The following is a 243,793-nucleotide window of genomic DNA, read 5'->3' on the forward strand; positions in this document are numbered from 1 at the left end:
TACAGAAGGCTCCATTGTTTGAACTATTTATTTAATTATTTTTAAGTAATCTCTACACCCAACGTGGGGCTCGAACTCACAACCCTGAGATCAAAGGTCACACAGTCTATCAACTGAGCCAGCCAGGCACCCCTCAGGTGAACTATTTAAACAAATCCCCTATTAGTAGACATCTGGATTGTTTCCAAGAATTTGATATTACATCAATACTGCAATATATAGACTTTTTCATGTTATTTGTATACATGTAAGTAGGTTGTAGGATCAATTCCCAGAAGCACAATTAGTAGATCAAGGGCATGTCCATTTTAAGCTTTAATAAATAATGCCAAATTGCTAGCTGCGACTTGTACCATTCTGCAGTTCCACATGCAAGGTATAAGAGCACCTGTTTCCCTACATTCTTGCAACACAGTGTTATCAAACTCTTTGGACTTTGCCAATCTGACAGAAGTAGAAGGATGTGTCAGGCTAATTAGGACATACGTTTCTCTCACTAGGAGGGAGACTGAGCATTTTTTCATTTGTTTGATTCATTTAGTTTTTCACTAGGAGAAGCACCTGTCTATCCTCTGTCCATCTTTTGATTCCATTTTGAATGGGGTTCTTGGTTTTTGCATTATCAAATTTTTCTTTAGAAAATATAATTTGTAAACAAACAAACAATGAAGAGAATATAATTTATAGTGTGAAGAAAATCCCACCCCTTCGGCACAAAAATCAGTTATTTTTGATGTGGTCCCTTGATGCTCTTTTCCATAGGCATACTTTTTTTTTTTTTTTTTTTTACATTGTGACAAATAATTAAAATCATTTATTGAATACTTCCTGGGTGCCAGGCATTGTAGCAAACAATTGTAGGGATACATGAAATTTCTAGTTCTGCTTTTTCACATCATGTAGCAGGGGTGGTTTTCATGTTGCAACATCGTCCTTATGATTCTAATTTGCAATGGCTGCTTGGTGTGCTCTCAAGATAGTGGGTGTACTATTATGTAATTAGCCATCCTCTAATCGTTAACTTTTGGTTGCTTCTACTGCCTTATAATTTCTGATTAGTAAACCCTTCACATCTACGTTAAAAATTAAATTCTTACATAGAGGGGCACCTGGGTGGCTCAGTTGGTTAAGTGTCTTCCTTCAGCTCAAGTCATGATCCTGGGGTCCTGGGATCGAGCCCCGTGACAGGCTCCCTGCTCAGCGGGGAGTCTGCTTCTGCCTCTGCCCTTCCCCCTGTTTGTGCTCGCTCTCAAATAAATAAATTAAAAAAAATAAATTTTTACATTGACATTGCCAATTGCATCTTACTTTAATGTCAAACATCCTTAAAATGTTTATAAATATTCAATCATTGTAAGTAAAATGTCGGCCTTCTGAAATGGCAGGTAATGAAATGGCACAAGTAAGTCGTGGTTACAAAGGGCATTCACAACACACACACACACGTACGTACACATACACTCGCCTTACACATACACCATCCATAGTAGCTGCTTCTCCATTTGGTGGAAACTTTCCCCCGAGATTTAAAATTACGGATGGAAAATGTTATCACCCCACTTGCTGCAGAAAGGTTTCATTTAATACAACTCTATTTGCAAGCACTTTAAAAACTAAATCAAGATACGCACATTTTAGTGTGACTTGCCCCTCAACGTCAATACAGAAAGCAAGTGTGATTTCCCTTCACTATCATAAAACTGTAATAAAAAGAATTACTTTTGCCCCGTATCTATCTTTAAAAGTGTGGTAGGGAACCCAAAGTGGCCACCATTACATGTGTCTATGTGTGTAAAAGCCTGTTTCACAACAAGCCTTACTTTCTTTTATTTTCCTAAGTAAAATGCTTTTATATAATGTCAAGTGCAAAAAAGTATAAAATTGCACGTACAATATAATTACAATCATATTTAAAAAGTAAAATACCCACGCGCCTGGGTGGTGCCATCAGTTTAAGCTTCCGACTCTTGATTTCGGCGCAGGTCACGATCTCAGGGTCGTGAGATCGAGGACCCCTGCCCCGTCCGGCTCTGCACTCAGTGGGAGTCGGCTTGGGATTCTCTCTCTCTCCACCTCTGCGGCTCCTCCTCTGCCCCGCCCCCACATGCATGCACACCTGGGCGCTCTTTCAAATCAATCAATCTTAAAAATATATATACCCAATAAAGGGAAAGAAAGTCTCTAAGGAAATACACAAAAAACTTAACAGCCGTGTTACCAAAATTTGCAATATAATATTAGTTTTACAATGAAACCCAAGACATAAGAAAAATAATTTTTAGGGAAAGAAATCATAACGGCTGCTATCATCATCTGACTTAGGGGCCAGGACATCTGGGGAAGAATTTCTGGGGTCCACATGTATCGTGGGCTTATCCCCAACTACGTAGAAGCACTTAGTTGATTGCCACGACCTACGCACAGCCAATGTCAGAATTCAGCCTGGGCAGGAGCTTTCCTCCTTGTAACAACACAGAGCAGAATTGACGTCAGATGTGGGCAGGGACAGATCTGAAAGAGGCTCCCCATGTTGGAGGTTAATGTTCATCTGCTTCCTGGACAGACATCAAAATTACGGGGACGATGTTACCCAGCACCACACAAAAAAATCACTGTATTAAGTAGTTGTGATTATAAGTGATTTCCTACTCCCATGTTATAGAGCATTTTTTAAAAAGATTATTTATCTGAGAGAGCGCAATAGTGCAGGAGCCGGGGGGAGGGGCAGAGAAAGAGAGAGAAGCAGACTCCCGCTGAGCAGGGAGCCTGAGGAGGGACTCGATCCCAGCACCCTGGGATCATGACCGGAGCCGAAGGCAGACGCTTAACTGACTGAGCCACCCAGGTGTCCCTATAGGGCATTTTTTAAATTTAAAAAGTGGGCAGGTTGAGGAGAGCCGTGGGAGGGATGAAGAGTCCCAGAGCGTGATACAGAAGACAGAATTCTGAAGAAGAAAACGGGGAACAGACAAACACCAAAGGGTAGAGATTGTTCTGGTCATTGTGACCCAGCAAGCCCACGAGGGCAAAGCACCTGATTCTAGTGCAGCAAGGCACCAACTCTTGCCTGCACTCCTGGAAGGGGTCAGCCAAGAACAGACAAAACCCTGGAGTCCCCAGGACTCCAGATTGAGGTGCTCTGCCCCTGGGGAAGGGGGGCCCATGCAGTCATATGGGTTATTTCTTTGCTGCGCTGGTGAATGGATGCTCTCAGCACCCCCAGGTCCTCTTATCAAAGGGAATCACCTAGCGCCTTCCCAGAGAGCCCCTCCTCACCCGGGATTTTGCTTGACTAGAGAAATCTGTGAACATGTTGTAGATTGTAGCTTTCCCTCCGCTGTGGCTCGGAGGTTTTATCGCTAACAAATTTGGTTGCCAAGGCAACCGTGCAGCAGTTTAGTCTCCTGACACTGATCCACCTAGGCTGGCTTAAGTGGCAAGAGTTTGAGGTTGTATTTGGTGTTTTGTGAACTCTTACCATGAAATCCCCTCCCCCTCAAAAAGCCCACGCGGAAATGACCACTCAGGGGCCGTCAAGGGTCATGCTTTCCCTTTGTATGTCTAGTTCTTTCTCTTTTGTCTTCCTCCCTGCCTACCAGGCAAATGCAGGGAGACCATCGGAGGAAGAGTCGGGATTGGAAGGAGGGGCATGGCGTGTCTATGGAAGGTTCGGCCATGAGCCCAGGGGCGATCTTTCACCCTTGCGTTGCTCTCCACAGCTTGTTTGCTGATGTCCGATCCGTTGCCTTTTCCACTGTGCTGAGCTGGGGAAGCTGGGGAATCCCAGAGGAGGCGGGCCTCCAGGGAAAACAGGAGGCGCTGCTCAGATGCATTGCCCGAGGTGCCAGGCCATGCCAGCCAGCCAGGCTTCTTTCAATCCCAGCGAGAAACGACAGGCCCGTGGGGTCCAACCCACAGAACCCAGTACCTGCCACGCTGTGTTGAAACAGTCCATCAGTTGTATGACTCCCTGGAGTGGAGGCCTGCTCCTGCTTTCCTAACACCTCTCTTTCCACTGTGGAACAGACTCCACCTCATCCCACGGTGTGATGCTCACTCACAGGGCCTTGACCACCACCTACCTGTGGGACTGGACCCTGTAGTCAAGGTTCGGACAATAACGGTGCCCCATCTCCTGTCCAGAGTGACTGGTCAAATGGACTTGTAGCCCATCTTGCTGTAGGAACATGAAGAGGGACTGGGTTCTTCTTTCAGGTTGTGATCTTTAATAGTGGAGGCTGCCTTTCCCACCAGGTGGAGATGGTCTGTCTGTGGCCAAAGGGAATGAGACAAACATGCAAAGAGAAAGAAGGACAAGCAGAGTCAAGAAATGCAGAGCCGTGTCCACTCTGTGCCACGTGGCCATGCCTGCAGCCCATACCCGCCCTGGGCCTCACTGTCGCCTGGATCAATACATTATCATCCAATTTCTGCACCAGTTCCTGAATCCGATTCAAGATGAAGCTAGGTGTATCTCTTCTGGCTCGGTTCCAGAGTTACCACTTATTGGAATTATCAGTTATCAATTATTATTTGGGTAAGTAAAATGACCCAACATCAGTGACTAAGTCGAGCATGATACTTAGGAGTATGGTTCTCAAGCCAGATTACATGGGTTTGTAAATTCACTAGCAGTATATATTTGACTGTATTACTTAACTTTCCCTAAGCTTCATTTTTCTTATTTATAAAATGAAGTTCATAGATAAAACAATACATACACAGTAAGAATCACTAAATGCACCTTATTAGTATCACATGATTATTATAATTTCAGCAGATTGTAACAGCACCCGACTCCTGTGGTGAAGTCTGACTTTGGTAACTCTTTATATCATACTATTTTTATATTGTTAATATTTTTATTATATATATTTATTATTTTTGTTGTTGGCTACTGTTATTTGCTACAAATAAGATTTTTATTATTTATCTTTTTTTTTGAGGGGGGAGAGGGGCAAAGGGAGAGGGAGAGAGACTCTTAAGCAGGCTCCACACTGGGTGGATGGATCTCATGACCCTGTGATCAAGACCTGAGCTGAAAGCAAGAGTCGGGCGCTTAACCGACTGGGCCACCCAGGTGCCCTAAATTAACATTTTTGAAAGATTTTATTATTTTTCCGTCATCTCTACACCCAACATGGGGCCTGAACTCACAACCCCAAGATCAAGAGTTGCACGCTCCACAGACTGAGCCAGCCAGGTGCCCCTGAAGTTATCTTTCTTCGAAGGCTCCCCACGTGCCAGGCACTGTGCTAAACCCTCTGTGTGGGTGCTGTCCCAGCAAGTGCGTGGTGACCAGAAGCCCCTACTCACGTGGCTGCCTCCACCATAAAGGATGGTGCTTCCATCCAAACGCCCACAACTGACACTTCCAGCCTTTCTTTCTCTCCCTTCCTTGCTCTCCCTGATGGGAAGAGGAGCTAACCTAAGGGTTAGAGCGTGACAATCACTTTACTAGCAGGTGGTGTCACTTTAAAATGATAGGCAGGCGCTCATTCCCTCTCTGTTCTACCTGTGATGGGTGAGTGGTGTGGGAGGTGGCCGGTCTCACTCTCTTGCAGCTTGCCTGCCTATACCTGGTGGGACACACTGGGGACCCAGCTATCTTCATTGCCAGCAGGGAGAGTAAGAAGGCTGGACTGAGGCCCAGGCCTAAGCCAAGTTCTCAACACAACTAACCAAAAGCCCTGGGTTATAGTTCTGGTTTCTGGTATATGGGCTTGGCAGATACAGAGAAGGGAGACCGAGCGAGAAACAATGACTTGAATAATGGAGGTGATCCCACCTACCCTTCATCTGAATCTCCAGCTCAGAGCGCAGAGAGAAAAGATCCAAACTGGCAGGTTCTCTGACCTACTCAGACCCCATATGCCCCTTGGAGTGTGGGCATCTCCCTACCAGAAGTGAGTCTAATTGCCTAAGGACGCGGATTTTTCAAAAAACATTAGCCTTCAGATGTAAGCCAATGACTTCCTCTGGTGCTCCCCAGTGGTTTTCTTTTCTGAAGCAGGAGGGGGACGCTGGTTTTACTGGACTCACTGTGGGAAAGAATGATCCCCTACCTGGCATCTTTCCCAGGGCGTTTGAAGCGCAGTTTTAATCAGGGGCAACTTTTACCTTAACTGCTAGCATGAGGGCCTGCTGTCCATCTCCGAGGTAGCCTTTTGTGTCTGCCCTGTGGGTCAGAGCCCTGGTTGGGAGTAGAGGTGAGGAAGCATTCCAGGCCCCTAGACATTAAGTTAATTGTGCTCAGATAGGGTGAGCATCCTGCCCACTTTTGCACAGCAAAGTAGCAGAACCCAGATTTAAAGCCGGGTCTGCCTGGAGGCACAGGCCTGGATCCCAACCACCTGAGTGCCTCTGTGGCCTAGTTTAGCGGTTTGCTCAATCTCTCTACAGAAGCACAAATCATGGAAGCTGGAGGGCACAGGTAACCACCCAGCACAGCCTGTCACCCAGTAAACCTCCCCTCTTTCCAGCATCTTCAGTGGCCCGTCAGCTTATCTCTGTTCAGATACCTTGAGGGATGGTGAGCTCATTACCTCCCTCCAGGCCACCCAACTCATGGTTAGAGATGCCTCCTTCTACTAAACTGAGCTCTGACTGTAAGGTCCTATCTCTGCCTTCTGTACCCTACCTAACCGTCTGCCAAACCCACGAGACTGTCTCTCACTTACCTGAGGCCTGTGTTGCCCCAGAGGCTTCACTCATGCACACGTATTGTTCTTTTATGCGCCAAATGCACACACAGCACTATAACCGCCCTCAGAGTGCTCACAGACTGGACGGGGAGGTGGCTGTGGGCACAGAAACCAGGAGGTCAGGGAGGAAAGAACAGAACTAGAGAGGCACTAAACCCGGCAGGTGCACAGTGGGAGCTGCCGAGCATAGAGACTCCACCCACGCATCCCCAGCACCAAACACAGCTCCGGGCACACAGCCAGGGGTAAGTAATGTCCATGAACAGCCGAGCCAGTGATGCCAGGGAAGTGCTCCCTGGGAAGGTGTTCTCTGGGCTGGGCCTTGGAGAAAAGATCTGGATCAGGCCAGACGAAGACTGAGCGGGAAAACTCCTGGCTTGTAAAATCTTGACTTACTTTCAATACTGAAAAATTGGGAGATTTCACAGTAAAAGCTGGCCTGGTGGCCTCTCCTGAAAACATCAAAGATCGCGCAACATGGGGCTGACACGTCCTCTGGGTGACCATCTCTTTGTGCAGAGTAGCCGCGGCTCCAGCATGAGCCACGGTCTCGTCCAGCCCACTTCTCTCACTCACACCGTCCTGCCTGGTCCCTGCAGGCATCCGTGCGGACACTTGTGTAGAAGTCGCCCCATTCAGTTTCCTTGTTACTCTCACTTAGAAAATTTTTAATGCAGTGATTCTCTGCGTGAAGGAGGAAGGAAAGATAGCCTCACAGGGATTTTTCAAACGACACGTGTATCCTGGAAAGACTCCTGCTGTCCCTTCTCTCCCCACCCAGCCTCACCCCTGCCACACTGGCAGTGCCAAGTGTGGCCCTTCCACCCACGAAGTCTCCCCGATCCAGCAGGAAGCTGTGTCGACACTTACTCTCATCTCACATGACAGCGGTCACGCCCCCTTCTCGCTAATCATCACTAGAGTCTGTCACCTAGCAACATAGCATCCATCGGGATAGCAACCGCACACCAGTTCATTCATCCCTCCAGCAGACATTGACTGAGCTGCTCCCACGCCTGGGATAGTCAGGGACTCAAAAAAGATTCATTGCATGAATGAATGAAGATACAGGGATGAATGAGGCCCCAAAGGAGGTCATACTCTGGGCAGGAGAAAAACGGATTGAAAAAAAAAAAAAAGAGTTGTAATACAAGCTATAATAGATGCATGTAGGCATATGTAAATTCCGCAGATGAAGCCACAGTCCCGCATAGGGAAGTCAGGGAAAGAAGAGGGGACAGTTCAGTTAGGTCTTGTGGAGGAGTGGGAGTTTGTTACGACAGGAAGAAGGAACAGGAGAAACTATGCATCAGAGCACAGGAACATCATAGACATCACAGGCAAAGGCCCTGAGGTACGGTACTGCGTGGCATGTCTGAGGCCACAGGGTAATTCAGTATCAACAGAGCAGAGGGTATACCAAGATTCCCAAAATCCACATCCACAAGCCTTGTTCAGGCCAACATCAGACAGTTCTTTTGAGACAGAGCTCAGGCATACATCCCTGCATGGCCTACTCTGGGCACAGGGACTAGACAGCCCTGGTCAGTAGAATGTTTGCAGAATAAAGCCGAAGATAGAACGGAGACAAGAAGGGAAAACAGGAACCATTCACAGCCATGCATGGCCAAGATGCTGTCTGGGTGGTTCCCAAAGACTTTCTCCCTTGTTCCCCTCAAGGTTGTTGCACAGCATGATCTGGCCCTGCCTCTATCTCTGTGTTACTTAGTGTTCCTCTCCTGCCTTTCCAGTTCTCTAATATCTGTTTAACTAATTTCCTACATTAATTTCTCCCGGTTAAAATAACCGGTTTGGTTTCTGTTTTTCTGCCTAGAAATGAATACAGGAATTCATGAACAGAGAAACAGACCAGCACAAGGGAAAAGGAGAGCACGCAAAATGAGGATGGTGGGGTGGACAAGGCCAGATCATGCAGGGCCTGTGGGCCGTGTGACAACCCGGAGGAGGGGCCCAGGGGCCTGGGACCTAGACTTCAGCACTGTCAGAACCTGATCAGGTCCTCAAAGCACTCGTCGTTCCTGTGGACCCCAAGGCTTCCCAGGGCAAGCACCCAAGACTCTTGGCCCGAAGCACTTTCCCTGATCACAGGGAACTTGCCCAGCCTGAACGTGGGCACCATGCTATTGCCAGGAAATGAACACTCCCAAGAGCAGTCCTCAAACGGTGGGAGGTGGAAGTTAGTGGATAAGTGCCAAGCTTCCTACTCCTAGAGTGAAACAGTCCAGAGGAGAGCTCTGCACACCTCCTAAAGGGAGTCTAGAGACGGGGTCCTGGTTGCCCACAGTGGTAATGGCGCACACATGTGCCTGTATATCAACCACACCCCGTACGCTAACTTCCTCACCTCTCACGTCTCACTTTCCCATGACTCTACTGGGGCTTCCTGGGACCATTTTCAAAATAAGCTATCTGCCCTCAAACCCTTGCCTAAGGATCTGCATTTAAGGGAATCTAAAACAAGATGTTACCAGAAGTGGTTCCAGGAAGTAAGCTCTCCGAATGGGATTTTGGAACCCACCAGGTGTGGACAAGGACACTGTTATCGATGTGATGTGGGATGGGGAGCACCCCACGCATGCTGTACCAGCACATTACCAGGACTCTAACTTTGGGTAGATTGCAATGGGGTACAGGTAGAAGAAGATTCGCTGGAGCCTGCAACAACTCTATCCCTTGAAAAATAGGAGGGTAATGGTTATTATAAGGATTATGAAGCTGGTTGACTGTCTTCACGGCCACTAAAGCCCAGAAGGAAGAAATAAATAGGCTCAAGTCAGCCCACTATCAACTCAAAGCACAATATGAAAACCAGAAATCTGGGCAACCCCCTCGAGTCCCCTCCCTCCTGGGGAGCTCTGTACTACAACTTTGCTATCGCTCAATAAATCTTGCTTTGCTGCCCACCAAAAGGAAAAGGAAAGAAAGAAAGAAACAAAGAAAGAGCGAGCCAGAAATCTCCGTGGTGGTATCTAAAGAGACCCTTATCTCCCACATCCAGAGGACAGACAGTGCTGAAAATCAGGCCCAAGATTTTATTTACAAGCAACAAACGAGGCTGAATTCACAGCTCCGGCAAGTCTCCTCTGCTAGGGACCGGAGAGGGAAGGAGTGGAGCTCCGAGACCTGGATGTGACACTGGAGCAGATCGAGCTGAGAATCTTAAATACCCAGATCACCTTCACCATCTGGGACAGCAGAATGGGCCCCCTCCCCTTCATGAGGGGAACACAGCCCCCCTTACCCAGAGACCTCGTAAAGCCCTCACCAGGGGCAGGTGTCTTGTATGAGGATACCTGCCCTCCTTGAGATCTGCCCTTCCCTGGCCTCAAGGTCTTTAGACCAAAAACTAGGGTCAAGTCTTAAAATAGATCTTCAGAACCTGGCTAATCCGTTCCAGCAGGAACAAGGCCATGCCTGGGAATGTGTCCTGAGAGCAATGGATCAGGGAGGGAGGATTATACGGCTGGGAGGGGAGACTTCATTGATTTGGGAAACACTCTCATGATTCAGGATTTAGTATTCTGGCAGGGACTCCTGGAACTCCAGTTCTGATAGTCTCCAGAACGGCCCCTCAACGTTTGGAAACAAAGACACCCTACAGTAAGTTAGGTAGAAATGCTGGACTTGCCTGGGCAGAGTGGAGAGAAGACTCAAAAAGCTGAGGGAGGTGAGCATGTTAGAAAGGACTTACCATGCAGAACCAGAGAACCTGCCAGCTGACCCCAATCTCTGGAAGACACTGTCTTCACGGAAGCAGTTTGGAATGCTCCAGGAAGAGGTCAACATTGTTGAAGAACAGTGGTAGCCATCCTGTGGGCCTGGGCTTACAAAAAAGATGCAGCTATGGCCCTGGGCTCCTCAGTGTCAAAATGGATGATTGAGTCTGACTAGCAGAGGCCAGGTGGTAGCATTTAGCCATCAGAGGCAAGATAGACACAATGACTATAATGGGGAAGAAAACAGGAATGGCAATCAGATGGCCTTTGGCACAGAGACTGTGGTGATTGATGGTTTGGGCAGATGGCTGATGTCAGCTATTAAATTGGAAAATCTACATTTCTCACATATTGGGTGGACAGGAACTGGTTCTTACACCAGAACCTATCAAATGAAGAGGAGGCTGGGGTTCCTCTAGGAAGGACCCTGCAGTGTTGCAAGTATATACAACAGAGGTTCCCCAACTTCTCCAAAAGGAGTTTTAATCACTTGCCAGAATAAATGCTCACTACAGAACAGAGGAATGCCCAGATCTTTCGAGGGCTCTTAGATACAGGTCTGAGTTGACGCTGATACCAGGAGACCCAAGTGCCATCACGGCCCTCTTGTTAGAGCAGGGGCCTGGAACCCAGTGATATATGGAGTTAATGGTCCTCTAGCCATTTCCCAAATCTTTGAGTGATCACAACGGATTTACTTATCAGCCAGGAGAACCCACACATTTATTCCTTGACTTGGAGAGTAAGAACCACTGTGTTTGGAAAGACCAGGTCGAAGTCCCTGAAATGGAGTCCTTCCTCTGGCCAACACAGCAAATCGGAAGCACTCCTACAGTCTAGGTGGAATGGAAGAGATTAGGATCATGTTTAATTCACCGGACTAGCCCTTGCAAAAGCCAGATGGATCGTGGTAGACGCCAGTGGACCACGATAACTTCACCACACAGTAGCTCTGATCACAGCTGCTGTGCCAGACACAGCATTTTCACCGTAACACAGCAACACAGCCTCTGGTGCTCGGTATGCAGCTATTCATCTGGCAAATGCACTGTTTTCAATGGCGACCGAGAAGCAGATTGCCTTCATCTATGATCAACAGCAGGCCACATTCTCTGTGTTACCCCAGGGCTACGTCACCTCTCCTGCTCTCTATCCCAATACAGCCCTACAGAAGCTCCATCACTTTGACACCAATCCCGCCACATACTGCATCTTGAGCTGCTGGTCTGACAGAACGGTGGAATGATCTCGGCTGTGGTGGGGAGCGGCCACAATCTTCTGTATCAGGTCTATCACTGCTCACGAGGCTGTGGTGGATGTTTACTAATTCCTTCTTGCACTACCCACTCCGTGTCTTTGCCCTCAGCCAGAGCTGCAACACGTTAGTATTCTTTACCTGGCAGAGTGCCTCAAAACCTGATTTTTAAAGGATCTGAATTCTCAGGGGTCCTGCTTTGTCAGGGTTACTTTGATTTCCCATTAATTTTTAATCCTGGACATGCAAGTAATAAGAGGTACCACATGGAATCCTCTGGGCTCCGGACATAGTTTTCTGCACGCGTTGTAACCAACAATTTGATTTGGCAACTGAGGTGAATCATCTGGGTTAGCAGAGTAAGCTCTTTCTTCACCAACTGAGAAATGCAAAATGTCCAGATTCCCATTCAGTGGAACCCTGGCTGCTGTGTCCCCTAATGTTAGAACTCCTCCCTTGAGAACTTTGAGTGATCACAATGGATTTACTCCCATCCAGGTGAAAGTTGTGGGAGGAGGAACGTGAAGGAGCTGTGATAATGAGAAGAGCTACTCCTGTCCCAGAACTTTGAACAGCACCATATACTGATCACAGGTCCAAAGCATTGTGTAAGACACACACCAACTTTTCAGGGAGTTGTTTAACTGATGCCAGCACAGAATCTTCAGTAGGGCATTCCACCATTCTTTCGGGCCAGCTGCTTCTGGGCAACGGGGTACACAGTAATATTAGTGAATTCTGGGGGTGCCTGGGTGACTCAGTCTGTTAAGCGTCTGACTCTTGATTTTGGCTCAGGTCATGATCTCAGGGGCGTGGGATAGAGCCCCTAGTTGGGCCTCGTGCTCAGGGGGAGTCTGCTTGTCTCTCTCCCTCTACTCCCCCCCCCACTTGCCCTTTCTCTCTCAAATAAATAAATAAAATCTTTAATAAAAAAAATTAGTTCTGTGCACACATGCTCACAGATGCCATTCTTCTGCTAGGAAATTGTGCCCTTGATCAGAAGCACTGCTGTGTGGAATACCGTGAGAGTGCATAAGGCATTCCAGAAGTCCATGGATGGTGGCACTGGCTGAAACCCTGCAGACAGGGAAGGCAAACCCTATCCAGATGCATATTTCTTCTAGTGAGGGCAAACTGCTGTCCCCTTCATGATGTAAGGAGTCCAACAGGTGGCTGGTTGGTCCTCCGTACTGGGCGGGGGCGGGGGGGGGGGCGGAGGGGGCGGGGAACGTCAGTGTTGGTCTCTGCTGTTGGGAGGTGAAACAGGAATGCAACAGCCAGGTCAGTTTGAGGACGGGATGTCCTTGCTATTTGTTTAGTTCATTTCCCCGATCACTGCCTCACAGGCCCACTGAAGAAGCACCGGGGTGGCTGCAGAAAGAGGCTGACTGACATTCACAGAATGTGTCATTTCATCCACCTGATTACTGAGAGCCTCCTGTGCAGATGTCCCTCGGAGAGCATTCACATGCCCACGGGACACAGATACGGCCACACAGTGCCTATGCTGAGGAGTCTGTTCCCACACCCTCCCCCAGAATCTCCTATTACCCATCTTCCAGGCCTATGCTGCACCGGAATCCAATTTCAGGTTTCTTCTAAGTCTAGAACATGTAAACGATGAAATATTCTCCAAGTTCTGCCCCTCAGGAGGATTTCTCTTCACCACTGTTTGATTGGGGTTGCAATGCTGAGGGAGTGACAGGTGAAAGGCTGGCGGGGAACTTTATACTCACAGGATCTGGCTGAGGACACCAGAGCCGTCACACAGAGAGACAGCCAGACTTTATGTGACACCATGGGAAGTTCACACCACCATCATAAGGATGCCATCAGCAAAACCCAAGATATAGGAAATTCTGAAAGATAAATGATTTGGTTTCTTTGGTTTCTTTCTTTCTTTCTTTCTTTCTTTCTTTCTTTCTTTCTTTCAGATTTTATTTATTTATTTGAGAGAGAGAGAGAGAGCTCATGGGCATGAGCAGGGAGGAGAGGCAGAGGGAGAAGCAGACTCCCCACTGAGCAGGGAGCCGGACATGGGGTTCGATCCCAGGACCCTGAGATCAGGACCTGAGCCCAAAGCAGACAGATGCTTAACCGACTGAGCCACCCAGGTGCCCCTGATTTGGTTTCTTGAACAAAATTTAAAAGGAGGAGGGGGTGAGGGTGGGGATGGGGAACGTTATAGATCATAAGAGGCTAAAGAGACATACGAAACAAATGCCGTATATGGACCTATTTGGATCCTGATTGTAACAAACCCAGTATAAAAAGAAATCACGTATGGGATAGTTAGGAAAATGTGAACACTTGTGACCACATAGATGATATTAAGGAATTATTGCTAATTATTTTTAGGTGTGATAATTATGCTGCGGTTATGTTAAAAAAACAAAATCTTAAAAAAACAACTAAAATCTTTGACTATTAAAGATTGAATCCGTATCTATTGGAGATACATAAGGAAGTCTATGGGTGAACTAGAATGAGTTCTGAGCTTTGCTTTAAAATAACTAGGCAGGCATAGGTTGGCTCTATGTTGATACTCACTGAAGCTATCTGATGGGAATGGGTTCATTATATTATTCTTCCTACTTTTGTGTAAGCTTTACATTCTCGGTATTAAAAGCTTGTTTCGGGTTTGATTTGTTTAAGCAGGCTCCACACCCAGCCTGGAGCCCAAGGTGGGGCTTGAACTCACAGCCCTGAAATCAAGACCTGAGCTGAGATCAAGAGTCAGACACTGAAACCCACTGAGCCACCCAGGTGCCCTGTTTTGTTTTGAAATGTACCTTGTCCCCAAGCCTTCTTCGGCCTCCTATCTCCAGCTTTTCTTCACGTCAACATTTCTTCAAAGATTAACTTCTCAAGTCTCTCTGGCTTTGCCTTTCAGCTCTGTCTTTCCTTCCAAACTGTTCTTGCCAAGGTCACCAAGGGCGTCCATGTTACTAAATCCAATGGTCAATTTCTTGTCCTCCCCTTCCTTGACCTCAAAGTGGCATTTCACACTGTTGATCCCTCCCTCTTTCAGGGAACACTTTCTTCCCTTAACTCCTGAGAGAGCACGCTCTCCTGCTTTCCCTCCAACGTCCCTGGACACTATCCACACCAAGTCCAGTCCTATGATTCTGAATACACTACATGCTCTCAATTCCCGGATTTGTGATCTCTAGTCCTGCTGAGAATTCTCTGGAAACACCTCCATGTGGCATGTCCACTCGGATACCTCAGTGGCAGCTCAGAGGTAACATGGCCGAACCTGATTTTGATTGCCCTCACTCTTCCATATCTGGTCCCCACTGCAGTTAACAAAAGCACAGCCAGCCACCCAGTTTCCCCATTCTCGAAGCCTCTCTCCCTCAGGCTCCCTGGCCAATCCATCAGCAGGTCTGGTCACTTCGACCTTCACTTAGTGCCCTGCATCACCCCTCTTCTCACCAGATCCCTGACTCCTCCGCTCAAGTTCTCATCCGGGCAACCTGATGTCCCAGAAAGCACCGCCAGGGCTTTCCTCCACCTTTTTTGTCTTTCCTCGCCTCCCACCCACCACTGTGTTTATCTCCATCTCAACGCCAATCAGCGTCCTTATCTCCCCTCCTTAATGTTTTAATCTACTCAGTTTTTTTAAAACAAGTTTTCTAAACAAACAACGGGCTTTCTCTCAAAACCCAGTGGTACTGTCAGGGGGTGAGGGGCGCCCCTGGAACACGACCTGATGCTACAGATGTGCTCCACGATGCTGGGGAGGGCCTGTGGGCAGTGCGTAGGGAGCGAGGGACAGACAGAGCCCGCCTGTCAGGAGTTGATACTTTTATCTGGGTGATGAGCACCTGGGCGTCGAAAGTTCCACATAATAATATCAAGTAGAAAACCCAAGGTTACCAACTCCTCTGTACCGCCTTATGGACAGGGACTCTTGTATCGGCTCTTAAGGTCACACGTAGTCTCCGAGATCCGCCACAGGGAGTTTCGCGAGGGCTGACTGCTAGCTGCTGAGCGCCTCCGGGCAGGGGCCGCGGCTCCCGCACCCGACGCCCGGGACACCTTTGTGCCCGCGCGCTGAGGACGCCGCGGCCCGGCCGGAGCTCCGCCCCCGGCGAGGCCCTGCACGTGCCGCGCGGGGACCCCGGGCGCCTCCCTCCCCCGCGCCCCCCGCGGGCACGTGACCGCCGTCCCGGGTCGCCGCAGGGCTGCGACCCCCCCCACCCCCACCGCGCGACGACGAGGGGTGCCCGGACCTGGACCGTCGGCCCCGTGCCGCGAACGCGGCGGGGCCAGGTGCCCGGGTGTGGCCGCCCGCCGTCCCGGGCGCCGGCGGCCCGGCCGGGGGTTGGCGGGGGCGGCGGGGAAGAGGCGCGGACTGGAGCGCCGCCTCCCCGCGCGCAGCCGTGCGACCTGCGCCCCCCGCCGCCCCGCGCGGACCCTTTGTGTCTCCCGGGCTGGGAAGAGGAAACCGCTGGGGTTTTGTTTTCCCGTTCGAGTTCCCTTTTCAAGCGCGTCCTCCCAGCGCCTCCAGCCGGAGCCCTGGGCGGGCAGACGCCCTCGGAGTGCGGAGACGAGACTTGATCGTTGAAAAACAAACGCGTCCCGACCGGGCTGCGGGAGAGTCCCCTGTACGCGCCGCCTCCGGCAATGGCGCCGGTGCCCCGACCCGGCCCGGGCACGCTCGGGAGGCAGGTGTGACCGTGGGGGCCTGACGGCACAGCAAACGGGGCAGGAGTGGGTGCGGGTGGGTGGGGGGAGCCCGCGGCCGGAGCCGCCGGCGTTTCAGAGCTGCGAGCTGGGCCCAGCGAGGGAGGGCAGGGGACTCCGGCGGGGGCCGGGGTTGCGGGGCGGGGGTGGGGGGCTGCTGCGAGGAAACCCCGCGAAGTAGAAGGACGGTGCTGCGACCGGGGTTGGACGGTCGAGACAGTCATTCCTTTTAACCACAGAATCCAGGGGCCTTCCCCTCCTTTCTCCTCCTCCCCCTCGTTATTCGGGGCCTGGGGGTGGGGGTGGGGCCGGTAAAAGGCATAGGGACAGAGGAGGCAGGGCACTGCTGTAGGGATTGGCAGCGCTTGCACGCAGGGTCTGTGCGACCTCCGCAAGTTGCTTCTCTGTGCCTTGGATTCCTGGTCTGTGTAATGGGAACGGCGGTTTAAAATAGAGCATTTGCGGGGCGCCTGAGTTGTTCAGTCGGTTAAGCGTGTGCCTTCGGTTAAGTCACGATAGGGATGGAGTCCCGCAGAGTCCCACAAACGGCTCCCTGCTCAGCGGGAGCCTGCGTCTCCCTCTCTCTCTGCCCTTCTTCCCCTCCCCCCCACCCCGTGCTTGATCTCTCTCTCTCAAATAAATAAAATCTTTAAAAAATAAAATAACACTTGTGCTTGGCAGCCGCCATGCTCATCAAACACCCTCGGCCTCCTTGATCCTGAAGAAAATGCTGGATACAAACGTGCCATGAAACACTTCAGCTTGGGACAGACCCAGTCACACGGGTTTTCATGCCTTCCTGCCATTAAATATTCTGAGGCTTCTGGCACGAGGCCTGGGCTGGGCGGAGGCTGCATGATAAAGGCAGCAGGCCAGGCCTGGAGAAGCCAATAAAACAACCACCTCTTTCCCTGGGGCCAGGAAGTGGGCCCTGGAAGATGCCGGAAGCCAGCCTGCTCTGGGCCCTGTCCTGTCCTGGGCCCTTCTGTGTGTCAGGGCCCAGGATCTCCAGGTAATATTCGCTCCCTGGCCTGTTTTTAGAAAGGTCACATGGCCTGACACTGTTGGTGTTCCTCCCAAATGATGGTGAGCCTCAGTGTAGACTCCGAGAAAGGAGCCAGACCCTGGCCTCTCAATAGGCTTTAAGTTTTTTTTTTTCTTGCACTGTGAAGAGCTCTGAAGGAAACACCTTTTCTTCCCAAGTCCTGTGGTGTTTATTGCCTGATGTCCCTGTCGTTCTCTCATTCAGTTTCAGGACTAGACTCATGGTCATGTCTAAGGCCTGTCCCCAAGGTGTTTAGTGGGTGCAGACTGAGTGAACGGAGGCTATCTTTCATGCTCCCCACAGTCATAACAAATTCATAATCCAGTTACTGTTTACTGAGTAGAGTCTATGCTGTGCCAGGTTCATGTTCTCCTGCAGGAGGGGACACAGACAGGTCATTCAGGTGTTCAGCCAAACCCAGGCTGCACTTTGGTGTTGGGTGGACTCTGGAAGCAATGAGCTTCCCACCGTGCCTTGCAGGTCTTGCACAACTCCCATGGCAGCTGAGTGGCCTGGTATTCTCAGTGCAGGGACCAGAATCAGCACAGGGGCCTGACTGTCATTCTGGGAACTTGCCATCACCTCAGCCAAGGGCCAGGTCCTACGGATGCTACCCCCAAATGTCCCTCAGATTCAGGTCTCACCATTCGTCCCAGCTCACCACACAGAGCACCATTCCCCTCCCCTCTGCCACCCCCAACTGCCAGTTCTCCCTTTTCAATCCATCCCTACCCTGTGTCTTTGGAAAAAGCAAATTCCATCCTTAAAACCCCTAGGCAGTAGTCCCTTGTCCTCTGGATGAAGTCTACCCTTTTTCAGGTGGCCTGCAAAGCTCTGGGCCACATTATAGCTGTTCCTCGGCCATCCTGGTACGGGCTTTAAGATGCAGCAAAACCGAAGTCCTCACTTCCCTGCCTTGCCACAGCAGGGCCTTCCACCTGGGGTGCCCCTGTCCACACCTGCCTCCCCAGGCAGGGCCAGATGGCCCAGGTGCTGCCAGATCAGTCACCTATTTGCTCTTCTGGTTCCTCTGCACCGTGAGTTCCTTGAGGACAGGACCGTCTCATTACACATGGGCTCCCTAATGTCCAGCACAGCATATGTTGAGTTGAATGAATGAAAGAATGAAAGAGTGAAGGGGCTCCAGTGAGTTTCCAAGATATGCCTTAAGCGAATAATCATCAAGTAGTTGCATGCCCACCCAACATCAGCAGAGAAGACCAGCGGCAGGTCTGGGGCGAAGCTGTGCGGGCCCCATGACCGTCCTGGAAGCTCTTGGCCTTGCCACAGGGAACTGCTAAAGCCCACATAAGAAGGCCCACCTTCCCCTTCCTTATCTCGAGCCTGCTTTTTTGACTGTCCTAGAAGACTGTCCTGCACCTCACTGTGGCTTCGCTGTGTAAAGATGCCTGTGGGTTCCTGTCAAACTTCTGCAGGGGACTCGGGTTGGGGGAGGAGGCAAGGCGCTGGGGTGATTTAATATTAGCTAACGGTTACCACATAGCAGGTTTATGCTAAAGGCCTTTCTCTTTCTTTCTTTCTTTCTTTCTTTCTTTCTTTCTTTCTTTCTTCCTTCCTTCCTTCCTTCCTTCCTTCCTTCCTTCCTTCCTTCTTTCTCTTTTCTTTTCTTTTCTTTCCTTTCCTTTCCTTTCCTTTCCTTTCCTTTCCTTTCCTTTTCTTTCTTATTGCAGAGAGAGAGAGCACAAGCAGGGGGAGCAGCAGAGGGAGAAGTAGGCTCCCCGCTGAGCAGGGAGCTGGATATGGGGCTCCATCCCAGGACCCTGGATCATGACCTGAGCCAAAGGCAGATACCTCACCTTCGCTGACTGCACCACCCAGGGGCCCCTATGCTAAAGGCTTTTCATGTATAATCTCATTTAACCCTCACACTCGCATTTTACTCCAGGGAAACGCAGCACAGAGAAATTCAGTAACTTGAGGACGAGAAGTGTTCGGAGCCAGGATTTGAACACAGGTGGTCTTACTCCACTGTGACTTGAATTTAGGTTAGACAGGTGGGCCCTTCCTTCACTCACTGGCTTGCAGGGTCCATGGGCCGCCTGGTGGTAAACTGGCCTTCTCTCCCTCCCAGTGTGGTTCAGAAGGCAAGTCTGAGGGAAACTGCCAAAGCGACCTTGTTACCATGGCAACAACCATGTCACAGCAACTGCGATTTTGCAGGCGCAATATCAGTCATATCTGCACATGCATGAGCCCGAGAGATGAGGGCAGCTCCAAAGTGGCCGCACCTGTTGGGATTTTGGGGCGGTGTGTGGGGCCGGCCAAGGTGGGCTAAGGGGTGAGGGGGCCCTCCAGACTTCCCCTCCAGACCAGGCTCAGGCCCCCATTACCTTCAGACTGAAGCAACTTCCAATATGCAAAACGTGCGGAACAGTGTCCATCACAGAGCAACTGCCCTTCTACTCAAAAACCTTCAGTGGCTCTAAATAATCGGCCCCACTGATGAGTTACCCCTCTGGGACAAAGAGAATGTGGACTGGCCATTGTGTATTTTTTCCTCATTAAAAAAAACCCTCTAAAACAAAAACAAAAAACCCTCAATTCTATCTCTGCAAATCTTCTCTCCCATCTGGGCTCATCTCTCTTCCCCACCCACGCCCACCTCCACTGCCCACCACTGACCCAGCACAGACCTACCTTAATTTTCACCCTGACCACTGTAATGACTCTCCACTATTTTCTCACTACAAGCATCCATTTGTTCAGCAAGTATTTTTTCAATCTCATGCTCTTAGCTGGAGGCTGTGCTAGGAGCTGGGAACTCTAGGAGCAAAGCAGAGCCTGCCCCTGCCTCCTGGAGCTGGTGGTCTGGCAGGAAATGCAGAGGAACCAAGCCATTGTCAAGTCCAGCCCTGCTGAGGGTAAAGATGAGGGAGCTCCAGGGCCCAGCAGGAGAAAGGGGAGCTGTGGGAGGGGTCAGGTGGGGGAGGGAGAGAAGAGGCTTGAGGGCTGGGCACGGCTGGAGCCTGGAGGGCACCTTATACCTGAGCCTGCAGGCAATGAATGCAGGGCCCACTGAGGGCCTCAGAGAAAGGCAAACAAGTCCCCCAAGTTCTAACGTGGGCACATCACTCCAGGCTGACCAGGAGATCCTGTGACGATCACACACTCCAGCTCTGGTCTTTGTGGGAAAAGCAGGACTGGGTGAGGCAGGCTTTAAGGCTTTGAACAATTTTAAACCTTAGAGAAAGGCCAGATTTGCAACACAGAACGTTTTCTCAGGCTGGAGAAAGGCCACCCCAGGCTTCCCTCCCTTGCTGCTTCTCTCTAATCCATCCCAGGGTACCTGAGGTTGCCTGCTGTAAATGTTTCCCCAATTTCTCCCCATTAACTTAGAAAGTTGGACTTTATATTTTTTTAATGTAAATTGGAAGATTAATATACAATGGAATAGAGCTTTACAATGGGAAGTCACTAAAACACTGGGGATCATTCAATAGGACGTAAAGAAAAATAAAAATCTGGTCCTTCAGAGGAACATTACGTCCCAGGGAAAATGGGCAAACTCTATCTATATATGGCAACCAGAAGCGACCTCTAAAACATAATCGAATAAGAGAAGGTTTGGGGATAGCCTGCGGAGTATGATCCCGCATATTAAGGGTCTCATGTTTTTTCATCTGTAAATGAAGATTAAACACTAATGCAACCTCGCAAGGTAGCCGTAAGCTTTACATGAGTTTATGCTCCTTAAAGTGTTCAGAATCATGCCTGTCACATACTAACGGCTTGTAACTATTAGGCATTATTATTGTTCTCACGGAAAATTATTTTGGAAACAAATGGAAGCATATACTCCACAATTGCAACAGTGGTCGGTGGCCCAGACATTATAAACAAGCAAACACTCACACAAATGTATAATTATAAATTATGATAAATGCAAAGAAGAAAAACGGAGCCGAAGGACAAACGTGGGGGTCAGCAAGCAAAGGGGAGGCTGCAAACTTCGGGAGCCTCCTACCCGTGCCTCGGTTATTCAGTCCTTAGGATTTAGGGGGACAGCAATGAAGAAAAAGTTGAAAGGTGCCCGGTGGCTCAGTCGGTTAAATGCCTGACTTCGGCTCAGGTCGTGATCTCAGGGTCCTGGGATCTACCCTGCGTTGAGCCCCTGGAGAGGCTCCAAACTCAGCAGGGAGTCTGCTGGTCCCTCTTCCTCTGCCCCTCCTCCCACTCGTTCTCTCTCTCTCAAATAAATAAATAAAATATTTAAAAAAGAAAAGAAAAGGGCCGCCTGGGTGGCTCAGTCGGTTAAGTGTCTGCCTTCAGCTCAAGTCATGATTTCAAGGTCCTGGGATGGAGCTTAGCAGGGAGCCTGCTTCTCCCTCTCCTTCTGTCTGTCAATCCCTCTGCTTGTGCTCTCTCTCTGTCAAATAAATAAATAAAATCTTAAAAAAAAAAAAAGAAATAAAATTAAAAAGAAAAGAAAAAAGCTGAAAAATGAGGCATTGTTGAATGGACACCCTGCTTCTTCAGAAGAGAGCCGAGGGACTCTCCCCTAGAACACAAGTCATGTAGTGTCATTTCTAGGCTTCAGACCCCTAAGTGGTTCTCTGTCCAGGGAATGAAGACCAAATTCCACGTCCTCCAGCAAAATCTGGCCCCACATCCCTCCTCCAGGTCTCTGAGGTCTTGTTCTCGATGTCTAGCTTTTCCCACAGAGGGCTGGGACAGGAGAGTGTACCCCCCTCCTGAGAGCTAGTCCTCAGGCCACTCCCCCTCTGGCTCCGCCCCCCCTTAAAGGTGACATCTCTGGTTCCAGTCTCCTCTGTTCCTTCCCAGCACTTGCTCTTCGTGGAATCAAACACCGACTCCCTTACCCTGTTCGTTATCTCCCTGGCGACTCCAGGGGCTGTGTGGTTTTGTTTGCCACTGTCTCCTCCCCTGAGTATCTCCTGGCTGAGTGGCCCGGCACACACGAGACCCTGGACGGACCCTGGCTGGAGTGACGAGGTGACTCCATGTCCTGGCCATTCACAATCCCCCTTGGGTGACCTGTTCTCACTCAGCTGCTTCCTGAAAGTCTTTATCTCTCCCTGACACGCTTCATCCACTAACACCTAAATGACCTTTAGCTTTGGATCTAGAGGCTACTCTTCTGGGGAGCCCCCTGATGGCCCGTTTGGGTTTTCACGTTGTGCTGGTTGTGCTGTCGTTGTCCCCCTCCCACTGTCACACTGTAGTACGTCTGCATTTCCCAGAGTTTAGATTCCGGTGGAAAGAGACAGAAGATGAAAAAGCAAATAGGAAAAAATGTATAGTGCTATGAGGGGAAGGAAGGTGCAGTGTGGCAGGAGAGACGGCTGTTTGGGGTAGGGTGGTCAGGGATGTTCTCCTGCAAAGGGTGACCTTCAAGACCTGAAGGAGAAGGACTGGGGAGCACTGGCCATCCTAGGGGGAGAGCAGTCCAGACTAGAGCAAAGACCCTGCCTGGACTGAATATAGCCGATGTGATTGGAGTCAAGTGAACCAAGGACAGAGAAGAGGGCAGGGAGGGTGGAGGGCTGGCTCAGAGTATGAAGACCCTGAAACCATTGTAAGGACTTCAGCTTTTACTGAATGAGATGGGAAACTTTGCAGGGCTGTAGGCTTAAGAAGGGCTAGATCTGACTTCAAGAAACCAGCATTCAGTGTGCCTCTCCTGGCCAGGCTGAGTCCTAAGGAAAGAGAGATGCCAATCAGACACTGAACCAGCACCCCCCCCCCCCCCGCCAAACCTCAGGCAGTGGGGTGTTCTCCGACAGAATCAGGTTTGCATTGTAGAAAAGTCACTGCCACCAGCACATGGATGGCCTGGAACAATGTGCCTCGTCTGTATAGTGTGTTCTGATCGAGATTTGTGAAATGAGATAAGTTCCACTTCCAATGTCTTCTCCTCTTTCCCCTGCTTGCCTTCCTTTCACCCTGAAACATTTATTCAAAGCCTATTATACCAGCAGCAGTACTGGCTTACAACCCACAGAATAAAATACCCACAAATGCACACCGATGTAAAGGAATCATTGAATAAATAAATAAATGGGGGGAGGGGAGAGGAAGGGACAGCTCTTTCCTGCAGTAGGATTCCAATTAATAAATACAGAAAGGAATAAGGGAAACAGAAACTCACCATTGAAACACCACAATAATAATCTTTGCAGGCAAGATCCACTGATGGTTGTGAAAATTAGTGGGCAAATTTTGAGGAAAAACAGAATATTTGCATGGTCTGAAATATTTCTATATATATATATATATACACAGAATATTTGCATGGTCTGAAATATTTCTATATATATATATATACACAGAATATTTGCATGGTCTGAAATATTTCTATATATATACATATACACACACACATGCACATATTCATTTATTTATCTATAAAAGATTTTCTTTATTCATTTGAAAGAGAGAGAGAGAGGGAATCCACAAGCAGGGGAGGGGTAGAGGTCTCAGAGAAGCAGACTCCACGCTGAGCAGGGAGCCTGATGCAGGGCTCCATCCCAGGACTCTGGGATTATGACCTGAGCTGAAGGCAGACACTTAACTGACTGAGCCACCTAGGCACCCCTAGATATATTTTTTGAAAGAGTTATTGATTTATTTGAGAGAGAGAGAGAGAGTGTGTGCGAGTGGGGAGGGGCAGAAGGAGAAGGAAAGAGAGAAAGAGAATCTCCCTGCTGAGTGCAGAGCCCTTGGTCCCACAACCCTGAGATCATGACCTGAGCTGAAATCAAGAGTCAGACCCTCAATCAACTGAGTCACCCAGGCACCCCTGCCCCAAGATATTTGTTAGCTACAAAGGGAAAATACTAACTGGACAATGGAGAGAGCTGGTGGACCTTACCTTAACCGAATGATTAGCTTAATATCCCAGGAATAAGACATATCAACATCATGAACCCCCTGGAGCCTGAGAAGAGGGTGGCTCCTGTGTTATTCTTCCCTACAAGGCATAACTTCATCTAATTATGAGAAAACACAAGACAAACCCAAAATGCAGGACATTCTACAAAACACCTGACCTGTGCTCTTCAAGCGTCAGGGTCACGAGAGGTGAGGAAAGATGGAGGAACTGTCACAAATTGGAGGAGAGTAAGGAGACATGACAGGTTTGAGGTGGATTGGGTTTAGAACAACAACGACAAAAAGGACATCAATGGGAAAATGGACATTAATGAATCTGAATAAAGTCTGTAGTTTAGTTAGTAGTATTGTGCCAATGTTATTTTGGGGGGTTTGATAATTTTACTATGGTTATGTAAGAAGTTAACCTGAGAGGAAGCTGGGTAAGAGGATATACGGGAACTCTGCGCTATTTTTGCAACTTTTCTGTAAGTCTAAAATTATTTCAAAATAAAAAGTAAAAAAAGAAAAAAAAATTAGAAGCCTATTACCCCCCTAGCACCCAGCTCGTGATCTCTAAATACCATTTCCCTCAAAAGGAACCAGGGCTTCGTAGAGAATGGCTGATTCCTGGTCAGAACACAAGGAGCAGAACACAAGAGGAGTTTGGAACATCTTGAAACATCATCTGGCAAAGAAGCTGTCGAGACTCACAGGATGTCGAAAGGACCCCAGAGCCAAGTTGAAGAGATTTCCACAGACCAAAGATGGGTTGATTTGAACATCAATAGGAATAGTAACTGTAACAGACTAAAAGCACATCAAATATTTAAATCCATGAGTTCATAATGATACTAAAAATAATAATTTAAAAAATTAAGTTGTCACCCTTGGTGGGTGCCGGAAATTCAACTCATTATTTTGAAGACCAGTAAATAAAGGGCAAGAATGAGGCATTTATCCTGCCCTTCCTTTATGATTTGTACCTCGGAGGAACCAAATAGGGATGAGTGGAAATTTCTCTTCATGGAAGTATTAGTAGAAGAGAGAATAAAAGAGAGAATGCTCAAACTGGATGACTTCATCTTGCAACTCCTCATGAATTAAGGGATATAAGCATTGAACAGCAATGGCCGCTTACGTCACACGAAGAAAGACAGCCAGACATGATTTGCCTCCTAATGAAATCACGCGACACCTCTTATGAATTAGTCTTGCCAGAAAATGCTAATCTAAATCTCACCAGGCTCTAGGTTAGACCATCAGTTTATCAGAAATACAAAGGGACAGAGAGGCTGGTTAAATTATACCACAGGGATGCAATCAGCAAAATCCAAACTGTGGGATAGGGTAGGACAAGAGATGTGTTTGCAAAGAAAATGAAAAGGCATGGAGGGGGAAACCATGCATAAAAGAGACCTAAGTGACATCTCAACTAATTGCACAGTGCAGTTTTAATTTTTATCCCAATTAAAAAAAAACCCACTGTAATAGGAAACATCTCTGCTATTTATGAGACTAGTGGGAATTTGAACACTGCCTGGCCATTTGATAATGGAAAGGAATAATTATGTATCTATTTAGTTGAATGGTATTGTGGTTTTATATATATGTAGTATATATGTATATAGTAATACAGTAAAAAGGTCTTATTTTGAGAGACATGCACTGAAATGTTCAGAGAAGGAACGGTACGATGTGTGGATTTTCTTCCATGCAATATGTCATAGAGCTATGGATGGGTGCGGTCAGGGATGATTTGATGGTTATTGGGCTGATGAAGCTTCATTATCTTATTCTCTTTTTTAGTGTATGTCCAATATTCTACGTACTAAAGTCTTTTACAAACATCTGCAATCTACAACTTACAGATAGTAACTATTAATATATTAATATTTTGGAGTCTAGCAGTGTCAGTCTTATAAAAAGTCGATGTATAGGTGCCTGTGTATTTTATAAAATTGGGTCATACAACATATACCTTTTTAGCAACCTGTTTCTGTATTAGCATACCAATAAATATCCTACTACCAGATAGTTTTAAAAGGTCTTTCATGCCTCAGTGCCGCAGATGCAGTGTCAAGCCCCATTTCCTGTCTCCAAGGCAGCCTGTGATCTAGGGGAGTGAGCGCCTCACCTCTGTGACTCGGTTGGCTCCTCTCTGTGATGGGAGCGCCTTTCTAAATCGCAGTGGTACAGTTTCAAGGACAGGATATTCACTCTGCTGCCCAGGCCTCCCCTCCAAGGGAGGCCTGGGTTTGATTCTAGGCAGTAGACTCCACACCCCTGAGAGATAGCGTCCTGTATATTGTAGGCACTTAATAATTACAGCAATGAGCTCCACTTCTGAGTCTGGAGCTTCATTTGATTATCATATTACTGTCATTCACATCTTCCTCTCGGCAGAGTCCCTGCCTTCCAGGCTGCATAGAGACTTCTCTGGAGTCCCAGAGCCCCCAGCTTTTCCCATGGCTACACTGTGGTTTAAGGTTGTGGTTTTAGCTTCTCCAGCAGACCCTGAGCTCCTCGGGCCCCTAGCACCTGGCCGAGGGTCTTGCGCAGAGGAAGCTCTCCTAAACGTGTTTCATTTCACTAAATGAAACATGAAAGGAAAACCACCCAGAGGGCATGACCAAGAGTGGGTATGTTTACTCAAATCCCCATCTAAATGCAAACTCCTTAGTGACGCTTTATAAAACGAAGTGCCTAGACAGTTGACAGTTAGTTGGCCAAATGGTCTCCCCCTTTCCTTGGGAGGTGGGGGTGGAAGGTTAAAGGGGGTGAGACAGTAGGGCAGCCAGAGGGAGGGACCCAGAGCGGAGTTCTGGGCGTGGGGAGGAAAGGAAGCAGGAAGATGGGCCTCTTGTCCCCCGCCACTCAGCCACTCGGCCACGCTAGGTGAGTCCCTGGGGTTGAGAAAAGGGAGAGGAAGCCCCAGGAGGGCATCTGGGGCTGGCGTCTTTCCCATTTGGCAATCGTGATTGCTCCAGACCAAGCACTCCCCCTGCCCACTTCCTCCTAAGATTCCCGCCTCTCAGCCTGTGCTCTGGTCTGGTTGGCCCTGGGCCTGTACCCACACCCACGGCCTCCCTCCTTCGGGCTTGTTTACCTGGGGAGGTGCAGGATGCTGCGGGGTGTGCACTTTTGGCCTCACGCGGGCTGGGGGGGTCAGGGGATATAGCACGGTAAGCGGTTTTGTTACTGCTCTTAAATGAGGGACATCAGCTCAAAAGGACTCCCGTTGAGTGGAGCTAATGAGGAGTCGTTGGGCCGAGGGATCCCCCTTGTTCGGTTTGCAAAGCTCCCGGGACACTTGTGGCCCAGGCTGTGGGACCTGAGCTCCTCCTGGCAGGATCCGGGACCCATCTGAGTGAGGGTGCAGGGTGAGGATTACAGGCCTGGCATTTTGCTGCAGGAGAGCTGGAAGAGTTTGGGAAATACTTACTGAATGAATGAGTGAGTGAGTGAGAACATATCTCAGCCATGTTAAATACAGCTGCAGTGACCACGGGGCAAAGGAGAAAGAAGCAACAGTTCCAAAGTCAGGCAGACAGACCTGAATTCAAACCCTTCGCTGCCGTACCAACCGTGTGACTTGGGGGCAAGCCACCTACAGTGTCCCGAGCCTCTGGTTCCTCCGCCGTAAGATGAAAGCAAAAAATTCTACCTCGTTTATGAGGTTTACATGAGAAGTCTGTAGAACATGTGGCACGTAGTAGGCTTAACGAATGGTCACCGCTGTTAGTACAGTTTACTGATTCAACAAATGTGCCCGAAGCACCTACTATGTGCCAGGCGCTTGTAGGCATTCGGACCAGATCATGAAACAAAACACACGGAGACCCATTCCCGCTGCGGCTCGCGCTCAGGCAGGGGAGAGAGAGAGTAGACAGAACAAATGAATGCAGCACCTGTTGGCAAGTGATAAATGCCGTGGGGGAAACAAGGAGAGGAAGGTGTGGGAGGAGGCTGCAGGGGGGTGGGCTGGAGGGTCATTTTAAATAGAGCGTCAGAGCAGGCCTCATTAAAAAGGTGGCCTGTGAGCCTTTGCGGGAGGGGAGGGAGACAGACGAGCTGGTATCTCAAGCCAGAGTCGCCCGTGCGGTGCAAAGCCGGGTGGACGGCTGTGCCCTGCAGGGGCTGTGGAGGAGCGAGCAGGAACAGGAAGTCAGGGGTAGGGTGGCCAGACCACATGGGGCACTGCCGGCCGCTGGGAACTTAGTTTGCTCCGAGTAAGAGGAGCCTCCGAGTCTTCAGCAGAACGACAGGATCCGACGTCCGCAGGTGGACTGTGCTGCCAGGTTGAGCCCAGACCGAAGGGGCAGGGGAAGGGTGAGAAGAGCAGACGACGCCCGGGGCTGCTGTCGCGTGGCGGCCGTGGTGGCCTTGGGGGAGGGGGTTCAGATTCTGGGTGTCTTTTGAATGCCAGCTTGGATTCCCCAGGGAGAGGGAGTGTGAAAGGGAGAGAGGAGCCCAGGGTGACTGTGGGGTTTGAGCCTCAGCAAGAGGAAGGGATCAGCAGCTGCCTGATGGCGGAGGCAGCACGTGCGGCCGTTTGGGGAGGAGGTCGAGGGGTCGGTTTGGGGTGTGTGAAGGTGTAGGTGTCTGTTAGCTACACAAAGATGTGTAACAGGCTGCTGACGTAAATTTGGGAGTTGTTAGTACTACCGCGACTCTTTCTCCTCTACTTCCACGCTTGATCCCTGCACCTGCCAGTGAAGAAGGCATAGACTGTTCTCCCAGCAGGACAGACGGGCAACCCTACAGGAGTGCAGACCCTTTCAAAGAACTGATAACAGATATTCAAATACTTATGAATGTTCACAGCAGCCCTATTCTCCACAGCCCATGGCGGAAACAACTCAGACGTCCGTCCACGGATGAGTGGCCGTAGGAAAGGTGGGACCTCCATGCACTGGAATATGATTCAGCAAAAGGAAACCTTGAAAACATATTAAGTGAAAGAAGCCAGTCACAAAAGGCCACATAGCCTATGATTCCATTCATACAAAATATCCAGAACAGGTAAATGTAAATCAGTAGAGACTGAAAGCAGACTAGTGGTTGCCAGGGGTTGAGGGGAGAGGGAAGCAGGGAGTGATTAGTTAATGGGCACAGAATCTCCTGGGACACTGATGAAAATGTTTTGGAACGAGATGGAGGTGATGGCTGCACAACACTGAAAATGCACAAAACGCCACCGAATATATTTATTTATTTATTTATTTATTTATTTATTTATTTATTTATTTATTTAAAGGAGGCTTTGTGCCCAATGCAGGGCTTGAACGCATAACCCTGAGATTGAGAGTCGCATGCTCTAAGGACTGAGCTGGCCAGGTGCCCCCAAATGATACACTGTAAAATGGTTAACTGTATGTTATGTGAATTTTACCTTAATAAAACAAACAAACAAACAAACAAACAAACAAACAGAACGCATGAAGCAGCTAATGCCAGGCTCTATAGCTCCCTGTCCCCTGTGCTGACTCCCACTGCTGTCCTCCACTCAGACCCAGCGGTCTCCGTCCCTCTGGGAGCAGAAGACCCAAGAGAAGCAAAGGGATGTGTCCCCTGCAAGAGCAGTTTAGAACAACTGGATTGCCCAAACCCCAAACCAGGAAATCTGGTCTGACAAGCATGGGATTCACATCTGAAATCAGCCCTGCCCTGGAAAACCTGCGGCTGGGGGTTGCTGTCGTCAGAGGGAGCCTGTACTTCCGGGGAGGTCGGGTTTGCTCTGCTTGGGAAGAAAGGAGCTGGGAGCAGCAAGCTTCCATATTTAACCCTTCAGGATCCAAGGCCCCCAGAGCCAGAAGGGACTTTAGAAATCATCCATTAGGAAATGGAATCTCCAAGCAGATAAACACCTTCTCCCAAGTCACAGAGCCTATAAATGGCTGGGCTGTGACTGGGAGGAAGGGAACCAACATTTATACAGCACAGACTCTAGGTCCGGCATCCTGGCAGAAGTTACCTCAGCCACCCGCAAAGCAGATGTTAATAGCTCCATTTTGCAGAGGAAGTTCAGGGAGGCTCAGTGAACAGGCCGACAGATGACAGACATCACGCAGCTATTAAGAGGCAGGGCTGGCAGTTGAATATGGATCTACCTGACTCTTACAATCTGTAAGTCTTGACAGGCTTTTGTCTGTCTTGTTCACATGGGTATCCCCAATGCCAGGCGAATGAATGAATGGGTCACACCAGCCTCTTTCCATTCTTCCCTACCTCCTCCAGACTCACCCTGTTCAAAGTTAACAAACGCTCTCTCTGGGGCTCACTCACACAGTTGCCATGGTAACTGAACTCTCAGAACTTAGAAACAACAGCTACGGGCAATCCAGGACAAAAGCAGTGAACCCTTCTCTTGCTAAACTAGTTAAGGCTTTTCTGTCCAAGCCGACAAGGATTCACACAAACCAGCAAAGAGTGAGAAGAAGATATTTCCTAACACACCTTTATTGTTACTGACCACGGTCATTGACCAAGGACGCTTTGTGACCCACCATTGTCACCTTCACCACAGATCCGTGGTTTAAAAAGTGGTATCTACTGAGGACATGTGCCTTTAAGTGGTAACTAAATTATAACCCTGACCTACCACTAGTGCTTGGGATTAGCAGGAGATAACCACCATTACCTCAACGGGGTGGTAGCATTTTAGCCCGAAGCAGGAGACTTGCTAGTTTTGTTAATTAGTACAAATCTATAGTGTTTGGACTTTTTTGAAGTATTGAAGATAGTTTCTTGGGGCACGTGGATGGCTTAGTCAGTCAAGCATCCAACTCTTGATCTCAGCTCAGGTCTTGATCTCGGGGTCAGTTCCAGCCCTGCACTGGGTTCCCCACTGGGTGTGGAGCCTACTTGAAAGAAAGAAAGAAAGAAAGAAAGAAAGAAAGAAAGAAAGAAAGAAAGAAAGAAGAAAGAGAAAGAAAGGATAGAAGGAAGGAAGGGAGGATCTTAAGACCATTCCAAACAAAATAAGATATGAAAATGAAGAAATAGTTATAGTAAAAACAAAAACAAAAAAAACCTCCGAAGAATTGATTATTATGCAAATAAATGAGAAAGCCTGAATTAAATGGACGGCTTGCCAGGAAGCCATAAATTACCAAAATCGATCTTAGAAGACAATCACATTTGAAACAGACCAAATATCACATACAAAGAATGAAAATGTTGTCAGGGAGTGGTTTTCCCACCCACAAAGGAAAAAAGAAAAGCACCAGGATCAAACAAGTCCTCGGGTGAATTCAACCAACATTTCAAGGAGCGATGACTAAAAATGTCACTCAGATGCTTTAAGTTCCTAGAAAAGAAAAAAAAATCCCTACTTTTATTGAGTCCCTAGTGGCAGCTTCAGCCCTGCTGTATTGATTCAATTCTCAAGATAATCCTGTGAAGAAGATAAATCTCTGTCTCCATTTTAGAGATAAAAAAACTCAGGCAAAAGGAGTTAAATTGGGGTGTCTGGGTGGCTCAGTCGGTGGAGCATCTGCCTTTGGCTTGGGGGGGCTCCTGGGCTCGAGCCCCCATCCCACTCCCTGCTCTGCAGGGAGCCTGCTTCTCCCTCTCCCTCTACCTGCCGCTCCCCCCTTGTGCATCCGAGCTCTGTATCTGTCAAATAGATAAATAAAATCTTAAAAAAAAAAAAAGAAGAATTAAATCACTTGCCCAGGGCTACATAATTATCAGTGGCAGACCCAAATTTGAACCTGGTTCCAGAATTTAGCCTCATAACCACTTTGTCAGGTCAACTCTTCCAAATGCCTTTTATGAATATTACATATCAATACCCCAATCTGTCGAAGATAGCACAGGGAGGAACACTAGAGACCAGTCTCATTTATGAATGTAACAGCAAAAATTGTAAGCCAAATTTTAGCAAGTAAAATCTAGCAACACATAAAAAATATATGTATGACAACTGAGTTTGGGCATACCAAGAATATAGAATGGATCAATAATAGGAATGTTGTTGATATTATTCACCCTAATGAAAAACCATCTTAGAAAAATCGCATGATTATTACATAATGCTGCAAAGGTATTTGGTAAAAGTCAAAATCCATACCTAATTTAAAAATAAAAATCTCTAAACAATGGGAAGGGAAGGATATGCTCTTAAAATACAATTACACACACCCACCCACACACCCTTAAAACCAAAAAGCCACTTTGTAAGGATAAAATACTAGAATACTAAAAGCGTCCTCATTAAAGTCAGGACAAAACAAAGGTACTCAATACCAACACTTTTATTTAAAATAGTCCCAAAGACACTTGCCAATATAAATAAACAAATGAACAAAAAAAAAGAGGTTTAGTGATTAAAAAAGAGGAGATATAATTATAATTATTATTACTATTTTTTAAGATTTTATTTATTTATTTGAGAGAAAGAGAGTAAGTGTGAGAGAGAGAGAGAGAGAATAAGCCAGGGGGCAGAGGGAGAGGGAGAAGCCGGCTCCCCACTGAGCAGGGAGCCCAATGTGGTACTCGATCCCAGGACCCTGGGACCATGACCTGAGATGAAGGCAGAGGCTTAACTGACTGAGCCACCCAGGCTTCCCTATAATTATTATTTATAGACAATATGATACAATTATATTTTAGAAAATGTAAGAAATTCAACTAAAAATCTGCAGCACAGAAAAAATTCAGTAGGTGTCTAAGTACAAATTTAGCAAGCAAGAATCAATAGGCTTGGAGTGCCTGGCTAGTTGGTGGAGCACACAACTCTTGATCTTGGGGTTGTGAGTTTGAGCCCCATACTGGGTGTAGAGATTACTTAAAAATTTAAAAAATTTTTTAAAAAATCAATAGCCAGGGGTGTCTGGGTGGCTCAGTCAGTGAAGCATCCAACTCTTGATTTTGGCTCAGGTCATGATCTCATGGTGTGAGATCAAACCCTGTGTTGGGCTCCACACTGGTCATGGAGCCCACTTAAGATTCTCTCTCCCCCTTTCTCTCTGCTTCTCCTCCCCACCTCTCTCCCTCTCTTAAAAAAAAAAAAATCAGTATCCTTATTATATATAAAAAGATTAGTTTGAAAATATAATGGAAGATTTACCTTTTGACCCAGAAATTCCAGTTCTGGGAATGTATCTTACCAATATGTTTGTGTATTCATTCATTCCTTCAGCAATTATTACTGAGAGCTTATTCATTCTGCATCAGATACTCTTCTGTATGCCAAGAATACAAATGAGTAAACAAATTGGACAAAACCAAACCAAAACCAAAACCAAAACCCTTCCAATCTGGTGGTGGGAAGCAGATAGAAAATGTAATTGTAAAAGTAAATGCTATAACGTGTTGGAAGGTGCTGATTGCTAACAGAAAAAAGTCGAGCAGAATAGGGAGCTTGGGAGTTCCAGGTGGCCAAGATGAGCTTCCCAGAGAAGAAAGGAGGTGAGGAGGTGAGCATGGGGTGGGAGGAAAGGAGCACAAAGGTGAGGAGGTGAGCATGGGGTGGGAGGAAAGGAGCACAAAGTCCCTGGGGTGGAGTGGTGTGTGTGTGCACACAAAATGAGTTGTGTCTGTAATAGCAAAAGGTGCAAAGGGTAAGTGTTCGTCTACAGGGGACCCGCCAACACGCTAAGGTACACCTCCCAGTGGAGTGCTATGCAGCTGTGCAAACGAATAAGGAAACTGTGAAGTGAGATGGAAAGACCTCCAGGGTATGTTGTTGAGTGAAAGGAAGGAAGGAGCAGAATAGATTATAGGTGTGGTAGCTTTGTGTCAGAAAACGAGGGAAATAAATATGAGAAAGACATCAATTCTTCCTCGATTAATTTAAAAATTTAATGTGGGCTCCCCAAAAGAAACAGAAAATCTGGTTTTCAAGAGTAAGAAAATGCTTTTATTTATTTATTTATTTATTTATTTATTTATTTATTTATTTATTTATTTGAGAGAGCGCTCACTTGAGCAAGTGGGAGAGGGGGGAGGCGCAGAGCGAGAGACAGAGAGAGAGAGAGAGAGAGAATCTCAAGCAGACTCTGAGCTGAGCACAGAGCCTGAGGTGGGGCTTGATCTCATGAGCCAGAGATCGTGACCTGAGCCGAAATCAAGAGTCAGGTGCTTAACGGACGGAGCCACCCAGGCACCCCCACGCCCCCACTTTTTTTCTTTTTTAAGATTTTATTTATTTGTCAAAGAGAAGGAGAGAGAGCACAAGCAGGGGGAGCGAGAGAGGGAAAAGCAGGTTCTCCGCTGAGCAGGGAACCCAATGTAGGACTCAATCCCAAAACCCTGGGATTATGACCTGAGCTGAAGGCAGATGCTTAACTGACTGAGCTACCCAGGTGTCCCTCTTTTTCTTTTCTTTTCTTTTTTTTTTTTAAATGATCTCTACACTCAATGTGGGGCTTGAACCTACAACCCAGAGACCAAGAGCCTCATGCTCCACTGACTGAGCCAGCCAGGCGTCCCAAAGAAAATTCTTAAGAAGAGTAAGATGGGGGGGCCAGCCCAACCAGGCGTTAAAACACACTGTAGGGGCGCCTGGGTGGCTCAGTCGGTTGAGCATCTAACTATTGGTTTCTGCTCTGGTCGTGACCTCAGGGTCGTGGGATAGAGCCCCTCACTAGACTCCATGCTCAGTGGGGAGTCTTCTCGAGATTCTCTCCCTCTCCCTCTGCCCTAACCCCCGCTCTCTTTATCTCAAATAAATAAATGAATCTTAAAAGAAAATACTGTAAAACTACTGTAATTAAAAATCCTTTTTTGAGGGTACCTGGGTGGCTCAGTCTGGGGAGCATCTGACTTCGGCTCAGGTTGTGATCCCAGGGTCCTGGGACTGAGCCCTGCATTGGGCTTCCTGCTGGGCGGGGAGCCTGCTTCTCCCTCCGCCTGCCTCTTCCCCTGCTTGTGCTCTCCCTCTCTCTCTGTGTCAAATAAATAAATAAATAAATAAATAAATAAATACAATCTTTAAAAAATAATAAAGTAAAAAAATAAAAATCCTTTTCTTGGGGCAACACAAATAGACAGGTCAACTGAATAGGATAGAAAGTCCAGAAACAGACGCCAAGACACACAGGAAATAGTAGAGTATAAATCATTCTGGGGATATTGAGTAGTCATCTGGAAACAAATGCATTTGTATCCTTCCTGCATTACTTACATCAGAATAAACTTCAAACAGCTCAAAGATATAAATCTAAAATATGAAATCATGAAAGTATCAGATTAAAAAAATTTATAATCCTGCAGTGGAGTGGGTTTACTTAAGCATGACTCAAAACTCAGAAGTCATCAACTTTGACCACAATAAAAATTTAAAAATTTTCCATGGAGAAAATAACAAAATCAAAAGACAATAAACAGGGCAATAATATACGCAACATATATGCAGACAAAGTTCCGTAGCGTAAAAAGAACGCCTATAAATCAAAGTGCAAGACTAAAATCCTATAGAAAAGCAGTCGTGGATGTGAACGAAGAGTTCACAGGAAAGGAATTAACGTGGCTCTTAAATATATTAAAAGATGCTTAACCTCACTTAAAACCACAGCAAGATACCATTTAGACTCAATGGCAAAGATAAAAATAGCTTGATAACATACGCGGCCCATAACTCTCTTTATTGGACAGTGCTGATCTAGGTTGAGACGAATTCTCCCTTGAGATGCTTAGTCACTGGGAGGCAGGGCCTGGAGACCTGGTCTTCCCTGTCCACCAGGACCACCGCGGGAGGGGCCCGGTCTCCTCCCGCCATACCTCTTATTCTTGGTCACTGCCCGAAAGATCAGCAACTCCGGTCATCTCTTTTCTCCACACCACTCTGTCATTCCTGTCCTGTCTTAACAAACCCCTGCTCTCCACCCTCCCAAACCTTCTTACTTGGTCCTTTCAAAAGCTGGTTCTTGGTCAACAAAATTGCCTACGCTCTTGCTGCTCTTCTCATGACACAGCCTAGGGTCTAACTCTGGGGCCTGGCAGGTAAGGAACACGCATGAAGTGTGAAGGACTAATGGCGGAGGGTAAATGCCCATGTGCCCACTGTGTGTGGTGACGAAATTGACAAGCTGGAGAGCCCGTGTGTCCTGAGCCGGCTTTCCAATGTGGACTCAGTCCCGTCAGGTCTTCAGTTGTTTCAAGAGAGGCAAGAAACCCTCCCACCCTGCTGGTGGGGATGTAAAATGGTGCGGTGCTGTTGAAACCATTGACCATTCCTCAGAAACTGAAACATGGAGTCACCACATGATCCAGCAATCCACTCCTAGGTACGTAAGTGAGAGAATTGCAAACAGTTGACACAAAAACTTGCACATGAATGTTCACAGCAGCAATATTCATAATGTCCAACAGTGGACACAACCTGAAAGTCCTTCAAGGAATGACTATACGAACACCATGTGGTGTGTCCATCCGATGGAATAGGATTCGTCCATAGACAGGAACGAAGTACTGAAACATGCCACAACACGGATGAGCCTTGGGAACATTATGTTCGGTGAAAGAAGCCAGACACGAAAGGCCATTTATTGTATTCTGTTCCTATGAAATGTTCACAACAGGTGAATCCATAGAGAGAGATGATTGGTTGGTTGCTGGGGCTCAGGGGGAAGTGGGAATGATTGTTAATGGGAACCAGCATTCTTTGGGGGATGATAGAAGTGTTCTAGAATTAGGTAATGATGACAGTTGTACAACCTTGCAAATGTGCTAGAAACCAGTGAGTTGTACACATTAAAATGGAGAATTTCACGGTATGGGAATTCTATCTCAGACAAAAACAAACAGAAGGAGACCCGCATCCGAACCTTCGTGAGAAACCTCCTGATGGTTTTCATATTGACTTCATTTTCGGAGCAAGCAAAGCATGGGGGTGGGGGTTTGGCCTGTAGGCCAGCAGTTTGGAGCCTCTGTCTGAACAGAAGTTGGGCTGTTCTGTGAGGTCACCGCCTCCCCTCGCCCCTCCCCAGTGTTCCTTTGCCCTCGTTCTTTACCCCTGGTGCACCGGCCTGAGGCTCCCTCCAGGCCATTATCCTTTAGTGTCTGGTCAAGACCCTGTCTCCTCTGAAGGTCTTGCCTCACCCCTTCCCGGCAACTTTGGGCCCAGACTTGCTTTCTCTTTCCCCTCCTCCCCAGGCCCTCCTTTGTTGTGCTGTCTGGGTGCCCACATGTGGGGGGCCATACAACAGACGGCCTGTCTGCTCAGTTCCTGGCCTTCCCTCTCACCTCATCATTCCATCTCCCTCCTTCCACAGCGCCAAACTGTGGCCCTCACCCCGAGTTGTGACATCCTGGGAGCCCTTTCTCTCCCTGCGGCCCCTCCCCTCCAGCTGTTGGTTCATTGCTGAGCTCACACTTCCTGTTCTTTACCTCAAGATGGTCTTCGGCTCCGCTCCCCCTGTCTTCACTTCCTTCCCCCTCCCGCGGGGATGCCACAATTCCCCACCCTGACCACTCTCTCGATAACCTCCTGACTTCTCTTGAGCTGTCTCTCTGTTGCACCTGCCTGGGAACCCCCACTCGGGGCAGTCTGATCGTTCTCCCGCTCCTTGGGGACACCGGGGCCCTCAGCTCTGCTGGAGAAAACCGTGTCACCAGAGTCTGGTGCCGTTAATTGGTGGACGTCAACTGTAAGAAGGCCGAGACTACACACTGAGCACTCCATCTTCCTTATCGACTCACCCTGCCCACTTCCTCAACCTCCCCTTCAGACAGGGACTCTCCCATCATCCTACCATCCAGGTGCCCCCCCCCCACTGCACCCACTTACTGCCTCCAAGGGGAAGACACGTCCTTTTTCCATCTGCTAGGGGCTGAATGTTTGTATCCGACAAATGTCATACTGTTAAACCCTCATGCCCAGTGTGATGGTATTAGGAGGTGAGGTCTTTGGGAGGTGATTAGGTCATGAGGGTCAAGCCAGCATGAATGGGATTAGTGTCCTTATAAAAGAGGCCCCAGAGGGATCTCTCGTCCTTCTGCCATGCGAGACAGTGTGCAACCTGGAGTCCCAGCCTCCAGAACCATGAGAAATACGTGTTTGTTGTTTAAAATCACCCAGTCTATGGTATGCTGTCCTAGCAGCGGGGTTGACTAAGGCACCGCCTAAGGCCATCCTCCCCACCGTGCGGGATCCCAAACCAGATTCCACCTTCGGCTCCTTGATGTTCTCTCGGGCTTCTCTGATGTCTCCCTACTGATTCCTTGCCAAGAACAAACAAGAGTCCTCACGTGCCTCCTTCCCTCCCTCCCTCCACCTTGGGTCCTTTTCCAGCAACTAGCCTCTTCCCCTCCTAAGCCAAAGCACTTACTGAAAGAGTTGTCTATACCGGCTGCCTCAGTTTCTTGATACACCACTTCCTCCCCAAAGCAGCCTGGCTTCTGCTCTCAGTTCTACTGAATTTTTTCTTGCAGGTCATCACCAATCCCTTAATTGCCCAATCTGACTGACACTTTTTTTTTTAAAAGATTTTATTTATTTATTCGACAGAGACAGAGAGACAGCCAGCGAGAGAGGGAACACAAGCAGGGGGAGTGGGAGAGGAAGAAGCAGGCTCCCAGCGGAAGAGCCTGATGTGGGGCTCGATCCCAGATCGCCGGGATCACACCCTGAGCTGAAGGCAGACGCTTAACCGCTGTGCCACCCAGGCGCCCCCTGACTGACACTTCTAAGTCATGAGCTTATTTGGCTTCTCTGCAGCTGCTAAGCTCCCACAGACCTGCTCTGCGGCGGGTGGTGTGATAGAGGGGTCTGCGGGAACTCACCCGAGAGACATTTAATCAGCCCTGCGGAGAGTCAGAGAGGGCTCCCTGGAGGAGGTGACACCAGGGCAGAACCTGAAAGTAAGCATATAATTTGGCCAAGCAGAGAAGGCGAGCAAGGGTATTTTAAAAATGGGACAAATCCCAGAATTTGTGAAATTGCTAGAAGTTTAACATTCTGGAAGTTGAACTGGGAGATGAAGGACTTTGAAGGTCATGTTAAAGAGTTTGCTGTTTGGGTTTTAATCTGGAGGCAATGGGAATATGTATGTGACCAAAAGGAGAGGTTGGCAAGCTTTTTATGTAATGGGCCACATAGTAAGTATTTGAGACTGTTGCAACAGTCTGGTGTAGCAGGAGAGAAGCCATATCATACAGAAACCAATGAGTGTGACTGTGTTCCAATAAAGTTTTATTTATGCACACTGACATTCAAATTTCATATAATTCCTAAAGCAATATTTTTTATTTTATTTAATTAATTTTTATTATTATTTTTTTTTTTGGAGAGAGAGCATGAGCACATGTGTAAGCAGGGGTGGGAGAAGGGGATGGAAGGGGCAGAGGGAGAGGGAGAGAGAGAATCTCCATACTGGATGTGGAGCTCGATCTCAGGACTCTGAGATAATGACTTGAGCAGAAATTAAGAGTCAGACACTTAACCCACTGAGCCACCCAGGCGCCCCCTGAATTTCATATAACTTTTATACGTCATGGAATACCATTCTTCTTTTGAGTTTTTTTCCAGCCACTTAAAAATGTAAAAAGCAGTCTTAGCTCAGGGGCTATACAAAAACAGACGACAGGCTCGCTTTGGCCCACAGGCTGAAGTTTGCCAACCCTGATGGAAAACAAGGGAGTGATGTAACCAGAACCGGGCTTCAGATGATGGATCGGGGTGAGGGTGATTCTGCCAGCCAGAGGGACTGGTGAGCAAGCCATGGGAGAGAGGACGCGCACAGGGGAAGTGGCAATGAGGACAGAGTTAAGCGAGTGGATTCAGGAAACCCTGTGCGCAGAGAGGGCTTAGAAGCCTCCCCTACCACACCCCACTTGGGGAAAGACTTAAATATCATTGGTGTCTTTCCCAAAAAAGAGTAAGGCCCTGAAATGCTAGGATATTGGAAGTAGGTATCACCACTGTCTCCACAAAGGGAAATCGTCCTAGGCTAGTTCTGGATAGATGCCCCCCAAAACAAGTGGTAGGGGCTTTCCAATACCATGAGCCCCATCCCCTCTCCAGATGTCCAGAGACCCTGTCTGTTCGGGGGAGTGCTTACATACGTCATGGGCTATTGACAAGGTCATTGTTCACACGGAATACTTTGGATGCCCCGGGTGAGGCCTCCAGACAGAAAGACATCATTAGCTGGGCAGCTAGTGGGTAATGTGTGGGTGGCTGGTCTTGAGAGACCCTCCTCTGAGCGCAAGATGGCACACAGTCTTCCCTGACACAGGTGAAAAGTGGTGGGTGTCTCATGGTCCCAGAAGTTGCTTCAGCTCTCTTGTGGAGGCCAGGCACCCAGAGAGGATTCCAACTCCTTCAGTCCACCAAACTCATCCCGACCCTCTTTTTCCATCTGTACCCCCAGATATAATCTCCTCTTCCCACCCAGGTGAAGCCTAACACTTTGTCTCTTCTCTTTCCAAGCTACCGTTGATGTATAGATACCATGTCCTTCTCCATCAGGGCCCCTCTCGTCTCATCGCCCAGCTTGTGCATATCCAAAGCTCTGCCTCTCTGCCTCAGCACTTCCCACCGCAGGATGGGTGGACAGCCCTCAGATCTCCTAGCCCCCGACAACCTTCATCTAGACAAAATGTCTACGTAACCAGTGCCAAGAAGGAACCTGTGTTTATGACTGATTACTTCTCTATCTCTGAGAGAGGTGGGAGAAAAAAAATGGATCAGCATTTTGGGTGGATGTTGGATTTCCGAGCAGCACTGTTCTCATTTTGACTTCATCACACATAGGACCTACTTGAGATTTGTGTGATGAAGCCAAAATGAGAACATTCAGCACGGTTGCGCCATATTCAGCTGCTCAGCAAGGAATGGATTAAAATGACGGACCACAAATCTAATGCAGGGAAAGAGACACGTGAGGATAGGAAGGAGATGGTGACTAGTTAAAAGATGGAGGACCAGTGGCTTAGGGATCCCAAACGTGAGGAAGATAGTCTCCTATCAGGAGACTAAAAAGAAAGAGCTAGAAATATAGTTGGAGGTGGAGGTCCAAGACTGGGATGTTAGACATGGAAGTTCTGTAAGACGTGCTGTACTTGCTAAGGACAGGGTCCAGGGTATGATAAGGGTAATAGACGTGAGACCAGGGCAAATTAGGGGATGTTCAGAACCATGTGGGGTTGGGGTTCTCAGTGATGAGAGTTGACCTGGGAGATGTGGGCTTTGGGCAACATGGAGCATGATGGACTCCTGTCCCCCACATGTTCTTTGGATCCCTTCTCTTCTCTATTGAAACTCATCCCAGAGATGATCTAACCCAATCCCACACCTTAGAGTACGCTCTGCCAGTGAGTCCCCACTTATCTCACTCAAGTCTGTCCCCAGCTTGGGCCTTTGCCTGGAGTGCTCATTCTTCACTACCTTCAGGGCTCTGTTCCAATGTCACCTTCTTAGAGAGGCCCTCTCTGACTCTCCTGCCCAAAATAACTCCTCTCTCCTCTCTGTCCCTTATTCTGCTTTGTTTTTCTTAATACACATCAGTATACTTCATCAGGGACGCCTGGGTGGCTCAGTCGTTAAGCGTCTGCCTTCAGCTCAGGGCGTGATCCTGGTGTTCTGGGATCGAGCCCCACATCAGGCGCCTCCGCTGTGAGCCTGCTTCTTCCTCTCCCACTCCCCCTGCTTGTGTTCCCTCTCTCGCTGGCTGTCTCTCTGTCAAACAAATAAATAAAAATCTTTAAAAAAAATACACATCAGTATACTTCATATAAATCAGTACTATACTTACTTGTTTATTCATTTTTTATTTTTTTTTGAGAGAGAGAGAGAGCATGCGAGGTGAGGGGAGCAGAAGGAGAGGGCGAGAGAATCCCAAGCAGACTCTGCCCAGTGCGGAGCCCGACATGGGGCTTGATCTCACAACCCTGAGGTCGAGAGTCAGGTACTCAACTGACTGAGCCACTAGGAGGCTGAATTGGTGGAGCTTGGTGATAAGTCAGATATAGAGGATGAGGGAGAAGGAAGATCAAAGGAGGTGTCATGCTTCTGGCTGGAGTAGAGATGGACGTGGTGCCATTTATGAGGTGGGGAAAGAGTCATGGGAAGGGAGGGAGGAGGAAGGACAGGTGCTGAGCCAGGGGAGCAAGAGGGAAGCATGGGAGCTTTGTGTCAGAGACGTCAAGACAGACACCAAAACCAAAGTGAGAGCACATGTGATGAGCTGAGAGCAAACCTTTGCCACACATATAACAGGTTCATCGTGAAAAAGATCAATGATGCTGAAAGAAATAGGGAAATGACATGCAGCCCAATAAAAGACTGGGCAACCAATATGGAAAGGCCACTTGCAGAAGAAAGGATCCAAATTTCTAGTAATTGTGGAAAGAGAAGTTCAATGTCCCTAGGAATTAGAGGAAGGTAAATGTCATGGGCTGAATTGTGTCCCCTTTCCCCCCAAATATGTGGAAATCCGAACCCCCTGTATCTCAGAATGTGGAAACAGGGTTGTCACAGGGGTGATTAGTTAAGATGAGGTCATACTGGAGTAGAGTGGGCCCGTAACCAATATGACTAGCGTCCTCCTTATAAGAAGAGAGCCATGTAATACCAGGACACAGGGAGAATGCCATGTGAGGACAGAGAATTGGAACCATACACCAAAGGTGGACGACCACCACTGGAAGCTAGGAAGAGGCAAGGAAGGATGGCCCCCTACAGGCTTCAGAGGGAGCATGGCCCTGCTGGCATCTTGATTTCAGAATTCTAGTCTCCAGATCGGTGAGACAATAAGTTTCTCGGTTTTTTGGTTTTGTTTTGAGAGACAGGCAGAGAGAGAGAGCACATGCACAAGTAAGGGGGGAAGGGCAGAGGGAGGGGGAGAATACTAAGCAGGCTCCACGCTCAGTGTGGAGCCTGACCCCGAGACCATGACCTGAGCCGAAATCAAGCGTCAGATGATTAACCGACTGAGCCACCCGGGGGCCAGTTACTGGGCTTTTTAAAGCCAGCCAGTGTATGGTAATTGGTTACAACGGCCTTAGAAATTAATACAGTAAATTAAAATAACATTGAAATGCCTTTTTATTTTTCCCATTAGCTTAGCAAAAAAACTAAAAAAAGATGATAATATCCAGGGCTGGCAAGGATGTGCAAGAATTCCCACCACAATGTCTGGTTGGAGTGGGATTTAGTGACACCTGTTTGGAGGTCAGTGTAACCCTCCTTTATATAAAACCTGAAAATAAAAATGAAAAGGTCCGTGACCCAGAACTCTGCAATTCCTGTCTATCATGAAGAAATGCATGTGTTCACAAAAGAGTTGCATGTACGAATGTTCTTTGTAGTGTTTTGGTAACGGCAAAAAACTAACAAACGCATCATATGCACTGATAGAGAATGGATCCATCAACTAGCTTGTCTCTTCTCGGGGATGATTCATGAAATTAATGAAGCTTAAACTTCGCAGTCCCTCACTTGCATCAGCTCCTTTGAATGCCCAGAAGGGGCTCTAGCAATTGCTCTATGCAACTCCGTCTTATTTTTCTTAAAGAAATTCCTTCCAAATGCATCAGCTTCAGGCCCCATCAAACTTAAATCTGCCCCTGTCATACTATGTAACATACAACCTCAGTTAAAAGAGAAACGAAGCAGATAACTAGAGAGTGGAGGGTTTCACTAAGTGCAGAGAAGGACTGAAAGCGACAAGTGGGGTTGTCATCCGGAAGTTCCTGGTAACCTCAGCGGGCAGTTCCGGTGGAGTGGTGGGAAGAAATGGCAGACTGCTGGGAGGGGTGGTGACAAAGTGGGGACCATGACTACGGACAGTCCTTTCAAGACACCTGGCTGCAGAGGGAGACGGGTTGCAGGAGGAAGTCTCAGAAGGGAGAAAGTTTGAAGAAGGAAGAGGTTTGAGCCGCAGTGTCAAGGAAGAAGAACCAGGTAGTGTCCAGCATTGAGGCAGAATAACAATAGTTCTGAAAATGCTCCTCCAGTTGGCTGTCTAGCCTCCAAACACTTCCAATTTGGGGCATTATCTCAAGCGCTCAACTCCCATCCCAGAAGCAGAAATGGATCAGACATCACCCCCTTTCACCCACCGGGGCGGCCGGCACGGCCATGTGACCCACGCTCTGGAGCTGAGGGTGGAGCTGGGGGTCAGCAGTGGGCAGTAGGCATCCCAGAGCTGCCAGGCCAGCAGGCTGTCCGGGAGCGGCAATGCCAGCTGGCCATTCCTGTGGTTTGGTCTTGGTTCCCTCTTGGTCCCAGCCTAAGCTGCTTCTCTAGTCTTCCCGCCGTTCTGTGAACCATCCCACGTTCTCCCCATAAACCGTTTCCGGCACGAGCTAGCCAGTTGGCGTCTGCTGTTTGCCACCAGGACCATGACTGGTTAAGCAGCTTTCCCCAGTTCTCAAGGATAGTGAAGGGAACGAACAGAATCCTTCTCAATCTCATGCTTTTCTCCCATATTTTTTTTCCCCTGAAATCTTTGGTGTCTGCTCCCACTTTCCCCAGCTAGAATTTCATAAGAAGTAGTATATGATCTGGCACGAAAGGTACGGGTTTCTTTATTGCGGGTTTTGTCTAACTTCAGTCTTGGGCTCCGTCCTCCAGGACCCTGAAAGTCTAGGGATGCTTGGGCAGATCCCTTTCGATAGTGAAGTAACCTGCCAAATAGATTCTCGTAACAAGATTCTCATAACACTCAACACTTGGAGGTCTGTTCCCTGTGTAAGAGGTAAAATGATTGAGTGGAAAGAGTATGAGATTTGGTAACAGGAGACTCTGTTTGAGTCCACGCTTGCACTTAACTGTGTGCCCTGGGGCAAGTCTCTTCATCACTCTGAACCCCAGTATCCTCATTTGTAAAGGGGGTTGATTGTACGCCTATTGATGAGTGATCCGGGTGACCCCGGGTGCTGTGACTCGGCAGCCCCTCCTGAAGAAACAGTCAGTTCTTGTGAACACGTTGTTATGCTTTATTCCAGGAACTTTGGAAATGTGGACTGCGGGAGGGTCAGGGCCTGGAGCGAGGCAGCCGGTGTTGGAAGCCAGAGCTGAAGAGCTGGGCTGGTGGGATGTCAAGGCCACCCAAGCTTCTCTCAAGGACAGGTTAAATGCAGGACTTACATAGAGACGTGGGCAGCAGAGTGGCAGAGAAACCCAGAGATCTGCAGAAACTAGAGCCGAGAGTCGCAGCTGGTGCAGTAGAAGCTTTGAGGATGCAGGAGTCATGAAGCTGCAGAGGCAGAGAGGCGGTGGTGGTGGTCGCAGAGGCCCTCAATGTCTCACTTCGTATCCCCTCCGTCCTTCTTAGTCCCCTTGCGGGTGCAGGAGATGGTTCTCTGCTTGCAGCTGGTTCTCCCCTCTCGTCCCTTCCTCACTCTGCTTCTCAGCCTCAGGGTTTCTTCTGGAGGTGTGGGAACCTTCTCAGCCCTTTGCGCAGGGTAGCCCAGGAGGGCCGGTTTAAAACCTCTAGGACTCTGGGAGTCGGTGGATAAACCCCCCAGGAGCACAGCGTTGCAGTGTGCTCTGCGAGGTCGCGCAGCTGGCCCTCAGTGGGACTGAGCCCCGGCTGCCCAGAGAGGCACCCTGCTGTTGGCTTTCCTCCCTTCCAGCTCTCACATTCTCTCTCCCTCCCTGTGCTTCCAGGAATATCCTTCACAATTAACTACCAAGTTCCTGTCCCAGGGTCTTCTGTGGAGAATCCAAATTCAGACAGCAGCACTAGAAGAGAGAAGCCGACGTGGGGAATCTACTTCAGGTGCTGAGAAGCAGTGGACACACGCGGGGATGACCAGATGAGGGCCTGGGGCTTCCCGAGCAACAGTCCAGTCTCCCCAGGCTGACTGTGCGGGTGGGGATGACTTCCAGTCAGCCAAATTCCCACCTTGTCTGGGGGGAACTGGAATGAAACTCGGCCTTGCAACCGGAAGGCACCTAAGCAGACTTCTCCTCAGGATAGCTGCCATCTGTTAAGCACCTACTGTGTGCCAAGCTGTGTGCCAGGCACTTCACTTGCATTGTTTCTCATTTTCATGACAACTTGCAAGGGAGGTAATATCCTCTTCCAACAAACAAAACAGTGTGGTACTGGCATAAAGACAGACACGTAGACCAATAGGTTAGAACGGAGAGCTCAGAAAGAAGCCTTCACATATGCAGTCAATTGATTTTTGACAAAAGTACCAAGAGCCTTCAACAGGGAAACGACAATCACATGAACAAAGGATGCTGAGAAAACTGGATATCCACATGCGAAAGAATGAAGTCATAACTTTACCTCACACTGTATACAAAAATTAACTCAAAATAGATCAAAGAGCTAAATCTAGAAGCTAAAACTATGAAATTCTTAGAAGAAAACACAGGGGCAAATATTCATGACCTTAGATTTGGCAATGGTTTCTTGACTAGGACACCAAAAGCACAGGCAACAAAGACGAAAAGATAAACAGAGTTCATCAAAATTAAAAACTTTTGTGTATCAAGGGATACTATCAAGAGAGTGAAAAGACAACCCATAGAATGGGAGCAAATTTTTGCAAATCATAATAAACAGGATAAGCATTTAATACCCAGATTAGATAAAAAAAAACTCTTACGACACATTGCAGAACAACCAACCAACTGAATTAAAAAATGGGCAAAGAACATTGAATGAACAGTTCACCAAAGGTACACAAATAGCCAATATGCACATGAAAATATGCTCAACGTCATTAGTCATTAGGAAAGTGTACATCAAAACTACAATGAGATACCACTTCACTTCCTAGGATTTTTTTTTTATTCAAGAAAAATAATAAGTTGTTGACAAGGATGTTGCTATGAATTGAATTGTGTCCCCAATTCGTATGTTGAAGTCCTAGCCCCTAGTGTGACTATTTGGATATAGGCTCTTTAGGAGATAATCAAGGTTAAATGAGGTCACAAGTATGGGGCCCTAATCCAATAGGATTGGTGTCCTTATATGGAAAAGAAGAGAGACCAGAGATCTCTCTCTCTCTCTCTCTCTCTCTCTCTCTCCCCCCAAGTGCACACACTGAGGAAAGGCCATGTAAGGCCATAGGCAGAAATGACCATCTACAAGCCAGGGAGAGGGCTCTCACCAGAAACTGAATTTGCTAGGGGCTCCTGGCTGGCTCCGTTGGAGGAGCATGTGACTCTTGATCTTGGGGTCATGAGTTTGAGCCCCACCTTGAGTGTAGAAATTACTTAAAATAAATAAATAAACTTTTAAAAAAATTGGATTTGCTATGTCTTTCATCTTGGACTTCCCAGCCTCCAGAACTGTGAGAAATTTCTGTTACGCGAGTTACCCAGTCGGTGGTATTTTGTTAATAGCAGCACGAATTTATCATATGATCCCACAATTCCATTTCTAGGTATATACCCAGAGGAATTGAAAGCAAGGTCTCAAGGAGGTATTTGTACACATTATGTTCATTGCCGCAGTATTCATGATAGCGGAAGTGGGGGAAAAACGTACATATCCATTGACAGATGAATGCGCAAACCAAATGTGGTCTGTACATACAACGAAGTACTATTCAGCCTAAAAAAGAAGGAACTCCTGGCACATGGTACAATATGGATAAACCTATAAGACATTGTGCTAGGTAAAGTAGGTCAGACACAAGAGGACAAACATTATATGATTCCACTTATACGGGGTCCCTAGAACATGCAAACTCATGGAGATAGAAAGTAGAACAGAGGTTACCAGGGGCTGGGGGGAAAGAGGAATGGGGAATTATTGCTTAATGGGTACAGAGTTTCTGTTTGCGATGATGAGAAAGTTCTGGAAATAGTTGGTGATGGTTACACAACATTTTGAATGTACTAAATTATACACTTAAAATGGTAAGTTTCATGTTATGTGTATTTTATCATAATTTTAAAAAACTTGTAAAAAATAAATACAAAAAAAAATGAGAGACTTAAAACTTGGGAAAGAGCCCAAATGTCCTTCAACAGGTGAATGAGAAGCAAACTATGGTGTACCCGTGCCACGGAATGGATAAAATGGAACACACTATTCATACACATGAGAACTTGGATTAGTCACAAAGAAATAATGTTGCGTGAAAGGACCTAGTCTCAAAAGGTGACATAGACTCCATTGTATGATAGTCTCAAAAAGACGACACGGTAGGGATGGAGAACGAATCAGTGGGGAGATAGAGGTGGGGAGAGTGAGTTTATAAAGAGAGAGCATGAGGGAGGTGTTTGGGGAGATGGAACTGTTCTGCACTCTGGTTGTGGTGGGATATGTACTCTGATCTGTATATATGTTAAAATTCACAGAAATACTCCCCAAGATGTTTATTTTTTTATAAAGATTTTATTTATTTATTTGAGAGAGAGAGTGATCCAGAGAAAGCACAACCCAGGGGAGGGGTAGAGGGAGAGGGAGGAGCAGACTCCCCAGTCAGCAGGGAGCCTGATGTGGGGCTCGATTCCAGGACCCCGGGATCATGACCTGAGCTGAAGGCAGATGCTTAACCAACTGAGCCACCCAGGCGCCCTCCCCAGGATGTTATAAAGTCGAGTTCATTGTATAAGAATTCAAAATAAAAAAATAAATGAGGGACTCAGACAGATGGAGCGACCTGCCCACAGTCACATGGCTTCTCAGGGGTAGGCTCATGGGGACCCAGGTTCTTCTCCTTCCAAGACTGCCTCGTCTCCACTGTCCCAAGTCGCCTCTTGGGGGGACAGTGTGAGGGGAAAATGAGATGATGGAGGGAAAACCTTCTGTAAATAGTTATGGGCTATACAAATGTCAGGCTTCCCAATCAATTACAGAACCTGGCTGTTCCTCCAAGCCCCGATTTAATGAACAGCATTATTATTATTGATTGGCACCCTCAACTCTGCCCTTCGATAGATTTAAGAACTGAGATTCTAAACAACAAAACAAAGCAAACAAGCAAAAAATAACAGGTGGTGTCTTCACTCCTTCCCTAAAGGTCACATCTTTCAGAGAAAAAAGAACCAAAGAAAGGAGTATCTGGTCACAGTTCAGAATAAAAAGATTGTGAGGGTGCCTGCGTGGCTCAGTCAATTAAGCCTCCGACTCTTGATTTTGGCTCAGGTCACGATCTCAGGGTCGTGAGATCAAGCCCCGCGTTGGACTCTACGCTCAGTGTGGAGTCGGCTTGAGATTCTCTCCTTCTCCCTGTGCCCCTCCCTGACATGTGCGTGTGCACACATATGAGCACGCGCTCTCTCTCAAATAAAATAAATAAATCTTTAAAACAAAATAAAATAAAAGATTGCCTACTCTGGGCCATGGATGATAGCCCTGCAGGGTAGCCAGGCCTCTGCAAGGGATGGGGTAAGGTGGAATCATCATCCCCAAAGACCAAGACAGGGTGGGCTGAATCCTCTGGGTGGGGAAGGGGAGAGGCAGTGTGTCAGCTGTGAGACCAGGGAGGAGCACCCCAACTTTGGAGTCAGTTGAATCCCAATTCGAGTTTTGCCTCCACTGTCCCCTATGATGAGAACTTACACAGTCACTGATGCTCTCTGCATCTCAGTTTCCTGATCTGCAACACGGGGCAGTAACAGCACTAACCTCCGAGATTCTATTTTTGTGAAGATTAAGTGTTTGGTAAAATTCCCCTCCGTGCCCAGCACATCACTGAATTGTAAGTAATAATAGTAATAAACATTAACAATAATTACCAAGCTCTTAGACTCATATATAAAAAGATCACCCAAAAATAATTCCGCAGTGAACCGCAACTATTACAGGGATGAGAAAAAAAAACACATCGATACCATCAGTTTAATACTCTTTCTCAGTGGACCCTCAAATCCTGAGCCGGCAGTTGGCTTGGTAGGCATGAACAAAATAAAAGCGAGGACAGGTGATTTGTTCATTCCTTTGTTTATTTATTCAACCAATGAAGGCACCATGGTTGGTTGTGGAGATTCAGGGGCGAACGGGACAGACTAAGGAGCTCTCCTGGAGCTTCCAAACCAGGAGGGGAGACAGACTGTAAACAAGTAATCACGTAAGTGGCTGAGACAATTTAGATTAGCTCTAAGTGCTACGTAGCCAGCAAAGTGGGTTGATGTAATGGAGTGAACTGGGTGGCCATTTCCACAGGGTGGCAGGGAAGTCCTCCTTGAGAAGGTGATAGTCCAGGTGAGTTCTAAGACTTGAGGAAGCCCGCCAGGCAGAGATGGGACAGGCGAGTCCCAGGGCAAGGCCGCGGGGCAAGGGCTGACTCTCTCCAGGATGTTTGGAACTCTGTGAACACCGGAGGGAATGATGTGCTTTTTTAAAAAATCTCTTTTTAATGTTTGGCTTAATAGAAGACAGCTGGACTCTCATACTTGCATCTACATTTAATCTGTTACAATATGCTGGGTTTTTTTTAAATTTTTATTTGTTTGAGAGAGAGAGAGAGAATGAGCAGGGGGAGGAGCAGAGGGGGAGAGAGAATCTCAAGCAGATTCTGCACTGGACATGGAGCCTGATGCGGGGCTTGATCCCATGACCCCGAGATCACGACCTGAGTTGAAATCAAGAGTTGGATGCTTAACCAACCAAGCCACCCAGGTGCCCCTGTTATCCCTAGTTCAAAGGGAAGGAACCCAGGCTCAGAGGCTTAGCTCAGAGTCACCTCGTGTGATGGTAGCAGAGTCAGGATTTTAACCGAAGTTCATTTGACCTCTCCCCATAGGAGGGCACTGAGAAGCCTCAGATCGAAATCTGAATAGGAGTGTAAAAATACACAGATAATGCCGGATCCTCAGGAGGACAGGGGATATAAGGAAGCAAGAGGTGCTTGGAAACTCAGGCAAAGCAAGGAGAGAGAGAAAGTCTCCAGAGCCTTACGGCTTCCGCCATCTTTAGTGCAATACACAGCAGGGGAGTAATGAACGGGGTGCGATTGACAATGGGGCGCAAGCAGCTGATTATAGTCTCAGGTGTCTCCGAGATGAGCTGGGGTGGGAGTGGAGACAAGGAGTCCTGCAACCGACTTTGTTCAAAAGCAAAGATCTGATAGAGGAGCAATTAGGCTCCTTGTGTATATAAGAGCATTTATGGAAGTGGTAAGTTGTGAGGATAAGGCTTCCACAGGTTGAGTCACTCATCTTGGTAAATGGAGCCTTTTGAAAACTGTAGACAGTTTAGCTGCTTAGGGGGATTATTTTTTCCCTGATTTTAAATGCAAGAGAAAACATTGCAGGAATAAACGAAAACAGTTATAAATGCCCCATCATTTAATCTGCCTAACTGCGATCTCATTTTTGCATGTTGTCTATTTTTATAGATTGTTGCAGTCACGATGCCCGTGATGATTCTGTTTCCTCTTGGTATCATATAGTAAATACTCTCCAGTGTTTCTGAGTTTTTACAATTTTGAAAAATAGCATTCCACCCTATTGAAGTCCTGCCGTCTGATTATAATACCATTTTATTAGTGTTAGTTTATTCCTATGTCTTCATACCTTTGAGGCAATTGTATTTTCAAGAAGTTCTGAAACTCAGTGAAATTTAGCCATTAGTGGGATAAAAAGGGAGATTGTTGGCATGTGTAACTTTCTTCTTCCACTGTCTTTGCCATGTTCTCCAGCTGCTGTGGAAGAATGGAGACGCTTTCTGAAGACTCCGGAGAATATAGCTGAGAAGACCCAAGGAGCATGAATTACAGACCTGGGCCCCTGGATTATTCTCTCTGAGAATACTATACTGTACTTTCTACCATCAGGGCTCCTGAGTCTTACAGGTGAGGGGATTAAGGAACCCATTTCAATGCCCCAGGTGGTGCTAACGGCCTACACAGTGAGGGAAGAGGGAAGAGAGTGGATTTAAGGGGCGTAAAATTGAACTTGAATAGACAGGACATGGTGGCCACACAGATACTGGGGATGAGGGCAAAGGTGGCATTAAAGATGACTCTCAGGTTTCTCACCTGTTCGGATGGCAGTGTCTTTAAGCAAGATAGAGGCAATCTGTTATGGGAAGAGGAGTTTGGCAGAAAATAGAATATTTAATTATCAAGGCATCTGAAAAAAGTCTAGTTCTCCTGTAAGTATAGGATGATAGGTTCTACTTTGGTGTAATGGATAGTTTCATGTCTCAGAATCCAAAATGTAGACACAATTAGTTTGAAAAATTGCTACTCTGAGGCTACTCTGACTAAAGGAGAAGAAAGGGGACACTTTGGTGAAAGTGACCATGCTGTTTCAGACTTCATCATAGCCTGAGTTTAGCTAGAAATATGCCCTCACCGTGGGGGAGATGTCAAAAAGTTCAGAGAAAAGAGGAAGCCTCCGTGCCGGGGGCCTCACGGGGAGGCAGGTGCCCAGTGTGTATTTAGAGGCACCTGGAGGAGGACGCAACTCGCAGGGCCAGCACTGAGACGAGGGACTAGGGAGCTTGACTGGATGGGGTGGGAGACATTCTTTAGGAGCACAAAGGGTCAAGCAAGACCAGCTGAAGCTACTTGTCAAGGCTGGAAGGAGACGCGCAGAACCAGGACACGCTGTGTACTTCCGGGCTTGTGAGGTTCTGCGTACCATGGAGTGAAGGCCCAGTTTAGGGGGCTGGACAGTGGCTCAGCGGAGGCAAGAGACCCCCAAAAGGTATTCTAACAATGGGTCAAAAATTGGGCCAAATAGAAAGGAAAGAAGGGGCATCTAAAGAAAATAATGTCCCTACACAGGGAATCGAGTTTCCAGAGAGTTCTGATTTCGAAGAATTGACACCTGGGTGGCTCAGTCGGTTAAGCATCGGACTCTTGATTTCGGCTCAGGTCATGGTCTCAGGGTCTGGGATGGAGCCTGGCCTACAGTGGGTGTGGAGCCTGCCAAAGGTTCTTCCTCTCTGCCCCTCTCCCACCTCATCCTCTCCCTCGCCCTCTCTCCCTGTCTAAAAAAAAGAAGAAAAAAATGGAAAAGAAAGAAGAAAAAAATGGAAAAGTTAGACAAAGGACTCTTAGAAGAGTGTACTGTTGGCTGAGGAGATGGGTGAAAAATGTCAGAGGACACTATAATGAAATGATGAGCTTTTTAGGAATGCTGTAAGAGTGGATGAGGAAAAGGTGTGGGCCCACTGGTAGCGACAGGAGGGGATAATAACGAGAGTTGAGAAGCAAATTGCTGGCTGGTTTTTCTAGCAGAATGGACACTGAAAGGGTGTTGGGAGGGTGCAGAGCTGGCTCAGTCAGCTAAGCGTCAGACTCTTGGTTTCAGCTCAGGTCATGATCTGGGGGCCGTGGGACAGAGCCCCACGTTGGGCTCGGCACTCAGTGCAGAGTCCACTTGTCTGCTTGAGATTCCCTCTGCCCCTCCCACCCCACTCTCTCTCTCTCTCAAATACATAAATAAATAAAATCTAAAAAAACCCAAAACAAAACGAAGAAAAGAAAAGAAAGGATGTTGGAGAGTTCACAGCAGCACCAGGAACGATGGGGAGTTGGGCTCAGAAAACAGCAGCTGGACCCCAGCCAACATTATGCCACAAAACCAGTTTGGGGAGGTGTTGGCTGTTGAGGCTGCTGAATGCTGGATGTCATAACCCATTCTGCCACCTGCACTGGGCCCTGGGTGCTGCCAGTGCTGCTGCCCACGGCCGTAATGGATGGCCGGGTGAGTGGCTCTGGGGGAGGTTAGGTAACCTCCCTCGTTCCAGCTGCTGGGAAGGTGGAGGAGCCAGGATGAGGCCTGTTCCAAGTCCGTGATGGGAAATGAAGTCTGCTCCCTTCAAGGTGGGGAATTTCTCAACCAGTGGAAGGGGCATCAGACCAAATCAAAGACTCACTTCAGGTTGTAGCCAAGAGACTAATGACAGTGTGACCAGTCAGAGGGAACTGCAATTATTTTAGAGGAGAATGAAGAGGGCCTGGGCTCCGTGCGTGGCAGTGGGAATGGACAGGAGGGCACAGATTTTAGCGAGAGTACAGTGGTGGAGTGAACAGCATTTCGTGATTAGATGCAGGGGCGAAGGGGAGGAGAGCATCTAAAATGCTTTTTGAAAGCCTGTGGCTTCAGGAATTGCATGAGAGGCAACGCTATTAACCAGGCTAGTTCATCCAGAAGGAGGGGGATGTTTGGGAAGATGATGGTCAGTCGTGGTTGACACCCTGAGTTTGAGGTGTCTGTCTACAAGACACACAGCTGGGGATAGACAGTGGACACATTTGGATACCATTATCCTAAAGATGGTTAACTGTACAGCAGTGTGCTGGTAACAACAGACTCTCCAGGGAAAGGAAGCTCTGATTTGTAGCATTTCCCAACTTCTGTGGTGTGAAATACACCCACTTTGGCCAATTTCAAACTACCAAAGTGAGGTTACTAAAAGTGGATTTGGGGATGCCTGGGTGGCTCAGTCAGTTGAGCATCTGCCTTCGGCTCAGGTCATGATCCCAGGGTCCTGGGATCGAGCCCCACGTCGGGCTCCCTGCTCAGTGGCGAGCCTGCTTCTCCTTCTCCCTCTGCTGTTCTCCCTGCGTGTGCTCTCTCTCTCTGACAAGTAAATAAATAAAATCTTTAAAATAATAAAATAAAATAATAAAAAATAAATAAAAGTGGATCTGGGAAGAGATGCACACAATCGGCTCTCAGGAGCCCACTGGGGGGTCCAGCATGCAGTTGTGACTCGCAGTGAGGGTGCTGTCTCCTAGATGGAGCAGAACCCTGGAGATGGAATCTTCAGGGCGGACTGAAGAAGAGGAGCCCCTACGAGGCACAGGAATTGATGGAAGGAAAACCAAGAGAGAATGGACACTTCAGGATCAAGCCCAGATCCAAGAGCTGACAAGCTCTCTGGAATGAACTGCCATAGTCATTCATTTCCTCAGCAATCTCCTACTAGACTGTGAGCTCTTTGAGCGAAGAGATCCTGTCTGACTCAGCTGTGTCCTCTCGGTTAGCATACAGCAGGCACTCAGCAAGTAATTTCACTAATATGTCAGGGAAGATTCACGTCCCCCAGTTACATGAGGCACCACAAGAATAACTCCATGTATTATGTTACAAGGAGATGTTTTTGCTCAATGTTAGGAGAAAACTCCCTAGCACGTCTCTAAGTAGACCCATCTTGTGTTGTCTGTCCCACGTTCCTCCCTTTCTTCTGGGAACTGTTACCTTCCATTCCAATGGAGTTCTCAAGGCAGTCACTACGTTCCACAGGAATCTACTGACTAGTCCAGCCCTGAGCACCTGACCCAGCTGGGATCTGGGGAATCAGAACTTAGTCCCTCTTGCATAGCACCTGTGGGAGAAGAGGTGACAGCATCGTTTTCCTGCCTTACGAGGCCAGTGAGAGTAGTGGGGAATCCCAGCAGTGATTCCTGGGTTCCATTCATTCTTCCATCCAAATGTATCCCTAGCCCTTTCTCCGATTACATTACATAGTCCCACGCCGGCCAGTAAATGTCCCTTACCTCAGCAGAAGCTGGATTTCTGTACTCTGTGGGAATACCGATTAATACTCAAGCAGGACTCGCCAAATACGTCATGTCATCTATGTGAAAAGTCATGTGTTCACTACCTGAAGCATTCACACCGTCTGAATGACCACTTCAAAGGGGTTCAAGAGGGTATTTCTGTGATGGGTGGTAGTCCTCAATTAACAGCAACAGTAGCAGCAACCTCCATGAGTGCTTGCTGTATGTCTGGCAGTTAGCCGAGGGAAAAAAATCTTTTCTTTAAAGATTTTATTTATTTAGAGAGACAGCACGAGCGGCGGGAGGGGCAGAAGGAAAGGATCTCAAGGAGACTATGTGCTGAGCACGGAGTCTGGGGTTCGATCTCATGACTCCCTGAGTGAAAACAAGAGTTGGACACTTAACTGACTGAGCCACCCAGATGCCCCTGGAAGGTGGGTTTGATCCAGGTTTATTAACACTTCAAAGTTCCTAATAACTAAGGTACAGATTCTTAACATTTTTTTTCTCTCAGCATCCCTTATGGGTTTGTTTTTTTTTTTTAAGATTTTGTTTGAGAGAGAATGAGTGGTGGGGAGGGGCAGAAAGAGAGGCAGAGAGACAAGCAGGCTCCCCGCTAAGCAGGGAGCCCAACGGGGGGCTCGATCTCAGGACCTGGAGATCACGACCTGAGCTGAAGGCAGATGCTTAACCAACTGAGCGCCCCCCCTTTATGATCTTAAAAATCCGAAGACCTCAATTTTTGTCTTTGTGGGTGAACGTCTATAGATGTATCCATATGTATGTATAATGGATATCAAAACCGAGAAATTTAAGACTTAAAAAGAACAAAACCCATCATGTTAACATAAATATTTTTATTAAAAGCCACTATTTTTCAAAACAAAAAAAAAATTAGAGAGTGGCACTGTTTTACATTTTTGCAAATCTCTCTTATATCTAATAGAAGACAGCTGGATTCTCCTGCCTGCTTCTTCATTCAGTGCATTGCTTTGGTTGAAGGACGTAAGGAAAAGCTGGCCTCATGCAGACATGTAGTGGAACAGGAACTTCATGAACCTCCTGAAAGGGTTCCAGGAACCCCCAGGAGTCCTCAGACCATAGTTTGAGAACCACTACAGTAAACTAGACTGTTTCTCAGTTAAAGACTACATCAACACTGATTCAGTTTTAGAACTTGCAATTTTTTCCATGGCCAAGACTTTTTTATTTTTTTAAAGTAATCTCTATACCCAACATGGGGCTTGAACTCATGACCCCAAGATCAAGAGTCGCATGCTCTACCGACCGAGCCAGCCAGGCACCCCCATGGCCAAGACATTTTAAACAAATTGCAAAAGAAGGTGGTGGTAAAGGCAACTTGAATTTTTTAATTGCATTTTAAGTGACACCAATTTTCAACTTAGGTTCGTAAATTCTTCTTTTGCCAGCCAAAATTACATATTAGATTTTTTTCAGGTTTATTTTTCTAAACTAAGAACAGAAAGCAACATGTCATACACGGTCAAGGTTAACATTCGTATAGTGGTTTTACAGTTTACAAAAATTCTTTCTGTGCACATATGATGCTATTTAGTTCTTAGGAGCCATTCTATAGGGGAAAGGGTGGAGCAGAGAGACGACTTGCCCGAGACTGCCATCGATGACCAGGCTGTGGACCAGGATTCCTCGTGACCAAGCGATGTGCTCACAGGACAAATCTGCTCTAATGAACAAACATCTCACTTTCAAAAGGAAGCCTTCCAGCCTAGGAAGAAGGGACCTTTTATTTATGTTCACTTTTTCACATACACAGAGACAGCATCTGTTCTAGAATCCAACTGGATTTTATTTGACACAGAATACAATATGGCTGCAGGAATAGCAAACTGAAAAGACAAAGCAGAAAAGACATAGTTCTATCTAATTTATAATTAAGTAACAGGAGGGCAAGTCATTAAATGAATAACAGAACAGTTGAGCTCGATGAAAGAATTCTTTCTAGTGCCCATACCTGAAAGACAAAGTAAATTATCTTATTAATTCCTTAGTAATTTCCTGCTTGAGACTACAAAACCTGCTAAAACATAGGAGCAAATGTAATGAAAACTTTTAAAAGATGTGAGTACAAGTGTTCTCCAAGATTGGGTTGACACTAGTCTCTGCCTCTTTTATTTTATCCTTCATAATATTTTACCTACTACCCTCTTCTTAGTGACAGTCCCTCCATGGGCCTCAACTATACCCACCTGACCCTCCTTCCAGCTACCAGATAGATGTGGGCAGTAGTAGGGAGGCGAGAGCGAAAAGTCAGAACTGGCGGCTCCAGTCAGTGGCTCAGACACCCTTGGAGCACTCGGCCTCCCCTTCCCACTGCAGCTCATTTACACTTCAAATTTGCTACTCAGGCAAATGTGGGGAACAGTCAGTCATTGAACGGCCTTCAATTTCAAAATCTATCACCAGGTCCAATTTCCGCCCTGATTACATTCAGCACTACTGAAGAGTAGAGATATGAGGTATGGATTTCAGGTGGTTTCTCATTTCCCCAAAAGCCAAAATTTGGCTCTAACAATATCATAAAAACAAACAAGGCCGACAAATTTCTTCCACATATAAATGGGACTTCGTGAACAAAAATCCTTCATTATTATCTTACTCTATCTTTTGTCCGGTTCTTTATGGACAGCCTCTGATTAAAATACTTATAATGAAATATAACATAGAATCTAACACATATAACAATGGGTGGAAACCGGGGCACTCGAACTCAGGGTCACGGCTTCCATCAGCCCGAAGGACTACCAGATGTTTTAAGCACTTTTCGTACGAAATCTACTTGAATACTAGCTACAAAAAAGTTGTGCCAAATTCCACACACAGTAGAGCTGCAATGTTTGTTAGTGGAGTGGAGAGCAACCCAGAAGTTGTCCATCAGATTAAAGGATGCCTATAATTTGTTCCTTAGGAATCTGTTTTCCCAAGCGCTGTTGAGCACTGCCTGACAAGGCCGCTGGCTGGACACAGTGGTGGAGTCAAAGCCCAACACGAGGAATTCTGCATACCCCCCACTTCCTAGGCTCAGTCCAGGGAGTATTTAATGGGCAACATGGGCAGTTTGGGTCCAAAACGGAACCTGGAGTCTGCTCCAGGGCAGAGCCAATTACAAAGGCCTCTTGAGAATGCAGAAAAGTGCTTTTGCCTTGATCTCTGTGACTTCATGGTTCTACTCAGAACACGAGCTCCCGGGAATAGGGAAGGACTGTCTCACACGTTTTCGTATCTTACACATTAGGTAGCATACACTTTGCTGAACGAAGGACAACAGTGTGAGTTAAACGCTGAGTATTTGGCAGGTTCCTTAAAAAATGAACGTGCATTCAGTAAGACTTCCAAAATTCTTTACCAAATAAATAACCAAGTGTAAAAGCAAAATAACTGTACCAATAAGGGATTCTAAACATATGAAAAGTAGCCAATCTCACTCAAAATTTAAAAAATGCGACTGAATACTAGTTTTCAACTATCAGAGTAGCTAAGACGGAAAGTTTGATAATAGAGCCTCAGCAGGAAATGGAGAAAGGGGCATTCTGCTGCATTGTTCACAGGGAGTATAAACTACAAAAAATTCCTGGGAAAGGAAAATCTGACTTTATCAAAAATAAAAATGTACACACTCTTTACTCAGAAATTCCTCTTTTAGGAACTACTGCTACAAATATACTTGCACATATTCACAAAGATTCATGTATAAGGATGGTCATCCCTACACACTATTTTTAAGTGAAAAATCTGAAACCCAAATTCTATCAATTAAATAAATTATGGTACATCAGCATAAAAAATACTCTCCGACCATCAGAGAGGAGGTAGTCGGATATATATGGATATGGAAAAACTCCAAAATGCCTGAAATGAAAAAGCAAGGTGAATTACTATGTAGGATGCTCATATTTATGGTAAAATTATATACATATATCCCCCCGTATGCATGCAAGCAGGTGTATGGAGACAGGAGGTACTAAGAAGCTGATGGTCACCTCTGGGAGTGACATTAGGAGATTACGGTGGGAAACTAATTTTTTTTGGTATGCCCTCTTGACTATTTGAATTTTAAAAAATTTATCATGTCATGTTTTACTTACGTAATACTAATATTTAGCTGAGATAGCCATAAATACTATATCAGAGTTAATCAACATGAGATAAACCAATGAAGCAGGATAGGCAGATGTAATTCTAGCCCAAAGCAAAGATACCTGACATTTGTTAGCCCCTGGAGCCTTAATATGGATGTGATTCTGGAAATATTTAATAGTTTGCAGATTCTATTTTCTACTTTTACAGACCCTGAGAGTTGGGACTCATAGACGAGTCCTTATTTAACTAACCAAAAGTTTGTTTGTAAAACAAGGTATGTTCCCTGTCTCCATCTTCTCAGACTATGCACCCTCCAGCTTGTGGTGATTCAAGGATGGCCCGGACCACAGAGTCCAGTCTTACAACATCAAAACAGCCCGAGACACCTACTTTTGGAATTCCCACTCTCTGTTGTCCAACGGACACACCTGCCGTGTTTTGAGCCAGCGAGAGATGCAGTGGAAGTGAAAAGCATGCTGGAAAAGAAGATACATGTTATTAAAAATAATTCTGTGCAGGCTCAGCCATCTACTGGTAATATGTCTCAAGGGCAGTGGCCTGGTGACACACAGGGGGCCGGCGAACAACGGGAGACAACAAACAATGAGAGGCAAAAGGTCAACAACCTCTTCCAAGACAGGAAGTTCCCACTGAATCTGTTAGAAATGTAACCACTACAAGAAGAAATTATTTAGGAAGCATCGCATACATTGTAGCAGGGCATTCTCTCCCCTTCCCTTAGGGGAAGATGGAGCGTGGCCTCCTGGTCCTCTTTGGCCCGTAGGGGAGGCTTCTACTTTCCTGTACTTTTCCTTGGACACATGCCAGGAGGCCCTTGATCACAGGCACATTTCAAACTTCCCCATTCTTGGTCCCCAACAGCCCCTCCACCACCTTGGAGAATGGGAACCCCAGGAGCAGCGACTTCTGCCACTGGCGCCCACCCAGAGCCAAGACGGGCACTTCCCCAATCTCCCCACACCCAGCTCAGCTCTGTTCAAAAAACCTTCTTTCCAGATTTGTTCAAAGATGTACTGATAATAAAACAGCTCAGAATGTGGGACACCTGGGTGGCTCAGTTGGTTAAGTGGCTGCCTTCAGTTCAGGTCATGATCCCAGGGTCCTGGGACCGAGTCCTGCATTGGGCTCCTTGCTCTGCATGGAGCCTGCTTCTCCCTCTGCCTGCCTCTGTCTCTCTCTCTGACAAATAAATAAATAAAATCTGGAAAAACCCCAACAGCTCGGTACCTGGTAAGCACTGAAGCGGTGAGGCACTTTCTCTTAAAAGAATGACATAAAAAAATTAGGGTAAAAGGAAGCATCATGGTGGACAAAGTGCACACAAGCAGCTGAAAGATCATTAAACAACTTACTTCATGATCAAGGCAAGAGATAAAATGGCCAGAGTACCAAGAAAGCTGGTAACTGACAGGCAGCTTGGAGGTGGCTTTCAGATTTGAGCAAAAGGAAAATGTGTGTGTTTTTGGCGTGACTGAATGACAGGCAGATGCTAATCACAACACCTCCGCAACGGACATTTATTCTCCTCCCTCTGCTCACAGCAGCAGAGTATTAAGACAGCAGCAGCAAGTGCTCCCCCTCATCTTATCTGTGATGGTCTGGCTCAGGTGGGGACAGGGGAGAAATGCTGACACCCCAACAGAATAATGAAAGATTCTGCAAGCTTGATTTAGTAACAGCCTCAAAATCTGGTCAGCAGGCCCGACCAAAACATGCGTGGACCTTCGAGAAGAGTCACTGAGTGGATTACCACCACGGGCATTGTCTTTTGATCAAGACAGAAACAGAATTCGGTAATTAAGAGTGGAATCCACAGCTAGTGAGCTATGAATGCTCAACAGGACAAATATTCTCCCAGGGTGAGAGCTTTAGAGGATCCCTTTCACGCAACTCGTTGACTCTCATATAACTCACTGTGAAAGGGAGAAAAAAAATAAAACTTCTAGAAAGCAGAAAGCTGAGGCATTTTCTCAATCATCAGGTAGGAGGGACAGGCTCACCTAAGGGTATTCAAGATGCCTTTCCCCACCAGCCCCCATTCCCGGCCCCCACTAGGCATCTTGCAATAATAGTACAGGGTCCTTACATACCCCAACTACCTCAGGAGATGGAGGGAAAGAGAGGCTGCAAATAAGGCTGCACATCAGGCGACAGCATCGTTGAACCGCCCTGGCCCCAACTTTCTTCCTGTCAATAACCTACGGTCTGTTGATGGGTGAATTTAGCATCTCAAAGTACACTGCCTACTGCTTTACAGTTCACAGAAGGTGCTAGCATATAGTACCTAGCTGGAGCCTCACAGCAACCCTGGCGAGCAATCATGACAGGTATTATTACCTTCATTTTGCAGACAGGAAACTGAAACTCAGACAAATCAAGTGACTTGCCTAATTCATGGAGCCGGTGAGAAGACCCAGAACTAGAAGCCAGCACTGGTCCAAAGGTTTCTGCGACACCATGTCAGCTCTTCTTTATGGCAAGCTCCCTGAGCTAGTCTCGCCTTAGCCAAATTTAAGGGAAGTTCACTTCCTTTTCTTTCCACCAAAAAATAACATGGCCCTTAGTATATGCCCGAATGTCAGGCAGAGCAAAGAGTCCAATTTATTTTATTTCTTCATCCCCATAAACAACAAATTCCATTGGGTCAATACCAGCTGGGCCAATACAGGCTACTGTGGAACTGCTCAAAGGGCCTTGACAGAATTAAGAAGGTGCAGCACAGGCTGGGTAGGGCAGAGCCTCAGCCTGCTGGGCCAAAGTACTGATAGCTACTATCTGCTCAGTAACCACTACCACCCCCAAAGTTGTTATTTATATATATGTATTTAACAAACACTTACGTCTCCTATGTAGAGTAGGATAAAATCATTTCATCCTGATTATCACTCTGTGCAGTCTACATGACGGAACGCAGGCTTAGGGATATCAAATACCTTGTCTGAAGTCACTTGGCAAGTTAAGTCAAAGACAGGGAATAGTGGCCTGATTCCAGAGCCTCTGTGCCATACTGGGCTGTGGGTCCTCTCTCTCCTTGGCACAGAAGGACAGGACAATTTTAGCTTATGTGACTGGGACTATATGGCTGTACAGATGAATTTTTAACACATGCTAGAAATAACATATTTGATGTTGTTATCCTTCACAGCTGTCACACCGTGGAAGGCTGTACATTCAGTCCAATGAGGCTGGACAAAACATTTCTGGCATGAGCCACGTTAAAAAAAAATCCTAACTTAGTACACTTGCCACACTTTAAAACACACACACATGGCCCTTGAACACTCAATTTATTCGGCAAACTTAGTTCCACAAGGCATAGAGCCCTAAAAAAAATGTGTTAAGAAGGTAAAGATGTCCACCAATGGGAGAATATTCCAAAGGCTGCCACAGGCTTTGCAGGCAATTCCCAAAGATGAAACCCCAAAGTGTTGCTAACAAAAGTGGGTCCACTTTATAATTTGGACAAAATGGTGCCCCTGCAATAACTAATAATTTTTAACCCATAACAGGTGAATAGTACAAAGATTTAAAACCTTTTTTTTACTATTGGTATACCTTTTGGGAGAAAGGTGGGCTAGTCATTTTTTTTTCCTAGTTTTTTTCAAGACTGGCAAAGCAGGAAAAGTGGAAATAATGTTTACAAGCCATGCTGATAGGGAAAGATGTTTCCTTACGTTACAGACTCCCCAGGCAACCGTGCACTCTTCAGAAGTAGCAGACGCCTGGTTCGCTTGACATTCTATGCCTGTGGGAACAAGAGCAACAAGATCACTGGACCACCAGAGCAACAGCCTCTCAATCTATAGCAGCCCTCCCTCCATAACAACACAAGGACAGGATTTGTGTTTGCCTCTGCAGGGGTGAGGGTGGTGCAAACCTGAACAAAATTCTAAGTGGTTCATTAGTCATCATTGTTTTTTAATGAGTGTAAGAAGGGGTGAAGCATAGAAGGCAGAGATGTGACTTAACAGTTTGCTTTGCAACGATTTCCTATCCTTGCTCACAGCCAGAGTGATGGAGGAAAAGGCACATTTTAGTTCTGAACATAACCTGACCTGTCCAAAGCAAAGTGATCTCTCCTAGTTTGGTCAATTTAGTAAATTCTTAAAGCTACCTTGTAACTCTTACTGTACTGAGAACTGGCATCTTCTCCCTGTTCTTGGAAAATGCTGCCTCTTAGGCCCTTACAACATAATGGTCTAGCTGGGTAACAAGCTCCAGTCCCTAAAAGGGTCAGGCAGACACAAAGGAACCAGGATAGAAGCAAAATAAAAGAGAGTGAAGAGGCCTGTGGCAAACTGTAGCATATGCTGTCTTACTCAAACATCTTTAACTCAAACATCTTTAAAACACTGTCAAACAAAGCAAATCTATTAGGCCAATGGGTTAGAGATTGGGGGCCCACCACTTGGTGATGCTTACTACCCCTGAGGTGATTCTGTCTGGTCAACAGAGCACATTATGGCAAATATATCCAACTATCAATTTCACAGAGGGGGAGGAGAGGAGAATTTAAATAGAATACAAATTTGACTGAGATCAAGAACTGATGAGTAAAGCTCTACTGGGGATAAATATTCAAGGAACAAGAATTACTAATGTCTAATTTGCTTTCTCTGAAGGTGGTAACTAAATGGAGTCTCCCATTTGAAGAATAAAAAGTTTCAGGAAAGACTATTTAAGAGGAGACAATTACTTCAAAGTTCCATAGGTGGGAAACAGTAAAACTGTAAGCAAACAGTGCTGAGACTTGAATGGATCTATTTGGTCTTGGGGGAAGTTATACGCCATAAGGGTTTTTCCCATCCTTTAAAAATATGAAAGGCAAAGGATCTGAAATCATAGAACTTCCTTTTGCTACCAGATTCACACTACAAAGAGAATAACTGGGTCTTCCTTCTGATAGCAGTCGAGAATCCAGGGTCTATGCAGTATATTCAAGGATTTACTGGGGCTGTGACTGCACTACCATATTCAAAAGTAGAGAAAATAAAAAATATGATGTCCTTCAAGGTGAATCCTCTCAGATGAATACAGTGTATTATAAAATTATCTAAATAAGAGGCATAATTATTATTGAAATAAATGTTTCAAGGTACATTATCATGTTTAAATTTTTCTAGGTCAAGGTATTTTTAAGGGACTCTGTCTTTCTATGCCAAGTACAAAGTAGGCTCTCGGTACTTGAATAAACAAACAAAACCACTTCTACAAACAGAGACAATGGGGGCCAAAGATATATGCATTCTTTACCTGGTAATTCCTAACAAAGAACAAAAATATACAGGAGGGATAGAACTGCAATCTAGAATGCCACATAAGAAAAGATATGGCACGAAAAATTATTAAATACCAGTGTAAAACGTTCTCAAATAGAAAATGTTCTTGAGCTCTTGGTGCAGACTGAGTACAGGAGTTGAGTCATTCATTTAAACGGGGAAAGTAACTGTTCACTGTCAACCTAGAGCAGCCAAAACAAGCAGCACATAATGGATTCCTGTCATACCCCTGCAAAGGCAGAAGCTTAGTACGTGTGATACATGAAGCTTGGGGACTTTTAAATTTCAATACAAGAGCATTACCACCAAAGCACTGCTAAGGAAGCAATGGTTTCATCTTGGAAGCTGACAGATTTCACACTTTCAAAACAGAGATGGACCTGTGGTTTAGGAAGAGGCTAACTTCTCACGGGCAAAGGCTGGGTCTACACCCTTCTGGATGCCCTCTTCATCTGGAACAAGATTACCTGAGGTAATGGAGAAAACCTAGGAGTGTATTACAGCAATTCTTTAGAACAACAAAGAAATGGGGCAATATACAATAAATACAAAGCCAAAATAGGACATGTAGTGTCAATTTTGACTCAAAAGAGGAAGTCTTCAGACCAAGAAAGCTTTATAGAAGAGTCCAACTTGAGCTCAGCCATAATCACTCTTATTTATTTAGGGCTATGTATATAATTATTCATTTAATGTCAGACCAGAATTTATTAGAAAATGGCCATTGCTAAATCAAGATTCTTATTTTCAGCTTTAACAAAAAGTCTTTTTACAAGAATCATAATCTTTTTTTTTTTTTCCAAGGAAGGCAAACCCCGTTGTGGCAACCAGACTTCTCTTTAGTGTCTGTGATAAACAAAAGGGTATGTTTCTTAGGGGTAAAAACTCGATCTCAGTCACTGTTTTATTCTGGTGCCTAGCAAAATGTTCAGGATGTGAGTATTCATTGAATGAATAAAAGACAAGACTTGAAAACAGACTCTTAATTATAGAGAACAATCTGACGGTTACTAGAGGGGAGGAGGGTGAGGGGATGGGTTAAACAGGTGATGGGGATTAAGGAGTGCACTTGTCATGATGAGCACCGGGTGACGTACGGCAGTGTTCCTTACTATGTTGTACACCTGAAACTAATATAATGCTGTATGTTAACTGGAATTAAAATAAAACCTTAAGAAATAATTTAAAAAAAGAATAAACTTCTCAATTAAAATTTTAAAAAGACATGACTTGAAAATACTTTCATAATTTTTTGTTATAAGAGTTCAGTATTTTGGGGTGCCTGGCTGGCTCAGTCAGTACAGCATGGGGCTCTTGATCTCAGGGTTGTGAGTTCAAGCCCCACGTTGGGGCCTACTTAAAAAAAAAAAAAAAAAAAAAAAAGAGTTCACTATTCTAATACTTCACCTAACATTTAAAATATATGAAGTAGGTAGGTGTCTAACTGAAGACCTACATTGATCCCTCAAGTGTTCAACTCTGAGACAGAGTTATTAATGGTGTTGTCTGTTGTGGTCCTCCTAAGAAGTACATTCTCCTGCATCCAGAGACACACAAAATGACTTAAATACAGAAGTAGGGGGAAAAAAAACAGGGTTATTTGGAATCATTAACTATTTACAGAAGAGAGATCCAAGAAAATAAAATTGCTTTGGGCACAACTCTTATGAAAATGCACAGCAACAAAATTGGCACGCATGTAATCAAAGACCCCACCCAAACACATTTAAAACTGTGCATATGTTTTTCCGTGATGGGTTCCTTCTATCTATATGAAACATCACGGTGGCTGCTGTCTGCTTTGACTGTTGTGTGAAAATGTAAACAGGGTCAAAACTCAAAAGAAACCAAGGGCAACAAACTACTAACACATGATATTTGATTGGTGCTTTCTAAGTTACAATGATCACAGACTATTCCCCTATTTTGTATTTTTATTATTCACTGAGCAAGTATTTAGTGAGAACCTATTATGTACTGGACACTATGTTAGATCCTGGGAATAGAGCAGTAAATAACACAGATATGATAGAGAACCAACTAAATTAAAGACTACAAGGAAAACTACAGGAGGTCTTGAGAATATTTAACAAAACTGTCATAGCCTGTGTGTATGTAAGTATGGTCAGGGAACACATCTCTGAGCTAGTTCAAGGTGACATCTGAAAACCAACTATGGGTTAGTTCCGCATTGCCCAATAAAGTCACCACTAGCCTTGTGTGGCCTTTGAGCACTTGAAATGTGGCTAGTCTGAGGTGAGATGTGCTGTAAGTGCAAAATACACTTCAAAGACTTAGTACCAAAAATAGAATGTAGAATATTTCACTGTAAAATATTATTTACATGTTGAAATGAAAATTTTTTGGATATAGTAGGATAAATAAAATGCAAATCATCTATTATTTTAATGTGGGTACCAGAAAATTTTAAATTACATATGTACTTGTATTTGTGGCTCATATTTAGATTGGACAGTAGTGGGTTAGGCAAAGGTAGTGGAGAGAAGAGGGAGAATATTCCACACTGGGGAACAGGATATGTAAGGGCTCTAAAAAAGAGCATGGACACTTCAAGAATGGAAAGAAAGCCAAAGAAACTACCAGAGTGAGCGGGAGAGGGGTGCAAGATGAAGCTGGAGAGGCAGGTAAGTGATTTTCAAAATAAGTGCCTGTAAATTCAACTCTAGAAAGCTGAAATTTCTTCACCTCACACCGGATCTCTGTAACAAACCATTTCAGTATCTGGATGAAAAAGTAACCTCAACTGTTCCTCGTGTGATCAACATACTTGCTCCTATTACTATAAGGATTCTGAGTCCCATCAACAGCTATGATCAAATCCACCATGTACTGGCTACTATACATGACGGAATCTGTAGGAGATTTAAATGAAATTTCTTTACTGCAATTAGTTGTCTATTTAGATGTTGGCAGCGATGTCCTCTTAACTTTGGGGCTAACACTGAAATTCCTTATTTCTTTGGCTTCTTTTCTTTATAAATCTTGCCAAGCAAAAACTAGCTTTGGTAGAATATTTTAGCTCAAAGTTTATTTTTTTCCTTTCACTATTTTTGCCTTTGAGTCTGGGTATGAGATGGGAAATATAGAGGAATAATCAACAGTGCCTCTGTGTCCACAACTCATTCTAAATGTGTGCTTGCCATCTTTAGATTGAGTAGATTTATTCTGAGAAATGAGTGTGCCTCCAGGATATCATTAAATCTACTCTATTTCAAACATACCAATGGACTAGAGGCAGAAGACACCAAGTGTTCTGACTATGCTTTATATCTCCTTGAGAAGAAGAAATTTGGTCACATCAGGATAGCCACAATCTCTGTAACCTTCTCAACTTCCTCCCATCCTCCTCCAGTTACTTACAAAGATCCATAATGTGGTTCCTGCAGATGGCACAGTTATCAACCACAATATCCCAGGCCCAGAGGGCTACTGCATTCCACTGCAAAGAGAAAAAGGGGGAACAATGCACTCTCCTTGTCACACAGGCAAACACACACTCTAGAATTTCATGCTGCAGCCGCAGTTATCATCTCTTTGGCCACAAGGACCACCAAACACAGGAGTTTGGGGATATTACATTGCTCTTATTTATTTTATCAGAGGGCAACAGCAGGTTACACGTGCACTCACCCGTTCTTTAAACAGCTGAGTATATGAACACAAATTAATGAATCATCTTCACTTTCTCCTACATCTTGCAATAATTTAGTCAACCATATCAATGTAAGAAAATCAGGAATAATTTTTAAGTGCCTGTTTTAGGTTTAATAAGCACAAACTTGAATTTCTGTACAGGTTCCCCTGAAGAGCTCAATTTCTGTCCAGGTAAGTATCTGCTCTTCAACGCAGCTTTGAAAAGAATGAGTGAGGAGGTGAAAGCTAGGAACAGAATGAACTAAGATGATGATTGGATCATAAAATGGGTAATCGTGGGATAAGCTGGATAACTAATTACCCAGTGTCAGTACACAGAGCAAGGTCATCACTTAAATCTTACAAGATTATTTCACAACAAACTCTAGAAATTCACTAGAATTTTGGTTAGTTCTTACCATCAAATAAGCTGATGTTCTCAACTTTTACATGCTCAGACTCATATTTAGTTAAGATAATTCCAATTAAGAGTTTATCTAAAAGCGGAATTTAAGTAATTCAACCTTTTGGCTTCTCCAATTATAAATATTCCCGAACTCCCTTCTCATCCACTAATTTGGTGCTACTTCCAAAACCTTCATCTCTTTCAAACCCAATTCAGTTAGTTCAACTTCTTCAGCACTTTTCACCATACAGCTTCAAATTGAAGGAAAAAAACCCTATTTCTATTCTTCAATATGGCTGCTAGCTGTAACTGAGCATGCAGTGCCCACAATGAAACACCAAAAAAGCATCAGGGGGGGAATATTGTTAGTGTTTAGCCAGATGTTCCAGAAACAGCATTTTCCCTATTTCAGAGTCTTCATTTTGAACACATTTATTTGATATTATGTGGGAATCGGCACTCTTCTCCCAAACTGTTGGCAAACCACTATAAGGCATTTCATGCAAAAAGACACGTTCCACATTTTTGCTTTCCTACTTTCACCAGGTCGTTCGCCACCAGTACTCAACCCTTCCTAAATGACACAAGGTTTGGGCTCACATTTTCTTTTTAACGAATTCCACCATGCTTTTTGGGGGGGGGGGTGTACAGAGGGATTCTGGATATGACCACAGGACTGTGGCGGCTGTGTGACAAACCAACAGACCTCTCAGAAGAGCCAAGAGTTGTTACACTGGAGACACTTTAACTCGGCGGGGACGAGGACTAGAGAGAGGGCTAAGGGAGGCCTCGGCTGGGCGAGGACCACGCTGGGGTCCCTCAACGAGAGGGACCCCGGGCTTCGGGAAGGGGCGGGGCAAGGAGATCACCAGCCGGGCTTCTCAGAGGCCTCCAATGCGGTAGGAACGCAGGTCCCGGCTTTCGCCGCACTGCCCCCATCCTCCACCCACCGCATCGCTCCGACTCCCCCTTCCATCCACTCCACCCACTCCTCCCCACCCCTCCACCACTCCAGTGACAGCTCAGGCGCTTGGCTCTCTCAGCCAAGTCGCAACCCCGCGTATCGCAATAAGCGCCTCCGTGATTGGCCCCTCAGACTCCCAGCGAAACCAATACTGCCACTGGCAGTGGGCCCTAGTCACGCCGATCAACTCTAAGACCCGCCCCCCAGCTTCCTTTCCTGGTACCCGGTTCCAGGAACGCCCTGAAATGAAGCCCTTTACTCCGCGCCTCGGTCATCCTCGGGCCTGCCAGCCAGATCCGCGCCTCTCTACCTTCCCTGAGGAAGGCGCTGGCGAGACCCAACCTTTTTCACTTCAAAGCGCTTCTTGCCCGCGCCGCTGTTGGTGCCGCTCGGGGTATCCACATCCATCGCTGCCGCCATTTTGGAAACACACGGTCTGTCGTCCTGCCACTGCGCCTGCGCACCAGCGCACCAGCGCACGCCTCGCTCCCCCTCCCGCCCCGGCACCTCCTCCCGCACTCCGCCCCTTACAGGCGCGCCAGAGGCAGGTGGGGGCGGAGCACGTGGCCACGCCTCTTAAAGGCGCTGGTGCAGGTCCCTCCCTCCCCCACCTCCTCTCGGCCCCCGCGTCGGCTGGGGGAGAGGCGGGGGCCGGGGCGGGGCCGGGCGGGGCCGAGCCGACGTGATCTAGCAGGGTGGAAACGCTCGAAAGACTCCCTCTCGCCTCCTCCCGCGGGAAGCCCCCGGCCGCACTCCCTCAGCTGGGGCGGCGGCTGCTTCCTCCGCCTCGGCCGCGACCTGCCGCCCCGGCCCCGCCCCGCCTTCCCCAGCTGCAGCACCGCTCCAGTGCCGGCGGGTCTAACGCAGAGTTCCGCCTGGGAAGCGTCTAGGGCGGGCGGCCCACCTCCTGCTGCCGATACCCGAGACCCCATAGTTTCGCAGGTCGCGACCCGCCTCCCAGCCAGGCCCGACGTGCACCCGCCCTGGGAGAGCCGGGTCCGGGCACTGTTTGGTTCCTGATTCCGATTCGGGAAATGCTCAGGATTCGACGGGGAGACGGGAGCTCCCCGAATGCCCTCTCCGGGGCCCAACTGTGTAGGCATTCTCCAGTCCTGCCTTAACCTGCCCACCTGAAGTAGGCGGAGGAGGCTTAGGAGCCGGGAAGATGCCATCTCCAGCCCGCCCGTAATACCAATCCGTGCTAGAATGCCCTTTGGTTAAGGCACGCGGCTTCAACTTCACATACTTGAGCGCTCATTTCCTGTTCCTCAATTGGTCATCTGAGTATGGGGTCCTTTCTCCCTAATTTCCGTCCTCCTTTCGCTCCTTGCTGTGTCGTCACATCTGCAATCCATGTACGTCTTAAATTTGTGTGAGGCACTTGGCAATTGAGTCTTACTTGTTCCTCCCTAACCAAAGCACCTGTACTTTGTCACCCTCCCATTTCTAGATTCGGCCCCCCTTGTGAATCTCTAACCATGCAGAGGTATGACTCGGCTAGATCACTCTTTTTTTTTTTTTTTTAAAGATTTTATTTATTTATTCGACAGAGATAGAGACAGCCAGCGAGAGAGGGAACACAAGCAGGGGGAGTGAGAGACGAAGAAGCAGGCTCATAGCGGAGGAGCCTGATGTGGGGCTCGATCCCATAACGCCGGGATCACGCCCTGAGCCAAAGGCAGGTGCTTAACCGCTGTGCCACCCAGGCGCCCCTTGGCTAGATCACTCTTGAATCTTGTAATGGCTTATTTGAAATTTCATATTTTCTCTTAAAATTGGAGCGTGTTGACTCCATTGCCAAACCGGAAGAACTGCAATTTGTTTCCTTGTCTTAGTCATAAACAGGAACAACAAATCCATGAAAACACCACCATAGCTTTAACCAGACTTGGAAAGAGAAAAATTGTGTGAGACCTTAAAACATTATAGGGACCCTACAAAGTTTTTCTTAGCCCAAATTTTGTTAGAGTAATAATTCCATGTTGAGATTTCTGTCATCTAATTTATTGTGTTCCCAAAAGCTCCTACAGGATACTAAAAACCCATAGTAAATGGAGGTATTGAGGGCATATTTATCCTTCATTAAACAAATTCATTGAGTATGTACAAGGTCCTGTTATAAACAGGAGAGACAAGGTAATGAAAGAGTCAAATTCCTGGTAGGGAAATAATACACAAGTAAGCAAATACATTGGGGAAAAAACATCCTCAGGTATCAATAAATCTGATTAAGAAGACCAAACAAGGGGCTCCTGTGTGGCTCAGTCGATTAAGTGTTCAGGTCATGATCTTGGGGTCCTGGGACTGAGTCCTGCTCGGTGGAGCCTTGCTTCTCTCTCTCCTTCCTGCTCATGCTCTCTCGTTATCTCTCTCTCTCCCTCAAATAAATAAAATCTTAAAAAAAAAAAAAGGAAGAAGACAAAAACGAGGTCATGAAATTGAGGGGAGAATTAGGGGATTAGGTAAGGCCTCTATGAGGAGTGACATTACAGCTGAAGTTCTTTACAAGGGCCTAAAAGATCTGCATGATCTGTGACCCATTCATTTAATGTATTTTCTTCATTTTTAAAAAATGGTACGTATACCTTCTAACATGTTTTTCATTTTTTTATTTATTAGATTTATTGTTTTTTGTGTGTCCTCACCAAGAGGGGAGTTTTTGTTGTTTTGTTTATTGGTAACAATGCAAAGCCTGGTACATTGCAGGGCCCAGTATGTGTTGAATGAATTAATTTGAAGTTTATTGAGCAACAAGAGTGTGGTAAGAGATATCAGACAGACAGGCAGAGGACAGATCAGAGCAGGTAGGGATTTGCAGATGTTATGGGAAGGTGCTGGAGGGTTTAAATTAGGGGAAGAGACTAATTGACAAAATCTTAAAGATTCTAAGCTTTGTGAAGAAGGGATCGTAGGGATACAAGAGAGGAAGTGGCAACAATTTGCAAGTTGCTTACTTTATATAGAGCTACAGTGGGGAGATGTACCATAGGGGCAGTTGCATTAAGCTATGAAAACCTTATGTACTGATCTCTCCTTTGGAGATTTGCCTTGCAATGGTGATTGGCCATGACATTCTTTTTTTTTTTTTTTTTAAGATTTTATTTATTTATTTGACAGAGAGAGACAGCCAGCGAGAGAGGAAACACAAGCAGGGGGAGTGGGAGAGGGAGAAGCAGGCTCCCAGCGGAGGAGCCTGATGTGGGGCTTGATCCCAGGACTCTGGGATCACGCCCTGAGCCAAAGGCAGACGCTTAACAACTGAGCCACCCAGGCGCCCCTGGCCATGACATTCTGTACACTAGACTCAACTGCATAAACCTAAGAAAACTTTTCATAGATTTCATACAGATTTATATCTTTCTTCAAAATTTCACTCAGTTTACAATGCAATAGGTTGTAATTTTACTTTAGTTCTATTTTTTTCATCCATCCATTCATTCAACAATTTCTAAAATATCTACAGAACCTGGTGTGTCTCAACTACATCATGCTAGTCTAGATAAAAAGGCATGTGATATTTCAAGTATTTACGAAAGTCCCCTTTCATCATTGCTCTTATGGTATACTAGCAGAGAGGCAAGTCAGTTATTGATAATTCCAATGAATTTTAGGAAAGGGGAAGTTTGGGGTACTTTGAAACAGCAGGTCTGTTCGGGGGGGAGGTAGTGGGGAAGTCTTCTTGGAGGAAATGGTTTGAGATTGAAGGGCGAGCCAGACAAAAAGCAGCAGATGCAGAGGGATGCTGGTAAATGTTTAAAAACCAGTTCTAAAAAAAACCCAAGAAAGCCCTGATTTGTAGTGTGAACAGCCAGACTGCAAAATTCCTGAAAATTGCTCTTACAAGCTCTTGTAAGCTGATGTAAGCTGGCTCCATCACACACACACTGAGTGATATGGAAGAAGGTGGCATTCCAGGTAGAAGCAACAGTGTGCAGAAGGGACTCAAAGCTGGAGAATGCACAATGCATCCATAAAGAAGTCTGGAATGGCTGGACTATAAAGAAAGAATGATATAAATGAGTCTGCAATTTTGCAAGAGTCAATTGTTTGCATCTCTTCTCAATTCTGTATTTAGCAGTGTCACATTGGTAACTTGAAATTGGCCGTAATAGTAGTATTTACACCATGGAAATTGGCAAACGTTGCATATCAGGGTTTTCCACTCCCCAACTTGTTTATTAAATATTTACCACTGGTAGGGGGCCAGGTCATGCAGAATTGTTCAATGGACCCATGCGAAGGGTTTTGGTCCTTATCCTTAGTGATGGGAAGCCATTGAAGGATTTAACCAGTGACTCACATGGTCAGATGTGCACTTTTAAAAAGTGCTAGAACATGGCCCTAAAGTAAAAAATTGGATCCCAAAGATTACAGGTGAGGAATTTTTTAAGTATGTCCATATCCAAGTGGAGATCAAAGAAGCTCAACTAAAAGAACTCTGGACTGACAGTGACAACTGTGGATTGAGCAGAAGTTCTTTTTAAAAGGGTTATTTTGAAGATTATGATTCTGACTTTAGAGGAACTGTGATTAGCAGTGGAAGGAATCATGTAAAGTTCCTTAAATAAAAATTTACTGACTTTATATTAAAAAAAAAAAGTGTTTGGAAGGGCTTCCACTTTTGAGAAGATGGAGTAGGTATACTTTTCCCTATTCTTCTATCTTAAGTATCACTGAAATCCCTGAACAGGATATATTTTTAAAAAATAATAAGACTCTGAGACCAGTTAGGGACCTCGGGACTTGAGGAATGACCTAGTAGTGATTTCCCTGGGTTTTCTTCTTAATTTCTATGTCCCAGACTTGGAGCTGAAGAAGCTGGTAGCCAGAAATGCCAATGAGTACAGACAAAAATGGAAGAAATAAATAGAGAAGAAAGGGGGGGCGCTGCTTTCTTTAGCAAACAGAAAACTCTAGACAATAGCTGCCCTACTCCAAACAACACAGAAAATATGTGGCCCCACTTACGCTCGTGCCAGCAAAGCTGAACGAGGAGCCTAGTCTGTACAGCTTGCAAGTCTTTAACCAGATTCCCCAAAACCCGTGCTAGCGTGGTGCAGTCAAATTAAGGAATGAGAACTCTCATCCCTTCTGGCTGATAGTGAGCTCCCTTAACCCTGCTGCGTAGGAGGGGACCATGACAAAGTCTGGACATCCACTCCAACCCAGCAGTAATGAGGCAACCCTTCCTCTCCCTGCTGGGGTGGTATTGGAGGAGGCTAGTGGAGAGTGAGGACTTTCACCATCACTCAGCAATAATGAGGATGCCCCCAATGCTGTGTCAGTGGAGACCATGTAGGGAGCTGGAACTCCTGTCCCCCACCCCTGGGTGTTAATGGAAACTAAGTGGGGAACCTGGACTTCTACCTCCACACTCACCTGCTGCAATGATGTCCAAAAAAAAAAAAAAAAAAAAAAAAGCCAATTAAAATAGAAGATTTAAATAAAATCCAGAGTCTCAAAATATAATATAAAGATGTCCAGTTTCAGTTGAAAAATCACTCAACTGCGCCCTTTGATAGCTCAGCTGGTAGAGCAGAGGACTGTAGAGGGAAAAAATCACTCAACTTACCAAGAACTGCGAGATCTCAAAGTGAATGAAAAGACTATCAAATAGATGCCAACACCAAGATGACAGGATTGTTAGAATTATCTGACAAAGACTTAAAACCAGCAATGATAAACATTTTTCAGCAAGCAGTTGCACACAAGCTTGAAACAAGTGGGAAAATAGACTTAACAAAAAAATAAATAAAAGAAGACCCAAATAGAAATTTTAGAACAGAAAAGTGTAATAACTGAAATAAATATCTTAGTGGATGTGCTCAACAACAGAATGGAAGTGACAGAGGGGTGAAAACAATGACTGAACTGGAAGATAGAACAATAGAAATTATCTAATCTAAACAAGAGAGAGAAAATAGTCTGAAAATCAAAAAACAAAACAAAATGAAACAAAACCAAAAAAACCACCACCAACAACAACAAAAAAAAACCTCAAAAAACAAAGCAAGCCAAAACAAAAAACTCCAGAGCTTCAGAAACCTGTGGGACTATCACAAAAGATTTGTGTCATCAGAGCGCAAGATGAAAAAGAGAAAGAGGTCCAGGCTTAAAAGGTAATTGGTGGGGGCGCCTGGGTGGCTTAGTTGTGAGGTGCCTGGGTGGCTCAGTCGTTAAGCATCTGCCTTTGGCTCAGGGCCTGATCCCAGGGTCCTGGGATCGAGCCCCGCATTGGGCGTCTTGCTCAGCGGGAAAGCCTGCTTCTCCCTCTCCCACTCCCCCCTGCTTGTGTTCCCTCTCTCGGTGTCTCTCTCTGTCAAATAAATAAATAAAATCTTAAAAAAAAAAAAAGGTAGGGGCGCCTGGGTAGCGCAGTCGTTAAGCGCCTGCCTTCGGCTCAGGGCGTGATCCCGGCGTTCCGGGATCGAGTCCCACATCGGGCTCCTCCGCTATGAGCCTGCTTCTTCCTCTCCCACTCCCCCTGCTGTGTTCCCTCTCTCGCTGGCTGTCTCTCTGTCACATAAATAAATAAAATCTTTAAAAAAAAAAAAAGGTAATTGGTGAAATAATGGACGAATACTTCTATTTGGCTAAAAACATTAGCCTATAGATTCAAGAAACTGAGTAAACCCTAAACAGGATAAACACAAAGAAATCGATGCAAAGAAATACCACAATTTAACTTCTCAAAACTAAAGACAGAAAAAATCTTGAAACCAGCCAGAGAAAATGACAACTTATCTATTGAGGAAAAATAATTTGAATGACAGCAGATTCCTCATCAGAAACCATGGAGGTCAGAAAGAAGTAGCAATATAGTTTTAATTACAGGAAAAAAAAAAAAAACCAAACAAACTGTCAACCCAGAATCCTATACCCAATGAAAATACCCTTTAGCAGTGAAGGGACAATCAAGACATTCTAAGATGAGGGAAAACTAAGAAAATTTGTCCCACTAAAAACATGGATAAAGGAAGTTCTCTAAACAGAAAGGAAACAATAAAACAAGGAACCTTGGAACATCAGGAAGTAGAAAGAACACAGTAAGCAAAACAGGGGTAAATACAGTAGGCTTTCCTTCTCTTGCATTTTCTAAATCATTCTTGACAGTTTGAGTAAAAAATATAATCTTGTGGGGTGTCTGACTGGCTTGGTTGGTAGAGAATGTGACTCTTGATCTCAGGGTTGTGAGTTTAAGCCCCATGTTGGGCATGGAGCTCACTTTAAAAAAAATCAACTGGATTTAATAAAACTTAAAAAATGTTTTAAAAAATAGAATCTTGTGTGGTTCTAAAAATTGTGGAATAAATATTTAAGAAAATTATAAAATGGGAATGGTAAAGGGACATAGACGGAGGTAAGGTATCTATACTTCACTTCAAATTATTAAAATGATGACACCGGTGGGCTGTCATAAGTTATGTATATCTGATGTAATACCTAGAATGACCACTTAAAAATACACAAAGAGATATATTCAAAAACATTATAAATACATAAAAATGGAATTCTAAAAAAAAGTTTATTTAAGTAACCCACAGGAAGGCAGAAAATAAAAAAGAGCAATGAAAAACAAAGAGAACAAACCAAAAACAAAAAATAAAACAGGCTTAATCCTTAACATATCAATAGCTACATTAAAAGTAAATGGTCTAAGAATATCAATTAAGAGTCAGAGGTTGGCAGAGTGGATTTAAAAACATGGCCCAGTAAATGCTGTCTACAAGAAGCTCACTTCAAATATGACAAAGGCAAGGTGCAAGTAAAAGAATGGAAAAAGATATGCAAACATTAATCAAAGGAAAGCAGGCTACATTAATATCAGATAAAATAGACTTTGGAGTAAAGAAAATTACCAGAAAATTACATTATATAATGCTAAAAATGTCAGTCTTCCAAGAAGACAGAGCAATCCCAACTGTATATGCACCAAAAAATATTCTGCAAAACACGTGAACCAAAAGCCAATAGACCTGGAAATAGAAATAGACAAATCTACCATCAGGGTTTGAGATTTCAACACCTCTCTCAGAACAATGGATAGAACTACTAGACAGAAAATCAGCAAGAATATAGAAGAACTTAGCATCGTAAACCAGAGGATTTAATCAACATTTTTAAAACATTCCATCCAGGGGCACCTGGCTGGCTCAGTCAGTGGAACATGTGACTCTTGATCTTAGGGTCATGAGTTCAAGCCCCACATTGGGCATGGACCTACTTTAAAAGATTTTTAAACATAAAGTAAATAAAAATATTCCATCCAATAACAACAGCATGTATTTTCTTTTAAAAATGATATGAAACAGTGGAGCTCCCCTCTATGTGCTAGAAGGGATGATGCCCATTTGTTTAATAAAGCCAGTTAGAACTTCAAATTAAAAAAAAAAGTACCATGGAACATATACCAAGATATACCATACTCAGGGCCATACAATGGATCTTTAAAATTTTTTAAAAATTGCAATCCTACAGTGTTTTCTCCAACCACAATGAAATCAAACTAGAAATCAATAACAGAAAGATGACAGGAAATTCTCCAAACAACACATTTTTAAAAAAGATTTTATTTCCTTATTAATTATTTTAGAGAGAGAGAGAGTGGGAGCAGAGGGGGTGGGACTAGGCGGGGGAAAGAATTTCAAGCAGACTCCCGCTCAGCACAGAGCCTGAGGTGGGGCTCAATCTCATGATACTAAGATTATGACCTCAGCCAAAACCAAAAGTTGGTTACTTAATTGACTGAGCCACCCCTGCACCCCTAAACAACACATTTCTAAATAATCTATAGGTGAAAGATGAAGTCTTAAGGGAAATAAAAAAGAAGGTTGAAATGAATGAAATAAAAACAACAACATATCAAAATCTGAGGGACACGACTAAAACAGTGCTGGGAGGGGAATTTTTAGCACTAAATGTACACATTGGATAAGAGGAAAAGAATGCTCTAACTTCCCACTTCAAGAATGTGGAAGAAAAAGGACAAAATAAACCCCAAAGCAAGCAGAATGAAAGAAATAATAAAGATAAGAGTAGAAATTGAAAACAGAAAAACAATGAAAATCAATGAAACAAAAACCTGATTTTTAAAAAAGATTTTATTTATTTATTTGAGAGGGAGAGAGAGAGAGAGAGAGAGCACAAGCGGGGGGGGGGGGCAGAGGGAGAGGTAGACTCCCTGCTGAGCAGGGAGCCAGATATGGGGTTCCATCCTAGGACCCTGGGATCATGACCTGAAAGAAAGGCAGATGCTTAACCAAGTGAGCCAACCAGGAGCCCCCCAAAATGGATTCTTTAAAAACATCATTAAAATTGACATACTTCCAGCCAGACTGACAAAGATCAAAGGGAGAAGATACAAATTACGAATATCAGGAATGAAACAGGAGATATCAGAATATACCTTGCACATAAAAGGATCATAGGACAGTACCACAGACTCTACACACATAAATTTAACAACTTAGACCACTTTCTCAAAAAACACAAATTACCTCAACTCATTCAATGTGAAATAGATAATTTGAATATCCCTATAACTATTAAGGCAAATGAATTTATAATTTTAAAGCTTCCAAAAGAGAAATCCAGGCTCAGATGGTTTCACCGGAGAATTCTACCAAATGGGTAAAGAATTAAAGCCAATTCTACACAGTCTTTTCCAGAAAATAGAAGAACACTTTCCAATTCATTTTATGAAGCCAATTTTATCCTGATAACAAAACCAGACAAAGACAATATAAAAAAAGAAAACTGTGACCAGTATCTCTCATAAATAAGACATAAACATCCTTAACAAAATATTAGCAAATAAAATCTAGCAGTATATAAAAATAATTATTCACCATGACCAAGTGGGGTTTATTCCAGGGATACAACACTGGTTCAATATTTAAGAACCAATCAATGGATTCTGCCATATTAACAGGTTCAAGAAGAAAAATCACACAATCATATCAATAGATACAGGAAAAACATCTGACAAAATTCAACATCCATTCACGTTAAAGACTCTCAGAAAAGTAGGAACAGAGAACTTGAGCTTAATAAAAAGCATCTACAAGAAACCTACAGCCAACATTATACTTAATGGTGAAATACTGAATGCTTTCTTTTAAAATTGGGAACAAGGCAAGGATGACCTCTCAACACTCTTATTCAGTATAATACTGGAACTTGTGCCAGTGCAATAAGGTGGGGGGGAAAAAGGAAGTAAAAGGCATACAGATTGGAAACAAAGAAATAAGAACGTCCCATTTTTAGATGAGATATAGTTCATTTAGAAAATCTCAAAGAATCTTAAAAAAACAAAAACAAAAACAAACTCTTAGAACTACTCTGTAAGATCAGCAAGGTCACAAGATACAAGATAAACATACAAAAAGTAATTATTTTGTATCTACTAGCTACAAACATGTGGCCATAGAAATTCAAAATACTATGCTATCTATAATCATCAAGAAAATTAAATAATTAGGTATAAATCTAACAAAACCTGTATAGGACCTCTATGCTTAAAATGACACAACACTGATGAGAGAAATTTTTAAAAGGTTTTGGGGTTTTTTTTTGAGTTTTTTAAATAAATGGAGAGACATACCATGTTCGTGGATTAGAAAATTCAACATAGTCAATGATGTCAATTTTCATCAAATTGATATACAGTTTAACACAATTCCCATAAAAATCTTAGCAAGTTTTTTGCAGTTACAGACAAAATTATTCTAAAATTTATACGGAAAGGCAAAAGAATCAGAATAGCTAAAACAATTTTGAAAAGGAAAAGTGAGGTGAGAGGAATCACTTTTCCTGCTTTCAAGACTTGTTATACAGGGGCGCCTGGGTGGCTCAGTCATTAAGCATCTGCCTTCGGCTCAGGGCGTGATCCCTGAGTTCTGGGATCGAGCCCCACATAGGGTTCTCCCGCTGGGAACCTGCGTCTTCCTCTCCCACTCCCCCTGCTTGTGTTCCCTCTCTCACTGGCTGTCTCTCTCTCTGTCATATAAATAAATAAAATCTTTATAAAAAAAAAGACTTGTTATACAGCTACAGTAATCACGACTGTATGGTAGTTGTGGAGGAATAGACATATAGATTAATGGATTCAACAGAGAACCTGGGAAACCACCCAAATATACCCAACTAAATTTTGACAGAAGTGCAAAAGCAACTCAACAGAGGAAAGAGCAATTTCAATAAGTAGTGCTTGAGCAAATGGGCATTCACAAACAAAACAAACAAAACCTTTGACCTATTCTCACATGCTATACAAAAATTAACTCAACATATATCATGAACTTAAATGTAAAACATAAAACCAGGGACACCTGGGCTCAGTCAGTTGAGTGTCTGACTCTTGGTTTTGGCTCAGGTCATAATCTCAGGGGTCAGGCTCTGAGCACAGTGGGCAGTCTGCTTGAAGATTCTCTCTTTCTCTGTGTGCTCTCCTCATAAATAAATAAATAAATAAATAAATAAATAAATAAATAAATAAATCTTAAAAAAAAAAACAACTCCAAAACAAAAAACCACACATACAACTTCTAGAATAAAACACTGGAGAAAATGTGCAGGATTTAGGGCCAGAGTTCTTAGATTTGACACCACAAAAAGATCCATAAAAGAAAGAATTGATAAATTGCACTTCATCAGAATTAAAAACTTCTGCTCTGTAAGACTCTGTTAAGAGGTTGAAAAGATGGGGCGCCTGGGTGGCTCAGTCATTGGGTGTCTGCCTTTGGCTCAGGTCGTGGTTCCAGGGTCCTGGGATCCAGCCCCTCATCAGGCTCCCTGCTTAATGGGGAGCCTGCTTCTCCCTCTCACACTCCCCTTGCTTGTGTTCCCTCTCTCGCTGTCTCTCTCTCTGTCAAATAAATAGATAAAATCTTAAAAAAAAAAAAAAGACTGAAAAGACAAGCTATAGAGTGAGAAAAACTAAACTGCAAACTCTTAAAACTCAACAACTAAAAACCAAATAATCCAATTAGAAAATGGTCAAAAGACACAGAGAGATATTTCATCAAAAAGGACATACAGACAGCAAATAAGCACATGAAGAGATATTCAACATCCTTAGCCACTAGATAAAAGCAGATTAAATTCACAATGAGTCAAGGTGCCTGGCTGGGTCAGTCAGTGGAGCATGTGACTCTTGATCTTGGGGTTGTGAATTTAACCCCACGTTAGGTGTAGAGGTTACTTAAAAAAAAAAAAATCTTAAAAAAAACCCCAACCACAATGAGTTATCACTATACACCTATCAGAATGGCTAAAATTAAAAACTGTGACACCACCAAATGTTGGCAAGAATGCAGAGAAACTGGATCATCCATACATGGATGCAAAATGGTGGGAATGCAAAATGGTACAACCATCCTGGAAAACAGCTTGGCAGTATCTTTAAGAGGTACACATGCAACTACCATACAGCCTAGTGATTGCATTCCTGGGCACTTACCCAAGAGAAATGAAGACTGCTGTTCACATAAAGTCCATTGCACAGGTCTTAGCAGCTTTATTTATATTAGGCCCAAATTGGAAACATGCAGATGTCATCCAATGGGTGAATGGTTAAAATGTGGTATATCTGGGGTGCCTGGGTAGCGCAGTGGTTAAGCATCTGCCTTCCGCTCAGGGCGTGATCCCAGCGTTCTGGGTTCGAGCCCCACATCAGGCTCCTCCACTAAGAGCCTGCTTCTTCCTCTCCCACTCCCCCTGCTTGTGTTCCTTCACTCGCTGGCTGTCTCTCTCTGTCAAATAAATAAATAAAATCTTTAAAAAAAATGTGGTATATCTATACCATTCAGTAATAAAAAGGAAGAGACTATCAATATACCCAAGTGGCTGAATTTCCAGATAATTATGCTGAATGAAAAAGAACCAGTCCCACAAAGGTTACATACTGTATGATTCTATTTACTTAATATTCTTGAAATGACAAAATTATAGAAATGGAGAACAGATTAGTGCTTGCCAGGAGTTGAGGAAATGGAGGTGGGAGGGAAGTGGGTGTAGCCAGAAAAGGGCAACACAAGGGATCCTTGTGGTGATGGAAATGCTAGGTATCTGGACCATATCAATGTCAATATCCTGGTTGTGCTATTGTACTATAGTTTCGCAAGACGTTAGCATTGGAGAAAACGGAGAAAAGGGTACACAGGATCTCTTTGTGTTATTTCTTACAACTGCAAATGGAATTCACAATTATTTCAAAATAGTAAGATTGATTAAAAGAAAATGCCAGCACCATTTTAAACTATAGACAGCACTGAATAAGGAAGGTATGATCTCTGCCTTCAAGGAGCTCACGGTCTATCTAATGATGAACTGGGCACATAGCTGCATTTCTCAACACATACACAGTGCTCACAGTTTTGGACTTTCCAGCATCCTCTGACCTTGTTTTATTTATTTATTTATTTATTTATTTATTTATTTATTTATTTAGATTTTATTTATTTATTTGACAGAGAGAGAGATAGCCAGTGAGAGAGGGAACACAAGCAGGGGGAGTGAGAGAGGAAGAAGCAGGCTCCCAGCAGAGCTGGGAGCCCGATGTGGGGCTCGATCCCAGGACCCTGGGACCACGCCCTGAGCTGAAGGCAGACGCTTAAGGACTGAGCCACCCAGGCGCGCCCTGATCTTGTTTTGATAGAAATGTTGCCTCGTGTTCCCCTTTCTCCTCCCTTACCACCCATTCTGTGTGACTAGGACCAGTTGTATAATTTGTAGTTCCCTGTGCAAAATAAAAATGAAGGGGTCCTTGCTAAAAGAAATTATTAAGAATTTCAAGACAGTAACAGCAGAGCTTTAATCCACATGCAGGGAGGGCCCTTCTGAGCTCAGAGCCCTGTGCTACTGCCCAGGTCACACCATGATGATGCTGGCCCTACTTGTGATTCTGGTAGGGTTGCCAATCAGCATCTCACCTCTCTTGGCAGGAGATAGTGCTAAATTACCCAGGAGTGGTCATTCATAATATCTCATTGTCCTGATACTTCTACGAGAACCCCTCCAGGAGGGTCCTATTTAATGAAAGGGAGGTGGGAGGAATTATCTTTTTCCCCTGGGATGAATTATTTGCTGAACACGTATTTATTGGGTACCCACCATGTGCCAGGCTCTGTGCTACTTGTCCAAGATACAATGGTGAGCAAGATGTTTGTAAGCAAGTCTTAGCCCTCATGTAGCTTATATTCTACAGGTAGAGGCAGATGTCAGCAATTAATTACAAACTGGGTTAAGTGCAAAATAAAAGAATAAGTAAAGATGCTGTGAGCAAAAATAATCAGGGTGGCCAGATACATACAACTCCTTTTTTTTTTTTTTAAGATTTTATTTCTTTATTCGACAGAGATAGAGACAGCCAGCGAGAGAGGGAACACAAGCAGGGGGAGTGGGAGAGGAAGAAGCAGGCTCCCAGCGGAGGAGCCTGATGTGGGGCTCGATCCCATAACGCCGGGATCACGCCCTGAGCCGAAGGCAGACGCTTAACCGCTGTGCCACCCAGGCACCCCCAGATACATACAATTCCTATTCTAGAGATGAAGAAAGCGAAGGTAAAAAAAAGGTTAAGTAAATTGATTTAAGCTCAGATTTAAGCTGGTAAATGACCAACGACAGATTCTAGCCCAGGTGTGTCTGACACCTGCTACACTAAGCCAGTTTGGATAACTGAAAATTGAAGTACTTACTTGCACACATGGGAAGCCGCGTCATGTAGTAGAGCTGGTAAGGGCTCAGGTTCTGAATCGTAGCTAAGTTCAAATCCTGACTTGGACAAGTTACCTTAACTTCTGTACATCCTGGTTTTCTCCTTCATAAAATGAAGAGTGTTAAGGATTATTGTTGCAGAGATTCAATAAAATAATGTCCACGCACTGCCCAGCCCAGCACATCCTACCTAGTAAGTGCTCAGTGAGTGTTAGGTTTTCGAATCATAGTCTCGCATCTGGGAGCCTATGTTCCACATCTGTGAAACGAAGATAATGACGTACCTCATGGGGTCATCACAAGCATAAACGAGCTGTGAAAGTGAGTGAAAGTGCAATCCAAATATGGTAGTTTTACTCTGAAACTCATGGAGTATCTTCTCTGGCCAGGGGTCCTGACTCCCTTCTCCAATGCGGTTCATCCGTTCCTCCCTCGTGCTGCCTCTGTAACTCTCTTATGATGTTATACTGCATTGTGTTTTCCATGCAGTGTCTTGTAGACTAAGGACTCTTTGAGGGCAGGGACTGTGGGTTCCCTTTTTGGTTAAAGCTCAGTGAAGTTGAATGTGCGACAACGACTATGGGCCCAGCCCCTGGGTGCTTGCTGTGTAGAGCACTGGGCTACGGTACGCCTCACCTGGCAGTTCATGTGTCTGCCCAGTCAGCCCTGAGCTGCCCTCACGCATTTCATCCCCAGCAAAACTTCAATCTCAGGCAGGCTTCTTTCTATTGACTAGCAGTATACATCTGCACTCCCTCTCTCTTTGGCCAGTTGTTTGTAGAGAATACAAAACCACATGTGTTATTAAAAAAAAAAATCTAGGGGCGCCTGAGTGGCACAGCGGTTAAGCGTCTGCCTTCGGCTCAGGGCGTGATCCCGGCGTTATGGGATCGAGCCCCACATCAGGCTCCTCCGCTCGGAGCCTGCTTCTTCCTCTCCCACTCCCCCTGCTTGTGTTCCCTCTCTCTCTGGCTGTCTCTATCCTGTCGAATAAATAAATAAAATCTTAAAAAAAAAATCTATAGAGTTCTATGTTGACTCTTCCTATATTGTTCCCTTTTGCACTGAGATGTTTATTTATTTAGGATAATTTTGGTATAAATTACTGCATTTGGTAGTTATGTTGTGCTTACGTGTGTTGCTGTGAGTCCTTGGCTTCTGACTTTAGCTCTGTCCTCACCTTTTGCCTAATTCACGCTGGTCAAGGGCTACGCTTGGGTAGTCATCTTTGGGGAAATACCAAGAACATCTGCTTGGTCTCCTCTCAAGTCCAGAATCTACATTTTAAAATTAAGAATGATCCAAAAAAAAAATTAAGAATGATCGTGTCATTCAAAGAGTTTGGGGACAGTTTTTATAAGTCATGTATTGGAATGTCTGGGAGTAGCTGTCTGGGAATGCAGCTAGACTTTTTATATTAATTCCTATAAAAATAATTCCCCTCTTTGATATAATATGGTGTTTTCCTGGAGTATAATCTTGACATAAAATGATATCATCCCGTAAAAAATTCCAAAGTAAAAAAGAAGTGAATTGGGAATTGCTTTCTCTGTAGGATTACATACGTCACTATTCGTGTGTATTCTCATACATAAGGACTTGAAGTCACTCCGAAGATGCCTTTCTAGCTGTGTATTAGCAGAGAGCGTTTGGTTGTCCACAGATAGTTTAGGTGAATATGGTCAAATTGGTTGCCGAGGACCTGAATCAGATCTAAGATGGATTCTAAATGGCCCCAGAACAAAAAGGGGGGAAGAGACAGAAGGAACTCAATCAAGAGCTTATTTTGTGAGTTACAGTCCAAGATGGTGACTTGGGAAGACCCTGACCTCACCTCCTCCAGGAACACACCAAATCTACACCTTTTTATAGAGCAATTCCTCCTGAAGAAGAACTGAGGGCTGACTGAACAGCTTCTGCCACAGCAAAATATAGACAGATCACACTGCGAAGGGCAAGAGAGACAGGCACACAGTAACAAAGGGAACCCCCACCCCAGCACTGAGAACTGCAGTGGGGAGGGCTAGTACAGAGGAACTAGGAGCAGAGTCATCTGCCAGGGGTGGGGGGGAGGGGCACAGAAAAAAACCCATGGTTTAAAAGAGAAACTAGAGGGGCGCCTGGGTGGCACAGCAGTTAAGCGCCTGCCTTCGGCTCAGGGCGTGATCCCAGCGTTATGGGATCGAGCCCCATATCAGGCTCTTCCGCTATGAGCCTGCTTCTTCCTCTCCCACTCCCCCTGCTTGTGTTCCCTCTCTCGCTGGCTGTCTCTATCTCTGTCGAATAAATAAATAAAATCTTTAAAAAAAAAATAAAAGAGAAACTAGAATATAAAGGATTCAGCGCTAGGACTGTGCCAAACACTGGAGAGCTGCTGGTACTCTCCGGGTCAGGGTTGGAGGGTAAGGGGAGCTGGGGAGTGCCGTGGTTTACACTCTCCCTCCAACCTGAGACAGGAGCAGTGCTCTGGCTACCACAGCTGGCCTGTGGCCTAAGTGAGCCCAGGACACCCAGAGGCACAGAAAAAAAAAAAAAAAATCATGGTTTAAAACAGTAACTAGAGGGCTGGCTGGCTGGCTGGCTTAGTCAGTAGAGCATGGGGCTCTTGATCCCAGGGTCGTGAGTTCAAGCCCCACGTTAAGCATGGAGCCTAATAAACAAACAAACAAACAAACCAATCAGCAACTAGAATATGAAAGATCCAGCCCAAGAACACTATCAGCTGCTAGGGGAGCTATGGGAAGTCTCTCTGAGTCAGAGGGGCTGGCAAGTGCTACGGTTTACATTCCCTTCCACCTTGACAGCATGGATGGGAGCAGGCTCCCTACTGCCTTAGGGAGCATGGGGCCCCTAGCCCACACCGGCCCCTGACATCCAACCAAGGTGGCCCCAGCATAGTGCACACCGGGACACCCCTGGTCAGCGCTCCTTATAGCCCCAACCACCTTGCCAAGGTGACAAAGTTGCAAAGCACCCTGGAACATTCCAAGCTCCACTTCAGCTCCAGGTGACTCGCCTGGGCACTACTGGAGCAGAGTGCCCCAGGACACCCTGCCCATGCCTGCCTCCACCCCAGGCTCCCTGCTAGGGTGCTCCTGCATGGAGTGTCCTGAGACACTCCAGCTTGCACCCACGTCAGCTGCAGCTGTCCTGCCAGTGTGCCCTCTGTGCCAAGAGCCCTGGGACTACCTGGCTCCACACCTTTTTCAGCTCTGGCCATCCCACCAGGGCAGCCTCAGCACAGAGTGCCCTGGGACCTCCAGCCCACACCAGCCACCGCTCTACCAGCCAGCCAAAGTCACCAGGCACTTAAAGTCCACAGGCAATCAAAATCCTACACAAGATCATTCCATTAAGTTTAGGAGAGGTAGGTGTTCCACCTGGTTCATAAAAACAAACACAGAAAGTCAAGCAAAATGAGGACACAGAGGAATATGCTCCAAACGGAAGAATAAGACAAAACCTCAGAAAAAGAACTAAATGAAATGGAGATAAACAATCTACCAATAAAGAGTTCAAAGTAAAGGTCATAAAGATGCTCACGAGACTGGAGAGAAGAGTGGAAGAGTTTAGTTAGAATTTCAATGGAGAGATAGAAAATATAGAAAAGAATGACTCAGCTGAAGAACACAGTAACTGGAATGAAAAACACGCTAGAGGGAATTGACAGTAGATCAGAAGATGCAGAGGAACGGATCAGCAACTTGGAAGACAGGGTGAGGGAAAGCACCCGAGCAGAAGAACAAAAAGAAAAAAGAATGAAAAAAGATGAGAATAGGTTAAGGGATATCTTGGGCAACATCAGGCGAACAGATACTCTCATCATAGGGGTCCCAGAAGGAGAAGGGAGAGAGAAGGGGGCAGAAAACTTATCTGAAGAAATAACCTGGGGAAATTCCAAACAAAATGAACCCAAGGAGGTCCACATCCCTACATATAATTATAATGCCAAAGATGAAAGATAAAAAAGCTGATTCCTCACCTAGAACTATGAAATTAAAAGTTCTGAGAGTAGGCATGAAAATCTGCATTAAATAACAAGCCCTCCATGTGACCTTACGCTTACTAAAGTTCTAAAGAGCTACTTGATATAAGAATGATAGATTTTACAGTGTTTCAGGTTGCTTAATGCATACACCAATTTGAAACGGCGTGTGTGTGTGTGTGTGTGTGTGTGTGTGTGTGTGAGAGAGAGAGAGTCGTGGGGTAGGGAGTGATGGGTGGGATAGGAAGAGCACTGAAGTTTGATAGACCTGATAGTTTGGGAATTGATGGTTATGGAAATGACAATTTTCTTGGGGGTGGTGATCAGATAGGGTGACAGAAGAAGGTCACAGGTACTAGTGACACATGTCTTGTTTATGGGGGCTTGATCGCTGTACTTCACCACATCAGTACCTTTGTGAAATAAACCCTGCTATGGTGATAGTTTTCAAAAACTGTCATGAGAGGGGCACCTGGGTGGTGCAGTCAGTTAGGCGCCTGACTCCTGGTTTTGCCTCGGGTCGTTATCTCAGGATTGGGGCCTGAGCCCTGTGTTGGGCTCCACACTCAGCACAGAGTCTGCTTGAGATTCTCTCTCTCTCTCTCTCCCTCTGCCCCTCCTGCTCATGCTCTCTCACTAAAATAAATAAACCTAAAAAAAAAAAAAAAAGAACCTGTTATGAGAAATAAACTAGATAGACAAACATATAATGTAAAACATGCCTTTATATTTGACCGATCACTAAGAGATAAAAAACTGGTATTTTTAGGAGTATGGTATTTTTTTAAAGCCCAAATAGCTTGTGACTCCTTATTTTGGATAATTTTTGTCACCATCAATCACTCTCAAACCGATATATAACTAACTTAACTAGCTGTAACCACCAGGTGAAACAACTTGAATAAACTAGCAGTTTTTCCACTTTCTTAAATTTCTCATTTTCGGTGCACATTAATCTTAGAATTTCTCTCTTCAGAAAGATAAAGAAACTTTAAATATAGATGATACACAGTGAAGGCTTTCTACTCTATTAAAATTTGCCACCAAGGTTAAGCTTATCTATTAAAGAGAATGTTTGTGAGGGGAAAAAATAAAGATAATGAACAGGTGCGTCACCCTCAAAAATTTCTTCACACCCTTTGGGATTCCCTGTCTCATCCCTCTTCACCCTCCACTTGGTTCCGTGACCATTGAATCTGCTTTGGTCATTGTAGATTAGCTTGCGTTTTCCAGGATTCATATAAATGGAACCATACAGTATGTATGTTCTCTTGCTTCGGTCTGACTTCAGGCAGCATAATTATCTTGAGATTTACCCATGCTGTAGCGTTCATTGATAGTACTTCCACTTTTACCACTGAGTTGCATTCCGTTGTATGGCTGCATGTTTACACGTAGTCCATTCACCTGTCTATGGACATTCTGATTGATTGTTTCCCGTTTGGGGCTATTACAAATAAAGCTGCTATGAATATTCCTGAAAGAAAAAAACCCTTCGTTTTCAGTATGACCTTTTGGAAGTTAACCTTTATAAGGTGTGTTGCATCAGTTAGCAACTTGAGGTCAAACAATAAAATGGCAGAAAAGCTCTCAATTATTACAAGTTAAATTTTAGTTAGAATGGTATGGAACTTTGTTATCTTCTGTATCAGGAGATCTTCAGATTTATACTCTGGTCTCCCCCGTTAAAAATAAAAAAGACATGTGGCTTTTGTTGGAAGAGGGTTTATACACTGTGTAACTTTATTATTTGTGCACTCATAAAATGACAAAATCCGTTGGCTTTCAGATATGTTCCTCACCCTTTCCCTGCTCTGTTTCATGTCTTGGGTGGGGACAAGGCTCACCTGAAGTCATTGTCAGCTGGCTTCTTGTTCAGCCAGTGGGAGGCACTGGTGGGAGGTGAGGGGTAGATGGGAGGGAGAAGGGGAGAGGTAGAAAGGAGGGGAGGTGAAGGGAGCAGAAGGGAGAGGACAGGTGGGGAGGGGAGGGAGAGAGGAGGGGAGGAGAGAAAGTAGAGAAGGGTTGGGGGAGGAGGAAGAGAGGGGGAGAAGGGAGAGGAGGGGAGGGGTAGTGGAGGGAGGAGGAGGAGTGGAGGGAGGAGGAGGAGGGGAGAAGGGGAGAGGGGTGTGGGGAAGCGGAGGGGAGGAGGAAAAGGGAGAGGAGGGGTGGGAGAGGAGGAAGGAGGGGGAGAAGGGAGAGGAGGGGTGGGGGAAGGGAAGGGGAGAAGGGAGACAAGAGGGTAGTGGAGGGAGGAGGGGGAGGGGAGAAGTGGGGGAGAGGGTGTGGGGAGGTGCGGAGGAGGGGTAGGGGTGAGGAGGGGTGGGGGAGGAGAGAGGGGAGGGTGGCCTAGGGGGAATCCGGCTAGTTCCTTCCTGGTCCTTTTGCACCCGGAGGAGTCTGTGCTGTCGCCTCCCGCCAGCAGGCCGGCCTTGGGTGGCGCAGCTCGCCCGCGGACCTGAGCTCGGGGAGGTGAGAGGGGCTGGCCGAGGCAGCGCGGCCGTCGCCGGTCTTCAGGATGCCTCACGTCCCAGTCTCCTGCTCTTTCAGCTCCGGCGAGGCCCATGCCAGACTCTGCATGTTCTGTTGAGAGTATTCCGAGTGACTCGTGCTCTCCCGGCGGGCTTCGGCGGGACACAGACGTCCCCCGGACTTCCGAGGCTCGGTGGGCGCGCGTCGGCGTCCCCGCGGACGGTTCAGAGCCGCAGTTACGAGCTCGGCCGCGAATTGTCCGTGTGACGCCTCCGGCGGCGACCGAAGGTAGCAGAACCGCACAGTCCGGAGAGGTCGAGCGAGACGAAGAACGCACCGTCCCCGGGGAAGAGGCGGGAGCGCTGCTGCGGGCTGGAGTCGCCGAGCAGGCGGAGGGTGACGGGACCGAGGGCGCGGGCGGAGGGGCGTCGGCAGCGGGAAGGAGAGGGCGCTCGGTGAGCTGCTGTTTCCCTGGAAAATGGAGGGGAACCTAGCTGATTTGGAGGAGGTAAGGGTACCGAAGCGGTGAGCGGAGTGTTAACGGTTTGGGATGGGCCGTGGGAATCAGCCCGCCGCCCAGAAAAGCATGGGATGCTGGAGCTAGGACCCCCTCTTTGGAAACCTGAGCGCCCTCACCGGCTGTGTGGTCCAAGGCAAGTGACAAAGTCACGAACGGCCTTTTCGCCTCCAAAATTCTGATTCTATGAGAAGGCTTCCACCCCCCAGTTCTGGTTCCGCCTAAGGGAGCAGCAGGAAAGATGTTGTACGTGACAGCTTTTCAGCTATGAGGAGCTAGCCATCATGCTCCTCTCCCTTTCTCTTCTCCACCCAAAATAGCCCTGCTCTTTCAACCGCTTTTTATGACACTATTTCCTCGTACCTCTCACCTGGGTCTATCTTTTTAAAAATAGGTACCTCAGAATACACATGGCACCTCAGACTAGTCTGATTATGGCACAGACCAAGACATTACAGACTCCTGTTATTGGGTGATACTGATTTAGCATTTTATTAATTCTTATTTTAATTTAAATACTGGTGCTCGTTTCAGCAGCACATATACTAAGATTGGAACGATACAGAGAAGATTGGCATGGGCCCTGCACAAGGATGACACACAAATTCGAGAATCATTTAATTACTTAAATACTCAGTCTGCCTTTAGTTCTCCTCTTCCCCTTGCCCACATGCTAATATAGTTCTTTTTCTAGTTAAAAAAATTTCATTGTGCTAAATGTACAATTTACCATTTTAAACATCTTTAAAGTGTACAGTTAAGTCACTTTAAGTGTATTCCATCTCCAGAACTTTGTCATCTTCCCTTACCAGACTCTGTCCCCATTAGACAATAACTTCCCATTCCTCCCTCCCCCAAGACCCTGGCAACCATCATTCTACTTTCTGTCTCTATGAATTTGACTACTCTAGGTACTGCACGTGAGTGGAATTAATATTGGTCCTTTTTTTTTTTTTTTAGATTTTTTTTTTTAAAGTAATCTCTACACCCAGTGTGGGGCTCGAACTCACAACCTTGAGATCGAGTTGCATGATCCAACTGAGCCAGCCAGGTGCCCCAATATCGGTCCTTTTTAAATTTGGCTTATTCCACTTAGCACAATATTTTAAAGGTTCATCCATGTTGTAGCATGTATCAATTTTTTAAAAGTTGAATAGCATTCCATTATCTGTCTGTCTATATCTATATCTGTCTATCTATCTATCTATCTATCTATCTCACATTTTGTTCATCCATCATCCACTGATGGACGTTTGGGTTGTTTCCATCATTTGGCTATTGTGAATAATGCTGCTATGAACGTGGGTATACAAATATTGTTTGAGTTCCTGCTTTCTTTTGAGTACATACTCAGAAGTGAAATTGCTGGATCAAATAGTAACCGTTTAATTTTTTGAGGAACCACCGTATTCAAGAGCATACTCTTTCAGGCTTCTGCAGGTGGACTCTATGCCTGTTGTATTTTATGCAATGTCAAGTACAATTTACTCTGCTTAGCAATCCCTATTGTAAAATAGAACCTTTCACATGTAATGTAAAGTCCACTGCCGGGAGTATAATTAGTGCAGGGGTTGGCTATAGTTTATTAGAGATTTATTTTTTATTTTTATGTATTTATTTTAAGTAAACTCTGCATCCAATGTGGGGCTCAAACTCACAATTCCAAGATCAAGAGTCGCATGCTCTACTGACTGAGCCAGCCAGGCACCCCTTTTAGAGACTTTAATCTGTGTAACATGTAGGTGGCACGGCAAATACTGAGCAATGAAATACTGAATAACATTTTCAAGATGACTATTTTTAAAAACATTTTTTTAAAAGATTTTATTTATTTGAGAGAGAGAGAGACAGCCAGAGAGAGAGGGAACACAGGCAGGGGCTGTAGGAGAGGAAGAAGCAGGCTCCCAGTGAAGGAGCCTGATGCAGGGCTCAATCCCATAATGCCGGGATCACGACGCTTAACCACTGAGCCACCCAGGTGCCCCAATTTTTTAAAAAACATTTTTGATGTATCACCACAGGCTTCCCAGGCTCAACTTTCCTAGGAAAAGAAAGATAGCATTTAGTGACAAGTATCCAGAACTACTAGGCTTTACAAACTGCTGGAAATCTGGATCAATATTTACGTAGTGCCACAAATTCTTACGTCCAAGGTAGCTCCAGTCAGTATAATTCTAGATTTACAATTAAATACCCTGAGTGATGTGCCTTGAAATCAGTGTGTTGGGAGATACTGATCCCCACTGTCCTTGGGATGGCTAGGTGGATGGAACTTGGAGCAGCCAGAGCTTTCTTACCTGTCACTTTACCACCAGGAGTCCTGGACTCCCTGAAATATGGCCAAGGAGGGGCACTACCTCCTGGTTATCCACTCTGGGAGCAGCTGCTGAGCGTGGTGTTGCTCGTCAAACACAAGGGAGCCACGGTGTTGCTGTAGCATCCGGTGATTCAGGGACCTGAGGTGCTGGTAGCCATGGGCGCCATGGGGGCTGAAGACTGGGCCAGGCCTCCTGGCAGGTGTAGCTCCAGACTACTGCTTTCTGCTCCACATACATGGAATACTTCTGACCTTTGTGGTCAAAGCTAGGGGAAGGGTGACTGTCCCAAAAACGCATGTTCACATTCTGTGAATTATAGCTTCATCATCTTGAAATATTTGATGTGATTTCACTTAGATTAAAAATCCACATTATAGGGGTGCCTGGGTGGCTCAGTCATTAAGCGTCTGCCTTCGGCTGGGGGCGTGATCCCAGGGTCCTGGGATCGAGCCCCGCATTGGGCTCCCTGCTCCGCTGGGAGCCTGTTTCTTCCTTTTCCACTCCCCCTGCTTGTGTTCCCTCTCTCGCCGTCTCTCTCTCTCTGTCAAATAAATAAATAAATAAATAATCTTAAAAAAAAAAAAATCCACATTATAAATTTCACATTTGTCAATGAAAGGAGTTAGGTTCTTTAAATTTAATTTCAATTGTCAATTATTGAGATTTAATCCAGATACCATAAGATCCCCTTCAAGAGCATACAAGTGAAGGTTTTTTAGTAAGTTCACAGTTGTGCAGCTGCCACCACCTTCTATCTGGAATCTTTTCATCACCTAAAAAAAAAAAAACTGTTAGCAGTCACTCTCCACTTCCTTCCTACCCTCAGGCCCTTGCAACTACTATCTACTTTCTATCTCCATGGATTTGCCTATTCTGGACATCTTCTATAAACGGAGTCATCTATTATGTGCCTTTTGAGTCTGGCTTCTTTCACACAGCACAGTTTTCAAGCTGCATCTGGGTTTTAGCACGTGTCACTGCTTCGTTCCTTTTTATGGCTGTGTAATATTTCACTGTATGGCCTTACTGCATCTCACTTATCCATTCATCAGTTAATCATAAAATTTTAAATCATCATTAAAATGGTTTCAAATTTTTTGTCACCTACTTGTACAAATAAATTTCTTGTAGATGGTGATTATGAAGAATCTGAAGATATTATCACTAAAAAGTCTGGATCAGGAATTGTGTATAGGGTTTCCGCCTATTATTAAAAAAAAAAAAAGTCATGTTCCCACAAGTAGGCTAAGTCTATTGACATTCTAAAAATCATTTATTGGAAGTGTTATACAAATTTAAAAATTTCTGTAAAACTTTGTATGTATTATTTTTCTCATCACAATTATATAAAGGATATGGAATGAATTTTTTTCTCTAAGTCATATGTATACATTCTTAAGTCCCTCAAGTTGATTCCATTGTGCCATACAAAAAAGGATCTTTTTATGTGTGCCACGATGTGAAAAATGTTGGAAGGCACACCTTAGAGAAAGCCTATTAAAATATTTTAATTTTAGGGGTGCCTGGGTGGCTCAGTTGATTAAGCATCTGCCTTTAGCTTAGGTCATGATCTCGGGGTCCTGGGATGGAGCCCTGCATCAGGCTCCCTGCTCAGCGGGGAGTCTGCTTCTCCCCCTCCCTGTGCCCCTCCCCTTTGCTTGTGCTCTCTCTCTCTCAAACAAAATCTTTAAAAAAAAAGATTTTATTATTTAATTTTTAAAAGATTTTATTTTTAAGTAATCTTAACACCCAACATGGGGCTCGAACTTACAACCCTGAGATCAAGAGTCACATGCTGTACCAACTGAGCCATCCAGGTGCTCCAGAAAGCCTGATTTTAACAAGGATTCCCACTAGGAAGAAATGGCCACACTCATGGCTGTTTATATGGCTCACTGAGAAAATTCATAAATTTACAATTTTGCAGATTGTAAAATTCATCCTTCATAAAATGTTCATGGCCAAAGTTCACAGTCTTGAGTGGTACAGGGGCTGTCTGGAGACCTGTGGGTCAGTTTTGTGGAGTCAACCTTTTCCCCCTAGATTTCTTTCTTTCTTTTAAAGGTTTTCTTTATTTATTTGAGAGAGAGAGAGAGAGAGAGAGAGAGAGAAAACGAGTGGAGGCAAGGGCAGAGGGAGAGGGACAAGCAGACTGCCCACTTAGTTGGGAGCCCGACGTGGGGCTCAATCTCAGGACTCTTAAGATCATGACCTGAGCTGAAGTCGGGCTCTTTTTTTTTTTTTTAAAGGTTTTATTTATTTATTTGACAGAGAGAAAGACAGCCAGCGAGAGAGAGAACACAAGCAGGGGGAGTGGGAGAGGAAGAGGCAGGCTCCCATCGGAGGAGCCTGATGTGGGGCTTGATCCCAGGAGCCTGGGATCACGCCCTGAGCCAAAGGCAGACGCTTAACGACTGAGCCACCCAGGCGCCCCTGAAGTCAGACTCTTAAAACCGAAGCAGACACTTAACCTATTGAGCCATCCAGGTGCTCCTCCCCTAGCTTTCTTGAGGTGTAATTAACCAAACTGTAAGATATTTAAAGTGGACATCATGATGATTTGATATACATATATATTGGGAAAGGGTCTCCCACCATCTATTTAATTAACACATCTATCAACTCACATATTTATCTCCCCCCCCCTTTATTTTGGTGAGAACATTTAAGTTCTACTCTCTTTGCAAATTTCAATTATACAACAGAGTATTAATCAACTACAGTCACCATGTTATACATTAGACCCTTGAGCCAATCTTTTAATGGGCCAGATCTAATTCATTCATTTTTCCTATGACTGATAAGATCATCTTAAGTTTGAATCATGATTTTGTGACAGCAGTTAATAAATACTATATAAAATATATATATATAGTTTTTAATTTTTTAAAAAGATTTCATTTATTTATTTGATAGAGCACAGAAGGAGAGTGAGAAGGAGAAGCAGACTCCCTGCTGAGCAGAGAGCCTGATGTGGGGCTTGATCCCAAGACCCTGAGATCATGACCTGAGCTGAAGGCAGACACTTAACCAATTGAGCCACCCAGGTGCCCCTAGAATACATATTTTTAAAGATTTGTTTATTTATTGAAGTAATCTCTACCCCCAACGTGGGGCTCGAATTCACAACCCCGAGACCAAGGGTCACGCTCTTCCGCCTGAGCCAGGCAGGTGCTCCTCTATAAAAAATATTTTGTAAAACAAAATGTTCTCACATTTAAAGCTGTAAAGTCTAGATTTGAAAATAACACACACACACCACACACTTTTCTATTGTTTTATAGTTTATTTTTAAAATGGTAGTAATATATGCTTTTCCCTTTTTGGGGAATGACATACCTATTTTCAGTGGAAAGAGCCTTAAAAAGTAACAGCGTTTTATCCAAATGGAAATTACATAATTGCACAGAAGTCATACAAAGCATTAATAAATGCTAACAAAGAGTGCAGTTCTCTCAGGTCCTCATGAAGCATATCCCAAGAGACCTTGATTTCAGTGGGGATCTGAGCAGTCCTGTTGCACGCCCTAAGTTCCTCAGTGACACACAGGGAGAGGTAAGAGCAGCCAGGAGGACCCTTGTACTATGGGAAGATGGGCTTCCGCTCTAATTAAACGTTAGCAATTAATGATGTATCCACCTTCTCATTATATTAGGAACATTAAACACTTCAGCTCGAAGTCTATTTTCCCAGGATTAAAACTTAACCCTATCAGCTTAAGTTTTAGGCTGCAGATCCCACCTTGGGAAACTAAAATTAAAAAAAATTAACCATACCATAAAAATCTCTTCAAAGCAGGGTCGTTTACGCTGCCCCCATCTTGGGCCCTCACTTAGTTTCTAACACACACTCACACACAAATGAGCTCTATTATCATTGCTCATATGCCAGCTGAGGGATGGCGGACAGGGTCTAACTCAAATCCCAATTTTGTTTTATTAGTAGCAGTTATTGGAAACACAGTGTTACAAAGGACTCTGAGGTCACAGCTGGCCGACTTGTGATCTCTGACACAGACACAGGAGAAGAGGCAGCACTCCTGCATCAGATCTGCAATCTTTCTATTATTAAGAAAGCTAAAGAGGATGTTGGTTATGTCAGCTTTGACAAATATAACACAGCCCAATTTTTCTATTTTAATGAGTTACAATGTCTTCATCTGGGATTTTCTTATTTTATGGACCTTAATCTCAAATTAAGATATAATGTCTATGGTAGGAGTTTTCCCTTTCTGACCTTACAAAGATTAGTGAAAAACTAAGGGTGTTTTGAAAGAAGACCCAGAGAGAACTTTCAGTCACCATATCCAGCTTGGATGTTATGGCTGTGCGAAGAGAAGGGTTTCTATTCCAGCAATTGCTACTAGTGCAATTTAAATAAAAAACACAAGTGTTTCCTGATTATGACAAAAACCACAAATTCCTGAGACAAACACACAAAAGTGAGCGGAAGAGACTATCGAGATATGGTTCCTTCACTTAGATGGCATCATTAATGACCCAACTATCTCTCTTGAACCGAGGGAGAAAAATACCAGTGTAACGTTTGAAGGACTTCTGAAAATTAAGGTTTCCATTAGGAGAGCCTGGTGCATATATAAGGTATTATAGTTAGACATGGAGGAAATGCGGGGCTTGTTTGTGGTACGGCTAAGAATGAATGAGATTTCTGCACTGCGCACCACTATCTGCTCAACAAATCCTGAATATGTCAGACAGCCCTGAAACACTATGCCATCCATCTCTTGATGGTTCTAATAGTCTGATTCAATGCTTAGCTACTGAGGTTAATCCGGGACTCAAAGGACAATGTACGCGGCTCGAGGATTAAAAGTCACCAGAAGAATTCTGCCACAGCCATTCTAAATAGGACTCACGACACCTGCAGAACTTGACTAGAATCTAAGCAGAGGTCTGTTTCATGTCCAGGTGTGCTGCTATACGTAAAAGCCACCTAGACTTAGCTAGGAAGCTGAAGACCACAGAAAATGATTTACAGGAAGAAAAGGAAATTCCTTATTCCAGGACTGTAAATGAACTAAGGAAACTCAATCCAAGGAAAGGGTTGTTGGTGCCACAGAAGCCCAGAGGGTGAGAAGCTAGAGTTGTGGATTTATTTTCAGCCCCTTCTTTGAGAAAGTAGCACAGGACTGAGAAGTTGGAGGGAGGTGGGGAGCACAGGCCCAGGGACAAGACTCCAGCTGTGTGGCCATCCATTCCCACAGCTGCTGAGCAAAGCCAGAGCATTCACGGGTGAGCACCGGTGGGACAACGTGTGTGTCTCTCTGCTCTATACCATTATCTTTGTCTCCTGATGAAGTTGCTGCTTGTCTGCTTTTGGCTCTGTACCTTGGGTTTTCCTGGTAAGATTGGCAAACCTCTAGCACTGCAGGGAATGTTAATCCCCTAGCCTCTTTCTTTCTTAAAATCCCTCAGATTTATGCTCTAACGATCAGCATGTTCTGTACATCTTGGGCCTATATCCAGGTTTAAAGGAGGTGAACACACTAGTTCTATGACAGAAGCTCCTGAATAAACCATCTGCAATAATCTAGCCCCATTCACTCTGCAAAGTGAGTTCTTTTATGAATGCAGCCAATGCCATGTTGAGGGAAATAGGACTCCTTACTACTGCCCTTCTGGTGCTAATATCAGAGAAATAAAAGGGTCATAGGATGTTTACAGGTACTGGGTGAGTTCCATATATTGCACTAGACATGCTGCAGAATGATAACAGGAGCATCTCTCTGAAACCTGGGTACTGTTCCTCTGACGTCAACAGGGTAAGGAGAGGCTCTACGCCTGGCCAGGGCAGAGGCTTCAAGGGTGTGTTGTGAGGGTCAGTGCACTAACAATCTATAAGAAAGCATGAATGCCTGGGAAAGGAATCTTCTTCAGATTGAGAACAGATGGACAGAGGTGTCGATCTGTCACAGATACATATATGCTTCTCTTTCTCTTCCATTTCTTCCCTCATCAAGAGCTAAACACTTTCCAAGCAACCAAATAGCAAGAAAAACCCAAAACTGTTTTGTTTAATAGTGTTGCTAGAATCTGGATTGGAGCTAAATGGTGGGATTGCAGGACACCAGTGCCCACGAGGGGCTCCAGTGGGTATGTAGGATCTGGAAGAGACGGAGAGGAGTTATGGAAGATATGTACTGGCCACCCAAAATCACTGACAAGTGGCTTTTAGCATAGGCAGAGACCCTGGTGGTTAGCTCAGAATAGAAGTATCATAATAAACAGCTTACGATATTAGGAAGATCTCAGCAAAAGCGTAGAAAGGGAAAGAGCTGGTGAGAAGGAGAAAATTTTCTGTATGTTTAATTGTGTTGACTGGGATGCATGGACATATGTAACTAAGATCTTTCTGTACATTTAAAAATTAAACCTGCCTTGGTCACTAACTGTAGAGTTAATGTTATTAAAGTTGTAGTAACATACCATTCAAAATTTCAATTTTCCAGGCTTCCAGCTACTTAAAATGAATAAAGATCACATACACAATTTCATACATCCATACAGCTGCCATACTCCCAAACGGAACACGTGTAGAAACATACAGCAGACGCTCAGCGGCACACTTGCACCGATGTGGACGCACACCCCCTCTAAACCTGAGAGGAACGCGGGCTGCAATGAGGGTCAAGAGGCTCTGCTGCAGATCTGTTCGATGTCATTCATCTCTTTGGGGCAATCTGCAGAAAGGATGAGAGGCGAGTCCTGAGTCACCACTACATCATCTTCAATTCGTACACCAAGACCACGAAACTTCTCGGGGGCATCTCTGTCATCCTCTGGAATATAAATGCCTGAGAAGTAGAAATAAGAATGTGCTGTTCGTAAGTGGCAGTAACCGGAGGATTTGGGACAAGCAAGTTAACCTCTCTGTGCTACCACCGATCTGTAAAACCGCGATCCTGAGAGTTATCTACCTAGAACTGTGGATATTAAATGAGATAGTACGTATATGTACGTGTGTGGCACATAACGGTCAGTACGTGTTGGCTGTGATTGCTGGAACTATTACTGTAGGTGTTTTGTATACCAGACTACAGGCTCTATCATGATTCTGTCATAGTCTAGTGGTTTAAGCAGGCCACTAAAGTTACTTATGTCAACGTATGCTGGGAACCAGTAGGTTATATAAATGCATTCTTTCTCTGCCTGTCATCCCCTGGGAAAAGGGATCTACTGAAATAGGGATATAAAGTATTTAAAAATACATTGAAAAAAACCTCCATTTAGCCTGAACAACAAGCTGTAGAAATACTCAAAGAACCACAGATATAACTGATGTACACGATGTAGAGTAAGAAATAGGAAGACTTTAAGGACACTGGGACAATTCTAAGAGCCCAAGGTACCCTTTCTAACCACAAAGTCAGACAAGAACAGGTCTTTTCATATTTAAGAAACTGGAAACTTCCTCCACTATACTCACAGATGCTGCCCTGTGATAAAAAGAAAAAGATCAGCAAAGGAGTATGCAGCCAAAGCCTAAGGAAGCACCCATGCGGCAACCAGACCGGAATGAATAGTACATAAGGCCACAGATAGCAATGTAGGACTGGGTAGTATAAAGTCAGGTTCCAGCTATAATTTCTATAATTTAGAGAGGAAAACACTTGAAATCTACAGCTGAAATCCATTTTCTTGACCAAAACAGAGTATTTAAAAATTGCTCTTGTAACATCAATCCTTACACTCCACTGTGACCCCACTTCTCTGCTGAATTCTGCCCACTGCCCAGGATCATCAAGCTGGGGAGCCATTAGATCGCCAGCTCTCTCTGAAGCTCAGGAAAAGGGACTTAGATCCGAAGGAGAGCAATGCGGGCAGCAGAACGCAGTTTGCAGAGGGGAACATGGTGCGTCTGAGTAGCTTTCTGCAGGGAAGCACCTAGGGCTTCAGAGGTGTGAGCAGCCCACCACTGCACAGGAGACTAGTATAAATTGGCCCTGGCAAAGGCAGGGTTTAAAAAAAGATTTATTTCTTAATATCTACTTATAGAAAGTATTCCCCATCTGTTGTTTATTGGAGAAGTCAAATTAAACAAATTGTGTGATGTTAAATAAGAAAGCTCAAGAGAAAAATCTAAAATAAAGTTCCCATCTACACTGAAGAGATCCATTTTCCTGTCTCTTCTAATTTAATCATGTTGGTTCAAGTAAAAATGAACATTTACCTTTCTATCTGATACTATTTTGTGTCCCAAGGGATCGAAGACTGCTAGCACCCGCCCTTACCTGGCTCCACTGTGATGACCATACCAGGCTGTAGAGGGAGGGAACGGGGCATGTCTGGAGTGTCATGGACATCCATCCCGAGGTAATGACCAACATGATGAGGGCAGTATTTTCGAGCAGCCTGGAAAAGGTAATCACCACAGTGTTATCAGAGCAATGACCCCTTAAGGGGAAAGCTGGGCATGTGTAAGTCAGTGAGATATGTGTTAATACTTCTCCCAGGGTTCTGCCATTTTGGTTTAACCTACCCTCGGGCTAATGCTCAAAAGACCTGATAAACCGCTACCTCTTGAATGCAGTTCTACTGATGGCCTTTGAACTAACGCACATTTCCTTTCCCACTACTTAATATACTACATACATGCTGACGTGGGTAACCCCAGTAATGACTATGACAAATGAAAACCTCTTTTCTTGGGGGAGGGAGGATGATTATATTAGAATAGTTCTCTTTTCAGTGTTCACAAGTCCCTCTCAGAAAGCTGGCTCTGGAGACCCTGAGTATCTCACAGCAACTTGTGGAGTACGCACAGAACATCAAATTAACACAGTAATTATTAGGCATTTACCGGCCTGGATATTCCTATCCGTTAATTAGATTTGTTGGCTTCAGCAGGAGGAATTTATAGTGTCTTTCCTACTGATAAAAGAAACCCTGGCAGCCTAAACTTAGAGATGAGATGCTTTAACGGTCTGTTTGGCGTGGCCACCTGGCATTTTAATTTAGAGCTAAGGTTTCACATTTTTACTGAACATCATTACATTTTGGATGCAGATGAAATTCACTAAAGACGGGGCCCTTGGGGATACTGTTCATCTAACCAGTGTCACTGAAGCAACAAACACCCTCCCCCACGACTTCTATCCTTTCAAAATCGCCACAAAGGGATTGAAAGTTAACCTCTTCTCCTTTCTGTGTCCATTTCCACCCTGTCAGCACCAGACTTCATTTTCTGTTTTCTGCAGATTGAGCTACTCACAGAGGATGCAACGAACTGGAATGTGCTGCCATCTTCTGGGAGAAATAAGTACTGACTCCTTTTGTTTTAATCCATGTTCACTCTAAATCCCTCTTATACACGAAGAGTCACAAAGACCATTTCTAAATCTAATTAGTTTTCCATAGGATAAAAACCCAGCAGCACATCAGGTGCTTTTAAGAGCCGGGGTCAAGAGGGGCCATACCTTGAAGGCATTATTTCCCTTAATGTTCTTCACGATCCCCAACTCCTTAAGCTTCTGTGCAATCAGTGTCAGCATCAAGCTGTAGATGTTCTCCAAGCTTCTCCCAGGGGAGCAGAGGGTCAGACAGTCTCTCTGTATCTCTAGAACAGCTTCATAGAGTTCTGCCTGAGGTGCTGTGAACCTGGGGACAGGAAAACCAAATAACTCACATTTGGAATAATCTGATATTGTAGGAAGTTTGCTTCTAAATTTGATTAGAAAAACTCCAAGGTGCTGATGATGGGGCCTTGCTGATTACTTAATCAGTACCACTATATCAGTATTGACAGGACCTTAATTGTACCCTCAACACTCAACAGGAAGAGCAATAACTTCAAGCTGGGGCAGCAACAGCCCCCTTCAAATGATCAGCAGATACACCTGAGGTGAGGCTAGCAGATGCACCCACCCAGCTGAGTGTAGTGGGAGGGCCAGACCAGGCTCACCCTTGATCCTTTCCATTTTTTTTTTTTTATTTTTTATTTTTATTTTTTTTAAAGATTTTATTTATTTATTCGACAGAGATAGAGACAGCCAGTGAGAGAGGGAACACAAGCAGGGGGAGTGGGAGAGGAAGAAGCAGGCTCATAGCAGAGGAGCCTGATGTGGGGCTCGATCCCATAACGCTGGGATCACGCCCTGAGCCAAAGGCAGACGCTTAACCGCTGTGCCACCCAGGCGCCCCTCCATTTTTTTTTATACCATAAAAAAACAAACAACAAACTAAAACGAAGGGATCCACTTCTTGTAGGTAAAGCAGATGTCATGAGATAAGCTAGTAGATACTTCGGCTACTAGTAACTTGTAGTTCTAGGTGTCCTTAGAATAATAATTTCTTTAGCAGTCATGGGGAAAAATGAGAAAAAATTAAGCTGGCATGATATATATGTATTTTCTACACTGTTGATAGCAGTGCAAGTTAGTATAGTCAATTAAATGAAAGACCTTAATAAAGATACTCATAAAATTTGAGCTTATAATTCTGCTCTAAGATTCCAACCTAAGAAAATATTTGAAATTAAAAAAAAGCTGAATATATAAAAACATTCAGTTTTTTAATAATTATAACAGATACACTCTAAACGTCCCCTAATAAGAATGGTTAGATAATATAATTGAATAATGAACATGTACCTACATACTGATCCCCAGGTTCAGCCATTAGCAACATTGTTTATTTGTGTCTACTATGAGTGTAACCATACTCCAACCCACCACAGTATTACTAAAGAGTTAACAATTCTGGGGCACGTGGGTGGCTCAGATGGTGAAGCATCTGCCTTCGGCTCGGGTCATGATCTCAGAGTCCTGGAATCGAGCCCTGTATTGGGCTCCCTGCTCAGCGGGGAGTCTGATTCTCCCTCTCCCTCTGCTCATCCCCTCCCTCTCTCTCTCTCTCTCTCTCAAAGAAATAAATAAAATCTTAAAAAAAAAAGTTAACAGTTCTTTTTTTTAATGTAAATTTTATATACACTGAAGTACACAAATCTGAGCTGTACAATTTTGACAAATGAATGTACTGATCCCAATGAAGCTGGGAACACTGAGCCCTAAATTCTGTTGAGTCTTTGCCAGTAGAAGCAGCCCTTCTACCCCCAGCTAAGGAGATTCACTCTGTTTTGACTGAGAACCTACGGGAACCTCCCATGGGATAGATAGTTGCCTTAGCAGATGCTTCTCGACCTATAATCAGATTCTACTCTCAGCAGGCCCTAAAAGGTTAGGTACAAAGTGTGACCCACCAGGAGGTGCACTGTAATCCAGAAAAAAAATGTGATTTTTCCTATTTACATAGACAAAAACCTAGGAATATGTGTGGGAATGTGCATGCACAGTGCAGGATAATGATGGAAGGACCATAAAGCTGGATAAGGCTGAATGTACTGATACAGGTCCATTAAGCAGAGAGATTCTGGATTCAGTGGTGCAGCTCGAGGGACAGAAAGGCTCTACCAGTTTATTTGTTTGGTTGGCTGAAATACACACCAAAAGGTAGCCTACGCTAAATGAATTCAAATGCCAGAACTGCCTTGCTATACTAGAGAAGGAATTCCACATCTGCAACATCAATTTTGGCTGGAGTTTCCAGCCTGCCGGCCTGCCTTACAACATGCAGACATGCCAGCCCCAACTGCACGAGCCAATTCCTTAAAAATCAACCAATCAACCTACCTACACATATACACACATACATAATATATCCTAGTGGTTCTGTTTCTCGGGAGAACTCTGACTGATCCAGATCCGTATTCCCATCATGACACAGAAAGTTTCCTCACGGTTATTTCTAATCAGTATTCCCACACCCAGAGGCAAAGGCTGTTCTGATTATTTTCACCTTAGTTTTCTATCATATAAATGGAATCATATAGATAAATGGAATCATACAATATGTACTCTTTTGTGTCAAGCTTTCTTCACTGAGCACAATGTCTGTCCATCATGGTGTTGGTTCCATCAGTAGTTTGTTGCTTTTTATTGCTAAGTGATATTCCACTGTATGAATAAACCACAACTTGTGTATTCAGTCTCCTGTTGACGGACATTTAGGTTGTTTCCAGCTTTGAGCTACTGTGAATAAAGCTGTTCTGAATATTCTCGAACAAGTTGTTTTGTGGACACATTTTCATTTCTCTTTGATCAATATCCAGAAGAGGATTTGTTAGGTCAAGGAATCAGTGTTTATTTAACTTTATAAGAAACTGGCAAATTTTTTCCCAAAGTAACTGTAGCATTTTATGTCACCACAATGTCTGAGAGTTCCAGTTGCACTGCATCATTCAACACTTGATATGCTTGGTCTTTGTAAGTGTAGCCATTCTAGTGCATATGCAGAGATTTAATTTGCCTTTGCTCTGTGACTAACAATAAGGACTACCTGTAGTTGTTCACATTACCTTATTATCCTTTATTTATTTTATTTTTTAAGTAGGTTCCAAGCCCAGTGTGGAGCCCAACATGGGGCTTGAACTCACGACCCTGAGATCAAGAGCTGAGCTGAGATTAAGAGACAGATGCTTAACCGACTGAGCCACTCAGGCACCCCCACCTTATTATCCTTTTGATATCTGTAAAACTTATAGTGATATACCCTCTTTCATTCCTGATTATGATACTTTGTCTTCTTTTTTTATCTTGCAAGGGAGTTTATCAATTTTATTAATCTATTTAGGGGACAACCATTTGCCTTTGTTAATTTTCTCTATTCATTGTCTTTTTCTTATTTTATTGATATTTTGGTCTTGTTTCCTTCTTCCTGCTTACTCTGGGTTTAATTTGCTCATCTTTTTAATAGCTTTGTAAGGTGGGAGTTTACATTATTGATTTCAAACCTTTCTTTTAACATAAGCATTTAAAGCTACATATAAATTTCTGCTGTAGCTGTATCTGACACATTTTGATATATAGTATTTTTATTATCACTTGAAGTACTTTGTAGTTTCTTTCCTTTCTCTTGTGGTTTCTTCTTTGACCCACAGGTTATTTAAAATATATTCACTAATTTCCAAATATTTGGAGATTTAAAAATATCGTATGTTATGACATTCTAATTTAATTCCATTGTAGTCAGAGAACACATTTTATAAGACTTCAGTCTTTTCAAACTCATTAAGACTCGTTTTATGGTCCAGCAAATGGTTTTGGTGATGTTCCCTAAGTATCTGAAAAGAGCATGTATTCTGCAGTTGTTGGGTATAGTGTTCTACAAATGTCAATACCATCAAGGGTGGTTAATAATGCCATTCACATCTATAAGCTGATGTGTTTTACCACACTTGTGAAGTTTTTGACCATTATTTCTTCAAAGGTTTTTTTCTGCCCCATTCTCTCTCTCTTCAATTTCTGGGGCTCCAATTCGATGTATGTTAATTTGTTTGAAAATGTCTCAGAGGTCTCTGAGGTTTTCTTCATTCTTCTACAATATATTTCTCTTCTTTAGACTAGATAATTTCTATTTCTCTTCAAGTTCACTTGCCTTCCACATCCAGTCTGCTGTAAGGTCCACCTAGTGAATTTTCCATTTCAGTTATACTTCTCAGCTTTAGAATTTGTTTAGCTGTTTTTTTTTTTTTTAAGATTTTATTTATTTATTTGACAGAGACAGAGACAGCCAGCGAGAGAGGGAACACAAGCAGGGAGAGTGGGAGAGGAAGAAGCAGGCTCATAGTGGAGGAGCCTGATGTGGGGCTCGATCCCAGAACGCCGGGATCACGCCCTGAGCCGAAGGCAGACGCTTAACCGCTGTGACACCCAGGCGCCCCTAGAATTTGTTTAGTTTTTAAAAAAAATACTTTTATTGCAAACAAAACAGATACAGAAAGCCAAACAAACAAATATATACCTTAAGAAATCAGTATAACGTTGACTAGTCAGATAAAAGATGGAACTTGGCCAACTGTCATAGAAGTCCCTTCTACGTGCTTCATAACTATTACAATTCTCCCACTATGTATCCTTATCCTAACTTTCACAGCTATCATTTCCTTGTGGTTTTTTATATTTATTTATTTTTTTTTAAAAGATTTTATTTTTAAGTAATCTCTACACCCAATGTGGAGCTTGAACTCATACCTGAGATAAGAGTTGGATGCTCTTCTGACTGAGCCAACCAGGTGCCCCACCTTGTGATTTTTTATTTGTATGTACATGTTTCTCACTTTTATTGATATAATTTGTATATCACAAAATTCACCCATTTAAAAAAGTGTACAGTTCAGTGGTTTTATATTTTCGCAAATATGGTTGTACAACCATCATCACTATCTAATTACAGAATATTTTCATGCAACCCCCTCACCCTCATATCCATTAGCAGTCACTCCCCATTCCTTGTATAAAAAAATGCTTTATAACCCAAATACGTATCCCAGGACAATTTTCTTCCTGTTTATTATAAACAAATTTGATATGCCTTTTAAGTCTCTTTTAGACGACAGATTCCTTTTTCTATCTTTTCTCATTTCCTTGTAATTTATGTGTTAAAGAATCCAGGCTGTTCGACAAACAGGGTTTATCACAGTCTAGATTTTGCTAATTGCATTACAGATTGAAAGTCTGTCTCTCCCCAAAATTCGTATGTTGAAGACCTAACCATTAGTGTGGCTGTATTTGGAGATGAGACCTCAAAAGGAAGTAACGAAGGTTATAAGAGATCGTAAGGGTGGGGCCCTGCTCAGATAGAATTAGTGTCCTTATAAGAAAAGACACCACAGAGCTTGCTTTCTCTCCCTCTGTCTCTTTTGTAGAAGAGGTCATGTGACGGGGCGCCTGCGTGGCACAGCGGTTAGGCGTCTGCCTTCAGCTCAGGGCGTGATCCCAGCGTTATGGGATCGAGCCCCACATCAGGCTCCTCTGCTATGAGCCTGCTTCTTTCTCTCCCACTCCCCCTGCTTGTGTTCCCTCTCTCGCTGGCTGTCTCTATCTCTGTCGAATAAATAAATAAAATCTTAAAAAAAAAAAAAAAGAGGTCATGTGAGCACACAGCAAGATGGTGGCTGCTTACAGGCCAAGAGAAGAGGCCTCAGGAGGAAACCTACCCTGCTAGCACCTTGATCTTGAACTTCCCAGCCTTCAGAACCATTGTTTAAGCCACCCAATCTGTTGTATTTTGTTATGGCAACCTGAGCTGACAAATACACATCCCCTTGGTGTAGTTCAACATATTCCTTTGTCTTTTTTCTTACAAATTGGCAGCTGGATCCTAAGAATTAATCAGACTCAGGTTCAGTCCCTTTGGCAAGGCTACTATATGTAGTACTTGGCAAAATTATAGGAGGCACATAATATCTGATTGTCTTTTTTTGTGATCTTAGCAGCCATGGATCCTTAAGTGCTTATATCTATACATTAATGGGTGTTGCAAAATGATAATAATTTTAATTCTATAATTTCTTTTTCATTCATTTCGTGGAATATTTTTAAAGAGATATTTCCTCTAATCTATTTGGTTATCCAGTGACAGAGTTTACATATAAAAGGTAGGATGAATACTTGATTCTTTCTTTTATTTACCACTTTATTTTTATTTTTTTAAAGATTTTACTCATCCATTTGTCGAGAGAGAAAGCACAAGCAGGGGGAGCAGCAGGCAGAGGAAGCAGCAAGCTCTCTGCTGAGCAAGGAGCCCGATGTGGGACTCAATCCCAGGACCCTGGGATCATGACCTGAGCTGAAGGCAGACGCCTAACCAACTGAGCCATCCAAGCGCCCCTACTTACCATTTTCAGTATAATGAATTGATTCCCATCATCCTCTGAGGATGAACAACTTTTTAAAAATTACTATTTAAAAAAATTATCATTATGAACTCATGAATTTGAGTGTATTTGATGGGTTTATGTTTTTATCATTATCGAAGCTCAAAGTTTCCTATTTTGACCTGTGGGACATCTTTTTGACAGGATGCTACTGGTTTTTGCTCATTTCTTGCTATCTGGTATTCTAAGATGTTCCAGGCTTCATCTTACAGATTTCCTGATCCAGACCTGGAGTCAGCCAACTCTCCAAGAAGCTCTCATTTATTTTAGTGAAAAACTGTATTTCAAGATCATAATCAGGGCACTAGTAATGCTCATTGCACCTAAGTTGATCATAATTTCTAGCTTTCTCAGTGAACAGAAAAAGGAATGGGAAAAAACATATAAAGAAAAAAAATCATTTGAGTTCATATTGATATTTCAATTAAAATTTGAGACTACAGAGCTTTTATGTAACCTCTCTATACTCCATTTACTTTTTTTCTTCCATACCATGCATCCTGGTTCTCAAGGACACAAGGAAGACAAAATTAAAATTATCTCTTACTCTTATTTATTCATTTATTTTCATTGCATGTGTTTGTTTATTTAAGTAATCTCTACACCAAGCATGGGGTTGAACTCATGACCCTGAGATCAAGAGTTGTATGCTCTTCTGAGCCAGCCAGGCACCCCTCTTATTCTTTTGTTTTAACCCCCACCACAGACACACACACACACCAGTTTCAGAATAACAATACAACTATTATAACAAATACAACTGCTGAAAATACTGAGGTGTTTTTTTTTTGCATATGCTCCTTCCATTCTCCATTTAAAAAAATGTTGTACTACTCTACATGATCAGAGCACACAGCCACTAGTACAACGCTCTCTTCCTCTTAACTTCATTTAGTCTTGGTTCTACAGTGGACCGTTTCTCATGTTCACCAGCAGTCCTTACGTCAATGTCTCTAGTCACTTTGGTCAACTGAAGCTCACGCTCTAGCACAGCCCTGACCAATACACATTCCTGTGCTGATGTGTTGTCCTGTGTATCTGTTGTCCAACACGGTACCCGCTAGCCACACGTGACGACAGTTCAAGTCAAAAACTAGTGTAAATGTGACGATATTAATTTAAATGTAAGTAGTCCCATGGGACTGGTGCCTAGGTTTCGTACTAGATCACACAGCTCTAGCTCTAGCAGCTTCCTCATGGGAGTCATCCTTAAGTTTCTACATAATGATCCGTGCCCTTTACAGCTGAAAGTTGCTTTTGCTGCACAGTCTTTGACTTACGCTTTTGTTCTTTGAGTATCTCTGTTACTATTTTCTACTCGTATAAAGCATTGCTTTTGAAAAGTCTGATGATAATCTAATTTTCTTTCCTTTATAAATCACATGTTCTTTTTTTCTGGATCCCAAAGGAATTTTTCTTTTTCTTGTAGGTTCAGAATTTTACTAGAATATGTCTTGGTGTTGCTTTTTCTGGGCTGATAGTCTCAGGTACATGATGTGCTCTTTCAAAAGTAGTTTCAAAATTTTTTTCATTTCAGGAAAATTTTATTGAATTGTAGTTTTTAGGATATGTTCTGTTCCCATGCTTTCATTTTCTTCTTCAGAGCTTCCTTTATGTGTATGTTTTAACTTCTTTGCCTATTTTAAATATTTGCCATTTTCCCTGTAATCTTTTTTCTCTTTATTTCATTTTGATTTTTACAATTTTCTTCCCTTTCATCCTTTCTATTTGTTGTTAAGGCTTTATTGTGCTTCATTGTTAGTGTGTACCTTTCAATCCAGTCTTTTTTCTGGTATGATTTTTTATTTTATTTCTCGTTCTTTCCTGAGTGTTGTCACCTTGTTTCTGAGATTTTCCAATTTTGATTTGTGTCGTTCTTTCATGTCTTGAATGATGTGCTTAAAAAATTCTAGCTTGCTTTAACATAGTAGGCCACTGCTTTGACCTCTTTTGTAGCCATGTCTTTCCAGTATGCTTCCATTATCAGTAGGGATGTATGTGCTCCTTATTCATTTTTTTTTTTTTTTGCTTTTAATTAACTTTGTATGAGATCAACCAAGATACTTTTTTATTGCTTATTTTATGTAAAATTAATTTTCCTAAACTTTTAGAATGAGGCAGGATTTTAGGAAGGATTTTTTAACGTCACAGAGCTCACTCCCCTGCTGTTTTGGTGTAGTGGGTAAACAACATGGCAGCTTGCTTTCAATTCCTCTCCCCCTCTTTGATTTGGGTATTTCAATTCCTTCCTCTCTCTTGTCTCTAACGTGCTTACTTTCAATTGTACTTCCAGCAGTTTCTTCCCAGTGTGAGAAGAGAGCACAGCACCCTCAAACTTCCTCAGGCCTTTGGAATGACAAAACTTTCCCATTTTCAGTTTCTGTTCTCAAATTGGCTCACCATCCTTTCTAGTGAGTAGCTGTTGGTTATTTGTGAGTTCCTTTGTTCTCAGCTATGTTAGATAGCTTCCTCCACTACTGCTGCTTCCTTCTTCTTTCTTCCACACAGATACTGATACCATCCAGGCCTTGTGGTTGTGCACAGTGTATTCATAACTGTTTGAATCTTACAGTTTAAGCGATATCCTATCACCCAGTGTTTGGTTTTGTTACCTTGTAGCTCTATTATTATTTGACAATTTGGAAAGAGGAAAAGACTATGCTTTGGCTACCATCTCCCCAGAATCTCTGGTTATTTCTTAGTTTCTTATTTCTTACTGAGACTCTCCATCTGTTCACTCATTGTACTTATATATGTTCCTTTAACTCTGTGAACATATCTATAATAGCTGCTCTAAAGTCCTTGTCTGCTAATTGAAATATTAGGGTTATTCAGGATCTGGTTTTATTGACTATTTTTCTTGATTATGGGTCATTTTCTGATTCTTTTCCTGATTCTTCTCATGTCTAGTGATTTTTTTTAAAACTGAAAACGAATTACTTTTGTAATCAGAAAAGAAAAACTCCAAATTTATTTTATTTATTTTTTAGATTTTACTTTTAAGTAATCTCTACACCCAACATGGGGCTTGAATCCCACGCTCACAATCAAGAGTCACATACTCCACTGACTGAGCACCCCTCAAATTTATTTTTTTTAAATGTGAATGTGTGTGTTAACTAGGTGTGTCTAGATGCCTGATCGTAATTTTTGGTGAATAAAACAGTCTTAAAAAGTAATCAGGAGCTTTGCAAAGGCAATTAACCTGAGCTAGAGGGGACCTGTATATTTGTTTGGTCATTTATTCTTAATATATCCATATTCCAGCTCATACTCCTAAGAAGCAATGGGATATGTGGAAGTCCTACCTCCCATTGACAGGCCAGGTACGGGTTACGTCACTCACATAGCAAGAAGACTCACAACCTCCATCCAGCAGCACCATTTCCCCATCCTGCAATAAAAGTATGATATGTCAAAGTAGGTGACCTTATGATTATCAGTTGTTTTTTCTAATTTAAACTCGTGTGTGTGTGTGTGTGTGTGTGTGTGTGTGTATATATATATATATATATATATATATATATATATATATATATATATATATATATATTTAAAAAGCTAATTTAAAGGAGACTAATCTTCCCTGGTTCCTTCTTACAAGAAATAGCATCTCAATTTTTCAAATGAATTCACGTGACTCAAGAAAGTGGCCACTGCATACTAGTGCACAGGCTCTGGAACCACACTGCTTAGGTCTGAATTACTAGGTGTAAACAGCACAACGTAAACAGTGCCATTATCACCATTATGTTTAAAATTCCTATAGAAGTTGGTATCCAGGGCCTTATTCAAATGTAATTACCCCATACCATTTAACTTTAGAATATCATTTCCCCTTTTGCTCCCCATCAACAATATATGTGGGGAAAGAAAAAAAACTTTGGGTTTATCTCTCTCTTATTACTTGTCATATTATACTGAAACTATTTATGTCCTTGAAGACAGGGTACATCTTATTTATGTATAAATAAATACACAACTTAGCATGCAGTAGAATAATGGTTCAATGGGTATATAAATTTAATAACAGCAACTCTGACGGACGGATGTGGTTTCTGTTTCTGGCAAAATGACAGGATACATTTCTTTTTAGAAAACAACTAGATCCTGGATACAAATAAAGTTTACGAAAAGTTGACATTATATAATGTAAGAGATGTCTTAAAGACTTCTTCTCTCTTGAAAAAAGGCACCCCAAAACTGAAACTAGAGTTGAGAGTAGTGATAAGGTAAGTGGTACAGTATATATAGAAAAGGAGATGTTGCCCTGACGTCCTGCAGCAAAAAGTGGGGATAATGAGCCAGCGGCTCTCATATTAATCCAGGATTCCCATTGTGGATACAAGAGTCCCGGGTCATTAGGACCACTTATCTTTTGGCAAAAGCATATTCAAACAACTTCTGGAGGAAATTCCCCCCAAATTTGGGCTGGCATGATTTCCAAAAAATAACATCAAGTAAATAAATGTGAGCTCACAACCAAAGGTCATCAAGCACATGACGTAGGTCACCATATGTGAGTCAGCAGAAACAACATATACCAAATTTAGATCTTCCAGGACTTCAGGCAAGGGAATGATTAGATACAGAACAGCTATTATGAAATGTTTAAAGGGATAAAGAACAGAACCACAAAGACGAATAAGCAACAAGAGACAATTGAAAAGAACTATGCTGATTCGAAAGGAACCAGAAGGAAAGAAAAAACAACTTCTGAAGTCAATCACTCAGTGGATGGATGGCCACAGCAGGGAACTGAAGGGAAACTGGCTTCCTGGAAGACAGCTATACTCAAGTCCCCTAGAACATGGCAGAGCGAGACAAGGCAAATGTAAACACGAAAATTAGCTTACTGGAAACACACATCTACCTGAAGTTGCTGAAGGAGTGAACAGAGAGAATGTAGGAGAGATGATATCTACACCAGTGTCTGAGAACTTCCTAGAACTGATGAAGACGTGAATGCAGATTCGGGAGGGGGAAGGTATCATAATGACTATATGTAAAAATAAATCTATTCTTAGACACACAATAAAACTTAAAAATACCAAAGGAAAAGAAAACTTAAAAAAATTTATTTATTTATTCGGTTTTTTTAGAGAGTGTGCACATATGTGCAAGTGGTGGGAGGAGGAGCAGAGGGAGAGAGAGAATCTTAAGCAGACTCCACATTGAGCACTGAGCCCATGGGGGGCTCAATCTCAGGACCCTGAGATCGTGACCTGAGCTGAAATCAAGAGTTGGACGCCCAAGGGACTGAGCCACCCAGGCGCACCCAAAAGGAAAAGAAATCTTTAAGTAGTCAAATGGGAGTCAAATCTCCTTATGGGAGATTTCCCATAAGGAATGACAATTAGTGTTTTTGTTCGTTTTTATTTTGTTTTAAAGATTTTATTTATTTATTTGAGACAGCGGCAGGGTCGGGGGCAGAGGGAGAAGCAGATTCCCCGCTGAGTAGGGAGCTTGATGCCAGGCTGGATCCCAGGACTCTGGGATCATGACCTGAGCTGAAGGCAGACGCTTAACTGACTGAGCCACCCAGGCGCCCCTTGTTTGTTTTTAATCTGCAGCACTGAGAGTTGGAAGAAAGGGGAACGATATACTAAAGTTGATGACTGAAAAGAATCTAGGATAGTTTCCTTGGCATAACCATCACCAAAAATTGAGAATGAAATAAAGATATTTTGACTAAAGAAAAACAGAAAATTTTATCAGCCACAGACCTTCATCTAAAGGATTTTCTTCAGGTTGAAGGAAGCTGATCCCAGGAGGGCCATCTAAGATATAAGAAGGAAAGGTGAACATGCATGTACATCTAAACAAACTCTGTCAGAAGGGTTCTGCTTTGGCCTGTTGCTGAGAGCTCCATATAGCCGTGGTTAGAGGCAGAAGCACAGGGCAGCCTGTTCTGACTACATTTCTACCAGATGCCTACTACCGAGTCCACACTAGAGCTCTCCCAGATGCCCCAACGGTACCCTGCGTTTCTCACAGCTTTTCGAGGGTCTTGGCACAGACTTCACCAGAAAAAGCCCTTGTAAACTTTCAGATAACCAAAGCAAGACTATGACCTAGAAATTCTCAACTTATTTTCTCTTGGGCCAATTTATTTAAGAATGGCAATACTTTTCTCTCCCTGTATTGCTCCACTGGGCTTATTCTCCAGTTTTTAAAGAATGGACAGTATATTATTTAGGAACAGACAAACTGGTGGTAAAATTATGAAGAAAAACAACAAAAATGATTCAAACAAAAGTCAAGATGGTAGGAGACAGAAAGGGGGATGTGCTTGAGCTTGCCCAGGGGACTACTAATGTTCTTCTCATCCTAGATGATACATATACGGTTATTCATTCTATTATTATTTTTAAACAATACATTTTATTTATTGTTTTTAATATATGATACATTTAACAACTCAGAAAAACCTTGGGGAATATAATGAAAGTGAGAAATCTATCCTTAGACACTTAACAGTAAAAAAAAGAAGAAAGGATGCAAATTAATGAGTTTGGCATCTAATTTAAGAAGTCAGAAAAAGAACAAGAGAATAAACACAAAAAGTAGAAGGGAGAAATTAATAAAGGCAAGGGCCCAGTGTAATGAAATAATAAACAAAGATAAAATAGTATTAATGATGTGAAAAGTTGGGTTTTACAGGAATGATAAAACCCAGCAAATCTCTGGTGAGATTTCTTTTCTTAGCCAAAGTTTTTGAGATTTATGTATGCACAGTAAATGCACAGATCTTAAGTATATAGAATTAAGTCAGTTTTGTCAAAAGCCCCCAGGCCCCTTCCCAGTCAATATTCCCATGAGAAGCAACCACTGATCTGATTTCTACCAACATAGTTTTGCCCATTTTAGAATTTCATATAGACGAATCATATAGTTTATAATTTTTTGTGTATGGTTTATTCACTCAGCATAATGCTTCTGAGATCATTCATTGGTAGTGCAGTGGTTTGTTCCATTTTATTTGAAGAATACACCACATGGCAATTTCCTTATCTAATACTCTGGTGATGGACACGTGGTCTATTAGTAGTGAACTTGCTACAAACATTCTTGTACAAGGCAATTTGTGGATCTATGTTTCAGTTTTTCTTGAAAAATACCTACAAATGGAATTGCTGGTACAAAGGGTAAATGTATGTTTATTTTTTTTAAAAAAGAGGAAAGGCGTTGACTTTGGGTTGTCCTTTCCCCTGTAGCCTCTGCTCTGGTGGGAGTACCCAGGCCGAGCTCCAGACAAATGCGGAGGGTACGGCCGTGGCTTTGGACAGAGGCAGCCGCAGGATGACTGGAAAGTAGGGCATCCTTGGCCCTCCTGAAGAGAGAAAATTAGTGGCTGGTGAACAGTCTGTATGGCATTCTCAGATGCCTTTACCTGAGTGAGAAATCTGCCTCCATCAGGATCTCAGATGTCTGACCGCCCTCTGTGACACCAGGACAGGATATTCCTATAAACATACTGCAGGACATGTGGCGGTCTACAACCCTGACGACATTTACTGCATGTTGACGATGTGCCAGAATTGGCAGACTCATTCTACATATCTTAATCCTCTCAACAGGCCTATCAGGTACTGCTGTTATTTGCCCAAGGTCACACAGTGGGTCCAGGAACTACTGTGGTGTTCAATTAATCTAGCTCCAAAGCTAGTGTTTGATTTGGAACTTTAAGTATGGTGCTCCCTGGTCTTTCCAACTAATTCTAATAACTAATTTCTTGCCTTCTTCAATAAAAAAACAAAAACAAAAACAAAAACGAAACAGAAAGAAAGAAAGAAAAGAATAAAAAGAGAGAAAATGTAAAATATATCAAGAATGTAAAAGGTACATATAATTATAAAAGATTAAAAGGTAGACAATACTGAGTAATTTTAAAAATTTAGACAAAATGGTAGAAAAATATAACCTATCAAACTGCCTCGGAAAAGTGAAGTATAAACTGAGATAAACACTTGGAAATGTTTGGTATTCTCTACTAAAGTGCAAATATGCATACCTATGACCCATCAATTCCATTATTATGTGTCCCTTAGACAAACTTGATAACTTGTACACTAGGAATAACATACAGGAACATTCACAGAACATTGTTCATAATGGTAAAAACTTAGAAACTATATAAATGGCCACCCATGGATATTTATCACACCAATAAATTAAAACTGAGAAAGCTTTATAGTATTTGCTAATTCATTTAAAAAAAACAATAAACCCATTACACGTTAAGATAAATAACATTTTTAATGAAAAGTAACAATTTTTCTAAATAAAAATATGTAGTTAGAAATGTGGCATTGTTGTACAGTTTTGCAAACCTCTTTGTCTAGCATAACAGAAAACAGCTAGAATCTCATATCTACTTCTCCCCCTTCAATCTGGTATGATACTGCAGGTCATAAAGCCGCGGGGTTACTTCCTTGGGCACTTGAGAGAATGAGAGTGGAAAGGACAAATAACGTCCTTATAAAAATGTATTTAACCTCACGACCACACTTTAATTGCTGTTCTATACTATAACAATTAAAATGAGCAAACTGCAGTTGTATGCAGCAACCTACTATTATATGAAAAAGACAGAGACATAATATTTCAAATATATAAAGTTCAAACATGACTAAGGCCAAACTATGTTAAACTACATTGTTTATTAGTAGTAAAATAAAATGAAAAGCAAAGAAATGATGACTATCAAAATCAGAAGAGTGGTTATCCCACCACGGAGAGAAGAAGTTATCACTGGGAAGAACCAGGTGGTGGAAAAGCTTCTTAGAGGTGGAGGGATAGTAATGTCCTGTTTCAGGGATTCACAGTTTTTTTCTGTAAAGGGCTAGACAGTACATATTTTTTACTTTGTGGACCATACTGTCTCTGGTGGAACTATTCAACTCTGCCATTGTGGGAAGAAAGCGGGAACAGCTGTATTCCAATAAAACTTTATTCACAAAACGAAGTGGCAGGCTGGATTTGGTGCAGAGAGCTGTAGCTTGCCAATACTTGTTTTATTGGACACGGTAACGGTTACATGGGTGTCCACTTAATAATTACTCATTAAACTGTTCCTTTATGTTTTAAGTACTTTACCAGTAGTTACATTTTATAATAAGAAATGTCAAAAAGAAAAAAAAAGAAACAGAAATCTCTGGTATATTAAAGAAACTGAATCAGTAGTTAAAGTTTACAAAGGAAAGTATCAGGCCCAAATAGTTCTACAGGTATAGTCCACCCAATTTTCAAAACAACATTAGCTTACATCATTTCACAATATTAAAAAAAGAAACTACCCATTTGATGAGCTTAGTTTGGACTTGATACGAAAATCAGAAAAAGACAGTATGAGAAAAATAAGCCAATCTCTCTCATGAACACAAATCAGAATATCCTAAACAACACATTAGCAAGTTGAAAGTAGCTGCGGTAAAGATAAAAAAGATGCTTAATTTCACTGGTAATTAAGGTAACAGAAATTAAGGATCACAATGAGATGCTGTTTTATGCCAGTCAGAATGGCAGAAATTAAGAAGTCTGACAACATCAGGGGATAGCGAGGATGTGGTCAACAGAATTACACACCACCGTTAGGAGTATAAACAGATACAAATACTTGGCGGGGCGCCTGGGTGGCGCAGCGGTTAAGCGTCTGCCTTCAGCTCAGGGCGTGATCCCGGTGTTATGGGATCGAGCCCCACATCAGGCTTCTCTGCTATGAACCTGCTTCTTCCTCTCCCACTTCCCCTGCTTGTGTTCCCTCTCTCGCTGGCTGTCTCTATCTCTGTCGAATAAATAAATAAAATCTTAAAAAAAAAAAAAAAAAACCAGATACAAATACTTGGGGAAAAAAATCCGTATTATCTTATCACACTTACGAACAAAAAAAAGTTCCAAAAAACTATATACAGCAGCGTATAATTTTATGTTGTTCACAAACAAGCAGAACTAATTAATATTGTTTGGGAAATCATGTATACGTGATACAACTACTTAAAAAATCAAGGGAAGACATACAAAAATTTAGGATAACCAGTTAGTTACCTCTGGGAGGGAGGCAATTGAATAGTAGAGCATAAAGACACATAAGTAGATGGACGGAACTGGTAATGTTCTCGCTCCTGAGCTGAGTGATCAGTTCATGGGTATTCATTTAAAAAATATGCTGTATGATTTACATATTTTTTACATTTATTTTTCTGAAATTATTGAAAATTAAAACAGATAATTAAAACAGACTTTGGGTGCCTGCGTGGCCCAGTTGGTTAAGAGTCTGACTCTTGATCTCAGCTCACGTCTTGATCTAAGGGTCATGAGTTTAAATGCTGCATTTTAAAACAAAGCAAAACAAAACAAAAACCTCTTTCCCCATCTTTAAAAAAAAGTGGACTCGATAAAGGCATATATAATTCTTTACTTGTATAGTCACTTGGGGAGAAAACCATAAAAGATAAGCTCCCTCACAGCTAATAAGGTACTATTAAAATCTGTCTGCTCCCAAAATATGCATGGCCCACTGTTGCCCAAATCCTTTGAGAGGGAGTGTTATTAAAAAATGTGAGTGGAAAAAAAAATGAGCTGAGGCTTAGAGTAGAATTCTCAGCTCTGCCCTAATGAGTTGCCTAATTTTTTAAGTTTGTTTTCTTCATCTGTTGAACAGGCATGTTAATAACTGCTCCTATCTCACGGTGCTAATGCGAGAATCAAATGAGATAATGTCTCTAAAATCATTTCATAAACAATAAAGTGCTTTAGAAGTGGCACCACAGGAAGTGGCATTGAAGGGCATTTCGCGTACCTTGATGAGTTGATTATTCTTCACATAGTGCAAAGTGTTTGACCGATTACCTCCAGCGACTACTGGCGGGTAGGCTAAGATGTCTGCACCACGGGCCCGGCATTCAAATTCAAACTGAAAAACAAGAGCCAAGCATGACAGAAGACAGGATTTCCTCAGGGCTATGCCAGCCCATCCCTCCATTCAAGTACTTCTTTTCCATCATTACTGGAAAACGAGTTATCAAATCCAACCAAACTTCTTATGCCGCAATCCTGGTCTATTTTTTATTTTGCCCCCCATTCTGTTATTTGACCCTATTATTAAGTCTGTTCTGTTCCTCTGAGTGCTCTGAATTTCCTATGATTTTCAAATTAAGTCCAGAAGAGAACACAGAAAACCTACGATCAAGGCTGAGTACAGAGATACAGTCGAGTAAAGTTCCTGTTTTTTATTCTTACTTAGATAAACACTGGAATACAGTTTGCAGTTTTAACAGCAGCTCTGCATTACTAATTTCAACTTTTCAAATAGCTACCAACCTACATGTGCTGGAAAAGTGAAAAAGGATGCTAGGCAAATGGTAAATTCTACTAATTTCACTTTGTCCAAGGATGGAGCTGGAGACTGGCGAGCAGCTGCTGCTCTTTCCGGTACTACTCTGATTCTCCTCCTTTACGTTCACTTAAACAGTATTCTCCGCTCACATCTGACTAAGTCTTTGCTTCTTCATCTGTTCTGCTTTGCAATTTTCTTCATTCAATTGTAGCTCTGTGTATTTTAGACACATTTAATAAATTATCAGTGACATTTAAGAACCAAATCCTCTCTGCTGATATCCTGGTCACTTACGTGAAAGCCCCAACTGGATGCCATCTGCGAATCAATGAAATTACTTTACTTACTATTTTTGCCTCCAGTAAAACCTTTCCAGTCTTTTAAAGCTCACCTTAGCATAAAGAAAGCCTTCCTCCACAGGAGCTTTACTGGCAAACATGGTCTCTATGAAAGCCTGTAAACAGAATGCAGGATGAATAGTCTCATTTTAAATATGTTGCTTACTCAAACATTCAAAATACCGGAGCTCAAATGAAAAGCGCCTGTCTCCACAATTCTGTTGACCTGAAGTTGTAACTTTCTGGGTGTGATAATATAGATTTCTGAAGAGAAAACTATTGCTTTCAGGACTATTTGACTGATAAGAGATTGAGTGGAACGGCAACTCAACAATCAACTTAGAATATACATTGGTATGCCAGAGTAAGCCATATGGGAACACATCTGTCATTTATGTAACAAAGTAGCCCAGAAATGTATGAAATTAGGGATTGAATGGTCCAGTCTATGGTAAGGATTCCCAACCATAGCACTGCGACATTTTGGACTAGGTAACTCTTTGTAGGGTGCCAGCAGCACTCCCCAACTCTGATAACCAGATATTGCCAAATACCCACTGAAGGACAAAACTGACCCAAGTTCAGAATCAGTGACCTACAGTATAAATACTTCATTTCTCTGTGATAGCCATTCCACCTGTGTTTTCTTTTTTTATGAACATACATGTTTATTTCAAAAAAGATTCTGATTAGATTACATGGATACACAAAATTCAACAAGATGGCATAAATTCATGGCAGAGTTAAAGAAAAGCAAGCCTCAAGTAGAATGGAGCTCAAAAAACTAAGAATGCATACCATAATGACCTTTATGATTACGATGGCAACTATGGATGGGCCGCAAATTTATCTGAGTTTTCTAGTAGCCAGTGTGAAAAGGGAAACTGTCAGCTATATTTCCCATGTCTGTGGGATAAAAACGAATCAGCTTCACAGGGATTGGATTATACGATTCTACCATTAGAAAGGAATTTCTCTCGAGTTGTTATGCTCTAAGAGTGAAGGCAACGTGGGAAGGCATGTTTTTAGTAACGTTTCTCCAAATACAAGGCAATGACATCATCATAAAGCCGAACAGAGGGAAAGCAAGTGGGCTGGCCATCGGAACAGCTGCATGGCTTGCTCCTGTTTCCATTCTGATCCTTCCTCAAATGTTTCATCTTCAGAGAGGCCTTCCTGACCACCTTAACTCACTCAGCACTTCACCACACTTCATCCCCTGCCACTGCTTCCTTTTTCTTCACAGCATTTAATTCCAGCTGACTATACAGCATATTTGTATAGTCAGGGACAGGGACACACGGCAACTCTGTGTTGCTCACCACTGTGTCTCTAGAACCTAGAACAGTACCTGGCACCATAGTAAATAATAAATATCTGCTAAATGAATTAGCAATTACAATGAAAGTTAAAGGATACTTATGTATGTATACACACACACACACGAATATTGATGAATAATTTGTTAGTGCTACATTTTTAGCATGAAGCTAAAGCAAAAAAAAAAAAAAAAAAAAGGAAAAAGTGTGTTATCTCCACTGAGGCTTACTCACTTAAAAGAGGGATTTTTCTTGGCCGCACCCTTTGTCTTTTTATTAATTTCCTTTCAAAACTGACTAAATAGAGAAATTCTGTGCAAGCACACACACACACACACACACACACACACACACACACACACACCCCTTTTGTCTATGCATTCATCCACTGATGGATCTATGGGTTGTTCTGCATCTTTTGGCTATTGTGAATACTGCTTCTGTGAACAAATATTTGATTGAGTACCTGTTTTTAATTCTTCTGGGTATATACCTACGAGAACAGTTGCTAGGTCATGTGATAATTCTTTTTTTTTTTTTCATTTTTTTTATTATGTTAGTCTCCATACAGTACATCCTTAGTTTTTGATGTAGTGTTCCATGATTCATTATTTGCGTGTAACACCCAGTGCTCCATGCAATACGTGCCCTCCTTAATACCCATCACCGGTCTATCCCAATCCCCCACTCCCCACCCTCTGAAGCCCTCAGTTTGTTTCCCAGAGTCCACAGTCTCTCATGGTTCATTCCCCCTTCTGTTTAACCCCCCTTCATTCTTCCCTCCCTTCTCCTACCGATCTTCCTGCTATTTCTTATGTTCCATAAATGAGTGAAACTATATGATAATTGTCTTTCTCTGTTTGACTTATTTCACTTAGCATAATCTCCTCCAGTCCCGTCCATGTTGCTGCAAATGTTGGGTAATCATTCTTTCTGATGGCTGAGTCATATTCCATTGTATATATGGACCACATCTTCTTAATCCAGTCATCTGTTGAGGGGCATCTCGGCTCCTTCCACAATTTAGCTATTATGGACAATGCTGCTATGAACATTGGGGTGCATATGGCCCTTCTCTTCACTACGTCTGTATCTTTGGGATAAATACCCAGTAGTGCAATTGCTGGATCAGAGGGTAGCTCCATTTTTAACTTTTTAAGGGACCTCCACACTGTTTTCCGAAGTGGCTGTACCAACTTGCAACGTGATAATTCTACGTTTAAGTTTTTCAGAAATCTCCAAGCTATTTTCCACAGTGGCTGAACCATTTCACAATCGCACTGGTAATGTAAAAATGTCCCAACTTTCCCAATTCCTTACCAACACTTGTTATTTTCTGTGTGTGTGTTTTAATTTTTTAAATTTATTTTTATATTTTTATTTTAATTTTATCTTTTATTTGTCAGAGACAGAGAGAGCACAAGCAGGGGGAATGGTAGGCAGAGGGAGAAGCAGGCTCCCTGCTGAACAAGGAGCCTGATGTGGAACTTGATCCCAGGACCTGAGCCCAAGGCAGACGCTTAACTGAGCCACCCAGGCGTCCCTTTCTGTTTTTAATCACTCAGTTCTCATCACTAATGCACTTTTTTTTTTTTTAAGATTATTTATTTATTTATTTGACAGAGAGAGGCAGGGAGAGAGGGAACACATGTAGGGGGAGTGGGAGAGGGAGAAGCAGGCTTCCTGCTGAGCAGGGAGCCCGATGTGGGACTCGATCCCAGGCCCCTGGGATCACGACCTGAGCCGAAGGCAGAAACTTAATGACTGAGCCACCCAGGTGCCCCACTAATGCACTCCTTAATCACCTATTTCACTCATCCCCCCACCCACCTGCCCTCTGGTAACCATCAGTTTGTTCTTTATAGTTCTCTATAGCTGAGAGTCTGTTTCTTGGTTTGTCTTTTTTTTTTTTCCCTTTGCTCATTTTCTTTGTTTCTTAAATTCCACATATGGGTGAAATTATATGGTATCTGTCTTTCTCTTATTTTACTTAGCAATATACCCTCTAGCTCCATCCATGTTGTTGCAAATGGCAAGATTTCACCTTTTTAATGGCTAATGTTCCTATCTATCTATCTACCTACCTATCCATCCATCCATCCCACTCTTCTTTATCCATTCATCAATCGATGGGCACTTGGGCTGCTTCCATATCTCAAATACTGTAAATAATGTGGCTATAAGCACAGGGGTGCACATATCCCTTTGAATTAGTGTTCTTGTATTCTTTGGGTAAATAGCCAGTAGCACAATTACTGAATCATAGGGCAGTTCTATTTTTAACTTTTTGAGGAAACTCTCTACTGTTTTCCAGAATGGCTGCACCAGTTTGCATTTCTACCAACAGTGCAAGAGGATTCCTTTTTCTCAACATCCTCGCCAATACTTGTTGTTTCTTGTATTTTTGATTTTAGCCATTCGGACAGGTGTAAGGTGATATCTCATTGTGGTTTGATTTGCATTTCCCTGATGATAAGTGATGATGAGCATCTTTTCATGCGTCTTGCCATCTGTATGTCTTCTTTGGAGAAATGTATTCTGCCCTTTATAAAAGTCAGATTGTTTTTTGGGTGTTGAGTTGTATAAGTTCTTTATATATTTTGGATACTGACTCTTTATTAGCTATGTTATAATATGTCATTTGCAAATACCTTCTCCCATTTTGTAGGTTGCCTTTTAGTTTTGTTAATTGTTTCCTTCGCTGTGCAGAAGCTTTTTATTTTGATGTGGTCCCAATAATTTATTTTTGCTTTTGTTTCCCTTGCCTCAGGGGGTCTATTTTTTTTAAAGAAGGGCATACATGCGTATGAGCGGGGGTGGGGAGGAGGCAGAGGGAGAGAGAGAGAATCTTAAGCAGTTCCATGTCCAGTGTGGAGCCTGACACAGGCTTGACATAAGCACGTTAAGTAGCAAGTGTTGACGCTGTGGTAATTCTCACAGGTAGACCTGTGCTTATGCTGAAGGGTGGGGGAGAGGAATGGAGCCTGCCAGTTCCTTTGTTCCCAGAGGAATGAATCTCCCCATGATTGCTGCCTCTCTGGAACATGCTCTGAGATGAGCAACTAATGCCCCCACCCCCAGTGTGTGTCCCAGGTGCTCTTCCGCCTTTTTTCCAAGAATAGCCCCAATGTCCTCTGAGCTCTCTCAGAGCCAAGCATGCTAACCTTTCAAACTCCAGGCTTTAAGCCCTGCTGGTTGCAAGAACTCACAAAATCCGGGCCCCCTCCTTTTCCAAGCCAATTGCAATGGGGATTTGTTTTCCCCATGCGCTCCCTTGCGCGCTAATTTGTTTCTTGCCCTTCACTGGGACTGTGGCTCCCTCCCCACCACAGCGGCCACAATCCAATTCTCTCCCAAGCCATGTCTCTGCACCTCCTACCTTCTTCAATGTGGCTTCTTCCCTACCTTTAGTTGTAGAGTTTGTCCTGCCAGTCTTCAGATCAATTTCTGGGGTACTCGGGATGACTGAATAGTTATCTAGTTGTATTTATGGGATGAAGTGAGCCTAGGGTTCTCCTATTCCACCAACATCTCCCCCTCCTGTGTGTTTTGTTTTTAAATTATAGTCATCTCACTGGGTATGAAGTGATCTCATTTTGGTTTTGATTTGCATTTTCCTAACAGCTACTGATGTTAAGCATCCTGTCATGTGCTTATTGGTCATTTATATATCTTCTTTGGGAAAATGCCCATTTAAAAAAAATTATTTATTTGAGAGAGAAAGCACATGTGCACACGAGCACGACTGGTAGGGAACGGCAGAGGGAGAGGGAGAAGCAGATTCGTCGCACAGCAGGGAGCCTGACTTGGATCATGACCTGAGCCAAAGGCAGATGTTTAACTGATTGAGCCACCCAGGTGCTCTCTCTACCCATTTTTACACTGGGTTGTCTTTCTGTTTTTGAGTTGCAGGAGTTCTTTACATATTCTAGACACTAGACCTTTATTGTATATATGGCTTGCAAATATTTCTCCTATTCTGTAGATTGTCTTTCATTTTTTTGATAGTGTTATTTGATTGACGGACAGAAGTTTTCAATTTTGATGAAGTCCAATTCATCTGTTTTTCTTGTGTTGCTTATTTTGGTGTGATATAAGAATCCATTGCCAAATTCAAGGTCATGAAGATTCACCTCTATGTTTCTGCTAAGAATTTTATAGTTTTATCTCTTAAGTTTAGGTCTTTGATCCATTTTGAGTGAATTTTTGTATATGGTGTGAGGTAGGGATCCAACATCATTCTTTTGCATGTGAATATCCAGTTGTTCTAGCATATCTGAATTATTTTTAATTAAACATATAGTTAAAGTATTATTTTGAAAGAAAAAGAATGATTCTGATAAAGAGGATGAAAATGCTACTATGACCTTGGGTGACTGCCAAGCCATCATTGGTCTGAATTAGCACTGGCTTTGAAATCAGTGGAATCAGGAAATGGTAAAACCTGAACTTTAGCAGCTAGCAAAATAGACCGGAAGGGAATTGCAAATCAATGGCAGTTCTGTTAAAAACTCGGGGGTGTTTGCTGCTTTACTGAAAGCAAGCTGACTCTTCAGAAGAGTTTCACCTTCGTGGCCAGCAGGTGGCGCTCCAACCAAAGGAACCCAGGCCACTTTACTATTTGAAAAATCAGCTGTGAGACACACTACAACTAATTCAAGTAAGGCAAACTGATGATGGAGGACAAAAGATCATGAAAGGGACTAGTCAGTGAAGGAAATGAGCCATTTTGCAGATTTAGATACAACAACCTGATGAATTCTTTTTAAAAATGGCTCCTGAGAATTTTAGATCAAGGAGCAGTATCTCTGGCTTTAAACACTGCTGAGGGTAGGGAAATGTTAGGGCTCACTGTGGTTCACATGACAATCCCTAGTTTACTAGAATGGATTAAGGGAGGGGTTCAACATAGAAGGGCAATTGCCCTGCCTCTCCCTTGTTATATAAATGATCACTGCCTCCTGAAGCTGCATAAATGCTATGGATACAAGTAGTACTGCACCAGCTACCTGATGAAGGAAAAGAACACCTTTTTGGGATGCTCCTTACTCAGGTTATGACTGACACTGTAATAAAGGATTTCATATATGACTTTGTTGTTGGACCCCAGGAGGATGTAAAAAGATAGTTTCAGATCTTTAATCCCAACTTCCTCCTATGGATAATAAAAAGATAATAAGTTTAGGACTTCACAGGAGAAATAAAATCCAGTAAGAAAGAGGACATGCAAAAGAATAAAATTGGACCTTTGTCTTTTTGTTGTTGAGTTGTAAGGGTTCTTTATATATTCTGGATATTAGATTGTTACCCAATATAGATTTGCAAATATTTCTCTAGTTCATAAGTTATCTTTTTACTCCCTTGCTAATGTCTTTTGATGCACAAAAGTTTTCAATTTTGATAAAGTCCAATTTATCTATTTTTGTTGTTGTTGTTGTTACTACTGCTTTTCGTGTTGTATCTAAGAATCCATTGCCAAATCCAAGGTCATGAAGATTTACCCATATGTTTCTGCTAAGAAATACATACAAAAATTAACTTAAAAAATGGATCAAGGACCAAAATATGAGAACTAAAACTATAAAACTCTTAGAGGAAAATATAGGGGGAAAGCTTCATGACCTTGGATTTGGCAATAGTTTTTTTTTTTTTTTTTAATGACACTAAAAGCATAGGCAACACAAGAAAAAACAGATAAAAGTTGTATGATTCTACTAGGCAAGTTTCACCGTAGGTTTGAGGTTACCAGGGGCTGGAGGGAGGAGAAATGGGAGTTATTGTCTAATGGCTACAGAGTTTCTATTTGGGATGATGAAAAAGTTCTGGAAATAGATAATGGTGCTGGTTATACAACAATGTGAATGTACTTAATGCCACTGAGTTGTACACTTAAAAATGGATAAAATAGTAAATTTTATGTTATATAAATTTTACAACAAAAAATAGCAAATGGATCATCGAGCTTTACATTGGAAACCGGGGATGTACTGTATGGTGACTAACATAATATAATAAAAAATCATTAAAAAAAATAGCAAATGGAAAGAAAATAAGAAAGGGGGCAACAATTCAGATCCTAAAACAATTCAGTTTTTTATGTTTAATTAAAAATGAAATAAAAAGGCAGAAATTGAAGAGTGCCAAGCTTTGATAATTTTACAGTAAGGCAGAGAATTGGCAAACTGCCTGTCCTCAAACTTCTCAGAGTATAAAAATCCCAAGGCAGATAAACTCAATTTATCTGAGTTTAGAGGAATTTTAAAAGAAAAAGATTCCAATAAGCCACTATCATCAGATGTCAAAATACAGGCTTTCAATATAAAGATAATGGAAAAAGAAGATTGCTATACTTCATATCATGCCAGGTCATCTCCGGCAGGGAACTCAGGACATTTTAACAAATGTGTGAGTGAATGGCTGCATGTGGAGAAGAAACTCTTTTAGATCTACTAAATACAGGAACACAGTATGTAGCACTGCCTAGGGCTGCAAATGAACCCCTTAGGGATGACAGAATTAATTCAAGGGAATGTGGGGATGCTACCGTGGAAAGAATAAAAATTAAAGTCTGTTTAGAAGCTGGAATGTATGATTTAAAAAAAGGATACTGTAATGTCTCCCTAACCTGACTGTATAATTGATAGGAATATAATGTTTGAATAAAAATTCCTCCCCCTACTGGATAATAAGAAAAAAGGAGTAACTTGGGTCCTCCTTCATCCAGTACTCATAGGACATGCAACATGGGAGCCTTTAGAATTAACCTAAGCCAATTCAACTAGTAAATGTGAAACATCATTGGATATCTGGAAGGCAATAAGAAATTACTATCCTAAATAAAGAAATGTCAGATACAAGCATATTAGTGTCCACAAACTCACTGTAATAGGCCAGTGTGGCCAATAAGGAAGACTGATGAATCAGGTCACAAACAGTAGACTACAGGGGGCTCAATAAAACCATACCCTGAAGAACCTCAGCTGTCTCCAGTACAGTCCAGACTATTCAACTCATATAAGCCAACGGTGGCTGGTATTCTCTACTGATCTGGCTAATGCATTTTCTCATTATCAATCACCAGTGAGAGCCCACGATGATTAGCATTCATGTGCACTGGTTTACAATATACAGTACTACCTCAAAAATACTAAAACTCTTCCGAATATTGTCACTCACTATCTGATGAGGCAGGACTGAGATCTAATATAGCTGGACAATACAATATATTGATGGTATTATTTTTTTCTTTTTATTTTCCCTTTATTTTTTAAAATAGACTCCATGCCAAGTGTGGATCCCAATGTGGGGCTTGAATTCACAACCAGGAGATCAAGACCTGAGCTGAGATCAAGAGTCAGATGCTTAATGGACTGAGTCACCCAGGTGCCCTGGTATTATTATTTTCATCTGAAACTGCAGATCAAGTTAAAAGCAACTTTCTTAGGGTCATAAATCATATGACTGACTGGGGATAACTGGTTAACCTTGCTAGAAATCCAGGGCTCCACACAGACTATGTAATTTTGGGAGATTACATGGGTTGGAGCAATCTGTGACGTATCACATATCACTAGGAATAAATTGTTATCAGTCCCTGACCCTCAGATTAAAGAGGTTCAACAACACCTACTGTGCATATTTGGTTTTTAGAGAAACCATACTTCACTTAGGGATGTTCTTGGCCCAATTCATAAAATCACAATGAAAAAGGCCTTACTTGATTAGGGGCCTTAACAAAAAAAGCCTTCTTAGAACTGCAGAAGGCTATGGCTTACGCTATCATGTTAGAACCATATGATCCTAACACTGAAATGATACTAGAAAGTGTCAGCCACTGCACTCATACCAACTGGAATTTCCAGCAAAAGCCACAATTGCTACTCCAAGATGACCTCTGGCTTTGGTGTTAAGACATTATTAGATGGTGCTTTCCACTCTATGTCTTTTGAAAACCAGTTGCTGATTTATTTTGGGGCATTTGCTGAGATTGCCCCAATAACTAAAAGATTTGTAAGAGCAAATTAAAACCTGAAATACATATCATTGCTGATGTCAGAAAAACATTCCAGTAAGAAGGGCGATGCCCAAAAAAGTTTCATCATAAAATGGAAATGCACTATATAAAGCATGCTACCAAGGGATGGGACAGACTTATATTTATGAGCCTTTTTTCCTTGGGTCTCTTCTTTCAACCAACTGCCCAAGGATGCCAGGTAATTGGTCTGGTTCACAGGTGGCAGTTTCAGAATTGAGAGTAATTCTTTTTATTTTTTTATTATTATTATTATTTTTTAAGATTTTATTTATTTATTTGACAGAGAGACAGCCAGCGAGAGAGGGAACACAGCAGGGGGAGTGGGAGAGGAAGAAGCAGGCTCCCAGTGGAGCAGGGAGCCTGATGAGGGGCTCGATCCCAGGACCCTGGGATCACGCCCTGAACCGAAGGCAGACACTTAACGACTGAGCCACCCAGGCGCCCCCAGAATTGAGAGTAATTCTGTATGGGAAGCAGGTGCTCTGAGTCCAGCAGAAGGTAAAATCCTCATGGAAGAAGGTAATAACAAGTTGGTCCACTGAGCTGAATTGTAAGCCGTGTTCTTACCTGTGATAGAACTAGATACAAATAAAAGTCTTGCTATTCGGGTAAATACTGATCCTAGGCTGTTGCCACTTGCCTTGCAATTGGTCTAATAAGTGCGCCATAAGTAACTGGATAGTAAAAGATCCCCACACGTAGGGGCCACTGCTCTTTGGAAATCTCTATGGAAATTTCTGAGGGCAAATCAAAGCAGGCCATAATGATGCTTACCAGAGAAACCCAATGCCAGGGTTTGAAGATAACTGCAATCAATAAATTGATGGCCTAATTCATTCTCTTGAAATGGCAACGAAGGTCCATGAAATGAATGGGTATGGAGAAACTCAAGCCAGGCAGGAATGCACAAAACAATGACATAGACCACTGGCCCCCAAGCTAAAAAAAAAAAAAAAAAAAAAAAAAAAAAAAAGCCTTGGTTGCCAATGGTACAGTCCCATTTTTCTGTACTTATCCAATCTGTCCCCCTACTATTGGAAATAGACTAACCAGAAAATTCTGCTTCAGGGGGAAAGGTATGGGTTAAAATTAGGGATGAAAGAAGGAAGAAAGGCCAGGAAGTGAGCCAATAAATAAGTGCCACAAAAGGGAAAATCTAACATAATTTTGGTGCCTAAAGAGATGCTTAAAGCAAGAGAATAGTATTTTCTCTTAGCTCTGATTCAGAAGCCTGTTGGGGCAAAGGACTCTGACGGAGTCTCCTTTTCTGAAGAGCCAGAAAGAGAGCTAAACAATACCTAACCTAACAAATACACTTCCCAGAGTGACATACATCCTCCAAATGGATGAAGAAATAAGTGGGAGCTCTGTCAACAATGCAAATGGTTTTTGATTCTCATGTCACAAGATGGGTCTATTATAGAGGAGTTGTGCTAGGAAGCAACCTGTGGAAAATGTTTAGCGGGATGAATTTGAAAAACATTGACTAATAATCTAAAAGAACATCATGTGCCATTAATCATGATGACGGTTTAAAAAAGGTACCAGAGAGGCACCTGGGTGGCTCAGTTGGTTAAGCCTCTGCCTTTGGTTCGGGTCATGATCTCAAGAGTCCAGAGACGAACCCCGAGTGGGGCTTCCTGCTCAGCAGGGAGTCTGCTTCTCCCTTTCCCTCTGCCACATGCTCCCCCCTTTCCTCTCTCTTTCTCAGATAAATAAAATCTTAAAATAAATAAAAATACACCAGAATATGGTGGCAGAATGTTATCTACTGCATATCTCTTTTGTCAAAATAATGTTATGTGAAAAAATAGCTATTTGCCCTGTTTTTGTGGGTTAATAGGCACAAGGGGGAGGAAAAATTGGGACATTTGGATCACTGATAAAGGATAAGAACAAGGTTTAATTTGGTGGGCCCACATTCCTGAGAATTCTGAAATTTGGTTGTGGGAAGTGCTATGGAACACTCAAACCAAAGTCTATTAGGAGCGGCTACTACTCATGTGATCTAAGCCTGGGGGAATTAACATTTTTGAAGTACCAAATGTATTTCCTAATTGTACAAAGGCAGTTAGTACTCAATGACAACATGCCTGCTATTGGCCCACTTGAAGTAAGAGAGCTTTAGTGGAATTAGGACCTGCTTAGGAGTATGGTCAGGCAGATTTGTTTTTTTTTTTGTTTTTTAAAGATTTATTTATTTATTTGGAGAGAGAGAGAGAGAGCGCGCGAGAGTGCATATGGGGGAGAGGGGCAGCAGAGGGAGAGAATCCTGCCAGCTGACTCCCCGAGGAGCACAGAGCTTGAGCTAACGACCCATGAGATCAGGACCCTAGCTGAAACCGAGAGTCAGATGCTCAACAGATGGTGCCACCCAGGCATATTTGTGTGTGTGTGTGTGTGTGTTTAAAGATTTTATTTATTTATTTGAGAGACTGAGCATGAGTGGGGGGAGGGGCAGAGAGAGAGGGAGAAGCAGGCTCCCTGCTGAGATCGATCCCAGGACCCCGAGATCACAACCTGATCAGAAGTCAGATGCTCAGCTTACTGAGCCACCCAGGCACCCCATCATGGTGTAATTATTTTGTCCTCCCCAACTCCGCTGAGCTCTGCTCAGCTGGGGTCTGTTTCTCCCTCTCCCTCTGTGCCACCGTCACCCCCATCCCCCGCTCATGCTCTCTCTCTAATAAATAAAATCTTTTTTTTTAAGATTTTATTTATTTATTTGACAGAGAGAGAGACAAAGAGAGAGGGAACAAGCACGGGGAGTGGGAGAGGGAGAAGCAGGCTTCCTGCTGAGCAGGGAGCCCGATGCGGGGCTCGATCCAGGCCCCTGGGATCATAACCTGAGCCGAAGGCAGACGCTTAACGACTGAGCCACCCAGGCACCCCTCAAATAAATAGAATCTTAAAAAAAAAATTACGCCATGATTTTGAGAGAGAGAGAATGTGCACATGCACACAAGAGTGGGAGAGAAGGGGCAGAGAAGAGAGAGAAAACCTTAGCAGAACTCAATCTCACAACACTGAGATCATGACCTGAGCCAAAACCAAGAGTCAGATGCTTAACCAACTAAGCCACCCAGGCACCCCTGTACCAAAAGTTTCTGATTTATACTGCAACTACAATGGTACTGCATATGGTATAATATGGAGGCATAAGTAAAATTAATATTGTAGATACTAATAAACTTAGGATAATACTGATATTAATGATCAAATGTAGTGGGAGATTGAATTAAAGGTATCTCAGGACATAATCCCTACAGAGGAGAACTGGTCTGAGAAATATTTAGAGCTGATTAATGATAGGTCAATAACTCAGCAGATGTATACCATAAGGAGCAGACACTTACAGATCCAAGAAGCAAAAGAACTGTATAGTTACAAAAACATGGGAAAATGTAAATGGATGTTTCGGCTATCTGTTTAAATCCACACTAACCCCACATGGATACTGTAAATGTCTGGATTCTGCATGTACATTTTTATTATCTTATCTGATTATGAGATATTGTAGGGCAAGTAAATGATATCACACTAAGGATTACTGTTTTATTAGAAAGAAGACTTGACAATGGGTTATGGGGGTGGACTGCTCTGTGTGGGTTAATTCCTGAAATTAGCTTGAGCTGTTTTGCTAAATTCCTGCATGGCACTGACTTCGGTAAAGGCATAGCATGAAACATAGTTATTAAAAGTGTTGCGAGGGCAACAAACACATGAAAAGATACTCAACATCACTAACCATTGGGAAAATGCAAATCAAAACCACAGACAGATACTCTTTCATACGCTAGAATGGCTACTATCAAAAAACAGAAATCAAGCTTTAGCATGGATGTGGAAAAATTGCAACCCTTGTCCATTGCCAGTGGCAATGTAAAATGGTACGGGTCCTATGAAAAACAGTATGGTGGTTCCTCACAATATTGAACATAGAATTACCATTTATCTACTAGTTCTACTTCTGGGTATATATCCAAAAGAAATGAAAGTAGGGGTTCGAAAAGCAGAACGTGCATAGCAGATTTATTCATAATACCTAAAGACAGAAACAACCCAAATGTCCACCAACACATGAACAGATAAACAAAATGTTGCATATACATAAAATGGCATATTATTCAGCCTTAAAAAGAAGGGAAATTCTTATATATACCACAGCATGGTTAAATCCTGGAGACATTTTGCTTGATGAAGTAAGTCAGAAATAAAGTAACAAATATTGTATGACTCCACTTATATGAGGTGCCTAAAGCAGTCAAATTATAGACTCAGAAAATAAAATGGTGGTTAGCAGAGGCTAGAGGAAGGAGAAATGGGAAGTTATTGTCTAATGAGTACAGAGTTTCAACATGGGAGCATAAAAAAGTTCTGGAGATATATAGTAGGGGTGGTTGCACAACAATGGGAATGTATTTAACGCCACTGAACTGTACACTTAAAAATGGCTAAAGTGGGGGCGCCTGGGTGGCGCAGCGGTTAAGCGTCTGCCTTCGGCTCAGGGCGTGATCCCGGAGTTCTGGGATCGAGCCCCACATCAGGCTCCTCTGCTGTGAGCCTGCTTCTTCCTCTCCCACTCCCCCTGCTTGTGTTCCCTCTCTCGCTGGCTGTCTCTATCTCTGTCGAATAAATAAATAAAATCTTTAAAAAAAAAATGGCTAACGTGGCAAATTTTAGGTTATATATATTTTACCACAATTAATGAAAAGTGTTACAAGGAATTTTGAGGCAGTTTGTACCAGCTTCTGAATACTGCTAACAGTGAGATGAATGGTTTGTACTTGGTCTCTCTGCTGCTGTGCGGCAGGAATAAGCCAATAAGACCAAAGCTGCAGAAGTCCCTAGCTGAGATTCCATTTTGGTTCCAAGGTGTTCTGTGTGTACATCTGTGGTTCTTTATCGATGAGAGGAAAATGCATACTGCCCGGCCCTGACTGAGGAAGGACAACGAGAGCCTGCGCCTGGCTTCTCTGGACCCTTCTGTGAGACAACCACTGACTGTGACAGATATTCTTACTTTAATGCTGTTGCTGTACTATACCCCTTTCGTATAATAAATTATAGCTTTGTAAGCACTGTCATTTTGGGTACCGAGTCTTCTTTAGCAATCAAACTGTGTTTAACTGCCACTATAATTGTAGTTATTATAAGGAAAGAAATACAATGAATTCATTTATGTTGTTCCAAGGAGAAACAACTAAGATCATGGGTGAAAGACACAAGAATTTATCTTGCCTTGCGAGGTATTGAGCAAGTCTCTAGACATGTTCACTAAACACTGAAGTAGAAAGTAGATGCTCATCTACGATTACTGCATTGGGTATCTCAAGGTGCCCACCAAGCCCTAAGAACTTAGATTTTTTTAATTTGGAAAAACTTTTTCAATAGGAACCATACCTGTGATGTTAGCTTCCCAGCAATCTTCATTCGTTCAATTTCTGCAGGAGATTTGATCAGCCGGAGGCGCTGTACCAGCTGCTGGACAGCGCGAACTTTATTCTTGCTCCTGGCTTTGACCTCAGTCAGATGCTGCATGTAGTCAGAGTGAAGCTGTGCGTGAGAGGGCCTCATCCAGTCATACCAGACCATATTGGTCTCATCTTAAAATGAGCAGGAAAAAAAAAATTTAACTAAAACTAACAGCAACAAGAAATATCAACTGTCATAGTGACTTGAACTAGAGTCAAAACTATAAAACTTGTGACATATAACTCTGAAGGGTTTAGCAAAAACTCTCTCAGGACTGAAGCAACTGAAGGGTTTGATTATGTAGTATTGAAAAGGCTATTCCCTGCAAATGGCAATATATTCTGACACCGAATATACAGCTTTTCTGCCCCCAAACTTCAAGGTTCCTTATAAAGATGGTAGATGGGACTAAAGCTTTTTCTCCAGCTCTGATTTCATTCATTATTTATTAAACATTAAAGAACTCCACACTGTAACTGAGCTAGAGGCACTGTTGAATAACTGAACATAAGAGGACAGAAAAAAATACTCACATCTTGACCTCCTGGTTAAAAGTATTCTCTTCCTTTCCAATCTCAGTGTTCGTGAAAGGAGGTTATTATCCCACTTAGGAGCAATTCTTCATGGCTATGGAAACACTCTAGTGGATAATGTGTGCTAACCCACACTTATCCAGGAAGCCTTTCCTTTCCCACCTGCCATATATTCTCATTAGACAACCACATTCTCCTTTTAACTCTAGAGACCCAAGGAATTGGTCTATATATGCCTGAGACATAAGATGTGAAGGCCCATGATGAAAATGCTCCCACTTACACCAGGTCTCCATCCATCCCTTTCTTTTTTCCTGATGCGGCCTAAGAGCATCATTCCCAACAACTGGAATCTGAAGGGTTGTATGTTTTATACAAAGTATTTGGGACAGAAGAGGAGAAATCCTAAAATTTTGATGGTTATATATTAGTGATACAATCTCCTAAATATTTTCATTTTAAAATAAAAATGATTTTAAGTGTATATTACATGTCAAACGCTAATCTTATTTTTAATAGAAATTTAATTGTACTTTCAAAACAGTAAAACCACCTCTACTACCTGTTCTTAGTGTATGAAATCATTGCCCAACTTTTTTGGGTTTTTAAACTTTTAAATAAATATGATTTCATGAATCTTTTCCTTTGCGTACTACTTTTATCTAGTAAACTACTAACGTTAAGAATAATAATGAGAAGTTCTTTTGAGAAATACATTTGGTCTAAGGTTTTATTTAACAATATTGGGTTGATGAAATTACACTGTCGAAGAGGACAGCTAGCAACTAATTAAAAAAAAAGCTAAAACGAAAATGATTCTGTGTCCTACATTTATGGAGACTTTGAAGATATAAAAAAGTGTCACTAATTTAGCTAAGTGATTATCTCTGTAAAATAAAGAATATGTGCATAAAGCAATGAAAACAATTCAAACATATTAGAACTTGCGTATTCAAATGAGTATTTTCTTTCAAAGGAGCCTTTGCAGGAAACAAGTCCAATAAATTCTGTGATCATTGGAAACAATTTTGGAATTCCCTTTTAGAGAATTCTGACTTCAGAAATGGTTTATAAACCATATAAGAAAAACAGACTATAATTTTACAACCATACATATTTTGTCTAAAATTAGTACTTTCCAACTTGATCAGCTATCTTATTTACCAAATTTGGCTCTAAGTGACTTTTGGACACTTCAAAAAATAAAATGCTTCCCAGAGCTGTAGATTTACAAGAATCACTAAAGAGAGTTTATAATGTAGTGTAGGTTCTGAAAAGTTCCAGAAAAGGAATCCTAAAACATTATGAGTGATTATAATTTTACCAGAATAACTGTAGAGAAAATGACTATTTTGAGGGGCATGGACTCAGTTGTGTACTGTATGAATCACCAGAGAATCCTGTTTAAAGTCAGATTTTGATCTAGTAGGTATGGAGTGGGAGCCCTAAGATTTTATATTTCCAATTATTTATTATGTACTTGTATTTCTAATGTGCCAATTCTGATGCTGGTGATGCACTGATCATTCTTTGAGAAAACTGTTTCTTTTTGAAGAGTTGGCAGAAGTAATAAGCAGTGGTCAGAGGTCAATGGACTGGTCAGTAATCTTGAAGAGTGACCCACGCTCATTCTCTACTTTAAGTCTTGTGGAAAAGATTTATGATCCTTTCACGGTGCTCAAGAAAATGCTGCTACGATAATCATTTTAGAAAATGAAGAACTTTGCCTAAATAGGCAAGGAAGGTCTTAATCCCAAATCTGGCCTGTGATCTGACTTCTGCTCCCATTTGTTACCTTTCAATTTTGGTACTAGATGTTGAAATTCTTCCAGTGTATAGGCTTCGTCCACTCCTGTTAAAGCGATTGCTCCATCTGTGCCAGACCGTGGGCCATCCCAAAGTTCTCGACTAGGGTCTCTCCGAGGCACAAAAAGCATGGCCTTATGTGCTGGTAACTGCTTGCCAGGGAGGCTTTGAAGGACCAGAATGCTATCGGGCTCTTGGAATCCACAGAGGTACAGGAAATTGTTGTCCTGATGGAAAGTATAGGGGATATCATTGCTCATGTAGTATGTAGGATTGGACAGCAGAACCACTGTCTGGTCTGTCCCACTCTGTCCCTGTGTTTCCTTGTGGATCAGAGACATTAGTTTGTGCCTGCGAAGCGCATATTCCACTTGAGATAGTCCTGGCGTCACCTCTCCTAGAAATGACAAATAACAGTGATGTTTTGCATTTACATAGTGCCAAAGTACTTCTAAGGTAGCTTACTATTAGATGGAGACAACCAAGTTCACTTCTTCAATTTATGCCAAATCTCCTCATAGCACATGGGGAATTAAGGAGATGACCCAGGTTTCAAATTCTCTATTCCACGGCAAAAAGATTGGAAGAAATGATAGTTAAATGTGGTCCTGCTAGAAAACTGGGATCATGACCCCTTATGAGCTCTTTCATTCTTTTACTCATTCAATCAAATATTTATTGAACATTATTATGTGGAAGGCATTGTTAGGCATATAATTAAGGCTGACCTGAAGTATCAACATAAAAGGTGAGAAAGATGACATTATCCGTGTATGACTTTCCTGAAAGAATGTAAGCTCCATGAGGACACAGATTTTTGTCTGTTAAATGTTACATTCCCAGAGCCTAGAATAACAACTGGAATATAGTGGGCATTTGATAAATATTTGTTAAATGATGTATGGTTTTTAACATAATAGAGTTTAAGGCCAAAGAGCTTCCCCCAATTTCAAGAGCTAAAATAAATTTTTCTTTCTGAATTTCCAATGCATAATAATACCTTTCTAATAAGACTTTTCACTCTCTACTTTGTATTAACAGTAGAGCTGGGTACACATAACCTCCTTCAGGGTTCCCTCCCTGAGCGAAAATCTTTGTATTTTCCAAGTGGGGCCATCTTTGTACTTTCAAAAAACTCTAATAATATTATCTACTTCTTGGGGCTGTCATGAGAAGCAAACTTGATAAAGAATGTGGTTCTTAAGGAATGAAGACTCCCTAGAGAATCTTTAGAAGCTATGGCTCAGTTGCTTAAGCTTCTGACTCTTGATTTTGGCTTAGATCATGACCTCAGGGTCATGGGACGGAGCTCAGGGTGGGGCTCCGTGCTTGGCAGGGAGTCTGCTTCTCTCCCTCTCCCTCTGCCCCTCCTCTTGCTCAGGCACAAGCACTCTTTTCTCAAATAAATAAATCTTAAGAAATAAATAAATAAATCTTAAAAAATAAATAAAGCTATAGATTCATTGTTTACTAAACTTTATCTACTAAACTACAAACTTTTGACATATAATTTCAAGAGTGTCTGATTCACTTACACCCACTCACAAAACTCATATTAGGAACCTGTGTTATGAAGTATTACATATCAGTTCTCAATATTAGTACCCAGAAGACTGCCTGGTTGCTAGCCCAGTGGTGACTGGGTGAGTGTTTCCCTTCTGTTATCCAAATTATGTGTGCTTTCACTTTAGGTAGCAAAACAAAAGAACTACTAAAACAATCACTCATGAAAGCTGCATCCCTCAGCCTACACTTAGCAATAATAATAGTAAAACAGAACCTAATGCTTACTGAATGCTTCTTATGTGTCTGGTACTATTCTAATTACTTATAGGTATCAACTCATTTAATCTTTACATTGACTTCATGATGTGGATTACTATATTTATTGCCTGTAGTAGCCAGTCTCCATATCCAAGTATGGAAAGATAGTCATGAAATACTGCTGTATGAAAAATTTACAGTACAGGATGGATAATATGATCCCAATTATTAAAAAACAAAAACAAAGGAGAGAGAGAAAAAAGAATTAGAAAGAAACCGCAATTTCTGGGGCGCCTGGATGGCTCAGTTGGTTAGGTGTCTGCCTTTGGCTCAGGTCATGATCCTGGGGTTCCGGGATCAAGCCCCGCATTGGGCTCCTTGCTCGGTGAGGGGTCTGCCTCTTCCTTTCTCTCTGCCCCTCCCCCTGCTCATGCGTGCATGCTCTCTCTCAAATAAACAAAATCTTAAAAAAAAAAAAAAAAAAGAAAGGAATCCCAAATTTTATAGTGGTAACTATGGGGACTGAGTTAAGACTGAGATTTCCTTTTCAACATGCTTTTATTTATTTAGAGAAAACATGCACCAGTGGGGGGCAGAGGGCAAAGGGAGAGGGAGACAGAGAATCTAAGCAGATACCACGCCCAGTCCAGGGCCCAACATGGAGCTTGATCTCACAACCCTGAGATCATGACCTGAGCTGAAACCAAGAGTTGGATGTTTAACCCACTGAGCCACCCAGGTACCCCTTTTTAACATGCTTTTTAATATTATCTGAATTCAATGAGTATATACTCTCATAATTAAAATCCCAAATAAAGAGAAAAAGGATAAAAAAGCAATCACGGGCAGTCTGTTCCATACTCATAATCTACAATGGTTCTTTGTTGTCCATTAGATCAAATTCAAACTCTTAAGTAGATTTTAATCCTCTCTACCAGGTGACTCCAATTTATCTGGTCAACTTTTTAAAAGACAGCTTGAGATATTATTTACATAGCATACAATCCACCCACTTAAATGTACAATATAATGGTTTTTGGTATATTCACAGAATTGTACAAACATTACAAAAATCAATTTTAGAGTATTTCAACACTCCCAAAATAAACCCGTGCCGATTAGTAGTCACTCCCCATTTCTTCCCAATCTGTCCAAGCCCTTGGCAACCACTAATCTATTTTCTGTCTCTATGGATTTGTCTATTGTAGAGATTTCATATAATGAAATCACATAATACATGGTATTTAATGATTCTTTGGTCACATCACATAATATATGGTCTTCAGCCAACTTTTTTCTTACCATTTCTCCAATTATTCCGAAATTAATTCCTTCTTATGTCTTACATAGGTCCAATCTGTTCTTTCCCTATTACCTTGCTTACAATGTGTCCTTTTCCAAAATCTCTTCTCCCTCCATAGCAACTCCACTCTCAAGATTTCAGGCTCAATGCATGTTTGTTTTTAGACTCCTCTCATTCAAAAGGCTTTCCTGATGAGCCCAGGTCATATTGATTTGTCCCTCTGAATTATTTTTTTAAGTTAATTGTTTCATATATATATATGAAATTGTTTCATATATATATATATATATATATATATATATATATATATCCTACAGTTGTGTATAAATGTAATCACATCATACTGAACTCTTTCAATAAATATTTTCCCCCTTTTCCTTTGCTGTTTGATTCGTCACTTCCCTTTCTTCCTTTTACCCACATGAATACCTCACCCACACTGGTATTCTAGCATGTATCCTTTCCTATTTTTCTCAATACTCATATACTTGCATTTAGGGTTTTTTGGTCACTAGTGTTTTACAAACATGGGATACTACACATTCTTCTGTATCTTGCTTTTCTATCACAGTGACACCTTATAGAAGTCCCTCCCAAGTCATCTTACATAGCTTCGATTCACTCTGCTTGATGTCTCCATATACTTCTTGGGGTGATGTATCATAACTTATTGGTCCATTTCTATACCGGTGGGCATGTATACTCTATTCAGCTTTTATAAACATCTTTGTACTTATATCCTGGTACTTTTATGCCTTATGTACTGGTGCTTTTAGTTCTATGGGATAGTCCCAGGACAGACATTGCTGGGTCAAAGATCTTTGAATTTTCTTAATACTCATGTTCAGTACATGTAACTCAGTTGTTTATCATTGCCTTGGAACAGCCTAGTTGTTTTACCTACGTAGAGTTTATCTCTCCAGCAAACTCTATAGTTTGCATTCCATTAATAAAATATTAACTTTTATTTATCTACAAGAGAAAAAAAATCTATACTTTATTGATGAAGTTGGTAAGAAATAAGATAAGGAAGCCAACAGAGTCAGTCGTAGAAGAGCTCACACTGCATTTCTTTCTTCCCCAGATTGAGCTGGCTAAGAGTCCTCTAGGGCTCGTGGCCAGAATACTGAACTTTGTACCAGAGCTCAGGAAAAGCTTAACTATTTCTCTCTCTGATAATTATTCATGTTAAATCTGCCACTGTTACCCAACACTGGAAATTTCCCAATGTACCCAAGGAGTAAATACTCTTTTATAAAAGCAGAGGCTAGTTATAATTGGTGGATCATCCAACCTTTCCTTCTTGTTTTCTCCTTTCTCCCTTTCCCGTGCTTTGCTTTTGGTTTCTTCACAGCTATAGTCCACGTAATAAAACTAAATTAGAAATCAATTCATTCTCTGTGTTTTTTTTTTTTAATTTTGGGAAATAAGAAAATTCACAATTTTAATGACCTTAATTTATGTGTTCTTTCCTGTTCTCATTAATAACAAAGCATATACAGAGATATACTGGAAAGTAACTTCTGAAAAGATACAATTGTTTGGAAATCAAAACAGGATTGGAAAACTATCTTTTACCTCCTTCAAGATATTCCTCTCCCTCCTAAATCCAATTTCATACAAATGACCACGTGAGAAACATTTAAAACACTGGCTACATTTTCCTAAGCTTACGAATCATCAATGCTGTAAAGTGATCATTAACTAAATGCCTCCAAACTTCTGAAATCCCAAAGTAACAAAGAACTCTTTGGTCATGAAAAAAATTATCCAAGGAAAAAAGACATCTTTTCTTATTTGAAGGAGGAAATAACAAAGTTGTGATAAAGTAATGAACTTTAACCCTACAGGTAAACCTGGCAGTTGTTATGGTCTTTGATCATAAAACTAACAATTGTAATGGTCAATCTGGCCTGAATTTCTTCCAATAAAACTGTATTTGAATAGACATTCTGGTAACTTTGTCATATTGTAATGCAGTAAGGAACAAAGTTAGTATTTTACCATGTGGAATCAATTAAGGCTGGAGGGGCTATTCTAACAAGCTTCTTTACCAATCAAATGCCTACATGTCACAATCTGGACTCTGCAAATAGCAAAGTCTCAATCAATTCTGACACTCTACAGCTAAGAGGAAAAGCTCTTCTAGGACATTCAGGATTGGACCTCTCAAGAGAATAAGAAAAATGTTCTTCATATTTAATCAGCCAAGCAGAAAACCCAAAGAGGCAAATTTTACAAAGACTGAAAATGGATGGAAAGATGCAAGTCTTTACTACAATTTAGGTATGTATTTTAATTATTTCCCAAAAATAACTAGATTAGGATTTTAATATGGTCTGATTTTGAACCAGCGTTCCTAAAATGAATTCTGTTTAATATTAGGTATTGTCTGCAAGAAAGTAGTTTATAAACTGATCTATTACTATGTAGCTGGAGAATGGGGATAAAATTTAATGTTTCCTTTATAAAGTAAAACATAGATTCTGAAAAAAATGAAATGACCAAATAAACAATAAAAAAATACTGAAAATAGATTTTATTTGCATATATTGAGGAAAACAAGCCTGACAGAAAGGGTACATACTGTATGATTCCAAGAAGAGGTAAAACAATCTATGTTGATAGAAACTGGAGCAATGGTTAAGGATGGAGGGGGGGACTGACTGGAGGGGAGAAGACTTTCTGGGATGATGAAAACGTTCTATATCTTGACTGAGGTGTGTGGGTTATATTGGCGTCTACCTTTGTCAAAACTCACTGAATTGCAATTCATGATATGTAAATTTAAGATCTGTGCAATGCATGATATGTAAATTTCGCCCCATTCAAAAAAGCATACTACTCTAAACTTGAAATACCTTTTACACTAAGACTTCCCTCAGGTGAATTTCTTATTAAAAACCTTATGACAAAAACAGACTTTCCAGAAATTCCAGATAGTATTCTTTGGCACAAGTGTTTCGTTTTGTTTTGTGGTTAAGTATGGACTCATAGTCAGACTTTTGTGAGTTGCAATCCTGGCTCAACAACTTACTGAGTGACTTGGAGAAAGCTACCAAACTGCTTTATGACTCAGTTTTCTCATCTGTCAAATAGAGATAATAATAGCAACTACTCCTCAAAGTTGTCAGGAGGATTAAATAAGTTAAAATACTTGGAATGGTAAGCACTATATAAATATTAGATATAATTATTACCAACATAAAGAATTACACTTAAAGATGTTGTCATTCTGGTAATTCAAAGCCAGGGAGGACACTGAAAGAGTAAAATTTACATGGACAACCACTATCCCTATTAAAGTAATGATTTACATAGAACCCTTGCAAGTCTTTGGCTTTCTCCCACAATAAGAATTGTCTCAAGTGATTCAGAAGCTTTTTATTATTCAGTTCTTTTTAAGATTCCTGATTCTTGTCTAGAGCAGATTCTTGCTAATCTTTACTTCAGAGAATTTCTCAATATGAATGAGAAATATGCACAAAGGTTAAAGAGAAATAGAAAAGTCATTTATTTTTAATGTATCAGTATTTAAACCCCAGGAATTATTATATCTCAAATATTCTTTTCTCCTAGCATTAAAAAATGGAGAAATGCTCCATAATTCTGCACTAGATGGCAGTTTATGGAATTTCTATAAGTTAATAATCAGTATAATGGTAACTTGAAATGAGTAATCAACAAACACCACACATACAGATTAAATATATAGGTTTATTCACCTGTAAATTTATATATGTAACCACTTCAGTCTTTATTCTGCATTAAAATCTACTTCAGAAAGTGAAGACAAGAGGAAAATGCACAATCAGTACAAATATGTGGTTATTTTTTAAATTTCATAGGTACACAGGAAGTGAGAAAAGAAAATATTTTACTTTATTAAAAAATAGGTAGGGGCGCCTGGGTGGCTCAGTCAGTTAAGACTCTGACTCTTGGTTTTGGCTCAGGTCATGATCTCATGGGTTGTGGGATTGAGCCCCCCCTCCCCCAAGCTCCGCACTCAGTGGGAGTCTGCTTGAAGATTCTCTCCCTCTGCCCCTCTCCCCCTACCCCTGCTCATACGTGTGCACTCTCTCTCTCTCAAATAAATAAATCTTAAAAAAAAAAACCACAGGTAGACGTCATGGTGAAATATCTATTAAAAAAAGTAGACCCTGAACTTAAATTTAAAATCTCTAGAATATAAAACTTTTTTTTTTTAAGATTTTATTTATTTATTTGACAGAGAGAGAGAAAGATCAAGAGCACAAGCAGGGGGAGCAGCAGGCTGAGGGAGAAGCAGACTCCCTGTGGAGCAGGGACCCCGATGCAGGGCTCCATCCCCAGAACCCCAGGATCGTGACCTGAGCTGAAGTCAGAGGCTTAACCAACTGAGCCACCCAGGTGTCCCAAAATGTTTTTGTTTTTTTTTTTTTGGTAAGATTTTATCTATTTATTTGAGAGAGAAAAAGAGAGAGCAAGGGAGCATGAACAGGGGTAGCGGCAGAGGCAGAGGGAGCAGCAGACTCCCCACTGAGCAGGCAGCCCGACATGGGGCTCAACGTGGGACTCAATCCCAGGATGATGGGATCATGACCTGAGCCGAAGGGAGACGCTTAACCAACTGAGCCACCCAGGTGCCCCTCTAGAGTACAAAACATTTTTATACTACTGTTCTGCTCATCAGGTGTAACCTATAAAAAGTGTTTTGAAATGGCTACATAAACGTCAGGTCATCATTCAGTAAACATGTGATGGTGGTGATGATAAAGCTATGAATGAATTTAAGAACTGAGTGTTTGGGGATGAGGACGTAAGAGAGGCATGGGGAAGGCACACTTTGCTTCAAAACGTGGCCTGTGGCCAAAGATCTGGCTTTAGGCATCTCATGCACCCACCTGAATGAGTACCCATTAGTCAAGTGGTGTGCATCAGAAATACCCGGGAGTTCTTCAAAACACACGGCCTAAGCCCTTCTGAATTCTTGAGATTCTGATTCAGTAAGTCTACAGGATCATGGCATGTATGTATATTTTTAAAAACCTCACCCAGTGGTCTAGGCAGATTCAGACTACCTGGAATTTCTGTCATTTCTTGGACATATATTTTAATATTCTAAACAGTATAAAAATCTTACCCCACCAAAATAAATCTTGATCTTTTAGATATTGAAGTCAACCATTTTAACAAAACTTAAAAAGAAATTCATCCCTTGCTCAAGGCAGAACTACAACTAAACTATGACTGAAAGATGGAAACCTAATTGGTTTTGACACTTCTAAGGGAAGAAGATTCAAGAATTATTATCTAGCACCCACTCTAGAACCAACCTTTTCATCATTTTAAATATTTTACTTGACAGTAACTGCATAGCCTCAGCCATTATGTTTGACAATAAGGGACAAACAGGCAAATGGTAAAAGCATTCCCTCCAATTGTGGGCCACACAGCTGTATTCTGAACACTTCCCAAAGAATCTCTTCAATACTGTAGTTGAAAGAAAAACAAGTGGTTCTGGATATGTCAGACAAGTCATTCTGACAAGCCCAACTCTGAATAGCCCTTTCTTAAAGCACTACACACTATATCATGTATTTCAAAATTAATTGTGCCAAGGAATGTAACAATGTTAGAAATATAGGTTCTTGGAAATAATGATTCATTAGGCAGTAATTCTTCCTATTCTCTGATAAGTTGCAGTGTTTATGTGAGTTGTGTTTTGCATTACTCCTGTGGCAATGTCCAGGAACTATGTAAGTATCTATTTGCACAGATACTATAAAAAGTGGATTCATAGTTCATAACACTATATAGCTCAGAAGGCCACTTGCCTTCCCGCATGGAATCCTTTTTTCCCGCTTGGGTGATAAGTGGTGGACATATTAGTGATCAAGGAGGACGAACTGACATTTTCTGTCTCTACGGACACAGTCCTTAGCACCGGGTTGGCAATGTAAAAAAGAAGAAATGGGGGGGGTGCCTGGTTGGCTCAGGCAGTAGAGCATGTGACTCTTGATCTTGGGGTTGCGAGTTCAAGACCCATGTTAGGCATAGAGATTACTTATAAATAAATGAATAAATAAATAAATACATACATACATACATACATACTTAAAGGAAATAAGTTTTAGAAATCACTAGGAAGACCTTGGGGGGAGTCAGTCTGATTTTTTACTTCCATCTCAAGCAGTAGTAGCACAGCTAGATCAGAATCCTTTATCTCTGAGCCATTCTACTGAATATTTTCCAGGTTACTCTTGCTTCAGGAAACTTGGGTGGATATGGCCAGGAGAAATCCAGAGGAAATAGCTCCCCAAAATTCAGAAAGAGTTGACCCAGTAATTTTATTTCTAAGAATTTATTTTTAGGAAATAATTGATTGGTATACAAAGTGTATACACACACACACACACACACACAGAGTTCTATATAAAAAATAAATCTAGAAAGATACATATACCAAAATCTCAATAGTGGTTTCCTATGAGTGGTGGAATTACAAGTAATTAAAAAAATTTTTTTTACCTGTATTCTCTAATATTTCTATAATATATATGGACCTTGTGTAATAATTAGAGAAAGGATGAGATATTTCCCAAAAGTTTTAAGTACTTACAAGTACTAGGAAAATAGCTACGCCAAACATGAAACACTTTGAAGCAAACCAAGTATCATGATATAATTTTATACTCCAAACTAACAGAATGACTGCCTCTGTGAAAGAAATTTTTAAAAAAATATTATATGCCTTTTATTTTTTCTCAATAATTTACTCTTTCTCCACTCCATAATCACTTTAACACTTTCATGTGTACATGGAAAAAGACAAATGATTAATACTTTGGATACTTATATAGTTTTTGCCTCCAACAACTGTATACCTGGTTTAACACTGAGGATTCTGTTTTAAAATTCCATCTACTTCTATTCCTTCTTACCCCAATGTCTAAAACCCTATGTCCAGAAGAGCAAAAATTAAGACAGACATCTCTTTTCCCCCATCGCTGATATGAACATAATACATGTATTTATGAATATGTATGTGTATATAATTACTTAAAATAATTTTTTATACAGTTATCATGCACATAACATAACATGGCCAACAGTTTGGATACAGAGGCCATCATCTTGACAGTAATGATTACTAGTTTCAAGGCCTAGAAAATGCAGCTCACCACGTAAAAATATCTCACCACGAGAAATCAATAATTTTCAAAGCTGGTAAAACTCAATGTCAATTCGACTTTTTTTTTTTTTTTTTAATGAGGCTACAGGTAGGTTGACAGGTTAGAGAAATACTTAAACTACTACTAACTGGATTGCTAGTAAGCTTACCTTACAGCTTTGAAAAACTCTGATTTCTTGTGTGTTTCAGTGGTGAGCTGCATTTCCTGAGTCTCAGCCGATTTCCCAGCAGGAATTCCAGTCTGATGAAGAATCAGCAAAAGGAAGCCCTCACTGAGAGACACACTGGTATCATTCACTGAGTGGAGATAGTGAAAGAGTAACGTATTTCTAAAGGCAATTTAGATTATTGGTATATATGCTTACATAGTAAATACAGATTTAACTTCCTAAGGCAGTGGCAACAATTAACTTCCCTTGAAAATCTGACTGCTTTTTCTACAAAGCATTTGTTTTGCCCTACCTACCTCTTTGGGATGGCATTCATTTACCAAAGTTCACCCCTTAACTGCCTTTTTATCATTGTTATCACCTCTCAAAGCTATGAAAATCAATCTGGAAATCTAGTGTAATCTACATTGCAATATTTATGTTAAATGAAATGAGCATTTATGACTCTCAAGAAAAACATGTTTTCTTTCTTTCTTCTTTTTTTTAGTCGGCCCCATGCCCAACATGGGGCTAGAACTCACAACCCTGAGATCAAGAGTCTAATGCTCCACTGACTGAGCCAGCTGGGCGCCCCAAGAAAAACATGTTTTCTAAAATGTCTTTAACATAGCAGATCACAAGGAATCAATTGTTTGATTGATCTAGCAACTGTCTTAGATAGTAATGTAACTTTTCTTTTAAAATATCCTGAAATACATACTTTTCATTGATAATTCTGAATCTTATTTGCTGCTCTAGATAGTGCCATCAGCATACTACCAGTAGCTACATGTACCTTTTTAAGTTTAAAATTAACTAAAATAAAATATTAAGTTTTTCAGTTGCACTAGCAACGTTATAAGTATGCAGTAACCACTTGTGGCTGGTGGCTACTGCACAGGGCAGCAAAGACCTAGAACATTTACATCACTGTAAAAAGTTCTATGGGGTAGCACAGTTCTAAGTAAAACATCTAAAGAGAGAGACAGTTACTATAGTTAAAAGGGCTTACCTGGTTTGAGGAGGTGTGGGTGTGTAAAGGGGCTGGGCTGGCCTAAGTATCGGTTTGGAATTCTCCTCTCTGGGATGGGCTGGAGGGAGTACCTTCGCTGAGAACATGACATGCATCCTGAAGGAAAAATAAAGTGAAATGGAACAATAATCTAGAAAGTCCTCACAGTATGTATACATTTATCTATCTCCAGCAGTTAGATGCTCTAGAAAAATGCAAGTTAGTATCTCCTTCAACATTTATATGGTCCTTCCTCTGTGCCAGTCAGGACCTGTGTTGGGCCCTAGGAATACAGGAATGAGATCATTTTTACCCTTAGCAACTTAGTCTACTGCAGTTTAATAGAGGGATATATACATAGAGTATGACTATGGTATGAATAAGGAACTATGGGAACGGAAAGAAGGCAACAAACAAAAGCAAGTAAGGGGTAAGGGTATTTCACAGAGGTAGTGTGAAGCTGTATCCTAAAATGCAAAAAAAGAAAATTAACATTTTATTGAGAATATGTGAAGTATGAGAAAATATGCACATGCTATCTCATTTAATCTTGGAAATGTTGGAGCTAGGTTAAATCATATATGAAAAATGCTTAATCGTGGTATACAACAAACACTATTATTAGCATTCATTCAATAGATTTAAGTATGTGACTGGAACACATGGTAGAAAAAAACATAAGAATGAGGACTATTTGCTGTGGTCTTTAAAGAATACAGTCTAGTGGAGGTGAGACAAAACGACATTGTAACACTACATGGTGAACGCCATGGTGGATTCATTCACAAGGTTTTTCGAGAGCATAGAGACTAATACAATGTTGTGGGATGGGTACAAGGACAAAGATAGGCATATAGCGCTCTGGGGAACACAGAGCAACACACAAAAGGTGTTGGTGTGGGAGTGTAGAAGTAGGGGATGCCTACTCTGAATACGAATTAGTCAAGTGAAGGGCACCTGGCCAGCTCAGTTGGTAGAGCATGTGACCTGATCTCCAGATTGTAAATAAGAGCCCCATGCTGGGTGTAGAGATTACTTAAAGATAAAATCTTTAAAAAAAAAAATCAGTCAATTGAAAGAGAAATGGGTCTGGAAGGTATTATGAATGAGATTACGAAAGGGAAGGCATAGAAGGCACTGTGCGTGCGTGTGTGTGTGTGTGTGTGTGTGTGTGTGTGTGTGTGTTTAGGGGGGAAAAGAGAGTTTCAGGTCAGTGTTGCTGGATGAAGATGAAAAGATTAGAAAGGTAAGGATCAGACAGTTAAAGGCTTTGCATGTATACCAAATTACGGAATTACGATTTTAATTGCCATCATCATTGCTTTTTTACAAACAAGGAATTGGACTCAAAGAACCCATGTTACACCTTACTGGAAAAGCTGGAGTTCAAACCTAGGGTTTTTTGTTTTTATTTTTGTTTAGGTTTTATTTATTTATTTGAGAGAGAGCAAGCGAGTGCACCAGCAGGGGGATGGGCAGAGGGAGAAGCAGACTACCCACTGAGCAAGAAGCAAGAAGCCCTATGTGGGGCTTGATCCCAGGACCCAGGGATCATGACCTGAGCCAAAGGCAAATGCTTAACTGACTGAGCCACCCAGGCCCCCCCCAAACCTAGGTTTATTAAACTCCAAAATCTTTGCTCTTATCCCTCCACCCTGTTACTCAGTAGGTGTTCTCTGTTGATGCCAACAACACAATCAGTACTATACAATCTTCTTGTGAGCATACAATCGCTACAACAGGAGGATGTGATGTCTGGATCAAGTTAAAGGTTTTTGTAGGGATTATGTAGTATGAATGAGGTCTATACATTTGGTGAGTTAGGAGTCTTAAATGTTAAGTGAATTAAATTTACAGAGGATTATTGAAAAAAATTATAGCTTCTTGGATGATTAAAAAGACAGAATGGTAAAGGTTTCTAGGCAGTATGAAAATACAGTTAAGAATAGTGAAAAATGAGAAAAAGGAAAAACAAGTATGTCCTGGAATCTAGCTTTAGAAAATGTACAGAATACATGTTAGGGAATATACCCAGTCTATATACATTGAAAGCTTAACAAAGATGAGGGAAGAGATTTACAGAAATACAGAGGATAGAGGAACTTGCCAAAGGACAACACAGGGATGCAATCAACAAAGTCCTAACATGGGAAACACTACAGGACAAACAACTCTGTTTCTTCCACATAAATTTTATAGCAGGTAGGGGTGGTAAGAGATGGAAAGAGGAATCTGTAGATTAAGAAAACCTTAAAAATTATTATCAATCAGTTGTACTATGTGAACCTTATATGGATCCTGATTCAAGCAACAAATTGTAAAACAAGTATCTACTCATACTGTTTATTACATTTATGAAAAAAATTGGAAATTTGGATAATAATTGCATATTTGATGGTATTATGGAAGTAATGTGTACTTCTTTAAGGTGTGATAATAGTGTTGTGGTTGTTATTTTTTAAATTATTTATTTACTTATTTATTTGAGAGAGGGAGTGTGCACACAAGCAGGGGGAACAGCAGAGAGAGAGTGAGAAACAGGGTCCCTGCTGAGCAGAGAGCCCAATGTGGGGCTCAATCCCAGAACCCCGGGATCATGACCCGAGCCAAAGGCAGATGCTTAACCAACTGAGCCACCCAGGCACCCCTGTGGTTATGTTAAAAAGGAAGAACCTTACCTTTTAGAGATATAAATTGAAATACTGACGAAGTGATACAATCTGGGTTTGTCTCAATATAACATGGGAGTGGGGTGGATTGGGGAGAGCATGAAAGGGCATTTGGATGAAAGAAGACTGGCCATGAGTTGCTAACTGCTGAAGCTGGGTGATGGGTACATGGGAGTCCACTATGTACAGTAACTCTATCTACTTGCATGTTGAAATTTTTATAATAAGAAGAAAAAGGGGGGGGAGGCTCCTGGGTGGCTGAATCATTAAGCGTCTGTCTTCGGCTCAGGTCATGATCCTAGGGTCCTGGGATTGAGCCTCAGATTCCACTCCATGCTCAGCAGGAAGCCTGCTTCTCCCTCTCCCACTCTCTCTGCTTGTGTTTCCTCTCTTGCTGTCTCTCTCTCTCTCTGTGCCAAATAAATAAATAAAATCTTAAAAAGTAAAAAAAGAAAATGAGTTAAGTATAGAGAAAAATGAGGGAAATAAACGTGCACTCTGAAAGGCAATCTAAGACGAAGAGTTAAAGGTGGCATGGTATAGCAGAAAAAAGTGCCAGTTCTATGATCTATGTGATCTTGACATGTTACATAATTCCTTTGCACTATTTCTTTACCTGTGAAATAATGCAGTTCTAGTAGATAGTGGATTTCAACCTTTTAAAACCAAGACACAGTAAGAAGTATATTTTACATGGTAACCTAGTATACACAGACATATAAATATGATATATATAGAAATTTCACTAGGCGTGCCTGGGTGGCTCAGTTAACTGAGTGTCTGACTTTTGATTTCGGCTCAGGTCGTGATCTCAGGGTCATGGGATGGAGCCCTGCGTCGGGCTCCACACACGGTGTGGAGTCTGCTTGTCCCTCTCCCTCTGCTTCTCCTCCCACTCTCTCTCTCAAATAAATACACAAAATCTTTAAGAAAAATTTCATTAAATACTATTCTTTCCATGACTGATATTTGTCTGCACTATTCCGTTAAAAAGTTTCTCAGTACACAATGATTTTATTACTGCAATTTCTTAAATGGTGGCCCCCAAAAGATACGCCCACGTCATTTTCCCCAGAACCTGTTAATTTGCTTGGAAAAGGTGTCTTTGCAGATATAACTAAGGATCTTGAAATGAGGAGATCATCCTTTATCACCTGGGTAGGTCCTCAATTCAATGACAAGTGCTCTTATAAGAGAAATGCAGAGAGAGATTTCAGACAGACGAGAAAACAGAAGAGGAGGAAGCAATGGGACCATGGAGGCAGCGATTAGAGTGATGTGGCCACAAGAACACCAATAGCCACCATAAGCTGAAGAGGTAAAGAAGAGATTCTTTCCTAGAGCCTTTGGAAGGAATATAGCCCTGCTAACACTTGATTTCAGACCTCTGGCCTCCAGAGCCATGAGAGAATTCTATTATTTTAAGCCACCATGTTTGTGGTGATTTGTTATGGAAGCCTCAGGAAACTAACACCATGACCTACTACGGTTACAGCTTGCCACTGGAAAACACTGCACTAAAATGCTCTATCTCTGTACTGAGGGAAGCGCTAGTTTGGGAGGAGGAGAGACGTGAGGATGCTGAATAATTTTTAAGAGCATAAAGGGATCCTGAGACCAACCCCTGCCTCAACCAAACATCCGATTCCCTACAGTGTTACTTGCAAACACCTGTAGAAATGACCTTTCCTGACAAATAGTAGCTTTTGGCCCACTTTGGTTTTTAGTTATTTGACTCTTGACGTTTGTGTTTCCTGAAAGTAGAAAAGGCACAAGGAGGAGATGATAATGGGTTGAACTGTCCATGTATAAGACCGTGCTGGTGGAGTGACTGGGATGGAGTGTTATGAAGAAAAGGAATACAATTAGGAGTTTAGTAGAACTACCTGAGCTTTCTTCACCTGTAAGCAAACTTTTTTTTTAAAGATTTTATTTATTTATTTGAGAGAGAGAGAGCATGCACGAGCAGGGAGAGGGGCAGGGGGAGAGGGAGGGACAGAAGCAGACTCTCCTGCTGAGCAGGGAGCCCGACTCATGACTCGATTTCAGGCCCCTGGGATCATGACCTGAGCCGGACAGACGCTTAACCAACTGAGCCACCCAGGCGTCCCAGCAAACTCTTGTCCTAATCAAAGCTTACAGAATATAGGATACAGCTCCATTTTTCCTTATTACAAGAAATAGTAGAGGCACAGTGTATTTAATACTTTCAAATCCCAGCATCATTGATAATAATGATGACAGCTAACATTTACTGTTCATTATATTGCAGAAAGTATTCTAAGTACTCCACATGTATTAACTTATTTAATCAATACAGCTGTGTGAATTAAGTACAATTCTAAATTTTTAACTAATTTTTGAACTGGTAACATGTTCATATGGATCAAAGTTCAAAAGGTATAGAAGAGATTTACAGGGAAAAGCCTTCCTCCCACATCTTTCCCCAAGTTACCCTGTACCCCTTCCTTGAGACAGCCAGTATTATCACTTTTTTGTTGAAACCACTTCTATTTATTGGTATTCCCTTCATTAAACAAATAGTAGCACAAATGCTTGAGGTAGATGTTATTATAATACGGTCCATTTAAAGATGAGAAAAACAGGTACACAGGAAGGTTAAGAAACTTGCCCAAGATGAAGAATTACTGAGACAGAACTAGGACCACTGGACTACATTGTCTACATTACTGTCTTGGCAGTAAAATAACTGAATGTAAAAAGTTAACCAATTCTCTCTTTTTTTATGTTCAGATGAAATAATACCAGAATACCCAATCCTTCTATTTTGGACCACTTCCTAGCACAGTAAGCTTAAGTCTAACAGATGCAAATTAACAATACTTTTACCTACATTTAAGTAAAACACAATTTTTTCCCCAAATGTCCCATAATTAGTCGGTAGCGAAACTGGTATGTTGAGTCCTATTTCTAAAATCCAATTTGATTCAAAGTAGGGCCATTTCATTAGTACAGACCCTCCTCAATTCACCTGGACTACTACATCTCCTAACTGGTCTGCCTTTCTTGGATCTTGTCCTTCTTCTTTAGTTTATCCTCTATAGCTATACTACTTCCAAAGTGATCCCTCTAGTCCTTTGCTTCAATGTCCTCAAAGGTATTGTCAACCAACTCAGGTTTAAATTCAGGATCTGTCCTTAACTTTCCAGCTTCCCACACTAACACTATATACCTAGAATTTTCTTTCACAATGCACTTAAAACTCTAGCTTAGCACCCTTCATGATCTGGCCCCTGTCCATTCCTCCGGCCTAATAATCCTTAAAAAACATTATTGCAGCCACACCTGAAGAGCCCCAGCTATGTAGTCTGAACTTTAACAGTATTTACTTTTGAAAACACAGTTCTCTTGTCTAAAATGGCTTTTCTCTGCTTCCATGAGCTCAAACATCACTTACTCTAGGAAGCCTTCTAATTCTCCATCCTTGCTGATTCTGATGCAAATGCCCCTCCTCAATGCTCCCATGCTTAATTGTTTTCATACCTATGACACTGCACATAATTCCTAATTAGTTTGCCAGTCTATTATAAACTTTTGGAAGGCAGAGATTATTTGTTATTTGACTTTATTTCCTGGTGATTACATTGGGATATATTTTGAAGGTCAAAAGTCAACCAGTCTGCCTTTTGATTAGATGCAGAGAGTAAAGAAAAAAGAAATTAAGAGGATTCTCAGGTTTTTTGGCTTGAATAACAGGATGGATGATTGCACCATTAAATGAAATTGCAAAGACTGATATCCAATATTTATTGGATATTCCAAGAGTACAAATAGGCAATCTGAAGTTCCGGGGTAAAATAATAGGCTAGATATATAAAGATTTCAGAAGCACAAATGTGGTATCTAAAGCTTTGGGACTGGATACTACCTATCGAGACTGCTTAGATCAAGTTTAGTTACTATTTTAGTGTGAAGAGGAAAAGCACAGGAGAAAGGAAGAAAACTAGAGGAATGTGGTATTTAGGAAGTTAAACAAGTGTCTTAATAGAGGGAAGTGCTCACCCGTGTCAAGTGCTGCTAAATACAAGGAGGCCAAAAGGACAACCACGGGATTTGGTAACATAGAAGTCACTGGAGACCCGCACAAGAACACTTTTAGTATAATATAAAAAATGAAAGCCAAAATGGGTAAAGGTGGTCAAAAGGTACAAACTTCCAGTTATAAAGTTCTGGGGGATGTAAAGTATAACATAGTGACCATAGTTAATGATTCTTCATTGCATATTTGAAAATTGCTAAAAACAAAGATCTTAAAAGTTCTTATCACAAGAAAAATGGGGTGTCTGGCTGGCTCAATCAGAGCACGAGACTCTTGATTTCAGGGTTGTGAGTTCAAGCCCACAGTGGGCACAGGGTTTACTTGAAAAAAAAGAAAAGTTATCACAAGAAGAAATTTTAACTATGCGAAGTAACGGATGATAACTAAACTTCTTTTGGTAATGATTTCACAATGTATACATATATCAAATCATTATACTGTACACCTTAAACATATATGTCAATTATATCTCAGTTAAGACTGAGTAGTCTTAGAAGCCAAACTGGAGCGTGCCAATAAAATAGGATGGAAGAAAGCAGAAACATCAAGCAGAGACAATAATTTTGAGAAGTTTTATTGCAAAGAGATCAGAGAAAATGGTACAGCAGCTAGAAGGGCCAAGATCAAGAGAGGGGGAATAATTAGAAGCAAATCCTTGTGTTATATCTTCACACTCTACTGAAGTTAGTTTTTCAGTGTTTCTTACATAAATTCCTTGAGAGCAGAATTTTCTATTTTCTAACGCCTATCAGTATCACAGATTCTTTTTTTTTTTTTTAAAGATTTTATTTATTCGACAGAGATAGAGACAGCCAGCGAGACAGGGTGTAACACAAGCAGGGGGAGTGGGAGAGGAAGAAGCAGGCTTCCAGTGGAGGAGCCTGATGTGGGGCTCGATCCCATAACGCCGGGATCACACCCTGAGCCGAAGGCAGACGCTTAACCGCTGTGCCACCCAGGCGCCCCAGTATCACAGATTCTTAATACATATTTGTAGAATGTCTAAAACCTGAACTCTTAAATCCTGGTTCAAGAAATGCAATAGAGTAGAAAGAGTAGAATTTAGAATCAGACAGATCCAAGTTCAAATAACGGACTGTTCACTAATAAGCTAGGGAGCCTTAGACAAATTTATCTTTAAGAACCTCAGGTTTCTTATGGGCACAAAATATTTTTGCTGGAATGCTATTAATAAATACATGAGAAACTATGTGTAAGTCACCTGGTGTAGAGTTTGACCTAAAGAGAGTGCTCAAATAATGTTCAGTATTATATCATTATTGTTATTATTTTCAATGACAGGCAAATCTAATCATGTGTATGCCATTCATACATACATGTAGATATACTGTAGAGAACTGAAAACCAATCTGAAGTAGCTCTCTGCCCCAATCACACTACTGTTTTCTTTTTTTTTGAGGGGAAGCACATATCACATTATTTTGTTTTCTTTATTATTTATATTCTATTATAATGTAAACCATGAAAATCACAATTTCTTGTTTAATACTATTAAACATCAGTGGTTAAAACCGTGTCTTGCACAAAGCAGGCATTCAATAATATATACTGAATATGTAAGTGTATAATTTTCAAAATCTTTAACTACGCAAGTAGTAAACTGTGAAGTGGATAGACACCATCATCTCAAATCATTCAATACTGGCATGCAGAAAGCTTGTTTATTATGCTACTTCAGGAAGCTTTCCCTGAAACATCCTCAGTCTGGGCTAGGGTGTTTCTCATGATTGCTTAGCATCCAGTGCTTCCCTCATCGTAGTCCTTATTACACTGTAATCGAGTTGTCTGTATTTCCTATTGAATTCTCTCTTGTCTGAAATAAACAAAAATGTCATCTACTTGAATACCTTTTCACGTAGTTCACGATTTCTTCATTTTTCAAAATCAAAACATAGAATTGGGAAATAAGTTATTAAGGCTCAGTAGCCTAAAGGTCATATTATGCAAGGGGCTTGCTGTGGCCATCAACAACAGGTCCCACTAGTTTATGAGACATTGTTTGAGGCTTCCAGGAGAATATAGGAGAAAGAGTCAAGAGGGTCGGGATGGCCTGGTAGGACTCTGGACTAGCTCTATTTGGAAGGTCTAGTTCCTACCCCAACCCCAGAATGACACCATAATGCAAACCTTTCTGACATAAGCTTGTAACTCTGCTTGACACATAATCAGTATCCTAATGTTCCCTACCAGTGCCCATGGTAGTAACAGTGTCTTCAATGTAAAAATGTGCCTATTTGTGGTCACTGCCTCTACCACCACCGTCAGGAGAGCTTGAACTGAGAGGAAACTACGTTCTCACGACTCAGACCCAGAACACCCTCTTCCAACAATCTGTTAAAACATGGTGGATTACTATGAAGTTCTAGAAGTGCAGAAATATGCTTCACCTGAGGACATTAAAAAGGCTTATCGTAAAGTGGCACTTAAATGGCACCCTGATAAAAATCCAGAAAATAAAGAAGAAGCTGAGAGAAAATTCAAAGAAGTAGCTGAGGCATATGAAGTATTATCAAATAATGAAAAACGGGACATTTATGATAAATATGGCCAAGAAGGATTAAATGGTAGAGGCAGAAGTCATTTTGATGATTCTTTTGAGTATGGCTTCATATTCCATAAGCCAGATGATGTCTTTAGAGAAATTTTTGGTGAAAGGGACCCATTTTCATTTCATTTCTTTGAAGACTCACTTGAGGACCTTTTAAATAGTCCAAGAAGCTCCTGTGGAAGCAGAGGTACAAGATCCTTTTTTGCTACCTCCAATAAATATCCAGTTTTTGAGAGATTTTCTTCATACGATACAGGATATACACCATATGGTTCACTGGGCCACAAGGGCCTTAATTCATTCTCCTCCCTGGCATCTGATGACAGTGGGATGAGCAACTACATATCTGTTACAGCTTCAGGTAAGATTGTTAATAGCAGAAATACAAATACACAGAGAATTATTGAGAATGATCAAGAAAGAGAAGTTGACGATGATGGTGAGTTAAAGTCCTTCCTTATAAATGGTGTGGCAGATGAAGACGGCTTTGTGGAAGAATGCAGTTGGAGAAGAAAGTCATTCAACAATTATTCACCGAAGTCCTACAGCCCCAAACATGTAACTCAATATACTTTTGTGGATAATGATGAGCAAGATATACCTTGGGTCACTAGCAACTGGCATCCCTGTATTTTCTCAGCGGGATTCAAAGAAGGTGGTAAGAGGAAAAAAAAGAAGCATAAAGAGGTGCAGAAGAAGTCAACCAAAAGGAATCGTTAAATTGACTCTTCAGACACATTATGTTCATATAACAATTGAACACGACTCTGTGTGTGTTTTGGTTAATCAGAGTTTTGTAGATAACATTTGTCTAATACTATACTAAGATTATGTTTTTAACATGTTTAGCAGCATTGTGGACATTTGTTCAAAGGTTGTTTGGATTAGGTATGTCAGAAAAAGATGAGTTTGTGGTGACAGTGATGTTAAGAATTTGGAAAACAGCAAATACCATTTCACTTTTTTTGAGCTAAACATTCACAAATCATAGTTTTTTTTTAAGCAGAGTTTATGATCTATTTCATTCCTTTTATCTACTTGAAACTACTATACAAACTTCTGAAATGTGTATAGCATTAGGAGCTAAAAATTTATTAAGATACACAGGTTCAAACTATATAATTATTCATGAAATGAATTTTTCCCAATAGAGGTAGAGCATTTGACACATAAGTACACTATAAATAAAAATTAAAGTATAAAATATTTTAAGCTAAAAAAGCCAGAATTATATTTGCACCCCCATGTTTACAGAACTTATTCACAGTAGCCAAGAGGTGGAAGTAACCCAAATACCAATCAATGGATGAATAAACATACATATGGTGAAATATTATTCAGCCTTAAGAAGAAAATCCTGTTACATGCTACACGGGTTACAATACATGGGTAAACTTTGAAACATTATGGTAAGTGAAATAAGCCAGTCATGAAGACAAATCCTTATGATTCTACTTACGTGAGGTAAGACATTCATAAAAACAAAGTAGAATCATGGTTACCAGGACAAGGGAGGGAAAGGTGGTGTTTATGGGTCTAGTTTTAGATTTCAAGATGAAAGAGTTCTAGAAATCTGTTTCACAAGTATATTTAGAAATGATTAACATGGTAAATTTTATGTTATATGTATTCTACCACAATTAAAAAAGAAAACTAGACTTATCCTGGATTTCTCAGAGCAATGTGGCTATTTCATGTATGGTAGGCCTATAATGAATCACTCCAGACAGGAAACTTTCTGTTTTCTTTTTTTACAATATACTATGTACACAAGATCTACAAAGACATTGCTCTAAAACACCAACTTTAGCCACTATAATTTAGGGTTATAATGGAAGAAAAATTAGTTACAGATACATCAGACATTGAGCAAGCAGTTAAGCTAAATGTTTGCAGACATTTGCGTATTTTAAATGAACTTACTTTAATTTCAATACAATTACTTCTTAGCTTCCTCTAATTATTTTATTTTCAAAATACATTACTTTTCAGCCTATGATTTTTATTCAGTCTTTCGTTCACTCAATGGTATTTTTTGAGTACCTACTATTTGTCAGGTACGTGGGACACAGTTATGAACGAAACCAAAAATCTTAGCTGTCAGAGCTTACAAACTGGCAAAGACAAAAACAAGGATTAAGTAAAATATAATGTAAGTCACAGGAGCTAAAGAAAACAAAACAAGAGGGGACAGAAATTTTAGAATACAAAGGTTGAAATTGTAGTTAAGGTAGCCAGAGAAAAATGGTTAACATCTGAGTAAAGATGTAAAGAAATAGAGGAGTTAATCATGTGGATATGAGGTGAAAGAGAATTCCAGAAGGAACAGCAAGTGAAATGTCTCTAAGGCCAGATGTGTAAGGTGTGTTTGAGGTTCACAGAGATCATCATTGTGAACAATTAAGAGAACAAGCAGATGAAGTCTGAAAGGTAACTAGATGTCAGATTACACACAGACTGCTAGATCACTGTATGAGCTCTGTTGTTATAGGTGGGACAGGAAGCCACTGGAGGCTCTGAGCAGAAGAGTCACATAATCTGACATATTTAAACAGGCCCACTCTGGCTGTTGTCGGGGTTTTTTTTTTTTTTTTTTTTTTTAACGATTTATTTATTTTAGTGGGCGGAGGGGCAGAGCGAGAGGGAGAATCTCAAGCTGACTCCCTGCTGAGTGCAGAGTCCGAAGTAGGGCTCCATCTCACCACCCTCACATCATGACCTGAGCCAAGATCAAGAATCAGACACTCAACCCACTGAGCCACGCAGGCATCCCTGGCTGTTCTCATTAAGAAAAGATTCAAAGTAAGCAGATGTAGAGGGAAATCAGGCTACTGCTAGAATCCAGACAAGATACTGTAATAGCTTGGTCCAGGGTGGAGGAGGTAGGGGTGGTAAAGACTGATCAAATTCTGGATATAGTCTAAAGGTAGCGCCAAGCAGAATTTATTGACAGGCTGCATATTGGCGATAACAGGAGTCAAGGTTTTTGGCTTTAGCGACTGAGAGAAAGGATTTGCCATTATCTGAGATAGGACAGCAGGTGTTAAGTTTTGGACGTGCTACATTTAAAATTCCTGAATTTATTAACTGAAAAGAAATTTCTTGGATTGATTTGCATCCTGCATACTTCTCACCACTGAATTTTTTTTTTTAGCAATCTGTTGATATTATTTTAATCTTTTTTCTCTTAGAAATGTAATGACTGCAAATTTTAACGTGACTAAAAGATGGGAGCAAATAATCTAGCAAAACTAAACCCAATCATCTTTGGCAAAATACAGTTCAGTGACATATAGCAATGTAACAAACCTGGAAACCACAAAAGATTTTAACATCTACTCTATAAATGACTGCTATAGTAAAATGTGAGCTTTTGCTGAATTTTGTTTGATTTTTAATTGGTAGGTGGAGAGGAAATTCTATAGGAGGGACTGGGAATGATTTGCATTAACTTATTTTCAGAGGGCATCTCTGTGGCTCAGTCAGTTAAGTGTCTGCCTTCAGCTCAGGTCATGATCTCAGGGTCCTGGGCTCAAGTCCCATGTCAGGCTCCCTGCTCAGTGGGGAGTCTGCTTCTCCCTCTCCCTATGCCCCACACCCTGCTCAAGTTCTCTCTCTCAAATAAATGAATAAAAATCTTAAAAAATAAAAAAATGAACAAAACTTATTTTCAGGAACTAAAGTCATAAAAGCTTAGAGTATTTTAAATGCTACTTTTATAAAATGTGTTATTTAGTAAAGTTTATCTCTCATGTATCTGGGACTACTCAAGAGTTGGAAAAAAAATTTTTTTCCCAACAACAAAACCAAAAACCAGTGTCTCTGAAAATTTAAGTATGCAACATGACATGCCCTCCAGTCCATTTTTCCACTCTTAACAGATAACTAAAAATTCAGATTTAATCTTACTCAATAGCTTAAAATTATCCAATGGTTTCCTACTGCCTAGAGGAATGGGAATATAAAAGACCCTTCATGAGCCAGCCACCAGCTTTTCTTCCTAACTTGGTTTTTTAATCACCCCTTCCTACACCTTATGCTCGAGCCCAAATTTTTCCAAAAGGGTTCCAAGGGATACCAGTTCAAGACTCACCACAGAAAAAGGGCCCCATGGACAAATACAGTTTGCAAATTACTGCCAAATACCTTTCTTGGAGACTTGAAATTAGTCTATTATGGCCATGATGAAATGCAGTACTTCCCAAATTTATTTGACCACAGATCCATTTTGGTGTAACACCTACTACATGCCTAGGAACGTATTTCAAAAAAGCTCCTCCAGGCTTATTGATTGAAAAGTTTCGTTCCATGCCTTTGCATATGCTTCCTCTGGCAAGATGGCTCTGTTACTCTAGTCTGCTTGATAAAAGCCTTTTTCAAGTCTCAAATGTCTCCTAATGTTTAAGGGCATGCCCACATTTCCTCTTGGCCTCTCCCTGTTGCCAGGAAACACCTATCACTTTTTCCTTCTCCCCACCCATGTTACTAAATGTAGTATGTTATATTACAATTACTTGGTTTCTTTGTCTCCCACGATGTTAGAAACCATGTTCCATGCTCATACGTGGTGCTCAATGATTGTTGAATGAATTAACCGCAAACAGGTTTTAAAAAAATTACTTCTTCTTTAGTCAATGTTTTCACTTTAGGATTGCATGACTTCCACGGATGAGAAAGTTTCCTGTTGTACTCAATACTCTGTACTACAGAGCCTTTTTGAAGAATGGCAACCAAGAGCACCACGGACATGCAAAATTCTATTTATGAGCATCTCAAGACAGAATTTTCAATCTGAAACTTAGTAAAATCCCAAATGACATTTTTTTACAACCCATTACTGTCTTTCTTGAGCCCCCATGCCACCTGAGTCAAGACGCTATTAGAATTTATTGCTATACTGTCATTTAACTATTGCTTGTCTATCACCCTGACAAGACAGTGAGCAACTCCAGGGAAGCAGAGATTCATCCACAACGACTACTAAAAAGTTACTGAATGAAGAGAACGTTCTTTTTGGCTCAATAAAAAGTTCCAAAAGGACTCTACTAACCCAGAGTTAAGACCTAGTAGTGGTATAACAGAAAAAGGACTAGACGGCGATGATACAACTAAAATTGCTTACTTGCAACTTGTGATCCTGTGTTGATTTCAGTTCAGTAACATGAGGATAACTTACCTAACTTATTGGACTTGTGAAGATCCAAGGAGATCATCCATTCAAAACACCAATATATATATCATGGTGTTAATGCTAGGAAGTGGTTAAATTTACTTATTTATTTAAGGCAAAAGGAAGCATAACAAATGTATTTTTCAAAGATCTTGGCTTGTATAATCCAATATTACGTGTTAAACTTTCATGGGGTGCCTGGGTGGCTCAGTCATTTAAGCATCTGCCTTTGGCTCAGGTCATGATCTCTGAGTCCTGGGGCTGAGGCCCAGATCCCACTCCATGCTCAGCAGGGAGCCTGCTTCTCCCTCTCCGTCTGCTGCTCCCCCTGCTTGTGCTCGCTCTCTCTCAAATAAATAAAATCTTAAAAAAAAAAACCAATTTCATTAATAATAAGTGGAAGATGGTTCCAGCTCTAAACCATAGGTTGTAACTTCTATGGTTGGGACTAACTACATATCTACTCATCTACTCCTATGGCTAGGGACAGCTTTCTGCAACTTAACCATTAGAACCAAAAAGCAAATTCTGTGCACTGGACAGTGGTTACTTTTTATTTTTTACAGGGAAAAAAATCTTATAATTACCATTCCACTTTCATTAAAGTAGATCGATGTAAGAAATAAAGGCCAAGACACAGATTTGATGTTAAACACCATGTTCTGGTTCACACATTGTTCACCTATTGGCCAAAAACCCTGAAATACGATCCAATGGCAGATCCGCCCGCAAGGTAGTTGATTCAGCTTTCACTGATCGAGGTTTATGTTCACTAGATTAACTGTTCGCGATAGAGTACACCCTAAAAGAATGGTCCCCATTATTCCTGGACTCCTTCATCTTGTCTTTAAGAACTGGGATTTCAGACATTAAAAAGCCCCGGAGTATTTCCAAGCATTATCTCTTCCGAGAGGAACTGCTCAAAGGATTTGTTACTAAACGTGTTTCTTGTACATGCTGGAGCCAGCTCTCAAGTCAACTCTTTGAAAACACGAAAACAGGATTTTAGGGTAACCTAACAGAAACAAGAGCTACTTGATGTGAGACACTTCGTTATCTACGCAAGTGAAAACTGACACAACTTCTACGAGTCCGAGTAACTTCGAAGACAAACCCTCTGGGCGACGGCACACACTTTTCTCTCTGCAGTCATTCCGGCTTCCCAGAATACCTCAACGGTAGGGAGAACACAGGGCCCACCCTTTTCCAGAAGCAGCAGGTAAAGAAGAAATCCGAGGAGCGCACAAAGGGTTTGGGAGTGGAGGCCCCAGCAGGAGAAGGGTCCGCCGAACCAGGGATCGCCTGAGACCAACTTGGATCCCTCTGGGGCGCCTCAGGTTTCTCAGAGAGCAAGCCCCGGAGGGGACACCGTGGGAGATGAGTCTAACCTGAGAGGCAGCGGGCGCTTGCTACGGCGGGAACCAGCTTAGTTGCTGAGAGTAACCAAAGCATGACGGCCTCGCTCACGCGGCAGGAAGGAAAAGAGAAAAAAAGCCGGAGAAGCGGCCCTCAGCACAATTGCGTCGCCAGGAAACCAGGCCAAGCGCCCCTCCCCTTCCGGCCCGCGCCGCTCGCCGGGCTTTCCTTTCACAGCGGCGCTGAATGCTGACGTCACGCCTAGAGCTGTGACTGACGCTCCTCCCGGAGGGCCCGTTTGGTGTCCTGTCGTCGTTCTCCACTTAATGCCCACACGCACAGAATGTCCTATTTTAAATGACTCCCGGCAGGGGCTGATATTTCCCGTCTCCTCGAAAGCACCGTGTGGGGGGACTGATTCAGAGAACTTGCTCCGATATAGAATCTAAGAATGCATGCGTAGAAAGGCAGGCAACAGCGTGAACAGCCACACTTCTAGAAGGTTCTAGGAAGTGCGCAGGGGCAGAGGCGGAGGGAGTAGGAATGAACGGGCGAAGGACCCGAGGTCACGAGACCATTGGGTAGGAGGAGCCAGCGGCCGGGGAGGTTCTAGTCTGTTCTGCCTCGCGGCAGCCGCCCCCTTGCACACGATCACGCTGAGCTAGTACCGCGCCTGGAATCGGGCCGCAGCCTCAGTCGCGCTTGCCGCCTGCTACCGCCTCTGGACCATGGATCCCCGCAAAGTGAGCGAGCTTCGGGCCTTCGTGAAAATGTGTAAGCAGGATCCGAGCGTTCTGCACACCGAGGAAATGCGCTTCCTGCGGGAGTGGGTGGAGAGGTGAGACCCGGGCCGAGGACCGTTGGGGGTGGGAAGAGGGACGGCCGGAGGGGGAGCTGGGCGGGAGCTGACGTTGGGCGGACTTGCAGGGAGCGAACCAGCAGGGAGCTGCGCCGCGAGGGCCCGCCGAGTCGCCGCCTGTTCGTGGCTCTCCCTGGCCAGGAACCGGAGGCGACTTCGGGGGCTAATGGAGGATCGGGAAGCTTAGATAGTACAGAGGTGTGGAAGGAGGAGGCACAGCTGGGTTCCCTCACCCTGAGGTCCTCAGGGGTGTGTCTTGGGCGAAATTTAAATGCAGACGATTGCATGGATTTGGGCACTGTAGACGTGGGGGGTGGGGGCTGCAAGATTTCGCTTTCGCGTGGAGTTGTTTTTCTTGAAATCTCGTGTCCTGCTTAGGTCGCAATGACACGTAGCTGTTTTACGCACTACGTTTTTAAGTAGTGTTTTAAGGAAAATTTGTTATATAATGAGTTATAAAGAAATGGTAATTATTAGATTACCTTTAAATTTACAGCGATTGTAACTGCGTAGAATTATTTTGGTAATCACTTATTGGTACCTCCGTAGTAGCGGTGCCATCACACTGAACACCTGAAGAAAAATGATTTTTCAAGAACCAGCATGTTACCATGATCTATTCTTGTTATCCTTAAATCTAGAGTACTTCGCTACGTACACGGAATTAATTGAATAGGTATTTGCCAGATGGTAGGAAACCGTGTAAGTGCAGTTTATTTAGTGATACAGATGAATAAATACAGAAATTTGTTTTGGTATTTACTGTATAAGAGATTAATATTCTTTATATTGAAGGAGAACTTAAGGGAGAAAGGGAAATCTTCCCCGAGACGATTTTTTAAAAATCACTACTACTGGTGAGGAATTTAAATGACACACAAATCGCACCTCATGGTGATGATAGCGACAGTGCAAAGCAGTGTGACTCCTTAGAGGTACTATCCTAAATATCGATCTTTTTATTTTAGTGATATTTTTATAGGGGAAGATGAACCCATAATTACCATATACTTTAAAGAATATTTCTTTCAACAAACTCTTGTAAGGAAAAACTTAAGTTATAATCTGTCAACGTTGTATGTGGTGGTATAATTTTTTTCCTTGAAGAAGTTTCTTCGCTTTTTCTCCTCCATTAGTTTTCTAGCTATGGTAAGGTTTTGCTCGTGTTGTAAATGTAAAATTTCGAGATCACTTATAATTACTGCAGCAACTTAAAAACTGCCGTTGATAATAGTTAACAAGAATACCATTTTGTATCAGGAAAACCTACAAGATGCTAATTTCAGGACTAGGAGTTCAAGCCTAGATTGTAGTCGTTTCTTTCCCTCTTGAATAACTTGATAATCCAAACGCTTCCCATTAGATACTTGTGTATTTTTAACCTTTTATGTTTATTAGAGGAAAGAGCCTACAACTAAATTGTTTATGAAATTCCAGGTTAAGCTGATCTGTATACCACAGGAAGAAATGGTTGATGCCAGGACTGAACATTACATTGAGTATATACAATGTTTTGTTCCACTGCTGGAGAGGAAAAAGGGAGCTGTGACGAATAAGCTAAAACAAATCAAAGAACAATATAATTTGTGCTGGAGTGATTATGGCTATGTAGAGAATTCCAGTTTAAGGTCTGGAAAATATTGTCAAACATTATTTCCAGAAAATATTTATGTATTTGTTTTTTAACGTTTTTAACGTTTCACATAGGTAATGCGATTTTTAAATTATTTATTTATTTATTAGTCGTTCATCTATATTTTTCTTGTGGCATCCTAAATTTTTGGTTTAAATATAGGATGAAGCATCTTGGCACATGTAGGGGCCCTATTCTGAAGCTTTCGTTATCTCTTTATTTTAATCTAAACTAAAATTTTTGTAGTCTTTGAGGCTTTTGCTTGAAGTGCATCAGTTTCTCTCTGCCTTCACGTCAGCAGCCTTCTTAAGCGCAGGATTATAGAATATTGGGCTGAATGTGGAGACTTCTGGATCCAGGACGTTCTGAGGCCTAATCCTATAAGGGCTTCACAAGTTGAAACCATATGAGAGTTTTTCTGTGTTCATACTAGATTAGTAGTGGGTACCCAGGCTTAGACATTGAAGAATAGTTTAGTCTGTTTGCGTATTTCCCAGAATTTTTACATTGTTTATAGTTTAAAATTTTATTTGATGTTAAGAATTTATTTAACAACCTTTTAAATTGGACAAAGAGAGATAAAGAATTTTTTTTGGCTCAGTCAGTGAAGATCCAGGGAGATAGTGATCTTTTCAACAAATACGGTTTGGGGTATTTTTGTGTTTCTTTAGGACGAAGCATTTTTGACACTATTATTTCATTTTATGGCAATTTAAGAGCAAAGGGACTGTCTTTGTGTTATAATCTTCAGCACAGCTCAGGGCACATGGCTTTTCAGTAAATATTTTAAATGAAGTGAACAGGATGCACTTCTACTCTCAATGAATTCGGAACATAGCCCCCAGTTTTTTTGTGCAGGTGCATAATAGCTATTACTCAAAGCATTTTGAATATAATTAAGAGAATTATGAATGAGGTCTTGTGTGATTCCATATGAGGAAGGTCTCTGCACTAGCCCTACTTGGCAACATAAAAACCTATACTGGCAAAGTCCAGTTTGCAATGCTGGGTAGGAAATTAGCTTGTTTTAAATCTTGGAAGTCTTAAATGAAATTTTTGTACCTATAAATTGGTGTTAACCTTCCGGTAGTCAACTGGAATTTGGAATGTGAGAAACTCTAAATGTAGCTTATGAATAACCTTCTTGTGTTCCTTCCCTCCCTATTTTAAAATTAAAAAAAAAATTGAAACTTGCAGGAAAATTGCAAGTACAGTACAAACGTTTTTCCTGAAACAATTTCCAATGTTGTGCCCTCAGCTCCATTGTGTATTTCCTACAAGGACAGTCTCCAATACAACCACTGAACTCAGGAAACTAAGAATGATGCATTAATGCTATCTAATTCTCAGAATTACATGTTGCACTTTATTGTTGTGACTCCTAATCTCTATTCTGAAAGAATCCTTTGATCTTTCCTTGGTGTTCACGAACTTGGCAGTTTTGCACGTTACAGGCCAGTTATTTTGGACAATTTCCTTCAATTTGGGTTTGTCTTACCTTTCCTAAGGCTTAGATTTAGCTTAATACTTTTTTTAAAAAGATTTATTTATTTTAGTGAGAGAGAGAGAGCACGTGAGCTCATGGGAGCAAGTGGGAAGAAGGGCAGAGGAAGAGGGAAAGAGGGAATCTCAAGCAGACCCCAAGCTCGGGGCTCTGCCTGGAGTTTGATCCCACAACCCTGAGATCACGACCTGAGCTGAAACATAGGCTGCTTAACCAACTAAGCCACCCAGGCACCCCTAACATAATACATTTCTTGATAAGACCGTCCCTTCCCAAAGTTTTAACATAAGTTAGACTGTTATGGCTGTGTTTGAATGTTACCTGAATACATTCCTGAACGTTGCATTTTGAAGCTTAAGAAAAACATAGCTTAAGAAGCCCTGTGTCTTCATTAAAACTTAACTGCAAAACGGATGCCTGGGTGGCTCAGTTGGTTGAGCGTCTGCCTTCGGCTCAGGTCATGATCCCAGGGTTTTGGGATCAGGTCCCGCATCCAGCTCCTTGTTCAACAGGGAGCCTGCTTTTCTCTCTGCTTCTCTGCCAGCCAACTCTCCCTGCTTGTCACCCTCTCTCTCTCTGACAAATAAAATCTTAAAAAAAAAATTAAGTGTAAAGAACTATTGTTTGATTACTGTGCTCTTTTGAAAAGTAGTTTTTCTGTAGGTCAGAATTTTAAAGAATTTTGTTTATATGCCTGTTTCTTATTAAATCATTTTACTTTGCTGAATTACAGACTAAGAATTAAAACAATTTTTTTCATGTGGGAACCATTTGTCGTTAAGGGTACTGAGTAAGTGAAGATTTTTGTCACTGTCACATTAAACTGAATAGGGAAAGTGCAAATTTGTCTTGATTGGTGCTCAACAATAAATTCCTTCATTTGCTGTTTTAGATTTATAGTTTCGCTTCATGTTGGCTTCATTTTGAAAGTGAAAAGACAAGCCATGGGAAGGGAGAAGATATTTGAACACATAAAACTGACAGAGGGCTTATATGCAGAGTATACCAAGAATACCTACCGATAAATATGACAATCTAATAGAAAGCTGAATGAGAGTTGAACTTTACACAAAAGGCTATTCAGATGGCTGATAAATAAATGAAAAGGGACTCAACTATAATGAGATGCCACTATACATGTATCAAAATGGCTAAAATTTTAAAGATGGACAATAGCTAAATGTTGGCGTAGGTGTGGAACAACTGGATTAAAAAAAATTACTGGAATTCTTATGCACTGCTGATACAAGCGTAAATTGGCAAAAGAACTGTGAAGAACCAAATCCATTTCCCATTTGGAAACCAATATCCATTTAAATCCAACATACACATTACCTTGTGTCCAGAAATTCCACCCACCTGAAATGAATGTAAACAGGGATATAACGTTAGTTACAAAGAATCAATACCTAAGGGTGTTTTGAAGTAGATTCCTTTCTGTTTTTCCAAGTGAATAGATCTCTTTTTTACATAAAAGTTGATGGCTTTTTTTTTTCTTTTTTAAAGGCAAATTTAAGTCTTTGTGGCCTCCAGTTTTCACTGTTGTGAAGAAGTGCCCCTAATCCATTGAACATTGTAGTCACTGGAATGCTGCGTGGGGCCCATTTCCTTCAGAGTTGGGCCCAAATGCAGCATGTAGCACTAATTCTTCATAGTCTTTTTTTTCTCCCTTGTTTTTAAGTTTTTTGTGTGTGATTCATAGTGTTGCCATGGAATATTTGGGAAAGGACTTAAAGGCCAAGGGGGAGGTATTAATGGGTTGATTGTAGAAGGGATGAGGAAATCTATACTGTGAGGGGCAGAAAGAGTCTTTGTAGGCCCCAGTCAGAGGAAACAAACATTTTGAATTATTATACTATGACTTCGTAATTATTTCATAAACTGATTATTTGAATTTAAGTGAGCTCTTACTAAAATTGAAGTTTTGGATTCAGTATACCAACCGAATTGTAAACTAACAACTTGTACAAATGATTTTGTCATCGCATGTTTTTCTGCCTCTACCTCTGGGAATGGACACAGGGAAGCTGTATAATTATGTTTATTAGACTTATTGAGGCAAGGAAGGGGTTAGGTTTTCATTAACCAATATGCTAAAAAAATTTTTTTAAGCTAAGAAAACTTAATACTGAAGCATTCAAATTGAGTTTACTCATAAAGGTTTGAGAAAGTAACCATCTAAATATCTTTTTTCTCCAGTGTAAATAAATGTTGCTTTGCTCAGTGAATTTTAATTTTCTAAATAAATATCTTTTTTCTCATCTTCCTCAAGCATGGGGGGTAAAATACCACCTGCCACTCATAAAACTAAATCAGAAGACAATATCAAGGTAAGTTATGAATTTCATCTGTATGTTTAGTGATAAAATACTATAAAGTTTTTAAAGTGCTGCTCTCAAATTACCACTCCTGATTTCCTCAGGATCACTTGGAAATAAGATTTCTGTAAAATTTCTAATTGGACATAGAGTATCTGTAATCTGATTTAACACTGAGAATTTGGGGTTGAATATTCACTATGTTTGAGAATGGAAGCTTGTGTGTGTTACATGCATGACCTGTGGGTGGTTAGCTCTGGGACTGTGTGCGTTATATAGTCGTCATCATCATTGCATCTTTAGCACCTAGCACAGGTTTTTATGCATTGTGGGTACTTGATTAAAATTTGCAAAGTAAATGAAAAATAATCCAAATCAGTAAGTCTTACTAGGTTTTTCTACCATATCACGTGAGGGTTATTTCTGAGTATGAGTCAGCATATTTGCCCAAAAAAGGTGTGCAAGATTAGGAGGAGCTTACCAGTAGCTGAAGTTTAGAGATGGGGTAGGTGTATCTTTAAGAATGCTTCCTTCAAGGGGCGCCTGGGTGGCTCAGGGCGTGATCCCGGTGTTCTGGGATCGAGCCCCACATCGGGCTCCTCTGCTGGGAGCCTGCCTCTTCCTCTCCCACTCCCCCTGCTTGTGTTCCCTCTCTCGCTGGCTGTGTCTCTGTCAAATAAATAAAATCTTAAAAAAAAAAAAAAGAATGCTTCCTTCAAGAGAAGAATGGTGTGGGGGGAACAAAAAAAGACTTCGGTTGGCTCTCGAGAAAGAAAGCAGAAAAGAGCCCGCTACACTCCTTTAAAGTGGGCAGGAAACCATCCCTAACAATGGGCAGAGGAGGGGGTTAATGCCACGCCAAACTTCCTAGCTCTCCAAGCACTCATTTTAATTTCATTTTTATTTTATTTCTGATTCTCCTCCAAAAACCCTTCCCATTCTTTTTCCCTTTCCTTTCTTCCTTTCCTTCCTCCAAAAGAAAAATGGCTCCTTCAGAATTCTTCTATTTTGTGTTTTCATGTCTAAAATACTTTGCCCCAAGTTTCCTTACTCCCTCCCTTCCCCCCTCCCTCCCTTGCTTCCTTCCTTTTTTTAGAGAGAGAGAACAGGAGGGGAGGGGGTGAACAGAGGGAGAGAATCTTAAGCAGGCTCCAAGCTGAGCATGGAGCCCCACAAGGGGCTGTATCTCACAACCCTGCAGTCATGACCTGAGCCGAAATCAAGAGTCCGACTGAGCCAACCAGGCACCTCTCCGAAAGTTTTCTGATCAGCGGTCTTAAATTGATTAGAAAATTTACTGTTTTATTTTTTAGAACCCTAAACAAGGTTTATCTATCTGGATATGAAATCAGAAGTTCTGTCTTTGAACAAGTGAAGTGAGAGAAGTTAAAAGCCCCAAAAGTAGTTATTCTTGTTTTAGAGGAGTCATCGTCAGAGTTTACTAGTTCCTGATAGGATACTTTTGATAGGATACCTAGATAGGATATTTTGCCATGGGTAAACATGTATAAAGACAAAATTATATTTAATCTATGTCTCTGCTAAAATATTTTTGTAAGAAAACATTCTGATTTGGCTTATATGTTAAAACATATGATACCTTGCACATGGTAGGGTCTCAACATATTTCGTAATGAGGTAGGGTTTTTGATTCTAATTTTTAAGAATTACAAAAAGTAGCAACCTAAATAACTGGTTACATAATTTATACTAATAAAGTTAAATGAATAGATGGGGCGTGCTGATTGTGATATATTCTTTATGAAACACAGCATTGTTAAATGGAAAGGTCAAAGTGCAGAGTTGTCTTATATCTATGCGTTGAGAGTATCTAATGGGATACACCAGGAACCACACTGGTAACTTATAAGATGAGAAGGAAATTTGGTTTTCATCATGTGAACCTTGAAATTCATTCAATTCTCATCATTTGTGTATTATAGTTCCATTGTTCCATATTTGAAATTCCAAATTCAAAACCCTTGAAAATGTAAAAGATTTTTAGTGTATTTGTTTGGCAGTAAAGCATAATCTGAACAGATGTGAGGCTATTTATAGTTTGTTTCCCACTTACCAAACGCTCAGACTTTATTTTGCAGATGTAGTGATGTGTTCATTATGGAGAGTTGTGGACCACAGTGCTTGTTGAGGGTGCAGCATAAGTGTGGGTTATGCGTTTGTATTCGCTTCCTACAATCCAGCATTTTTTAAATTCTAAAACTTGTTTTAAAAGGTTTGGAGGAGGGATTGGACCTATTCTTAATTTAAAAAGAGAAAACAAAACTAAAACAAGTTTACCAAAACAATGTAAGAAAGGGTACATTAACAGCTGAAATACAATGTATGTGAACAGTTTATATGTTTTTATAAATTAGTGTATATATTGGGTGTGTTACTAAATACTGAAAGCATTGTTTGCCTTCCCTTTGCTAGGAAGAAAAAACAGATAGTAAGAAGCCGGAGGAAAACATAAAAACAGACGAACCATCAAGTGAGGAAAGTGATCTAGGTGAGGAAGATGGTGTAGTTAGTTTGTATTTGATAATCTCATGATAAGATCCTGTGCTGATTTTTACTAAATTGACTAAATCAGAGCTAATTAGAAATGTAATGTAGCTGAGCTACATATGAAACTTAAAATTTTCTAGTAGCCACATTTAAAAAATTAAACAGATGAAATTAACTCAATATATCTAAACTAACATATCTAAACTATTAACATTTCAACATGTAATCAGTATGGAAAAATTATTAGTGAGATCTTTTCCTTTTTTTAATACTGTCTTCAAAATCTAGACTACATTATACTTAACAGCACATTTCAATGCAGATGTTAAATGTTATATTTTTGTGGAAATATTTGATGTATATTCAGACTTAATGAAATTTGTAGTTGGGTTGCATACCCAAGTTGTTCTACATATATGTAAAAGTTTTCCAATAATTGAATCAAGTACCAGAAAATTATTTTCCTGTTACTGCTTACATCCACATTGATAAAACTTGTTCATTCTAGAAAAAATGATATGCCATTAGTTTGGTTGCTTTTTGTTTGCGAGTTTTTTTAGGCTGCAAACTGACAAGGATCTTTTCCTAAATTTGGAAGTCCTTTGAGACTATAAATATATATACTCCAGTTATTAAATGGGAAGTCTCAATTCATAGATTCTGTCTAAAAGCTAAAGAAATTTACTTGTAATTTTTCAAATTTTGAATCAATCTTTGATACTGTTAGAAAGGACTTCTTGTTTACGGGCTTAATTGACGATCTTTCGCTTTTTGTAAAATATCTTTTTCAGTCTTAAAATTTTCCAGCAATTTCCATAACTATGATAATGTCTTACCATCTCTTCATCCAAAGCATTTTCTTTTTTGTGTATGAATTAAGCTGTTTTATAGTTAGACAAAGTTACAAGTTAAGTTCCTGTTAAAAGTTGACTAAAATTTTTTGTTCGACAATTCTAATTTGAGGTAGATAATTTCAGTTTCATTCTTTTTTTTTTTTTAAGTTTATTTATTTAATTTCTGTATCCAACGTGGGTGTTGAACTCACGACCCTGAAATCAAGAGTCACATGCTCTTCTGACTGAGACAGCCGGGTGCCCCTCAGTTTCGTTCTTTTTTGACTGTCAACTGGAAACATTAAATTCACTCAATTTGCTAAAATGTCCTTAGCATTGTCTGTTATTTTGAAAAGTTTTTTTATATTGAACAGTTATTTTGTTTTCCTTTACTGTAGCAAATTACAGTTGTCTGTCATGAAATTTATGACGTAATCTCTTTCTAGTTTCTTTCTTTGCTATTTTGGTTATAGTGCTAGCTTTTGAGTTTTGAGTCTGCATCAGCATTGTGCCTTTATCTTAAAATTAAAATTTATTTGTAAAAAAATATTTTATTATGATTTACATCATCACTATAACTTGTGCTATCTGCATAAAATATTTTTTAAAACATTACATTGATGTGTAGAATAAAATATTTGAACTGAATCATTTTGTTGACACTGACTAAATCAGTGGTGTCTCTGTGTAATACTAGAAACTATGTACTTGCCAACATTCCCATTACAAGACAGTGATAAATATCCTAGATGATGCAACAGTTGAAATGAAATATAATCTTAGCAAAACAATAAAATAGTATTTAATGGGAAAATATTTTACAGTGCGTCGATTTAAATAAGTTAACATAAAGTAAAATACTTAGGTTATTGGTTGGAGTGGCCATAGTTCATTAGTTCTTAAGAGTCTTATGTAACTAATAGGTGCTGTATTGGACAGCACAGGTCTTACTGTCATTTTCTTAATTTTGGCAGAAATTGACAATGAAGGTGTGATTGAACCAGATACTGATGCCCCTCAAGAAATGGGAGATGAAAATGTAGAGGTAAGTTCAGTGGCTTATTTTCTGCTTGTTGTAAGGAATGTGAAGGTCCCACCTATTGCAGTGATTTTATGGCATAATTCAGGAAGAGCACATACTAAATCCTTCTCTGACTTAAGGTATTTAGGAAAGCATTTTATTTTACTACTTAAAATATTTGTGAAAATTTCCATTATTTTTAATCATACTCTAACAATCTCTGAAATCTTTATTTTCTGTTTACCTGCTTTTTCAGTTTGCATCTGTTTTGACTATTCTTTAGACTACAGAGTTCACCTAACATTTATATTTAGAAGTGAAATTGCTTATTAATGGGATATCTAATATCCTATTGTCTTCCAAAATGGTTTTGTCACAGTGGGTACAGTTTTACCTTCAAGGTAGTAAGAATTGGTTCTTGGGAGGGGGCTTGCAAACAACCTTAGATATTACGGTGGTTAGTGGTCTTCCAAAGGGTTATAACATATATGCAATGTATCTGTGTGTATTAAAATGGAATGGGGAAGTATTAAAAAATATCTCAAATGGCTCTTTGGGGGTTGATAATGAACAAAGGCTTGAGAAACACTGAAATATAGTGTAATAGTGGTTTAGAAGCTTGGTTCATGTTCTCAGCAGCACTTGATACTAACAGATTTCGTCCTTGCCAGGCTTACTGTGTGAAATGGTATGCCCTTGGTGGCTTTTAATTTGCGTTTTTCCAATTTCTGGTAAAATTGAGGATATTCTAATGTTTAGTAGTCATTCACAGGTATTTGTGAAGTGCTGTTGTGACTTTTCCCATTTTTCTTCTGGGTTGTCTTTTTTCTTACTGATCTATAGTTCATTTTATGTTCTAGAGACTAACAGTTTATCATCTACATGTGTTCCACATATTTTCTGCTAGTTGTGGCTTGTCTTCATTTCCTTTATGTTACCTTAATAGAATCTTTTAGTACAGTTACCTAGATTATTCTTTTATATATTTATTATGCTGTTATCTCAAGGTTATAATTGCTGTAAAAAAAAGTCATTTTTTCCTTCTGAAAATTTTATGTGTTAACCTTTCACCTTTAATCTACCTGGCACCACTATTAAAGAATTCCTTTCCTCACCAGCGCCAAAATACACTGTTTCCATATATGTGTGGGTCAGTTCTGGTGTTGTGTTTTCCTTGTCTAATTTTTTTCCATGTGCTAATGACCCATTGTCTTACTTGGCTTTATATTAAGTCTTGTTATCTGGTAGGGGGATCCCTCCCCCAACAATTTAGGGAGTATTTTGGCTGTTTTGTTGGCCTTTCTTTTTCCACATAAATTTTAGAATATTATCTATTCTGCCCCCCACCCCTACCCCAGTTAGAAGTGCATTAAATCTGAAACCCAAGTTAGGGAGAAGATAAAGCTCACTGTTGTGATTAACTACCCATGAATGTGTATCTCTCTAATCTTTAGGTCTTTTCTGATGTTTTTAGATAATTTATTAGCATTTTCTCCGTAAAGATTATGTGTACCTTTAAGAACAAATATAGGTACTTTTTGTCACTGTTTGTGAAAGGAATTTTTAAAAATTATGTATTCTATTGATGATGCTGTATCACTTTGACGTGTCTAGGTTTGTAACACTGTATTTTTGCTACTTGGGATGTATTGGGCATTTTAAATTCTAGGGTTAACTTTCTTCAGCTCTGGAACATTTTCATCTAGTATCTTTCAAATATTGCCTCTTCCCCATTCTCTCTACTGTCATTCTGGAGTCCTAGTTAGATATGTATGAGATTTTTTTCATTAGTAAATTCTATTTATCACTGCCAAATTATGTATGCTTTCAGTCATTTGGCTGTTGATGTTTGAATTTGAATGCTCATTTTTTCATCTTTATGTCTTCCTTTGATTCATTTTAAAGTATACTTGGTTATTTATAAGTCCCTTTTTTCTTACTCATTTTCAGAACTTGCCTTTATTCTCTTAAGCACATTATAAACTTTGTCAGACTCTTCTTGGGTTTATTCTTTTATTTTTCCTGACTCTTGCTCGTTGAGAAGGTACCTTGTTTACTTGTGGATGGTGTGTGTACATGTGTGTGTATGTGTGTATTTTGACCGTGGGTGTGCGCGTGTACGTGTTGGAATTTTGACCGTGAGTTCTTTGACATTTCACCTGGAAAAGTTATTGAGGCCTAGGTAGAAGCTTTATTCCTCCAAAGAGGAAAGTGTTTGCTTCCATCAAACTGAGTTGGACCTACCAAGTCAAGGACCATTTTAAATTCTCAGCATGGTTTTTTTTGTTGTTTATGTAACTATACAAGTAGTGGGAATTCCACAGGAAAGCCTGGCTTATCATGAGTTTACAGGGGAAATTTTTTTTTTCTTCTTGCTACTTGGCTATACCTTTCTTTGGGACAGGTTTGTTTTTGGTTTGCTGTTATGCTTGCAGGTAAGGCATTGGGGATTCCAGATTTATTGGAGGGTGTCTGATTAGACAACATGTATTATCTTCACTTGAATCTAGATTTTCTTTCATGTGTCCTGCACTACATTTGAAAACAGTTGTGAGGTCACCAGTTTTGACACCTGTTGAAAGGGTGAAAGCAGATGGAGCATTCAGCTCCCTTTCTGGTTTCAAGTCTTCATTTAATCTTGTTCTCTGAGGATTTCTACATTCTTAGGTCAAAGATGGCTTTTACACTTACTCAGGGCATCGTGTGTAACATATTGCCACAAACTGAAACTGTCTCCCCCCCGCCCCCCAATTTGGCTTTGTTAGGATGTCTTACTATCTGGTAACGTGTGTCTCTGTTGTTTTCTTCTTTAAAAAAAAAAAAAAGATTCTTAAACTTTTATAAATTTTTGTTGGAATTACTTCAAATTTATTGAGTAACTTGGAGTTAGGTTGAAGTATTCGAAAAAGTCTTTCCATGAACATAGTATACATCTTGTGTTCTTTAGTAGAATTTTACTTTTTTTTCCTGCTTTGAAAGTCTTGCATGTTCTTAGAGTGGTATCTTGTTTTGACCTGTTTTGTAACTAACTTTTGCTGATGTGGAGGAACTCTTGGTTTTCTATGTTGTTTCTGTGTTTCTGAGGACCTTATTGAATTGTTTTAGTAACTCTGATAACCTGTCACGTCTTGGGTTTTCTAGGTAAACTTGAAGACAGCTTGGTGTTTCCTTTCAATTCTTAAACCTGTCAAATCATTTTCTTAATAAATTAGCCAGCACCAGTAATATTTTACACAGTGGTTGGTGATAGAGTAGATATTTTTGCCTTTTGTTAAAAGAAATTACTTCTTAACTTTCCATTTAGGTGGGATGTTTGCTGTAAGTTTTTGTTATTAATGATCAGTGTACTGTCAGCATCTTGTATGGTGTTCTGTACAGTATAGGTACTCAGTAGATGTTTGTTGGAACAAACGAAGGAGACATTTCACTTAAAATTTAAGTCTAACAAGAACTAGCTTTAGTTATTTAGTTACATCTTTATGAGGAGATTGAGTTGTAGTATTTGGAAGACTAGAAAGGAGTTGGTGGGACAAGGGCAGGAACATCTGCTTAGGTTGGTTGGGATGGAGGGAAGGAAAGGTCATGTCTAAAATAAAGGGTTGGTAGTGAAATTTATTGTTTATATGAAAGATTAAAGCTCATCCTGTGTAATTTCTTACTAATCACTTACCATAGTTACCCTCTTGCTCCCTGGAGACTAAAGAAGAATGAATGAAAATGGGGGTTGTGTCTACCCCATCTCTAAGAAAGCCCAAGCTGCTTCCTTCTCTTTGCTTTCTCTGTTACTTCTAAGTTGACCTACAATTTCCCCCTAGATAACCGAGGAAATGATGGATCAGGCAAATGATAAAAAAGTGGCTGCCATTGATGCCCTAAATGATGGTGAGTGATTTTTTTTTCCTCTTTGCTATATTTCTATGGTAGTCTGAATATTCTCTTTTCCCATGCAGCAACTGTTAAATAGTGGGAAAGTGGAAGGGAACTTTGTGTATTGAGTATCTTATACTGGAGCAGAAAGTGTCCTATTCTCTACCCACCCATTCCCCCCTTGATAAAGAGGCTGAAATCATTCAGGTATCAATTACCTTGCCTCAGCACACAGACACATCCTGATGTGACTGAAAGACTCCTTTCCTGACCAATCCTGGTGTTTGTCCACTGAGGAGAGGCTTTAAGATAAAGGTGAACGTTTTTCAAAAAAAGTAGTATTATTAGAACAGTGGCTCTTAACTTTTTATATAGTAACAGCCTTGACAAATGATGTCCATTGGCATAATGTTCTTGTTCTAATCTTTGTGTGTTAGACCCTTTTCAGAAAATCTTTCAAAGTGGGAGAATGCTGGTAATAATTTAGTAAGCATAATATTTAATCAGTTATAATTTGTAAGAACAAATCATTTCTTAGCTTGGGTAGTATGCAGACCCCTTCATAGCTTTGTGGTAGTGTGTCACAATGCTATTGTGAGAGAGCTGCTGCTCTCTAATGCTGATGTGCATTTGGACTTCATCCGTAGACTTAGAAGATGACAAAAGTTTTACAAAGTTCAGTATTGATTGCTGTTCCAAGTTGGCAAATTATATTTGCTTTCTTTTTTTGTAATCTTACCACCTTCTTAGTTTAGGTCATTATCACATGTTTATGCCATTGCATTAGCCTTAATAGTTTGCCTACCTGAAATGTCTGTTTCCTTTATTGCTTTCTATTCGCTGTCTCTAGATTATTCTTTCTTAGAACCGCTTTTTATTTTCACACATTCCCTTGCTTGTAACTTCTGACTAGCTTTTGGCATACTTTTTGAGGATCTTCATCATAGCACTAGACCTGCTAGAGTCAGATCGCATGTATTGCCTTCCCAACCTTGTTCTCTTCTTTTTGAATATTAACCTTCCATTACAGCCAGACCTCCCTGTCTTAGAATTATCCTATACTTCTGCTCTGCTGCTTCTTTCTAAAGCTCTTCTTCACCTATTTCAGCTTTTAATTCATACCCATCAACTGATCCCAGCTACTTCTCTTCCTGGCCATCCCTTTCCCACACTAATCTTTTAATTTTACTACCACTTAAGATTTCTATTTATCCAGCATTCATTTTGTGCCTCCTATCTACTTGATGGTTTTATTATGTTTTAATGTCCATTATTTCATTAAGACCTCACTACTCCCATTTCACAGGTTAATGAATAATTTGAGGGATCAGAGGGGTTTTGACTTGTGCAGGGTCTTACTGTGCCATAATGTCAACTACTTGTTTTTGTCACTTATTTTGGCATATTGTCTTAGATTTTTTAAATTTGTTTTATTTATTGCCTAGCAATTTTCAATGAAGATGAAGCTGTTGCCGCCATCTAAAAAGTTGTGTTCTTGTTTTCCACTTTTCTTTATAAGCCGTGTTCATGTATAAGTTTAACCTCGTTCTAATTTTATTTTATTTTATTAAAGATTAATTTTTTTGAGAGAGAGCATGAGCGGGAGGGGCAGAGGGAGAGGGAGAGAGAATCTCAAGTGGACTGCACACTGAGCATGGAGCCTGACTCTGGGCTTGATCCCAGGATCCTGAGATCATGAGCTGAGCTGAAACCAAGGGTTGGACACTTAACTGACTGTGCTGCCCAGGCGCCCCTAACCTAGTTCTAATTTTAGAATAAATGGAATTTTATAGTACATCCTGAAGGGATAAAACATTAGTATTCTAAGCCAGGGATTGTAGATTCAGGCCCTACCTGGGGTTGGAGGGGCAGAAATATAATTAAATACTGAACTTAGGAAGCCAAAGTGCCTGGGTTTGAATCCCAGCTCTGGCACTTACCAGCTAGGTAAACTTAGAGAAATTATTCTTTGTCTCTGCTTCTGTTTCCTCCTCCTTTTTTTCCTTTTTTAAATAATTTTTCTTTTTTATTATTTGAGAGAGAGTGTGTGTGCGAGTAGGGGGAAGGGCAAAGGGAGAGGGAGAGAGAGAATCTCAAGCAGACTCCATGCTGAATGTGGAGCTTGATCTCATGAGCTGGGCCAAAACCAAGAGTCGGACGCTTAACCAACTGAGCCACCCAGGCACCCGTTTCCTCCTTTGTAAGATAAGGATAATGATACCTTCCTAGTATATTGAGTCGTGAGGGATAAATGAATAAATATGTGTAATGTGCCTAAAATAGTATCTAGCACCATTGTTATTATTAAGATCTTGGTATTACTAAAGTGTCAATAGTCATAATTTAAGTAAGACCTTAGTAAGTCTTTCTAGCTGTCATGTTACTAGAAACATTATGCTTTTTCAGTTTAGTATATTTATTTAAAATTTACACGTTCTAGGCAGTGTTTTAGATGCTGGATATACAGTGAGAAAAACAAAACAGACCCAGTTCTTTACCTCATGGACCTCATATATTACTGGGGAACAAACCCAAATTTATAATTTAATATTAGGTGGGAGTAAGTGCAATGAAGAAAAATAGAGCAGAGTAAAAGAATAGTCAGTGATGGAAGCTGTATTTTGCAAAGGGTGGTCAGAAAAGCATATGATGAAGTGAAGTGAGTGAGCCATGTGAGGAAGAGCCTTTGAGACAGGGAAGAACAAGTACAGAGGCTAACTGGGGGAGCATATGGGATGAGTGCATAGTGAGGGAATAGCAGAAAGGCCTTGTAGCTGGAGTGTGGTGAGGGAAGGGGAAAGAGTGGTAGAACTGAGGTCCAAGAAGCACTTCAGAGTGAGAGACGTGGTGGGAAGGTGGGGAGGAGGATAGACTGAAGGTCTGTGGTAGGTCTACAGGGTCACTCGTAGACCATACTAAGGACTTCAAATTTTATCCTTAAGGATGATGGGAAGCCACTGGGGTGTTGTTGTGGAGTGTAGTTTTTGTTCTGTTTTTGTGTAGGAGAGCTTCATCATGAGATGCATTTACTTTTTTTTTTTTTTTAAGATTTTATTTATTTAGCATTTACTTTTGAAAAGGATTATTTTTGCTATTTTATGTAGATGAGATTCTAAGGGCAAATAGGGGTGTGTTCATTACAGAAGAAGCAGCCAAAGCATGGGTTGATGTGTGAGAGATATACTTAAGAAAATGCCTGAGAGGAAGAATAGGGGAGCAGGGAGAACTAGAGGAGTCTGGAAGTCATTTAGACAGTCATGTAGGTCTTTACCCCTGTATAAGAGAAGTCTTCAACTATTGGTGTGTTTCTGAAAAGTCATGACAAGCCAAGTTGCCCACTAGAGGATTTAACACGCCTCACAATAATGGACCAGTCTTGGTATCCTTGCTGTACTTAGTCATTAGCTGGGAACAGCATATGAAGTGTAGCCTTGAGCACAGAACATGGGATTCTCAGTCAGTTAGGTTCCCCCCAGGAGATCGAGCAAGCATTTTCATGATCCTACAGAGGGAGTGCAAGAAATTGAGTCCAGGTGGCTAACAATGATGGCCTGGATTAGGGCAAAGGTTCCCAGACTTCCTCTGTTCATAGTGCTTTTACTGTCTTGATTTTGTAACAGAGCTTTTAAGCCAAAAGAAAGGTATAAGGGTTTCTTTGATAATGTAGTTAGGTCCAAACAGTTTAATAAGTGTCTGTGTTGTAACAAGTTAGTGATTGGAAAATGATGTACACAAATTGGAAGAATATATTTAATCTTATTCTTAAATAACAGTATTTATTTTATAATAAGATGTGTATATATTTTGGGCACTAAACAACTTCTCAAGTCTTGGTGTCATATTGGACACTGCCACCCTCATTTCCTGTTCCACATCTATTTTTCTGCAATTCTTGCTTTTTTTACCATAACAACCAGTAAAAACAGTTTTTCAAAGATAACCATCAAAGGAATACAGTGATGCAGTGTTGAAGCTGTGAACTATATCAAGTGAGTAGTTCATTCAGTGCTGACAAACTGTCCTGTGGCCCTTTGGTTGCAGTGTGGAAACTTTAGGATTAGGGTGAAGAGTGGTTAGATTCTTTTTTTTGTATTTTTTTTTATAGATTTATTTATTTTGGGGGGGTGCGAGAGGGAGAGGGGGAGAGAGAATCTCAAGCAGACTCTCTGCTGAGCGTGGAGCCCAACCATGGGGCTTGACTTCACGACCCTGAGGTCATGACCTGACCTGAAATCAAAGAGTTTAACTGAGCCACCCAGGTACCCCAGGAGTGGTTAAAATTCTAGATATATTTTGAAAGTTAGGAATAAAGGATTTAGGTTTTAGATTGGGGAGTTGAGAATGACTCCCAAGATTTGGGCATTGAGGTAGATCAGGAGTTAGCCAAATTACAGCCTCCTGTAATTTTTTGCAAAAATGTAATGGAACATGGCTACACCCATTTGTTTATGTGTTGTCTGTGGCTGCTTCCCCACTACAGTAGTAGAGTTGAATAGTTACGATTGTTACGGTCTACAAAGCCTGAAATAATTCTTAAGTGGCCCTTTCCAGAAAAGTTTACTGACGTCTAAACTAGATTGAATGGAAGAGCCATTTATTTAGTTGGTAATATAAGGAGGAGAAATAGATTTTAGAGATGAGATTGGAATTAAGAATTCAGTTTTGAACGTGGTAGGTGTGAACTGCTTATTTGACATCCAAGTGTAATAATTTGTAACAGACATCTGTAGTAGTACTTAATAAGACTCAACGTTCTTCTGCATTGTTTAATGAGTTCTGTTAAGGTCCTCTACAGATTTACTAGCTGGGTAAATGTATTTTCCAAAGTGAACTCTGACATTTACTTTAAAATTCTGTTAGTCTTGCCCCCTCGTGTTTCCTGTGTCCAGGAATTAGACTTCATGCAAAGAACTATTCTTTTTTTTTTAAAGATTTTATTTATTTATTTGACAGAGAGACAGCCAGAGAGAGAGGGAATACAAGCAGGGGGAGTGGGAGAGGAAGAAGCAGACTCCCAGCGGAGGAGCCTGATGTGGGGCTCGATCCCGTAATGCCGGGATCACGCCCTGAGCTGAAGGCAGGCCCTGTGCTGAAGGCAGACGCTTAACGACTGAGCCACCCAGGCGCCCCCAAAGAACTATTCTCATTGTGTAGTATGTTTTATTTGTTCACTGAGTTCACTGAAGGCACTAATACACAAAGAAGCTAACTGTGAGAATTGGATATAATAAATGAATTTAAAAAGGGGGTTATGGGCTTTTCATGATTTTTAGTTTTCTTGAATTTTATACCATTCCTGTGAATTCAAATAGTAATTTTTTAATCAACCCTGTGAATTTAGTATGAGTATTTTTTCCTTTGTAAGTTTAATTTTATCCTTTTAACTTAATGGATAAAAGAGAATTAATGGAATAAAATCGATTTATCCTTTACTTTATCCTTTAATTTTTTTCTTAACTAAAAACTCATGAGTCCTACTAAGAATGTGGTATTCTACTGTTAGGGAATTATGTATCTACAAATTGTCTCTATCTTGAGTGATTTACTGTATAGGTGTGATAAGACTTGCTTTGAAGAGCCGTTTTTTATGGGGTTTTTTGTTTTTTAACATTTTATTATTTAGAGAGAGTGAGCAGGGGAAGGGGCTGAGGGAGAGGAAGAGAGAGAATACCAAGCCTCCTAGCTGAGCTTGGAGCCTTTCGGAGGGCTCGATCTCACGACTGAGCTGAAATCGAGTCAGACGCTTAACCACCTGAGCCAACCAGGCGTCCCTTAAGAGCCATTATTGTATATTAATTTAGAAATTAGTCTTTTTTTTTTTAATTGGACTAAAAGAAGAATGTGGAAGACTAATAGAATAAGGGATCAACAATTTTTGTTAATATTTTTTATTCTTTATTTCTCAACTTATTTTACTTTAGGTGAACTACAGAAAGCTATTGACTTGTTCACAGATGCCATCAAACTGAATCCTCGCTTGGCCATTCTGTATGCCAAGAGAGCCAGGTGAGAACTATAAACAAAAAAGAATGTCCTGGTGAAGAGTTTCTGCTCCTTTATTTAAATAGAATTGCTTCTGTGGCGATCCCAAAGGTGTTATTGTTTGAAATGAATACTTTTTAATATCACACTTATTTTTTTTAGTGTCTTCGTCAAATTACAGAAGCCAAATGCTGCCATTCGAGACTGTGACAGAGCTATTGAAATAAATCCTGATTCAGCTCAGCCTTATAAGTGGCGAGGGAAAGCACACAGGTAAACAATGGAATTTCATTATTTTCAGAATTTCTGAATTTTAAATCTGATGTTTTAATATGCTTTGAAGAAAATGAAATTGCTTAAGGGTTTAATTTCAAAGTAATACGTGTTTAATGTGAAGAATTGAGAGAGTATAAGGAACAAGTAAGAAAATAAAAATTCTTTTTATTTCTTCAAAGAAAACCACTATTTAACAGTTTCTGACCACATATAGCCAAATATAAGGTAAAGATCAAAATTATTTCTAAAAAAGAGCATAGTCTTATAAAATGTCTCTAAGTTTTAGATTTTCTTTGTGTAACCTAACATTAAACAACTAATATATTATAGAAGAAGGAATTCCTTATTTTCAAACATTTTAGTTGCTAGGTCACGTGAAAAATCAGAAAAAGGGGATAATAAAGAGGTGAATTTATCTTAGATGAGTCATTATTCCTGGAAATGAAACTTAATGTTAAACAAGTGGGTATTGGTTACTTGGGGATGAGATATACAATGACACTTAACATATTACATGGATTGGAAGGATGTTATACTCCAAGTGTGGATGGAAATGGAGATGAATATGCTTGGGACAAGTGTATTAGGTTACTCAAAAAAGGAGCTCTAGTGATTATGAAGACAGGTGTCTAAGATAGAGTAGAAGATTAGAATAAGATGTATTAATGCTCTGGGGGTCAGAAAGCTCATGCATTGCTGTGTGATCCTAGTAATCTTTGAGCGTTTCTTTGCCATTGTTGGTTTTTTGTTTTTTTTTTTTTTTTCATTAATTAATTTGTCTTCTGGTACAAGATAGCATGAGCTCATCTTGTGTTTTGCTTGTCCCAGACTCAGAATTAACCATTTCTCAAACCAGCATTCATTTTTGTGAGCATTACATTTACAGAAACTAAAGTTTGGCCACTAGGTGTGTTAGTTGCCTATGGCTTATCATTACTTCTGTCATTTCAATGAACAGAGTTAGAAAAGACATTTTTTATTTTTATTTTTTTAAAGATTTATTTGAGAGAGTGAGCGAGCATGAGCAGGGAGGCTTGGGCAGAGGGAGAGGGATAAGCAGACTCCCTGCTGAGTAGGGAGCCTGATGTAGGGCTCCATTCTATTTTCCCTTTTGTTTTGCTTTTTTTAACACTGTTCTCCTAGACTCAAAATCTCTATCCATAATATATTTATTTGTGTTATCCTGTGATAACATAGAATTGTTTTATAATCCTATCAAAATAATACTAAGTTGACTGTTTTTATGTTTGTTGTAGCTTTTATCCTTAGAATATATCCCACTTAAGATACACAGTCAGAATACTGTTTTAAAAGTTATATGCCTTTTGGTGTGCCTGGGTGGCTCAGTTAGTTAAGCATCCCGAGTCTTGATCTCGGCTCAGTCATGATTTCAGGGTCATGGGATCGGGCCCTTGGAGTCTGCCTGGGATTCTCTCTCTCTGCCCTTCCCCCTGCTCTACCGTGTGCACACTCTCTTTCTCAATTAATAAACAGATAAGTGTATATGTATAGGTTGACTTTTTTTCTATATGCCGCGTGGTGAGTGTGGTTAACAGTGTTTTTTCCTTTCTTTCCTGTTCGTATTCAGGTTTAGGGGTCGCTTTATTTCTGTCTTTTCTTTTTCTTTTTTTTTTTTTTAAGATTTTATTTATTTATTTGACAGAGAGAGAGACAGCCAGCGAGAGAGGGAACACAGGCAGGGGGAGTGGGAGAGGAAGAAGCAGGCTCCCAGCGGAGGAGCCTGATGTGGGGCTCGATCCCAGAACGCCGGGATCACGCCCTGAGCTGAAGGCAGACGCTTAACCACTGTGCCACCCAGGCGCCCCATGTGTTTTCTGGCTGAATTTTCTTTACATATTTAAAACATTTGTATGTTTAAAGAGTCAAAACTGAGTTGACAAGTATACCCGGAGAAGTCTCATTTCCATTCTTATTCTCTCTACTCCATTCCTACCGTCTCCCACCAACCTTTAGTTTCTGATTTATCATTTCTCTTCTTTCAATAAAAGATGCACACATGTATTGTTTTCTTTTCTACCTTAGAGCATGCTAAGTGTACATTATGTTAATCCTGTTTTTAAGGAGTTGGAATTATTGAATGAGTTTGAAAATTGTAGCTCTACGTGATATTTAAAAATTTTGAAAGTAATTTTTTAAAGTTTTTAACATTTTTTAGAAAACAGCTTTATAGTTGCCAAGGAGGAAACTAAACTCCCAGATTTTTATAGAGTAGCACATAATAATTGAATTGCTTCGTGAAAATTTATAGTTCAGATATTTAACTTTAAAGCTCTTCTGTAACAATCCCTTTTTTGTAATAAGGAAGAAAGACACCACCACGTTAGTGGATATGTATAAAAGGCCCCTAAAATGAATTTAATCTGTTTCAGACTTCTGGGCCATTGGGAAGAAGCAGCACATGATCTTGCCCTTGCTTGTAAATTGGATTATGATGAAGATGCTAGTGCAATGCTGAAAGAAGTTCAACCGAGGGTATGTTCAAGTAGAGAAAGGGAATGTCATTACTGTGATGCTCTGCGGCTCTAGTCCTTAGCCCCTGGCAGTAATTTACCTGCAAAACAGATACAAAGAAAGAATGTTTGAATATTTCCATGTGTAATTACTGAGTTTGTGCTTAACTCAGGAAATCTCAATAGGTTGTCATACCTTTATTTCTCATGCTGCATTTAGCAAGCTCTGTTACTTTGTTTGCAAACCTATAGTAGAGTTATAACCAGAAAGTTAGAAATGGAAAAGGGGGCATCAAGTTTACAGCAAGGAAAGAAATAGAAAAATCTATAAAATGTCACCCAAGGTTGTGTCTGGTCTGTCCTTGTTTATCGTAGGTGTATGCAGCCACTGTATAAAGCATGAGGGCCTTGTGGAATTTAGCAAGTTTCATCCTTTTAAAAATGATAATATTGACTCCAAAAGCTAGAATATTCTGTTTTAAGGTAATTGTTAAAATAATTTTTACGCATTTACATGGTAAATTCTTCAGTTCTGTGGGACCTTAAACTAGAATTTATTCCCAAAGGTTATAAGGTAATGGAAGTTTTATTGCATTTAACTTATCTACAGTCAGAGACTTTTTGATTTTTTTTTTTTCCTCTCATAACAGGGCTAACTCGACCAAGGTTATGGTGAGAGATAGTCTAGAACATGAGATTCTTAAAAAAAATAATGATAAACAAGTTGAAGTAACAATTGAATATGACTCTCTTACATTTACTCTATTTTCTGAGTAATAGATTCCAAATATTTGGCCCCGGCTATGTGCTAGTGCCTGGTACATATATTTTCTCTTAATCCTTACAGCATTCTATAAGACTTAAGTATTTCTCTTCCCCTGCCCTCCTCATTTTATGGATGAGAAAACTTCAGTGTATTTAGACTGTGGCAAATAACTGGTGTGTGCGTTCCCGATCTCTACCTTCCCTTGGCCAGTAGCAGGCAAGAATTGTGCAATTTGAAAACTTGTCATCCTTGCACAAGTTAACTTGTTTGAAATTTATACACTTCTAACTTCATATCTCAGCCTGTTTCCTTTATTTCACAGTGGGCTTGTTAAAGTGTGAGTTATGTAAGGTCTTTTTCTATAAGATAAATCTGTCATTATTCAGAACTGTTTGTTGAATTTAACACTTCTCCACAAAGAAAAATGATTCTTTAACAAAACTGGTGATTTGGGTTGCCCTTATTCATCTTTTAAAGAAAACATTTTTTTCCTCTGGCTTTTTTCCCCCTAGGCCCAGAAAATTGCTGAACATCGGAGAAAGTATGAGCGAAAACGTGAAGAGCGAGAGATCAAAGAAAGAATAGAAAGGGTTAAGAAGGCTCGGGAAGAACATGAGAGAGTCCAGAGGGTAAAGTTTCTGTAGCTAAACCATTAAAGGGAAATAAAGTAGATTAGAGTTTGAGGATATCACTCTAATTCCTGGCTCTTATTTAATGCTGGCTGCAGTTCTGTAGGGTAATGATACTACTTAAAGAGTTTTTCTTCCCTTCATTATCTCCAATTTGTAGGGATCTTTTTGTTCTTAAATTCGTAAGCGAGCTTATATATCACCAGCTTACATTCTTGTTTGTATCTTCCTAAAGTTGGGAAATTTTTTTGGTCAGGTAATTAAAACTTGTCCGTATTACTTTTTCTTGTGGATGCTTGCCCTGATTTGTTGAGTTTTATGATTCTTCCTGTTCCAGTAGTATTCATAGCTATTTAAAATAGATTCTAGCTATTTTTTTTTTAGGATTTTATTCATTTATTTGTCAGAGAGAGAGAGCAGCAGGTAGAAGGAGAAGCAGACTCCCTGCTGAGCAGGGAGCTCAGCGCGGGACTTGGGGCCCTGGGATCACGACCCGAGGCAAAGGCAGACGCCTAATCTACTGAGCCACCCCGGCGTCCCTAGACTCTAGCTATTTTATATTTTTAGTCACGAAGTCATAAAATTTAGAAAAAAGTTATTCATAATTCATCCACAGTATTATTGTTCTTAAGGTTTCTCCTCTTTTTCCTATATTAGCTTTTTACATTTTGATGCTCTTCATTTTCATCTAGTTATTTCTAATATTGTTGAATAAAAGGACATAAAGGTATATTATAATTGTATAGCATTACTTTCTAATTTTTTGTCATTTAATATTGAATATTAATATTTAACAAAATCAGCAAAACTATAATTATATTGAATGAATTTATAGTAAGCTTCAATAAACTTAATATTAAATGCTTTTAAAGCATCATGCTTAGTTTTTAGGATTATAGTTCTTGTGTTGGAAAGTAATTTTTACATTTATATATTCTTGATGACTTTATAACTGGTTATGAGGGAAATTTGTATATATTTTCTTTTATTTTGTTTGCTGAAAATAATGCATTGGTAAACCCCAGTTGTATTTGTTTAAGTTATATAGAGAAAGTATGGAAAAGATGAACTTGAAACAAAAGTCATTGGCAGTCTTCGTTATTCTAACCATGTACTTTCATTTTGGAGTTTTAACAACATTAAGAATTTATACTTTGCAAGAAGCATAGACTGTAAATTGCTTTCCAGGTGTTGTTTTTCTCCTGCCCCAAGTAGAAGTAAAACACTACTTGACGGGGCGCCTGGGTGGCGCAGTCGTTAGGTGTCTGCCTTTGGCTCAGGGCATGATCCCGGTGTTCCGGGATCAAGTCCCACATCGGGCTCCTCCGCTGGGAGCCTGCTTCTTCCTCTCCTACTCCCCCCCCCCCCCCTTCCCTCTCTCGCTGGCTGTCTATCTCTGTCAAATAAATAAATCTTTAAAAAACAAACAAACAAACAAACACTACTTGACATCATTACCAAAAGTAATGCTAATTGACAGCCTAGCTGGAAAATTTTGAAAGGGGGTTTGGGGTGTGTGTCCTTTAGTTCAGTATTGCTATTTGAAATGTGTTATTCTCTTAGGTCCTCTGATTTTACAATTTTTTCATGGTTTTGCATGGATAGGGTACAGGGGGACAGTAGACTCCCCCACAGCACCACCACTGTATGATTTCTTTCTTTCTTTGTATTAAAGGAGGAAGAAGCCAGACGACAATCAGGAGCTCAGTATGGCTCTTTCCCAGGTATTTTAAAGAAAATTTAAAACTATGAGGATATAATGGGAGAATATTCTGGTTTGGGGGCTCAAATTTGTCTATTATATTTTGTACTATAAGTCCCTGGAATACTGAAAAGCCTTTAGAATGTTAGCCTCTAGAAAGTTTCATTCTCCTTTAAAAATTGTATGTTTGTAGAAATATATTACTTTCCTCACGCTTTTAGCAATACACTTTTTTATAATAGCTAACATTTAGTGAGGTGTGAGCATTGTACTTTTCTAGGAGACTATGAATCGATTATGATGTATTTTAAGTATTTCTAAATTGTCAGTGAGATTTTATTCTGTTAGACGTTGGTATTCATGAGATACTAGGTACTGTATGGAATTATTAAGCATAAAAAATATTTTGAGTCTAGTGTAAAAGTAAATACAAGCTCTTTTTTGTAAATGTCAAGTGATTAGAAATTGCTAGGGGAGCAAAGCCTTCAGTGATAGCAGAGGCCTGCCTATATGATACGGGTAGAAGAGCAGTTAAAAAAGGCACTCCGAGAACAATTTTTGAATACTTCCTGAATGAGGCAGTGTGAAATTCAAAGTCCAGGAAGAGGTTTTTTGTAAAGTTTGTAATTCTAATCGAGAATCAGCTGCCTACAGCTGTTTTAATAGTAACCAGCTTTCTCTGAAGGAAAGTTTACAGAAGCATTTACACAGTCCTTAATGGTTATATGCCACTGGCTACAACTTAAGTTACATGGTCAGAGGCTAGAAAAGATAGCCTTTATTCTAAAAAGATCACGTGCCAAGCAACTTTAAAAAGAAAGAACGTATCTTGGGGATGACTTGCTGTTCAAGAAAAAGCAAGAAAATAAATTGCAGTTCATAGTTTACATTCTGCTTAAAATACATTCTGCTATAAGTAATCTTATATCTGGTACCTTTGCTTTAGAAAACAATCACTAGTGTAGGTTAGTACTAGGGATAATTTTTTATTAGGTGGATTTCATTATTATCTGGATTTGATAAGCAGACTAGTTAACTCTTGTTGCCTTGAGCCAGTAATTTTTTTATGGGTAGAAACTAGTTTTTCAAAGTCAGTAGGGACAACAAGAGAAACTAGAAGTTCTTTTCAGGCCCTCTTAGATCCCCTTACCCATGACTGTTAGTTATTTATCGGCATGTTTAAATTGTTGAGCCAGGTGGAAATGAGTTTGTTACGTGTATTTCTTTATGATAGTTTACATACAATCACCCTAAGGTAATGTATATTTAAATCCCTTTATGATGTCTCTATTGGCATAATTGTGATTTCAGAATATCTGCAATGGACATAAAAGGTTTATGGTAGTGAAAAACTGAGAAGATAATTTGGGTTTATAATATAAAAATATACTGGAAGAATTAAATCTTTTTTGCTTAGAGCATTGTTCTCAGTGTAAAGAAGAAACACCGGGAGTGCTTGCTAAAAATGCAGATTTTCACTTTCAAAGATTTGGATTCTGTCTAGGGTGGAGATAGAAATCCATAGCTTTTTATAAGAAGCATTTCATGTAGTACTTAATGACTGCTCTAGAGGAATGTAGTTTAAACAAAAACAACTAAAGTCTTAGCAATTAGAACTTTAAATTGAAACAAATGTTACAGAATGAGAAAAGACGACCAAGATGATTTATTAGACTTTTAAATTTTGTAATTCCAAGGGCTTGTTAGCTTTCTCTTTGTGTTAAGATTAGTTTTCTTTTAATGGTTTTATTACTAGGAAAAAATAAATGCAGAAGGTAGCAAAGTTGATTTACAGCCTTATTTTTTAAGAGAAAATTTGAAGGTAAAATCATGTCCTGTTACATCCAGTTAGAATGTTTAGACTGCTTTGTGTTTAATAGTCCCCTTGTTCTTTGCATATGGACGTGTAAGTATGTGTGTGTGATTTTCATCAGAAGGAAATAGTCTACTATCACACTACTTGAGAATATGGTTGGTGTCTAAGCATTTATTTCATTTATTCTTGCAGGTGGCTTTCCTGGGGGAATGCCTGGTAATTTTCCTGGAGGAATGCCTGGAATGGCAGGGGGGATGCCTGGAATGGCAGGAATGCCTGGGCTCAATGAAATTCTTAGTGATCCAGAGGTTCTTGCAGCCATGCAGGTAAGACTTAGAAAAACAAAGTTGTGCTTTGTATCACTAAGGCATTTATTTCATTAATTCTGTGTAGAGACAAAGGTTATTCAGCCATGTTTTACTTCTCTGAATTACCAAATAGCTAATCATACAGTTAGACCATTCTTTTTTTTTTTAGAATGAGCAGCTTAAGTAATTAAAAATTGGTCTGTAGGAAATACTCTGTAATAGTTTGATTATATCCAGTTATCCTTTTCTTTTTTTTATTTATGTTCCAAGTTTTTATTTAAATTCTAGTTCGTTAACATACAGTATTATATTAGTTTCAGGAGTAGAATTTCGTGATTCAGTTGTCCTTTTTATCAAAATCGTATATGCCTTTTTTCATTATCTAGCTAAAGTGACATAACTGGCATTTGACTTTGAAGTGTACATTAGTAATATTTATATTTCAGGGACTTGTCCAAACCCCATTTAACTTGGCTGTGACAAAATTGTCAGTCTAAATAAAGACCTAGGATTTCAGATAATAAACTTGTTAAAACACAGAACTCTTTTTTAAATACTAAAAAAACCCCACCACCTTTCTTTACAGGACCCAGAAGTTATGGTGGCCTTCCAGGATGTGGCCCAGAACCCAGCAAATATGTCAAAATATCAGAGCAACCCAAAGGTTATGAATCTCATCAGTAAATTGTCAGCCAAGTTTGGAGGTCAAGCATAATGCCCTTCTGACAAATAAAGCCCTTGCTGAAGGAAAAGCAGCTTCGATCACCTAGTGGATGTCGCAATAATACAAACCAGTGTACCTCTGACCTTCTCATGAAGAAAGCTGGGGTGCTGTGAAGAGAAACCCTACCCCTCTGCCCCACGCAACCGAAACATTCTACAGTGGTTTGCCATTAGGCTATTCATTCAGATAATGTTTTCCTACTAGGAATTACAAACTTTAAACACTTTTTAAACCTTAAAAATATTTAAAAACATATTAAAAGGGTGTGTTAGTCCCTACACTTTTCTTTACTAATCATTTCAGGTTTTTTTCTTTTGGATTAATTGGGCAAGGAAGATACTTCAGTGTGGAAGATTTATTGCTCAGTGTGAGTGAAATAAGGGTTTATTAGTGTGAGGCAAATATAACATTTAAATAGATGAAGTTTGAGTTGGAGATATGGTTTCTGAGGCATTTTGACTTGTCTCTTTAAATGCTTTATTTTTTAAACACAATTTATTTGGATAAAACCATTGGGACCACCAGTATTGCAGTAGGACCTGGGTAGGGACCGGAAGTGCTTGGCAGGGCAGCAGCAAACTTATTACTTTTATATAGTGTGCACCCTTGTGCAGAAGCATTTAAATCTTACACTGTGGTGAAGGGATGATTTTTATAATGCTGCAGTAGAATTGGATTACTTAGCTGTGTTCTTGTCTGATATAGAAAATAAATGTTTTGCATTATTTCCACATAGGGGAAATAAGGGAATACTTTTCTTTTTATATCTCTGTGTTTAGAGTGACCTTTCCTGGTCAGAAAATACCCATCTCTCTGTGTGCTTTCTACTTGTTTTCAACTCTCCCTCCCCCCCCCCCAATACTCTTTTTGGGCTAAAGATAGTCCTTTTTCACTGGCATCATCACTACTATCATTATTCACAGCATAATTGTGCAAGTATATGTAATGCTGGGTTTAATATGTAATACATATAGTGATTATGTAAGGTAATACCCATAACAGCTGTAGTTTCTTACTTGGCCAAGCGATTTCATATTTAAATATTAGGTTTCCACTTGGGTGAAATCTTACCATGTCAAAAGATGTTGGAAGGAGGGATTCCCTTTGGTGTTCAGTCTCCTTCTTAGGAAATACCTGTTGCAGTTGGAGTTTATCTTACATTATCCATCTTCGTAGTTTGGAGAGTATGAGGTTGAATTCATTGATATAAATAGAGGGGACCCAAACTTCTTGATCCAATATGAATTATAAAATTGATGAGATCCATGGTTCTTCATTGTTGGGTTGATGGCATTATGAGTCGTCGTGCTCCTATTCAGCTCTTAAGTACTGCACCATATCCCCCACTTCTCCTTTTTCTCCCTCCCTCTCCTTCAAGGATAAAGAAATGATAGATTTTCTGTTGTACATTCAACTCTAAACATTAATTAAGACTAAGTCCAGGCACTGTACCAGGAATTGCTAGGTTTCTACCTATCTTTCAGTTTAAAGTGCTGGTGTTTTAAAACAGTTTCAAGGGATGAGACCCTCTGGACTTTGCTTATTTGAGGAATCAGTGGTAGGAGCAGTGAAGAAAATTCCATGGAATACATTTCTGAAATAGCACATTTCTGAAGTCATAAGTATGTTGATTCAGGTTCTAACCCTTTGCTGTATACAAGCAGATAGAAATGCATCTGTTATATAAGTGAGAAAAGGCTGTATGCTATAACTGAGCATGCTTTTTAAACCCTTTAAAAGTACTCAGCATATAAACTTGCGTTTGAGCTTGCCAGTGGTTTTTTTTGTTGTTGTTGTTAATGTGTGTTCTCTCAAATTTTCTAATGTGTGCTGTGAATAACTCAAGAAGACCAGTTCCTTTTGGATTCCTTATTTGATTTAATTATATATTACTTAAGAACGTTCTAACATTGCAAATATTACCATAAGTGGGTAAAAGTAAAATTGGTCTTCTGAAAATGTGTCCTGTGCTTTTAAGTTCCGCAAATACAAAGTACATTCATTTTCATAGAAACTCAGTATCATTTCTAAACCAGAAGTGTTTTTTCTTGTGCTAACAATGATATAAGAAGGGAAAGTAAAGGAGGTTTTTTTTTCTGCTTAAAAATTACAGTTATTGGATTTCTAGCTACATTAAAAATAAAGTATGGTTTCAAACTGGATATTGACCCCCCCACACCTTTTTTCTCCCAGCGCATGTTCTGTTTCTTTTAGGTCCTTAACACTCAAATTATTTGCTGGACATAGTAGGCTCCAGTTTATAAAGTGCAGTTAACAATGATTTCTAAGAATTAGATGTTAAACAGAGCTTTTACTTTTCTTTCAGGTAGCAGTCCAGAGGTAAGTCGTTCTGCCATAGTCAGAAGGTAGCTTCCATTTGTGAGTCCAAAAGTGCTTGCTCTCATGCTCTTCTTCTAGCCTGAGGAAACAGGAGAGGGCACTAGGGAAGCACATACTGAGATATACTGATGCTGGTACACATAGTTAACATTTTATTACTTCTCATATCCCATTGGTTTTTTTTTTTTTTTTTTTAATATACTGGAGACCATATTTACCTACAAGGAAAGCTAGAAAAATAATAGTCCACTGCTGTATGGTTATGTACCAGTAGAAAAATTACAGTACAAAAGGGAGAAAAGACCTGGGTAATAACTAGCAGGCTGCCACTTTCGGAAATACTGGCCTAATGGGTTAACGGAGAAACAGGTTTGCTAATATCTATCGTTAATGCACCCAAGTAGCCACTTAGGTAACTGTGCCAAGCACTCTCAAACTCTAATCAGTTTGAAAGCGTTGACTCCATTCTGATGATGACCATAACGTTAAGTGCTCTTATTCCCATTTTATATAGATGAGGAAACTGAAGCACTTAAGTAAATTGCCCAAGTTAATATTTGTAGAGCTGGTATTCTCCCTAGGCTTGTTCTTCAAAGCTCTTCCTCTCCGCTGCCCTCTCTGTACGAGGTTGCTCCTTGCAGAATTGTTCATGACTTAAGAAATTGGAAACAAAATCCATTTGAAGAGGATTAAGGAATATCACATCATTGGGTGTACTGATGTGCACACTCAACAGATTTCTCCTGGTAAGGGAGAGAGCATAATTGAAGTGCTTAGAACACTTGTGACAGGCCCAATAATGGGGACAAGAAAAACTAGTTTTAAAAATTTTAAGGTATTTACAACCTATCATATACCTATTAAGAGTGCATAGTTTGGGGAGGAAAATACCCTGAAGTAAATAGGCAACAAATATTAAAATAGCTATTAAGCTTTCGATAGAGTAAACTTAAACTGTGGCGTATCAAATTGGTTTTAAATACCTTGGCAATACAATGAATTCACAATATTCTATAAAGTTGTCTATAAGAATTTGACATTCTTTTTTGGTGAAATCCTAATGTTAAACTCACATTCTAAGTATTGGGAAAAGCCCCAGTAGCAAGGAGGTAGGTAGAGCTTATGTAAAATACACGTATGCAGCTCTGACAATCTAGGTATCTGGTATATAATTAAGAGATCTTTAAGTAGTTCACTCTCCCCCAGATGACTCGGGCATTGTCAGGTTGCAGTGTAAGTAACCTGACCATAAATCTGCCAGTGTAGAAGCATTATACATGAAGTGTTAAGTTCTGGATAGGCTCCTTTAACTCGATTTGTGTTTGATGGCATGGTTGTAAAAGAACACGCATAATTTTTTTAATATACTATTGGTATAGTGGGGGACTTGCCTCTGTAACTCAGGAAGTCCTCTTCAAGGAAAATATGTAATTATGAATACTAAATTAGACGTAAAAGTGAATGGTTAGAACAGAGGAAGCAAAAACCGCAATTTTTAAAAATTGGAAATCTCTCAAAATCACAACCACAGAGATAGTTTTATTTATTCGTTTTTAAAGATTTTACTTGTCAGCCCACAAGCAGGGGGGACTGGAAGGCAGAGGGAGAAGCAGGCGCTCTGCTGAGCAAGGACCCTGGAGTCAATGACCTGAGAAGACAGAGGCTTAACCAACTGAGCCACCCAGGCGCCCCGCCCCCTGGGGAGAGAATCTTAAGCAGGCTCCACACCCAGCACAGAGCCAGACATTGGGCTCAGTCTCATGACTGAGATCATGAGCTGAGGCAAAATCAAGAGTCCCACGCTTAACGGACTGAGCCACGCAGGCGCCTCTGCTACATTTTTCACTGTGTACTCGTGACGATTTTGTAGTGTTTTCGGTAGAAAATGCTATCTTGATCAAAATACTTGCGATTGCTGGGATGCAGAAGAATACACGGTTATGTTATCTGCTCTGGTTTTGTACCCTCCAAGTGGGAATTCTGATCAATTCTATTATGTTCAGTTAATAACATATAAAGAAAAGTTCATAAAATGTTTGTAAATGTGTATGTTACATAGTATGTTCTGGACAGGCGAGAGCTTCCAATTTGACGAGTCAATGAGAACTGAGTCTCCTGGGGCACCTGGGTGTGTCTGTCGGTTAAGCATCTGACTTCAGCTCAGGTCGTGATCTTGGGGTCCTGGGATGAGCCCTGTGTGGGCCTCTCCGCTGAGTGGGAGTCTGCTTGTCCCTCTGCCTTTCCCCCCGCCCATACTCTCTCTCAAATAAAATCTTCAACAACAACGGGGCACCTGGGTGGCTCATCAGTTAAGCGTCTGCCTTTGGCTCAGGTCATAATCTCAGGGTCCTGGGATCGAGCCCTGGATCAGGCTCTGCTCAGGGATGTCTGCTTCTCCCTCTCCCTCTGAGATCTTTCTCTTGCTTTAAAAGAAAAAAAAAAAAAGTCTTCTGCTTAAATTTTATAATTGACCTCTGTTTTAGCACCAGCAAATATTTTCATTTGCTGTTTGGACCTGGCTTCTCTGTCATGATCCTAGGGAGTGGTGGAGAGTATTTCTGGAAGCCATTTCTTCAACAGGAGGTCTAGCAGTAAAAACCATACATATAAATAGATACCACTAAATCTACTGGTGTCCCTGATTCACCTTTCACTTAACTTGTGGTCACTGTAGCACCACCCTAAATGAAGGGGAATTTAAGCGGAAAGATCTTAACCAGTGGTGATTAAAATATTTTATGCAAATTTTGCGAAAAGATGACCAGGTAAACATTGTTAGGGCCCTCTCCTGAGCAGTAAATATGATGGTAAGCATAATAAAGCACGGAGCCCGGCATGTAGTAAACACTCAGGAATTATCACGGGGGTATTATAAGGGGAAACTAACGGTACTGAAACTGGAGGAGACATGGCAACGGCACTCCAGTAGAGTGAAGTTGGGAGTCCTGAGACCTCGAGTCTCACAGTATGCTGTAAGAGGTTGAAAGTGGTTCTTTGTAGTTTGGTTCTTAGCTTTAGAACATGTGAAGTTGTTTTTTTTTTTAACATAAACGATGTCTACATAAATTAGCTTTTGTAATCTTTACAGCAGTGGAGTTGTATTAACACTGTCACTTAACAAAGGAGAAAACCTGGGCGCCTGGTTGGCGCAGTAGGTTTGGCGACCAACTCTTGGTGTAGGGTGGTGAGATGGAGCCCTCCATAGGGCTCTGCGCTCAGCAGTCTGCTTGAGATTCTCCCTTTCCCTCTGCACCTCCTGCTCGTGCTCTCTCTCAAATAAGTAAATCTTAAAGGGGGGGGGGCAAAGGGGTTAAATGACTTTCTAGTGGCTAACAAGTATAATCCCACCTGCATCTGACCACTTTGATCTCAAGCTCCATTTTGTCTTTCTACCACACCCGGGGGTTTTCAAGGGTGGAGAAACTTGACCAATCAACATTTCCTTTCGGATAAAATGTGACTTTAAAAATACTAGCAAGAGAAAATACGAGTTAAATCGCAAAGAAACGGGAAGATTTGAGTCCCCCTCTTGCCGGTTACCAGCCTGTCTTATGGAGGGAAGGCGGCCACCTAAGCCTTTCCAAGCCCCAATGCTGAAGCACAAACCCCCACGTCCCCTAACTCGAGGGTACTCAGGTCAGACCCAAGGGGCGGCTACGGGCTTTCTGACCGTCAGGCTGTTCCGTGTGATTGGTCCAGCGCGTCTCTGGCCCGCCCACGCATGCCCCAGGGCCCAGTCAGAGCCAAGGCCCGCCTTTCCCGTCTTCCCGCCCCTGCGGCCTCTGCCGGGGAGACCGGGCGTCCTACGACCCGGAAGTGGTTGTTCTGGAAGAGGCGGGCGTGAGAAGGTGGGGCCTGTGACGCTCACGCCCCGGGCTCTGGCGCTTCTTTCCTCTCTTCGCTAGCTGCGGCTCCTGAGGGAGAAGTGTTGCTAGGTCTGTGGGGGAGCCGTAGCAATGGCCTCCGTGCTGTCCTACGAAAGCCTGGTCCATGCTGTGGCCGGAGCCGTGGTGAGGCGGGGTCTTCACGCCCGGGCCCCTGCGGGGTGTGGGGCTTCTGTGGGGCCAGTCCGGGATATGGCTGGGGGATGGGGATGAGAGGAGGAGGGTGAGTTGGTATTTACAGTCGTGACTGTGAGACAGGGAGGAATGAAACATAGGCGAGAAGATGCTGGAACAATTTGGGGTGAGGGCCAGCACACCCTTCGCCCCTGGCTGTTTTGGTCTCTTAGAAAATATCTGGGATATAGACAGCGATGATCCCACATACAGGGAGCCTGGAAGAAAATAATTGCTGTTTTCTTTGCCTTCCGAAATTTAAAGACCAATCATCTCCCTTAAAGGCCCCGCACACACAAACTTTATTTCACTGGGCCGCAGGAAAACGTAGGTGTGAAGCTGTGTTGCTTAGTCACGCCCTTACCTGTAGCCTGTTTTCATACTCTTGCTGCAGACGAGTGGCAGCACTTAGGGTATCTCTGAACAATATAGGCAGAAGATATGCCTTGTTTTGTTTTGTTTTGTCTTAAATCAAGATGAGAGTTGCTGTCCACCACAGGTGTGGTTTACTGTGAGGTATGTGCGTGGCTCTTGGGTTTTTGGATGTCTCAGTTCCATTGACACCACTCCCTTTTCCTTGACACTTTCCACTCTTGGCTTGGTTAACTTCCTCCTCTGGTTGTCCTCTTAACTCTCTGACTGCCCTTTCTCATGTCCTTCTCCAGATGTCAAGATGCACCTTAAGCAGTTGGAATGACTGTGACTTCAGAGGAATATCAGAGTGGTCTCCTTTTAGCCAGCAAAACTTCACTGAGAGCTCTTCTGTGCACACTAATCAGGGATGAACCCCCAACTCCATCATTTGTTAGATAGGTGACCTGTAAACCTTCACTTTCCGAATCTGTAAAGTAGGGGTGTCGAAGCCTACTTCACAGAGTTGTTTTTAGAGTTTGTTGACCTAGTACTTCATGGAAGTGCCTGATTCAGCAGTCTTGATTCATTTAATTAAACCAGAACAGCCTTTCAGCCATTACAAAGGCGCTGAAATAGAAGCTTGCTTGACAGGTTCTAAGATGGTCATGGAAGCCTATGTGTCTGGAGTGGAGGGAATAAAGAGGCAGAAAGGCTTCAGGGGACTAAACTATATGAGACTTTAACTCTGAGTAGGAAAGAGAACTAGCTAGTTTTTGGAGGTTTTGAACATCCAGCAACTTGATGATTTACATTTTAAACATGATCACTCTGGTTGATGAGAGTAAACTGTAAGGGAGTAAAGGTGGAAGCAGGGAAGTTGTCAGGGGGCTGTTCTGTCATGTCAGACAAGAGATGATGGTGGCTTGGACCATGATAGTAGCAGTGGAGGTGGTTAGAAGTGATCATTAACCTGGAATATATATATATATTTATTTATTTATTTTTTAAAGATTTTATTTATTTATTTGACAGAGATAGAGACAGCCAGCGAGAGAGGGAACACAAGCAGGGGGAGTGGGAGAGGAAGAAGCAGGCTCATAGCGGAGGAGCCTGATGTGGGGCTCGATCCCATAACACTGGGATCACGCCCTGAGCTGAAGGCAGACGCTAAACCACTGTGCCACCCAGGCGCCCCTAACCTGGAATATATTTATAAGACAGAGTCGCCAGGTTTGATGGTGGATTGGATATGGGGTATAATAGATTGAGGGTTGGTTGACTTCCCAAGAGTTTTTGGCTTGAGCAACTGGAAGCATTTACATTTACTGAGATAATGAAGACTATAACTGAGCAGGTCTGGGAGAAAGATTGGTTTTGGACTAGTTCAGTTTGAAATGCCTGAGAGTAGTCATGAGACTAGATTGTGGACTGGGAGAAAAGTCTGGAAAACTGAGTGAGCATGCCAACAAAGAGATTTCAGAAGTGAGATAGCACCTGCAAAGGAGACTAAGGAAGGGCCTGCTGGGTAGGAGGAAAACTAAGAGAATGTGGTGTTCTGAAAGTCACATGCGAAAGGGTAAAGATCAACTGGGTCAAATAAGATAAAGAGTGAGAATTAACTATTAGATTTACTAACTTGTTTATCAATATGATAAATCCAGTGGTTAATTGGCAAGACACATTTTGGTATATGGTGGAGTGAATAGTTGAAGTGCATCTAAGGAAGAATGGGAAGATGGGAAGTGTTTGTTTTCCTTTCTTTCTATCAATAAATGCCATTCATTCAGCACCTGAACAGAGTGCTTTCTATGTGCCATGTAGTGTTCTAGGTGCTAGAAATATATTGGAGAACAAAGTCTTTTTATTCATGAAGAGTGCATTCCAGTGGGGGAATCAGACAATAATTGAATAAACAAAAAAATAAATAATTTTAGATAGTGTTAAGTGCTATAAAAGAAAAGCATTGGCAGACTTTTTCTGTGAGAAGGTAGATGGTAAATATTTCAGATTTTGTATACAGTCTCTGGTGCAGCTACTCAGCACCTCCATGTTAGCGTGAAAGTAGCCATTGACAATAAGTAAATGAATAAGTGAAGCTGAGTTCCAATAAAATCCTGTTTACAAAACCAGACAGTGGATTGGATTTGGCTCTTGGGCCATAGTTTTCTGAGCCTTACTATAGAGAGTGACTGCGGGTAGAGGTGATATCTCTGTGTAACCTACAAAGACATTTCTATATTTTTTTCTCTCCTTGTTGCCTATTTTTCTCTTGTTAATGTTTGAAATTATGCACCCTGAATTTGCTATTAGGTTTTCTTTCTTGCATAAGCTGTTTTAGATTATCTAATAGATATGCTTTTTAAGAATTTTTTTTTCTCCTGCTTCCCCTCAGGGCAGTAATGTTCCTAGCACGTATCTGAGAAGTTGCATTGTGTTTCTGTTTTGTTTTGTTTTGTTTTGTTTTTAACTATTACACTGAAGAATGTTCTCAGACTTTTTTTGCAAGCCTTTATGTTAAAGTTAAACCATGTAACATAGGCCCTCATTTCTTCTGGTTGCTACCAAAGGAAAAAAATTTCACCGCAAAAATGTCACTGTAGTTGATAAGAAAAATGGCATTGCTTTTACTGGTATAGTATTGTCATGGCTCGTGTTTAATTAAATGTCCTTAGCATAGTGTTGAACCAAAGCTTTGAGATGATCAAGGAGAGTCGGCTTAGCATAGTTGTAAGAGTACTTGAGTGCCTGGTGCCTGATTTGAGCCAGGCAGCCTGGGTCAGAATCCTGGCTCTGCCTCTCAATAGCTGCGTGACTTCGTATAAACTCCAAGCAAGGCTGCCTAGAGTAGTTGCTTCTCCCCAAAGGATTGTTGGATCATTGCTTAAGATGTTGATTTACAGTCTTTTTAAGTTGACATGGTTCGTGTTTGCTTATTTGCTTCCAAGTTCTACATTTTCACATCAAGTGTGGTGTTAATGCACATACACCCACACATTTAAAAATTAAAATAAACAAATAGTGATTTTGAGTGTTTTGTGGTACACCTTGGGGTAACTGCAGATAATCTCAAGTATTTGAAAATTAGAATTGTACTATTTCAGGAGAATGCTATAGCTCTAATGGATGACTATTACATGATACAATTAATGGCCTCATTCATAAACATTTCTCAAAATTTTGAATATAATTAGGTTTATAATTTTATATTTTGGGTTCTCTTTAGCTTTTAAAGGTAGATATTATTTGTAGAAATGTTCATTTGTAGTTAAAAGAAATTTTATTAATCTACAGTTTGAAAAGTGAAATTGGTTAGAATTGCCTAAGTGGGGTTTTGACACTGAAACAGACTTTGTAATTGTAATGCTAATATTAATCAGGGGACTTCTTTTCTCCCTATAGTTAATTTTAATTTTTTTAAATTGCGTAATTTATGTTTAGAGTAAGAATTTGCTAGGCAAAATGAAACAAGAGGGTAATAAGAGACTTTTAGACACAACAAAAGCATGGCCAGAGGTCCTCATATGTAAATCAGCATGTGGGGAACTTCAAGTTAGTTCTGACATAGCTGGTATAAAAGATGAGAGATGATCTGCGTAGAAGATCTATGTAGTTGGGGAATCTTATACTATGCAAAGAAGTTTGGGTTAAATTTTATCAGAAACAGTGTTTGTCAAAATTGGTTGTGCCTTCCTCATTGTGTTTTCTCTGTGTTTATATACAAATAAGCATTTACAAATAAATTTTTTATTTATATAACTGGTATTATAGAGTTTCATATCCTGGGGTTTTTGGTGTGTTTGTTTCAGAATATAAAGCATTTCCCCATGTGAATCAATTAGGTTCTCTGGTTGCAAGCTGGAGAAACAGACTTTGGGTAATTTAAAAAAGGAAGTTTATTGGCAGAATCTTTGGGAGTTTGCAGGATCAGTGGGGAGGATGAAGACTTGAAGCAGGAAAGAACCAACACACTCTACTGGAGAGTGTTGGGCACCACTACTGGAATCAGTGGATTTTGTCCCTCTACAGCATTCTTTTTTTTTTTTTTTTAAGATTTTATTTATTTATTAGAGAGAGAGAGGCAGCCAGCGAGAGAGGGAACACAAGCAGGGGGAGTGGGAGAGGAAGAAGCAGGCTCCCAGCAGAGGAGCCTGACGTGGGGCTCGATCTCAGAACGCCGGGATCACACCCTGAGCCGAAGGCAGACGCTCAACCGCTGTGCCACCCAGGCGCCCCCCTCTACAGCATTCTGCTCAAGATTAAAGTCAATGGGAGAGTCCCAATAGCTGTACTCAAGGTTATATGCCCAGTCCTTGACTGTAACTGGTGGGAAAAAGGTCCCTCAAAAGGAACCTTCCAGGACTCTTCAGCTAGTGTAGTGGAGGGTGGGCACCTCTATTTACTGTCCTACCAAAATTGTACACGGTGGGAAGAGGTAAAGAAGATCAGGCTGAGCTTAGGAAAAGGAAGTGAGGACGTGTGGCCCAAAACATCAGAAATCCACTATATCATGTCATTAAAAAGATTTCAACAAATATTGTTTTTTTATTTTTTTATTTTTTTTTAAAGATGTTATTTATTTATTTGACAGAGACAGCCAGTGAGAGAGGGAACACAAGCAGGGGGAGTGGGAGAGGAAGAATCAGGCTCATAGCAGAGGAGCCTGATGTGGGGCTCGATCCCACAACGCCAGGATCACGCCCTGAGCCGAAGGCAGATGCTTAACTGCTGTGCCACCCAGGCGCCCCCAAATATTGTTTCTTTAATACAAAATATTCTATCATATGAGTATTCCATAACTTATTTATGGACATATAGATCATTTCTAACTTGTCACTGTGGTAAACACTTAGTGCAATGTAAATGTTAATGTGGCCTCCCACATCCGGTTATGAAGAATCTGTGGAATTGCTTAGTTAAGTGACTTCCCTAATGTCACTCATTAATTGATAGATTAGAAACAAAAAACCTCTCTTTCCAGATTTAGGTTAGTTAACTCAGATTCTAATTTGTTAAATGTTTATAACTTCATAGGGTTTTGTGAATATTATCAAATAACATAAGTAAAACAGCTTTTATACTATCTGACACATAAAAGGGGCTCAATAAATGGAAGCTAATCATATTGTGCACAGCTATGTTTTCTAATTTTCTGTGCATCCTAACTTGATTTAGTGAATTTGATGTTATATTTAATAATAATATTTAGTACTTAGAATTCCCTTTTTTTTTTTCCCCAAGATTTTGTTTTTTTTTTTAAGTAATCTCTACACCAGACATGGGGCTCGAACTCACAACCCCGAGATCAAGAGTCATATGCTCTACCAACTGAGCCAGCCAGGCACCCCTAGAATTCCTTAGTTCTTAACCCCCTCTCACATCTATTAACAACTCTGACAGGTAGGCATTATGACAAGTGGTTAAAAGTGTGGGCCCTGAAACCTGACTGCTTGAGCTCCAACTCTGCCATTTACTATCTTTGTGACTTTGGGCATGTTTCTCAACCTCTCTTTGCCTCAGTTTCTTCATCTGTAAAAAGGGGAAAATAATAATACCCACCTCAGGGTTGTTTCTGAGGCTTTTGGACAGGTATCTTTATTCTCACACAGAGACAGGAAAATGGAAACAGGGACGTTAAATGACTTCCAGGGTTACCAGTAAGTTGGTCGTAGGCACAGGGCCAGAATCCAAGTCTGCCCTCTCTGCTACCCTCTCTTTTTTCTGCTGTGCCTAGGTGTCTTCTCTTCCACACTTCTTGTCCCATTCCTTCGTGTATTTCAGAACCAGACTCTTAATATCCTTAGATTATCAGAAAACAAGTGACATTAATATTTAAATATTAAATATACAGGTGTATAAACAAACTAGAGGCACTTGGACACTGATTGTTTATTGGGAGTATTTTAAACTACAGTTCTAACAATTTATATGTTCAGTTCTCTTTGAAAGGGTTTTCCTTTCCACAGCTGATTCATCCAGACCCAGAGTTTAAATCTAGTTGCTTAGATTCCCATAGCATTAACCTTTTTTTTAAATTTAATTTTATTTTTTTTATGTAAAGTTCGATGATTCATTAGTTGCGTATAACACCCAGTGCACCATGCAATACATGCCCTCCTTACTACCCATCACCAGCCTATCCCATTCCCCCACCCCCCTCCCCTCTGAAGCCCTCAGTTTGTTTCTCAGAGTCCATAGTCTCTCATGCTTCATTCCCCCTTCTGATTACCCCCCCTTTCTTTATCCCTTTCTTCTCCTACCGATCTTCCTAGTTCTTATGTCCATAGCATTAACTTAGGTCGGTGTCCGTCTGAGGGCATCATTATGTTACTTTGGTTTAAACATCTCAAAAAGTGGCGATTAGAGTGTCTTTGTTGTATTATCTTTGCTTCCTAGCCTACTGTTTTATTTCGTTTGGGCTTCTGCTAAATTATGATTGAATTATTATGTAGCTTTTAATCTTTAAGACTTCATTGCCTTACTACCTCCCATCCAAAATATATCTTGAGTTCTTAGTAAACTTTTTTTTAAGACTTAATTTTTCAGAGCAGTTTTAGATTCACAGCAAAATTGAGAGGAAGGTATAGAGATTTGCCTTATACCCTTAGCCCCCACACATGCACATCCCCCACCAGAGTGGTACATTTGTTAAAATTGATGAACCAGCATTGACTTATCATAATCACCCAAAGTCCATAGTGTATATTAGTGCTTATTCACTCTTGATGTTGTACATTGGGTTTAACAATGTATAATGACATGAAACCAGCATGATAGTATCATGTGGAGTACTTTCACTGCCCTAAAAATCCTGTGTGCTCTCTCTGTTCATCCCTCCTGACCTCCTTAATAGACTTAATAGCTAATGGGGTCACTTCATTTCAGTTCTCCTAATCTTAAAGGTACTTATGCAGTCTTTATTAGAATTATTTTTCTAACTTTACTTTGCTGCTTTATGCTTGAGTCAGAAAATAAAGAAAATTTTATTGCCATACATAGAATAGCCTATAACTTTATTTTTAAAGTAAATATGGTATAATAACTACAAAAAAGTTTTAGAGTAAAACTTAATTATCCCTGTCATCTTGGGTCATTTATGTTTTCTTCTGAACCTGAGTTTTCTGAGCTATAAAATGGGGACAGTAACACTTCACTTACTGGGGTCTCCTGGAAACACTTGTGGAGCACCTAGTGCAGTGCCTAGAAAAGTGTAATAAGGCCATAATTTATTTCTTTTTCAAATATATTCTTGCAAATATAGTATTTGTACCTAGTTTCAGAAATTCAATAGAACTGAAATTTTTTCTCACCTCATATGGCCAACTCTACCCATTCACTTGTAGCAAATGATCTCACCTTTTATTCTCTAGATAAAATAGGGGCTACTGGGATGAGCTTTCTCACTTTTCCATTTTTTTCTGATTAGAGAGTCAGTTGCAGTTGTACCCGTATTTCCTATATTCTTCTGGCCTCAGGAAAAACAGATGCATCCAGTCTCTGCTATCTTTGATCTTGATCCTCCCCCCTCATCCCATCCCCAAATATCTTTTGGGACATTGTTCCATTAATTTTCACCTCTTTCCTATAGCTTTAACCTTTCTCCCATGTTTGCTTCCCTTCAGGCCTGAAACATGCTTAGGTAGCCCTGTCCTGTCATACCAGTCTGGTCTGGTGGTGGTTCTCCTAAGTTTACTTAAAGGATATTCTGTACCTACTGGGTTTATTTATAAACTGTTGTATCTCTCTCTATATAAGTGTGAGAGTTAGCTTGATGGCTTTATCAAGGGAAAGACTTACATTAACTCTGATTAGGTGAATAACATTTTTGAATATCAATGCCACAGTAAGTAGCTTTCAATCTTTGGAATTTCATTAGCTCCAGATCTACCACTGAAAATGTATTTTAGTTATTTTTCTTTCTTTCTTTTTAAAATAACCCTTCTGTCAGGTAATGCCATCTACTCTATCGGAAGAAACCGTACACTGATTTCAGTGGTGCTGTGACTCAACCACCATTTCTAGACTCCTCTCTGAAAATTGACTTTGAAACTGGCATTGCATTTTTTTTTTTTTTACTGTGTTTCACCCTTCAGTGGTGAATTAACATTTTGGAAATGGTTGAATTTGGTGACCTGGTTGGTAAGCTAACCCAAACATCGTTGTACTTAAAGACATGATACTCAGCTTCTGTATTTATGTATGTTTTTTAATGAGATACCTGTGTAGAAAGGATTTAAATTCGGATTTCTGGCTTTTTTCTTTCTTGATTTTGTCATTTTCCTAATTTTCATATCCAGGGTAAAATGGTAGCTATTTTATGTCTGTTTTGATATTCTTTTGTTTAGTTTACTAAATTTTATAAATTTTTTGGAGGTGGGATATTAAGTTAGAATTTCACTTGTTAAATATCCAGAGAACATAAAAGAGTGGTGTTAGACATTATGAGGTAATAGATTTGAAATGTGAATATGTTATCAACCTGCCCTTATACAATCATCCAGTAAGCCTGGAATCCCAAAGGAATATGCTGTAGAAGTGAATGGAAAATGATCTTACTCCTTACAACCTTGGCACTGAGAAATCACCACTGAGATTTTGAAGCCACAAACCCTCTCTAAGGTTGCAGCCTGAATTCTCAGTTCTTGTATCATTTGAAAACGTGAAGCAAATAGTTTAACTTGGAATGATTCCAGGTTGGTGGACCGCAAAGTGTCTGGTAGAAATACTTTCCAGTGGTACTTATCTTTAGAAAGTTTAAAAGAATGCCCAAAAATAAAATTCTAAGGGAAATGAGCAGTTCAATCCAAACTAAACTCAAAGAGAAACAAGGCATTGTGAACAAGAACAGTAGCAGACAGCAGCAACAATCAGAAAATGGAATTTTCAGTCATAATCTTAAAAAGCTATTTAGTATGTATAAGAAATATTTAAGAAAATAAAAGAATGGCTAGAAAATATGTGTGAGGAACAAGAAACTAAGATTGGCGAGCATATTTGAAAGTTAACCAAGTAGAATGTCTAGAAATGAAAAGTAAAATAACTGAAATTTGAAAGTAGATGCAGGATAGTCCTGGGAACACTAGAAACTTTATTTTTTTTTTAAAGATTTTATTTATTTGACAGAGAGAGAGGCAGCGAGAGAGGGAACACAAGCAGGGGGAGTGGGAGAGGGAGAAGCAGGCTTCCCGCTGAGCAGGGAGCCTGATGCGGGGCTCCATCCCAGAACGCTAGGATCATGACCTGAGCCGAAGGCAGACATTTAACGACTGAGCCACCCAGGTGCCCCTGAAAACTTACTTTAAATAAAAATCATAGCTCTTAGAAAGATAGGACAAGAAGGCAGAGGGGAATATAACAAAGCTAAATTTTCACCGTCCATAATGTAAATGTCTAAAATTGATGAATCAGAAGATAATGGGATATTTTTTAATTATGGAGATGAGTAAATTTCAAAAGAAACAGCTAAAAGAAGCTAAAATAATTGCCTCTGGGAGGAAGATTGGGTAAAATAGGAGTGGGCAGGAACTACTGTATTTTGCCATTTATATTACATGACTTTTTAAAACTGTGCATCTTTCGTTTTGGTCAAATTAAAATTTAAAGCTAAAATAATTAAAAATAATTAGTGCATAGCTGTAAATTAATAATTGAAGCCGAGTGGTGGATTCAAATCCAAAACAGGTTTATCAATATATTAGACAACTGAAGACGGGATTAATGAGCTAAAGGATAGCTGACACCTAATTATCATTTGCAATGATTGTAGTCAGAAAATTGTGGAGTGTTTTCTTCATTTTGCTGAGAGACAATAACATCTCCCTAGAATGCTATATCCAGTGAAAATCTTTAAAACATACATGAAATAGAGACATTTTCAGACCATCAAAAACAGTTTGCTACTAGCAATATCCTCATGAGAAATTCTGAAGGATGTTCTTCATATAGAAGGCAAGTGTTGCTAGATGGAAAGTTATGAGACGGAAGAAAGGATGAAGAGTAGAAAAAGTGGTAAATACTGCATACGTCTAAATCTAAACTTTAACTATCAAATGATAAATTAACTCTGTTTTGTGGACATTAAAGAAGAAGCAAAAGAAGTTAGAATTAAAGTAGATAACAGTAGCATGAAGGTGAGTGGGAGTGAATGGAATTAAATTTCTGTTGTTTGGGAGGGGGATAAACCTACTGAATGTTTTTAGCATTGATAAGTTAGGAATGTATGTTATAATTACTAGATAGCTTGTAAAATTTTATCATGAAATAAGGACAAAATTGAATAAATGGCAGGGGTAAGAAATTAATTTTTAAAAAAGAAAAAAAAAACTCTAGTCGAAAAAGAAAACAGGAAAGGGCAGAAAAACCAACATAGAGTATGTATGACACATAGCACAAAATAAGATGGCAGCTTTAAATCCAAATAAATCTTAATGAACTAAATGCTTTGGTTAAAAGAGAATGTACTAGATTGGTTTTTAAAAGGGAGCAATGCTGTTTATAAAAGACGTGTCTAAAAGAAAAGGATACAGAAAGTTCAAAAGTAAAAATGTGAGAAAAGACTTATCAGATAAATACTAACCAAAAGAGAACTATTAACATGAGACAAAGTAGACTTTATAGTAATGGCATCATAGAGAAAAAAGGCTCAATATTTAAGGAAAATGAAATAGTTTTAAGTTTGTGTTCATCTAGTAACAGTCTTAAAATATTTAAAGCAAATACTTAAGAAGAAATATACCAATCTGTCATCAAAATGGAAGATTTTAATATATCTCTCAGTAATTGGTAGAACAGGTTGGGGGGAACTATGAAAATAAAGAATTGAATAATGTATTTAACAAATTTGACCTAGTAGACATATACAGAACATTCTACCAAACGACGACAGAATACACATTCTTTTCAAGCCAAATATGGAAAAGTTATCAAAACTGACCATTTACTTGGCTGTAAAGCAAAACTTAAATTTTGAAAAACTTTTGAAATAGAATGAAACGAAAAGAATTCTTTTTTTTTTTTAAGATTTTATTTATTTATTAGAGAGAGAGACAGCCAGCGAGAGAGGGAACACAGCAGGGGGAATGGGAGAGGAAGAAGCAAGCTCCCAGTGGAGGAGCCTGATGTGGGGCTCGATCCCAGAACTCCAGGATCACGCCCTGAGCCGAAGGCAGACACTTAACGACTGAGCCACCCAGGCGGCCCACGAAAAGAATTCTTAAACCACAGTGCAATCAAGTAGCAATCAATAACAAAAGTAATTAAAGAACATATATGTTTGGAAATTAAACACATTTCTGAAACATCTATGGGCTAAAGAAGAAATCATAATAGAAATAAGAAAATATTTAGAATTGAGTGATAGTGCAGATAGTGCATATTAAAACTTTTAGGTATGCTAAAAAATACAGATTATCATTGAAAAAATTAAAAACTTGAATAAGTGGAAAGACATCTCATGTTCATTGATTGGAAGACAATTATTACGATGGCAATAGTCCTCAAAAGAATCTGAGTGCAATCCCTATCAAAACTCCAGTATGCTTTTTTGCAGAAATTGATAAGCTGATCCTAAAATTCATATGAAAATGAATAGCCAGAACAGCCAAAACAATCTTGAAAAAGAACAAAGTTGACGGATTCATATTTCCCAATTTCGAAACTTAGTACAGAACTACAGTAATCAAGAGAGTATCCTTAGCATAAGGATAGTTAGATCAATGGAATAGAATTGGAAGTCCAACAATTAAATCCTCAATTTTTGTTCATTTGAATTTTGGGAAGGATGTTAAGATATATCAAGGAGGAAAGAATAGTCCCTTTAATGTTGCAAGAACAACTGGATATCCACATGCAAAAGAATGAAGTTGGACCTCTATTTCACACCATACACAAAATTAAAATGAACCACAGACCTCATGTAAGAGCTAAAACTACAGGGGCGCCTGGGTGGCACAGCGGTTAAGCGTCTGCCTTCGGCTCAGGGCGTGATCCCGGCGTTATGGGATCGAGCCCCACATCAGGCTCTTCCGCTATGAGCCTGCTTCTTCCTCTCCCACTCTCCCTGCTTGTGTTCCCTCTCTCGCTGGCTGTCTCTATCTCTGTCGAATAAATAAATAAAATCTTTTAAAAAAAAAAAAAGAGCTAAAACTACAAAACTCTTAGATGAAAGCATAGGCATAAATCTTCATGACCTTGAATTCGGCTATAGTTTCTTAGATATGACACCAAGTAATAAAAAAGAAAAATAAGTAGATTGGATTTCATTCAAATTAAAAACTTTTCATGCTTCAAAGACCCCATCAAGAAAGTGAAGACAACAGAATGGGACAACATATTTATAAATCCTGTATCTGTTAAGGGTCTAGTATCTAGAATATATAAAGACTGCCTGCAACTCAGTAATAGGTAAATAACCCGACTAAAAAATAGACAAAGGATTTGAATTGCCATTTCTCCAATGGAGATATACAAGTGGGAAATAAATACATGAAAAGATGCTTAACAGCATTAATTACCAGGGAAATCCAAATCAAAACCACGAGATTACCACTTCACACCCACTAGGGTGGTCGTAGTCAAAAGGACAGATTATAACAAGTGTTGCAAGTTTATGGAGAAGTTGGAAACTTCATAATTTGCTGGTGGGAATATAAAACTGCAGCAACAGTAGAAAACAGTTTGGTAGTTCCTCAAAATGTTTAACAGTTACCATGTAACCCAGCAATTCCACTCCTAGAGAAGTGAAAACATATTTTCATACAAAAATTTGTACACAAATGTTCATAGCAACATTTTTCATGAAGCAGAAAAGTGGAAACAACCCAAATCCATCAACTAATGAATGGATAAACAAAAGGCGATGTGTCCATGCAACAGAATATTATTCAACCATAATACAGAATGGAGTTCTGGGTCTACAACGTGGATGAGCCTTGAAAGGAGCCAGTCACAAATGATCAGGTATTATTTGATTCCATTTATATGAAATAACCCAGAATAGGCAAATAGAGACAGAAAATTGACTAGTGATTGCCAGGGTGTGGGAGGAGGCAAAAATGGAGAGTAGCTGCTAATAGCTACAGCTTTCTTTTTGGGGTAATAAAAATGGAGTTAGATAGTGGTGATATATTAAAAACCACTGTAAAGAAAAGAACCTGCCAGATGCAGGTAAAATACTTAGAAATGAGTAGCCTTTAAATCAAGTTTGGAAAAGAAGAAAGACTTAAAATTAAGGAGTTACGCACCCATCTCAAGAAGTTAGATAAAAGTATCAAAATTACCCCAAAGAAAGGAAAAGGAAGGTAATAAAACAAAAAATTTAATGAAATGTTTTCAGTAATAATTTGTTGAGAGTGAAAATTTGATTATGAAAACAAAGCAATATGTAATCCTATGTTTTTGGTAAAGTAATGATCCCACCCACCCCTAACAAAAATCTGTACGTCATGGTGCAATTATTGTTTCCTCAAAGATGAGGAAATATTCTTTATTTCAGTGACTTCCAAATTTATATTTCTATCTCAGAATCTCTGTATCTTCAGACTAGTATCTGGCTACCTGCTGGACATCTTCAAGTAGAAGTCCTTGAGGGACTTAAAATTCAGCTAATTGAAAGCCAAAATCATTATCTCCTGACCCAGAATTTCTCCTCCTGCCGTGTTTACTTATAGTTATGACCACACTGTATCCCTGGTTCTTTTTTTTTTTTTTTTTTTTTAAGATTTTATTTATTTATTTGACAGAGAGGCAGCGAGAGAGGGAACACAAGCAGGGGGAGTGGGAGAGGGAGAAGCAGGCTTCCCGCTGAGCAGGGAGCCCAACACAGGGCTTGATCCCAGAACCCTGGGATCATGACCTGAGCCAAAGGCAGATGCATAACCAACTGAACCACCCAGGAGCCCCAATCATATTTTGTTAACAATGTATGGTTTTCATATTTAATGGCATGTTTATAATAGCAATTCTCAAACTTTTTGGTTTCAGGATTTCTTTATACTCTTAAAAATTATCACAGACTCTAAGCTTTTGTTTATGTGGTTGTAACTATCAATATTTATTAGAAGTTAAAATTGAGAAATCGTTAACATTTATTTCTTGTTTACAATATTAAACCTGTTACGTGTTAACATGTAACATTAAAAAAAACATTTTCTCCAAAATAATAAGAAGAGTGACATTGTTTTATATTTTTGCAGATCTTTCTCATGTTTAACTTAAGAGAAGATAGCTTGATCCTTTTATCTGCCTCTACATTCAGTCTTACAGTATCACATATCATGTACCCTCTGGAAAACTTTATTACACTACTGTGAGAAAATGAGAATGAAAAAGGCAAAAACTGTGATAGTATATGAAAATAGTTTTAATCCTGCAGACCCCTGCAAAGGGTTTGGGGACTTTCAAGGAGCCATACTTTGAGACTCTCTAGGCTATATGCTCTTGTATTCTGATGTCTTTTAAAAGTATATTTGCTTAAAAAAAATAATAAAAAAATAAAATTAAATTTAAAAAAGTATATTTGCTTTTTCTCCACTTCAAAACTAAAACTAACACATGCTTGTTGTTAAAAAAAAAAAAAAGTAATGGTTATATGGAGAGTCATTACAAGGGAAATAGGGCCACCTTTAATTCCTTTCCTCTCCTTACCTATTCACTGTTAAGTTTTTTGTGTGTGATTTTCCCAGATTGTGTATGTGTGTTTGTATTGTGTACACTTTTATAAGTGGAAGAGAAGAGTCAAGTTAAAAGACTGAAAAAAGGTGGAGAACACAGGTAGAACAGTGAACAGTAGAACTTGGAGTCCGAGAGCTCTAGGTTCTAACTCTACCTCTGCGCCTTGGGCTTTGGGCAGACCTCTTCACTACACTGGCTCATACTGCTTAGTTCTCAGGTGAAGGGAGTCCTCTACAAGATGATTTCTAAAAGCTTTTCTGGCTCCAGGTGACAGTGCAGTATAGCAATTAATTTGTTTCCCAAGACCTAATGGTTAAACGCCAGAGGGGTATGGTAGAAAGTTGTGACTAAAAATGTTTGTTTTTGGTGAGGCACCAGAAGGTTGTTTCTCTGGAAATGGATTCTTTTAAATTGTAATTAATGTCAGCAGTAGAACTCCCACTCAGATGGTTAGAATTCTGTGGGACTCAAAATAATGGATTTATTTTTATGTCTCTCTGGCACAACAGTATTGTACATTGTGGTTATCTTCTTGGTATTTTGTGCCTTCTAATTTTATATAAGTGAACAGACAGACCTAGAGGAAAAAAAACACTGAGTATTTATGAAAGAGGAATTCAATTCAAATTCTAAAAAGTCATGTGCTTATATAGGCTTGGCATAAGACTGGCATAGATAATAAATATTTTCCTTCAGGTAACAGCTGCTTATGAAAACGAAAGTAGTCATCTGTGTGTTTGCTTGGTGAAGAGACAAATATAGCAAGTTCCCAATGTACAGAACAGCTATGTTCCAAATTTATCTTTAGCATTTTGAATACATTTTTCATGGATATTAAGTTTATTTGTAGGTGCGTACAGTCATACATTAATTAACAAGTTTAGGGCTTATGCTATGCCAGGCTCTATGCTGAGTTTCCAGACTAGTACACAGAAAGTATTTGACACATAAAATAGATCCCATATTAGTACCTTTTTTTCCTTGTCAGTAATTTTTAGTACTACATTAGTAAAATTTTAAAAAAGTTTTAATTACAACAGTGGTTAAGAGTGTGGTCTCTAGGGGCGCCTGGGTAGCGCAGTCGTTAAGCGTCTGCCTTTGGCTCAGGGCGTGATCCTGGCGTTCCGGGATCGAGTCCCACATCGGGCTCCTCGGCTGGGAGCCTGCTTCTTCCTCTCCCTCTCCCCTGTTGTGTTCCCTCTCTCGCTGGCTGTCTCTCTGTCACATAAATAAATAAAATCTTAAAAAAAAAAAAAAAAAAAAAGAGTGTGGTCTCTGGAGCCAAGCTGCCTGTGTTCAAATACTAATTCTGCCACTTGAAAAGAGTAACTTTAGTAAAGTTACAAAACCTCTTAGTATCTTTTTCCTTGTGTGTAAAATGGAAAAAATAGCAGTACTTACCTCATCAGGTTGTGGTGAGGATTAAATGTTTGTTATTGTTTTTATTTTTTATTTTTTTTTTTTGAAGATTTTATTTATTTATTTGAAAGAGACAGAGACAGCCAGCGAGAGAGGGAACACAAGCAGGGGGAGTGGGAGAGGAAGAAGCAGGCTCATAACGGAGGAGCCTGATGTGGGACTCGATCCCAGAACGCTGGGATCACGCCCTGAGCTGAAGGCAGACGCTTAACCGCTGTGCCACCCAGGCGCCCCTGTTATTGTTTTTAATTGTGTAATTCACATAATATGAAATTAACCGCTTTGAAGTGTATAGTTCAGGGGCACCTGGCTGGCTTAGTCCAATCGAGTTTGAGCCCCATGTTGGTGTAGAGCTTACTAAAAAAACAAAAACAAACATAAAACCCCACAAAACTTTAAAGTGTACAGTTCAGCAGTACTTAGTACATTTAATGCCTCATTCCGTAACATTTTGAATGGATAAACAAAGTGTAGTATATACACACAGTTGACTAGTACTCAGCCATAAAAAGGAAGGAAGTACAGATATATGCTCCAAAGTGGATAAACCTTGAAAAGCATTATCAGTGAAAGAAGCCACACGCAAGAGGTCACACTTTGCATGATTGTTTTTATATGAAATATCAGGATAGATACATGCATAGAGACAAAAAGCAGATTAGTGGGTAGTCAGGGCTGAGTGCAGGGGGAGGTGAAACGTGCCTGCTTTTCTTTTGAGGTGATGGAAATATGTTGGAATTTGATAGAAGTGGTGGTTGCACAACATTGTGAATATACCAAATGTCACCCAACGGTATACTTTTAAATGGTTAATTTATGTTATGTGAATTCCACTTCAATTAAAAAATAATAATAATAAAGCCACTTGATCACTTAGATTGGCAAAAAAAATTCTTAGGCAACCAAAGCCAGAGTCTGCTTAATCATATGGGTTCCTGCTCTTTCTGGCTCCAGTGGATTTCCCTTACTTTGAGCTCTGCTAAGTACTTAAAAGGTGTTTGTCATATATTTAGTATTTTATGTAACAGGGCTAGGTATTTTGCAGCATGTTGTCTAGCCCACCATATTGCTGGAAATGGAAACCCTCATTTCACCCTTAAATTTTTATTTATTTATTTTAGAGAGAGAACAAGAACATGAGGAGGGAGAGGAGTGGATGGGGAGGGAGCAAGAAGGGGAAAGAATCAAGGAGACTCTACCCTGAGTGTGGAGAAACCTGTCTTACCTGAGCCCAAACCAGGAGTCAGGCGCTTAACCAACTGAGCCACCCAGGTGCCCCTACACAATACTTTTACACATAAACCTTTTTCTGTAATTGGAATGGGGAGGAGGCAATGCTGGGTTTTGAGTTCACCATCTTGATCTAGTCTTTCCAGTACTAATAAATTTTAAAAAGTTTTACTGATTTTATGCTAGTCCTTGAGGAGGACTAGCATTGAACTCTTTGTACCGACTGTTCTTTTTATCCTGGCATACAATTATACTTCACTGGAAGATATCAAGGTAGATAGGCAGGTTTTTCTAACCTAGGAAACTTTGGGTATATGTTTAAAGCTGGCAAGGAAGAGGGATGGAAATGGCCCAGTTGTTTGAAAAAGTAGTTTGCAGACAGGACTTTTCTGCCTGGAGATGCCCTGTTTATGCAATACCGTGCATGGACATATAGTACCATGTGATGGGGAAAAAATGCCACAGCCTTCATAATCCAACAAGCATTCTCCAGCTTTTCAGTCCCCATTTTTCTTGGAAATTGCCTGTAGCGTGAGCAAGGATGATGGAAGCATAGATCTGTAAACTGTAAGACTTTGTGGGTCCAATGTTTCTTGAGACATCAAATATTATCTAGTCCTTATTAGAAAAGAACATTTATGTTGGAGTCATCAACAAAGCAGAAATAACTGAAAGGGTAACTTGAGTAAACATTTCATTAAGAATCTATATCGTACAAAGAGATGAGTAAATATTCTTACAGTCTGGTAGAAGAGACATAAGCAAGTGCTGTGGGAACACAGAGGAACGAACAACATAGAGGAATATACCCCGATGGGCAGGGGGTGGTAACATTCAATCTGAGTTTTGAAGAATACTAATAGGACAATACAGTATTCTCCCTTGTCAAGCAGGCTGACCTACTTAAATAGATAATGAGACCTGGCAAATGTTTCTTATCTGTAAGATTGACCTAATTCCCAGTTGTTATCACGATTAAAATATTTTATGTAACCATTATTAGATCAGTAGCCTAAAACTTGAACTTATGCCTGAGAATATACACCAGTGGGCCTCCATCTGGGTTGAGAACCATAAACCCACCTAAAGATTTCATCCCAAACTTGATGCAAGTGGTTTTTATCTGTCATAGGATTTTTAAAAAAGAGTTTGTTTGTTTGTTTGTTTGTTTGTTTGTTTGAGGTGGGGGCAGAGGGAGCGGGAGAAGCAGGGTCCCCACTGAGCAGGGACCTCCCCCAGCCCCTCAATGCGGGGCTCCATCCCAGGACCCTGGGATCGTGACCTGAGCCAAAGGCAGATGCTTAACCGACTGAGCCACCCAGGCGCCTCTATCTGTCATAGGATTTTATGAATGGAAAGAATGGTGTTGGCTTCTGTCCCTGATACTTTTGTCATTGCATTACCCTGGATAAATTTATAGAATATTGAGCCAAGATTGTCCCTATTTTACTTAAAACACAAGCAAACAAAACTATTTTAAAGAACAATAGGATTTTTACACATCTTTGTGGTAAAAACATTAGTTAAGCAAAGAGAATAGAAGTATGTATCTGTTTGATTACTGGGTATTTTGGTTTGTGGGGTTATCAGAGAGAGCATAGGAGCAGCAACTGACCTATAGAAGGTTAAAAATCCACTTATCTGCAATCTTTTACATGTGTCCTGGGTTGCAAACCCCTAATTTTGTCCTCTCCAGGGACCTACTTCATTTTCTTTTTCATTATGAGAGAGAAAAAGATTTCTTCTGGAAAATCAAATACTTCTAAGTACATAACTATAGAACTTGAGCAATAATAATCCCAATATTGTATATGTCTGCTCACTGAAAATCTGATTTGACCCCTTGTTAATAATGAACTTTTATTCACTTAAAAGTTGTGGCCTTTTGTTTTTGTGAAACTGTAATTGCTAAAGGCTTTTCAAACTTTCCAGGGAAGCGTGACAGCAATGACAGTATTTTTTCCCTTGGATACAGCTCGACTCCGACTTCAAGGTGAGTATCTTTTGCAGGCATCATATTCTTTTCATTTGGTGTCAGGAAGCAAACATATTTTTCTCATAAATTCTGAGTTAACATAAGGATATCTGTTTTGTTAGCGATCTATCCTTGTCCATTTCCGCTGCCTTTAAATACTGGTCATCACTGCTGTTTCCTAATTAATAGAGGAGCATTCATGGATGAGTCATAGTCTCAGCTGCTCTCTAATCTGAGAGAACCTGAGTGGGATTGCATTAATAATTTTGAATCATTACGATTCTTTCTAATAAACAAAATGACTTTTTAAAAAAGATTTTATTTATTTATTTGACAGAGAAAGATCAAGCATAGCAGAGGGGAGAGGCAGAGGGAGAGGAAGAAGCAGACTCCACACTGGTCAGGGAGCCCCATGCAGGGCCGATCTGAGGACCCTGGATCACAACCCCAGCCCAAGGCAGACACTTAACCAACTGAGCCACTCAGGTGCCCCAATTTTTTTTTTTAAGTAATCTCTATGTACAACATGGGGCTCGAATTTACAACCCCGAGATCAAGGGTTGAATGCTCTACCAACTGAGCCAGCCAAGTGACCGCACAATATGGTTTTTTTAAGACACAGTGTGGAGAGTTTTTGCTGGGGGTAGATCTTCTCAAAAGAGAACAAAGAATAGGAGACATGGTGGAGCCAAACACCCACTGTCACTGCTAAATCGGGCAGGTAGTCCTAGTTTGCCTCTTTTGTATTATAGGACTAGGCAATTCTCTATAATTCCTGCTTGTTTTTTCCCCAGTACTTTTCAACTTGAAATTATAAACCTGTGCCGGAACTTATTTGAAGAGATAAGAATAAGATTAGTTTTGAATAAACCAATTCCTGTGTTAAAACCCTTCATGGCTATTATTATAAATTAATTTTAGAGTTTTGTGATAAGTTTTTTCATATGACTCAAAACCCAAAATATATAAAACGATGCACAGTGCAGTGGAAAATCTCACTCTGATCTGCCCCCTTTCCCCTTTTCTGTCCCCTGCAGATAATGTCTTTATTAGTCTCTTAAATAGTCTTGCAGAGTTTCATTATGGAATAACAAGCAAATAAGAATATAGAAGTTTTTCCCCATCCTTCCACAAAAAGCATATTTGTCACACTGTTCTGTACCTTTCATTTTTCACTTAACAGCATCTTTTGGATGCCTTCCAAATCGGTACTTTGGAAGCTTCTTGATCCTTCTAGCTATAGAGTGGTTCCATAGCGTAGATGCACCACAACCTGTTTCCCCTTCCTCTGTTGTAGGTTCTCGGATGCTTTCTTCTCTCTCTTTTTTCTTTAAAGATTTTATTTATTTGAGAGAGAGACAGAGAGTGTCATCAGGGGGAGGAGCAAAGGGAAATGGACATGCAGACTCCGCACTGAGCGTGAAGCCCCATGCAGGGCCCGATCCCACCACCCCAAGATCACAACCCAAGCCGAACCCAAGAGCTGGATGCCCAACTGACGGAGCCACCCAGGCACCTCTCTTCTCTTTTGTAGAATAGACTTGTTCATATGCTGCTTTGTTTCTGTTAAGTTCTATGGGACAAATTTCCAGAAGTGAGATTGCTGGATCAAAGGGTAAACCTGTTTGTAAATTTGATAGCTATGGCCAGATTGCCTTCTGGGAGTTTCCTATTCACCATCCCACAAACCATATAGGTATCAATTTTAATTCTTAGGAAATTACATTTTTATGTTTTCAAAATATCCTCCAAATGTAGGAAATGTGAAGTTAATTGAGGTTTTGTGATTTTCAGTGAGAATGCCAAGAAAAGCAGAGTTCTCATCCTTTTTTTAGTTTAAGTAAGTTCTAGGCCCATGGTGGGGCTTGAACTCACGACCCTGAGATCAAGAGTCACATGTTCTACCAAGTGAGCCAGCCAGGCACCCCGTTCTCATCCTTTTTATTTTTTAGATTAGGAAATAGAGCACAAGCCTAAAACTTTGAAAACTTGAGTTTTAATCCTGGCTGTGCTGTCAACTACATGTGTCCTTCACAGCTTTTGTGCCTGGCCTCTCCGCTAACAGAGAGATGGGTAATTCATTTCCTCTTTACTTTGTAAGATGTTAAGATAAAAATGAGGATATGTAACTCTGAAAAAAAAAAAAACCCAAAAGAAGAAAGCCTTATGAAATGTAAGATTCCTGTCATATCTTTTGCTTTGGGAATTAGGTGTTGAGTTAAAATGCTTTACGGTTTATGAATAACAGATGAAACCCAAGGAATCCACAGTTGAGAATTTAGCACACAGGAACAAGGAGGATTGGTGAGTGCTGAGGCAAGTTATGGAGCTCAAAGAATAGGGAGGGAGATTGCTTCGGTGAGGTAAATGGCATTTCAGTGAAACTTGTTGATGCTGAAGATAATAATTCTCAAAGCATTTAGTTTAAACATATATTCTTTTATATTACAGTTGATGAGAAAAGAAAGTCCAAAACTACACACATGGTGCTCCTGGAGATCATTAAGGAAGAAGGCCTGTGAGTACCACCTTGCCCATCTTTGTTAGACAAAGCGGCCCCTTAGATTGCTGGGCCTCTAGCACCCCGGCACTCACTTTCTTTCTATTCTTGTAGCCTTGCAGTAGTTGTGAATCTCATTGCCCGATTTGTAAGTACATAATTGTTTTCATCCCCTTAAAGTTTTGTAGTGGGCCATTTTGATTCTTAGTCATAGAGTCTTCCATGAAACCAGTGCTTTGTTTTATGTTTTATTGGTTTTTTACAGTGAACCGAAGAAGTTGTTTAGTTCATTCCTGTCAGATGCATTCAGATTATGTACTTCTTTTTTTTTTAACTTTTTATTTGGAAATAATTTCAAGTTCACAAAAAGTTACAAAACTAAAAATAGTACAGAGAATATCAGTATATTTTACTGATATTTACCTTTACCCAGGTCCACCTATTAATACTTTTTTCCCATTTATTTTCCCAGTTGTGCTTATGTTCTCTCCCCACTTTCTGTCTCCCTCCCCCTTCTGTCTTTATTACACACATGCCACACAAACTTTTTGTACAATTATTTAAGAATAAGTTACACACCATACATCAAAGCCTTTTACCCCGTGATGTTGACATTTTAAAAGAATATACTTCCCCTCCCCCCCTTTTTTTAAAATAAAATGTTTCTCATTTTAAGTTTGCCTCAAGTTTCTTTATGATTTGACTGAGGCTATGCGTTCTTGACCAGAATAATGCATAGGTGATATTGTGTCCTTAGGATATCACATCTGGGTCACATATTGTCCTTCTGCCCTTCATTGGTTAATTATGATTTCTCAGATTCAGGTTAGCCGCTGAATAATTTTTCTTCTCTTGCATCTATCAGGAGCCTATGAAGAGAAACTTTATTTAGTATCAATCTAGACTCAGAAATTCCTGGTTTTTCAGTGGTTTACAATGGATTACTATACTATATTATTTTCGTGTTGAAACTGTCTGGGGTGGGAGCCCCTTCAGCCTGGTTCCTGTGCCCTAATAGCATGCCCCTATCACTTCTTCTTCTTTTTTTTTTTTAACACTTACTATGTCTATATTTACTTCATTTTTAAATGTTGTTACCCTGTAATAAAATGTGAATGATGCATATTAACTTACAGCCATGAAGAAATTGTCTCTAATTTTACATAGTGATTTACTAAAGGAAATCAAGGGTAGGAAACCATTAAAATCAGTCATTGAAAGTATTGTTTCTTTGGCATCATTAATTGTAGAAAAGATTTCTTGGTTTTGACATCCTTCAGAATGTGAGATGTATGTACAGTTTGGAGTATGTCATAGTGTAGGAGTGAACTTTGAGAATCTGTGAACGATGATCATCAGCCCTTCCTAGGACTTTGCCCATTTCCACTGGCTTTTGTCCAGCATCTTTACATTGCTTATTGTGTTTTTCCTCTAGCCTGGCACCATATCGAGGGTGGTTTCCAGTTATCTCCAGTCTCTGCTGCTCCAATTTTGTCTATTTTTACACTTTTAATAGTCTCAAAGCAATCTGGGTCAAAGGTCAACGTTCTACTACTGGAAAAGATCTAGTAGTTGGATTTGTTGCAGGTAACAAAGTTTTCTAAGTATAAACTTTTTTATATTTTAATATATTATCTTGTGGTTCATATATTTTCTAAGAGGTTATTTTAGCACAAAGTAATGCTACAAAGAATATAATTAATTTCCTGACTTGGTTCTGTGTGTGTGTGTGTGTGTGTGTGTGTGTGTGTGTGTTTGGTAAAAACATACAACATATAATTTATCATTTAAACAATTTTTAAGTGTATACTTCAATAGTAAGTTTATTTACATTATTGTGAAACAGATCTCCGGAACATTTTCATCTTACAGATGTGAAACTCTGTAACCGTTAGACAACAACTCCCCCTTATTCCCTTCTCTGACCCCATTCTTTCTGTTTCTATAAATCTACTACTACTACTTTAGATGCCTTATATAACTGGAATCATACAGCATTTGTCTTTTTGTGACTGGCTCATTTCATTCAGCATGATGTCCTCAAGGTTCATTTATGTTGTAGGATGTAATAGGGTTTCTTTTTTTTTTTTTAAGGCTAAATAATATTTACTTGTATGTATATACCACATTTTGTTTATCTGTTCATCTGTTGATGGACATTTAGGTTGTTTCTAACTCTTGGATACTGGGAATAGTTGCTATTATGAACTTGAGTTATGCAAATATAGCTCTTCAAGTCCCTGCTTTCAGTTCGTTTGGCTATATTCCTAGAAGTGAGATTGCAGGATCATATGTTAGGGGTTTTTTTGTGTTGTTTTGTTTGTTTGTTTGTTGTTTGTTTGTTTTTTATTTCGTGAGGAGCCACCGTACTATTTTCCACAGCAGTTATGCCATTTTATAATCCCACCAGCAGGGGTTTTTAATTCTCCACATCCTTATCAGTTCTTGTTACTTTCTGGGTGTTTGCTTTGATAATAGCCATCCCAACGATGGTGTGAGGTGATATTTCATTGTGGTTTGATTTGCATTTCTCTGATGAGTAGTGACGTTGAGCATCTTTTCATATGGTATTGGCCGATTGTATATCATCTTTGGAGAAGCGTCTGTTCAAGTCCTTTGCCCATTTTTTAATTGAGTTATTTGATATTTTGTTGTTGAGCCATAGGTATTTTTTATATGTTCTGGATATTAGCCCCTTAAGAGATGTATGATTTGCAAATATGTTGCCTTTTACTCTGTTATGTTCTTTGTTGCTCAAAAAAAAATTTTTTTTTGAAGATTTTATTTATTTATTTGACAGAGAGAGAGACAGCCAGCGAGAGAGGGAACACAAGCAGGGGGAGTGGGAGAGGAAGAAGCAGGCTCATAGCGGAGGAGCCTGATGTGGGGCTCGATCCCATAACGCCGGGATCACGCCCTGAGCCGAAGGCAGACGCTTAACCGCTGTGCCACCCAGGCGCCCCAGGACAGTTAGTTTTTAAAAGTCAGTTGACATTGGGAGTATCATAAATAGCCTACTTACCTTGTATTTTATTTTAATTTAAGATGTATAAATATATACTTTTTTTTTTAAATACATGGCCAAGGCATATTGGTTCACTGATGGGAATTTTGTGTCTTTTCTTGTACATACCCCATACCTATAAAGTTTTGCCTACCATTGTTATTGTCAGATTCAACTGACATAAGCAGGTTTGAGAAAAGATGTAGCATTCTCATTCACTTATATTTTTAGTGTTTTCTTGAGTATGTGAAAGAAAGGTGCAATGGGTCTGTGTCAGTTGTGAGCCTCATCTGTTATAGGTCTTCTCGGAGAGATGGTGAGGAACTGCTGTTCTGAAAGCCAAATCTAATAATGTTATTCCCAGCTTCAAACCCTTTGATGTCTCCCAATTGCATATAGGATAAAGTCATGGTACCCATAGCATAAAAGGCCCCCACCATATACAGGATAAGAGCCCAACGTACAAGATCTGCTGTGATACTGCTTACCTCTAGCTTGATCTCTACTGTTCCCATCCTCTCTTGGAATACTGTGATTCCTTGAATATGCCAAGCCATTTAATGACTGCATCATTCTACAGCTACTGTTGTCTTTCTGATCTAGCTACTGTGTCTGTCTGATACCCCACCTGCTGCCCCAAAGGAAGGATTATCCGGCCCACAGTCAAAATGTCAGTTATATCACAGTTGAGAGACCCTTGGCAAAATGTATTTTATTTGAGAATCTGAGATTGAGAATCTGAGATTCTCTGATTATAGATTCTCTCTTTTTTCTGAAAGTAAGAAATTCTTTGGAAATTACTTTTGTGAGTTTTAAATTTCTCCTCATAACATGTTTTCATATCTTAATACCTGTGCATTCTTAGAATTAGAACCACTTTTTCTTTTCCTGCTGTGAGCCTTGTCATATGTTAAAATCACGTAGAAATGAGTTTCATTTTCTCCAAGGAGAACTAGGAACAGTATAATTGTTATTCAAGTTCTGCTTGAGACTTAGAAATTTATTACTTATTGTATTTTCATAGGAAAAAAGCTCATATAGCTTAATACCTTAGGGAGGGATTTGGAAACAGAATCTCACAGAAAATTTAAATGAAGAAGATACTTGACATTTTTATGAAATTGGGATTTTTACCAGTAACTGTTTTTGAATGCCAGTGGTGTTATTGTTGACAGTTCATATTCCTTTCTTGACCTCCAGTCTTAAATCTGGTAAGGCATGTTTGTTCCTGTTGTGTATCAAGTTGCATTCCTTTATAGGGAGCCAAGTGGTTAGTTTATGACCTCGATCTGCCTTTTTCTTGTATCAGTGGTCATTGCACTTATTTCCCGGAAGTGCATACACGATTAGCATACTTCTTTTTTGTTTTCTCTCCTTAATAGTCTCACTGCTAATAAAACTATTTTGTTTTCAAGATTTCAGAAGTAAACAGCTGTGTCCCAATTATTCCTTGAATCAGTGAATAATTTCCGTGCACGTGTTCAATTACTGTTCATCTCTTAATTTTGATTCTGTTTTCTTATAAGTGATTTTTTATGAAAATGGGATCATTCGAATTGAAAGAAAAACAATTTCTTGTCATTAAGTAGGTAAAGTATTAGTTTTCCCATCTTAGAGGTGAAGTAACAGCCACAGCTTAGAATTGAAAAAACTTTCTACATGGGCTTATAAATAAGCAGACAACTTTCTTTATCCTTCAGCCATATCCATCATATGTTAGTAAAGTTGGAATCCCTCATCATGACTGTGGCTTGTTTTTCTTCCGTGAAATGATGTCCTTTGCTTCATTATATAGGTTCCAAGTTTTCAGTAAAGTTTTGGATCCCCAAATATTTTGAGTGTCTGTTCCCAGAACTCATAAAATTATAGTGGTTAAAAAATACCTCTCCATCTATTTGGCTTAGAGGATGAACAAAGTACTTGAACTTTTCAGATAAAAAGCTTCAGAATACAAATGTTTTCCCAAGGATTTTATATTCTCTTCTTTAAATGATATAGTACAGTTTTGTACTTGAGATTGTCCTTAGAATCCTCTCACTCTTTCAGTTTGAAACAGAGATATATATGAAAGCAGAATTTTAAATGATGGTTAAATCTTAAATCTAGGCTGCATTGCCTCTGAAGTGTTTTGTGGGTACTTACCTCTTGAATAGAGCATGAAAGGAATTTTGATTTCTAAAGAGTTTGTTTAATAGACAACACGTTTTATTTGTTTGGAAAGGTGTGTACACTTTGCCTGTCTACGTTATCTACAGAAGCCTGTGATCTCTGTTTCTGAGCTCTCCTGTCCTCATCTGAAAAAAAAAAATGCAATAGACTGCTCAGTAGTACTTTCTGTCTGATTTTTCTTGGTGTTGATTTTTCTGTCAAGTGATGTGTGCATTACATTCAATAGGAACACATTTTAAAGTCTGGGCGAGTGGGCATGTATTGATATTCTTCTATCTTGACCTCTGGAGCACTGGCACTTTTTAAAAATGAGACTAGCAAGAATCTCTAGGTAAGGCTTTTCCAGATTATGATCAATGCCTTAAATGACAATGCATGAATATAGTGAGTCATAACTAAAGATGACTCCTTGGTGTGTTATGTGACTCTTGAAAAATATAATAAATACAGCTCATAAAATTTTTTGATAATGTTTTTTATTTTGAGAAAAGTGTTCTAAGAAAGAGGTAACAAATTATCTTACTTTAGCAACTATATACAACAGATGAAAAAATAGGATTTTAATCTCTTGGCTGTTTCATCGAGCTTGTCTTTGGTTGGATTTGTGTTTTCCGAATGATGCGTTTTGAGATTCCTTAAATCAAAACATTCTTTCTCCTGTTGTATTTAAATGACGTTTAGTAAAAGATTTCTCTTCCTTAGGATTATGCCTCTTGGTTACTCAGAGCCTGGCTAGAGCTAGATAGCTTGATGTGTGGTTGTTTGCTGAGTTTTTTCATTGGTTCATTTGTTCAATATTTAAAAAATACTTATAGCATGTATACTGTGTGTCAGGCACTTTATTACAACTCTATCTGGTGTTTTTTTTTTAATCATTCCAGGACTGATGAGGAATATTTTAATATCTCAAGATGGTGTTAACTTGGGATCATGTGTTTTCAAAAAAGAAGCACCTGGCTCATTGTATTGTTCCACTCTGAGGCAACATTGGGGGGCCAACATCCCCATCCTTAAGCTTGTAAGGATCGTGATGCTTGCGAAGCTGTTTCAGGTGTTTTGTGATGGTTCATAACTACTGCTTGCTGCCTGCCTATCCTAATTCCCTAAGCGATGAGGAACTCTTGATCCTCTAGTCCCTGGTGAAGCTCTTTCAAATGTCACCACTTTCTTCCATCTGTCACCCATTGCACCAAATCCATACTCACTTACAACCATGTCAGCTCCTTACGTGAGAGTTGCAGATTGTGTTTCATTGGATATTGTCGTGGACTTAGCATGTGATCAGTAAACCTTATTAAAACTGTTATTTTAAAAATGTACTTAGAACTAGATCAGAATGGCTACTTTGGATGCTATATCAATTGACAAATAGATCATTTCCTGTTATACAAATGTGGAAAGGTACTGCTGGCAGCCATTTTGCTATCAGCAAGGCTTCTTAATTGCTTCTAACAGTGGTGGCTTGTGTTGTACCCTGTCACAGAGAGACACCTTACCTCAGGTCTCCCAGTAGGTCAGTGGCAGAAGTATAAATGAAACATTGGTACATAGCTTTAACATAAGACAGCAAAGCTTGCAAGGTTACATTTTGCTTTCCCTTTGTCTCCTCTTTCTTTTTAAAGGAGTGGTGAATGTGTTGCTAACAACTCCACTCTGGGTGGTAAACACCAGACTGAAGCTGCAAGGGGCAAAATTTAGGAATGAAGACATTGTACCAACCAACTACAAAGGTATTATTGGTAAGTGTTTATTGGGTGAGTTCCTATTTAAGGAGCTTATTTTCTCTCTGTGTCTGGAATTTATTGCCATGATAATGCTGCATATCAGGCAGCCTCAAATCTCCACATCTAACGGTAGACATTTGTTTAGCTCACGTGTCTGTGGATTGACAAGGATTTGACTCATCTAGGCTGGGATCAGGCTACACATATTCTTCTCTTGGTGATGGCAAAAGCACAAGAGGACACGTCTTGTAAAAGCCCCTGTTCGCATCTCATTTGCTGACATCCTCTTGACCAAACCCAATGTTGGGAGGTAGAGAAGTATGCGGTTCCCGTGGAGTGTTGGTGGGAGGAGGTCAGTCTTTCTAAAGAATAATCTACACTGTTTCTTTTATTGTTGTCTTTGGATAAGGTTATCATTAATATGATGACTTTGAGCTTAATAATACTACGTTACCTGGTACTCCTTTCCCATGTGTCCATCTTTGTAATAAGAATAGTGGTTTTCTTATAAGTCACATCCTAAATAATGGGTCCCTGGGTACTATCTGTTGTTGTCCTGGACTTTGCTGTGAAACACATGGGCTATAAGTTCACAATTCTCTGTAAGACAGAGTTCTCAGTCGTGGTGGTGGTGGTTACTTAGGAAAACCTGATGTTCTAATGCCAGATTGTCAGGAAGAGTTGCCTGTGATTTAAGTTGGTCTTTCAAAAATGTGACTGTCAGGGTCTGATGATTATCAAAAAGTAGTTAACTGATGAACTTGCCCCAAACCGTCATTGCAAGAAGGAGATTTTTTTTTTTTAAAGATTTTATTTATTTATTTGACAGAGATAGAGACAGCCAGCGAGAGAGGGAACACAAGCAGGGGGAGTGGGAGAGGAAGAAGCAGGCTCATAGCGGAGGAGCCTGATGTGGGGCTTGATCCCATAACGCCGGGATCACGCCCTGAGGCAAAGGCAGATGCTTAACTGCTGTGCCACCCAGGTGCCCTGCAAGAAGGAGATTTGAATAGAACCAGTATGATTTGTGTTCTGGGTACATTTGAACAAAATTCACATTGTGTTCTCCAGTTAGGGGATTGTAATCAAAAGTCCTCGATTTCTTGCTTAGATGCTTTTCACCAGATCATTCGAGATGAAGGAATCTTGGCTTTATGGAATGGCACATTTCCTTCGTTGCTGTTGGTCTTCAATCCTGCCATCCAGTTCATGTTCTATGAAGGTTTAAAACGGCAACTTCTAAAGAAACGAGTGAAGGTAATCCCTGATTTTGAAAGCAGCAAATAATAATCTCTGACAGTCTCTTATTTGGGTTGATGTGGTTTGGTCTTTCTTTGCTTTCCAGCTTTCTTCTTTGGATGTGTTCATCATTGGTGCAATATCCAAAGCGATTGCGACCACCGTCACCTATCCCATGCAGACAATACAGTCAATTCTGAGGGTGAGTGATGGGGTTCTTCCTGCATCTGGTCACACAACATTCTAAAGTACATGGTTTCTCTGTTTAAGGCAATGTTAATAAAGCAATAATGTAGTCAGTTGGTAGGCTATACTATTTTTCCATTTGTTTGATAATTGCTTACCAGGCTGGCTGTCAGTTGGTTTCCTATTTGGTTTGGAACAAAGTTTACATTTGTGATTTCTTAGGCAACATAGTGTCTCAGAAAACCCAAATGTGGAAGGATGTCCTTTAATGACTTCAGGAATGTGTAAGCTTGTTTCCTTCTCATTTAAGTTGACTTGCTTAGGTTAACCATACAAAATCCAGAAGTTGATTTGTTTAGTTCGTTCAGGAGAAATTGATTTAGTTGTTCTGAAGTACTTTTAAATTTCCGGGTTTTTTTTTTTTTTCATTCAGTTATTTATTCATCAAAATATTTGTTAAGCACCCACTCTGTGAGGAGCTGGGTACACATGGTGAGTAAAAATCATAATCCCTGTCTTCATGGAGGTAACAGAGGAAAGAATGAACAGGTAAATAAAATAAAGAGGTAATTGTAAGTTGAGAAAAGAGCTATTAAGGAGGTGAGCTGTGTTCTGTGATTTGGTAGAGAGGGCCATGGTGTGGATCTTCTTAGACAGGGTGATTAAGGATTGGGCTTCTCCGAGGAGGCGTATATAAAATCAAGACTTAAAGGAAGATAAGGACCCAACCGTCAAAGAACATTCTAGGTAGAGGGAACATGATGTGCTAAGAGCTTGGTGATAACTGAGAACTGATCAGAGGCCACTCTGGCTAGAGAGTGGCTCAGGATGAGATTGGAAAAGTAGCAGTGAAGGCTATAGGTGAAGACTGTAGATTTTATTCTCAACCTGAGTGGGAAGCCTTTGAAACGCTTTAAACTAGGAAGCAATGTGATCTGATTTACAATTCGAGAAGATTCCCGTAGCTATTGTGTGGTGAATTGGTTTTAGGGCTAAGAGATAAGGGTGGGAGGGCAATCAGGTAGGAGGCCATTTCCATGGTACAGGTGAGAGGTGATTGTGGCCTACACTAAGGTGGTAGCCATGGAGAGGAGAGATAAGACATGGACAGATTCATGATCTATTTTGGAGAAAAAAATTCAAAGTATTTATTGATAGATAAAATGGTGGTGATGGTGAAAATATTTCAGTTCAAAATATTTATTACCTTTTGTTAAAAGTCTTTCTACTGGGGGCGCCTGGGTGGCACAGCGGTTAAGCGTCTGCCTTTGGCTCAGGGCGTGATCCCAGCGTTCTGGGTTCGAGCCCCACATCAGGCTCCTCCACTATGAGCCTGCTTCTTCCTCTCCCACTCCCCCTGCTTGTGTTCCCTCTCTCGCTGGCTGTCTCTATCTCTGTTAAATAAATAAATAAAATCTTTAAAAAAAAAAAAAAAGTCTTTCTACTGATGTGCTATTTTTACATTGGTCCTTAATATAAGGGAATTTAGTAGCATCTAAATAAATGTTTTTTGATACTTTTATAATGTAAATATATAATGTGAAGAGCTTAGACTGCAGTGTTTCTAATTGATTAGTGTTTATCACAACTTTCTAAAGGACTGGAGGGTAAGCCATACCATCAGTATCTAAATCTTAATTGTGGGCATGTTTGTTTTCTTTTGGGGTAGTATTTCCCCCATAATTCTCTAAAGTAAAAATTCTCATGCTCGCTGCATTGAAAAATATTTCTTATGTATGTATTTATTTAATTTATTTGAGAGAGAGAGCAGAGGGAACGGCAGAGGGGGAGGGACAAGGAGAGAGAATCTGAAGCAGACTCTGTGCTGAGCACAGAGCCTGACGTGGAGCTCGATCCCATGACCTGAGCCAAAACCAAGAGTCGAACACCCAACTGACTGAGCCACCCAGGTGCCTCGAAAAATATTTCTTATTTTCACTTACTTCACTGAAAAAAGAGAAGATTCATGCAATCTACATACTCGGATATTTTTATTACTGTATACTGTAAGACATTACTCCAACATAATTTCCTCCGCAGGTAGAAATTGATCTGTTTTTCTTCTTTCCCAGTTTGGACGTCACAGACTAAACCCAGAAAACAGAACACTGGGGAGTCTTCGGAATGTTCTCTATCTTCTTCACCAACGAGTAAAGTGAGCTTTGTAGATGTTTCACATTCTGTCCTGTCTTTCAGCAGCCATCTCTGCCAGGGAATGGCTGGATCTACTTAACTTGCACTACTCCCTTGGCAGTGGCAGCCTAGAAACCTCTCCTTGCATGCTGTGTTCAGACATTTCTCATTTTAGGGGCTTAGTGCAATATGGCAGCATTTGGGGAAGTTATGGAAAAACTTCAGGTCTTTATTCTTTGTAACTTAGAAATATACGGAACTCCTTTAGAGAAGGAAGCCTCCTATCATCTAATGTAGAGACTGTTCTGCCTTGGTAGTGCTGCTGTCACTGGCATATCCTGTGACCTCTCTCATAGATTGACATAAACAGATATAGAGCAGTAGTCATAGTGAGAAAGGGAGAGGGGCGTAGGAAGAGTAACAGTAATTATTGTAATGATGACAGCAGTGCTGATGATGGTACGAGTAGCTAACATTTCTGAGTGTTTGCTTTGTGGCAGACACTGAGCTCCGTACTTCGAACAGGTAATCTCATTTAATCCTGACTATGGCCCTATGAGGGCAGGTACTTTCATCATTTCCCTGTATCATTCCATTTAGAGAATCTCAGAGGTGTCAAATTTAAGTCAGGGGCCTCCTTTGAAGCAAAAGCTGCTATAACTTTATTACTGTTCCTAGTTTTAAGATATTTTGAAAGTAAATAGATTTATTACAAAAACAGAATATGCTTGGGATTAAAAAAAATCAAAGATAAAGAATTGGTATATATAAAAAAAAAAAAGAATTGGTATAAAGTTAAAACTAAATGCTCACCATACCAAGTATTAGCAAGAATGTGGAGCAACCAGAACCTTCCTGTGCTGCTGGTGGGAAAATAAAATGGTCTGACCATTTTGGAAAGTTTGGTATTTTCTTCAAAAGTTAAACATACAACTACCATAGGACCTAGCCTTTCCTCTCAAGTTGTATACCCAAGAGAAATGAAATATGTCTGTGCAAAAATTTGTACACAGTTATTAATAGCAGTTTTATTTGTAAGAGTCAAAAACCAGAAACAACACAAATGTCCCATCGTTGGGTGAGTAGACACATTAGTTACTATCTATCTACATAGTGGAACACTGCTCATAAGAAAGGAGTTACTAACACATACAACAACATGGTTGGATTTCAAAATAATTTTGCCAAGTGAAAGAAGTCAGACAAAAAAGAATTCACACCATATGATTCCACTTATATAAAATTTAGAAAATACAAATACAGTATTCCCCCCCTCACCCGCAGTGTCCCTTCCCATGGTTTCAGGGATCCACAGTCAACCTCAGTCTGGAAGCCCATGATCCTCCTTCTGACTTATTGTCAGTAGGTCAGTAGGACCTAACACCAAGTCACAATATCTGCATCATTCACCTCACTGCATCTCAATACCTAGATACTGACAGAGAGGGAGAGACCACATTCCCATAACTTTTATTACAGTATATTGTTGTTCCGTTTTGTTATTAGCTATTGTTGTTAATCTCTTACTGTGCCTGTTTTATAAGTTAGACTTTATGATAGGTGTGTATGTATAGGAAAAAAATAGGTGGTTCAGTACCGAAGAAGTTTCAGATGTCCACTGAGGGTCTTGGAACATCATCCCCCAGGGATAAGCGGTGGCTACTATAACCTGCTTCTTTGATGCAGGAGTTGACTTTTATGAAGAAAACCTTTTATTTTTTTTCAAACCTCTTTCCTTTTAGGCGTTTTGGAATTATGGGACTCTACAAAGGCCTTGAAGCCAAACTGCTGCAGACAGTCCTCACTGCTGCTCTCATGTTCCTGGTTTATGAGAAACTGACGGCTGCTACCTTCACAGTTATGGGGCTGAAGAGTGCCCACAAGCACTGAGACACCTCACACTCCACACTCCAAAAGTGCAGAAAGATGCTCAAGATGGGGGGTGCCTTCTGTGCGAAGGGAAGTGATTCTCTTTTTACTCTTGCTGTGTGCACCATGAGTTTTACCCTCACTGGCTGGAAAAGCGTCTAAGGGTAAACATGGAATATGGCCAGTTGGACCTGTCTACAACTTAATTTTTATGACTGTTGGTTGAGTTTTGTGGGGGAGGTTAATCTAATGGTCATACAAAAAAAAAAATTATTGAAAACCTGAAAATGAAAGTTTGTGGGCGTTTATTGTTTTTCTTAAGGGGAATGGACTATTGCTCTCATGTGTAATCTTTTCCAGTTAAAATCTTTCTTAAATTTACCAGCTGTTCTTTTCCTCTGAACCCTCCCCCCAGATTCTAGGGACACATTTAATAGCATATAATTCTCCTCATATACTTTTGTATGTTTTAATCTTGGTATTTTCCTCACTAAAAATATTATGATTGTGCCGCAGGCATGACTTTATTTTTGTCGAGCTTTTTTCTTCCTGCTTAAGGAAAGATGTCTTCTTTAGTACATGAGCTATTTATTTTGTGGGAGAAATTAAAATGATTAATCCCAAATGATTCTCTTATAAACTATTTGTGAACATCACTTATTCATTAGTATTTGACATAATTAAAAATATTTATTTTGAATCAGCCTTTTCATTACAAAAGGGTTGAAGTTTTATGTTCATCCATATAAGCCCTATCAAGTCAAGCCCCAATAAACTGTTGACACAAAAGACATTTTAAAAAGTTGCCCTTTATTCGGGTACCATGTTGGGTTTACAACCAGCTCGTAAAAATCGTAGAACAGGGAGGAGGAGCAGGTATCTTATTTCAGCGCTGGAATATTCTCTCCTTTACAAAGTCCTGGCGGAGGCTATCTCTTTCAAGAATAAACATCTGATAGAGGTAATTTCTACTCGGAAACATTTCTTATAGTCCTCCTACTTAAAGTGTATGCATCAAGCAGCAGCACTGACATCACCTGGGAGCTCGTTGGGCACGCGGTCCCAGACCTTCTGAATCATAGTCTGCAGTTTAACAAGATCCCCGGGTGATTCATACTCAAAGTAAAGTCTGAGAGACCTTAGAGCCCCTGACTCTAAGAAGCTATGATTGGTTTCAATGACAGAAACCAAGACAAAGATTTTTCTCAAAGGAAAGTTGGACTAATGGATTAAATAAACAATCCCTGAGAAAACTGAGTGTCCCACATCATCCTTTACTTTCACTTTATAGCACATGTGAAGGTGGTTGGACTCTTATTATGCAGCTAGGGGTGAATTTAGGCCTCTTGGGCCGCCCAAAAAGCAAACTCTGGTCATTTGAGAATAGCTCTTTGGGTTCCTGTGACTTAGTTTTTGTCCCTATAACAAAATGACAGGTTTTTCATTTATAAGTCTAAATCAGTTGGAGTGAGAGAGAGGAACAATGAAGTGTCTATGAACTCCAGTGTTTAGTTTGAGAGTGGAAATTTCTTTCTCTTATTTCCTTTCTGGTCCCTGTGGTAATTTCAAAAGAGGTGATTATCAGGCTGCTGGTAATTGGAAGATGGTTGTGTTGTTCTAGAAAGCAAGAATTAGGAGGGACTAATAATCTGCGAACTAGACTGAACACTCATCCCCTATTAAAGATGGAGAATTGGCCCCATTACTACTTTTTATTTTACTTTAAGGTTTGTGTGTGTCTGTGGCACGGCTTGGGTGGGAAGCACAAAACTTACTTTGATTTTTATACAGGACAATGATCATAAAGGTGTGCTGTGTGTGCTTTTGTTGTTTTAGTTATGCAGTTCACTTTGGAAATTGAACTTTACGCTCAGGTTGGTATGTTAGAATAATTTCCAAGTCAAATTATAGTTAAATGAGATGTTTATGATGTGAAAATCTATTTGATGCTTCTTTTTTCTGATTTTATGAGCAAACAATTTAATACCGAGGTTTTATGCTCCCTACGGAAGCTTACAGACTCACTAGTTGAAGCTCGGTAATGACTCACCCAGTTTTGTAAAACCTTTGATTAATAATAAGTTATTTGAGAAAACTAAGGAGCTGAAGTGTGTACTGCAGAAATGGAAATTTTTGTTTTTGATTCTTCACACAGTTTCTCTAGAATATGAGGATAAGAGCCTTTGGGGTTATATTAGTGTCACCGCAGTAGAAAATTTAATTTCTGTAAGTATTTAATATGTGTTTTGAAGTGGACACTGATATTTCTACCCTCGTTTATTTTACAATTAAGTTTGAAATGCAGAAGTAGGATTGACAGTAAGAACATAAGCAGTGGGAGCTAGAATCTGGGATTTTATTCCCAGCTCGACCGCCGACTGACTAGCACATTACGTCATCTCCTTATGCTTCAGCTTTCTGATGAGTGAAGATAATACTCACTATCCACTTGAGAGGATGTTTAAGAGCTAATGATGTCAACTAAATCCCTTTACGATCGCCAGAGAGGGAAAATCTGAGTGCAACTTGTGACCGTGCCTAGATTTATGTAGCAGTTTCTCTTAAAGCTTTAGCACTTTCTCGTCTTATAACCCATGTCTCTGTGAAGGACAAGGAACAATGTCTCATTTAAGAAACAAGGAGATTGAGACGGAACTATCAAATGACTTGCCTGGTTGGTACCAGGACAAGAGTTGAGTTTCCTGCAGTCAAGTGTAAGGATGGATAGAATGGGTTCTGGAATTAGACCTAGGTTCAACTCTGGCCCCACTCTTTACCAGCTGTGAGAAGAGAGTGATTACCGAACTTGTATAAAACTTTCCTCAGCTGTGAAATGGAGGTCTTGGTAAACCTACCTGTGATTGTGCAGATTAAAGAGATCATATACATAAATTACTTAACATAGTGCTTTCCACATGAGAAGAGCTCGATAAATGTTAGCAACAACTTTTGTCATAATATGGTTATTACTGCTGAGGGGTCTGGCTGTTTGACTAGATCACACCAGTGAATGGAAAGCATTCTGGGTTTTGAGCCAGACCTGGGTTCAGATTTTCATTCTATTGCTTAATAGCATCCTGGCCACAGATAAGATTCTTGCTCACCTTTCTGAATCTGTGTCTTCATCTGTCTGATTAAAATGATTACCTCACAAGGCTGTAATATATGTACAGATATCTATATAGAGATGATATATCTTTAATCCTCAGAACAGCCTTGCAAGGTAATCCTTTCTATTGGACAGATGGAGAGATATATATGTGCGTCTGGCACAGTACATGAAATATATATGTGCTTAATGCTATTTTTTATATTGAGATATATATAACATTATATCAGTTTTGGGTATACAACATAATGATTCAACGTATGTGTATATTGCAAAACGACCACCGCAGTAAGTCTAGTTAACATCTGTCACCAAAACAGCCATCAGATAAATGCTGTTTGAATCAAGAAAATCAGCTAGTTTTACTTTGGGGCAACCTTTCCTCTTTCCATTTGTTTGAATTGTGACCATTTCTTTTTTTTTTTTTTTTAAGATTTTATTTATTTATTTATTTTGAGATAGAGAATAAGAGCGAGAGCACAAGCTGGGAGACAGAGGGAGAGGGAGAAAGCAGGCTCACTGAGCAGGGAGCCCAATGTGTGGCTCAATCCCAGGACCCTGGGATCATGACCTGAGCCAAAGGCAGCCGCCCAACCGACTGAGCCACCCAGGCGCCCTGAATTGTGACCATTTCTTTTCTGGGAGCCTTATCGGTATATCTCCTCAAAAGAGAAGTCAAAACCAGTAATTTCATGTTTTGTTCAATATTCAAATTAAGCCCCCCAAATATTCATCAGTTAATCAGTAAAATACAAACTGGCTAAACAGCAGAAAGTCACTGGCTGAATTAGTGTCTCATCTTGGCTCTCTGGAAAAGCTAGAGAAGAGTGCCTTTGTGGAGCCCAATGCCACACGTCTAAGGAGAGCCCTCCCTCTGGGCGGTGAATTACTTACCTGGCAATGTTAAATGTCAGCAGGATACCACATATATACAAAGGCTCAATTATAGAATATTTACATATGCAGTAAATATAACTGTGACTTGCAAGGTTTTTACCACCATAGGAGTGAAAGGGCCTTGGGCTAGTGCTGCTGTTTGTGGGGCATACTGGTAGCCCCTGAAGAGTATGTTCAGTGGGACATAATGGACAAGAAAAAACATTTTCCACGGACTGGGCAAAAGAAGGAAAGAAAGAAAGTTACTATTTAAAGACAGAAAGTAAGGGGCACCTGGGTGGTTCAGTCGGTTAAGCGTCTGCCTTTGGCTTAGGTCATGATCCAGGAGTCCTGGGATCAAGTCCCACGTCGGGCTCCCTGCACAGCAGGGAGTCTCCTCCCTCTGCTCTTCCCCCCTCTCATGGTCTCTGTCTCTCTCTCAAATAAATAAATAAAATCTTAAAAAAAAAAAAAAGAAAATGAAAAGGAAATTAGAAGATGGAAATGGAAGTAGGAGGGCTAGCACAGCCCTCAGAGAAGACATGCCCAAAATTGGGTGACAGGCACACAGACTGGGCAGCAAACTGTAGAGCCCAGCAAATGAGGTCCAGTCAGTGATGAGGTATAAAGGGAAAGAAAACCTGGTTTGGAATTAATTATGAGAATGGGTAACGGAACTTCGATGCATTCAGTGCCTACAAAATGCCAGGCACAATGGATTTACGTACATCTTGATAACCTTGTAATAACTCTATAAATAGATGAGGCTCATTCCTGTTCACAGGTAAATTAGTTAAGGCTTAAAGAGTAACTTACCTAGGTCACATACCTAGTGAATGGGGTTCAGGATTTAAAATTTAAGCTGACTCCAGAACTTTATACACTGCCACACCACATTCCTCAGATGTCCTTAAAAAGTAAGGCTTCTAAGCCAGTGTGTGGTTCTCTTTTACAACCTAGAGGGGCATATAAGTGAAGATGTGTAATTCTTTCTGTAATGAACTGTCTGTACCCCAATATGACTCAAGGGAAGCCTGTGACCTCTGTGTCCAAGGGTGGTTCCTTGAATCTATGCTATTTCTTGCCTCAGTATCTTTGTTTATGCTTTGCGGTGTGTCAGGAATCTTTCCCTACTATTCCTGGTGAATTCCTGCCCAGATCAGGCCTCAGCTCTCCCTGGAAGCCTTCCTGGAACTTTCTGGAACTCCTTCCCACCTTCTCCCCCACCCCCAAAGATGTTTGTACTCCTATCATTTGTGCATATGTCTTATTACTGCACCCACGACATTGGATTTTGAATTGCAGTAGTCCGTCTGTATCTCTGTCTTCCCCTAGATAGGAGTCCTTTCAGGACAGGAAATGATCTTTCAAGTAGCAGAGTGTCTCACTCGTGGTAGGCACTCAGTTGTTGCATGAGAGTTTTTGGCTAAAGACAGTGCTGACCTTTCTCTAATCAAATTGATCTGTTAATTTAAAAGTTTACATGTGTTTAGGGGCGCCTGACTGGCTCAGTCTGTAGAGTATGAGACTCTTGATCTCGGGGTCATGAGTTTGAGCCCCACATTGGGTGTAGAGTTTACTTAAAAAATAAAAATAAAGAGCGTACATGTTTTTAGAATTCTTGCACTCTAGTGTTTTCTTGGTTGTTGATTTTCAGTTTTTCAGATATCTTTTCCTTAATTAGTTCACACTTTTTTGAAGTATACTTTATTTTGCTAGTCAGTTGACTCCTTTAGCCTTCGTTATTTCTTTGCTTTAATTGGAGTCATCAAAATTATCTACCTTGTGGTATCACCAGATTCTTTCATGTGCACTTCATTCTTGTTTTGCTTTAGTTTCTATAGAACCCATTGACAGAGTAGATGGCCAGCCAAGTAGGTGATTCCCTATGGAGGGCCTTTATTAAATTGCAGATTCCTATTCTAGGAATAACAATTTATCCATTTATTCAAGAAATACTACCTATCATATCCAAGCACTATGCCAGTTGCTGGGATTATCCAGTCTCTGCCTTCATATAGCTCATTGTGCAGTATGGGAGACAGACAAAAAACAACTTGGAATTTTACCACTGATGAGCTCCGATGAGAAATGTAAGTGTTCAGGAGTTGCTTCGGGTGTGTGGAGAGGCTGGGGCTGACTCTGTCTTCATCTATGTGATCAGAAGGCAACCTATGAATTAGCAGCATCGAAGCGAGTAAAGGACCTTCTTGACAGAGGAAATAAATAGCATTTGCAAAGTAGAATCACGATGATGCTTTGTACCTTGTACATTGAATTAGATCCAGACACTTCTCAACCGAGATCTTGGAGTTAAGCACATGCTGGAATTGGGGAGGGGTAGAGCGTCCTCAGGTCACCGAGAGCCTGCAACAGGGAGAAGAGGTGTTCATGACCCCCAGTTTTTGACAGTTTTGACTACAGTTGCATTTGGATCTAAAGAAGGAAGATACATTCCTATACTCTATGAATTTAAAATGTCATTTTACACGTCCTTTGAAAATTAGACATAACACGAATCATTTAGTTCCACCTCTGTGAAGATAGGCCAGCAAGAGCAGTTCAGGCTTACTGTGAACTGCTGTTACCGTATAGACGTACTCTTTATCTTGATCAACATGGAAACGTTTACTTGAAAAACAGTTTGGAGCCTGAATGCTTTCTCATGCATTTGTTAGTGTGTTAAAAACTTTAAAAGCAGAGGTACCTGGCTGGCTCAGTTTGTGGAGCATGTGACTCTTGATCTTGGGGTCATGAGTTCTAGTCCCATGTTGCATGTAGAGATTACTAAAAAAATAAATTTAAATATATGTGTGTGTGTGTATGTATGTATATATATGTGTGTGTGTATATATATTTAAAAGCAGTGAAGACCTAAGGAGAATTTAAAAATTGAGGAAGTCTTCTGTTTTTTAATTTGCAACTAGGTGTGACATTTACAGATGTTTTTCCTAACGCATTCATTCTCATTTTATTCTCTATTGTGAGATTTGTTTAAATTACCTCTTTACTGTATAGATGGGGAAATTGAGACACAGATCTGGCTTAGGTCACATAGCAAAGGATTGGAAGTCAGAAACAGGAATTCAAACCTCCTGATATTCTATCTAGCAATCTTTCACTCGCTTTGAGATAACCGTATTTTCTATTTTGGTTTAATTTTTTTCTTTTTTCTTTTGTTTTTTCTTATAAAAATAATACATAGTCATCATAAAAATTTCAGAAACTGTAGAAAATAATGAAAATATAGCTATATTTCTATATATATGTGTATATATACCTATATCCCCAATGTCTAGAAATCACTGCTAATATTTTAGTATATCTATTTTCAGTCTTGTTTAAATATGTATATGTATATATATGTACACAGAAATGTGTTTAGATAGTTTTTTTTTAAAAGATTTTATTTATTTGTTTGAGAGCACACATGAGCAGGGGGAGGAGGAGAGGGAGAGGGACAAGCGGACTCCGTGCTGAGCACAGAACCCCACTTGGGGCTAAATCCTACAACCCTGAGATCATGACCCGAGCCTAAATCAAGAGTCAGATGCTTAACTGACTGAGCCACCCAGGTGCCCCTAGATAGGTTTTTTGTTGTTGTTGCTTAATGAAATCACAGATATATTATAGGTAGGGTTGTTTTTTTTTTTTTTAATAAAATCAAACTGCCTAATTTTGTAAAATTTCATCTCAAATTTAGTGTCAAATATCTGTGTCATAATTTTAGTTCCTTCATAGAATTGTACTGTGTGGTTGTATCCTTATTTAGTTACACTCCTATTGACGGACTTTTAGGTTGTTTCTAATTTTTTGCTATTATATATAATGTGATAAGATCCTTAATATATGCATCTT

At 41.1% G+C, this 243,793-nt stretch overlaps 5 protein-coding genes, 1 long non-coding RNA gene and 1 other non-coding gene across 17 annotated transcripts; 5 read left to right on the plus strand and 2 right to left on the minus strand.

Moving 5' to 3' along the window:
- Positions 1-57,419: 57,419 nt before the first annotated feature.
- RBX1 (ring-box 1) lies at positions 57,420-70,558 on the minus strand. Its single transcript, XM_045779746.2, has 5 exons — positions 70,400-70,558; positions 68,415-68,493; positions 63,429-63,499; positions 60,124-60,209; positions 57,420-57,607 (listed from the first exon to the last, which is right to left on the minus strand). Exons 1-5 carry the CDS (start codon positions 70,475-70,477, stop codon positions 57,595-57,597), a joined length of 327 nt encoding a protein of 108 aa, XP_045635702.1. The 5' UTR covers positions 70,478-70,558; the 3' UTR covers positions 57,420-57,594.
- A 21,709-nt stretch (positions 70,559-92,267) lies between these two features.
- LOC123780956 (U6 spliceosomal RNA) lies at positions 92,268-92,374 on the plus strand. The gene has a single exon (XR_006776552.1). It is a non-coding gene; the product is annotated as a U6 spliceosomal RNA (small nuclear RNA).
- Positions 92,375-93,576: 1,202 nt separating this feature from the next.
- XPNPEP3 (X-prolyl aminopeptidase 3) lies at positions 93,577-166,188 on the minus strand. Of its 6 annotated transcripts, XR_015727082.1 has the most exons (12): positions 165,899-166,167; positions 150,043-150,159; positions 138,630-139,037; positions 136,230-136,432; positions 121,526-121,588; positions 120,598-120,711; positions 113,105-113,190; positions 103,501-103,681; positions 102,316-102,436; positions 100,684-100,878; positions 94,742-94,837; positions 93,578-94,603 (listed from the first exon to the last, which is right to left on the minus strand). XR_015727082.1 is itself a non-coding variant. In XM_087868676.1 (11 exons), exons 1-10 carry the CDS (start codon positions 165,960-165,962, stop codon positions 100,712-100,714), a joined length of 1,524 nt encoding a protein of 507 aa, XP_087724802.1. In that variant the 5' UTR covers positions 165,963-166,167; the 3' UTR covers positions 94,650-94,837; positions 100,684-100,711. The 6 variants fall into 6 exon arrangements, 4 of the variants coding, with proteins under 4 accessions (XP_087724802.1, XP_045636058.2, XP_087724803.1 ...); XR_015727083.1 differs by lacking the exon at positions 102,316-102,436 and having other exon boundaries at positions 93,577-94,603; positions 165,899-166,188; XM_087868676.1 differs by lacking the exon at positions 93,578-94,603 and having other exon boundaries at positions 94,650-94,837.
- LOC148108623 (uncharacterized) lies at positions 143,791-149,738 on the plus strand. 2 transcript variants are annotated; one of them, XR_015727084.1, is made up of 3 exons: positions 143,791-143,993; positions 149,071-149,199; positions 149,539-149,738. It is a non-coding gene; the product is annotated as an uncharacterized LOC148108623 (long non-coding RNA). The 2 variants fall into 2 exon arrangements; XR_015727085.1 differs by having other exon boundaries at positions 143,797-143,993; positions 149,071-149,168.
- DNAJB7 (DnaJ heat shock protein family (Hsp40) member B7) lies at positions 158,962-160,211 on the plus strand. Its single transcript, XM_045780107.2, has one exon. The coding sequence runs from the start codon at positions 159,134-159,136 to the stop codon at positions 160,058-160,060; it is 927 nt and encodes a 308-aa protein (XP_045636063.2). The 5' UTR covers positions 158,962-159,133; the 3' UTR covers positions 160,061-160,211.
- Positions 166,189-166,420: 232 nt separating the features above from the next.
- ST13 (ST13 Hsp70 interacting protein) lies at positions 166,421-197,245 on the plus strand. 3 transcript variants are annotated; one of them, XM_045780104.2, is made up of 12 exons: positions 166,421-166,704; positions 172,135-172,192; positions 174,614-174,689; positions 176,496-176,566; positions 180,358-180,424; positions 186,331-186,415; positions 186,554-186,664; positions 189,058-189,160; positions 190,417-190,533; positions 192,209-192,257; positions 194,244-194,377; positions 194,946-197,245. In XM_045780104.2, exons 1-12 carry the CDS (start codon positions 166,595-166,597, stop codon positions 195,072-195,074), a joined length of 1,110 nt encoding a protein of 369 aa, XP_045636060.2. In that variant the 5' UTR covers positions 166,421-166,594; the 3' UTR covers positions 195,075-197,245. The 3 variants fall into 3 exon arrangements, with proteins under 3 accessions (XP_045636060.2, XP_045636062.2, XP_045636061.2); XM_045780106.2 differs by lacking the exon at positions 166,421-166,704 and adding an exon at positions 166,795-166,923; XM_045780105.2 differs by lacking the exon at positions 166,421-166,704 and adding an exon at positions 167,528-167,660.
- Positions 197,246-201,248: 4,003 nt separating this feature from the next.
- On the plus strand, positions 201,249-243,589 carry SLC25A17 (solute carrier family 25 member 17). 3 transcript variants are annotated; one of them, XM_087868679.1, is made up of 11 exons: positions 201,365-201,433; positions 221,084-221,144; positions 223,578-223,644; positions 225,062-225,221; positions 229,615-229,628; positions 230,287-230,312; positions 230,422-230,538; positions 231,635-231,780; positions 231,869-231,964; positions 234,021-234,103; positions 235,824-243,589. In XM_087868679.1, exons 1-11 carry the CDS (start codon positions 201,380-201,382, stop codon positions 235,969-235,971), a joined length of 972 nt encoding a protein of 323 aa, XP_087724805.1. In that variant the 5' UTR covers positions 201,365-201,379; the 3' UTR covers positions 235,972-243,589. The 3 variants fall into 3 exon arrangements, with proteins under 3 accessions (XP_045635599.1, XP_087724804.1, XP_087724805.1); XM_087868678.1 differs by lacking the exons at positions 229,615-229,628; positions 230,287-230,312 and adding an exon at positions 214,633-214,789 and having other exon boundaries at positions 201,251-201,433; positions 225,062-225,213; XM_045779643.2 differs by lacking the exons at positions 229,615-229,628; positions 230,287-230,312 and having other exon boundaries at positions 201,249-201,433; positions 225,062-225,213.
- Positions 243,590-243,793: the final 204 nt, after the last annotated feature.

The sequence above is a fragment of the Ursus americanus genome, chromosome 17 (genome assembly GCF_024610735.1).
Source record: "Ursus americanus isolate L20-20 chromosome 17, mUrsAme1.1.p, whole genome shotgun sequence".
Taxonomy (NCBI): Eukaryota; Metazoa; Chordata; class Mammalia; order Carnivora; family Ursidae; genus Ursus; species Ursus americanus.

Coding starts and splice junctions, on each gene's coding strand:
- RBX1 (XM_045779746.2), bottom strand. CDS start 70,477: ATGGCGGCAGCGATGGATGTGGATACCCCGAGCGGCACCAACAGCGGC. Junction 68,494..70,399: donor AGCGCTTTGAAGTGAAAAAG/GTTGGGTCTCGC, acceptor TTCTCTTTGCAG/TGGAATGCAGTAGCCCTCTG. Junction 60,210..63,428: donor TTGCCTGGGGAGTCTGTAAC/GTAAGGAAACAT, acceptor CTTCTTTTCCAG/CATGCTTTTCACTTCCACTG.
- DNAJB7 (XM_045780107.2), top strand. CDS start 159,134: ATGGTGGATTACTATGAAGTTCTAGAAGTGCAGAAATATGCTTCACCT.
- XPNPEP3 (XM_087868676.1), bottom strand. CDS start 165,962: ATGCTTTGGTTACTCTCAGCAACTAAGCTGGTTCCCGCCGTAGCAAGC. Junction 120,712..121,525: donor AAGGCTTTCTTTATGCTAAG/GTGAGCTTTAAA, acceptor CTTGTTTTTCAG/TTTGAATTTGAATGCCGGGC. Junction 113,191..120,597: donor AGAATAATCAACTCATCAAG/GTACGCGAAATG, acceptor CTTTTATTGCAG/GATGGGGAAATGGTGCTGCT.
- ST13 (XM_045780104.2), top strand. CDS start 166,595: ATGGATCCCCGCAAAGTGAGCGAGCTTCGGGCCTTCGTGAAAATGTGT. Junction 166,705..172,134: donor CTGCGGGAGTGGGTGGAGAG/GTGAGACCCGGG, acceptor ATCTTCCTCAAG/CATGGGGGGTAAAATACCAC. Junction 194,378..194,945: donor AGGTTCTTGCAGCCATGCAG/GTAAGACTTAGA, acceptor CTTTCTTTACAG/GACCCAGAAGTTATGGTGGC.
- SLC25A17 (XM_087868679.1), top strand. CDS start 201,380: ATGGCCTCCGTGCTGTCCTACGAAAGCCTGGTCCATGCTGTGGCCGGA. Junction 231,781..231,868: donor TTCTAAAGAAACGAGTGAAG/GTAATCCCTGAT, acceptor TTTGCTTTCCAG/CTTTCTTCTTTGGATGTGTT. Junction 231,965..234,020: donor CAATACAGTCAATTCTGAGG/GTGAGTGATGGG, acceptor CTTCTTTCCCAG/TTTGGACGTCACAGACTAAA.